This window comes from Oncorhynchus tshawytscha, linkage group LG06 (assembly GCF_018296145.1).
Source record: "Oncorhynchus tshawytscha isolate Ot180627B linkage group LG06, Otsh_v2.0, whole genome shotgun sequence".
Taxonomy (NCBI): domain Eukaryota; kingdom Metazoa; phylum Chordata; class Actinopteri; order Salmoniformes; family Salmonidae; genus Oncorhynchus; species Oncorhynchus tshawytscha.
In genome coordinates, this window is record NC_056434.1 from 65,330,294 (window position 1) to 65,575,711 (window position 245,418).

General features: G+C 42.7%; 8 protein-coding genes and 1 long non-coding RNA gene across 17 annotated transcripts in view; 5 read left to right on the plus strand and 4 right to left on the minus strand.

Annotated features, from left to right (window-relative positions):
* The window catches only part of ncoa4 (nuclear receptor coactivator 4), a 12,458-nt gene extending 11,407 nt beyond the window's left edge, over window positions 1–1,051 (minus strand). Inside the window, exon 1 of the mRNA XM_024424573.2 lies at window positions 806–1,051. Coding sequence (XP_024280341.2) covers window positions 806–843 — 38 coding nt within the window. The 5' untranslated portion in view covers window positions 844–1,051. The remainder of the gene's footprint in view (window positions 1–805) is intronic.
* A 10,537-nt stretch (window positions 1,052–11,588) lies between these two features.
* yipf3 (Yip1 domain family, member 3) lies at window positions 11,589–20,282 on the plus strand. The gene is made up of 9 exons (XM_024424581.2): window positions 11,589–11,849; window positions 12,215–12,424; window positions 12,630–12,736; window positions 12,850–12,895; window positions 13,022–13,114; window positions 13,403–13,534; window positions 13,642–13,755; window positions 14,329–14,452; window positions 19,308–20,282. The coding sequence occupies exons 1-9, from the start codon at window positions 11,778–11,780 to the stop codon at window positions 19,445–19,447; spliced, it is 1,038 nt and encodes a 345-aa protein (XP_024280349.1). The 5' UTR covers window positions 11,589–11,777; the 3' UTR covers window positions 19,448–20,282.
* Window positions 20,283–28,323: 8,041 nt separating this feature from the next.
* Window positions 28,324–37,827, plus strand: lrrc73 (leucine rich repeat containing 73). The gene is made up of 6 exons (XM_024424582.2): window positions 28,324–29,425; window positions 29,803–29,963; window positions 30,467–30,589; window positions 33,389–33,489; window positions 36,804–37,002; window positions 37,395–37,827. The coding sequence occupies exons 1-6, from the start codon at window positions 29,154–29,156 to the stop codon at window positions 37,463–37,465; spliced, it is 927 nt and encodes a 308-aa protein (XP_024280350.1). The 5' UTR covers window positions 28,324–29,153; the 3' UTR covers window positions 37,466–37,827.
* A 4,166-nt stretch (window positions 37,828–41,993) lies between these two features.
* tjap1 (tight junction associated protein 1 (peripheral)) lies at window positions 41,994–120,776 on the minus strand. Of its 6 annotated transcripts, none has more exons than XM_042323513.1 (11): window positions 120,688–120,776; window positions 120,385–120,500; window positions 83,948–84,068; window positions 80,456–80,514; window positions 70,591–70,783; window positions 68,049–68,077; window positions 63,719–63,880; window positions 59,746–59,812; window positions 54,736–54,843; window positions 54,391–54,474; window positions 41,994–48,956 (listed from the first exon to the last, which is right to left on the minus strand). In XM_042323513.1, exons 5-11 carry the CDS (start codon window positions 70,747–70,749, stop codon window positions 47,472–47,474), a joined length of 2,094 nt encoding a protein of 697 aa, XP_042179447.1. In that variant the 5' UTR covers window positions 70,750–70,783; window positions 80,456–80,514; window positions 83,948–84,068; window positions 120,385–120,500; window positions 120,688–120,776; the 3' UTR covers window positions 41,994–47,471. The 6 variants fall into 6 exon arrangements, with proteins under 6 accessions (XP_042179447.1, XP_042179448.1, XP_042179446.1 ...); XM_042323514.1 differs by adding an exon at window positions 76,143–76,294 and having other exon boundaries at window positions 120,385–120,755; XM_042323512.1 differs by adding an exon at window positions 109,604–109,764 and having other exon boundaries at window positions 120,385–120,754.
* On the plus strand, window positions 119,898–152,959 carry LOC112252894. Of its 2 annotated transcripts, XR_006083641.1 has the most exons (4): window positions 119,898–120,291; window positions 122,422–122,603; window positions 122,694–122,772; window positions 148,587–149,737. It is a non-coding gene; the product is annotated as an uncharacterized LOC112252894 (long non-coding RNA). The 2 variants fall into 2 exon arrangements; XR_006083642.1 differs by lacking the exons at window positions 119,898–120,291; window positions 122,422–122,603 and adding an exon at window positions 152,914–152,959 and having other exon boundaries at window positions 122,610–122,772; window positions 148,587–148,779.
* Window positions 152,960–171,641: 18,682 nt separating this feature from the next.
* Window positions 171,642–188,410, plus strand: dlk2 (delta-like 2 homolog (Drosophila)). The gene is made up of 6 exons (XM_024424585.2): window positions 171,642–171,930; window positions 176,416–176,508; window positions 181,453–181,510; window positions 185,249–185,379; window positions 185,478–185,625; window positions 186,333–188,410. Exons 2-6 carry the CDS (start codon window positions 176,430–176,432, stop codon window positions 187,123–187,125), a joined length of 1,209 nt encoding a protein of 402 aa, XP_024280353.1. The 5' UTR covers window positions 171,642–171,930; window positions 176,416–176,429; the 3' UTR covers window positions 187,126–188,410.
* Window positions 188,411–191,451: 3,041 nt separating this feature from the next.
* On the minus strand, window positions 191,452–193,041 carry dnph1 (2'-deoxynucleoside 5'-phosphate N-hydrolase 1). Its single transcript, XM_024424588.2, has 4 exons — window positions 192,690–193,041; window positions 192,411–192,482; window positions 192,009–192,119; window positions 191,452–191,819 (listed from the first exon to the last, which is right to left on the minus strand). The coding sequence occupies exons 1-4, from the start codon at window positions 192,823–192,825 to the stop codon at window positions 191,701–191,703; spliced, it is 438 nt and encodes a 145-aa protein (XP_024280356.1). The 5' UTR covers window positions 192,826–193,041; the 3' UTR covers window positions 191,452–191,700.
* Window positions 193,042–193,186: 145 nt separating this feature from the next.
* On the plus strand, window positions 193,187–196,471 carry mea1 (male-enhanced antigen 1). Of its 2 annotated transcripts, none has more exons than XM_024424586.2 (4): window positions 193,187–193,344; window positions 194,488–194,804; window positions 194,946–195,054; window positions 195,227–196,471. In XM_024424586.2, the coding sequence occupies exons 2-4, from the start codon at window positions 194,520–194,522 to the stop codon at window positions 195,388–195,390; spliced, it is 558 nt and encodes a 185-aa protein (XP_024280354.1). In that variant the 5' UTR covers window positions 193,187–193,344; window positions 194,488–194,519; the 3' UTR covers window positions 195,391–196,471. The 2 variants fall into 2 exon arrangements, with proteins under 2 accessions (XP_024280354.1, XP_024280355.1); XM_024424587.2 differs by having other exon boundaries at window positions 193,246–193,344; window positions 194,492–194,804.
* A 2,960-nt stretch (window positions 196,472–199,431) lies between these two features.
* Window positions 199,432–242,183, minus strand: LOC112252899 (serine/threonine-protein phosphatase 2A 56 kDa regulatory subunit delta isoform). Of its 2 annotated transcripts, none has more exons than XM_024424590.2 (17): window positions 242,031–242,183; window positions 240,862–240,945; window positions 232,927–233,104; window positions 209,427–209,626; window positions 207,914–208,024; window positions 207,648–207,740; window positions 206,903–207,033; window positions 206,475–206,534; window positions 206,275–206,383; window positions 206,100–206,153; window positions 204,910–205,080; window positions 204,525–204,652; window positions 204,106–204,207; window positions 203,852–203,924; window positions 202,638–202,676; window positions 202,375–202,515; window positions 199,432–201,947 (listed from the first exon to the last, which is right to left on the minus strand). In XM_024424590.2, exons 1-17 carry the CDS (start codon window positions 242,055–242,057, stop codon window positions 201,810–201,812), a joined length of 1,839 nt encoding a protein of 612 aa, XP_024280358.1. In that variant the 5' UTR covers window positions 242,058–242,183; the 3' UTR covers window positions 199,432–201,809. The 2 variants fall into 2 exon arrangements, with proteins under 2 accessions (XP_024280358.1, XP_024280359.1); XM_024424591.2 differs by having other exon boundaries at window positions 202,399–202,515; window positions 242,031–242,181.
* Window positions 242,184–245,418: the final 3,235 nt, after the last annotated feature.

Below are 245,418 nucleotides of genomic sequence, written 5' to 3' on the forward strand. Positions count from 1 at the left end.
GAATTTGTTCTTAACTGACTTGCCTAGTTTAAAAAAATAAAACATGAGCAAGTTAACACAAACGTTTCAAAGAATACGTCATGCGTCAACTGCCTGGCCAGTGAGCTAGCTAGCTACATGTCAGAAATTAGTTATTCTCCTAAATACGGTCACTGGATACACTAGCTGAGTTGAATACATTTGGCTGAACACAAACTAGTAGCCAGTTGTTGCTGCCCATGGTGGAATCATATCTAACCCATTGGCTCCTGGATACTATGCTATGTCCACATGGTCTCATAACCATGTGTACGCGAATTAGTATTTTGCAAGCTAGCTAGCTGAGCTGTTTTATAAGAAAAACGGATGACATGAATCAAACACTGTAGTTAGCTAGCACGCTCTCTTCTGCGACAATATATTGTCAAGATTCGTAATATAATTCATGTTAACTGTAATTGAAGATGGTGATTACTACTGGATTAAGATCCGATGGAGATAAATTGTCCGCCATGGTTTGGAAAGGGCGCAAAGAAGCTCGACCAATCACCCGATGGGTTCAATATCGACTCCTGAAATTCTCCTGGTCATGGCTTTTGTCAAATTAACGTCAGATTTGACTTTTTGTAGCAGGTTATGATAATAAGCTTAAAGCTAGGAGAAGGGTCAAATCTACATTTGACGTTAATTTGATAAGACGGATCCCATCTAGGCATGAACATAACTTTCGTGCGCTTACGTGGTTAGCTAGCGGAGCTAACGTTAGCCAACGGAATATTTTCAAAACCTTTTAGCTAAATGTTCACATGCCACCGACCGCACCTACCTTTTCCCCTTGTATTGTACTCTTGAATTCGAAGACATCGACGTGTATAGCTAAGTTAGCAAGCTGTTCTAAAATATAATAAAATCAAAACTATAGTCAACTGCTTTTCTTCTACCCGGATAAAACGTCCCGTGTCAGGGTCGTAACTAGTTAGAACAGCAACAAAGTCTTACACCCAGCTATGTCTACAATGTTTCTTCTTAAAATCTGATTTTAAACCTAACATTAACCACACTGCTGACCTAAACTTACATTTAAACAAAACAAAAAGTGTTTTCCTGAATTTAAATTTGGACTTTGTGGCTGTAATCTCTTGTGGAAACCTAATGTGTGAGGCAAAACGATATGTTATCTCGCACGGAAATCTCTCGCGATAGTTGTACCACTACAAATAAGTGTTTATGCTTTGCTGCTATCTAGAGGTCTTTTTATTTTATTTTAAATGTATGTCTCTGCATTAGATCAGTAGGTAGGGCAGGCTGACACGAATGAAAGCACTGAGCTACTACTATATAATAAAAACAGATTGAAAGGGGTTATCATAATATTTGCTGGACTATTGTATTTACCGGTATGTATGACATTGACAGTTGTTGTTTTTTTGTTGTCAGCCACTCCCCCTGAAATGCATTTGAGGAGATTATTATATGGATGAGGGTGGGCTCATAGAAAGGATATGAGAAAATAAAATTGTATTTGTCACGTGCTGAATACAACGGGTGTGGATTTAACCCTCTAGAATCTATGCCTGGTTCGACTAAGCTAACAAATAGTCATAGACAAAGGAGATGATTGTGGACTACAGGAAAAAGAGGACCGAGCACGCCACCATTCTCATCGACAGGGCTGCAGTGGAGCAGGGGCCTGTTGCACAAAAGTAGAATTAAGACATCCGGGATAAATGACTCAGCTGAGCTCAATGAAGCCAAAACATGTGCGTCCAGGCTTAATTGGTTGCACAAAGACCAAGCCAGGATGAGCAGACACGGATTCATTAAGCCAGGTGAAACCAATCCTGGATAGGTGCGCGCTCACGGCTCACTCAAATAGACCCCGCCACAGATCACAGATTAACTGATTTACCATGGCAACTAGAGCCGCGTACTTTTCCCCGTCGGAAGCACAAATCCTCATGGAGGCATACGAGGAGGTAAAAGATATAATTAAGAAGAAAGGCAACACCGCCACAGTGATAAAGCAAAGAGAAAAAGCGTGGCAACATAGTGCGTATTAATAAAAGGACACCACATCCTGCCAAATTCCAGCTGCGCTAATTGTATTGTGTTCACAGAGCTCACAAGCTATCAGAAAGTTGTATGGCAACCACCTCCGGCGCCAAATAGAACTGGCAGACATAGACATTCAGTACAAGAAGAAAAAGATGGAAAATCTTGCACTGGAGTTCGAAATAAAAAAGAGGACAATTAGGAAACTGGACCTTGAAATAAAAAAACTTGAGAGGGAGGTGAGATATGCCTACACTGTATGCTAACTGTAACACAAATGTATTAATCATTATTTTTCTTTCCTCCCCAGCTCCAAGAAGATGACACAGCTCAAAATAAAAATTAGGTATATTCTCGTAAAGTCAAGTGAGCCATGACATATGAGCTCTTATTGTGAGCACACAGGAAGGTGGCATCTTTCTAAGGTTTTTTTTATTTTCCCAGCAATCAGTACAACCAAGTCATCGTTATAAGGCATCGCCCTCTTTTGCCCACCCCCAGCACCAGGTGTGGCCACTAGCCTATATGAAGGCCCAAAATTGTGTGTTCCTTTCTGCTCTGACAATGGCATGCCCATTCGTGCGAGATGTGGTGGATGAAGAAGCACTTGTGCTGAGGAGAGCCTTCAGGCGAGAAAGGGTCTTCAGGGACCGGTTGGACCCACTGGCCTTCCCTGATGACCATCTATATGAAAGATACAGGTTTTCTGCAGATGGCATCAGGTATCTATGCAGACTACTGGGTCCCAGGATTAAGCACCGCACTGCACGGAGCCATGCACTGAGTGTGGAGCAAATGGTTTGTGTGGCCTTGCGCTTTTTGCTAGTGGAGCCTTCCTGTACTCAGTGGGGGATGCAGAACAGCTGAACAAGGCCACAATTTGCCGCACAATAAGGAGTGTGTGTCTGGCTATCAAAGCATTAGCAGATGTCTTCATCTCCTTCCCTGGCCACAGAAGACTCTGTGACATCAAAGAGGAGTTCTATAGGATTGCAGGTAAGAGGATCTACAAATTACAGGACAACTGTTAACACATAGTAGGATACTCATTACTTTGTGTGACAGGTTTCCCCAATGTCATTGGTGCAGTGGACTGCACACACATAAGGATAAAAGCCCCCTCAGGTGCCCATGAGGCCGATTTTGTGAATAGGAAATCCTTTCACAGCATTAATGTTCAGGTGAACATAACTTTTTGATATTGTCCATTGACGAACACTCTGCATTGCCAGTGATGTGCATTGATTGGTGTAATATTCCTCATCTTATGATTTCAGATGGTCTGCAATGCTGACTGTGATCAGCAATGTTGTGGCAAAATGGCCTGGCTCAGTCCATGACTCCAGAATCTTTCGGGCCTCTGAAATCTCAGTGCCTATCACAAGGTAAGCCACACAACCCCTATTTATAACCATCATGGCTGTGTCAAGAATATCACTGTGTTTATGAGGTAGTAATGATGAGATTTTGTGTTGACAGGTGAATTCTCTGGTGTGTTGCTGGGAGACAGGGGGTATGGCTGCCAGCCTTTTCTCCTGACACCTTTCACAGACCCCAGGAAGCACAGCAGGCCTACAACCATGCCCATGCCAGGACCAGGGCCAGAGTTGAAATGACCTTTGGCCTCCTGAAGGCACGCTTTCACTGCCTTCACAAATTAAGGGTCAGCCCTGTTAGGGCATGTGATATTACTGTGGCTTGTGCTGTCCTCCACAATGTGGCCTGCCTGAGGAAGGAGAGGGCCCCCAGAGTGCCACCAGCCATGGACTGGGACAATCCGGCAATCTTCCCTGATGACGACAGTGGTCGGCTGCTGAGGGACCAATATGTGTTGAATTATTTTAGTTAGTATGTGTGCTTTCAATTTTGGTTAAATATGTCCTGCGGTGGCAGAGGAATTTGGGTTTTTTGGGTTCGTTTTTGACGAATTTGGCCTCTTATGATGTTTGTGCGGTATACTGTGTGTAATACAAGGCTGCAGGGAGGCTACTGCATCCATTCATTTGTCTGTTCAGTTGATGTGTATGGATTTGTCCTGCATTTATTTTAGTGTGCAGACATGCAGGGTGTGTTATATACAGACCTTTGAATGTGTATGTATCATTTTGTATAATATGCTTGGATTCTGTGCTTTCCATCTTGTAGAGTCACTGTGACTTCAGTTTCGAAAGGAGCTGATGGTTTACCTGCTTTGTTTTGTCCTTATTCAATAAAGGAACATAATGTTACACATTGTGTTTTTATATTCATATGGAATGTGTATTTGTTTATATGACAGAGTACTAGGGCCACACTGAAGAAAAAGGATAAAGTCATAAATTTATGAGGCTGGTTCTTTCTGCAGAAAAGCTACATATTGTTTTTACAGTTTTGATACTTATGACAATGTGATACTTAATATTCTGGCACATCAGCATGTCTTTGTTTATGAAACCATACTGAAGTACGTTTAAATAATAACAGTGGGTCTAGTTATATGTGATAACAATGTATAGTGAGCAGTGAAATAACTATTGGTTTCCATTTGTGGTGACTGCTGACTGACATTAGGGATGAGATTAAATAGATCCTGGAATTTAGCCTGGTCTGGAGCAGGCTAGCTCCACAGAATAAATCTCCATGGTAATTTATACCATAACATATCCTCCTGCCCCTATCCATCTTTAGTGCAACCGGATTACGGATCAATTGAGCCAGGATCACCAAAATATCCTCGCTTAATCCCTTATCCTAGTTTTGTGCAACAGGCCCCAGGTTGAGAGCTTCAAGTTCCTTGGTGTCCACATCACCAACAAACTAACATGGTCCAAGCACACCAAGACAGTCGTGAAGAGGGCACAACAAAACCTATCCCCCTCAGGAGACTGAAAAGATTTGGCATGGTTCCTCAGATCCTCAAAAGGTTCTACCGCTGCACCATCGAGAACATCCTGACTGGTTGCATCACTGCCTGGAATGGCAAATGCTCTGCCTCCGACCGCAAGGCACCATAGCATCTCCCACCTGTAGCACACACTCCAGCAGGTATATCTCTCTAGTCACCCCCAAAACTAATTCTTTCTTTGGCCGCCTCTCCTTCCAGTTCTCTGCTGCCAATGACTGGAACGAACTACAAAAATCTCTGAAACTGGAAACACTTATCTCCCTCACTAGCTTTAAGCACCAACTGTCAGAGCAGCTCACAGATTACTGCACCTGTACATAGCCCACCTATAATTTAGCCCAAACAACTACCTCTTTCCCAACTGTATTTAATTTTTATTTATTTATTTATTTTGCTCCTTTGCACCCCATTATTTTTATTTCTACTTTGCACATTCTTCCATTGCAAAACTACCATTCCAGTGTTTTACTTGCTATATTGTATTTACTTTGCCACCATGGCCTTTTTTGCCTTTACCTCCCTTCTCACCTCATTTGCTCACATTGTATATAGACTTGTTTATACTGTATTATTGACTGTATTGTTTGTTTTACTCCATGTGTAACTCTGTGTCGTTGTATCTGTCAAACTGCTTTGCTTTATCTTGGCCAGGTCGCAATTGTAAATGAGAACTTGTTCTCAACTTGCCTACTTGGTTAAATAAAGGTAAAATATTTTTTTATTTAAATAAAATAAACTACAGAGGGTAGTGTGAACGGCCCAGTACATCACTGGGCCAAGCTTCCTGCCATCCAGGATCTCTATACCAGGCGGTGTCAGAGGACTCCAGCCACCCTAGTCATAGACTGTTCTCTCTGCTACCGCACGGCAAGCAGTACCAGAGTGCCAAGTCTAGGTCCAAGAGGATTCGAAACAGCTTCTACCCCCAAGCCATAACACTCCTGAACACCTAATCAAATGGCTACCCAGACTATTTGCAATGACCCCCCCTCTTTTACACCGCTGCTACACTCTGTTGTTATCATCTATGCATAGTCACTTTAATAACTCCACATGTACACTACCGTTCAAATGTTTGGGTTCACTTAGAAATGTCCTTGTTTTTGAAAGCAAAGCAATTTTTTTGCCCATTAAAATAACATCAAATTGATCAGAAATACAGTGTAGACATTGTTCATGTTGTAAATGACTATTGTAGCTGGAAACTACTGATTTTTAATGGAATATCTACATAGGCATACAGAGGCCCATTATCAGCAACCATCACTCCTATGTTCCATTGGCTCGTTGTGTTAGCTAATTCAAGTTTATAATTTTAAAAGGCTAATTGATCATTAGAAAACCCTTTTGCAATTAAGATCTCGCTTTTCTGTTAAAAAATAAGGACATTTTTAAGGCACCCCAAACTTTTGAACGGTAGTGTACATATTAGCTCAACTAATCGGTGGCCCCGCACATTGACTCTGTACCGGTGCCCTCCTGTATATAGTCGCGCTATTGTTATTTTACTGCTGCTCTTTAATTACTTGTTACTTTTATTTCTTATTCTTATCCGTATTTTTTTAAACTGCATTGTTGGTTAGGGTCTTGTAGTAAGCAAGCATTTCACTACTCGGCTCATGTGACTAATACAATTTGATTTGATTTGATACCAAGGATCATTTAGCCAGTGGCATAAAGTACTTAAGTAAAAATACTTTAAAGTACTACTTAAGTAGTTTTTTGGGGTATCTGTACTTTAATATTTCTATTTTTGATTACTTTCCCTTCTCTACATTCCTAAATAAAATAATGTACTTTTTACTCCATACATTTTTCTTGACACTCAAAAGTACTCGTTACATTTTGAATACTTAGGAGGACAGGAAAATGATCAAATTCACACACTTATCAAGAGAACATCCCTGGTGTCTCTGATCAATAAACGCAAATGCTTAGTTTGTAAAGATGTCTGAGTGTTGCTATCGTAAATAAATAAAAACCAAGAAAATAGTGCCATCTGATTTGATTAATATAAGGAATTTGAATGATTTAGAATTTTACTTTTGATACTTAAGTATATTTGAGCAATTATATGTACTTTTGATACTTAAGTATATTTAAAACCAAATACCTTTAGACTTTTACTCAAGTAGTATTTTACTGGGCGACTTTCACTTTTACTTGAGCCGTTTTCTATTAAGGTTTTTTAACATTTACTCAAATATGACAATTCTTCCACCACCGTAGCTATTTAATTTAGAATTTTAGGACCCCAAATGCATTGAATAACAGATTAACTAAGACCGTACTCAATGAGCTGTTTGCCATAAGCAAACAGGAAAACGCTCATCAAGAGGTGGTGCTCCTAGTGGCCAGGGACTTTAATGCCGTGAAACTCAAATCTGTTTTACCTAATTTCTACCAGCATGTTAAATGTGAAACCAGAGGGTAAAAAACTCGACACCACCTTTACCCCACACACAGAGATGCGTACAAATCTCTCCCTCGCCCTCCATTTGGAAAATCTGACCATCATTCTATCCCCCTGATTCCTGCTTACAAGCAAAAACTAAAGCAGGAAGCACCAGTAACTCAGTCAATAAGAAAGTGGTCAGATGAAGCAGATGCTAAGCTACAGGACTGTTTTGCTAGCACAGACTGGAATATGTTCAGTGATTCTTCCGATACCATTGAGGAGTACACCACATCAGTCACTGGCTTCATCAATAAGTGCATCGATGACGTCGTCCCCACAGTGACCGAACGTACATACCCCAACCAGAAGCCATGGATTACAGGCAACATCTGCACTGAGCTAAAGGGTAGATCTGCCACTTTCAAGCAGTTGGACTCTAACCCGGAAGCTTATAAGAAATCCCGCTATGTCCTCCGCCGAACCATCAAACAGGCAAAGTGTCAATACAGGACTAAGATTGAATCATACTACACTGGCTCCAACTCTTGTCGGATGTGGCGGGGCTAGCAAACTATTACAGACTACAAAGGGAAGCACAGCCGCGAGCTGCCCAGTAACACGAGCCTACCAGATGAGCTAAATTACTTCTATGCTGGCTTCGAGGCAAATAACACTGAAACTCCATGAGAGCATCAGCTGTTCCGGATGACTGTGTGATCAAGCTCTCCGTAGCCGGTGTGAGTAAGACCTTTAAACAGGTCAACATTCACAAGGCCACAGGGCCAGACGGATTACCAGGACATGTACTCTGAGCATGCGCTGACCAACTGGCATGTGTCTTCACTGACATTTTCAACCTGTCCCTGACTGAGTCTGTAATAACAACATGTTTCAAGCAGACCACCATAGTCCCTGTGCCCAAGAACACTAACGTAACCTGCTTAAATGACTACCGGCCCATAGCACTCATGACTGTAGCCATAAAGTGCTTTGAAAGGCTGGTCATGGCTCACATCAACACCATTATCCCAGAAACCCTAGACCCACTCCAAATAGCAAACCTCCCCAACAGATCCACCGATCATGCAATCTCAATCGCACTCCACATTGCCCTCACCCACCTGGAGAAAAGGAACACCTATGTGGGAATGCTGTTCATTGACTACAGCTCAGCGTTCAATACCATAGTGTCCACAAAGCTCATCACTAAGCTAAGGACCCTGGGACTAAACACCTCTCTCTGCAACTGGATACTGGACTTCCTGACGGGCCGCCCACAGGTGGTAAGTGTAGACAACAACATCTGCCACGCTGATCCTCAACACTGTGGCCCCTCAGGGATGTGTACTTAGTCCCCTCCTATACTCCCTGTTCACCCACGACTGCGTGGCCAAGCATGACTCCAACACCATCATTAAGTTTGCTGACAACGATGAGACAGCCTATAGGGATGAGGTCAGAGAACTGGCAGTGTGGTGCCAGAACAACAACCTCTCCCTCAATGTGAGCAAGACAAAGCAGCTGATCTTGGACTACAGGGAAAGGCAGGCCGAACAGGCCCCCATTAACATCGATGGGGCAGTAGTGGAGCGAGTCGAGAGTTTCAAGTTCCTGGTTGTCCATATCACCAATTAACTATCATGGTCCAAACACACCAAGACAGTCGTGAAGAGGGCACAACAAACCTTTCCCCTTCAGGAGACTGAAAAGATTTGGCATAAGTCCCCAGATCCTCAAAAAGTTCTACAGCTGCAACATCGAGAGTATCCTGGCCGTTTGTATCACCGCCTGGTATGGCAACTGCTCTGCATCTGACAGTAAGACGCTACAGAGGGTAGTGCGTATGGCCCAGTACATCACTGGGGACCAGCTTCCTGCCATTCAGGACCTACATAATAGGCAGAGGAATGCCCATAAAACTGTCAGAGACTCCATTCACTCAAGTCATAGACTGTTTGATCTACTACTGCATGGCAAGCAGTACCGGAGCGCCAAATCTAGGACCAAAAGGCTCCTTAACAGTTTCTACCCCCAAGCCATAAGACTGCTGAACATTTAATCAAATGGCCACCGGACTATTTACATTGACACCCCCCCATCCATTTGTTTTGTACACTGCTGCTACTCACTGTTTATTATCCATGCATAGTCACTTCAACCCTACCTACATGTACACATTACCTCAACTAACCTGTACCCCCGCACACTGACTCGGTACCTGTACCCCCTGCATATAGCCTCATTATTGTTATTTTATTGTGTTACTTTTTATTATTTTTTACTTTAGTTTGGTCAATATTTTCTTAACTCTTCTTGAACTGCACTGTTGGTTAAGGGCTTGTAAGTAAGCATTTCACGGTAAGGTCTACACTTGTTGTATTCGGCGCATGTGACAAATGTTTGATTTGATTCGGGATGGTGCCAGGTTTCCTCCTTTGGCATTCAGGCCAAAGAGTTCAATCTTGGTTTCATCAGACCAGAGAATCTTGTTTCTCATAGTCTGAGAGTCCTTTCGGTAAACTCCAAGCAGGTTGTCATTTACATTATTTTAATTGAACCTTTATTTAACTAGGTAAGTCAGTTAAGAACAAATTCTTATTTACAATGACGGCCTAGGAACAGTGGGTTAATTACCTTGTTCAGGGGCAGAATGACAGATTTTTACCTTGTCAGCTCAGGGATTCAATCTAGCAACCTTTCGGTTACTGGCCCAACGCTCTAACCACTAGGCTACCTGCCGTCATGTGCCTTTTACCGAGGAGTGGCTTCCATCTGGCCACTCTACCAAAAAGGCCTGATTGGTATAGTGCTGCAGTGATGGTTGTCCTTCTGGAACGTTCTCCCATCTCCACAGACGAACTCTGGAGCTCTGTCAGAGTGAACATCGGGTTCTTGGTCACCTCCCTGACCAAGGCCCTTCTCCCCCGATTGCTCAGTTTGGCCCGGGCGGCCAGGTCTAGGAAGAGCCTTGGAGGTTCCAAACTTTTTCCATTTAAGAATGATGGAGGCCACTATGTTCTTGGGGACCTTCAATGCTGCAGAAGTTTTTTGGTACCCTTCCCCAGATCTGTGCCTCGACACAACCCTGTCTCGGAGCTCTATGGACAATTCCTTCAACCTCATGGCTTGTTCTTTGCTCTGACCTCCAGTGTCAACTGTGTGGACCTTGTATAGACAGGTGTGTGCCTTTCCAAATCATGTCCAATCAATTGAATTTACCACAGGTGGACTCCAATCAAGTTGTAGAAACATCTCAAGGATGAGCAATGGAAACAGGATGCACCTGAGCTAAATTTCAAGTCTCATAGCAAAGGGTCTTATTTACATAAGTGTTAAGGTATTGCTTTTTTTATTTTTATAAAAATGTGCTACGAAAACTGTTTTTCACTTTGACATTATGGGGTATTGTGTGTAGACTGTTGGGGAAAAACATTAATTTATTACAATTTAGAATAAGGCTGTAACATAACAAAATGTGGAAAAAATCAAGGGGTCTGAATACTTTCCGAAAGCACTGTATTTACATAAGTATTCAGACCTTTTGCTATGAGACTCGAAATTGATCTCAGATGTCTACCCTTACTAAGCACTTAAACTTGGCAATGACGTACTATCCTCATGAGTGACAGAACACTGAGCCAATCACGGCGCAATGCTCCTATTTTCTGCTGGCTCACCCCACCACCACAGAAAGCACTGTGCTAGGCTGAAACACCTGCATTTTGGAGCTGCCTTATTCAAGAAAACAAAACAGAGACAATGTGTGTATGCAGCTTTATTAACTGAATGATATATATTTGTACATTGCTTGCAAACTGATATGTGACACGTATTAATGTCAAAATAACATGCAAAACAGGCCTCCCAAAATATATATATTTTTTTCTCTGAAAATGTGGGTCTCAAAACAGCCCCACCTGCACTGAATGACGTGTCGCCACTGGATGTTACCCACTGACATATGATTCAAAATTCAAAAGGCATTCGTGCATCTGAGCTATCTTTTTTGCAGGTGCATGGCAACAGTTGAATAAAATGAGAGAAAAAAAGAAACAGCAGCGTGCGGGTTTCTTATTTTTTACCCACTGACATATGAAAACTCTGAACACAAAGCAACTCTAAGCATACACCATATGCACCTGTGAACTAAGATCTGAAAGGATTTGGTCATTTTGATTTGGAGCAAAGATATTTATGCTAATTGTTTGGAGCAACATGCGATGTTTTTAATTTCAAAGTCGCGCGAGATGTTATGTTTTCACGTAGTACGCACGACGTGTTACGCGTTGAATCTGAGTGACGCAGCCCCATCTGATTAGGCAGTGTAATGCATTTTTGGGAACAAATATTTATCTTTTAAGCGCCCCTGATGCTGTAGTTGACAATTCATTTGGTTGTATGTGAGATTGAAAGTGCAGTTTTCTTTTTAAAAGGGATCAAGAACACGTTCACCTGCTCTAAAAGATGGCTTCGTCTGATGGAAACAAAAACACGAACACGGAACCATGGGGTGGTTTTGAGGACAACATTATCCAGGTAACATTAGCTAGCGAGTTAGCTAGGTAGCAATAGCCAGGAAAATACTTGTAATGTTTTTACTATTATTTTCCTAGCTACATCGCGATAATGTTACATCTTCTTTAGTGTTGCCAAACGACATTTTTCTGTGCAATACATATAGTACAGAGATAGCTAACGTTAAAGTTTGTCCAACAACAATGTTATGCTAGCTTGCTCGCTAATCATAAACTAAGAAACATTTATTTATTTTCTTAGCTAGCTAAATTAATTATTAACTTCACAGTTTGTGACAGTCTGATGAAAACATGAACAATTTGCGCGTGAAACAATTTCACGTACAAGGATGTACAGTAGTTATGTAATAAACGATCTATTACTAGGGCACTGGGTCAGCAGTGATTGACATGGAAAACATGGATGACACATCAGGCTCCAGCTTTGAGGACATGGGGGAGATGCACCAGCGCATGAAGGAGGAGGAGGAGGTGGCAGAGGAGGCTGAAGCAACTGAAGAGGAGACTGGAGAGGATGGCGAGTTTCTGGGAATAAAGGGTATCAAGGGCCAGCTGGGGAGACAGGTGGCAGATGAGGTGAGCTGAGAAAGCTTTGTGATGCTGATGGGCAACAACTTGTCACACACAACATTACCTTTGTTATAAAAAGGGCTTTGCCATTACCCAATATTGTAATTTCTATCTCAATAGCCTTGTCTGGTTAATTTTGCTGTCATAACTTTGACTTTCATCACACCGTTATGTCAGCTGATTTATAATGAACGTTCCCTCATCCTCTTAGGTGTGGCAAGCAGGAAAGCGGCAGGCTTCCAAGGCTTTCAACCTATATGCCAACATAGACATTCTCCGGCCGTACTTTGACGTGGAGCCTATGCAAGTTAGGAACAGGTGAGTCAGTACAAATGTGTTTTGTAATCACAACTTGTAGTCCTAACATGTATAGTTTAGCATTCATATTTTATGACACTCTTCCTAACATGTACGCTTCTTTTCTACCCTAGGTTGATTGAATCAATGATACCCATCCGTATGATCAATTTTCCACAGGTGAGTGGGATTTTCTTTTCCCATACTAGTTTCACAGGCTGGGGAAAGATTTCAATCTAGAAGTTTTCAGAGCTTACCTGGCCAATTAACATAAATGTTTTTACTGCTCTTCTTTTTCAACTGTAGAAGATTGCTGGGGAGCTGTATGGGCCCATGATGCTGGTGTTCACGCTGGTGGCCATCCTCCTGCACGGAATGAAGACATCAGGAACAGTTATTGTAAGAGAGCCCAACTTATACTGTCTTAATAAATGCATGTTAATATACAGTATACAGATGGATATGGCATATTAGGTGTAATGAACACTTTTCTACATACAACTGTAGATGAAGGTAGCATCAACTCAACCATTTTGACATTACGAAAGCATAAAGCATCTGTTCAGAGTTTCAGACATTAGGTACTGCTTATTTAGCACTCATGTGGTCTGTTCATCCTGCATTGTTATTATTAGTTGTCTATCTGACCTTGATTAGGCCTAATAAATGTTTTTCTTCCCTGGACAGAGAGAGGGTACTCTGATGGGAACAGCCATAGGGACATGCTTTGGTTACTGGCTGGGAGTTTCCTCCTTCATCTATTTCCTGGCATACCTATGCAATGCCCAGATCACCATGCTCCAGATGCTGTCTCTGCTGGTGAGTCAACAGTGACCATAACTCTCCTCACAGCATCCCTGTGTAATCCGTTTGCTATAAAAGCAGTGTGAAATCTCACCGTCTGTTCTACTATGTGCCCCCAACAGGGTTATGGTCTTTTCGGGCACTGCGTGGTTCTCTTCGTCACCTACAACGTCCACTTCCACTCCCTATTCTACATCCTGTGGCTGGTTGTAGGAGGGCTCTCCACACTGCGGATGGTAAATAGGCAGATTAATTACTTAAAATCCAAAGAGCCCTTTGACACACTCTGTCTGCGTTTTGAGTGGTAAGGCTAAAGCAACCGACTAGACGAACGTCGAGGAGTGAAGTCGGACACTAATGTGGTTTTCCAACAGAAAGGCTCAGATTAACATGGCAGTGTTGCCGTTGTTTCTAAAAGTTTTTGTTTATAATGTTGAAATAAGCATGTCAAACTGAAATCACATGTGTGTAGATTGTTAAATCAAATAGTGAGAGCCTAAAATATCACATTAATTTGTATATAGGCCTATATGAAACGCGGCAAAGTTGGTTCCTGTCTCAGTCATTTCTATGTCTGGGTCAAACAAAAACACCAGAATGACTGGTTGATAATAGAGCCTCCCACAATGCAGGCGAAGGCTGCAGGATGAAGTTGGTGAAGAGTAACTGTAGGTGCAAGTCAGACAAGTTTTATCCCCATAATGCAACACACTTTGAAAGGCCTAGAGAAAATATATCCACTCGAATGCGCCCACTATGTCAGTGATAGTCAGTCTCTCCCCCTGGCTCACCTTCTCCCTCTCTCTCAGGTGGCTGCTGTTATCTCTCGGACTGTGGGCCAGACCCCACGCCTCATCCTCTGTGGAACACTGGCTGCTCTGCATATGCTCTTCCTGCTCTACCTGCACTTCGCTTATCACAAGATTGTTGAAGGTAAGATTCCCCGGAAGGCAAACCAGGACTCGTCTTCACAAAGCGTCTCAGAGTAGGAATGCTGATCTACACTGAGCAAAAATATAAAACGCAACATGGAACAATTTCAAAGATTTTACTGAATTACAGTTCATATAAGGAAATCAGTCAATTTAAATCACTTCATTAGGCCCTAATCTATGGAATTCACATGAATGGGAATACATATATGCATCTGTTGACCACAGATAACTTAAAACCAGTCAGTATCGTGTGTGTGACCACCATTTGCTGCATGCAGCGCGACACATCTCCTTCGCATAGAGTTGATCAGGCTGTTGATTTTGGCCTGTGGAATGTTGTCCCATTCCACTTTAATGGCTGTGTGAAGTTACTGGATATTGGCGGGTACTGGAACACTCTGTCGTACACTTCGATCCAGAGCTTCCCAAACATGCTCAATGGGTGACATGTCTGGTGATTATGCAGGCCATGGAAGAACGGGGACATTTTCAGCTTCCAGGAATTGTGTACAGATCCTTGTGACATGGGGCCGTGCATTATCATGCTGAAACATGAGGTGATGGCGGTGGAAGAATGGCACGACAATGAGCCTCAGGATCTCGTCACGGTATCTCTCTGCATTAAAATTTCCGTCGATAAAATACAGTTGTGTTCGTTGTATGTAGCTTATGCCTACCCATACCATAACCCCACCACCATTGGGCACTCTGTTCACAACATTGACATCAGCAAACCGCTCGCCCCCACACGACAGATGTCTGCCATCTGCCCGGTACAGTTGAAACTGGGATTCATTCGCGAAGAGCAGACTTCTCCGGCATGCCAGTGGACAGCAAAGGTGAGCGTTTGCCCACAGAAGTTGGTTACGACGACGAAATGCAGTCTAAGACCCTGGTGAGGACGACGAGCAAGAAGCTTCCTTTAGACGGTTTCTTACAGTTTGTGCAGAAATTCTTCAGTTGTGCAAACCTTCAGTTTCAGAAGCTGGATGTGGAGGTCCTGGGCTGACGTGATTACACGTAGTCTGCCGTTGTGAGGCCGGTTGGACGTACTGCAAAATTCTCTAAAATAATGTTGGAGGTGGCTTATGGTAGAGATCTGAACATTAAATTCTCTGGCAATTCCAATTGCAAGCTCCCTCAACTTGAGACATCTGTGGCATTGTGTTTGAGTGGCTTTTTATTGTCCCTAATATAAGGTGCACCTGTGTAATGATCATGCTGTTTAATCACCTTGATATGCCACACCTGTCAGGTAGATGGATAGTCTTGGCAAAGGAGAAATGCTCACTAACAGGGGTGTAAACAAATTTGTGCGTAACGTTTGAGAGAAATAAGCTTTTTGTGCCTATAAAACATTTTTGGGATATTTTATTTCAGCTCATGAAACATGGGACCAACACTTTATATGTTGCAATTATATTTTAGTTCAATGTAAGATAGTTTTTGCCTTTTAAATCTTTAATGAAGGATGGGGGGACCAAGATCAGCACTCCAACTTTGAGACGCTTAATGAATACAGGCTCCCCTTGTCCAAATATAAACACATTTGAATTGCTTCTATTCAATGATCCTCCAAGTTAGGCTCGAGCAGTGTACCAGGGTATTTTTAAATAGTTATAGTATGATTTTTCAATACTGTCAAAATAAATAATATATAATAACCTCTGAGGTAGGGATAGGCGTTTAAAATAATTTCACTATTCAAACAGTATCATACATTTTTGTCAGATATCCAGACATTCAAAATACACATTTTCTTCACTGCTGGAGAGAGGCTGGCGCTCTATTGCTGCAGCTACAGAGGGCTGTGTGTGTGGCAGTGAGCAGACAGAGGAAGAGCGAGAGACGCAGTAGCTGACTCGGCCACATCCAAGACTAGCTAACTTGTAGGAGCCACAATGTTATTTATCATCCCATACAGTGCATTCGAAAAGTATTCAGACCCCTTGACTTTTTCCACATTTTGTTACGTTACAGCCTTACTCTGAAATGGATTAAATAAAAAAATTATCCTCATCAATCTACACACAATGCCTCATAATGACAAAACAAAAAGTTATTTTTCTCACATTTTTGCTAATAAAAAACCTTATTTACATAACTATTCAGAGCCTTTTGATATGAGAGTCGAAATTGAGCTCAGGTACATCCTGTTTCCATTGATCATCCTTGAGGTGTTTCTACAACTTGATTTGAGTCCACCTGTGGAAAATTCAATGGATTGGACATGATTTGGAAAGGCACACACCTGTCTATATAAGGTCCCACAGTTGACAGTGTATGTCAGAGCAAAAACCAAGCCATGAGGTCGAAGGATTTGTCCGTAGAGCTCCGAGACAGGATTGTGTAGTATTGAAGGTACTCAAGAACACAATCGCCTCCATCGAAGTTTGTAACCACCCAAGACTCTTACTAGAGCTGGCCGTCCGGTCAATCTGAGCAATCGGGGGAGAAGGGCCTTGTTCAGGGAGTTGACCAAGAACCCGATGTTCACTCTGACAGAGCTCCAGAGTGCCTCTGTGGAGATGGGAGAACCTTCCAGAAGGACAACCATCTCTGCAGCACTCCACCAATCAGGCCTTTATGGTAGAGTGGCCAGATGGAAGCCACTCCTCGGTAAAAGGCACATGACATCCCGCTTGGAGTTTGCCAAAAGGCACCTCAAGGACTCTCAGACCATGAAAAACAAGATTCTCTGGACTGATGAAACCAAGATTGAACTCTTTGGCCTGAATGCCAAGCATCACATCTGGAGGAATCAAGTCACGGTGAAGAATGGTGGTGGTAGCATCATGCTGTGAGGATGTTTTTCAGCGGCAGGGACTGGGAGACTAGTCAGGATCGAGGGAAAGATGAACGGAGCAAAGTACAGCAATCCTTGATGAAAAACTGCCCCAGAGCGTTCAGGACCTCAGACTGGGGGGGGGGGGAAGGTTCACCTTCCAACAGGACAACGACTCCAAGCACACAGCTGAGACAACGCCGGAGTGGCTTCGGGACAAGTCTCTGAATGTCCTTGAGTGGCCCAGCCAGAGCCCGGACTTGAACCCGGTCGAACATCTCTGGAGAGACCTGAAAATAGCTGTGCAGCAACGCTCCCCGTTCAACCTGATAGAGCTTGAGAGGATCTGCTGAGAAGAATGGGTGAAACTCCCCAAATACAGGTGTGCCAAGCTTGTAGCGTCATACCCAAGAAGACTCGAGGCTGTAATCACTGCCAAAGGTGCTTCAACCAAGTACTGAGGAAGTGGTCTGAATACTGAAGTAAATGTTTTTTTATTTTTAGTACATTTTATAAAAATGTCTCAACCTGTTTTTGCTTTATCATTGTGGGGTTGATGTAGCTTGATGAGGGATTACAACAATTTAATCAATTTTAGGATAAGGTTGTAACGCAGCAAAATGTGTCAAAAGTGAAGGGGTCTGAATACTTTCAGAATGCACTGTATAACAGTGCCTGTCTTGACTGGAGTAGCCTAGAGAACATAGCCAGCTATAGCTAGCTAGGCTAATTGAGGCCACATTCTGCACTTTCTTCCCAACCCCATTAGGATAAACAACAGCCTACCTGTTGGTTGCTCATTGTAGACTACTCCTTCTCATTTTGCAAACTTTTTAATTCCATAAACTTGCATTGCATTAGTGACCTATCACTCTACTTGCTACATATTGAGCTGCTTTGATTGGCCAACCTAAACAGAAAGCTACACACCTGAAGGCTACCGGTCTTTTTATGGGCCGCACGTCATAAAAACAACATTGGAAAGTTTGTTTTATTATATTAATAGTTTGAAACATCATTGTGTGTATATATATACCCTTGTATGTAACAATGTCACATGGATATTTTAATTTAATTTAGAAAAAGCCTTTTCAGTGTTAAATAGACGTAATAAAAATGGATACTCACACACAATACTCTGTATTCGAATACTATTGCCCGTTCGAATATTCAAATATCTGTGCACATCTCTACTCGGGGGCACACCCGCTTTGAAGGAACAGTGGGGGTGCATGCTACGCCACTGCTGGTAACTATCTAAGGTGCCAAATAAATGATCTCCAGCTCAGGGCTCCAGCTAGGCATTTGGTTTGCTAACTTGCTAGCTAAGTGGCTAGCTTGCAATACCAAGCTTCTTGGTTACAGCAGAGACAATCAATCAACTCCTGGATCAAGATCCCTGCTCCCTAAATTACTTTTGTGCGTCAATGTGTTTTGTGCTGGGGTTTTTTTGTTTGGGAAGGAATAGTGCCCCTTGTGTGCACTGCCGGTAATAACGTATGGTACAGGGACGGTATGAAAATCTGGATACCGCCCAACCCTACGCCAAGGTATATTCCTGAAAGTCCAATGCAGATGTTTTTATCTCAATATCAAATCAATTCTGGGTAACAATGAATTATCTTACTGTGATTGTTTTAAGTTAAAATGGTAATAAAAAAATGGCTTTTTAGCAAAAAGCTATTTCTCAAGCAATCAATTTTCTAGGACTGTCTGGGAGTGATCTGAGGGAGCTAATTGGAGGGATATGTAATTTTAACTAGATGTTATTAGCAGAGAGGTTTGAAACTCTTTGTAATTGGTCTATTAACTTATACCACCTGGTGATATCGCAGGCCAAAACTCAAGCCTACCAAAACAGGCTGAAATTCCATGTGTTTTTTTCCAAACAGCTCTTGTATTAAAAGGTAGTTATCATAATTGTCACAATATTATTTCAACCTCAGAGTGGAAATACCATACAAAACACTGGAAAATCAGGTTTTTGACTCCACTCCCCTTTTAAACTGGGTCTTGAATTTGATTAAATAAAAATGACACATTTGTTTTGCATTTTTTTTGTCTGAAGGTATCCTGGACACATTGGAAGGACCCAACATGCCCCCCATCCAGAGAGTGGCCAGAGATTTGCCTGTGGTGGCCACTGCTGCTATGAATGCTGTGAATGCCACAGTGAAGACCCTTGGTGTTATCCTGCAGTCACAGTGATGTTGTGTCCAACATCAACGATGAGACCATAGGCTCATGAGAACCTGAATTCCATGGTGGTGGTGTTGTGTAGATAATACAGACTGATGTGAAAGTCAAAGACCATGGTGGTTACTGGTTATAGTTGACATTCATCATGATACATGAACATTGTCTCGGCAAACAAATCATCATCAGTTCACAACAACTATTGGTTGTTTATATTGAACCAAATCAAAAAACTAGTGAATGTCATGTTTGTTCTCTTCAAATGATTGACTCCCTTTTTCATTGGGATCTTGTATTTGTTAAAGCAGCTTGAGTGCATTAAGATTCCCAGCTGTTTGCATTTGTTCTTATGTTTAGACAAATTAATATTCAACTCGACACTCTCCTTTTTGTAGGCTTTGTTACACAGGTTATGGTGATTCTATAAAATTCTAGACGTTCAACGGGAGGACGGTTCCCTAAGGCTGTGTGGTGCCTTCTATAGTTTCTTCAAAGGAATTATTATTATTATCATGTATGATACGGGGTAAATGTAGAGTTTTATCTAGCTTGTTTTACACAATGCACCTCTCTTGTCTGATAACCTAATGGGAAAATAACCAGATATGCAGTTGATATGTCACCAGATACTGCATTAACTTATGAATATTGTTCCTTCTAATCAGCTTTTGTTTCACCCAGTCATTTGTGCTGTGCATTATTTGTACTTCCTAACATTTGGGTGGGATGCAAAGTAACCTCTCCTCCTTTTTATTTAAATGTGAAATTGTATTTATAGGGTTATTGTACAAAACGATACAATGGAAATAAACTTTACGGACCTAAGACATGGTCTTCTGAAAAAAATCAAGAAGTCCTGCAATTAGATCCTAATCCATGAGTTTCACATGCTTGGGAATACAGATATGCATCTTTTTGTCACAGATACCTTAAAAAAAAAAACAGTCAGTATCTGGTGTGACCACCATTTGTCTCATGCAGTGCAACACATCTCCATTGCATAGAGTTGATCAGGCTGTTGATTGTGGCCTGTGGAATGTTGGCCAACTCTTCAATGGCTGTGCGAAGTTGCTGGATATTGGCGTGAAACTGGAACATGCTGTTGTACACATAGATCCAGAACATCCCAAACATGCTCAATGGGTGACATGTCTGGTGATTATGCAGGCCATTGAAGAGCTGGGACATTTTCAGCTTCCAGGAATTGTGTACAGATCCTTGCGACATGGTGCCGTACATTATCATGCTGAAAAAATAGGTGATGGCGGTAGATGACTGGCATGACAACGGGCCTCAGGATCTCGTCATGATATTCTGTGCATTTAAATTGCCATCGATAAAATGCAATCGTGTTTGTTGTCCGTAGCTTATGCCTGCCCATACCATAACCCAATCGCCACTATGGGGCACTCAGCAAATGTTGACATCAGCCACCCGCTCGCCAACAATGCACCATACACGCTCTGCCATCTGCCCGCTACAGCTGAAACCGGGATTCATCCGTGAAGAGAAGACTTCTCCAGCGTGCCAGTGGCCATTAAATATGAGCATTTGCCCACTGAAGTCGGTTACGACGCCAAACTGCCGTCAGGTCAAGACCCTGGTGAGGACAACAAGATGAGCTTCCCTGATACGGTTTCTGACAAGTTTGTGCAGAAATTCTTTGTACAAACCCACTGTTTCATCAGCTGTCCTGGTGGCTGGTCTCAGACGATCCCGCAGATGAAGAAGCTGGTTTTGGAGGTCCTGGGCTGGCGTGGTTACACGTGGTCTGTGGTTGTGAGGTCAGTTGGACATACTGCAAAATTCTCTAAAACGACGTTGGAGGTGGCTTATGGTAGAGATCTGACCATTAATATCTGGCAACAGCTCTGGTGGACATGCCTGCAGTCAGCATCTAAATTGCACTCTCCCTCAACTTGAGACATCGATGACATTGTGTTGTGTGACAAAACTGCATATTTTAGAGTCGCCATTTATTGTCCACAGCAAATCAAATTATTGGTCACATACACTAATTTAGCAGATGTTATTGCGGGTATAGCTAAATTCTTGTGTTCCTAGCTCTAACAGTGCAGTAGTATCTAACAGTTCTCAACAATACACACTAAAAGTAAAATAATAGAATTAAGAAATATATAAATGTTAGACTGAGCAATGTCAGAGTGGCACTGACTAAAATACAGTACAATAGAATACATTTATATACATATGAAATGAGTAAAGCAGTATGTAAACATCATTTAAAAATTATTAAAGTGGCCAGTTATTCCAAGTCTATGTATAGTTGTGGCCAAATGTTTTGAGAATTACACAAATATTAATTTCCACAAAGTTTGCTGCTTCAGTGTCTTTAGATATTTTTGTCAGATATTACAATGGAATACTGAAGTATAATTACAAGCATTTCATAAGTGTCAAAGGCTTTTATTGACAATTACATGAAGTTGATGCAAAGAGTCAATATTTGCAGTGTTGACCCTTCTTTTTCAAGACTTCTGCAATCTGCCCTGGCATGCTGTCAATTAACTTCTGGGCCACATCCTGACTGATGGCAGCCCATTCTTGCATAATCAATCCTTGGGAGTTTGTCAGAATTTGTGGGTTTTTGTTAGTCAGCCTGTCCCTTGAGGATTGTCCACAAGTTCTCAATGGGATTAAGGTGTGGGGCGTTTCCTGTCCAAAATATCGATGTTTTGTTCCCCGAGCCACTTAGCTATCACTTTTACCTTATGGCAAGGTGCTCCATAATGCTGGAAAAGGCATTGTTCGTCACCAAAATGTTCCTAGATGGTTGGGAGAAGTTGCTCTCTGAGGATGTGTTGGTACCATTCTTTATTCATGGCTGTGTTCTTAGGCAAAATTGTGAGTGAGCCAACTCCCTTGGCTGAGAAGCAACCCCACACATGAATGGTCTCAGGATGCTTTACTGTTGGCATGACACAGGACTGATGGTAGCGCTCACCTTGTCTTCTCCGGACAAGCTTTTTTCCGGATGCTCCAAACAATCGGAAAGGGGATTCATCAGAGAAAATGTCTTTACCCCAGTCCTCAGCAGTCCAATCCCTGTACCTTTTGCAGAATATCAGTCTGTCCCTGATGTTTTTCCTGTAGAGAAGTGGCTTCTTTGCTGCCCTTCTTGACACCAGGCTATCCTCAAAGTCTTCGCCTCACTGTGTGTGCAGATGCGATCACACCTGCCTGCTGCCATTCCTGAGCAAGCTCTGTTCTGGTGGTGCCCCGATCCCACAGCTGAATCAACTTTAAGAGACGGTCCTGGCACTTGCTGGACTTTCTTGGGCTCCCTGAAGCCTTCTTCACAACAATTGAACCGCTCTCCTTGAAGTTCTTGATGATCCGATAAATGGTTGATTTAGGTGCAATCTTACTGGCAGCAATATCCTTGCCTGTGAAGCCCTTTTTGTGCGAAGCAATGATGACGGCGCGTGTTTCCTTGCAGGTAACCATGGTTGACACAGGAAGAACAATGATTCCAAGCACCACCCTCCTTTTGAAGCTTCCAGTCTGTTTTTCAAACTCCATCAGCATGATAGAGTGATCTCCAGCCTTGTCCTTATCAACACTCACACCTGTGTTAACGAAAGAATCACTGGCATGATGTCAGCTGGTCCTTTTGTGGCAGGGATGAAATGCAGTGGAAATTGTTTTTTGGGGGGATTTAGTTCATTTGTATGTCAAAGAGGGAGATTGCAATTAATCTGATCACTCTTCATAACATTCTGGAGCAAATGCAAATTGCCATCATACAAACTGAGGCAGCAGACTTTGTGAAAATGTATATTTGTGTCATTCTCAAAACTTTTGGCCACGACTGTATATAGGGTAGCAGCCTCTAAGGTGCAGGGTTACGTAACCGGGTGGAAGCCGGCTAGTGATGGCTATTTAACAGTCTGTTGGCCTTGAAATAGAAGCTGTTTTTCAGTCTCTCAGTCCTAGCTTTGATGCACCTGTACTGACCTCGCCTTCCGGATGATAGCGGGGTGTACAGGCCGTGGCTCAAGTGGTTGATGTCCTTGATGATCTTTTTGGCCTTCCTGTGACATCGGGTGCTGTAGGTGTCCTGGAGGGCAGGTAGTTTTCCCCCTCTGGAGAGCCCCGAGGTTGTAGACGGTGCAGTTGCCGTACCAGGCGGTGATACAGCCCAACAGGATGCTCTCAATTGTGCATCTGTAAAAGTTTGTGAGGGTCTTAGGGGCCAAGCCAAATTTCTTCAGCTTCCTGAAGTTGAAAAGGTGGAGTTGCACTTTCTTCACCACACTGTCTCTGTGGGTGGACCATTTCAGATCGTCAGTAATGTGTACGCCGAGGAACTTGAAGCTTTCCACTGCGGTCCTGTTGATGTGGATAGGGGCGTGCTCCCTCTGATGTTTCCTGAAGTCCACGATCAGCTCCTTTGTTTTGTTGACGTTGTGTGAGAGGTTATTTTCCTGGCACCACTCTCCCAGGGCCCTCACCTCCTCCCTGTAGGTTTTCTCGTCATTGTTGGTAATAAGGCCTACTACTGTTGTGCCGTGTGCAAACTTGATTGAGTTGGAGGCTGAACAGGAAGTACAGGAGTGGGGCTGAGCACGCACCCTTGTGGGGCCCCTGTGTTGAGGATCAGCGAAGTGGAGGTGCTGTTTCCTACCTTCAACAGTTGGGGGTGGCCCATCAGGAATATATTCTTAAATCCATTCCTTTACTTAGATTTGTGTGTATTGTTGTGAAATTGTTTGATTTTACTTGTTAGATATTACTGCACTCTTGGCGCTAGCATTTCGCTACACCTGCAATATCATCTCCAAACACGTGTATGTGACCAATAAAAGTGATTTGATTTTTATTTGATTTTGGAGCAGCCTCTGGAATAAGTTAAATTGGGGCCATGTCACCCCACCATGTCATCATGTAGTACAGCTGTGAGTGAGTACTTCATGGCTGAAAAACACCACGTATCCCTGAATAACTCCTTTTAGGGTCAGCTGAATGACATTGAAGTTGGATTTTCAGGCTGACCTTCAAACCTCTTGGAGTCTATTTCTCTGCTGACGAGTAAATATTGGCCAGGGCCCGGTTTCCTAATAGCGATGGAATTTAGACTTTTGTTTTAACGATTCTTGCGTTTCCCACAACACCATGCAGAGAATTGTCTGGACACACCAAGTCATTTCAACGTGGATAATTGGGTAATATTTGGTTGAAACAATGATTAATGAGAACTATATTAACCCACTCAAAAAGACAGCCAAAAGTTAGTTGAATTTCCAATGTGTTATCACTATGCTTTCAACCATCTAAAAGCACAACCAAATTCCAATGAAAAAACAATGTCTTATTTTTGGTTTAGTTGTCAAACAAATCACCACACTTTATATATTTACATTGGAATCAAAATGTGACCATGGGATGTGTTTCTTATTTTAAAGTTGAGTGTTAAATTAGTCTGTAAGATAGCCTTAACTTTAAGCTATTTACGGTATTAAAAAAGTTATATTGAATTGTGTTTGGTTGTCAACGCAAGGAGATGCATCTTCTGTTTGGATAGTTCCATTTGTGCTGCTGGCTTTAATTTAAGTTGGTCTACAAATGAATTAAAACCAACCAGAAATCTAATTTAAAGAATAGAACTAAATAAAATCAAACTTTAAATGCACTTTAAATAAAATTAGATTTGATTTAGTCCTATTCTTTAACTTAGATTTTTGGTTGATATGGAGACGTGAATCCAGCATATTAATTATTAATTTAAAAACAAACTGGTATTAAAGCCAGACTAATTCAGTGGCACAGATGGAACTATCCAAGCAGAATATAAATATCCTTAAAATGTTGATATTTGGTTGCGTTGACAACCAAACAATTCAATAAGACTAAATATAGTTATATTTGAAATCAATTAGACCTTGAAACCCTAGGCCAGTGATTCCCAATCTTTTTATAGCCCTTTGTACCCCTTCAAACATTTAACCTCCAGCTGCGTAGCCCCTCCAGCACCAGGGTCAGCGCACTCTCAAATGTTGTTTTTTGCCATCATTGTAAGCCTGCCACACACACACTGTACGATACATTTATTAAACATAAGAATGAGGTTGAGTTTTTGTCACAACCCGGCTCGTGGGAAGTGACAAAGAGCTCTTATAGGTCCACGGCACAAATAATAATAATCAATAATTTTGCTCTTTATTTAGCCATCTTACATATAAAACCTTATTTGTTCATCAAAATTGTGAATAACTCACCACAGGTTAATGAAAAGGGTGTGCTTGAAAGGATGGGCATAACTCTGCAACGTTGGGTTGTATTGGAGAGAGTCTCAGTCTTAAATCATTTTCCACACAGTCTGTGCCTGTATTTTGTTTTGATGCTAGTGAGAGCAGAAAATCCACTCACATAAGTATGTGATTGCAAAGGGCATCAGTGTCTTAACAGCACGATTTGCCAAGGCAGGATACTCTGAGCGCAGCCCTATCCAGATATCTGGCAGTGGCTTCTGATGAAATTACATTTTCACAGAATCGTTTGTTTTGATGAGGCTCTCTTGTTCAGATATCGGTAAGAGGACTGGAGGCAGTCTCTCCATTCATAAAAACATAAAATACTTTGCCCCTTGATAACCAGCGCACTTATGTATGTTGTGAAAGCGTTACATGGTCGCTGCCCATATCATTGCATAATGCAGAAAATACACAAGAGTTCAGGGGCATTGCTTTAACAAAGTTAACCATATTCACTGTAGTGTCCAAAACAACTTTCAAGCTGTCAGGCATTCCCTTGGCAGCAAGAGCCTCTCGGTGGATGCTGCAGTGTACCCAAGTGGCGTCGGGCCATCAGTACAGATACCAACACATCTTGACCACCAAAGTCCATTTGATGTCACAACGCTGTCCAGTACTTTAAAAATATCCTCTTCTGTTATCCTGGTTTCCAGAAGAGGATGTCTTCCTTATTTGACCCTCAAACATAGCTGGGCTAGCAACAAATGTAGAATTACTGATGCTAGCATTGGATGTGCTTGTGGAAGCAGAACAACTTGTGTCGTCGACAGGTGCAGGTGTAGTACTGCTGGTAGTAGCAGTACTACCAGTAGAGCTGGTATGTGTCTCTATGGACGCGGGCCTTACTTTTTTTTAACCATTTATCAATTTTCAAGCAAACGGAATGAGCAGCAGCTACGTTTGGCTACATACAGACCATTAGTGGAATTCCGCCGAGAGAGTAACAGGTAATGTGATTGGATGTTAATTATTTGACTAGGCTACCTGTCTTTGACATTGTGTTGTTATTTCGCTGAACACTAGATGGTTTAATTTTATTTTTGGCAGTGAAATGTGGCTACTCAGGCGAGAAAAAAACATCACCCAAATGTATAGCCCCATGGAAAATCTAAATGGACTGTTTGAGAATGTGAATCACATTTTTATTTGGCTTACCCCTGGGTATACCCCAGTTTGGGCATAGCTGCCCTAAGCCTATGTGTTCTCTATTTTTTGTTGAATCGAAACAATAGCTATGGATGACTTTGCAAATGCTTTATACCGTAGTCCTAAATAGCTTAATTGAGGATATATGAATGATAAAGTATGGTCAGATTTCATTTGCTCTGTTAAACCTACACTTTGGAATGGCTTTGATAGCAACAGTAAATCTATTTGGTTTTTAAGTGGAGATCGCTTAACAATCATTCTCACGATAGCACATTGGTAATAGTCAGTGATAAATATCATAGCTAAGCAAGGCTGGGCTTGGCTATAACCTTGCTGCCCAGCCTATTGAGTTTTATTCTGATAGTGGATCTAATGTGGGTTTAAAGGTACAAATTCAACATATTTTATACAAGGTTTGTCTATGTTGAAATGTGGCAGCATAGCCATGCCCTCCACTAGTCCTCTCCGCTCACTAGGGGAACTATGGGATGTGACTGCAGTCTGCAACGAGACATGAGATAGGCACAGTGGAAGGATACTCAACTGTCACACCCTCAACCTGGGTGACTACCAATGTGCTGGAGGCTATGGTTATTCAGTAATCATATATATATATATATATATATATATTAGTACCAGTCAAACGTTTGGACACACCAACTCAAAGGTTTTTCTTTATTTTTACTACATTGTAGAATTATAGTTAAGACATCAAAACTATGAAATAACACATGGATGTGTAGTAACCAAAGTATTAAACAAATCAAAATACATTTTATATTTGAGATTCTTCAAAGTAGCCACCCTTTGCCTTGATGACAGCTTTGCACACTTTTGGCATTCTCTCAACCAGCTTCATGAAGTAGTCACCTGGAATGCATTTCTATTAACAGGTATGTCTTGTAAAAAGTTAATTTGTGGAATTTCTTTCCTTCTTAATGCGTCTGAGCCAATCAGTTGTGTTGTGACAAAGTTACATTCTTCAAGAATCAATGGCTATATATGAATACATTAAAAGTCCCTTTAATGGATTTAAAATAATTAAATCTGATGCCAACCAGATGTCATCAAACAGGCACCAACTCACATCAACAACAACTCTCCAATCCATTAATATCTAACAATATCAACACAAACGCTCTCCTCGCACGCATACAAATAACTCTTAGTTAGATTTGATTGTTTAGGTGGCGGGTACGAGCTTCCATAATAGTGTGTTTGACCCAGAGAACAGTGTAATTGGAAGGTTAAACTCATGAGAGTTTATTCTAGGCCTATTGATTATGATGCTTTTTTTTTCAAAACGTTTTTATAGGGAATAGTTATATGACAGGTATATCTATTTGGTGATCATGTTGCATTATGCACTTACATTAATAATTTGAGGGGAAGAAATGTAAAGGCCAAGAGCTATCCATCTATGGGTGTGGTATAGACAGGTCAGGTGATGTATTTGGGCAGGACGAGACCAGCACAGCCCCGGTCAGACCAACGCCAGCACTGCACGTGATCAATAGCAATAACCTACTCTGTACTGAGACCACAGCTATATATATTCGCCCTCGACTTGTATGTTTTAATCCTGAAGAAACATTTGCTCAGACCAGCAATATTTCCCAAGGTCTGCAGCCACACATATTCTTTGAGGAGGCTGCACGCGCCCTTGACGACTGAGGAAAACGAGCATTAGTAAACTAATTAGAGAGCAACATGTGACAGTCAGAAAAGGACTGATCGCAAAGATGTTTCTGATGACATTGAGAAGAGGGTGTCCATAGTAACCGCTACCTGCTGCAAAAGGGGCAAACAAACGATCGCCTTTGCTCCGGTGCCAAGCTCAAAAGATGACTGGAATGCAAACCGTTTGTTCTGCATGAGGACCTGGAAAACTGCACGACATTCGATTTTATTGGAGCCTGGCTAATATGTATCGACGAATGTACCCACTCACGGCCTGTGTAAGAAGAATCGCGAAGGGTTTAGCGAGCTACGTGGTAGCAGGAGGTTATGTCAGCGCTTGAAACGGCGCATGGGGGTTTAGGAACGATTTAACTTCAGAACACCTACCTCGTGTGCTCTTTTCCTATGCATAGCCTAATAAGAAATGCTCAATTAAACCAGCTACAATACAGACAGTCTTGCAAATATCGGATATCGTAAATAGCCTATTGACTTTGAAATGTAATTTAACAGCCTACCGACGTTGGATAATTGTATGCCTACAATGCATGTCCATCTCTGCTGGGCACAAACCTTGAATGTAATGTAGGCCTAGTAGACAAACATTTACCAAAATGCTACCAGGTTCTATTCAAATAACGGGAGAGGCACTGTCGGGAGCTGAGATCAAGGATATTTGTGAAAGCCTGAAAGAGAACAGTGTGAGGCTTTTGTCTATCAGGGGATGTCAGCTTTCAGACCGAGACTTCGGACGGGTGTGTCGCGGAGTGACGGAGTCCCACTCACTGGCGCAACTCAACCTGAACCTCGGTGTGGTCTCCACCATCAACCGAACCAAGCATCTTGCCGATGCACTCAAGACCAACAGATCGATCCAGACCCTTTTGTAAGTAGTGGATTACAATTAATAAGTTGTCGGTCTGATTGATTGGTCTTAGTGGTTGATAATGATACGGCTACTGTCTATTCACTCATTGTAATCAGCATGGGTCCCTCAATTTGGGATCCATTAAGAGCTGTAGCATGTTTTCGCCATGGCATCACATCCGGGGGACCAGACTCTAATTGCCATGAGGATGAGCATGAACTCAAGTCTATGTCAAGTTGATGCTTTATGTAGCTTGGAAGCGGTGCTCTGCATTAGGCTATATGTGTAAACAATGAGTGAATGAATTGGATGGTCTTCACTGGCACTTTCATATTGAATGATATTCTGCATTTTTTCCCCCCTCTTTCTCTCCTCCCATCTCTCATATGCCACAGTCTCCACGGAAGCCCCCTCCTGGATGCAGGATTGGTCACACTTAACACTGCTCTTTCCACTCACCCTTTACTGGTCTCTCTGGACCTGGGGGACTGTATGCTGGGGGACGAGGCACTGCGGCTAATCTGTGGCATGCTGCCTCCGGACGGGGCCAAATCAGGTAGAGCCACGCAACACTGCCCTCACTTTTACTGGAGGTATCGGACTCTGAACCTGCTTGGCCGGCTGAGGGACTGGCTGAGGGACTGGGGCCTGGAAACAGTAGGCTAGTGTAGAGGTCCTCTCTTGTTAGTGTGTGTGTAGGGGAAATGGAAGCAGAGAGAGAAACACATGTTTTAGTATAGAAAATACAGTCCAGACAAATTGCAACTTCTATAGGCTTTATAGAGCATTCAGAAAGTTGTAATTAACACCACATAGCTCTGTCAAATTATCTTTTTCCATCCTATATGTAGCATGACATTTGCTTATGAGTGATTTCTGAAGCATCTTTATAGTCCGTATAAAGGGCTTTATGAAGGCATTATGTTTACAATTAGACTCATTTGACATGATAATGGAGAAAACACACACTAGCTAGTCAGAGCCTTTAATATATGGCTACATTCGGCTCTAGCTATAGCTAGTTGGTCATTTGATGGTGATAGACTGTCTGTCCCACAGGTCTTAGGGAGCTGACTCTGAGTGCAAACCCCAGCATCACCACAAAGGGCTGGGCCCGCTTGGCCATCGCTGTGGCCCACAGCTCCCAGCTCCGAGTCCTCAACCTGGACTACAACCCCCTGGGTAAGAACCAATCACAAGGACACAAAACCAATTACTGTACTTTATATCAGTGAATTTCTTTATATGGAATCTGCTTGTATGGAATCAAGTTCTTAACATCTGAAAGGAATATTGCTCTCAACCAAAAGTGTTGCCATTAAAAATACTTAATCAATATGAACTATTGTGAACTTCAAGTGTTGGAACAACATTAATGTGTCATCATGCGTAACGGGCCCGTTTCAGAGGTGAAGCACTCTTGAGTTACCGATGATGTCCATTTTATGGGCCAGTTGCCTCCTGCATTACCCAATAATATTTGTTATCTCCATGACAACCACCTGGCTGCTTGCACTAGAGAGAAAGAGAAATAGGAAAGGAGGTCATCTGAAGAAAATGTCCCAAGTTAACTTAAGTTTACATTTTAGAGGGCATAGGCCTTCTTGATACACAATTATAGGGCTATGGTCATTTTGGGTTATACCGGGTATTTAAGTATATAGGGCATAACATTTGGATTCCATTTCACCCATCTGAATTATGGAGGTCAATGACACTCCTAATGACTGGCACATCAAAATCAATCAAATGTTATTTATTTAATGTCAAAGTGCTTTGCAGAAACCTAGCCTACAAGCCCAAACGGCAAGCAATGCAAGTGTAGAAGCACGGTGGCTAGGAAATGCATGTGTCTTTAACATAGCAAATTGTAGGGGTAGACCAGACCAGGACTCAAACCCGGGTTCAGTGACTGTCAGCCCACCACCTTAGCTTTTACGCCAAGTGATCTGAATCCCTTGACGAGGTCACTAGGTGTTGGGTTAAGGTGGTTACACTATAGCAAGTCCCTCATGTGAACTGCCCCGCCAATGGCCTCGCAGGCGCGTTCCCACTTCTGACACTGATGTAGTGAACACCGTGGGTAGCCCCAACTGGGACTTGTTTGGGCTCCTGAGTGGCGCAGCAGTCTAAGGCAGTGCATCTCAGTGCTAGAGGCGTCCCTACAGACCCTGGTTTGGTCACGGGCTGTATCACAACCGGCCGTGATAGGGAGTCCCATAGGGCGGTGCACATTTGGCCCAGTGTCGTAGGGGTTAGGGAAGGTTTTGGCCGAGGTAGGCTGTCATTGTAAAATAAGAATTTGTTCTTAACTGACTTGCCTGGTTAAATACAAAATAAGTAAATAATGACAAGAGATCCAAACCCTTTGAGGTCGCTAGGTGTTGGGTTAAGGTCACAATACTTATACTGTTGAAAAGATGTGCATACGCCTGATGAAGGTGAAAGCCGAAATGTACACTCAGTGGTCAGTTTATTAGGTACGCCCATCTAGTACTGGGTCGGACCCCCCTATAGCCATGAAGGGATGCACCTGGTCAGCAACAATGTTCAGATACGCTTTGGCGTTCAAATGTTGCTCAGTTGGTATCAAGGGACCTAACGTGTGCCAGGAAAACATTCTCCACACAATTAGCGTGTACCGTTGACAGCAGGCAGGATGGGGCCATGGACTCATGCAGTTTAAGCCAAATCCTGACTCTGCCATCAGCATGACGCAACAGGAACCAGGATTCGTCAGACCAGGCAATGTTTTTCCACTCCTCAATTGATTGTAATTCTGTGGTTGGAATATGCTGTGAGAGAACATGTTGAACATGTTGTGTCACCAGTGTTGGTGATTGCGTGCCCACTGGATAGGAGTTGAACCTGGTGTGGTCTTCTGATGTAATGGCCCATCCGTGACAAGGACTGACTAGTTGTGAGGTCTGAGATGCTGTCAATTCTTTTGACCCCTTTTTCTCCTCAATTTTGTGATATCCAATTGGTAGTTAGTCTTGTCCCATTTCTGCAACGCCTGTACGGAATCAGGAGAGGTGATGGTCGAGAGCCATGCTTCCTCCAAAACACGACCCTGCCAAGCCGCGCTGCTTCTTGACATACTGCTCGCTTAATCCGAAAGCCAGCCGCACCAATGTGTCGGAGGAAACACCGTACACCTGGCAACTGAAGTCAGCCTGTGTGCGCCCGGCCCGCCACAAGGAGTCGCTAGAAAGCGATGGGGCAAGGACATCCCGGCCGACCAAACCTTCCCCTAACCTGAACGACGCTGGGCCAATTGGGTTTCCCCCGGCTGCGACACAGCCTGGGATCAAACCCGGGCCTGTAGTGATGCCTCTAACACTGCGATGCAGTGCTTTAGACCTCTGCGCCACTCGGGAGGCCTGAGATGCTGTTCTGCACACCACTGTTGTACTGCACCATTATTTGCCTGTTTGTGGCCCGCCTGTTAGTTTGCATGATTCTTACCATTCGACCGCTCTCATCAACAAGCTGTTTTCGCCCACAGGACAGTGCTGACTAGATGGTTTTTGTTAGTCGCACCATTCTCTATAAACCCTAGACATGGTCGTGCGTGAAAAGTCCAGGAGGCAGGCCATTTCTGAGATGCTGAAACCGGCGTGTCTGGAACCCATGATCATACCGCGCTAAAAGTTGCTTAGGTCACTCGTTTTGCCCATTCTAACGTTCAATCGAACAGTAACCGAATGCCTCGATGCCTGTCTGCTTTATATAGCAAGCCACAGCCACATGACCTACTTTCTGTAGGAGCGAACCATTTTCATGAACGTGGTGTATCTAATTAACTCTATATCAGCTTTATGCTGTTGGAATAAATTAATTATTTATGCAAATACTAATCTGTGTGTGTGGTCCTAGTCTGTTGTTCTGAGTCAATGGCACCAATCAGCTTTCTGTAATGCTCAAATGACAAACTCACCTTCTGAATTCACTCATGTTTTGGCTGTGTTGGGATTCCAGGGGACCAGATTGCTGGTATGCTAGCCGTGGCTGTGGCGTCCAGCAGAACTCTGGAGGTGTTAGATCTGGAGGGAACAGGCCTCTCAAACCAGTCAGCACAGGTCTGTAGTGTCACCAACATCACCACTAGTGCATAGTCATCTGCACCACTGAGTGTGTGGAAAAACATTACAAAGAAAGTGGAAGAAATATAAATAAATAAACGCATCATGTAAAGTATAAGTTGATTTCTCTCAAATGTTGTGTACAAATGTGTTTACATTGCTGTTGGTGAGCATTTCTCCTTTGCCACGGTAATCTATCCAACTGACAGGTGTGCCATTATCAATAAGCTGATTAAACAGCATGATCATTACACAGGTGCACCTTGTGCTGGGGTCAATAAAAGGCCACTCTAAAATGTGCAGTTTTGTCACACAATGCTACAGATGTCTCAAGTTGAGGTAGCGTGCAATTGGCATGCTGACTGCAGGAATGTCCACCAGAGCTATTGCCAGATAATTGAATGTTAATTTCTCTACCATAAGCCATCTCCAATGTCAATTTAGAGAATTTGGCAGTATGTCCAACCTGCCTCACAACCGTAGACTGTGTAATCATGCCAGCCCAGGACCTCCACATCCGGCTTCTTCACCTGCGGGATTGTCAGAGACCAGCCACCCGGACAGTTTATGAAACTGATGTAGTATTTCTGTCTGTAATAAAGGCCTTTTTGTTTGGAAAATCTCATTCTGATTGGCTGGGCCTATGTCGTCCCAGGCCCACCATAGCTGCACCCCTGCCCAGTCATGTAAAATCATTAGGGCCTACTGGATTTTTCAATTCATTGATTTCCATATATGAACTGTAACTCAGTAAAAAAAAAATATTTTTGTTCAGCATAGTTTCATTATGATTTATAGCTTCCACCCCTGAAATGAAACATTTTAGTCATTTAGCAGACACTCTTATCCAGAGCAGCTTACAGGAGTAATTAGGGGTCAGTGGCATGCTCAAGGGCACATACAGATTTTTCAGCTAGTTGGATAGGGGATTTGAACCAGGGACCTTTCGGTTACTGGCCCAACGCTCTTATCCGCTAGGCTACCTGTCGCCTTGTCATGTGTAAATGTGTATTTCATATCATTGGAAAAGACACCCCATTCACATGGATTTGCACCCAAGTGAGCAGTTCGGATTTGTCACTTCAAGCCCAAATATCATGTTTGACTAAAACAATGACTTGACCTAAATCGTTGTGTAACATCATGGGTAAGCTCTGGCCATCGTCTTTCAGCTCGAAAATGGATTTCTACTGGTGTGGCCATTTAACTTCCATGCCTCTTCTCAAAATGTGGTGCCCATTTCCAGCATTGCTATTGCCAATCATCAATTGAAAAATAACTCATTTATTTCCATTAATGTTATGGAGGTAGCTTTTCACATCCCTTATGGTTCCATTATATTTAATGAGCTATAATGTGAATGTAACAATTGTTCTTTTTCAATCCCACCTATTCTGTAGATTGTAAATTGATTTTATAGTTATATCCACTAGGTGGGGCTGCTGTCTATTAAATCTCCCAATTTAGCTGTCATCGTAGCAAAGCCCTGTTCCTCTCATGGGCTAATTTCAAAGTCCGTCTGCTTTCTTAGAAGATGAAGGGGCTTTCATGTGCATGCATATGAGGGTGGAACAACAAGGGTGGGAGTGCTGAACAGAGCCTTGGGCTAGCATACCAAAGTCACCGTCTGGTGGCTGCGAGGCCTCCTCAGTCTTTGATCAAAGTAAACTTCATCTAGACAGGCAGCTCCTTCTTAGTCTCCCTCCCACACTCACTGGTATTGACCCATAACCCTGAGTCTAATTTGCTGTGAAGATGTGCTTACTACACTCAGACACTCTTTTCTCACAAACACACTTCGCCAGCTTTGGCCTGGCAAGTGCAAATGAAAAGTGCTCAAGGCTTATGGACAATTTATCAATTTCAACAGACTTTCAATTCATTTTCTAGTTACTGTGTCTCTCTCCTCTCTAAAGCTAGCTGATTTATAAAGAGACTAGCCTTGACATGCACTTCACACTAAGAAGAAACGTCACTGCTTTTGAGACGAGTACTATAAATCGGGACAAATCGGAGCAAACAAAAATACACATTGACATTGAAGTGATTTGTTACATGCCGAAGAATTCAAGATGAACAAACCACATACACTGAGCAAAAATAATTTCAAAGATTTTACTGAGTTACAGTTCATATAAGGACATGTAAAGAAATTAATTTGGCCCTAATCTATTGATTTTACATGGGAATGCAGATATTTATCTGTTGGTCACAGATCCCTTTAAAAAAAAAAGTAGGGGGCATGGATCAGAAAACCAGTCAGTATCTGATGTGACCACCATTTTCCTCATGCAGCGAAACACATCTTATTCGCATAGTTGATCAGGCTGTGGAATGTTGTCCCATTCCTCTTCATTGGCTGTGTGAAGTTGCTGGTTATTCGCAGGAACTGGACCACGCTGTCGTATGCATCGATCCAGAACATCCCAAACATGCTCAATGGGTGACATGTCTGGTGAGTATGCAGGCCATGGAATAACTGGGACAGCTTCCAGGAATTGTGTACAGATCATTGCGACATGGAGCCGTGCATTATTATGCTGTAACATGAGGTGATGGCGGCGGATGAATGGCATGACAATGGGCCTCAGGATCTCGTCATGGTATCTCTGTATATTCAAATTGCAAACGATAAAATGCAATTGTGTTCGTTGTCTGTAGCTTATAGCTGCCAATACCATAACCCTACCACCACCATGGGGTACTCTGTTCACATCAGCAAACCGCTCACCCACACGACGCCATACATGTGGTCTGAAGTTGCGAGCCCGGTTGGACGTACTGCGAAATTCTCTTAAACGACGTTGGAGGATTATGGTAGAGAAATGTACATTTCAGTTCTCTGGCAACATCTCTGGTGGACATTTCTGCTGTCAGCATGCCAATTGCACACAACTTTGAAACTTCTTTGGTGTTGTGTGACAACTGCACATTTTTAGTGGCCTTCTGTCCTCAGCACAAGGTGCACCTGTGTAATGATCATGCGGTTTAATCTGCTTCTTGATGTGCCACATCTGTCAGGTGGATGGATTAACGCTCACTACCAGTGACGTAAACAAATTTGTGCACACCATTTGAGAGAAATAAGCTTGTTGTACGTACGGAACACTTCTGGGGTCTTATTTCAGCTGACGGAAATTGTGACTAACACTTTACATGTTGCATTTTTATATTTTTGTTTAGTGTAAATTCACAACCTAGAATACAAAATCCCCACTGGCATGCAGAACTCTACCTACCAAGTCCTCTTATCAACCCCTACTGCAGCCTATCGGTGCTTCATGACAGTCTCTCCTCCCCTGTGCCCTCAGGTATTCCTGGACGTGGTGGAGAACTACCCCACCTGTCTGCGCATGCTGGTCCTGGCTGAGAACGCCATCAACCCCGAGCTGCAGCAACAGATCTCAGACCTGCTCTCTGAGGGAGAGGAGGACGACGACAAAGAGAGCGAGGCCCGATGCAGCGCTAGCATCCCCACCAGGGAGAAAACCACCTGGGTCCCCCACAGTAGTAAGGGCTGACCTGGCCAACCAAAACACTCTCCTTCCCTGTCCCTTCTTAGTCATAGTCTAGACAGTTCCACTGGGGTGTTCTGTTCTGGAGTCTTGCAGATTCAAAATAAATAATTTTCTATAAGCTGCTATAAACCCGAAATGTCGGTATAAGTGATGACCTAAAATTGATAACCCTACAAACTAACTAACCCATTTGCTTAAGAATGAGGCCTGTTCCCATTTCCGGAGTGCTTTAGAGTAGACTGGTAGTGAGATCTGTTTGTGCTTTGGCCAACTTGTTCATTGTCTTTCCGTATAAGGCTGAAGCACCCTACAGATGTGGCGACCAGGCTAGCTGTGGAGTTATAGAAGTCTTAAACCCGTTTCCGTTGTCTCTGCCCCTTGCAGACTCCCACCCCCAGAGGGTCCTGCTGACGTCAGGTCTAGGTGAGAGCCTACTAGCAGAGACTGAGATGTGATTCCACAGCCTTCCTACCTTTTTTTTTTAATACCTCTTTTCCATTTGCTAGTCTGCACATAATTGTGTTAAAGATCACCTAGTAGCCTGCAACCAATTACACTTTTTGCATGACCTGTAGCACTTTTACATAACACAATACATTTTGGAGCAGGCACAAAATCCTTAAAACCCACACCAAGTGACTTATAGGCAATAGTGAATTATTTATTTTAAACATGCACAGTCTATTTATAGTTCCGATTTTGAAGGTTATGTAACCAATACAAGTCTGTATGCTCTGATATGATAGATCAACTATATATGATTGTTGTGATGGTCTGATGTCAGAATAAATCTGTTTACATCTTCTTAAAGACGTTTGGGTTCTCGCGTTTCCTGATTGGAATAGCCTACTTATTAATGAAATTCCTGTACAATAGCTAACCGAACACGGGTTTCCTTTGAACTGAAATGTACTTTTCTCTCCACTAATGCTTCATATGAACATTATTTTGAAATTGTAGTACTAGCCCTAATAACAGGATGTTCCTGGGGTCAGCACTTAAACGTCACATACAACATGATCTGAATTGAATGTAACGAGCATGTGGTAATTCAGTATCACACTATGACAATGCAGCAGTGGTTTCATCATCCCTGTATACAGGAAGCCCCACCCCCACCCCACCCCCAGTCAAAGCTGATTACTATGGAGGAAACACTTTATCCCCATCAAATCCCCTTGTTTGAGCCCTTTGTGCCAAAATTAATTTCTAACTGGCCTATATCCATCCATGTTATGACATTCTATTGAAAAAATTTTTTTTGCAAACCTCCACATCAATACATTTTAAACGCCTCCAGTGTGCTTAGGGATGTTATGGACAGAGTACTAACCCTCAATATTATCCATATTGTGACATTCTATAGGACATTCTTTCTAACCTCGTCTTAACGCCTCTTTCTTTGATGTTGTGGATTGAGGGTACAACAAGCCAACGTTAAGAGGCACAACGTCTTAGACACAGAATGAAAAATAGAGAGCAGGAATTACTTTCAATGCCCATTCCGGACCAGCACATTCTCATGTACTGTAAGCATAAACCAATCACTTCTACAGTTCACATTCAGTTTCGCTGGTAATCAGTTAAGGAGACCATAATCTTATTTTTCACTGATCTGAGTAATCCAGTGAGGTAGGTTTCTGATGTTGGGGCGCATAAATGAAAACAGACATTTACTGTGTTAACCCCTTTCAGTGCTCCATTCCCATAGGACAGCTAAATAATGAGTGGAACCAGGGATGGATATCACGATCAATCTCCCGAGTTGCTAAGTGACAGGGACAACAGAAGCCTGTTTTTCCAGTGTATCTCCTCCTGTTACACTTAAACCCCTTGCTGGATATATGCTTTGAGGGCCCAACACCTAGTGTCATGATACAATAGTTTAGGGCAGTCATTAATGTTAATTACAGTGGGGAGAACAAGTATTTGATAACCTGCAAAATCGTCAGTGTTTCCTACTTACAAAGCATGTAGAGGTCTGTCATTTTTTATCATCGGTACACTTCAACTGTGAGACGGAATCTAAAACAAAAATCCAGAAAATCGTTGTATGATTTTTAAGTAATTCATTTGCATTTTATTGTATGACAAGTATTTGATACATCAGAAAAGCAGAACTTAATATTTGGTACAGAAACCTGGCTAGGCCACTCCAGGACCTTGAGATGCTTCTTACGGAGCCCCTCAGTTGCCCTGGCTGTGTGTTTTGGGCCGTTGTCATGCTGGAAGACCTAGCCACTACCCATCTTCAATGCTCTTACTGAGAGAAGGAGGTTGTTGGCCAAGATCTCACGATACATGGCCCCATCCAGCCTCCCCTCAATACGGTGCAGTCGTCCTGTCCCCTTTGCAGAAAAGCATCCCCAAAGAATGTTTCCACCTCCATGCTTCACGGTTGGGATGGTGTTCTTGGGGTTGTACTCATCCTTCTTCCTCCAAACACAGCGAGGGGAGTTGAGACAAAATAGAGCTTTTTGGTCTAATCAGACCACATGACCTTCTCCCATTCCTCCTCTGGATCATACAGATGGTCATTGGCAAACTTCAGAAGGGCCTGGACATGCGCTGGCTTGAGCAGGGGGACCTTGCGTGCGCTGCAGGATTTTAATCCATGACGGTGTAGTGTGTTACTAATGGTTTTCTTTGAGACTGTGGTCCCAGCTCTCTTCAGGTCATTGACCAGGTCCTGCCGTGTAGTTCTGGGCTGATCCCTCACCTTCCTCATGATCATTGATGCCCCACAAGGTGAGATCTTGCATGGAGCCCCAGACCGAGGGTGATTGACCGTCATCTTGAACTTCTTAAATTTTCTAATAATTGCGCCAACAGTTGTTTGCCTTCTCACCAAGCTGCTTGCCTATTGTCCTGTAGCCCATCCCAGCCTTGTGCAGGTCTACAATTTTATCCCTGATGTCCTTACACAGCTGTCTGGTCTTGGCCATTGTGGAGAGGTTGGAGTCTGTTTGATTGAGTGTGTGGACAGGTGTCTTTTATACAGGTAACGGGTGCAGTTAACACAGGTAATGAGTGGAGAACAGGAGGGCTTCTTAAAGAAAAAACAAACAGGTCTGTGAGCTGGAATTCTTACTGGTTGGTAGGTGATCAAATACTTGTGTCATGCAATAAAATGCAAATTAATTACTTAAAAATCAGTGATTTTCTGGATTTTTGTTTTAGATTCCGTCTGAGTTGAAGTGTACCTATGATAAAAATTACAGACCTCTACATGCTTTGTAAGTAGGGAAACCTGCAAAATCGGCAGTGTATCAAATACTTGTTCTCCCCACTGTATATCATTGTGACGGCAACTGTAAGTAGGCTACTTACACTTTTCATAAGCAGATTGCTGACCCTGTTGCAGTCGTCATTGGATACCACAGAGAACGGAATGCCCACAGGGAGGCAGGCTGGTTCACTGCTGGACCATGCCAAACGAACGCTGCATTGCTGGCAATGATAACATCTCATCTGCTATGCAATCCGATGACGTAGAGAATCGCTAATGCCGGCATGTAATTCAATTAGGATTCCTTTTTTAAAAATTGTTTAATCGCCGTCCCCTTTCTCTCTCAGGCAATGAAGGCATTTCAGCCATAAATCTAATTTGAGCTGCTACAGGATCTTCTTTGGATGGAGCTCCAATTTCCTAGGTTTTACTATTGTGAGAACATTGGATGGTGTGATATTGAAAAGGAATTGTGCATACCTCATATACAAGGTCATGAAAGTCCCTTGGTATAGTCTTTTTAATGATTGTCAATTTTGTTTAGTGTCCACCAAATGAATACATTAAATCATTCACAAATGTATAACAGGAGGGTAAAGTATTTAGGCTTTTCTGTTTGTATTATTATCAGGGAAAACTCCACCTCGAGCTGTACTAAAATTTTAAAAGTGATCCTTAACTGCAAGTCCAGGATGAGTCATATCAGTAGGGGGAACCCTTAGTTAAGAGCTACTGTTCTAATCTTCCAAGGTAAATGTGTCAATGTTTAAAACGGAGCTGAACTTCCTGATTTAGGCTCGTTCATTAAGAAATGCAGCTTGTTTGACATCAAATGGACCAACAAATTACACCATGTAAAATGGGACACTATTTTAAATGTTGCCCATCTTTTAGTTGTCTCATTAAATACGAATATTAAAAGTATATGAATTTCTACAATTTATAGTTAGTTTGAAGTTAAGTCGTTGAAGTTGAGCTATAGGTGAGTTGGTTGTTTAGCAACAAAGCCAACGCATGTGCAACTTTGGGGCAAAACAGACAGGGTTGGTTTAGATGGTTGACAATATGTAAACAAATACATTTGCACAATGAGGACTTCTCATACATCGTTGCAGTTGTTGGCTAGCTCGCAAATGTTAACCATATTGGAGTTGACGTGACAAAACACCAACTACATGGTATCAAGAACAAGATTTAAAACGAGCCATCTACGATTCCCCACATTGCAGCTTCTTTTCATTGTTGCTGGCCATCTCGTCACAACACAGACTTCTGCCCCATTGAAGTGTGCGCATCGTTTGTGACGTTGTCAGCTAACCAGTCTACGGACATTTTAAAGGATTGGCCCATGTACATTGTGTAATTTACTGATGGTCCCTATCTAGCCCCATAGGGATATCAAATGTCAAACCAAATTGACCACTGTCCTGACGATAGGGTTGCGAGCAGCTGCACTGCAGGTCGTGTTATGTGTGCAGGATTGAAATCAACCCAAGAAACTGTTTCAGTACCCTTCATTCACTGAAATACTATTTTTTCTTATCTCACAAACCTCTGTTTTGGACGAGACTAACATCGATTATCTTATTGTTAATTTAGTCACTAGAATAAATGTTTGACTCCGATGCCATATAGGCCGTTTTCAAAACAAGACGTTTCTTTTTCGGGGCAGTCGCTCTTTAACCTCTTAAAAGGAACAAACCAAGTAAAAATATTGGAGGTAACAAAGATGGCTACATAATCAGACCACAAAATAAGTTTAAAATATTTAATTTGTTTTAAAATATACATCAGTTAAATTCAGAAAAAATGAGTTCAGTTTTAACAGTCTTTTGTATAATTCTGTCCCAAGTAATTTTTTTGAGAAAAAAAAAAGAAAATCACATGATACATATGACCATGGAAGCATACACTTACATACAAATCAAAAGGAAATCTACAAAGCTATGAATGAACAGACACTGCATCAGGAGAGCGATAATATGCAACCAAAGAACTCAACGGAGCACACTTTTCTTAGTATGAGAAAATAATCTGATTGACACTTAACTCCATGCAAGACTGCTAGACAGGGTTTGGTTTGGGACCGACAGGTACCAGACGGCAGTGTGTCCGCTAGAATCAAATGATAGGTATTACAGTATTGTTCCCCAATAAGCACAATCACACCGTATATTTTAAATGGCAACCTCCAGCCAAATAAAAGTCCTGAATTAGGTATGTGTATTTGAGAGTATTTAACGTGTATTTCATTCATGTCAAAGGGATCATTTGACAACTGAACACCATAAAAAGGAGATCTGGTGAATAATAAACAGCAATGGATGCATACATTGATGTGACAAGACAGCATCTTTATTAGTATTCATGAACCATCTCATTGCAATAACACCGCCCTTGGGCAGGGACTGGCTTTGTCACCTGGCAGAAATGAATGCTGAGCGAGAGAGAGCACAAATGCAACTTCCAAGCTCAGAATGTATGATTACACTATAAAATCCTGCTTCTGTATTCATATGTAGAGCCGGGGTTTTCTAAATTGCATAATGTAATACTTCACGCTCCAGTTAGTCAAATATCAATATTTCCAATAAACCCTTGGCACTGTGTAAATATTGTATTGGAGACAACTGTGACTGGCTGTTTAAGTCATGCTCTGACTAAAACCTACACCTTCAAATTAACTGTGAGCTACCGGTTAACGGTCACCGTCACAGAGGGATTATCAGTGTGTTTATTACACCGCATCAGATAAGAGCGACGAAGCGGACATTTTTCAACATTTCAGACTAAATTTTATAAAGCGCCACATGACTGGAGCATCCTGGGAAGGTGACCTTGGATCAAAGAAGCAATGTGTCGGGCAGAGATGTGTTCAATTATATTCTTGAAAGAGGAGTCATTAAAGTTGCAGGAGACCAGATGTAAAGGCCTATTTATAATGCAGAGTAAATTAGAGCCCCGCACATTTTATCCTCTTTTTCTCCCCCCATTTCGATTTTTGTATTTGCACAAAACCTTGTCTACAGCACATCTGATGAGCCCATTAAATATTAAAAATGTACATTTCCAGTTTCAAGACCATGACAGACTACCATTCCTCCTTTCTCTTTTTGAAGTATTAGAGGCCTATTTCTGAGTGTAATAAAACATGAATAATTTAGCCAAGGGTTGTTACAACTATTAATTACGGGCTATTAACAGCACATCTAGACATCATGGAAAGACCAATAAGCAGACTAAGCAAAAATAAAATAGCTAAAATAAAAATAAAATGTTTAAGGCTGTAAATAGGTGGAGTGAGGTGGATTTCTGAGCCCTTAGTCCCACGTCCTGGCCCGTCACACAACGGAGTTGAATTATTCAGGGATCAGGAGTGAAAGCTTCCAACATATTGGATACAGTATGTGGAGAGCCTTTTATACCGGGATATGGAGACTCATCTCACTCAGGAGGGAATACAGCTCTCAAATATGACCCCAGTGACCGGCAGCGGCACAGTACTAAACAGAACAATGTTTCCATTTCCTTGATATGTCTTGTACTTCTTGGTCTAAGGACAGAGATTTTAGGGGGGACTGAAACCCACATCTACCAGGTACAGGGCAGGCTCAAGAGACATCGAGGAATATATATATATTTTTCTCCAGGTGGTTTCTGTGTTCCAGCATGCACTGCCTGCCAATGGACTTGAAATGATATTACACCGTCATCAGCCCATAGAGGGTGGCATGAACACATAATACCAGACGGATTAGAGTCTGACACCATGTGGACACGAGCATGTCTGAGGGTTGAGAAACACCGCACCAGGCGTGCAACTGTATCCTGGATTACTGCCTTATAACGAATGCAACTGCAGAGCTCCCACTGTGAGCGGTCAATCTAGGACCAATAAAACAGCAGGACTGTATCGTAGACTTCATAACCACACAATCAAAGAGCTGTTAGAAAGGGCAACAAAAATAAATCACCCCCCCCATCAGTAAATCATCCTTATGTACTAAAGCTACATAGGTTGAGTGTCAGATGCTGAACAAATGGAATTAAAATGAACATAAATTCAACATGGCTGAATGCAGAACACTTAGTCAATTGAATATAATGGACCAAATGAAAAAAAAAGTACACAAAATCAATTCATAAAATCACAAAAATAATAATCTCTTGATTAATTAATAAATATTCCCGATCCATATAAAAAGGCATGTGGATGAAAAAGTAACTACAGTGAAAATAAACGTTACATACCGCAAGCCATTTATCAGATCCAGGTACAAGTATGACATCCTCGGTGAACGCCCACAATGGAGACTGAGTAATACACCAAATCAAAATGCTTTCCTGGTTAGGATATTGTCAACGCTACAATTACCCCAAATCTCATCATCAACCAGCTGTCATACCATACAGACCTTTTGCCTTTCATTATTCCTGGTCACTTAAGATGGTCTGGACACATGTACTGTAGCTGTATGAGATACAAATACATTACCCACAGAAGTGGTACACAATGAGAATTAAAGGCATCTTCAAGGAGAATTACTTTCACCCAGAACCCAATGAATACTTGAAAAACACATCCACAAAAAATGCCTGGAGATGGATGGCTTGGTTCTTCCCGAAAAATACTGACTCCATCTTTCATGCCATATGAGTCTTCCATTGTAATACCCCATATACAGTAGAGTTACCAATAGTACTACCGGCCTGTTTGTTTCTTGAAATGAAAATACAGTGATGACAAAAATCCAATGACAGAACAAAAGTGAAATGATCTTCAATTATAGAGCCAATGTTATATCTCCGTATCTAGTTCTGGAAATAATATTTACACACAACAATGACATGAGTTGCCCTCTGAACACAGAGCTTCAGGTTATAGGGGTGTAACGGTTCACCAAACCCAAGGTTTGGTACGTATTGCCGTTTTGGGGGTCATGGTTCGGTTTTCCAGTGGGGAAATGAAATCAATTGTTGTTTATTTAAGAAAATACAAAGTGCTGTTATTCCTGATTCCATATATGATCATGAATCATAATACCTGATGAGAGCACAACCAGGAATATCACTTTGTATTTTCTTAAATGAAAACACACGATTACTCATCAACACTAAAATAAAGTGCAATATGCATGTAAAATCAATATGTAAACATGGCTCAGACATTGTATAGGCCTATGCTATAAGGTTTTCTTACAAGGAGAAAAACATGAACACTTGTGTGACTCTCATAAAGGGGGCCTGTCTGTAGCACGCTACTTGTCATTTGCCACTCCAGGGTAATGTGATGGGCTGTCACTTAATAAGTAGCGCTCTGTCGCCCTGGAGGCCCATCAATCTGTAGTAAGCGCAACACAGGGTGGGATTGGCCAATTCATTGACAACTTCGGTTTTTAGATTGCTTATATATATAGAGCTGGTACTAACTACCCGTTGGCTGAAATGGGTACGAGAGGGCAAAGATCGTAATGTTGCTTGAGCACTTTCACCAGGTGCTGAAACCCCTAATTTTCTCAACCAATGAAAATGGGCGCATATCCACGGCTATAAACATACACGTCGCTCTTGTAGTTTCTTTGGCCGGTCAGAATCAGCTGTGAAGGGTTCCTTGAATGTAGAGGAGAGACGAAGTTGTTCTTTTTTTGGTGTTTTCCGTCTTGCTCCGGTGGTAGGAATACTGGGGTGATGTTGGCCTAAATGTGTCAACATGTTTGAGATGTTGGCAGCTGCATAGGCTCTTCTCGTTGTGCAGCGGCGACATACTCTCCCTGTCCATCGCTGTTGTAATCTACTAGGAAGCAAACATTTTCCAAAACTGGAGATTTAAACGATGGAGAATCCTCCTGGTTTATCGACCACACCACTCGCCATACAGAACTAGTTCCCGGCTGCGCCTCACAAAAGGACGGTTTGAAATGCACAAATTAAGATAAGAATTTTGATTGCAATTTTGAGATATATATTTATTAATTTTTAAAAATGTATGTATTCATTTGGGTACACAGTGCGGATCGAACCCAGGTCCCCGTACAAACCGGTTCAGTACAAATACGTGTACCGTTACACCACTAGTAGGTTACTCTAGCTCAGAGAACACAAATACATTGACTGTCCTAGATTATCATTGTCATAATATCTCTATAAATAGTTGAGTTAACACCTCTGGCATAAAATGGTCGCTTAAAAATAAAGGCCAAAATGTAAATTATTTGAATGAAGTAGTGATTGAAGAAATAATAAAAGTGAACAAAATAAAATAAAATCTATGAATACTGTATTTTTGTTATCTAGAAAATAAACTTTAGAGTGAGACCTAGAATTTCTGGAATCAAGGGTGACCGTCCTAGTTGTTGTGTGGTGGACCAATTTCAGAGAAGAGAGCCCTTAAGAGTGGGTGCTCAACAAACCAGTGCACACTGCAGGAAATTCAGAGGGGGATCAGAACAGAACATTTCTAGGCATTGGGGGTTACAAACCCCCTCAGACAGAGAGGGATAGGCACAGAGTCTGTGTGGGGGTCCAGTCCACAATCCACCCCAGACAACAGCATGCACTTGCAAGTGCTCAACCTCTCCCCCATTCATCAATGGAGGAAAAAGTTCACATGTCATCAGATGCCTGCATGACGTAACATTTCTCTAGGGAGGGGGAACACAAATTCAGAGCAAAAGAGAACACAGGAGGGAGAAGGCAACGACTCCATCCACATTGTCTGTTTTCCAGTCCTGCATATCAACGATCATCTCAAATGATGAGCTGAATCGTAGCTCCATCTCGGCTGTTCCATGAAAACACACTGGCTGGATGTTTACACACAGGAAATGACACGGTATGGCTATATCCTGGAGTCGCCCTTCTCCTCCGGCAACAGTTCGGAGTGTTTGAGAGACAGAAAAAAACGAACCTCCTGTAGGACCCTTTGTTCTGCTACTGGAGAGGTTTGCAGCTCACAGTGGCAAGAGAAGAAACGCTATGAACTTTGCCATTCAACTGGCAGGCAGGCATTGCACAGTTCTCCAAAGAATCCGTTCTTGAATGTAGTTATTAGAGAATGTGCATATTTCATGACTAAACTCATGAGAGACAGCAGCGCGGACAAAGGTAGGACCAACACGTAGGTATGTTGGTCGACTCGAATCATCCTTCCTTGCTGGTAAGATAGAGAGCCCGCAGAGAAGAGTTAGTCTGTCAGACGACATATGAAGTGAGAGGAAAAAGTCCCCTAGGTCTCAGTCCAGCAGGTTACCATGCTCTTGTGCCCGAGTCAGGCTGTCTTTGCGGTGCAAGTGGTGGACTCCCATCCTCTTTGGGCTCTTCAGGGGTCGGCCGGAAGTGGAGGAGTTGGACGTGAGGGGAGGGGTGTTCTCTGTGTAGTCCTCTAGCCCGGCCAGGACCCTGGGTACTATGACAGGGAAGTCCTGGGGCAGGATGTCTCTCTCCTCTGCAGAGCTGCCTACAGACCCAGTCTCCTCCACAAACTCATTCCTCTTGGCCTCCGCCAGGCTGGTCTCCACAGTGATGGCCATTGACACGGTGTCGCCACTGGCGTCGTCTTGGTCGTTGTCCAGGGCCATCAGCAGCTGCTCGCTCTCCTCTGTGGAGAAGTCTGCTCCATAATGTCCCCTCCTGTTGCGGAGGTCAGCCATGCTGCTGGTGTCAGTGTCCAGGCTGGACTCTCGGCTAGCTGTCCAGCTGCGAGTGGAGGACCCCTCCTCCCCGTCCGAGTAGGCTCCCCGTAGTGCCCCCCTGTGGGATCCCCCGCCCCCTGGCTTGCAGGTCCGGGTCCTCTCCAGGTCCTTGACTGTCTCGCTGCTGAAGGAGGTGCGGTTGACCAGGGTGCCCTCAGAGGATGGTGCCATCTTCTCCACAAACATGCGCTGCCAGTTGGCCAGCAGGTCTTCCTCAGAGCTGCCTGAGCTGGCGAAGGCACTGGGGGGCTGAGGGGGGCTGCTGAAGGGGCTGGACTGACTGGAAATGGGGTCTGCTGTGTCCAGCTGAGTAGGTGTGCGGCAGGGGTCACGATGCCCCCCTCCCCCTGAGGAGGAGGAAGCCCCAGAGCGCCAGCCCCCGTCCGACACAGCGGGGCTGTTGGGCACAGTGCGCTGGCGCTCGTTCTCCTCGTCATTTTGCACCAGGCTGAGGGAGATGGCCTGGCGCGTTGCGTAGGTGCAGTTGGGCAGGGGGCTGTTCTTGGGGATCTTCACCTTGTCATCCGAGGAGAACTCAATCACCTTGCGGCCGGGGTAGAGGGGATGGGGCGGAGGGGGGGCTGGGTAGGGGTTGAGCTTCTCAAAGGCCCCACCACCCTCCTCTCCTGGCTGGCCGTCTGCTGACAGGCTGCTCTGGCTCCGACACATTCCGTTCTGCTGGAGGAGCTCTTGTGCCTGGTTGCTTTGGGCTGGGACTCTGCTGCTGTGGCGGGGACCCCCATTCTCTCGACCCCCTCTTCCTGCCTCGGCCTGGGGCCCAGTCATGTCCACATGCACAAACACGTCCTCTGCCTGGGGTCGGCCTGCGCTGCTGCTGGACTGGGCAGAGTTGAGCACCAGAGGCTCAGGCTTCTCCAGTACACGGGCGATGACGGAGGTGGGCACCACGTCGGCAGGCGTCAGGCTCATGGTGTCGGAGTCCTGGCCCTGGGCCCCCTGGGAACTCTTATCCGGTAGACTGGCCTTCATGTGCTTGTTCACCATGTCCTGCAGCTCATAGGGCAGCTGGAAGACAGAGGAGACACAAACATAAAACATGACATCTGTTCCACAGACAGGCAAAAAAAAGACCATGTCAAAATCAAAAAGTTAAGGGCTATTTTAAACTAGAGTCCCGTGGTACACTAAAAGTACTACATATTACAGACGTAACTTGTATAAACAACATGGCACCAAATAATGAGAACTCCTCCCAACTGCAATACCTCCCAATTCCCTCCATTAAGTGGAACGACTTTAAAAACCTGCATCTCACAAGGGCTGACAAATCTTTCTCGACTTGCGCTGTAAAAGCAGCTGGTGAAGCCACTAAGAGCTCGCAGTGGGACTATTTACAACCTCATGTCAAATGCAATGAGCCTTAAAACTTTACCTCGTAACAGAGTAGCTAAAACGTAGCACTCATAATCACTCCTATGCAGGGACTTTGTGCTCCGATCCAAATTAGAAAGCGGCACATCTCAGTGGGATACGAGTGGAGTCAGTATTGTCAATAGTTCCAGATTATTTATAAAAGAGCTGCTATGATCCTGTAGTGGATTAGCCTCCCTGTGTAAAAGCAGTGAGTGACACTAACACATGGCAGCCAGATCAGACACGACACTGGGCTGGCTGTCTGATGCCGAATATGTGAATGGAAGAGAACGCAGGGATCTATCTGGTGGGTTGCCTTCAGAGAGGACTATCTCAACCTCAATCAGCGCTGTGAAGGAGACTGTCTCCTGCTGCCTTTCTTCCCTGGCAACCAAATGTCTCCTTGTCCCCGACTCCCCATTCACAGGAAACGAATAGCAGAAAGAATGAGAAAAAAAACAATCTCTCACCTCTAATGAGATAACTGAAGGGTGGCAAGAAAGAAAGAGAAAGTGAGTAGAGAGAGTAAAGGGGGAAAAAGGCAGGCATCTAGGGCCCTTCTATCACGGTAATACTGCCTGTGAAGAGGCAGGGCAGAGATATTGATTTGTGGAAAATGGGCAGAGAGAAGAGGTGATTCCACAGCACCCACACTGCCTGATGCCCTAACGATCCTGGTGAGCAACGATCGGACAGACCGCCCTCCTCCCGTTCACTTCCTCTGGTCAGCCGGGCGGGATCAATTAAAAAGCACAGGGCTGCCAGGATGACCCCTGAATTTTATATGACATACCCCTGACCTCTGGGCCAATTACATATAGAGAGCTAACAGGCTCCCTAGAGTCATAGGTCATAACCAATGATGTATATATACACTAGATGACTGACTGACAAGGAGTGCTGTGTTGAAGCCACTGCGCCTCCATCTTGGCACTCACATTTGTAAAAAAATAAATAAAACATTTTGGAAGGTATAGAAATGCATTTATTAATGTCTACATTTGTTTTTTCCAAGTTTATTCTAATAGACACATTAATGCATACTTTCAAATTTTATAGTTTGAGCTAAACATATACAGTGCATTCGGAAAGTATTCAGACCCCTCTACGTTTTCCACATTTTGTTACTTTACAGCCTTATTCTGAAATGGATGAAATTGGTTTTTTTCCTCATCAATTCACACACAATTCTCCAAAATGACAAAGCAAAAAAAAGTTCTGAAATAAAACTTTTAAAATACTTAGATGTCAAATTTACTTAAGTTTCAGATCCTTTACTCAGTACTTTGTTGATGGGGAGCGTCACTTCACAGTTATTTTCAGTTCTCTCCAGAGATGTTCGATCAGGTTAAAGTCCGGGCTCTGGCCGGGCCACTCAAGGACATTGAGACTTGTCCCGAAGCCACTCCTGCATTGTCTTGGTTGTGTGCTTAGTGTCGTTGTCCTGTTGGAAGGTGAACCTTTGCCCCATTCTGAGGTCCTGAGCACTCTGAAGCAGGTTTTCATCAAGGATCTCTGTACTTTTCTCGGTTCATCTTATCCTCGATCCTGACTAGTCTCCCAGTCCCTGCCGCTGAAAAACATCCCCCACAGCACGATGCTGGTTTTTGCTCTGACATGCCATGTCAACTGTGGGACCTTATATAGACAGATGTGTGCCTTTCCAAATCATGTCCAATTAATTGAATTTTCCACAGGTGGACTCCAATCAAGTTGTAGAAACATCAAGGATGATCAATGGAAACAGGCTATACCTGAGCTCAATTTCAAGTCTAATAGAAAAGGGTCTGAATACTATGTAAATAAGGTCTGTTTTTTAAATTTGTAATACTTGTGCACAAATTAAAAACCTGTTTTCACTGTCATTATTGGGTGTGTAGATTGATGAGGATTATTATTTTTTTTTTTTACTTAATCAATTTTCTAATAAGGCTGTAATGTAACAATGTGGAAAAAGGTGTCCGAATGCACTGGTATGTAAAAAAGATTCTCCTAAAAGTATACTTTTTTCAAAAGGTTCTAATGTTAATATCCCCACTACAACAACAAATACATATGTTTGTCCTTTAAACATTTAGTCGATTTACGTTAATTCTGATGCTGTTCCTTCTGGGACGTGACAATATGGCCAACCGGTGGCTTCAAAGCCTCATTGGCCAATACATAATATCAGCAATCCAAGGTTTATATACAGTACCAGTCAAACGTTAGGAAACCCCTACTCGTCCCAGGGTTTTTCTTTATTTTTAAAAAACTAATTTCTTCATTGTAGATTAATAGTGAAGACATCAAAACTATGAAATAACACATATGGAATCATATAGTAATCAAAAGTGTGTTAAATCAAAATAGATTTTAAATTCTTCAAAGTAGCCACCCTTTGCCTTGATGACAGCTTTGATTTGTTTAACTCTTTTTTTGGTTTTGATGTCTTCACTACTATTCTACAATGTAGAAAATAGTAAAAAATAAAGAAAAACCCTGGAATGAGTAGGTGTTTCCAAACGTTTGACTGGTACTGTACATCACTGGTCATGACGAGCTAACAAGCAGCTATGCATCACGTCCATGTGCACACAAAGGTACTGTGTTTTAGAGCCTCAACTAAAGACGCACTTTTTTGCTACAGCTATTGCGTTACATTATTCAGTGAGTTAGAGACCTTTTCAGGGACCATTCTTTCCTATAGAACACTGGCTGTATTATTACAGGCACTGCAGGCAATCACCGTGACGTAAATCTGCACGGGCCCATTGATGGCCACAGTCATGGTCATTTTACACACTTTTGTATTAACTGCTTGTGCGCTGAAAATGTTATCAATTAGCATAAACGCATCAATAGAGGGCCAGTTTGAGGCAAAGTGGGCATACTATATATGGCATGATGCCTGGGCAGACAAAAGCTGAGCTTTCTCATGGAACAATTACATGTGCAGCAGTGTGAATTGGTGCTCACAGACAGCCAATCCACTCTAGCGAGTAGCCTCAGGACTGGGCTGCTGGGCAACTTCTGCAATGCTGTATAATTGACTTGTTTCCTTCGGCAATCTTCAGAATTCATTAAATCTCCCACAGATGGCTGCTGCCCGCCTGATAAGATGATTTGTATACACAGCTTCGTTTCAGACCACCTCCCAGGGAGCAGCGCATCTGGACACAGGATGACTCAATGCTGTCTGTCTCTTTCTGCCCTCCTGTCTGTCTGCTTGCCTGTCCTTGTCCATTCTGCAGGATCTTTTCCCAGGAGGACGCCGTAACCATGGTTACCCATGTTGCCCTTTTGGCGTGCTTTCATCTGCTGGTGTCATGCTTCCTCTCCCCCTTTCTGATGCTCTCCTAATGGGTGATGACTGTCAAGGGGATGTTTCCTAATGGTTAATGCTTTGATTTTCAAAAACGTGTCCTTGTCTTCCAAGGCACTTTACTTGTTTTGTTTTGAGAAAAATAGTTTGCTGCAACAATTAGACTTGTACTGGGTCTACCGACTGAGGTCTAAGAACTACCAAGTTCCGCTCACTAGTTTCTTATCTAAGTCCTAAGTAGCTTAGTTGGTCAGAGGGTGATGCTGGAAACACCAAGACATTTGAAATTCCAAGATGCTTCAAATGTATGCACTCATTGTACCTTAAGTCGCATGTGTGTGTGTGTGTGTGTGTGTGTGTGTGTGTGGGGCATCTGCTATGTGGCATATAAATACACAAAATCAGTCTCGCAAGCTCAGGGGGGGAAATTGCTGGCTCACTAAGGGAAGTCCATACAATCAACAAGTGTTTGAACAGGCTGCACAACGTGGATGCCTTTGACTACTTGAGCAGTTTAAAGAAGATCATGTGAAATGTGTGTTTAAGTACTAAAGTTGCCTTTGGCATAGAACCACCAGGTAAGCAAAACGCTCATGACAAATATAGGAGAGCATAAAATAGTTCCCTCAAAGTATAAATAAGCTGATCACAAAACAAGGGAATACATTGAGGCATGAGAACAGATCTGCAGTTTGAGGCAGGTTGTTAGGTTCCACAGCAGTAATCCTGGCTGCCACACATCCTGTAATGAATTACGGCAGGACGGAGATATATTTCTGCTCAGATGAATTATACTTCTCCTAAAAATAGCCCTGGCTCCTGGCTGCCTGTCACGGCCCTGCGGCGACAACCTGGCTGGCGCATCGGTAGTAATAGTCCTCCGGAGACCAGAGTATCAGGAATTAAGACGGCACTGTAGATGAATAAACTAACTGAAGGTGTTCGAGCCGGCAGGTAGCCCTGTGCATCAATGGACTGGAGAAAAGACCCTAAAGTCACTAAGCCTCACCTCCAAACACAGTCTCTCATTTGATAAGGGACTGGTTTGTTAAAGCACAGGTAGTGTTGGACTTTGGCACTAAAAGGGAAGCTGCTCATACTAAATGTATTTATTCAAGAGTCTCAGGGAGTGAAATAAGAATCTAATGGATTGTACACCTGAGAAAAACATTTCATCTAAGAGAAATTCATAGCACAACACTTTGAAATGGATTTGTTTATTCATACGGACTTCAAGTCCTTTGTTAGCTGATGTGCTGATTACCCAGAGCTATTGTGGTTTAATAGCTCTGATGAAAGCCAGTGTTGAACTTGGTGGCTCTTGATTTAGTGGAGAGACATCACTGATCACATTATGGGCCAGAACCCAGAGGTGAGAAGAGCGACTGAGGTGCTTCAAGTTGTCATTGGTCAATGGCACGTCCAAACTAAGAAAGTATTTCTGGTATTGTATATCGTCCACCTCATAGAGTTGATTGGTCACACACACAAAGGCCAGGAGCTGTGATAAAGCGGCCAGGCAAATCTCTGCTTTTTTTACCCTCCCCCTCTTTCTACTCTCTTTGTTTCTCTCTTTGCCTAGTCCTCTCTGACGCCAGGGTCAGACAAAAGTCCCCCAGGCGACCGCTCTCCCCCTCTTTCTCTCTCCCATGTCCAAGAGTGTCACTGCGGAGGGCAAAACAAAGATCTAACAGTGCCACCATGACAAGCGGAAGGCGTTTTATATATATATATATATATGAGATGTAATCATTCACATCATACGATCAGAGCTGTACTTACATCTGCAAACTTGTGGTTCCTGAAATGGGACTTATTGCACTTCAAAAGCTGCACGGCCAAATTGCAATCTTGCCGATAGCGCTCCTGTCAGGGAGAAGAATAGAACAAGGGGTGAAAGGGTAGGGGTATGGAGAGAGAAAAGGATAACATTTTTGTTTTAAGTTAGAGGTATTCTGGAAACGTCCATTTCTCACAAAGCACTTGGACTTTGATTCTCAGAACGGTGGTTGAACTGTTCAAGGTCTCAATCTTACACACACATACACACACACACTGTGGTTCTATACATCTAACTTCATATTTGGTATGAGATAACTCAAAGAGGGACAGTGTGACAACACCCACGTTCAACTCCTCCAGCTTGTCGATGGTGTTCTTGGCGTCCAGGAGTTTGTTGGTGAGCTCCACTATCTCCTGGTCCGTGGTCTTCTTGTCTCTCTCCACCTTACGGAGCTGCAGACGGATAATGGTGGTGGGATGCAGAACATTAGAAAAGCAGCGTCATGCATCACTGGCGGAGGGATAACCATAGCCAGCACTAGCTGCAGGACTCTATGTTTAGGTAAGCACACATGGGGATTTCCTCATTGATTACAGCTAATGCCAGTCTCCTCCTCCAAAGGCTGTTGCTAGCCACTCAGTGCAGCGGTGTGTTGAGAGAGAGAGAGAAACCAAAAAAAAAGTACAGCCGCAGAAAATGTCATAAAAACCAATCGATGGCACATTATGAAGGGACAAAGTGGGAGCTCTGGGTCTGAGTCTGTGCCGAGTCACCCTAATAATGCGGTTACTCCCTCTCGCACTCACGCCATACGTTTGGGGAATACAATAACCTAGAACTGCAGTCAAACAGCTGGGCAGGTGACACGCCGTTGTATCGTTAAGAGAGCCAGTGAATGGCTTCCGTTAACATCCAGCTATGTGAGTCACACTAACAGGACAGATGGTTATGCAAAAATCCATAATAGGCAACAATTGATCAAATACTCTGTAGCTTCAACACTAATATTAACTGATGCGTCATTATAAAAATCAGGATTAAGGGGATTTCAGAGGTACCACAGGAATAGCTTGTGGTGCTGATTGGCTATGGGGAGTGTTTTTTAAGTAACCATGACTTCGCCAACAAATTGGGATTGCTACAGTAGGGACCTCACACTATACGTGCAATATTTCTCAAGTTTTAACAGGGGGAAAGAAAAAGTAGTTTCTCTGGGCTTCAGTACGTTCTCTCACAGAAAACAATCCCTAAACCGCTGAGCTGGAGAACTTCCAGACCAATTAATTGTGTGTGCGGATCCAGATGCTGTGACTCCTCTGTGTGTGTGTGTGTGTGTGTGTGTGTGTGTGTGTGTGTGTGTGTGTGTGTGTGTTAACTAGCAAGCAAGCACAGGCCCAGATCATTGCATTAATATTCACCACAGGCTCATTATTTGTTATTTTTTAATTGAACCTTTATTTAACTAGGCAAGTCAGTTAAGAGCAAATTCTTATTTACAATGACGGCCTAGGAACAGTGGGTCCGACTGCCTTGTTCAAGGGCAGGACGACAGATTTTTACCTTGTCAGCTCGGGGATTCAATCTAGCAAACTTTTAGTTCCTGGCCCAACGCTCAAACCACTAGGCTACCACCCCCACCCCAAATTAGAGCCTCCAGTGAGCCCACTGTGTGGGGTTTGGATCTGCACTGACACCCTGTGAACAGCTGAGAGAGGCCTGGACCACAGCTGCTGTTCTGACCATCTGCTAACACAATATCAACATCATTATTGGTGAACACACCAAGCACAATGTCTTACTTTGGGGGGTGGGTCCTCCCTGCATCTTCTATCTGACATTGTCCATTTACTAGCTAGATGTAAGACTGAAGCCTGCACGGAAGTGAGCACTGAGCAGCTCTGTCCAGTTGTTTTAGAGGTCGTGATCGATCGCGCAACATGATTGGACTATGAAAATAGCTAGATCCAATCCTCAGAGGGAGAGGGTGTGGTCACCACCACTAAATCACACTTAGTAGAAAAGAGGAACCGTCATTCATCGGTCCGTAGAGAATCAGTGAGAAAGGGAGTTACTGAGCGACATATAGACAGAATGAGACCCAGACTGCATCTCCTGCTCCACTGGCTGCCATGTCAATAATTAACCAATTCGCTTTACATATGCTAAACTGAAGAGGCTTCCGAGGAGAAATACAAAATGCACACAGAAATAAGCCAGCCAGCCACTGTGATGCAGAGAGACAGTTTGACTGGGCAATGCCACATCCATAAAACACCAGTGATCTCTTCTACAGCCCATTGAGCTGTAACACGCCTATGGTAAAGGGGATACACAGTCCACACCGTCCTAATATTGAGTTGCACCACCTTTTGCCCTCAGAACAGCCTCAGTTCGTCGGGGCGTGGACTCGACAATGTGTTGAAAACTAATCAACAGGGATGCTGGCCCACGTAAGACTCCAATGCTTCCCACAGCTGTGTCAAGTAGCTAGATGTCCGTTGGGTAGTGGACCATTCTTGATACACACAGGAAACTGTTGAGTGTGAGAAAAACCCACCAGCGTTTCAGTTTGACACACTGGTGTGCCTGGCACCTACTACATTAACCCGTTAACAAGGCAAGTCTTTCGTCTTGCCCACATACGCAATCCATGTCTCAATTGTCTCAAGGCTTAAAAATCTTTTTCTTCACCTGTCTCCTCCCCTTCGTCTACACAAATGGAAGTGGATTTAACAATTGGCATCAATAAGGGATCATAGACTGTCCAGGTGAAAGCTATGTCATGGAAACAGTTCCTAATGTTTCTACACTAAGTGCACAGAGAGGTGGGGGACTTGAAAACTAAAAGTTTAAATCACTGGGCACACACACCCAGAGATACACACAATCGCCCGGCCCAACCCAGCCCCCATGCATAGGGGCCATAGCAGAGCTACACAGACAGGATGATGACTGCGGGACATCTGGAGCAGTTTGCCAGGACAAGACAAGAGGATGGGGAGACTTTCCTAGTTCAGAGGCGACAAGCAGAGCAGTAATGAACATGACAACTGCAATAAATGCTCAGGGGGAGGATGGAGGGAGGGAGACAGGAGAGAAATAGAATGATCACGCAACTGCGTAGACCCAGGTTTGACTGATAGCAGCCTGATGATGATGAGACAGCCCGTCACGAAGCAGCAGCATGAGAGAGAGGGAGAGAATGAGAGAAACAGACAAGAGAGAGAGAGAAAAAAAGAAAAGAGACGGATGGTGAAAACAAAAAGACAACACAGAACATTTTGGTCTCTTCTTTTGGACACTTGGCGAGATCTCCCGTGCGTCATCGGCTAATATGGTTTCTGATTGCGAACTCCTCTAACGCAGCACGTCAGAAAAGGTTGAAATGGGCCCGTCATTTAAGCCTGGACTGTTAGACAGTGGTCCATAGGCCTACTCCAAAGCCACACAATCAGAACCGGGAAAATTGCATCAATTTAGGCTTAACACAAAAATAATGGAATCCACAAGGATGAGGAAGGATTTGTGAGCTGTGTGCTAGGGACGGCGGCGAGGACGCGATAATTCGATTCAAGGTTTGCAATTCGTTTAATAATTGAATCCAAAAATGTACAAATGCAACCATTGTGCAGGTTAAATTAATAAGCAGTGACCGACAACAATGTCTGTCAAATGCTGTGAAAACGTGTAAAGATTTGTTTTCCGTCGTGCATCAGAACAACCAGTAATTGGAACAATAGATGGCATACTGTGAACGTTTTGAGTTCAGCCAAGTTCCACGGTAACATGCAAGAACTCAAAAATGATGAGAGTACTCAAAACACAGACATCGTTTTAACTGCCTATCCCTACTGTGCATTTTTTAAAAAGGCCACCGTTGACAAGGTGACTGTGGGGGTCAGAGCATGTTTTGGACAGAGTAATCCTCTGCCAATTGCAAAGAGATTACCTCACATCAGGGCCAGCCTCACTCACTCACACAAACAAACCACCTGTCCCAAACACAAAGCGCCAACCGGCCCATCAGTCCTCGATCCGTCTGTTTTCCTAAAGCTACCTCCTCTACAATGACAATTAACAGGGCTGGACTGAAGTCAGAATCAGACAGAATGTTTGCAGAGTAAATCTGTGGTGTGAATCCAGTCTGGGTAGGGCTAGCCTGTGGGTAATGGGCAGTCAAGGGGGATGGCTTGTAGTGGTGCTCAGATCACTTGCCATGCGGAGAGTTGGCAGTTGCACACTACACCAAGCAACATCATTTATTTCCCTGTCAGTGTAAAACAGAGCAGCTTGAACTTAGATTTTGTCACACAGCTATCACAGAGGGCAGGGGATCGTACCACAGCCACCAGTAAAGGATCACAGCAAACTATTTCGACATTAGTCAATCTACATATTTATGGGAAATTAATATTTGGCCAGTGGGAATGTTTGCTTTGACTAAATGTGATTGGATGAGAAAGAATAGACATAACGTATGCACACGCATACACATACTACCAACAGAGACGGGCTAATCAAACAACCATCACACATGTGTAAACAGCAGCATACATATTAGAGGACATAGATGCATACTTTATGTCCTGACACACAATATCTGATTGGTTGTATGGTTGATGAGTCGTATTATAATCATCCAATAAAACGTACAGCATCATACATAGGTTACTATGTTTTAAAAGGGACAGTGTGAGATTTGACATTGCGGGAATATGTAAAAGTGTCTCTGCACATAAAACCCCTGGTTGTCACCTAGTGTGGTTTCGGGAGCATGTGTGAGCTCGCGCACACAGACACACGTTTGCCTGGCGTGCTGCCTGGGGGAATAGCAGAGCTGTGGACCTTCCCGTGTCCCAGAGGGGCTATTAGAGACATGGGTGATGGAGAGAATTGACTTCAAATGAAAGGCCAGATCATTCTGTGCTAATTCCTTGCAGCACTCTGCACCACAGAACCTTCCAAAAGAGACCCTGCGGCATAATTAGCTGACAGGTGTGGGATAATGGCATAATGAGAGGGCTCTTAAATAAAAATACATTTAAAAAACACACCGCTGTATGGGAAAGGTTCTTCCCCAATACAGAATAACTCCACTGACCTGGCATGCTGGGAATCTCCTTCGACATAGAAACCTTTGGACGTTGTAGTGTTTGCAAATCTACAATACTTTTGACCAGGGAAAGGTCAAAAGGAAAAGCAGTATTTTGGGAAATTGAGTGCAGGTTAAGTTGTGTGTAAATGTTTCCTTTCAAAAAAAGTAGTCACCAGAAGAACATGAAATATTTATGTCCAATGAACACCTATAGATAAGCAAAGAGGGCAGGTGGGAGAGTTGAAAGGTGAAAGGTTACCAGGGAATGAAGCTTCTCCTCCAGGTCCTGGTTGGCCCTCTGGGAGGCGGTGTAGCTGTTCTGCAGTCTGTGGAGGACAGAATGTGTCTCAGTTAATAGTACCGTGTCTACAGAGCTGAGCCCCATCCAGATAGAACACGTATTGGAAACCCACAGATGCTATTGCTGCAGAGACTGAGAGACAGAGCCCACTGGTACAGAACGTAGCACTGCAGTAAAATAACTTGTCAACCACTTTTCTTTTTCAGTGCAATCGCCCCCCATCATAGTTCAGATTACGCGGTTGTCTTCTCTTGTGAGTCTTGTCTGGTTGTCAAATGAATAATTCAAATTGCCATATAGACCAGAATTATCTCCACAATGAGGCACCAGAAAACAGGCAAATCCTGCAGTACAAGTATGCACGCAGTTATCTTGGCAGTCACATCCATGCACATTTAGTTCACTTTATCTCCATTGCTACTCAACAGCAGCACGGTATGAATCCTCTCAGACTTAATGAAGCCATCAGAGTTTTGCTCGCTCCGGTTTTCAACAGGTTAGACATTCGGAACAAATTACGAGAGATGGGAGGAAAAGGGAGAGAGGGGACTGTATTAAACCCATTTCAATAGGACCAATAGCAATTACTTTCCAACTATCCACTGCCTCCTAAATTGGCTAGATAAATTCCTCAAAAAAGTGAGAGGTTGTATATTTCATGGAATGCAATTATGGAGAACATTTTAAAAAAAGGGCTAAAATGGCAACATACTCATTTTCCACATAGCTTTGCAGGACATGTTTGAGGTATTGATGTTCCTGTTGTGTAGGACCCCTGATTGTGCACCACCTTCATCAGTCACGCTCACACTTTGTAATGGTGAGCAACAGTAAAGAGGTGTGGTAGTCCAGAAGTTCAGGGCACTAAAGTGCGCCACGCCTTAAGCTTTCAGTAAGCGTGAATCATGATAAACTATGCTCAAGTCAACTCCCTTTGAGACTTTTTTTTTTTTTTTTTTTTTTAAACCAAGAAACAGATGTTTGGAGAGAAAAACATTATTTAAAAAAAGGTCTCATCACTCCTCGGTCCATTGTTAAATTACAAATATTTCCTTTGTATGGTTCAAACCCCATCTCACAGAAACCTCAGAGGGTATGAACGCAGGACTGGCATCTGAAAATCCAACACCTGAAATCCAATAGAAGTCTAAGAAGCACACAAATGATGCTCACAAAGCACTCTGCCCGTCACCCTTTCCACCGAGAGGGGATTACAAGGCCAGAGTCTAACAGCCGGAGTTCCTCTCCGTGGTAGTCAGGTCTGCACCAGGGCCAGGCTCTAGCCAACTAGTTTAATTTCCTCTTTCTGCCATGAGCCATGCTGGGTGCTCATTTGACCACGCAGACGTGAACGTGTCACAATAACTGCTGTCCCCGGGCCAACTGGCCACGTGATTGATTCATTGATCAAACAATATTGCACATGGACACGCGCACAGGTTTAACCTCATCTATATTACAACCCTGATGCAATGACACTAAATCGCTATTGTAGTGTCCAGGGTGATACCAGTGTGTATCAATGGGATTCATAGTACAAAACCTCTGGCTTTTTAAGACATATTTCCCAAAGGGCTGTCCTTCCCAATAACACCAGCATCTCTTCTTACCCCCTGTCGCATTCCTCACTAATCATAAAAGGCTTCGCTGCAAATCACCGCCAATGACTTTCACGGTCTTTTCCCCCAATCAAAAGTGAATAGACGTTTGAGCAAAGCTCACAGATTCCCACCGAGACCACAGCGGTGCCCATTTACATTTGACATTCGAGTCATTCAGCAGACGCTCTTATCCGGACTTACAATATTGAGTCCATACTTTTCGTTCACACTCCCGCAGCATTTCAGGGTTTCAGAGGGTAGACATTGATTGGACTTTGCGCTGATGGACTTCAAATTGGGGAGCGCAATTACAGTCACCTGATGGCTCTACTAAGAAGTCAGATTGAATAGTCTGGCAGCCGTAAACGAATCAAACTAAGTCCTCAGAGAGTCACATGTGAATGCTGCTAATGGGTCTGGTAAAGTAAATAAATAGCTAAATAAATAAAAATGTGTCGTAATTACAACAATTGGCTTTTCATTCCCAGAGCCTTTTCAGAGATTGATCTCTGAAAACATCTGTGTAACGGTGCTGCCCGGTGATAATCATAGGACATACGAGTGGAGCACACTAGTTAACTGATGGTAATCCAATTGAACCCTTATCTTTGCTGAAGCTGTATTTGAATGTGTGATCATCTAGTACGGAAATGCAGATGGACCATCGCACAGGCATGTAGCCTCATTCTGTGATTTATTGATGGAAACACTGCAGGGATAATTGAAAGTGACTGGTTGCTCAGAGCGAAAAACAGGAAGATTCCTCTTGATTGGAGATAAACTGGGATGATTGCTTTTGAATGTGACACACACAACACACGAGATTTGAAATGAGCAGCAACGTGGTTTTTCCCTGGAATCTTGACTTAAACGTGCATCTTCACATTAAATGCAACCCAGAGCCAAAGCATTCGTAACAGTAAAATTAGCAAATCTATTTCTCCACATGCATGTGGACAGCGAGATAAAAATGAAATGGCACATTGACATATAAAGCTATAGGAAATGTATTCCGAAAATAATTCAAAAGCAAGCAACATATTTAACGATTAAAATGCTTAAGAAACAAAATGGCAACCATTATCACCCGACAGCAGATATGGGAAAATGTGTTGCCGCCAAGCTTCAGCCCTGTGTCCTCCCTCTGGAGGAGTTTAGGTTTCCTGTGTGTGGTGGTGGGAAACTCATCCATCATTACCATGACACTTCCATAATAACATAAGCTTTACAATCTCATTGAAGTGAGAGAGTTTGTCTCAAATGGTGGATTATGCATACCAACCATTACGCACGTGTCATTTTGGCCTCTTTTTTAACCTGTACTTAAAACTCACAAATTAGGAGCAAAACAAAATACTCAAATCTATTTTAAATTGTTTTGGGGTTTTTCAGGAATCAAAGTGCACATTTTCCAGGCTTTTCAAGACCAACTTCCGTTAATAAGCTTTTATCGCTAAACTGTGAACGTTTTAAATCTTTATTTAACAAGCTACAAAGTTGTACACAGGTGGGACTGGGCCTGCCCCTTTTCTTCAGAAGTAACTTGATTGACAAGCAGATGTGTAGAGTTTGATTTATTAACCAAAAACTGAGAGGTGGGTTGCAGGTGTATTGCCAGGGAAAGCAGGAGACACTTTTAAATCAAGAGGTTCTTCAACAGCGGAAAGATTGAAAGAAAGACAAAATGATAGAAGAACCATAGTTGTGTGCCCATAATGTGGTATAGAACGAAGTCAAGAACATAAACTACTAAAACGTTTGTTCTGGCTCAACATTCAGGCTCTGAGTTCTAACTAAAAAAAGGACTGGTGGTCATGTATTGTAGAGGAAGGCCTGACGTTGTCACGAACTAGGGCTGACAGAGGAAGTATGGCCGGGCGCTGAAGAGTCCTATGGTAACATCCTCCCATTGAACAACGTTCTGAAATATAGACACATCATAGATAAAACAGCAGAGACTTTCTGGCATCTACATTTTTTCCATGTGGCAGAAACTTAACAAAACTCCCCCCAACCCTCCCCCCACCCACCCCGCTCTCAAATAGACGATCCAACATGCCCAGAGGTTGAAGAAATTAAAGTAACAACTAGCTGCATAATCAGATGCCTAAGCTCTCATTAATTCAACAGCTTTGATCAGATTCATTAAAAATGGATTGCCGGGGAAGGTATTCATTTCATCTTTATGTTTCCGAAAAAAAGTGAGGTTGGGAGAGGAAGTGAGTGTCCGGTGTAACGGAATGAAATATTATCCGTGTCAGGAAGTGGCAAGAGTGCCTCCCATAACATTGATAATGGGCTCAGGAAATGAGGGAGGTTACACTCGTCACCTGCGGAACTTGTCTCTCATCTTCTCCAGGTCGTCGCGCGTGCGACCCATCTCCCCCTGCATGTAGTGGCGGCTGGTCTCAAACTCTGTCTCCATGGCCTCCATCTTGTGGGTGGTGTGGGAGAGCCGCCGGCGAAGCTCTTCATTCTGCTGCTGTAGGATCCTGGAGAGGAGAGGGAGTGGTAGAGAGGTGAAGGTGGGTGGGGGGGGGGCAGTCAGCCCAGGTGCAGTGGAATGACTCACAGACAGTACTGTATTCACACATAGTGACTAGACTGACAAGACAAACAGAGAGCCATGGGAACTTGCTTCAACCACAGAACTCACCCAAAATTCAGGGTCACAGTCTATTCACAGTTTATTGAAAATAATGTCAATGGGAATAGAGAAAATTCATAATTAACAACTACGATTAATATGAGGGGTAAATGGCATATATGTGAAAGAAAGGTCCATGCACATGAGTGAGTGCATATTTATGACAGAAAGTATGCGTCTTTTCTCTGTGTGTATGAGAGAGAGCAAACACATGGTTGTCCACAGCACTCGTGTGTGTGTGTGTGTGTGTGTGTGTGTGTCGGGTGGCTGCCTGCCTTTGTCCTAGTGTGTCTGTGGAGTTTAATGGGAGCAGCTGTTAGGACGCTGGGGGGACGGAGCAGCTGCCATGGGACAGGACACATCTGCCATCTGCCACAACCCACTGTCCACAATCCTGTCACCACACCGTGTGTCGCACTATGCAACATCCAGCCACCCACTCACTCACTGCACACTGATTAAAACCACTATTTTCATGGTCTCTGTCCTACCGGCTCAGACAGATCCAAATACCTAGGGTACCGCTCTGCTGCATGACAGCAGTTAGGAGATATATTTTTTTTGCTGCTAACTACAGTCCACCGATGTATGTTTAAGTAAGACTTCCAGTGGGCTCAGATTAGGTTGTGAGAGCCAGGCAATTGATCGGCAGACGGGGGACCACAACAGGAGCATCCAGGTGTGTTACCCTGTCACAGGGTGTTATTGGGTGTGACAGGGTGGAATGAAGTTAGCCCTCGCACCGCTATCGGTTCCCCCGTGCTGCATCTGCAATAGTCAAATGGGACATTTTCCCCCACCTAACAGCTGGCAGACACAAAATCTTTAAAATCGACAAGCTCCCGTCCAAACTTCCAGAGCAACAGGGTAGTCCTCTTCAAAGTTGACAGCTCCGGAGGCGAAGGAAGGAAAATGCCCACGTGTATCCTACACATGCAGACACACTTTGCCAACCAAAACCAGGGCGACTCAAGAAAAGAGAACATCAATAATTCATGGTATGTTACGGTTGGTGGGGCGGCAGCAAATGTTTTATTCTATAATTACACACAGGATTTCACCGTCTCTGCACGGTTCTGTTCCGTTTTGGCTCTTTCAGGGCACGGGTTTGAGGAAAAAGGCAGAAAATTGGTTTTTGGCACAGTCTGTGGGTACTACCCTGTACAAGTTTACTTGAGCTAAGTATGTGTGCGCATACACACACACACAACACATATGTTTATGCGGATTATGACATGAGAAACATGAGCTCAGATCCTATTCAGATCACGGAGAGTGGGTGTGTAAAAGAAGCCAAGCTTATGCCTTACGTTTAAAAAAGAAGAAGAAGCAACAAAAGGAGCGTAATCCACTCTGCTATGCTGTAAATACACATAAGCAGTGAGGGGAAAAAATGTACATTAATTATACGGTAGAATACACGCTTTCACAGAACTGCTGCTGCTAACCAATGCACAGTGTGTATAAAAGCAAGGCGTGGCTACCATTAGATCTAACCTGGATGATTGAGCATTACAGTGTAACAGCAAAGGCAAAATGAGCATGTCACAGCATAAAAGGTGTCTTGCGATTACAGACTACCCAGAACCGGAGTGCACTGCGGTTAGGGTACTTTTTTAGGCTGTTACAAAACACCTCTAACAGCCTTGCACATCGAGATGCTCCCCGGGAGCCAAACAGGAGGAGTGGTAAATTAAGGCGCAATGGAAAAATAACTGTGGTAAGAGAAAATAGATATTCCCAAGCTTTCAGAAAGGATTTTGATTTTGAGGTCTTTCAATTCACTTGTAAAACACATCCTTAGAGGTTCAGGGGTTTTACGTGCATTACACCAGGGTTGCCCAAACTGGTGACCTTATCTACACGTTTTCCCTTTCTTGTTTTAAAATGGTTGGACATAAAAGACTGCAAAAACACCAAAAGTATTCCCACACATAAGACAGATATACACTGAGTGTACAAAACATTAAGAACATCTTTCTAATATTGAGTTGCCCTTTTGACCTCGGTATCGAAAGCGTTCCACAGGGATGCAGGCCCATGTTGACTCCAATACTTCCCACAGCTGTGTCAAGTTGGCTGGATGTCCTTTGGGTGGCGGACCATTCTTGATACACACAGGAAACTGTTGAGCGTGAAAAACCCAGCAGCGGTGCAGTTTTTGACACAAACTGGTGCACCTGGCACCTACTACCATACCCTGTTCAAAGGCACTTCAATATTGTGTCTTGCCCATTCACCCTCTGAATGGCAGACAAACACAATCCATGTCTCAAGGTTTAAAAAAAACATCCTTCTTTAACCTGTCTCCTCCCCTTCAACTACACTGATTGAAGTGGATTTAACAAGTGACATCAATAAGGGATCATAGCTTTCACCTGGATTCACCTGGTCAGTCTGTGTCATGGAAAGAGCAGGTGTTCTTAATGGGAAACCATTTCTGACAAAACTATTGTGACTTTAGTTGGACTTTTCTGACCTTTTCCCATTCAGAAGAGTATGGTGGAAACAACGGGAGGGAGAGAGGAGGAAGATCGGTCTGTCAACCCATGTATTGGTAATCCCATTCATCTGAGAAACAGTCCTCTGCAGCATACGCAGTAGATGAACAGCCACCATTCTATAGAACAGCATGACAAAACTCCACTACCGCTGGGGAGACAGACTCAGCTCTGGCCTATGTGGAGACTTGAGGAGCTCTAGGGCAAGAGTGGGTGACTGGGATGGTAATGATTAACAGCGGCACTCAGCTCAGGTTGTATTCAGTTAGTCAGACACAGAATCATTCAACATCCCACACCAGCGCAGGGGCATCTAGGCCAATCAGTGACATTGCTTGTGTGCCACAAAGGAGCTTATCAGCATTTACCACCACAAGGAAGAGAAGGGGGGGGTCCAACAGCAGCTACGTCAGCGGCAATTCATTAAGCATTGCTGCCTGATGATGCCCACACACGTGGATGGTGGCCTGACTATATTTACCCTTTACATCTCGTTCACTGACACCAAAGGGAACTTCACTGTAGCGTACCAGAGCCAGCGCTGGGCTAGACTTTACTGCAAGAGGCTAAAATGACACATCAAACATGCACCGTCACACACGCAGCTGATAGATTTGGTAGTAATTAGCCGACTATAGGGATTCTTTTTGGGAGAGGAAGTGGAGCGGAGGAGGACCACAGGACTGCTGGAGGTGAAAGTTCGAGCTGTAATTACAACCAGTGTTCCGTCTCTGTACTAGTGGCCAATCCTGCACGGCTGGTGGTAATGGACTCCCCCCACATACTCAGAGCTGCTTTCTCTCATTAGCTGTGTGGAGTTTTCACAGCTGGGGGAAGGAGGGGGGGTTCCAGAAGGGAGACGCCACTGATCACATCGATTCACTTTGAGCCCAGGCTGGGGTGGGAGAAGGAGGCGGCAGGGGGGGTGTGGGTGACGGATGTTGGCGCTAACAGCAACCTGCTCCTCTTCCACTCTCGCTCGCCCACCTGCGCAGCACCCTTCCCACCACACCGCAGGGGCTTGTCATCATAGCACCATATGGCATCAGCCATGTCTCTATGAACCCTCCCTCCCCTTAGCATTACTGACGCAGAAGCTGGGCGTCTGAGTGTGGCCTGCCCGGCTCCCTCTCCTCAGGAAGTGTCTAGACGGGAGCAGCTGGGGCTCCTGGGAAGGGCTGGATGTGGCTTGGTGCCAACCTGGCCGTCTCCTATAAGCAGCCTATCTACCCAGTGCCAATCAGGTCACGCCACCCGGGGCTACAGCTTCCCACACAGTAGACTGATCTATACAGTACACACTGAGGTGGTGTCAAAACTGGGCTCAAAGTGAAGCAGGCAAATAGACACAGAAACCCATAGCCAAAGAAGTCATGCTGAGATTCACTGTTTTCTGTTTGTTTAAACTGTAAGTCAAATTTAGTATTTTCAATCCTGTGGCTGAAGCATTTCTCACCAAAAATACAGCACATATTTGTCAAAGCATAAGTAGATTATAAAATAATTACTTACTTGATCCTGTCTGCATCTGATAAGGAGTCCTGCAACAACAAACATCCTATTAGTTTGGCCATTGTAGATATGTTTGTAACAAAAACAGACATTTTGCTGGACCGGCAATCATTACTGGCTGTAATTAGTAATTTCTTTTAAAAAGGCTCTCCATCTACAACCTTGAGGCATTGAGCTAGGCAGACAGCGAACAGACCTGGGAAACATTGGAGATGCACTCCGCGACAACAATACACCATTTCAAAAACACTCACCGGCTTTCAAGGACTGAACTAAGCAGAAATTTTACAAAAAAAAATAAAAAATGTTCCACATTTATATTAACCAATTTCGCACTGCACAGAACTCAGATTCCTTGGTAGTTTTCAGTGTTAGCCACATTTCTGTTGAAGCCGAAGGGTTAGAGAGATAAGCAGACAAGGCAGAATTTTACAGGATGTCTCTTAGTTGCACAGGCCAATAAGTCTCATGGAGCTATGAAATCAATGACAGCCACTGTCATTCTGCTAAAAAAAAAATTAAAAAGACTTCAGTTTACACAGAAGAGCAGCCTGCGCATCTACGGCACTTAAGAGGCTAGTTATCAGCACCACATTTATGAATATTGTATTCTCATCTCTGTAGAATAATTTCACAGTATTAATCCAGAATATCTTTACAACATAATGGCCAGTCTCAACAACGGCTATACACCGAGTGTACAAAACATTGTCATGATCTTTCCACTGACCAGGTGAATCCAGGTCAAAGCTATGATCCCTTATTGATGTTAATTCCACTTCAAATCAGTGTAGATGAAGGGGAGGAGAGAGGTTAAAAAGGGGTTTTTAAGCCTGGAGAAAAACTCAATATTAGGACGGTGTTCTTAATGTTTTGTACACTCAGTGTAGCGCTATATCAGAATGTAGTGCATTAAAATAAAAAGATCTAAAAGTAAAAAACAAATATGACACAGATGCACAACACTGACCTTTTCAGTTTGGATTGGACTAGAAAGCTGGCTAGTGAATACCACTTGAGTGTTTGTACAGTACGTTTCTACTCTCGAGCCATCTAGGGAAATTACTTACCTTCAGTTATTGGCGAATGTAATTTCAATTTATAATATGACGAGAGTTGTAGCTAAGCAACTCGCATGTTGAATCCGCTCGACACAATACACAGATATTTGTTGAGAAGGCTTCCAATTATTTTTCTGGAAGGCGTACAACAATGGAGGGGAAGGGGTGGGGGACTTCTCACATACCTTGACCTGTGAGAAAATAGAAAAAGAGAGGTGTTGTGATACTGTTTCAGAGTGAGGAGGCTGGGGCACGTATTTAGCTGTGGGTTTATCCATAGCGTCCTTGTGCTGTGTTCTGGTGTCCAGCTGAGAGGACTGGTGACGTTTTTTCTGGTGATGGTCTCTCTGCCGACTCTTGTCCTCGCAATCAGTCTCACTGCAGCGTCGAGAGCTGGAGTCCCCGCCACCCCCCACACGGCTGTAGATGGGCCCCTCAGCTTTGGGCCTCGCTCCCTCCCTAAGGGGGTCTGCCCTACACTTCTCTGCATTCTGGTCAGGGATGTCCTTCGGGGTGGGGTGCCAGGTCTTTGGTCGACCTTTTTCCTTCCTGGAAGGCCTGTCCCTGTCCAGCGCCGAGGACCACTCGTCCCACGGCCGGCTCATCGCAGGGTTCCTCTCGGTTCCTCGCTTCTTCTTCGCTTCGGGAGTCAGGGGAGAATTGTGTGCCTGGTGCGGAGGCTGGTTTCCCTTAACTGGTCTTGTGTCCTCTTGCTGTTTTCCACCCAGCATTTGCATTCTGGCAGGGCTGATGAGCCTGGTGGTGACATCATCCAGGAAGTTGGAGAACTTCAGCTTATTTTCTAGGAATTGGATCATTCTTTCTGAGGTTGCTGAGCTTTGCGAGGTGGAGGACGGGGTTATCTGTCTGGTTGAGGTGGTCTTGGCCAGAGACCTCCTCTGGGGCTTCCGGCCTCGGCTCTGGCCCAGCATCTCAGCAGACTTGGACTTCCTGAGGTCTGAGAAGTGGACGCCCAGCTGGTTGGGCTGCTTTAGGATCCCCTTAGGAGGAGGGAGGGCTAGTCTCTGGAAGGAAGTCTGCTGGTGGTGCTGACCTCCTCTGGGAACCAGGATCTCTGCATTGTCCTTGAAGACCAGTGAGCGCTCCAGGCTGCGACTGGACTGGGCTGGAGAGGTAGAGTAGCCACCTCGCTGGGAGTCATCTGAGCGGACGTCTTCGTCTCCAGAGAGAGCGAGTAAGCCCTCACTGCGGCTCAAGAATCGTCTCATCCCCTGCAAGTCTCTGGCTGCCTGGTTAGCTGTGACGCCCACTGTCATGCCTCTATGGCTGAAGATTTTGGGTGGGGGCAGGACAGTAAGATCCAGGCTGGACAGGCTGGAGACATCCAGCTCACTGTCCGAGAGCAGAGACCAGGAGGAAGAAAATATATTGCGGCTCTCAGGACTAACTGGGCATTTCAGGTAGGGGTCTGTGAACCTTGTTCGCTGAAAACCTGGAGTATGGTTTGGAATGCGAATTACCTGGCAGGGGTCAGGAGGGTTGGCGCCAGCGGTGTTGGCAAGCGCAGGCGGCGTGCTCCCACTAAGGTCCTCTAGGAACGAGGGCAAGTTGTTGCGCGACTCGCGGTGCTGAGGCGGAGCCTTGCGGTACGGCTTCCTGGCCGGGGTAGCGCTCGTCATCCTTGGTGCTCAGCGTCTGTCCGGTCGGTTATTCCTGCCAGGAGACAAGCATTAGATGTGGTAGAGGCGACACCAGCCCTGAGCCCTGCGCAAAAAGCCAGCTGTAAAGGTCTGTGTCCAGTTCCCCTCCCTTTCTCTCCCTCCCTTCCGACCATGCCTACTCTCTCCCTGGCTCTCTCCACTCTCCCTCTCTCCTAAAGCGGTAGCAACAAAAAAAGTGGTTTGAATCAATAGGCTTTGATGAGAGCAGTAGCAGTGGGCAGAAAAAGAAACGGCTGCCTGGTGCAAACTGTCTGTAGTGGAGAGTGGAGGGAGGGGTATGGGATGCCACTTCAAATAAACATCAAACACAATTCATGTGTCGTGATGGAGGATTTTTTAAATATCTGCTCTCAAAATTCTGCCTGCAGAGTATGGCGTGTGCATACGTGTATGTGGAATAGAATGAGAGAGAGGAAAATCTGAGCATGCCCTCAAGCCTACAATTGATTACAAGCAGAAGTGTGTTCCCAATAGAGGAACTCTTAAACTACAGTCCACTGACTGGAAGCATTGTGGGCTAAGTTTAGAATGTAAAAACTAGGCATATTCGTTAGGAAAAGAAGCCACACCCCCTACCAAAATCAAAACCATGGAAAACACACACACACACACACACACACACACGCTCCGGAAGGCACATTTAGGAACACAGGCACACCCACACACACTAGTGGCTGTAAATGACTAAGACACTGAACAGGAGAAGAGCCTGTCACTATATCTATTCTGATTGATGACTTGGCTTTTGCTGAGTCACTCTGTAGCCCTGTGGATCCAATTGCCACAGAGTGGAGAAACACCAGAGAGCCGTCTATCCTTCCTGCAGCACAGAGAAGGAGACCGTAGTCCTCTCTATATCCATTATACACGTTACTTATGCCCCAGTCTGATGCACTCATTGCACTGTAAATGCGTCCGCATGCTTTCCAGCCGAAACCGTTCTGAAGAGTTTGTGCATATATCATGACATTTCGGTCTTTGGCAAGATTTCTCCCCCCTCCAGTTGTTCATGCACACTTTTTTTTTTTTTTTTTTTTAGAGGCAAACTGAAGTCTACGCCCCTTCATCAGTCAACAGTAGGGATTCTTCAATTAAGTGTTTGTCATTCAATGAGACAAATCATTTTGATGCAAATTTCACTTGAGGAAACACTGCAGCAGACATCTTAGTTGGATGTAATATAGCGCGACAAATCTCCTTGGCAAAAAAAAATGTGAAAAGTAAATGACAGATTTGAGTTATCTTGAGGAAGTGTATACTGGCTACGGCATCTTAAAAAAAAAAAAAAAAATGGACAAACAGTACTATTGCCGCGTTTTTCTAGCAAAGGTCTTTTAAGGGAGTATGCGAGCACATACCCGCCAGCCGAACTGAAAGTATGTGCCGCCGACTTAAGCCATAGAAATCCTCTTAAGAGGTTCAGATACAATAAACCAGATTGAAGATCAGCACTCGAGATACCCTAAGAACATGCCACTTCGATACAGCTAAGACCAGAAGTGACATCTTCATGGCAGGTTAGGAGAATTTACACAGAAGGTCAGGAAAGTTAGCATAGCAGGTGAGAAGAATGTTAAGGTTTGGAAAAGGGTTTGAAGCGGTGTGTTTTTAGGGAGTCCCATCAGCACTTTGCTATGTATCCCTGGGGAGAGCATTCTGAGAAATCTGAATGATTAGGAAAACATTATGGAATAAAGGAAGGTTTAACCACCTCTGGCTTGGTTCAAAGATTCCCTTCATTCAAAACAGTGCATAATTGGACGACTGGATTATGCCCTGGGGGGGACCAATGAACATAAGCCATTGATCAGTCCACCGCTTCCTGGGTCACAGATGCCCCCTCCACCCCTGTTCTCTCTCATGTCCCACAAATACCCCAGCAGCACAGGGGTGTTCATCATGTTGCTCTTTTTACAGTGTGTGAACCCCGCTGCCGGGTTCATTGGGGGAAAATAAAAGGGAGGGAAAGGCAGGTGCGTCACAGCGGAATTCCAACGAAAGATCAATGACCTTCACAGCAGCTTGTGCAGTGGGGTGGGGCCACATGGTCAGAACTAGTGTATGCGACGTCAGAGCAGAGTGCCAATCCAATCAAACTATATACAGTGGGGAGAACAAGTATTTGATAACCTGCAAAATCGGCAGTGTTTCCTACTTACAAAGCATGTAGAGGTCTGTCATTTTTTTATCATAGGTACACTTCAACTGTGAGAGACGGAATCTAAAACAAAAATCCAGAAAATCACATTGTATGATTTTTACACGGTCTCTCACAGTTGAAGTGTACCTATGATAAAAAATTACAGACCTCATGCTTTTACATGCTTTGTAAGTAGGAAAACCTGCAAAATCGGCAGTGTATCAAATACTTGGTCTCCCCACTGTATGTCACATGTGCCAAAAAGCTTACTTACAAGCCCTTATCCAACAATGATGTTAAGAATTTTTTTTTTTTTTACTAAATAAGGGGGTGGGGGCATTGTCATGCCCTCTTCACGACTGTCTTGGTGTGTTTGGACCATGATAGTTTGCTGGTGATATGGGCACCAAGGAACTTGAAACTCTCAACCTGCTCCACTACAGCCTTGAAAAGAATGGGGGCTTGTGCAGCCTGTCTTTTTCTGTTGTCCAATCATCTCCTTTGTCTTGATCACATTGAGGGAGAGGTTGATCTCTTGGCACCATATGGCCAGGTCTCTGACTTCCTCCCTATAGGCTGTCTCATCGATGTCGGTGATCAGGCCTACCACTGTTGTGTCGTCTGCAAACTTTATGGTGTTGAAGTTGTGCTTGGCCACGCAGTCATGGGCGAACAGGGAGTTCAGGAGGGTAATAAGCACGCACCCCAGAGGGGCCCCCGTGTTGAGGATCAGTGTGGCAGATGTGTTGTCTACACTTATAACCTGGGGGAGGTCAGTCCAGGATCCAGTTGCAGAGGGAGGTGTTTAGTCGCCGGGTTCCTTAGCTTGTTGATGATCTGAGGGAACTACGGTGTTGAACGTGGAGCTGTAGTCAATGAAGAGCATTCTCAAGTAGGTATTCCTTTTGTCCAGGTGGGAAAAGGCAGTGTGGAGTGCAATAGAGATTGTTGTGTCATCTGTGGATCTGTTGGGGCGTTATGCGAATTGGAGTGGCTCTAGGGTTTCTTGGATGATGGTGTTGATGTGAGCCATGACCAGCCTTTCAAAGCACTCATGACTACAGATGTGAGTGCTATGGGTCAATGGTCATTTAGGCAGGTTACCTTGCTGTTCTTGGGCACAGGAACTATGGTGGTCTGCTTGAAACATGTAGGTATTACAGATTTGGTCAGGGACAGGTTGAAAATATCAGTGAAGACACGTACAAGTTAGTCAGCACATGCTCTGAGTACACATCCTGGTAATCCGTCTGGCTCTGCGGCCTTGTGAATGTTGACCTGTTTAAAAAGGTCTTGCTCATCTGGAACAGCTGGTGCGCTCATGGATGCTTCAGTATTACTTGCCTCGAAACAACAATAAAATGCATTTTATTGGCGGCAGGTAGCCTAGTGGTTAGAGCTTTGGACTAGTATCCGAAAGGTTGCAAGATCGAATCCCCGCGCTGACAAGGTACAAATCTGTCGTTCTGCCCCTGAACAGGCAGTTAACCCACTGTTCCTATGCAGTCATTGAAAATAAGAATTTGTTCTGACTTGCCTAGTTAAAAAAAAAAGGTTAAATAAAAAAATTCAATAACAATTTTGCCCATCTGGTAGGCTCGCGTCACTGGCCAGCTCCTGGCTGGGTTTCCCTTTGTAGTTCGTAATAGTTTGCAAGCCCTGCCACATCCGACGAGCATCAGAGCCAGTGTAGTAGGATTCAATCTTAGTTCTGTATTGACGCTTTGCCCGTTTGATGGTTCGTCTGAGGGCATAGCAGTTTTTTTTTATAAGCACCGAGATTAATGTCCCGCACCTTGAAAGCGGCAGCTCTAGCCTTTAGCTTGGTGTGGATGTTGACTGAGGTGGTACACTCCTCAATGCCATTGGATGAATCACTGAACATATTCGAGTCTGTGCTAGCAAAACAGTCCTATAGTGTAGCATCCGCATCATCTGACCACTTCGGTATTGAGTGAGTTACTGGTACTTCCTGCTTTAGTTGTTTTTGCTTGTAAGCAGGAATCAGGAGAATAGAATTATGGTCAGATTTTCCAAATGGAGGGCGAGGGAGAGCTTTTTACGCATCTCTGTGTGTGGAGTAAAGGTGGTAGAGTTCTTTCCCCCTCTGGTTGCACGTGACATGCTGGTAGAAATGAGGTAAAACGGATTTAAGTTAGCCTGCATTAAAGTCCCTGGCCACTATAAGCGCCGCTTCTGGATGACATTTTCTTGTTCGCTTATGGCCTTATACAGATCGTTGAGTGCGGTCTTAGTGCCAGCATCGGTTTGTGGTGGTAAATAGATGGCTACGAAAAATATAGATGAAAACTTGCTTGGTAGATAGTGTGGTTTACAGTGTATCATGAGGTACTCTACCAAAGGCGAGCAATACCTCGAGACTTCCTTAATATTAGACATTGCGCACCAGCTGTTATTGACAAACACACATATCCCCCTCATCTTACCGGACGTAGCTGTTCTATCCTGCCGATGCACAGAGGGTAAGGGAGAGCTTTATTCCAGTCTATGTGTGTGGATTAAAGGTGGTCTAGAGTTTTTTTTTGCCCCTCTGGTTACACATGTTGTTGTATGTGTCGAACTGCTTTGCTTTATCTTGGCCAGGTCGCAGTTGCAAATGAGAACTTGTTCTCAACTAGCCTACCTGGTTAAATAAAGGTGAAATAAATCAAATGTGACATGCTGGTAGAAATTTGTTCAAACAGATTGAACTTTTCCTGTATTAAAGTCCCCGGCCACTAGGAGTGCCGTCTCTGGATGAGCATTTTCTTGTTTGCTTTTGGCCTTAGACCGCACTCAACGAGCTGTATTAATGTCAGCATCGGTTTGTGGTGGTAAATAGACAGCTATGAAAAATATAGATGAAAACTCAGGGTAAATAGTTTGTTCTACAGCTTATCATGAGATACTCTACCTCAAGCGAGCAAAACGTTGAGACTTCTTTAATATTAGATTTCATGCACCAGCTGTTATTGACAAATACACAGACCCCTCATCTTAACGGAGCTATTCGTTCAGTCTTGCCGATGCATGGAAAACCCAGCCAACTGTATATTATTTGTGTCATTGTTCAGCCACGACTCAGTAAAACATATGATATTACAGTTAACGTCCCGTTGGTAGGATAGTCTAACGGAGCTCATCCAGTTTATTCTCCAATGATTGCATGTTGGCCAATATAATGGATGGTAGAGGCGAGTTACCCACTCACAGACAAATTCTCACAAGGTACCCAAATCTGCGACCCCTGTGTCGGTCTCCTCTTCATGCGAATGAAAGGGATTTGGGCCTGGTCCGGTATCAGCAGTAAATCCTTCGTATCCGACTCCGTCCATTCACCCTTTTGTCTTTTCCTATAACCAACTTTGTAAAACAAAATTTGGCACATACTGTAGAAAACATTCTCTAAATTCTATAGCATGTATCAAGTTAAACTAGACATTAAAATATGACCTTGTCCTTGGAAACTGCAACACCCACTTGACTGATGCTTTTACCATTTACATTTCAGTGTTTATCTCATAGAAAGAATGACTAGAACATGCATCCCCATTAGAAGTTCCAAGCCTGTTCTAGTCATTCTATTTCTGTGATTCATCTATCCAGATTGTGAAGGACTTTACAGTATGGTGGAAAAGGAGGAATTTGGACTTAACCCGAGATGTTAAATCGCTGTACTACGTAACGGTTTGACTCAACCTCGAGAACTATTTCCTTGCCACACTGAATTTCTCATGTATGGTGTAGTCAGTGACTCAAACCTCCGTTAAACATTCATTCAGTTATAACGAGAAAGGGAAGAGAAGAGCATGTTTCGAGTCTGGAAATCATAAATGTTTTGTGCGTTTCTTCTTCACATTTGAGTGACGAAGCCTAGAGCGATGGCCTAAGTCCCCATGTCACGCAAGGCATGGCAACCCCTGCAGTGGAAAGAAAGGGTGCATCTACTCAAAAAGAGGTCTTTGCCACCGGACCTGCTTAACCAACTGCATAAGAATGTGCACCTATTGGCCCGACTAATATTTCAGTTTTTTCTGAGCTGTTGCATAAGCTGCTGGGGTCAAATAAAAGTTGGCAGATATAGAAAATGTCAGCCAATTTGTCCCTGGTCACTAAAATAACCAGATCAATGAAACACCACATGGATGTACAGCCTGTATTTACGCCCTGCCTACGTTTTACCAATAGGAACCTCTGTCCCCACGTCTCTGTCTCGGTCTGCGTGTGGATTTGTGAAATCGACCTCTGTTAAGAAAGCCAATTAAGGCTGGATTTCTGTCACTTTACAGCACTGCGGCTCTTTATAGAAATACACTTTACAGCCGTGTGGCAGTTTCTCATTAACAGCGCAGTGGAAAATAGCATAGTGATTTTTCGGGACTTGATGTTTGCCTGGGATTTAAGTGGCAGCACGAGGGGGTGGCAAGTTGCGTTCCATCAGTCATGAAAGAATTGGTTTCTACTCTGTTCTCAGACGCACTCCCACACAGGGGGGTCTTTACAAATGTTCCGGCAGTTAGAAGCATTAGTTTGTGGCATTTTTAAATGCGGAGGCAACAAGTCCCATTTAATGAACTTCACTAATGGTTATCCCTGCCGTATCCTTTTCTTCATATGTCAGATGTGTCTTAAAGCCTTGCCTGAAAAACAACATTATTAGAACTGACTACGGCCCAGTTTACGATATCTTATAAAAAAGGAAGTCAAACTTCGGTCAAGGATTTTTCTGCCATTGAAATGCTTGGGTGAACCACCTACAGTAAGTGTTCTTTTCGGGTTGCCCAAGTCCTAAAAGTGTCAAATAAATAACGCTTTCGGTGTAAACGACTAAAAACAGATAAAGTATGTAGGAAAGACAATGGACCTAGTTATGGGCGGCAGGTAGCCTAGTGGCTAAGAGCATTGGATCAGAAAGTTTGCTGGTAGAATCGCCGAGCCGACTAGGTGAAAAATCTAGTGATGTGCCCTTGACCAAAGCACTTAACCCTAGTTGCGCCTGTAAGTCGCTCTGGAAAAGAGCGTCTGCTAAATTTCTAAAATATTTTACAATATAATCTTTGAGAACTAACAATCACCTAAATAAAAGCTAGACAGTCAGGGAGAATATGTGTGAGAACAAAAGAACACAGCATTGTGTGAGCAGAATTGTGTGAGAACAAAAGAACACAGCATTAGCAAAACACATAGAACTGCAGGAAATGAGCTTTAAACTGATACATTGTCTCTCAGCTGCATGGCAAAACGTGTAGAATTACAGGAAATTAGCTTAACTGCAAAAATGTGAGAATTTTGGGGAATTGCAGGAAATCTCTCTACACCACCAAGGGTGGGTGCCTAATATTCTCTAAAATTCAGCTGACCGCACCCCTTGCCATGCCCACCACCTAAGCCCCTTTTTGAGTCAGAAAAAACCCTGACTTCAGCTCATTAGAAAGATGGAATCACTTATAGGGAATCTGTAGTGACAGCCATTGCTTGGGACATGAAAGTGTTGGAATGCCATTTACCCAAAGACAGTGTATTTGAATGAGCTACAGGGGGGGTCTTGGTAAATGAGGGTGTGAGTTAAATCAGCCTTGGAATGAATGATCAGATGCAATTACAGTACAGAGATAGTCAGGCAGAGGAACCGTGAGTGTATGAAATTACAGCACATCAAATGAATGGATTCTGATTAGGCAATCTGAGGTAAAGGAGGAAGACATCTTAATACTATAAGGAACAAAAGTATAAAATAAAACATGCAACAATTTCAAAGATTTAACTGACTTGCTCATAGAAGGAAATCAGTATTAGGCCATAATCTATGTATTTCACATTGGCGCAGCCAATTCGTTTTCCCCCCACAAAAGACGCCATAACTGCAGCCAGATTAAGACCCTGGTGAGGACGACGAGCACGTAGATAAGCTTCCCTGAGATGGTTCCTTACAGTTTGTGCAGAAATTCTTCAGTTGTGCAAACCCAGTTTCATCAGCTGTCCGTTCTGGTGGCTGGTCTCAGACAATCCAGCAGGCGAAGAAGCCGGATTTGGAGGTCCTGGGCTAGCGTGATTACAGGTGGCCCGAGGTTGTGAGGCCGGTTGGATGTACTGCCAAATTCTCTAAAACAACATTGGAGCCGGCTTATGGTAAAGAAATTAACATTCAATTCTCTGGCAACAGCTCTGTTGGACATTCCTGCAGTCAGAATGCCAATTGCATGCTCCATCAAAACTTGAGACATCTGCAGCATTGTGTTGTGTGACAGAAATACACATTTTAGAGTGGCCTTTTGTCTCCAACACAAGGTGCACCTGTGTAATGATACTGTTTAATCAGCTTCTTGATATGCCACGCCCGTCAGGTGGATGGGTTATCTTGGCAAAGGAGAAATACTCACTAACGGGGATGTAAACAAATTTGTGCACAACATTTTATAGAAATGGGCTTTTGCTGCATATGGAACATTTCTGGGATCTTGAATTTCAGCTCATGAAACATGGGACCAACACTTTACATGTTGCGTTTATATTTCTGCTCAGTATAGATTGCTAGCGGGTACAGCAGTACTTAGAGCAAAATTGACTATAACATACTTTAGAATAGCAATGCCTAGTCAGTGACTTAGCTTTACTTTTGTGTACATGACACTGACATGAAAAATGATATGCTGCAAGGTCTGAAATATCTCAATGAAATGGCACAATCCAATAGCATTACATTTGATACAATTATCACACCACACGATCCCAGCTCCTAAACCTACTTTAAAAAACAAAAACGGCATCATCATTGTGGGAAACCGTACAGCTCTTCCACCTCAAAATAATCACACAGGAGCAAACATATCCAACGCTTTCTGCAATCAGTAGCATGAAGAACACAGTATCTTCTAGAGCCTTCTGTACGTACGTCACAGGGGATCTGAGTGGAGCTCTGTGGTTCCCCAATGGCAAATGTGCATAAAGATGGCAGAATCTTGAGGAAACCATTGTTTTAGCACTATCCACGAAGTGATTTGTTTCAATGTGGCAATAAAATTAGCACAATCTAAAATTTGGATGCTAATGGCCATAGAAAAAAAAGAATAGCGGAGAGCAATGTACAATACGGCAAACTTAGCAAAACAAGGAATTTGTGGTAGGCCGAACACAGTATCTTCTAGAGCCTTCTGTACGTACGTCACAGGGGATCTGAGTGGAGCTTTAGGTTTTATTTTATACCTTTAGGCAAGTCAGTTAAGAACAAATTCTTATTTTAAATGACGGCCTAGGAACAGTGGGTTAACTGCCTTGTTCAGAGGCAGAACGACAGATTTTTTTTTTTACCTTGTCAGCTTGGGGATTCGATCTTGCAACCTTTCGGTTACTAGTCCAACGCTCTAACCACTAGACGGGGGGGGGGGTCTGGTGACTTATTATACCAGCAACATTTCCCCATGGTAAACCCACACACCTAAACGTAGCAATATAACGGTACTGAAACAACCCTAGGTTTCTCATTATTATAAATAGAACATATTTCTAGGAAAATAACCACCATACCCAAATTCTGAGGTACTCCAGCGACGTCCTCATCCACAGGTTCTTAAGTCACAGGCATTCTGAAGAGATACAAAAGGAGCAGGCTGAATTGTAATCAAAAGGGTTCCAGTAAAGTAGCTATTAGCTAGTGACTTCATTTGACCCCCCGTGATAGAAAGGATTCAGTGCACGTGCTTCTATGCTGGGTTCCCTCCTCCAGAATCGTGATACACCAAGGGGACTCGCGTACCTGAGACAACCTTAAAAACATTGTGTGTGGAACCACTACTTTATCATACCCAGTTACCTAATGATGTCCACTGGGATTTGAGTGACATAGCTCACAATGATACCAGGTTTCGAAATTAGGTCACTGAAAAAAATAAATCGGAGAACTTTTACACACCCAAAACTGTTTCGAGGCGCTCTACCTAAAACGTTAAATCAAATATTGAGAGAGTGTTTCATGTTTGAGTGGAAATTCATGTGAGGCTGAATACACAGCAAGAACACTTCATACAACATTCAGCACCCCACTTTCACAATCTCCAATTACCTAGATTTGGTGGCAGTTATAAATTAGGCTACCATAAAAAATAAAATAAACTATTTTTATGAAACAAAGCAGGCATATGTTTAAGCAGAATACTGTAATTTAATATTCCTGTATCAAAGGACTCTTGAAGGATATGTATATTTTTCGAAAATAACGTCTCTCTCTCTCTCTCTCTCTCTACACAATATTATTCAGTGTAAAAGCGGTCTTTTTTTTTGTGCTGCTCAGGGCTGTGGATAAGCAACCTTTGCAGGAAGATGTGTCAGAGAATAACAAATGTGAACGCCTGTGCTGTAGTCACCAGCAACGCGTGACAATCAGCTAGTGGTGCCCTGGATTACAGAAACGCACCATGTTTTTTTTTTTCTGGATCAAAATGGGGCTTAGTTGGTGGGTGTGACAGGGGTGTGGTCAATGGTGTGCAAGCCAACTATTCTTTTCTTAAGGCACTCCTGTTCGCCGCAGTGACAAAAATATAGCTGTTTTCAAGCTCATATCCTGCAATTCTACACAGATAACAAATCAGTTTTAACACACAGTAAAGATTACTTTTTTTTATGGGTGTTCATTTTTTTGTGGAAACAAGTTATAATTTAATAAAAAGTTGCCATTTTGACAAATTAGACGTGCAGACATAAAAGCAACTTCTGAAAATGAATACTCGGATTATAGTGATGGGTCTGATCTCACCAACAATGTCAAGCATGTTTAGATGGGTGTAATCTAGAGCCAACACAACAACAGTAATTAATGAGGCAATCTCGACAATGCAGGCGATTGAGTGCAGATAGGGTAGAGTTTAGGGTAGTGTTTAGTGCTTGCAGCCCTGTTCCACCCATTTATGCAAATACATTATTTATACAAATGAGGCACAAAATTGTCTTTATTTTAACAAAAAATATTTTTACAAAACCTGATAAAAGAAAATTGTTACATTTCACAATAAGTTGAACACCTGAATTCCCACCAAAATCTAATTTGTAAAATGATTTGTGTGCTATAACTCAGTCAATATCTGATGGTTTATACCATTTCAAAAGGTATTGTTATTCATTGTCCAACTGTTGCATTAAAAATATCATTTTGTTGACTGTTGCTAATTGGAAAGCTAATTTCCTGAAATTCTACACATCTTGCCATGCTATCAGAGTGATTCAAATAGTTTAACAAAATCAAAATGGGGGCCTCCCGTCATGACAAAAATACATATTGCATAATATTTATAAGTTTAGATTCTTCCTGGCTGTCTAGCTTTTATTTGAGTGATTGTTTGTTCTCAAAAATAAATAGGTTAGGATTTTTTAAAATTTTTACATACAATATCTTACACAGAATTTCTTTCCCAATCTAGAACAGCGGTCCAAAAAACACTTACATGGTCCACCCAAGACTTTCCCACGCAGAAAAAACCTGCACACACACAGAAGTCCACAAACACGCATGCATACACTTCAAAGTCTCAGCACTGTTTGACATTTCACCTAATTTAAAATCATGTAATTTAAGCCATGGAGAAAATAATGGAACATAGTGTTTTCCTCACAGAGGTCCACCCAGTGTTTAGGTAGAACACTCTTATAGGGCTCATTTACTATAGAACAAGCCAGTCAACTATTTATTAAAAAAAAAAAAAAATCTAAATGAGAAATGTACCTTTTTAGCCTGTGGCTTACAGCATAAGGACACAGCTGTGGGAAGAGCTTGACCACAGAGATTTATGGTCGTCACGAATCAATCGTAGAATTTATATTTTAAGAGCCATCCCTGAACAGTGGGTTGGTGTAAGAGTACCCCTTGTTGCGATGCGTTTCTCTTACCACTGCCCTGGTAGCAACTCTATGACATAGTTAATAACTGCTGGGATGTTCATGTTGCGCCTAATCTGTGCTCCCCCTGCTGTCATTCTGTGCTAATGTGGCTGTTTAGATGCCTCTCTATATGTCCAGCATCCTGCTACCTGGGCTTTGTTTAACTTTCTGTAACAAATGAATTCGTAAAAATTGATTGATTGTACCGCCATTTTTGCCTCATCAACCCAATATAGCGACCAATTAGAGCAGCTGTTGGTGGCGGGCTGTAAATGGGTGGTGTTAGGGGGAGATGGAGGCACACAGCTGGTGTACTCAAGGTTACCTGAATTGGTCCAATGAAAAAGCAGCTGCATATAAAGTGAACCTAGCGAGAGTTGTTTGCAAAAAAAAAAGAAATGGACTAATGTTTCCACTGAGGTGATGGAAGGACAGTGCTCTGTTATTAACAAGCACCTGGACCGGGCGGTGGTGTGCTCTACAGGGCCATGTTCAGTCTTGTTTGGGCTAAGCTTGAAAGCTACGGTTCATATAACTGAACCCGTGGAAAATAGTCATTATTTTCCAGGGACATTGAGTATGGGAGAGAGAATAATAACCTGAGTCATTATGATACATTCAGGGCTTTTGATTTGGTGGAACCTAGGTGGCTGGTTCTCCTTCGCACCGATTATGGACGCATGTATTATGCGTCTGGAGCTACTGTACTAACAACAAAACACTAGACATTTACTACAAATTTTATGGCTCTTCTGCCTCATTTACATTTAGTCAACAGAAACATTACCTTCTTGTATCAATGAATAAATAAACATGTTTAAGCAGGCTCTAGTTCAAGCTTACGAGTGAAACGCATTCTTCAGTGAGGAAACCATTGGAGAATATCCCAAACAGCAGGAGGTCCAGTGTGCCATGCAAAACTTACCTGACAAGCAAATCACAAAACAGTAAGGCCACAATGTACAGAAGGGAAATTAATGTGTTTTATAACACTATAAACAGGAGTGATTTTGTGCAATTTCCATACACAAGAAAAAGGGAAACCAAGGACAGAGAGTAATGAATGAAAAGCATACTTTGTGTGTGAGTGAGAGAGAGAGAAGGCGGTAAAGCAGGATGATAGAGAATGGTGGATGAATAGCCACTCACCTTTAAGAGCGTATGCTACGTGTTCCAGACTGATCGCCCTGGGTGTGTCCCCTCTGGCTCCTCTTCCTGCCCCTCCTCCTCCTCGCTTTCTTGGCATGTGAACCTCTGGGCTACCGATAACCTGAAACAAAAGAAGGTGGATGGAAAAACACGGTCGTGTCAGTACCTCCGAGGTGTCAATCTCCCGACTCTTCGAATATGTAACAAGCTAGACAGAGCTGGGGCTCAGGGGACAGTGTGCGAGGCAAGCCTCATATACAGGAGTCTTTCATTCTCTGTCCTTGACATTCACTCCCACACCGTCTGACTGCCTGAATGACTGCTGCCACACATTAGCTCCCTCTAAGCACGGTGATGCTATTGAGGGAAAATAAAGGCCGTGATAATACATTTCTGCTTCGATTGAACCATCGGTCTGGAAGAGAGACCGGAGTCCTTTTCAAACGGAGATCCAGTGTTTCTAACGTGAGCATGATTAAGTGACAACTTAATTACTTAGTTTCCTTGGATGAGCCCTGGAGTTGAGTGCGTGAAGTCATTTGTTCAAAGTAAGGTCACAGGAGCCAAACCGCCCTGTCAAGAGCATGACTAACACCCCGGGCCAGGCCAAATAGATACAGTAAACCTGACAATCTCTCACCTCCAATTTATTAAGGCTTACCTTCGGATATACTGGGATTTTGAATCCTTCATTTGAATAAAAAAAATTTAAATAGAGAGTAGCCGAAGACCCGACACGTGTTGCCTGCGGACGAGAGCCAGTCAGTCTACAGCTCGACTCTGGCAAATCAGGGCTAACTTACTGACTTGTCTCTGCCAATCAGAAAGTCGATGAGACAAAGCTATGAAAGTATTTCCAGGGTTAAAATGTGTGCTACTGCAGATTGGACAAGGTTCACAGTACCCCTTGGTTGCTGCGTAGATTAAATACTGTAGCCCACAGGTTACCTCAATGACATATTTTTGCTTCATGCTCAAGTCAAGAACAAAAAAAATGTAAGTTTGAAGTCTTAGAAAATAAAATGTTCAGCACTGCAGTGGGCCATAGACTGCAGCAGGGTTCTCTAACTGTAGGGCTGCGTTTTTTCAATTTATTTCTCCATTTTCATTGACACAAAAGATGGTAAAAACAGGAAATCAGCTCGGAGTGATTTTAATTTAATACATCTGTTCATCTGTTCCCAAATATTCCCACGCATAAGAGACACACGTGATCTTATACAAACTGTAAGCAAGGTTTGAAATCATTTTTGGGGGTCAAATATATCCGTTTAGGCTTCTTGCGGTCAATCTGCAATCTACAAATTATTTGTAATTATTTTCCGACCCCCTGACCATCCACTGAAGAAAAAGATTTTCACCTCATTCTCCAACTCAGTCTTTCAGAACTATTTACAAACAAGATCCCATTCATCGTCAGCCTAAAACATCTTGATTACTGGCTACTTTGAAGAATCTCAAATATATTTCTAACTTTTTTGGTTACTACAGGATTCGATGTGTGTTATTTCATAGTTTTATGTCTTCACTATTACTGTACAATGTAGAAGTTAGTAAAAATAAAGAAAAACCCGTGTGTGTCCAAACTTTTTACCGGTACTGTAGTTAAGCTGCAGCTGGCCCAGAACAGAGCACACATCTTGCTCTTCTTTATAAATCAGAGGGATAATATTAATACTACGCATGACAGTCTCTCTTGGCTAAGAGTTGAATAAAGACTGACTGTTTCTTATAAAAACAAGAAGTGACAATGTGTTGGAAATTCCAAATTGTTTGCATAGTCAACTTACACACAGCACTGACACACACACACTTACCCCACCAGACATGCCACCAGGGGTCTTTTCACAGTCCCCGGGTCCAGAACAAATTCAAGGAAACGTACAGTATTATACAGAGCCATGACTGCATGGAAATCTTACATCTTATATAGCACGTGAACCGCAAACCTGGTTTCAAAAAAGAAATAAAGCAACTTCAAGGCACCACACCTCTCCCCCATGTTACCTACTTGTTGTGGGAACGTACTGACACGTGACCTACTTGTTGTGTGAACGTACTGACAGGCGTGTGTGAACGTACTGACAGGCGTGTGTGAACGTACTGACAGGCGTGTGTGAACGTACTGACACGCGTGTGTGAACGTACTGACATGCGTGTGTGACTGATAGACGCGCGAGCGCGCACACGTCCTTTGTAATGCCTTTTCGTCCAGTGCCCGACCCCGGAAAGACTAGCTGTCACCATTGGCGTCGGCTAATGGGGTTCCTAATAAATCAAAAACACCCGAGGCTAGGACATAATTAAAAGCATCAGGTGGAATGTCAGTTAAAATGTCAGCAGCTGTCTTCTGACTGGGAGACACTGCTCTGTTCACAGTAGGCCTACATGGATAAATCACAGATCATAACGCAAAAGTGAGAGGGGAATGAACTGTACAGTGTTATGCATGTGGGGGAGTGACAAGAAAATATGCAAATCCCTTTAAGTATCATCAACAAGAGACCACAAGAGAGAACAAAATGCATTTCAGTCATATTGGATGTGGGCCTAAGTAGTGAGCAGGAGGATTGGATCTAGTTTATCCATGTTGCTTTATACACTGCTCAAAAAAATAAAGGGAACAATAAAATAACATCCTAGATCTGAATGAATTAAATATTCTTATTAAATACTTTTTTCTTTACATAGTTGAATGTGCAGACAACAAAAAAAAAATCACACAGAAATTATCAATGGAAATCAAATTTATCAACCCATGGAGGTCTGGATTTGGAGTCACACTCAAAATTAAAGTGGAAAACCACACTACAGGCGGATCCAACTTTGATGTAATGCCCTAAAAACAAGTCAAAATGAGGCTCAGTAGTGTGTGTGGCCTCCACGTGCCTGTATGACCTCTCTACAACGCCTGGGCATGCTCCTGATGAGGTGGCGGATGGTGTCCTGAGGGATCTCCTCCCAGACCTGGACTAAAGCATCCGCCAACTCCTGGACAGTCTGTGGTGCAACGTGTCGTTGGTGGATGGAGCGAGACATGATGTCCCAGATGTGCTCAATTGGATTCAGGTCTGGGGAACGGGCGGGCCAGTCCATAGCATCAATGCACTCCTTTTGCAGGAACTGCTGACACACTCCAGCCACACGAGGTCTAGCATTGTCTTGCATTAGGAGGAACCCAGGGCCAACCGCACCAGCATATGGTCTCATAAGGGGTCTGAGGATCTCATCTCGGTACCTAATGGCAGTCAGGCTACCTCTGGCGAGCACATGGAGGGCTGTGCGGCCCTCCAAAGAAATGCCACCCCACACCATGACTGACCCACCGCCAAACTGGTCATGCTGGAGGATGTTGCAGGCAGCAGAACGTTCTCCACGGCATCTCCAGACTGTCACGTCTGTCACATGTGCTCAGTGTGAACCTGCTTTCATCTGTGAAGAGTACAGGGCGCCAGTGGTGAATTTGCCAATCTTGGTGTTCTCTGGCAAATGAAAAACGTCCTGCATGGTGTTGGGCTGTAAGCACAACCCCCACCTGTGGACGCCGGGCCCTCATACCACCCTCATGTTTCTGACCGTTTGAGCAGACACATGCACATTGGTGGCCTGCTGGAGGTCATTTTGTAGGGCTCTGGCAGTGCTCCTCCTGCTCCTCCTTGCACAAAGGCAGAGGTAGCGGTCCTACTGCTGGGTTGTTGCCCTCCTACGGCCTCCTCTACGTCTCCTGATGTAGTGGCCTGTCTCCTGGTAGCGCCTCCATGCTCTGGACACTACGCTGACAGACACAGCAAACCTTCTTGCCACAGGTCGCATTGATGTGCCATCCTGGATGAGCTGCACTACCTGAGCCACTTGTGTGGGTTGTAGATTCCGTCTCATGCTACCACTAGAGTGAAAGCACCGCCAGCATTCAAAAGTGACCAAAACATCAGCCAGGAAGCATAGGAACTGAGAAGTGGTCTGTGGTCCCCACCTGCAGAACCACTCCTTTATTGGGGGTGTCTTGCTAAATGCCTATCATTTCCACCTGTTGTCTATTCCATTTGCACAACAGCATGTGACATTTATTGTCAATCAGTGTTGCTTCCTAAGTGGACAGTTTGATTTCACAGAAGTGTGATTGACTTGGAGTTACATTGTGTTGTTTAAGTGTTCCCTTTATTTTTTTGAGCAGTGTATATGAGACACGAAGAAGAATTGTAAATATCATACATGTGATGGATCAATCTGCATGGAAACAGATCCATTTTTTTCTGACTGCTCTTTGGTAGACTGCAGAGAGAAGTCAGCAACCACTTAAAAATGGGGCCTGTCAGTGAGAGCTGCCATGGGCCTATTCCTCCTGAATGCACCATATTGCATCACCAAAACCCCAGCCCTATAACACATCCCTACCTACAATCCCGCTCTGCCCATTCTAAACTGTGTGACATTTAATCCCATCATATTTCCACTCCTGCGCTTCATAGAGCACAGGCTCACACAGATGGACAGACCGTCCTGGAAGGAGACAGTGGGCACAGCCGAGAGGTGACTGTGACAGTCTTCCATACTATAGTGGCATTAGTTCCTCGGCCAGGGCTCAGAACATGTTTGAGTTATGGGGGCCTGAGGGCTACGGTGCAGAGGGAGTGTCCGGCTGGGTCTGAGAGATGTCAGATCAATGTGTGGCAGCCTCCTCACTCTCAGGTCATGGCTTCCTGTCTCCCCAAGGAACATACAGTATGGCACCAGGCTCCACACAGGAACCACAGTGGCAAAGAGCAGAGTAACTGGTTGACTGAATGAACAGCACATTTTGAGAGAGCGGCATCTTTAGTACATGCTAGATGAATTGAACTATTCTTTAATTGGATTTTACCACAATGGAATGTCTCTAAATGACCTTGGATTTCATATTCTGTTCAAAACTACCACGCAATCAACTGTGCGGATAGAAGTGTGATTTTCGAGATTCAAATCAACTTCGAAATCCTTTGTAGAAAATGGAAAACAACATGTAGAAAAACAAACGAGAACAATGACTCAAACACGGTTTACCGGGGAAACTATTTCCAAGAGGCTGACAGGTGTGTATAATTACTGGCGCGTTGGCGCTGGTTGGAGGAAACTATAATGCAGTTTGCAGCTTTGAACTATGGTAATTATTTTCCTTTGCCTATTACATTGAAGCTTAAAAAAGGGGCAATCTGCAGTTGAAATGATAACAAAGCACTTTCCCAGTCTCTGTTCTGTTAAAAAGCTGCGGGATGGGGCCTGGAGAAATGTAACCACTCACCGATTAATAGACAAGAGTTATGGATGCAAGGACTGACCATCCATGATGTTAACATGATCGTTTTAACCATGTTTTCAGGCTATATAGTGTTTGTTTACAAACATTGGAGTAAAACAAGCTTATATTTTGGATTCTCATGGAGTGTGACAGTTGAACTAAGCTCATGAGGCATTTATAAGTTCTATTCTTCAAGAAACAATGGTTAATAGGGATGCAAACTTCGGTACATTTTGCTGCCAACTAACCGACCCTCATTAACTGGTCACATTTTTTTCCAAACAGTAAAATGATGTGAACAACAGAAAATACTTGTATGCATACAAGGAAAGGACATTTTTCATTTCGAGCTTAATGTAAACATGCAACAATAGCCAGCCTATCGTATTACACTATAGCCTATTATTGAGCATTCAACTCATGTAATGAAGTAAAACACACCATTTTCATTTCTCAAAATGCAATTTGTGGGTTCTAAACAGCGCACCTAATGCAGGCTGTGAGAGATGAAAATCTTAGTTAGAAACTTAGAATGATGGGGAATCTAATAGTAACAACTAGGATGGGTTGCTAATATGACTAGGACTGTGCCTTTGGCGTCTAAACAAAATAAAGTTAACATGAAAATCAGTAGAACAGGAGAGAAATGCTGGTTATTGGCATGAGGAAGTCTTGCAATTGCATTCACGGTTCTACGGGTGGATTTTGGCAAGGCTACTTTGAAACAAGGTAACGCCTCATTATGTGAAGTCAAGTAAAACGTTCAGGTTTCAAACGAGTACACTGCCTCAAGCTCCCATTGGAACGTGGTGGGTGACGCGCTGAGTACTGTTGACTATAGCCTATGCCAGGGGTATCCAACCTTTTCTAGCATGAGAGCAACTTCAAAAGAAATGAAAACGTGTCGCTAGCTTTCAAATTAGGCTCATTCTTCTCTTCTCTCCCTTGCAACTCTTCCCCGGATCTTTAGTGCAATACATTCTCTTGTACACTGTGTTTTCTGTCAATATACCTAGTAAAATAAAATGGTTCATAAACTATTTATAAAAAATAAAAACTTTATCTAGGCAAGTCAGTTAAGAACAAATCCTTATTTACAATTATGGCCTACCAAACGGCCTCCTGCGGGGACAGGGGCTGGATGTAATAAAAAAAAATATAGGACAAAAACACACATCACGACAAGAGACACAACATAACGCTACATAAAGAGAGACCTAAGCCAACATAGCATGGTAGCAAACATGGCATGGTAGCAAACATGGCAGCAGCCCAAAACAGGGTACAAACATGACTGGGCACAGACAACAGCACATGGGGCAAGAAGGTAGAGACAACCATACATTGCGCAAAGCAGCCACAACTGACAGTAAGTGTCCATGATTGAGTCTTTGAATGAAGAGATGGAGATTTTTTTTAAACTGCCCAGTTTTAGTTTTTTTTGCCAGTGACTAGTTTTTTTTCCAGTCACTAACTGCAGTGAACTGAAAAGATGAGAAATCCAGGGATGTGTGAGCTTTGGGGACCTTTAACAGAATGTGACTGCTGTACGTGGAGGATGGGGGCTGCAGTAGATATCTCAGATAGGGGGGAGTGAGACCTAAGAGGGTTTTAGAAATAAGCATCAACCAGTGGGTCTTGAAACGGGTATACATCGATGACCAGTTTACAGAGGAGTAGATTGCAGTGATGTGTCCTATAAGGAGCATTGGTGGTGTAACAGTATAGCTTCTGTCCCTCTCCTCGCCCCTACCTGAGCTCGAACCAGGAACCTTCTGCACACATCAACTGCCGCCTCCCATGAAGCATCGTTACCCATCGCTCCACAAAAGCAGCGGCCCTTGCGAGTGACGTCACCGATTGATACGCTATTAGCGTGTACCCCGCTAACTAGCTAGCCATTTCACACCGGTTATGGTGGCAAATCCGATGGCCGAATGGTAAATACCTTCATTCGTCTCCGTAGTCTAGCATTTTTAATCTTGGTCATCAAAACAGTCAACAATTATAAATGCAATGGTGCATTATTTGTTGTGCAATAAATGGGCTTATAAAAGTATGTTTCACTCCAGTACCAGCTTGTGCGCTACATAAAAACAGGTGATATTTTACATTAGTAGCCTAAAAACACATATCTTGATTAGATTGATGCAGGGGGTTGAATACCCGTGTCAGAATCACCTTTGTCAGCAATTACAGCTACGAGTCTCTGTGTGAGTCTCCGAGCTTTTCACACCTGGATTGTACAATATTTGCCCATTATTTTTTATTTTTTATTCTTCCAGCTCTGTCAGTTGTTGATCATTGCCATTCAGCCATTTAAGTCTTGCCATAGATTTTCAAGCAGATTTAAAATCAAAAAACGGTAACTAGGCTACATTCAAAATCAGTCTTGGTAAACTAGTGTATATTTGGCTTTGTGTTTTAGATTATTGTCCTGCTGAAAGGTGAATTTGTCTCCCAGCGTCTGTTGGAAAGCAGACTGAACCAGGTTTTTCTCTAGGATTCTCTCTTTTCCATTTCTTTTATCCTAAAGAAAAACTCCCTAGTGCTTGCCAATGCGAAGCATACCTATAACATCATGCAGCCACCACCATGCTTGAAAATATGACGAGTGGTACTCAGTAATGTGTTGGATTTACCCCAAACATAACACTTTGTATTCAGGACGAAAACTGTTTCTTTACCACTTTTTTTTGCAGTATTACTTTGTCTTTTTGCAAACGGGATGCATGTTTTGGAATATTTTTAGTCTGTACAGCCTTCCTTTTCACTCAGTTAGGTTAGTATTGTGGAGTAACTACAATGTTGATCCATCCTCAGTTTTCTCCGATCACAGCCATTATACTCTAACCGTTTGTAGATCACCATTGGCCTCGTGGTGAAATCCCTGAGTGGCTCCCTTCCTCTGTGGCAACTGAGTTAGGAAGGGCGCCTGCATCTTTGTAATGACTGGGTACATTGATACACCATCCAAAGTGTAATTAATAACTGCACCCATTTACCAATAGGTTCCCTTCTTCGTGAACCATTGGAAAACCTCCCTGACCTTTGTGGCTGAATGTGTGTTGAAATTCATTGCTCGGCTGACCTTGGGTAGTCAATCGAAAAGTATGTTAAAACACTATTACTGCACACAGAGTGAATCCATGCAACTTACGTGACTTGTTCAGTACATTTTTACTCATAAAAAAAATATAAATAATAAAATGTCCATTTAGGCTTGCCATAAGAAAAGAGTTGAATACTTGGACTCGAGACATTTCAGCTTTTCATTTGTAAACATTTCTAAAAACATAATTCCACTTTGACATTATGGGGTAGTGTGTAGATCAGTGACACGAACTCTGAATTTATTCCAATTTAAAACAATGTGGTGTGATTACTTTCTGAAGGAGCTGTACATACACGCCAGTTTAATACCACTAAATTATGAAAATTAACCCATAGACTGATAAGCATGACTGGACAAATATATTTTCGGGGGTTAACCGATTAACGTCCCTAACTGGGGTCGCATTAGCTTTCAGATATCAAAACATCTGTGTTTTAAACCGTTTTAAATTGAAAGTCAACTGTTTCTTTAATAGAGTGATAAGGCGTGCAACTAAAGTTTTTAAATCACAAAAAAAATACATTAGTGCAACACATTCGTGAGAAACTCGTTTTAAAATCAGATTGACAACAGACAGAACTGCAACGCTATTTGGCTAGCAGCCACACCTTTATTTATTTTTTACCTTTATTTAACTAGGCAAGTCAGTTAAGAACAAATTCTTATTTTCAATGGCGGCCTAGGAAGAGTGGGTTAACTGCCCACTGAACGTACGTTCGTCGGCCAAGAAGGTTTCATAATTGCAAATGTTGCTTAGCTTAATTCTAAGGCATAGTTAGTAAAGTCTTAACGTGAGAAAGTTAAAGGTGCAATTCAGTTGATACATACATACATAACATTACATTAGTGGGGCAAAAAAGTATTTAGTCAGCCACCAATTGTGCAAGTTCTCCCACTTAAAAAGATGAGAGAGGCCTGTAATTTTCATTATAGGTACACTTCAACTATGACAGACAAAATGAGAAGAAAAAAATCCAGAAAATCACATTGTAGGATTTTTAATTAATTAGCAAATTATGGTGGAAAATAAGTATTGTCACCTACAAACAAGCAAGATTTCTGGCTCTCACAGACCTGTAACAACTTCTTTAAAAGGCTCCTCTGTCCTCCACTCGTTACCTGTATTAATAGCACCTGTTTGAACTTGTTATCAGTATAAAAGACCTGTCCACAACCGCAAACAGTCACACTCCAAACTCCACTATGGCCAAGACCAAAGAGCTGTCAAAGGACACTAGAAACAAAATTGTAGACCTGCACCAGGCTGGGAAGACTGAATCTGCAATAGGTAAGCAACTTGGTTTGAAGAAATCAACTGTGGGAGCAATTATTAGGGAAAGGAAGACATACAAGACCACTGATAATCTCCCTCGATCTGGGGCTCCACGCAAGATCTCACCCCGTGGGGTCAAAATGATCACAAGAACAGAGAGCAAAAATCCCAGAACCACACGGGGGGACCTAGTGAATGACCTGCAGAGAGCTGGGACCAAAGTAACAAAGCCTACCATCAGTAACGCACTACGCCGCCAGGGATTCAAATCCTGCAGCGCCAGACGTGTCTCCCTGCTTAAGCCAGTACATGTCCAGGCCCGTCTGAAGTTTGCTAGAGAGCATTTGGATGATCCAGAAGAAGATTGGGAGAATGTCATATGGTCAGATGAAACCAAAATATAACTTTTTGGTAAAAACTCAACTCATCGTGTTTTTGAGGACAAAGAATGCTGAGTTGCATCCAAAGAACACCATACCTACTGTGAAGCATGGGGGTGGATACATCATGCTTTGGGGCTGTTTTTCTGCAAAGGGACCAGGACGACTGATCCGTGTAAAGGAAAGAATGAATGGAGCCATGTATCGTGAGATTTTGAGTGAAAACCTCCTTCCATCAGCAAGGGCATTGAAGATGAAACGTGGCTGGGTCTTTCAGCATGACAATGATCCCAAACACACCGCCCGGGCAACGAAGGAGTGACTTCGTAAGAAGCATTTCAAGGTCCTGGAGTGGCCCAGTCCAGATCTCAACCCCAGATCTCAACCCCATAGAAAATCTTTGGAGGGAGTTGAAAGTCCGTGTTGCCCAGCAACAGCCCCAAAACATCACTGCTCTAGAGGAGATCTGCATGGAGGAATTGGCCAAAATACCAACAACAGTGTGTGAAAACCTTGTGAAGACTTACAGAAAACATTTGACCTCTGTCATTGCCAACAAAGGGTATATAACAAAGTATTGAGATAACAAAAGTTTATTGACCAAATACTTATTTTCCACCATAATTTGCAAATAAATTCATTTTAAAAAATTTAAAAAATCATACAATGTGATTTTCTGGAGAGAAAAAAAGTATAATTTTGTCTGTCATAGTTGAAGTGTACCTATGATGAAAATTACAGGCCTCGCTCATCTTTTTAAGTGGGAGAACTTGCACAATTGGTGGCTGACTAAATACTTTTTTTGCCCCACTGTATGTATGTATGCATGTATATTATAATGTAGCCTACAAGTAGAAGAGTTTAGACTGTTCTGAAAAATAAGGTTCAAATCTGTACCAAAATGAAGTGTAAAAACCATCCAGATGGATATTAGTGCCTAAGTGCCTTAGCAGCTGAAACAATCATTCATCCTAAAAGATTCAACACGAATGCAGGAAGAGTGTACAAAGAAAACATGTCTTATACAGAATAACAGATATGTCAAGAGCCCACTCACTACAGATGAGTCATCTCATCACATTAAATTTGTGAATGACCAGCAGAATCTTCAACCCCACCACTCCAAACGGACAGTTGAACAAGTCGATCAACTCAATTCGTTGTCCGTGAAGCTCAGACACTTGCTCTTTCATCCAGTGAAAATACATTAGTGAATTAGGAAAGTATTGAGATCTTAACTTTTTCCACATTACAGCCTTATTCGAAAATTGAATAAATTGCCCCCCCCCTTCAATCTACAAACAATAACCCATAATGACAAAGAAAAAAAACACTGAAATATCACATTTACATAGAGTTGAAGTCAGAAATTTACATACAAATACATTTAAACTCAGCTTTTCACAATTCCTGACATTTAATCCTTGTAAAAATTCTCTGTCTTGGGTCAGTTAGGATCACCACTTTATTAAAAGAATGTGAAATGTCAGAATAATAGGAGAGAATGAATTATTTCAGCTTTAATTTCTTTCATCACATTCCCAGTGGGTAAGAAGTTTACATACACTCAATTAGTATTTTGGTAGCATTGCCTTTTAATTTATAAATTGGGTCATGTCGGGTAGCCTTCCACAAGCCTCCCACAATAAGTTGGGTGAATTTTGGCCGATCCCTCCTGACAGAGCTGGTGTAACTGAGTCAGGTTTGTAGGCCGCCTTGCTCGCACACACTTTTTCAGTTCTGCACACAGTTTCTGTAGGTTTGAGGTCAGGGATTTGTGATGGCCAATAACTTGACTTTGTTGTCCTTAAGCCATTTTGCCATAACTTTGGAAGTATGCTTGGGGTCATTGTCCATTCGGAAAACCCATTTGTGACCAAGCTTTAACTTCCTGATGTCTTGAGATGTTGCTTCAATATATCCACGTAATTTTCCTCCGCATGATGCCATCTATTTTGTGAAGTGCACCAGTACCTCCTGCAGCAAAACACCCCCACAACATGATGCTGCTACCCCTGTGCTTTAAGATTGGGATGGTGTTCTTCAGCGTGCAAGCCTCCCCCTTTTCCTCCAAACATAACGATGGTCATTATGGACAAACAGTTCTATTTTTGTTTCATCAGACCAGAGGACATTTCTCAAAAAAGTATGATCTTTGTCCCCATGTGCAGTTGCAAACCATAGTCTGGCTTTTTTATGGCGGTTTTGGAGCAGTGGCTTCTTCCTTGCTGAGCGGCCTTTCAGGTTGTCGATACAGGACTCGTTTTACTGTGGATAACAATACTTTTGTACCGGTTGCCTCCAGCATCTTCACAAGGTCCTTTGCTGTTGTTCAGGAATCGATTTGCACTTCTCGCACCAAAGTACCCTCATCTCTAGGAGACAGAACGCGTCTCTTTCCTGAGCGGGATGACGGCTGCGTGGTCCCATGGTGTTTATATCTGCGTTCTATTGTTTGTACAGATGAACGTGGTACCTTCAGGCATTTGGAAATTGCTCCCAAGGATGAACCAGACTTGGAGGTCTAAAAAATGTTTTGGCTGATTTCTTTTAATTTTCCCATGATGTCAAGCAAAGCGGCACTGAGTTGGAAGGTAGGCCTTGAAATACATCCACAGGTGCACGTCCAATTGACTCAAATGATGTCAATTAGCCTGTTAGAAGCTTCTAAAGCCATGACATCCTTTTCTGGAATTTTCCAAGCTGTGTAAAGGCACAGTCAACTTAGTGTATGTAAACTTCTGACCCACTGGAATTGTGATACAGCGAATTATAAGTGAAATAATCTGTCTATAAACAATTGTTGGAATAATTGTGTCATGCACAAAGTAGATGTCCTAACCAACTTGCCAAAACTATAGTTTGTTAACAAGACATTTGTGGAGTGGTTGAAAAATGAGTTTTAATGACTCCAACCTAAGTGTCTGTAAACTTCCAACTGTAAGTATTCACACTTTACTCAGTACTTTGTGGAAGCACTTTTGGCAGCCTCGAGTCTCCTTGGGTATGATGCTACAAGCTTGGCACGCCTGTATTTGGGGAATTTCTCTCATTCAGATACAAATCCGTTCTCTGGCTAGGCCACTCAAGGACATTCAGAGACTTGTCCCGAAGCCACTCCTGCGTTTCTCTTTAACCTGTTGGAAGCTGAACCTTCTCCCCAGTTGAGGTCCTGAGTGCTCTAGAGTAGGTGTTCATCAAGGATCTCTGTACTTTGCTCCGTTCATCTTTCCCCTCGATCCTGACTAGTCTCCCAGTCCCTGTCACTGAAAAACATCCCCACAACATTATGCTGCCAGGTTTACTCCAGACGTGACACTTGGCATTCAGGCCAAAGAATTCAATCTTGGTTTCATCAGATCATAGAATCTTGTTTACCATGGTCTGAGTTTAGATACCTTTTAGCAAACTCCAAGCGGGCTGTCATGTGCCTTTACTGAGGAGTGGCTTCCTCTGACCATAAAGGCCTGATTGTTGGAGTGCTGCAGAGATTGCTGCCCTTCTGGAAGTTTCTCCCATTTCCACAGAGGAACTCTGGAGATCTGTCAGAGTGACCATCGGGTTCTTGGTCACATCCCTGACCAAGGCCCTCATCTCCCGATTGCTCAGTTTGGCCGGGCGACCAGCTCTAGGAAAAGTCTTGATGGTTCCAAACTTCTTCCATTTAAGAATGATGGAGGCCACTGTGTTCTTGGGGACCTTCAATGCTGCAACAATCTTTTGGTAACCTTCCCCAGGATCTATGCCTTGACACAATCCTGCTTCGGAGTTCTAGACAATTCCTTCAACCTCATGGTTTGGTTTTGCTCTGACATCCACTGTCAACTTTGGGATCTTACATAGACAGGTGTGTGCCTTTCCAAATCGTGTCCAATCAATTGAATTTACCACAGGTGGACTCCAATCAAGTTGTAGAAACATCTCAGGGATGCTCAATGGAAACAGGATGCACCTGAGCTCAATTTCGCGTCTCATAACAAAGGGTCTGAATACTTAGGGAAATAAGTTGTCTTTTATTTTTAACTTCTTGGATATAGGGGGCGCTCTTAATTTATGGATAAAAAAACGTGCCCGTTTTAAGCTCAATATTTTGTCACGAAAAGATGCGACTATGCATATAATTGACAGCTTTGGAAAGAAAACACTCATGTTTCCAAAACTGCAAAGATATTATCTGTGAGTGCCACAGAACTGATGCTACAGGCGAAACCAAGATGAAACTTCAAAACAGGAAATGAGCAGAATTTGAGGCTCTGTTTTCCATTGTCTCCTTATATGGCTGTGAGTGCGACAGCAATGAGCCTGCCCTTTCTGTCGTTTCCCCAAGTTGTCTGCAGCATTGTGACGTATTTGTAGGCATATCATTGGAAGATTGGCCATAAGAGACTACATTTACCAGGGGTCCACCCGGTGTCCTTTGTCTAAAATTGGTGCGTAATCTTCAACTGGAGGCATTTTCCCATGAGATTCAGAAGAGAACGCACACTTCCACAAACGATATATCATGGAAGAGATATGTGAAAAACACCTTGAGGATTGATTCTAAACAACGTTTACCATGTTTCAGTCGATATTATGGAGTTCATTTGGAAAAAAGTTCAGCGTTTTGATGACTGAATTTTCGTTTTTTTTTGGTAGCCAAACCTGACGCACCAAACAGAGCGATTTCTCCTAAACAAATAATCTTTCAGGAAAAACTGAACATTTGCTATCTAACTGAGAGTCTCCTCATTGAAAACATCCGAAGTTCTTCAAAGGTAAATGATGTTATTTGAATGATTTTCTGGTTTTTGTGAAAATGTTGCCTGCTGATGCTAACGCTAAATGCTACGCTAGCTATCAATACTGTTACACAAATACTTGTTTTGCTATGGTTGAGAAGCATATTTTGAAAATCTGAGATGACAGTGTTGTTAACAAAAGGCTAAGCTTGAGAGCTAGCATATTAATTTCATTTCATTTGCGATTTTCATGAATAGTTAACGTTGCGTTATGGTAATGAGCTTGAGGCTGTATTCACGATCCCGGATCCGGGATGGCTAGAATCAAGAGGTAATACATGTGCAAACATATCTAAAAAGCGTTTTTTGATTCTTAATCCATATTTAAAATCAATTTTAGAATAAGGCTAGTCAATATTTTCCAAATACATGCACGTGTGTACACACACAAAAGTTAGACACCCCTTCAAAATTAGTGGACTCTGCTATTTCAGCTACACCAGTTGTTGACGTGTGTAAAATCACGCACAGTCATGCAATCGCTGAGGACAAACATTGGCAGTAGAATGGCCTTACTGAAGAGCTCAGTGACTTTCAATGTGGCGCAATCATAGGATGCCACCTTTCCAACAAGTCAGTTCGTCAAGTTTCTGCCCTGGTAGAACTACCCCGGTCAACTAAGTGCTGTTCCACTGTGAAGTGGAAACGTCTAGGAGCAACAACAGCTTAGCCGCGAAGTGGTAGGCCACACAAGCTCACAGAACGGGACCACAGAGTGCGTAAAAAGGAATAATGGTCTGGGGCTGTTTATAATGGTTTGGGATAGGACCCTTAGTTCCAGTGAAGGGAAATCTTAAAGCTACAGCATACAATTACATTCTAGACAATTCTGCACTTTGTGGCAACTGCTTGGAGAAGGCCCTTTGCTGTTTCAGCATGACAATGTCCCCTTGCACAAAGCGAGATACATATAGAAATGGTTTGTTGAGATCGGTGTGGAAGAACTTAATTGGCCTGCACAGAGCCCTGACCTCAACCCCGTCGAACACCTTTGGGATGAATTGGAACGCAGACTGAGAGTCAGGATAGTCGCCCAACATCAGTGCACAACCTCACTAATGCTCGTGGCTGAATGGAAGCAAGTCCCTGAAGATTGGATGCTGTTATAGTAGCAAACGGGGGACCAACTCCATATTGATGCCCATGTTTTTTTATGAGTTGCTCGACGAGCAGGTGTCCACATACTTTTAATCATGTACTGTGCAATCCTTTAAATCATGGATAAAGAATCATACCAAGTTACACTCCATAATTGTTGTAGCCACACAGCGTGAATCTGATTGTACCATTCCACAGATTCCGGCAGGGGTTCAAGGTATGATTATCTAACAGGCTCAATGCAGGTTGGCCACAAAGGCCAGGTGATTCATCCCCTCTTGGACAACCTAATGCGTAGGCCCATTCTTTCTGAAAGATTGAAAAATCTGTCATTTTGTAAATGTCTGAAATCCAATCTCTTCAAAACGATCCTGTTTTGAAGGAATACCGCTGTTAACTTCTTGGATATAGGGGGCGCTCTTTTAATTTATGGATACAAAAACGTGCCCGTTTTAAGCGCAATATTTTATCACGAAAAGATGCTCGACTATGCATATAATTGGCAGCTTTGGAAAGAAAACACTAAGGTTTCCAAAACTGCAAAGATATTATCTGTGAGTGCCACAGAACTCATGCTACAGGCGAAACCAAGATGAAACTTCAACCAGGAAATGGGCAGAAATTTTGAAGCTGTTTCCCATTGTCTCCTTATATGGCTGTGAATGCGCCGGGAATGAGCCTGCCCTTTCTATCGTTTCTCCAAGGTGTCTGCAGCATTGTGACGTATTTGTAGGCATATCATTGGAAGATTGGCCATAAGAGACTACATTTACCAGGGGTCCGCCCAGTGTCCTTTGTCTAAATTGGTGCGTAATCTACAAGCTGCACGCAGTCATCCAGTGATTGAGAGGAGAGAGGAGGCTTTCAACGAACGATATATCATGAAGAGATATGTGAAAAACACCTTGAGGATTGATTCTAAACAACGTTTACCATGTTTCAGTCGATATTATGGAGTTCATTTGGAAAAAAGTTCGGCATTTGCAGACTGAATTTGTTTTTTTTTGGTAGCCAAACGTGACGCACCAAACGGAGCAATTTCTCCTAAACAAATAATCTTTCAGGAAAAACTGAGCATTTGCTATCTAACTGAGAGTCTCCTCATTGAAAACATCTGAAGTTCTTCAAAGGTAAATTATTTTATTTGAATGATTCTGTTTTTTGTGAAAATGTTGCCTGCTGATGCTAACGCTAAATGCTACGCTAAATGCTACACTAGCTACGCTAGCTGTTACACAAATGCTTGTTTTACTATGGTTGAGAAGCATATTTTGAAAATCTGAGATGACAGTGTTGTTAACAAAAGGCTAAGCTTGAGAGCTAGCATATTCATTTCATTTCATTTCATTTGCGATTTTCATGAATAGTTAACGTTGCGTTATGGTAATGAGCTTGAGGCTGTATTCACGATCCCGGATCCGGGATGGCTCGACGCAAGAAGTTAAACAAAGCCAACATGTGATGTGTCCGGCAGAGGTCTGGCTGCCTACGAATCCTGAAACTCCCTTTACTCCGCCGCCGCTTCCATTCCTCATTATTTTTAACGAGAATGTGGAACACACCTGTAGAGCCCAGTAAGCTGATCAGCAGCACTTCACCTTGGGATTAACATTTAGCACATATAACTTCTGAATCAGAGACAGCTAAATTATTCACAATCCTTCCATTAAAAAGGTCAATGGAGAGTCAGACGGAACCCGAAGGCAGACGTCACTACTGACTAAATGTACTTTTTCCCCCCTCCCCAACTAGATCCAGGGTTTACCAGAGTGCCATTTCCATCCCAATATAGTGCTCCATCTCTAGTTCTCCACAAATGAACAGTCTAAAAAAGGGGTTATAATGGCTAACCTTAGATAACGAAATAGCTTGTGTGCACTTCTGGTAATACCGTATACCCCGGTATGAAACAGAAAAGGTATGACGGTATAAAAATATGGATACCGGCCAATCAGACTGCACTGCAGCCTCACAAACAAGTGACACTCGGTCACACAGGGCAATTTCCACAACCAGTGCTAAAGCGCATGAATGGTAATTCAGCTCTCAAGTTTGTGACAGCTAATAAAAGAGAGCAGTCCTAATTAAAATCAGTAACACCCTCTGTTCATGTCTCCTCTGCACCCCTGTCTCATTTGGGCAAAGACAAAACATTCTAATTGGTCATGGGCAGCACAGGCAAACAGACAAAGCTGTTAAAACACGTACACAAACATACTGGCACGTCAGTTGGTTACGTTCTACTATTCTGATTTAGTTGTCATCCAAAAGGGGGGGGGGGTATTCATCATTGACCTTCGAATTAAATTCCCTTTGACTGGCAGCCTTACAGTGAACTATGTCCTGTGTCAGTAAAATGCTAACCACATAACCTAGGTTGAGAGAGGATAAGACTGCAGGAAGGAAAAAAAAGAAACGTCTGAGACGCCAGCCTGGTGTGCAATCCATCACCCGCCCGAAACGAAGTGCCCCGTCATTGAAATAAATATGAAGCACAAATGTCAGTCAATCATTTAGAAAAACCGCCATCCTTGTCATTACCTGAGTACTAACACAGTGACATGATATAAGAGGATGGAGAATTTAAATATACATGATAAAAAAAAAAGTTTTAAAAAAGGGCATTTGAGTGTAGCCTCATAGCATGGCTGTCACTCCATCTCATTCACTATACCAGCCAAATAAATAAAACCTCAGAGCTTGACGGGCACACAGAGTGGCATACATTTCACTAACTTAGTCTGCCTGTCACCAGATATAAAACTATTAGAAATGTTAGGGAGAATCTGCCATTGGTCTTTTAAGTTGTATACATTTACATAGACACACACACATGCTATTTATTCACCACTGACCCAGGACTAATGAAAATACTGTTCACATTCACTTATAGCAGACAGTGTATTGTAACTAAGCTTTTTTTAATCAAAAAGGAATCAGCAGTGAATTCATTTCCACACCGTGGATAGAATCCCTGAGCAGAATAGGATGGAGTAAACGCAGTATCAACATCACCACGCTATCCAGTACATGCTAAACAAAGCACAGTATCAACATCACCACGCTATCCAGTACATGCTAAACAAAGCACAGTATCAACATCACCACGCTATCCAGTACATGCTAAACAAAGCAGAGTATCAAAATCACCACGCTATCCCGTACATGCTAAACAAACATCAACATCACCACGCTATCCAGTACATGCTAAACAAAGCACAGTATCAACATCACCACGCTATCCAGTACATGCTAAACAAAGCAGAGTATCAACATCACCACGCTATCCCGTACATGCTAAACAAAGCAGAGTATCAACATCACCACGCTATCCAGTACATGCTAAACAAAGCAGAGTATCAACATCACCACGCTATCCCGTACATGCTAAACAAAGCAGAGTATCAACATCACCACGCTATCCAGTACATGCTAAACAAAGCAGAGTATCAACATCACCACGCTATCCAGTACATGCTAAACAAAGCAGAGTATCAACATCACCACGCTATCCAGTACATGCTAAACAAAGCAGAGTATCAACATCACCACTCTTTCCAGTACATGCTAAACAAAGCAGAGTATCAACATCACCACTCTTTCCAGTACATGCTAAACAAAGCAGAGTATCAACATCACCTCTTTCCAGTACATGCTAAACAAAGCAGAGTATCAACATCACCACTCTTTCCAGTACATGCTAAACAAAGCAGAGTATCAACATCACCACTCTTTCCAGTGCATGCTAAACAAAGCAGAGTATCAACATCACCACTCTTTCCAGTACATGCTAAACAAAGCAGAGTATCAACATCACCACTCTTTCCAGTACATGCTAAACAAAGCAGAGTATCAACATCACCACTCTTTCCAGTACATGCTAAACAAAGCAGAGTATCAACATCACCACTCTTTCCAGTACATGCTAAACAAAGCAGAGTATCAACATCACCACTCTTTCCAGTACATGCTAAACAAAGCAGAGTATCAACATCACCACTCTTTCCAGTACATGCTAAACAAAGCAGAGTATCAACATCACCACTCTTTCCAGTACATGCTAAACAAAGCAGAGTATCAACATCACCACTCTTTCCAGTACATGCTAAACGAAGCAGAGTATCAACATCACCACTCTATCCAGTACATGCTAAACAAAGCAGAGTATCAACATCACCACTCTTTCCAGTACATGCTAAACAAAGCAGAGTATCAACATCACCACTCTTTCCAGTACATGCTAAACAAAGCAGAGTATCAACATCACCACTCTTTCCAGTACATGCTAAACGAAGCAGAGTATCAACATCACCACTCTATCCAGTACATGCTAAACCAAGCACAGTATCATATGAGTTGGAACTAAAAGCTTAGGTATCCTTTTCATATCTTTTAACACCTGATTTACTTAACAAAAGGCACATCTCAATAGGTGGACCAGGTAAGTCATGACATGGCACAAGTAAGGGGGTGGGCCTTTCCTCTTTTGTTCAAGCAAGCGGGGAGGCCAATGACATCATAGATTCCCATCAGGCCAACTCCTTGAATGCCCTACTCCTTGTAGTTTGCAGTTGTGTCAAAAAATAGTTTTTTACCCTTTAGTGTGCGTGTCCTTTACTGTATTGATACTTGGGATATCGCTTTTCAACAGTAAAAAGTTCCAAATTAGCTGGAGGATGTCTTTAAACAAAAAAACAAAGGCTATCAGAGCCTGGTGAATGTGGTGGTCTGTGAAGAGGAAAAAAGACAAACAAAAAGCTCATTATGGCATGGAAGAGTACACATTTATAGGGATATTACAGTAGCAGCAACCAGCCCAGAGGAACCCTGCTGCTGGAATGCAGTGGGGGAGAAGAGGAGGAGAAGACGAGGCGGCTGTATTACCTCTCAGAAAGGCAGTGGAGGGAAGCAGATCCACCTGCTTAGCTGAGCAATGTTACCCAAAGCCCTCGGAGGACAGATTGTGGCTCTCATCCAGGTGTGACCTCGTGTTTCTCTTTCATTACCCAACACTGAATGAGCAAACACGTACGCACATGAACACACACTGCCTACCTGCACTGGCTCATGCCAATTATCTGGAAATAGTGTGGAGGCATACACACAAGTACACCCAGTACCTTTTTAAACTACACACTAAAAACAGCACACCCACACACTGCCTTCAACCCAATTAGGCTAGGCCTACAGCATGTTGAGTTCTGTCGCCATTTCTCTCCCACCGTCTCATCTTGTCCTTAAATCATTAGTGGGAACAGGAGAAATGTCAGTGTCTGCTCTGAGCAAGGAGGGTATTTCTTCTCAAGACATTCAACAGATGTTACAACAGCTTGTGATGGAGTCTAAAAGAGACACTCATACTTTGGAAACGAGACATTTGGATTCAGATGAAAATAGGCTAAAAAATATCAAGTTAGAGAACAAAGGAGAGACAATGCGATAAAAGAAACCGATGAGCTTAAAGACTGGTTGAAAAGTTTTTTAAAGAAAGGATAGAATGAAAAGGAGGAGAAACATAAGTCAGTCTAACATTTAGGATATGGCTCAGTGCATGAGGAGAGAGCCAGATGAGTCACCCAATTTCCTTAGAGGAAGAAATCAACGGCAGACCACACCCCTGCCATATTCAAATAGGCCTACCAACCAGGGCCAACAAAACGAAATACACATACTAAATGAGACAAGTGAGAACATGATGGGGAATGGGAGCAGGTAGCCTAGCGGTTAAGAGTGTTGGGCCAGTAACCGAAAGCTCGCTGGTTCGAATTAGGGCTGGGCGATATATCGAGATAATGTTTTAGCGCAAATGTTCCAAATGCCTGTATCGTTTTTATGAGCGTTTGTCTTTTTGGTCTCATGTGCACCGCCCAACTTGCAAAGACACCAAGCCCCTTACCCCTCACATCAACAAAAAAATCTTCTTCCTCTCTGACAAGCCGTTCCAACTCACTTTTTGTATTTGAAGTTTGGTCCAACATCAGTCATATGGACACCGAAACATTATTTGACCGTAACAGAAGAGGTCCTTTGTAACAATACCCTTTTTAGATCTCAACTCCCAAAACTTAGAGCAGATCTTACTAAGACGGGAGTATCAATTAACATTTTTGTGGAAAATTAATGCTCAGTCTGTCACATGCGGCTTTGCGCCAGCAGTATTTCAGCCACACTTACGTGCTAGCCGTCTAGTCAGTGTTTTATAAATGTGCAATGATCATAAAAATACGCATCTATATAAAGAATTGGCAACTCGTTCTCATTCTGAGAAATAAGCACCGTATCCAGGTAGGCCACTTGATTTCAACATCTAAACAACGTGAACAGGCTGTTGTTCAAACAGTTGGAGACAGACATGAGGGTGTGTTCATAACAGTTCAACTGTTCTACCTTGTAGCAAGCAAATAGATCCAAATTGGCTAGACTTTAAATACACTGAGCAAACACATAAAAATGCAACATGTAAAGTGTTGGTCCCATGTTTCATGAGCTGAAATAAAAAGACTCCAGAAATGTTCTATACGCACAAAAAGGTTATTTCTCTCAGATTTTGTGAACACATTTTTTTACATCCCGCCTCCCGGGTGGCGCAGTGGTGAAGGGCGCTGTACTGCAGCGCCAGCTGTGCCACCAGAGACTCTGGGTTCGTGCCCAGGCTCTGTCGTAACCGGCCGCAACCGGGAGGTCCGTGGGGCGACGCACAATTAGCCTAGCGTCGTCCGGGTTAGGGAGGGCCTGGCCGGTAGGGATATCCTTGTCTCATCGCGCACCAGCGACGGGCCGGGCGCAGTGCACACTAACCAAGGTTGCCAGGTGCACAGTGTTTCCTCCGACACATTGGTGCGGCTGGCTTCCGGGTTGGATGCGCGCTGTGTTAAGAAGCAGTGCGGCTTGGTTGGGTTGTCTATCGGAGGACGCATGACTTTCAACCTTCGTCTCTCCCGAGCCCGCACGGGAATTGTAGCGATGAGACAAGATAGTAGCTACTAACAATTGGATACCACGAATTTGGGGAGAAAAAGGTGGTAAAAAAAAAAAAAAAAAATTAAAAGCTGATTTAAAAGCATGATCATTACACAGGTGCACCTTGTGCTGAGGACAATAAAAGGCTACTCAGTTTTGCCACACTACACAATTCCACAGATGTCTGAAGTTGAGGGATCATGCAATTGGCATGCTGAATGTTAATTTCTCTACCATAAGCCACCTCCGTCATTTCATAGAATTTAGCAGTACTTCCAACCAGCCTCACAACCGTAGACCACGTGTATGGCGGTTTGCTGATGAAAACGTTGTGAACAGAGTACCCCATGGTGGCAGTGTTATGGGCAGGCATTAGCTACGGACAACGAACACAATTGTATTTTATTGATGACAATTTCAATGCACAGATACCGTGACGAGGTCCTGAGGACCATTGTCGTGCCATTTATCCGCCACCATCACGTGTACAACAGTGTATTCCACTTCCCCCCAATCTCCAGCAACTTTGCACAGCCATTGAAGAGGAGTGGGACAACATTCCACAATCAACAGCCAGATCAACTCTATATGAGGAGATGTGTCGCACTGCATGAGACAAATGGAGGTCTGATCCATGCCCCTCTTCTTTTTTTTTTAAGTGCGTGTGACCAACAGATGCATATCTGTATTCCCAGTCAAGAGAAATCCATAGATTAGAGTTTAATGAATTGATTTAAATATTAATATTTCCTTATATAAACCATGACTGAATAAAATCTTTGAAATCGTTGCGTTGCGTTCATATTTTTGTTCAGTATATCGAGATTAGCTGGCTACTCACTATGTGTAACTTTTATTTAACTAGGCAAATCAGTTGAACAAATTCTTATTTACAATGACTGCCTACCCCGGGCCAAACCCGGACGACGCAGGGCCAATTGTGCGCCGCCCTATGGGACTTGTGATACTGCCTGGATTTGAACCAGGTACTGTAGTGGCGCACTGAGATGCTGTGCCTTTGACCGCTGTGCCACTTGGGAGCAGTATAATTTTATAAGTCCTGAATTTATTTGATTTGTCCCAACTGTTTCAAATGCAGTCTATTGACCTTTTAATAATGCAAAGGCAATTTGTTTATATATAAAAAGCACCGACTAGGTGAAAAATCTGTCCATGTGCCCTTGAGCAAGGCACTTATCCAGAGCGACTTAAAGGAGCAATTAGGTTTAAGAGTGTCTGCTAGATTACTAAAATGTTACTGTAAAATGGGGGAATACTCTGACGAAATGATTAGGCGTAGACTGCCTTTTGGGCATGTGGGAAAATGGAATAGAACAGATTGAGGGAAAAAGATTGTAGGGGGATGAATACTGGGGGCGGAGACCAGAATAGGCATTGTTTACTTTGACACACTGTAGAGTACAAAATACACACTAAAATATAACATTGTCAGACAGCTTGCTGTGCCTGCCAAACTCCTGCTGGTGCAAACCCACATGATTGTTTGTTTAGGTACATAGGCCTATAAACAGCTATTTCATAAGGTTATTAATATTATCATCAGGGAATGGAATGTGCATGCAAATGTTTTTCCCTCTGTCAATCCTTTTTATCCACCTCTGAATCAAAATAAAAAACACCCTGTACCATTCAACGCCGATTTAAATGGGTTTTCATACGTTTTGACAAGACCTGGGATTCATCTGTGCCTCTGGTGCATCTTAGGAGGAGACGAACCAAGGAAGTTAGTGGATGAACTCAAAAACGGCAGAGGCCAGTCCAGACTCCCCATACAAAGTCGCCCATGCAGTACAAGACCGAGCTCCTTTTATTAGTAGTCCAATATCATAGGCAAACCCCCAGGAGGCATAATGGCTTTACCGCCACTTCATATAGGAAGTAGGGGTCTGAAAGCCACCAAGAAAATTGGACACAGACAATTCTAATCTAGAGCAAAGCACTAAAGGCTGTTGCTTTTATTGCTTTGCAGTTGATTTTCCTTTTTATTTTTCTAACCCAGAGTTAAACCCAATGCTTTGCCTGTCACAAGGCACCGTTTCAACAAGACAAGTCACACACGCGTACGTAACTAGGCAATAAAAAGCAAGGGAGTAAACACTGAACAGTATAACATTCTGGTTAAATCATAAAGGGTAATAGCTGCCAACTGGCCTAAAAAGGCTGATAAAAATAGCATCCTCTAATTTCGGTATTCTTTCTCATTACGAAGCAGGCTCAACAAAAAAAAACACACACGCGGAGTCTCCCATTAAAAGTTCATGTTGGCCAGCTCTCCCTCTATACATAATAAAATGACAGTTTGCACACAAAGTGCTCCCACACACTCTAGGGAGCTGGAAATCATTAAAACCATGTGTGTAGCAGGGAAAACAAAAGGTGGACCTGGCCAATCATATTCATAAAATATTGAGCTATAAATGATTCAGCCATTTAGTGGTAGCAGCTGTGAGGATGTGTGTCCTGCTTGTCTGAATAATACTAGCGGAGAACACAGTGCCTGGCAGGATTCAAGACTGCACTGTCCCTAGGGAGTGTCAATTCTCATTCACTCTCTGTAAGGCCAACAACTGCTGCAGGTGACTGAATGAAACAGAAGAGGAAGTATATTCACTATGGAAACAGGGACATTCTCTGAAGTGTGTGTGTGTGTACACACACACACACACACACACACACACACACGTCAGTCTACCATTGCATACACTAGTGAGAGAAAACAGTAATCACTTTAAGTTTCTTTTAGAAGGACTGACCTCTGCTTTAATGCAATGGATCCAGAGGTCAGTACAATGCTGATGTGGCTGTTCCAGCCCTAGTGAGTCACTGGGCATGCAGAGGTACTGAGAAATGTGCAATCAGCGCAAATCACTGGAATCACTCGAGCCTGGCACAACCTTGGGAGCGCTCCTGAAATCTTCAAATATCAGAAGACAAAAAAACAGTGACATTAGAAATGCAGATATGCTGCGTGCTTTGGCCATTGTTCAGTAACACTTCTTAACCGTAACACGGTCTTATTTTTATATGTTCTTTTTTTAGATCGTTCAGCCAAAGCACGACTGGTTATATGGGTTTTGCTTCATCATTTATTTTACCAGTCGCTTATAGGTAGTAATAGAGCCAGGCTCAGACCAGGATTACATTTTTCATCAGTATCCAACTCATTCACAGGACACATTCCACACTTGCCAGAAAGGGATGTGTAATGAGTGTATACAGCGTATGACTGAATAAATGGCAGAAATAGACAACCTTCAGAGGAGCTTGAAATGGGGAATGTTTTAAGAAGAAATACTGTGACCACTTGTTTGCCTGGATGTCAGAGGTTAGAACACTATCAGCCCGTGATGCCAAAAACACAGCACAATAGTAGGGCCCTGTTCACCATATCTGGAACAGTGTGTCCAAAGGTTTGCTGGGAAATCACTGGCAAGGACAGCCAATGGCGCTGATGCAAGAACGACAGCGTGGGAGGAGGTGGTGAAAATGAGTGAAAAGAGGAAGAGACGGGGTGAGAGTGAGAGCGCCTGGGAAAGGAGTCAAGAATGTCCTGGCATGAGCTCGGAGGACTGTCATGATGAGTGTGACTGCAGATGATCCTCAGCTATAAAGGACAACGCCAGATCCACCAGAAAATAAGCATCTGACCAAATTACACGAGAATCCCTAATGCAAAAAGTTAGTCAAAAACAAGAATGCCATTACAATTAAGGCGTTAGACAGTATTTCTTCTTCCTGAATAAAGATAGCAACTTTCCCTTCCACTACAGCCCATGATAAGGGGTGAATGATAAGCAGTGGAGGATGTAGGCAAAGAAGTAGGTCTAGTGGCAGCCAGAATGAGAGGCCTGTCGTGCAGGCCAGAGAGGCCTATAGCCTAATGAGCCAGGCCAGTCAGAAGCTCTGTAATGAGGCTACGCTCCTCATCCCGGTGTTGCCGCCACTACTCCAGTAGCAGCTGGCCACACAGGCAGTTACACCTGGAAAATCCCAGGGTGCAGGGAGTTAAGCCCCAGCCAGCAGAGCTGGTAGCAATGGGAGGCAGGCACAGAGAGATAGCCTGTTTGGCGTCTACACACAAGGTTCGGTTTGCTCAGCTAGGCGTTGTGAACGTCCCTTAAAAGACCTTCCCTTGAAAAACGAGAAAAAAAAGCATCAAGAGTACCGTTTTGCCCCTCTTGAGAAGCTGTAGCCAGTATACCCTTAGATTCATTCTGACTAAGACAACAAGAAATCTGTAATTAATTGATGTAATTCGCATGAAAACGAGTCACCACTAGTTGAACGACATACACTTAATTGAAGAATCCCTACTGTTGACCAATCACTGTCGAAGGGTTTTGCCTCAAAAAAGAAAATTGCATGCACGAACAGCCAAAAAAATCCTTGGTGAAGACCAATATGAACAAAATATATGCAAACTGTTCCGAACTCGTCGGATAGGATGCACGCAACGTCTTTAGCCTAGCTAGCTAAGGCCTGCAAGACTTTGTACGGTTTCCCAGCCTCTGACTGACTGAGACACAGCCAGCCAGGTCTAACAAGGGAAAGTAAGCAACAGGAATAAGTGAGGAAAGGAAGGTTTGATGGAGTGGGTATGGAGGGAGGGGAAAGGCGTTTTGAAAGGTTGTGGTTGTATGCCATTGTAAAAATACCGCAGCAGGCTGTCACGAGCAACAATTCATTTTAAATACTCACAAAAATGTGCAAAACACCTAGATAAATCATTCAATTTGAAAACAAACTGGATATACCGGGAACCATAAGATTAAGAGAGAAAGTGGGTGTTTGTGTTGGAGGACACAAAGGGGACTGTGCGACTTCTCCCAAGGTTACTTTACAAACTGTTTAATGTCGTCTTGAGGGATGGGTGTGTAGCCGAGATCAGTTATTCTTACCAGTAAATATATCCATTGGCAACACTAGTGAGGAGAAATCGACTATGGCATCAATTGTTTTACTTTGAGTTAACAGAGTTATAAAACCCTCAAAAAAGATATGTATATATGCTTATTAAAAGCTCAGTGGTAGCCAAAGATCAACTGAATTGTTTGGTGTGACCTACCATGCATGCACCTGACATGTCAAGATGATTGGTTTCAATAATGCCTCAAATGTACCCTAATCAATTCACTGTCACTCAGTGCCATTCATCCCCATTTCAAAAACATTTTAACAATTAACACTCTGAATGTACTTATGTTGAATGATACTAATTAGGTTAGATTACTTTTTAAGAGAGATGGAGTGTGCACGTAACAGTCCACCGCCTCTTCTCTGAAGCAATGACCTTTCACTTAGACATCTGAACAGGTTATAATGAGGAAACAAGTAACTTCATTAACTTCCACTAATCGCTGAGAAGCAAGATGTGAACGAGGTAGGGAGGGAGCAGATAACAGATAAAATAATAAAGAGCATGGAGAAAACTAAATGGCTGGTTAAGTAAGAGATGGCCAAAACTCTAGCGTATATACTGTCTAAAATAAGCTTTGGAGGAATCCAAAATGTACTCCAACTTGTCACAATTCAAAACCCACTTCAAAATATTTTTGGGGCAAATAAAATCTTTCAAAATCTAAATCCTCACCATTTGTTCTACTCAATCATTTAAAGAGACGATTTGTCTTGAACTGCCAGCAAACAAACACTATAGTGCAGGTTGTTTTTATCCACCTCTGTCTGAGACCAAACGGAAAGTATGTGGCGGGTCACAGATAATTGGAAACGGCCAACTAAACAAACAGAAAGAGAGTCCTGACAGGATGGCAATGGGAGCATGTGGCTGAAGGGTAAATTTGCATAAGAACCGCATGGTGCTGCTTTCTGAAGTGCATTCCACCAAAACGGGGGCACTGAAGGACAGCTCGCACCACACGGCTACGGGTTTCAGAGATCAGCCTCCCTTTCACCAGCCCCCTGGCTCTTCCCCCACCACACACACAAACAGATCAACCATTGTCTGCTGAGCTCCCTGGTAAATGGTATGGACTGTCCTGTGTTCACGTCACTTCCAAGCACTAGCAGCAGCTTTCTGGATACTCAGCAGCAGGGATAATGAACAGTCACGCAGTAGCCGGGCTGGCTCGGATTCAGCTCAAATCCACTGCCCCAGACATTCCGGTTCCACTGTGTCCAGAGGATGATTAATATCTCAGCTACAAATCAGTCAAGTTTTATTACCAGTTCCAACCCATGATGGTGAGTGTCAGGTTTATTGCAAAGCCAGCCCCCACAGACGTGGGTTTTTTTTGCAACAAATTTTCTTCAATAATAAAAAAAAAAAAACGTTGAGGTGGCATCATAGTGAAGAGCACAGGCTCCCAGCACAGCTCTCCTTACTAACATACAAGTGCAACAAAGATTTAAATTTCCACATATTGGTGAACCATTTAATTTTTTTACAAGCTCCAACATCTCTATTCAAATCTCACTCTCTGATCCATCAGCAGCCAATACTCAAAAGTGTAATCTTGCCACAAATCCTAACGTCTCTTTTCTAATTGACAAAACCCAAAGAGAGCTCTATATTACCAAACCACACTCATCCTGATTAAAATTTAAAAAAATAAAAACTCCTTTCTCTCGAAGCTGGATTTATCCCTCTCTAAACTACCACGCCAAGCTCATCAATCCACCACTACACCCACAAACCTCATGAGTGTGTGCCTACCACGTGGGCCCCAGAGTGAGGAGAACTTTCTGGGACTGGTGGCAGAGGCTCCCCCTCAGGGGAGACAACGAGCGGTGCGGATAGGCCTAGCTCTTTCGGCTGCTGAACCAGTGTAGTAGAGGTGCCCCTGCCTTCCCTGGAGCAGACAGAACAGAAGAGTGCTTGCTGTCCACACTGCAGTTGTTAGGCCATACAAGTTTGCTGTAATATTTTAACAAGGTCCACTTTTTTTTCTCTCTCTCTGCTTGCACTTCTCAAAAAATGAAATCCCGTTCAACATTTAAGAGGATATTTTACCCAAATTACAAAATGACATTTTGGTATGACAGGAATCCCTGCTTTAGTTTAGTTTCCCTGGCACCGTCTCCAAATGCTTACGTTTGAGCATTTGTGGCACAAGTCCCATTCTAGTCATGGTACCGATATTAGCATTTTCGTGCATCATGTTCAAATCATCTATAAACGACAGATTCAGAATCAATGAGATACTTTCGGATGATTTGGACAAGATGCACAAAAAAATGCTAATATCAGTACCATGATGAATGGGATGTGCCACAAACGCTAAAACATTTGCATTTGGAAACAGTACCAGGGACATAGGGTAAGTAAACCAGCGAATAATTTTGTAATTTGTGTGAACTATTCCTTTAATAAAATTCAGATTGCCTTAGCCTAGTTATCCAGCTGAAATCACACGCTCTCAGCTACATCAGTCAGCACACCACATGGAGTGTGCATTATAGGTCTTTACTGGTCCCCAAAATTTGACCTTTGGTAAACAAATCCAAAAGCACATTCAGGTCGCGCTGAACGTCGGACGAAAAGTTCAAAAAGGTCCGTTACAGTCCGTAGAAACATGCCAAACTAAATATGGAATCAATCTTTAGGATGTTTTTAACATAAAACTTCATTAATGTTCCAACTGGACAAATGAAGTGGAACGTAGCTACCTTTCACGTGAGCGCGCCAGACCGAGGCTGTGGCACTCGGCCAGACCACTCACTCAAAGAGATCTTATGAGCCCCTCCTTTAGAGTAGAATCCTCAAAACAGGTTCTAAATACTGTTGACATCTAGTGGAAGCCTTGGGAAGTGAAGCATAACTAATATCCCACGGTATCTTCAATGAGTTGAAAAACTACAAACCTCAGATTTCCCGCTTCCTGGTTGGATTTTTTTCTCAGGTTTTCTTGCCATATGGGTTCTGTTATACTCACAGATATCATTCAAACAGTTTTAGAAACTTCAGAGTGTTTTCTATCCAAATTTACTGATTATATGCATATTCTAGCTTTTACGGCTGAGTTGCAAGCAGCTTAATTTGGGCATGTTTTTCAACCAAGCTACCCAATACTGCCCCCTACCCCAAAGAAGTTAACCAGAACTGATAAAGCCGGAGAGAAGGTCCGCTCTAGCAGGCAGGGAGGAGCCGTACTTTGAGCGAGTGACACAGGGAGGAGGCAGCAAGAGAGAGCAACCAATCAAGACTCACGTTACTGTAGATTAATAGCTGCCATAGCTGGGTTATTTATCATCAAATATGATTGTAGTACCAGTCTTGACCAGACTGAGGCTGCAGTGCAAGCGCTTTCTAATCCTACATATAACTCTTCATAATATTAGGTAGCACCCTACCTGTTGGTTCTTTTAGTTCCGTCATTTTAATTCAATTTTACATTGACTAAGTATCTATTTTTTGCCACACACAGAGCAAGGCTCTGACTGTAGCCTATTGCCGCTTTGATGACTCACAATTGGCCAACAACAAGCTACACTCTCGTGAAAAGCAAGAGCAGCAGCATAAATTATGCAATTTCTCTCTCCCTCTCTACAGCAGCGTTCGGGTCTGTACAGGCCCTTTCCGGATAAGTCAGTGAAAATGTACACATATCCGAGACAATCATATCAGATCCAACCCAGACCCGTGATATTAATTAGAATTCTGGATCGGGTCTCGGGTACAGGTGGAGCCGTGAAAACATTGGTGCGCATCCCATCCATGTTATAACAGCTTCAGTAAACTAAATGTTATCAGTGTAGTGGGGGAGGCTGGGTTTGTCTTTTCCCAAGCATCAATTCCAGGGAAATGTCACTCATTATGACCAGAGATGTTTTGCTATACAGACAATGGCATTCTGGTTAGACCACAATTCAAGTAACGTTCTCTACAAAAGACACATTTGTACCCCACAAGTCAAGAAACACAAGAAGGACAAAGACCGTGTGGCTACAAACCAGAAGCAGGGAACACATTTGACTGCGTGGAAGTTTCACTACACTATATTTCTGATGAATGATTGGCCAACAAATACATTGACCACTAGTAGTCTTCTCATAAAACACTGGCAGCCCACTGGTGTGTGGGTAAGTCTCAATGGAAAAGCACCACTAGACTTCTGCTAGAGCTAGACTACTGCTCTCCCTACAGAGACAAGCATGATGGAATAAACGTACCACGCAAATATTTTATAAGGAAAAATACAAAAAGCACTTAAATAGTTCATTTCACGTTGACATAAGAACACAGAGTGAAAAACTGGGGCTACAGTGAAAGCCTAATTAATTACCAGGCTTACGTTGGATAAAGCTTTCAAACTCTAGGTGGCATTCCGCAGTCCCCCTATAGTCTTTTCAGTCTCCTGAGGGGGATAGGTTTTGTTGTGCCCTTTTCACAACTGTCTTGGTGCGCTTGGACCATATTAGTTTGTTAGTGATGTGGACACCAAGGAACTTGAAGCGCTCAACCTGCTCCACTGCAGCCCCGTCAATGAGAATGGGGGCGTGCTCGGTTCTCTTTTTCCTGTAGTCCGCAATCATCTCCTTTGTCTTGAGCACGTTGAGGGAGAGGTGTTGTCCTGGCACCACACAGCCAGATCTCTGACCTCCTCCCTATAGGCCGTCACGTCGTTGATCAGGCCTGCCACTGTTGTGTCATCGGCAAATTTAATGATGGTGTTGGAGTCGTGCCTGGCCGTGCAGTCATGAGTGAACAGGGAGTAAAGGAGGGGACTGAGCACGCACCTCTGAGGGGCCCCTGTGTTGAGGATCAGCGTGGCAGCGTGTGTTGTTACCTACCCTTACCACCTGGGAGCTGCCCGTCAGGAAGTCCAGGATCCAGTTGCAGAGGGAGGCGTTTAGTCCCAGGGTCCTTAGCTTATTGATGAGCTTTGAGGGCACTATGGTATTGAACGCTGAGCTGTAGTCAATGAATAGCACTCTCACATAGGTGTTCCTTTTGTCCAGGTGGGAAAGGGCAGTGTGGAGTGTAATAGAGATTGCATCATCTGTGGATCTGTTAGGGCGTTATACAAATTGGAGTGGGTCTCGGGTTTCTGGGAAAATGGTGTTGATGTGAGCCATGATCAGCCTTTCAAAGCACTTCATGGCTCCAGACGTGAGTGCTACAGGTCAGTAGTCATTTAGGCAGGTTACCTTAGTGATCTTGGGCACAGGCACTATAGTGGTCTGCTTAAAACATGTCTGTAATACCAACTCGGACAGGTGTTCGGAGCATGCTAGATAGCTAATTAGCACAGGTGGTCACATCTTGTCTTCCGTAAACAGGTGCTGTAACATGGAGATATGGCCATGGGGGAACACTAGTCCTAACAAGGTGTGTATCAATTTAAAACATGTTTTAAATTATTATTGTTATTGACTCGTGTAATGTAATGGAACTGAGAGTCATGATCAAGGGCTGTTGGATACTGTCTCCACCATTGGCTAAAACAATGACAATTTCAGAAGTTACTGACCACTGTAAAATGCTTTTTAAAACATCAGTAATATGATTTGAAGTGTCCTCATTCCAATTACAGGGACTCAAAAGAATCCTGTATTGTTATTTTTCGTCACTACCTCCCCGAGTCGGGATTGGATCATTTGCATGCCTACTGCCTTCCTTGGATGTGGTAGCCGTTTCTCAGGCAGCCTCTCCGGAATCGAACACTGATTCCCAGTTAGCCCTGGTCACCATGGTAGGCACAGAAACTACCATCAAAAGTTGATAGGGCAGACATTCGAATGACACGCCAGTGCTGCAAAGGATTACCAAAAGCGGGTGCGCATGTCCCCGAAGGTCAGCACTTGTTGGCACATCTTAGCACTAGAACTGCCACAGTTGCAAGTAACATTGGAGTAATCAGTGGAACCATAACTGATTTAATGAGCCATTCACAGATTCCCTGTACCGACCATGTGTACTTAGACTTGCATGTATTCATCTTTTTTTGTGAAAAAGAGTGTCAGGATCAACCAGGTAGAGCATGAGGGAACAGTCTCTAAAAGAGGCACAGTTGATGAGGGCCCTTCCAGGATGGATCACGTATGCCAATTGGTCAGGAGTGAGACTGATAGACCATCCTCTCGGTGTGTCCTAATACAGAGAGTGAGAACCAGGAATGGAAGTACTACAGCCAGACCCCAATATCTGTCTGCACTATCACTACGGCCAGGTAAAATAACTAGACCCTCCCCAGACGGCAGAGACAGACCCAGAGGACGCTGAAACAATGTTCACCTGCTGAGAGTGAGAATCCAGGCGTGGGAGAATGAATACATAAAATTTCACTTAAAATCATAAAAATTACAACAGAATACAAATAGGTCTAATGCAAATAAGTGTTATTTCATGAACAATAAGTTTAAAGAGGTCATTATAGAAGTTTATTAATGTGCTAAGTCCCCTGGAGTGACACCATCTTCATGTCACACTAACAGGCTGACCACACCGCTCACGTCGCGTGCGTGTTGCATAATAAATTTAGAAATCTGTGTTATTCAATTATTGCACCCACACTGCTCAGGCGCGTCAATGAGCATCTGCGTTGCCAAGGGCTAAAATAGAAGTCCTTTCTATTTCTGATGCAGATCACGCTGCAAGTCCTGCCTCTCCCATCTCCTCATTGGTTTATAGAAGCAGGTACCCACGTGCCATCTCATTGGTTATACCCACATGGGTGATTGAAAGATGAACTGTGTTGCTGCTCAGTGTAGTAATGCTATGAAAGTTTAGATGCTAATCACCATGTTAGTTCAAAGACGAAAAAGCCTGGAAGGAGAGATGACTAGAAACAATTTGGTTGACCGTTTTATGTGTGGATTAATTGTCAGGAGTAGAGGACCTTGTGCATTTCAGGTAAAATAACAACTCAATGTTTATATCCCAGGACAAATTAGCTAGCAACAGCAAGCTAGCTAAATAGGACAAATTAGCCAGCAAGTTTAAGCTAACTAGCTAAATTGCCATAAAGGTTTAATGCTTTTCGACCTGTCCCCAAATTAATGTCATTGGTTCAGAGTTTGTTTTGATATTTTAACCTGAGTGTTGTGATCGCGTTTGGTGTAGGTGGACAAAATAAATGTATGGACAATGGCGCATACACACAGCCGGTTTGGGTTCCGTGTAAGGGGAAAAAAGCTCTCACTCCGAGGGAAATCTCAGACTGTTGGTCCATTTTGGGCCTTATTGTTTATACAAATTATTTCCATATCTAAATTAAAAAGGCATCACATCAAAGGACTAAGAAACAGACCCCTTTTATGGCAGAGAAGTGCAATGTTTTGAGAAATATTTCTGATGTAGAGCTTACAAATTTGTTCAAGACATGTGCTCCAGCCATGTCTGTACTTCCTTATTGCAGAATCCTGCCCAGCACAATGGTGCCCAAATGCTGGTTCATTGTTTAATCACAGAATTGTGTCACACTAAGTGGACATTGATTACATTGATTGCCTTAAAAGCAATCAGAACTATTTGGAAATATCATGAATAGACTGGGGGACTATTCTTTCATGAAATACATGTTACAAATAAAAGAATAGGTGAAGGGAATATTATTCATTTTTTTCATTAATTTACTTAAGTTCAAAGTTTCACTACCTTACCTGGGAACAGTCACACCATTGAACAATTGTCACGGTTGGTTCATTGTAAAAAAAAAAAAAACTCATTATACACTGCATGAATTGACTAATGATTCAAGTTAAAAATAAAAAATTAAAATCTTTTAGTATTGTATAACAATTTTGCCATTATGGATTAAAATGAGTGTCTAGTCAACTACCCATATCAAGTTTTGATTTCAACTTTTAAAGAAGGAATTGTCTCCCGACCTCGAATTTCATGAGGTTTTCTTGAAAGTGGAAAATGACAGGTGCTTAGATCAAACGATATGGACGAATCAGAGTTAGCAAATCTCAGGCCATATTACCTTAGCAATCGAGATAGTGATGCATTGACAGCATACTGGCATACTCACTATGCAGATTCGGTTGCAAAACGTTTCGTCAATCGTTTACATTACTAAGCAAACGAGAGTTTCGATTGGACAAATTCAAGTAGGTCCCTCCCCATTTCGTTCCGTTTACTGTTTGCCTTCGTTTGGTTTCTTACACCGTAAACGTTTTCTGATGCAAGACGTAATGAATCCACTTCTAGCTCAGTGCCATCAATATCAGTCAACGGTGGATTTATCGGTCAGATCAAGTCATAAAAACATTCAGTAGGCTTTAAATACAAACGGGCACCTCTGTCGATACTTACTCACACGACATAGCCTGCGGCAATGTCCGACTCAATGATTTACAGTCGATGCAAATGACTTAGCCAGTTAAAACAAATGCAAAATAACTCCGATATCGATGTTAACAATTTAGCTAAAAATAATCCAAAATAAGCCATCGATTTGATGTCTCATGATTGACCGGTCACGCGATAACGAAAGTACATCCCCATTGAATTCGGTTCTGTGGCCCACTTCAAAAGGTATTGTATCGAATTTTATTCACAAATAACATATCTACAAACGTTTGCTTCTTTAAATTATTATAAATATAGACAGCTAAACTTAAATCTTACCTGTTTAATGTCTGCTGTTATAGTTACCCCAAATAATAAAATTTAAAAAATCAGTGTCAGAGGGCTGAGTCAGATCCGTAATAAACTTTATCCGCTCTTCTTAGGACGGACGCTGTCTGCAGTTTGGTAGGAAGGAAAATCATGCGCTGTAATTATTCGATCACGTTGCGTAGACTAGACTCAAGAATGACACTGATATAAGTCCTTAACCATTAAGCAATTGCACAACCGATAACTAACGGTTTATTCTCTATAAAACCGAAATTCAGGTATAGTTGTTCCCGGCCAAAGTTGATCTCCTACCCTCTTCATCTATCGCCATCTTTACCCGCGGGGTACGCTGGGTAATCCTAGGAATCCCCACGCACTGCGCGTCCTGACGTTTATGATATTCTGGAAATGGGATGGCAGGTGGGCTCTTCCAATTTTGCGCTAGCTGCAGCACTTCATAGGCCACTAGTTTCATGGTACACATCATATGAGTGAGGTGCTATTTTTGATATCAATTGAAGTACATTCATGTCATAATAGGCTAAAGGGTTACATTTTAAACGTTGATAACAAAGTGCCCAAAGTCTACTTTATGATGTCAATTAAATTAGGCCTACTGCCCAACATAGGCTATTTAAGCAATAAGGCCTGAGGGGGTGTGATATATGGCCAATATACATACCATGGCCCAGGGCTGTTCTTAAACACAGCACAACAGAGTGCCTGGAAACAGCCCTTAGCCGTGGTGTATTGGCCATATACCACAAACCCCTGAGGTACCTTATTGCGATTATAAACTGTTTACCAACTTAATTAGAGCAGTAAAAAATACATGTTTTGTCACACTCATGGTTACTCTTTTTTTGTATGGGCATTAGCACAGTATACCTGATCACAATTCTAGTTTCAAGACAGCAGCAATTAGAAAAAAACTAAAAAGTAGCTTTTGCTGATTTATTGGTGCATTGAACCATGTCCCGCGCTGTAGTTTAAAAACTCTGTAGATAATGCTGAAACGATGACATCATATCTGAATTTCTCCATCTTTATGCATCTTCACCATTGATCCCAAGTGGAAGACAAAACAATAATTCATAATTGTATTCACAGGATAGGCAATCCCCAAATATTTCAAGTAATATCTGAAACGTAGGCTACTGCAAGAATCTTTGTTTTTTGGACAAAATGAGCCAGAACAAAGCATTGGGAGAAAAGAGGCTACCCAATTCTGATATTTTTTCCACTGATTGGTCTCAGCCCTTTTCACACCAGCTATTTTTCAGATCTGATCTGATTGGTCAAAAGCCAATTATTGAAAATAAGATCAGAATTGGGCTGCCATTGTAAACGCAGTGAGGGTCCTCTGGGCTCCTGATGTGTTACACATAGAGGCTGAGCAGCAGGTGGCAGTCTCAGATCCTAGTTGACACATTTGTGGCTCCATGAGCAAAGATGAGCACTCCTCAGAGCAGAAAACCAGTTCAGCTAACTTCATCAATGATTGCTCATTCCAGGCACCCTGCCATTTTTAAACTGAATCAATTATTACACAGGGGTTGGCAATGGTATAGGCTATATTTGGACAAATAAAAAGTGTTTTAAAATGTTTATTTTACTAGGCAAGTCAGTTAAGAAGAAATTCTTATTTTCAATGACAGCCTATGAACAGTGGGTTAACTGCCTTGTTCAGGGGCAGAACAACAGATTTGTACCTTGTCAGCTCAGGGATTCGGTCTTGCAACCATTCATTTACTAGTCCAACGCTCTAACCACTAGGCTACCTGCCGCAGAATGATTAACCACTTTACGATTATATACGATTAAAGTAGGTACATTATATAAGGCACTTATGGTTGTCTCAGAAGTCATTGTTTAGAATCACTAGTTCTACAACATTTCAAACAATGTTGTCAACAGCACCTTGCCATACCCTCTAGTAAGACAATTAATTAACCTGCATTCATCTTTCAACAGCACAAAACAATGCTACTGGAGATGCAGCTCTCTCTATATTCTAATGTGCTGGTTGTTGTTTGGTTTCACCAGGTGAGGAGGCCCTTTCCTGTCAGGCTCAGCAGGAGGTTGCATACTAATGCTCTACCTGCCTGTTAGAAGTGCAGACAGCTGACCTGAGAACAGAAGGTAGAGAACACATGTCACGCCATAGGTATCAAAGTCCACTGGCCCAGCACTTCAGCAAGCCTCACATCATGACGGGGAGCAGGCTGGTGAGTGAGTCATTTGCATTTTAGGTGGAGGAGCTAGAAAATGTTTGAATGAATTAAAAACAATGAGTCATCATGAATAATTTCCCCCAGCACATGAGAAAACCAGCAAACCAGATCGTTGTGATCAGTGTGTCTCCTCATCAAACAAAATCCTCTCAAATCTGCACAGGTAGGTGGGTGGTTGGTGGTGGGGGGGGTAGCAGCAGAGAGAAGCGGATTACTGTAGTTGAGATATTGTTTATTTAGGAATAATTAAGAGTCGCATGAAAAGGTAAGTGCTTTCAAAATACAATATGCAATTTCATGGTAGAACATGCCCAAAAACCTTTCACAAAGCTCTGTAGGCGTATTACTGAAAACATAAACTGCAAGGTCAAAACAAACTTTTGGTAACACGGCAGCCTGTAATTAATGGCAGTTTGGTAATTCCGTTTTTTGTGTGTTAAAAACAGCAGAGGAAACCATTGTACCATCACCCAGGCTTTGTTTTTACTGGTGGTGGAACAAGTACAGTTGTCATACTTGAGTAAAAGTAAAGATACCTTCATAAAAAAATTACTTAAGTAAAAGTGAAAGTCAGCCAGTAAAATAATACTTGAGTAAAAGTCTAAAAGTATTTGGTTTTAAATATACTTCAGTATTATAGATAGCCAGGGGCACACTCAAACTCTCTGACATAATTTACAAATTAAGCATTTCTGTTAAGTGAGTCCACCAGATCAGAGGCAGTAGGGATGACCAGGGATGTTCTCTTGATAAGTGTGTGAATTGGACCATTTTCCTGTCCTGCTAAGCATTCAACATGTAACAAGTACTTTTGAGTGTCAGCGAAAATGTATCTTTAGGAATGTGGTGAAGTAAAAGTAGTACTTTAAAGTATTTTTACGTAAGTACTTTGAACCACAGAATTTTACTACAACAACCTTTTAGATACATTGAGGATGTAAGCATATTACGTGTAAATACACTAAGCTGCTAAAATGGGAATTTGTTTTTTTTATATTTTTCTTTATGTTTAAAAGAGAATACAATTATAATCAAACTAGACCAAACCTAAACTAGAATCCATTCCACAATAGGCAATTATGATTATTTGTGTTAACTAGAAAGGAAGGGTTATATTAGTGTGCCACACATAAAAATATAAACACATTTTGATTCTAATATTCTCATATGAAGAGGCAGCATGAACCTTGAGAGAGTCGTCGTTTCCCCTTTTCACACCAGCAGGTTCAGCCCCCGGCTATGTTTGTTTTCCTTGGTTGGAAAACGCTCTGGCTTGCTGGAAAACCCATTCGTGGCACAGCGGGAAAATCTGCTCCTCTTCCGCTGTAGTGTAGTGTGACAGAGCTTCATGTCACTAATGTGGGTAAGGCAGAGTGACAGAGCCTGCCAGATCCTTTCCCCTGTTGTCTTCTGATGGAGTGTCATTATGGTTTACAAAACCCACATGCCTGTTCCGCTCAAGTGGTGGCAAGGCTACTATAAACAACTATTTGCAATTCTCAACATTTGAAGTGTTACAAATTGTTATTCACCAACATAAACAATGACTGATTGGCTATATAGCTTGTTGAATGGAGGTTTCAGAGCTCTCAGACATTACATTTCACAGAAGAGGGATTGAATGTAACCCCTGTGTCACTCCTGGACATCTCTAATAGGATTAAATTGAGACAACAGTTACATGCCGCCTTCAAATAAATGAGAGGAAATTCACTATATTATCTCTATATCTAGCATTACCAGACATAACCACAAGGGGAGGATAGGTAGCAGAAATTCCTCTCCTAATTGTTGATTAGCATGGGGGGGGAGTGGGGGGGGGTCGGTTGGGCTCACTTAGGGTGACGTGACGATGTCTCATAGGTATTTTTTTAAGGTCTATGTCCCTAGAGGATAATGTGTGATAGCAGTGCAGCAGCTGGAGCTTTCTCCGGTTATCACTCATTTTTTCATACCTCCATCCCATTCATTTTTCCCTTAGGGATTTGACCCTATTACAAACACTGTGAGTATATAAGTTCTTGCACACATATACCCTTTAATCATATGTCATTGGAAAGCTTAGATTCACACCTATCCTTCAGACTTTTACGGTTTTCTTCCGTCGAAAGTCGAAAGAGAGTCGGACCAAAATGCAGCGTGGTTAATTCGATACATGTTTAATACACAAAAAAACACGAACAATACAAAAACAAGAAACGGACTGTGAAAACCTATACAGCCTATCTGGTGACAATAACACAGACAGGAACAATCACCCACGAAACACTCAAAGAATATGGCTGCCTAAATATGGTTCCCAATCAAAGACAACGAAAATCACATGCCTCTGATTGTGAACCGCCTCAGGCAACCATAGACTTTTCTAGACAAGCCTACTAAGCCACAATCCCAAAACCTACGAAAAACCCCCATACACAAACACACCACAAAATAAACCCATGTCACACCCTGGCCTGACCAAATAAATAAAGAAAACACAAAATACTAAGACCAGGGCGTGACAGAACCCCCCCCCCCCAAGGTGCGGACTCCCGGCCGCACACTAAAACCCATAGGGGAGGGTCCGGGTGGGCGTCTGTCCATGGTGGCGGCTCCGGCTCGGGACGTGGCCCCCACTCCAACCAAGTCTTAGTCCCCCTGTAACGCGTCCTTTGATTGGCGACCCACGCCGCCGACCTAGGCTTAATAACCCACACCAAGGACCCCACTGGACTGAGGGGCAGCTCGGGACTGAGGGGTAGCTCGGCACTGAGGGGAAGCTCGGCACTGAGGGGAAGCTCGGCACTGAGGGGAAGCCCGGCACTGAGGGGAAGCCCAGTACTGAGGGGAAGCCCAGTACTGAGAGGAAGCCCAGTACTGAGAGGAAGCCTAGTACCGAGAGGAAGCCCAGTACTGAGAGAAAGCTCAGGCAGGTAGTTGGCTCTGGCAGATCCTGGCTAGCTGGTGGTTCTGGCAGATCATGGCTGACTGGCGGATCCTGGCTGACTGGCGGCTCTAGCTGCTCTGGCTGCTCCATGCAGACTGACAGTTCTGGCTGATCCATGCAGACTGACAGCTCTGGCTGATCCATGCAGACTGACAGCTCTGGCTGATCCATGCAGACTGGCAGCTCTGGCTGATCCATGCAGACTGGCAGCTCTGGCTGATCCATGCAGACTGGCAGCTCTGGCTGCTCCATGCAGACTGGCAGCTCTGGCTGCTCCATGCAGACTGGCAGCTCTGGCTGCTCCATGCAGACTGGCAGCTCTGGCTGCTCCATGCAGACTGGCTGCTCCATGCAGACTGGCTGCTCCATGCAGACTGGCAGCTCTGGCTGCTCCATGCAGACTGGCAGCTCTGGCTGCTCCATGCAGACTGGCAGCTCTGGCTGCTCCATGCAGACTGGCAGCTCCCTGCAGACTGGCAGCTCTGACTGCTCCCTGCAGACTGGCAGCTCTGGCTGCGCTGAACAGGCAGGAGACTCCGGCAGCGCTGGAGAGGAGGAAGGCTCTGGAAGTGCTGAACAGGCGAGGCGCACTGAAGGCCTGGTGCGTGGTGCTGGCACTGGTGGTACTGGGCCGAGAACACGCACAGGAAGCCTGGTGCGGGGAGCTGCCACCGGAGGACTGGTGTGTGAAGGTGGCACAGGATGGACCGGACCGTGAAGGCGTACTGGAGAGCCTGAGAGCAGGACTGGCACAGGACGTGCAAGGCTAGGGAGGTGCACAGGAGGCCTGATGCGTGAGGCTGGCACAATCTTCACCAGCCGACTAACACGCACCTCAGGACGAGTATGGAGCGCTGACCCAGGTGCCATCAAATCCCCGACAAGCTCCATCGGGCGAATATCGTACCTAAAGCACCAAGCTAGCAACTCCCTCATAACTCTCTCCTCCACTTTCCCCATTAACTCCTTCACAGTCTCTGCTTCACTCGCCTCCAACACCGGCTCTGGTTCTGGTCTCCTCCTTGGCACCTCACGATAAACAGGGGGAGTTGGCTCAGGTCTGAACCCTGACTCTGACACACTCTCCCTGAAACCCCCCAAGAAATGTTTGGGCTGACTCTCGGGCTTCCTTGCCAACCATGTTCCCTCGTATCGCCTCTTCAACTCCATTCTCCTATAACCCTCTTCGCACTGCTCCAGCGAATCCAAGGCGGGCTCCGGCACTCTCTCTGGGTCAACCGCCCACCTGTCTATTTCCTCCCAAGTCGTATATTCCAAACTTTGTTTCTCCTGCTGCCGCTGCCTGTCACCACGCCGCTTGGTCCTGGTGTGGTGGGTGATTCTGTTATGGTTTTCTTCCGTCGAAAGAGAGTCGGACCAAAATGCAGCGTGGTTAATTCGATACATGTTTAATACACGAAAAAACACAAACAATACAAAAACAAGAAACAGACCGTGAAAACCTATACAGCCTATCTGGTGACAATAACACAGAGACAGGAACAATCACCCACAAAACACTCAAAGAATATGGCTGCCTAAATATGGTTCCCAATCAGAGACAACGAAAATCACCTGCCTCTGATTGAGAACCGCCTCAGGCAACCATAGACTTTTAGACCATAGACCATAGACAATCCTACTAAGCCACAATCCCAAAACCTACGAAAAACCCCTATACACAAACACACCACAAAATAAACCCATGTCACACCCTGGCCTGACCAAATAAATAAATAAAGAAAACACAAAATACTAAGACCAGGGCGTGACACAGACACATTTTCGGAATGTTCAGATGGACAGTACTTTGATTTTTTACCTCTAGGGTACATTTCAGAATTACCTGTATAAATAGCTTTAAAAAGGCAATCCTGTTACATTTTAAACTTTGTTTGACATGTGATTCTGAAAGCTCATGAAATTACCTTTCAAATTATATATAATATACAGTAACCAACTTTGAAAGCATCAACTACAACTATTGTTTAAAAATACCCCATATTCTGCCATTGACATTAGGATGTTGGAAGCTTAGCCATATGTTTTTGGATTGTAACTTTTGTGACAGAGGCACCACATTTCACACAAACAGTTAAAACAGGTTAAAAAATGTTTTTGTAGATACAGGGCCATCGCAGGATTCAAGCATTAACCACACAGAAGCCTTTTTCCAATATTGCCGACTTATTGGATGAATTTTGCATGACCATACCTGTATAAAATATAGTAGTATGCCCAATAATATAGTAAAATGGTCATAGTGATGTAGAATACACAACCAAATGAGCCAGGAGTGCCAGATATACAAAGATGTTAAATTATTCACACAAATGTGGTAATAATGTGCACAAAAAGCTGTCCGAATCGCTGATTTCTGATTTCTGTTGTGATCCTTAATTGAAATATTTAATATTCAAACATTTACAATTTATTTACACATGTAAATAGTCATGAATTTAAGCTGATTAAAACGACATACAATGTTATCCTATTAACTGTTTTCATTATGAGAACTATAAACCTTCTACGTATATTCCGTTACCATGTAGTAAATCTGATGTTGGGCCTGTTAAGGCCAATTATATTACTTTTAGTATTCTATTAACAGACCAATCTGCTGTGGCCTCATCGTAAGAATAGATCTTAATTTAGACTGTGTAATGGTTTCCTGCTCTCATCATAAAGATATTAGGTTAAAACTTATTGGCATTCCTATTGAATTTGACATTGTAATGTATGCAGCAATTGTATTTTTTATGAAAACAGTTAAAAGGACAACATAGTATATCATTTGAATCAGATCACATGCATGACTCTTCACATGTACATATCCATTTTAAATGTTTGAAGATGAAATTTTGCAATTAAAGATACAAAAATAATGAGAAATTGGCAATTCAGACATCTTTTTGGGCACATTCTTCCCAAAATTCTGTGAGTGATTTAACATCTTTAAATATCTGGCACTCCTGGCTCATTTGGTTGTGTATTCTACATCACTATGAAGATTTTAAGATATTAATGGGCATACTACAGTTATATTTCATACAGGTATGGTCATGCGAAATCTATCCAATAAGACCCCATTGGGTTGTTTGGCGGCCATATTGGAAAAGGGCTTCTGTGTGGTTAATGCGTTAATCCTATGATGGCCCTGTATCTACAAATCATTTTTTTTTAACTGTTTTAGCTGTGTGTTTGAAATTTGGTGCCTCGGTCGCCAAATGTAACAATCCAAAAACATACCATATTTGAATAAGCGGAACTCCTAGGAGAAATATTGGATGATCAGTTATCATGGTCAAATCATATTGACAAGTTGTGGAAGTGGGGTGAGGTACAGTACCTTCAGAAAGTATTCATACCCCTTGACTTTTTCAAAAGGTTGTGTTACAGCCTAAATTTAAAATGGATTACATTTATATTTGTCACTACACACAATATACCATACTGTCAAAGTGGAATTGTTTCGAAATTATTACAAATTAATAAAAAAGTATATGCTGAAATTTGACGTGTCCCTTAAACGAGATGGCCGAATGAACTGAGAGTTCCGCAGCAAGTAATTTCCAATTCTTAATCTTACCTCCACTTCAAGTTAAACCCATTAGCTTTAGTAAAAAAAAAAAGCCCTGGCGGCTACAAAAGGCGACATTACATGTGACATTGTCACCCGGACTCCAGCAATTGCCGTGGAAAAAGTCTTCAAGAAACAGCTAGCTTCAGAAAAAGCATAACCATCAACGCGGGGCGAATCTTATCCATGGAAAACTCACTGACAAGACACCATGGAAACATTAGCATCTGCTAAAAAGAAAATAGGGGGCGAAGGAATAACTTTGTTATATTAAACCTGTCCGGAAAAGAAGAGGGAAACATACCACTGATCCGCTACCTGCAAGACAAACTAACCGAGTGGCTTCACCTGTCCACCGACAGGCCCATAGAAGTCGAGAGCTCACCGAGCACTGAGGCCCCCAGTCTACCATACCTTTCCTGAGATTCACCGACAAGGAACAATTCCTACAGGCGGCGAAAATCAACACCATACAGTGGGAAACGCAAACTCACCTTCCACCAGGACCTGTCAGCTGGAATACCTAATTGACCGAGGCATCTTCAGGGGATTCAAATACCCAAACGAGCTCAGGATTCTTCACCAAGGAGCACTGCGACACTTTAAAATTCCAGAAGAGGCTAAATGTTTTTTGAAGGACAATCCTGGCCACTGAAAAATGGACCAATAACTAAAAGCGATTACCAATGGAGGTAAGACAACATATAGCCGCAGTCCAATGACCCACCCGCCCAGCTAAATGTCATTATAGTCGTCTATATCTTATTTATTTTAGCTGAGAGGGATATAGGCCAACCTCGGACAACTAACGTTTTAGCCTACTTGTATTTTCTCTTTTATTTCAAGTGAGAAAATTATCCATTTACAGCTTTTCATCTTGTCTGTAGAACATAAGCTAATTGGTTGACAAAGTGATCAGATACTGTTAATTTATATTAGGCCTATAGCCTACTTTTTTATTTGTATTTCTTACATAGACCTTCACCATTGAGAGCCTGTCGATTACGACACATCTACAGACCTAACGAGAGGCTCAGTGTGTCAATTTTATGCCAATGGTTATGACCACTTTATCCTGTTTTATTTCGTTTTAATAATAACAAATAACTTATCCTATAGATCCCTCTCAGTGATTTGCTCCCTCATGTCTGTTTTATTTAGTCCAAACGATTAGGCTTATGTCCTTTTGGGGGATGTATTTGTTGGCTGGTCTATTGATTTTATTTACGCCATTTCTCACTCTCTTTTTTACTGTGGTCTGGATGGGGTGACGTTGACACTTAACTTACTGCGGGGCAGAAAGGACGAGGCCTTTTGTTCTCTCTCGGGAGATGTTGGGCGTTGCGAAAACGGGAAAAAGAAGTGTGACTGAGAGTGGGGTCAACAGATCCAACAGGATATGTCGAGTTGTTTGGGAACTCGGCTGGGGTGTTCAGAGATTGTTATTTTATGTACACCGTTTCTTTTTCTTTTATGTGATCAGAGCTGTAACTATTATCCACCTATACCCAGAGATGACTTGCACTAGAGTTCGATTACTGTGCGAAGACGTTGACTAGTACCTTAAATCTACTGACATGGAACTGCCATGGGCTAGGTCATGCAATAAAACGGGAAAAAATACTATGTGCTCTCAAAAAGGAAAAAGCAGACAAGAGACACACCTCTGTGATGCTGAACATGCTAAACTCCACAGAGCTTGGGTGGGACAGGTGTATTTCTCATCTTTCAAATCAAACAGTAGAGGCACGGTCATACTTATCCATGAACATGTTCCATTCATAATTGACAAATGTCCAGGGGGGACATGTATTCTGATAACTGGGTGACTGTATGGGCAAGCAATTACTATCTTAAATATACACTGCTCCAAAAAATAAAGGGAACACTAAAATAACACATCCTAGATCTGAATGAATGAAATATTCTTATTAAATACTTTTTTCTTTACATAGTTGAATGTGCTGACAACAAAATCACACAGAAATTATCAATGGAAATCAAATTTATCAACCCATGGAGGTCTGGATTTGGAGTCACACTCAAAATTAAAGTGGAAAACCACACTACAGGCTGATCCAACTTTGATGTAATGTCCTTAAAACTAGTCAAAATGAGGCTCAGTAGTGTGTGTGGCCTCCATGTGCCTGTATGACCTCCCTACAACGCCTGGGCATGCTCCTGATGAGGTGGCGGATGGTCTCCTGAGGGATCTCCTCCCAGACCTGGACTAAAGCATCCGCCAACTCCTGGACAGTCTGTGGTGCAACGTGGCGTTGGTGGATAGAGCGAGACATGATGTCCCAGATGTGCTCAATTGGATTCAGGTCTGGGGAACGGGCGGGCCAGTCCATAGCATCAATGCCTTCCTCTTGCAGGAACTGCTGACACACTCCAGCCACATGAGGTCTAGCATTGTCCCAGCCCAGGGCCAACCGCACCAGCATATGGGCTCACAAGGGGTCTGAGGATCTCATCTCGGTACCTAATGGCAGTCAGGCTACCTCTGGCGAGCACATGGAGGGCTGTGAGGCCCCCCAAAGAAATGCCACCCACACCATGACTGACCCACCGCCAAACCGGTCATGCTGGAGGATGCTGCAGGCAGCAGAACGTTCTCCACGGCGTCTCCAGACTCTGTCACGTCTGTCACATGTGCTCAGTGTGAACCTGCTTTCATCTATGAAGAGCACAGGGCGCCAGTGGCGAATTTGCCATCTTGGTGTTCTCTGGCAAATGCCAAATGTCCTGCACGGTGTTGGGCTGTAAGCACAACCACCACCTGTGGACGTCGGGCCCTCATACCACCCACATGGAGTCTGTTTCTGACCGTTTGAGCAGACACATTCACATTTGTGGCCTGCTGGAGGTAATTTTGCAGGGCTCTGGCAGTGCTCCTCCTGCTCCTCCTTGCACAAAGACGGAGGTAGCGGTCCTGCTGCTGGGTTGTTGCCCACCTACGGCCTCCTCCACGTCTCCTGATGTACTGGCCTGTCTCCTGGTAGCGCCTCTATGCTCTGGACACTATGCTGACAGACACAGCAAACCTTCTTGCCACAGCTCACATTGATGTGCCATCCTGGATGAGCTGCACTACCTGAGCCACTTGTGTGGGTTGTAGACTCCGTCTCATGCTACCACTAGAGTGAAAGCACTGCCAGCATTCAAAAGTGACCAAAACATCAGCCAGGAAGCATAGGAACTGAGAAGTGGTCTGTGGTCACCACCTGCAGAACCACTCCTTTATTGGGGGTGTCTTGCTAAATGCCTAAAATTTCCACCTGTTGTCTATTCCATTTGCACAACTGTTAGGAAAATTATGATTAAATGACTGAACAATAGTCTTATTTTAAATTAAACTGTAACTAAGTAAACTTATACTCTGTTTTATTATATCTGATTAACAATATGAGTTCATAAGAAGGGATTGTGTGACACGGACAAGGAGTAATTAAAGTTAATGAACACCATTCCAACTAGGAAGAAAGGAATGATTTGTGGATTAAGTAAACAGATAAGGTAGTTAACCTATGGTTGAACCGACGAAACTGAGCACTGTGGTGTTTTAGATAAGGCAGTGAGTGCATTCCTAGGTTTACTGTTAATTAGAACTGTCAGCTAAGTGGTGATCGATAATGGTGAGGAGTCAAAAGTTAATTCAGTTGTGTTGTGTGTCTTGTGTATGTGTTAGTGAGTTGGAATGAACTTTGAATGAACTTTTAAAGTTCCCTTTGTCCCGGTCTAGAGGAGGAGATTCATTTTAGAAGCAATGAAATGACGTCATGTTATTGTATATAAACTGTTGCTCGTGGTAACGTATTATTGAAAAGACTGGTCTCCGTCTATTTTATGCAAACAAGAATCTTATAAATTCTCATAAAATAGATTAAGGGAATTCAATTAATGAAAACATATTGGAATAACTAAATTACAGTAACAACAACAGCATGTGAAATGTATTGTCAATCAGTGTTGCTTCCTAAGTGGACAGTTTGATTTCACAGAAGTGTGATTGACTTGGAGTTACATTGTGTTGTTTAAGTGTTCCCTTTATTTTTTGAGCAGTGTATATGCCCCTAACACTGATTCTTCTGCTTTCATGTCGAAAATGATAACCCTGTTCAATGAGCATTGTTTTTCCTTTGGAGTTCTGGCTGGAGATTTTAATTGTACCCTCAATTCAAGTCTGGACAAATCAACTCAAGGCCCCACCACAAACCCTAGATCAGCAAAGATGTTGAACTCTCTTACTAAAGAGATGGGACTGATAAATATCTGGAGAGCAACTAATAGCTCATCTATGGACTATACATACTTCTCCAATGTCCATTACACCTACTCTCGTATAGATTACATTCCATTCCAAAGATTTTCTTACATGTCCTACAATCGGACCCATAGCTCTTTCAGAGAACGCCTTTGTCCACCTCTGCTTTGACCTCTGTAAACACATCCCAAGGTCAAAGTGCTGGAAATTCTACACCTCCATGTTATCAAACAAAGCATTCCATACATTTGTTACTACATTGATAGACAACAAAGACTCTCCTGTTTCTCTGGCCACAATGTGGGACGATGCCAAAGCCACAGTAAGAGGTCATGTAATTGCATATGCTTCCTTTAGGAAAAAATAAATGGAAGCACACAGGTTAGATCTTGAGAGGGAGCTGAAACGCTGTGAAAAAGTACATAAAGAACCCCCAGACAGCTCCTCCTGGAGTCAACTTCAAGCAGCTAAACTAAACTTGGACTATACTCTGGAGATTTAAAAAAATGTTTTCTTTACCAAACAGAAATTCCATAAGTATAGCAATAGGCCTAGCAGATTGCTTGCTTACCAATTTTTTAAAAAGAGCAGTCAGGGCGTACAGTCATGGAAATCCAAACAGCAGATGGCGGGGTCACATATGATCCAAATTAGATCAATTTAACTTTTCATGATTTTTACTGCAAATTATATACATCTGAGAGAAAGCATACAGATGCAGAACTCCCTTCCTTTCTAGAGGGAATCTCGCTAGCAAAACTATCAGAGACCGACCAAGAAGATCTCAACTCCCCCTTCACTCCTGAGGAGGTCCTAAAGGCAATTACCTCCATGCCACCTAACAAGTACCCAGGCCCAGATGGATTTCCCAGAGAGTTCTACAAAGCTTTTTTGCCCCAGCTTCATGCCAATGCTGGCTGATTTTTGCAAAAACGGAGCTCTCCCAGATTCTATGTACACAGCCCACATTACAGTGTTGCTCAAAAAAGACAAGGACCCTCAAAAAAGACTGGTACTCTTCTGATAACCTTCACCGTCTTTCAAATCTAATTTTATTTGTCACATACACATATTTAGCAGATGTTATTGTAGGTTTAGTGAAATGCTTGTGTTCCTAGTTCAGACAGTGCAGTAATATCTAACAAGTAATGTAACCATTTCCCAACAACCACCTAATACACACAAATCTAAAGGGGTGAATGAGAATATGTACATATAAATATATGGCTGAGCGATGGCCGAGCAGCATAGGCAAGGTGCAATAGTATATACACATGATATGAGTAATGTAAGATATGTAAACATTATTGAAGTGGCATTGTTTAAAGTGACTAGTGATCCATTTATTAAAGTGGCCAGTGATTGGGTCTCAATGTAGGCAGCAGCCTCTCTGATTAGAAGCTGTTTTTCAGTCTTTCGGTCCCGGCTTTGATGCACCTGTACTGACTTCGCCTTCTGGATGGTAGCGGTGTGAAACAGGCAGTGGCTCGGGTGGTTGTTGTCCTTGATGATCTTTTTGGCCTTCCTGTGACATCGGGTGCTGTAGGTGTCATGGAGGGCAGGTAGTTCTGACGTTTTGCCTGTTTGATTGCCCTACCTTGCCATGGTTAAATGCAGTGGTTTGCGCTTTCAGTTTTTCCGTGTGCTGCCATCTATCCACGGTTTCTAGTTTGGGTAGGTTTTAATAGTCACAGTTGGAACAACATCCCCTATACACTTCCTGATGAACTGATTCACTGTGTTTACGTCAATGTTATTCTCAGAGGCTACCTGGAACATATCACAGTGCACGTCATCAAAACAATCTTGAAGCATTGATTCCTATTGGTCAGACCAGCATTTAATAGACCTTAGCATGGGTACTTCCTGTCTGAGTTTCTGCCTATAGGAAGGGAGGAGCAAAATGGAGTCGTGATCTGACTTGCCGAAGGGAGGGCGGGGGAGGGCCTTGTAGGCATCTCGAAAGGGGGAATAGCAGTGGTCGAGTGTTTTTCCAGAGAAAGAACTACAGTCAATTTGCTGATAGAACTTCAGTAGCTTTTTCCTCAAATTTGCTTTGTTAAAATCCCCAGCTACTGTCACGACTTCCGCCGAAGTCGGTTCCTCTCCTTGTTCGTTCGGCGGTCGACGTCACTGGCTTTCTAGCCATCGCCGCTCCATTTTTCATGTATCCATTTGTTTTGTCTTGTTCCCTGCACACCTGGTTTTCATTTCCCAATCAAATCATATGTACTTATTCCTCTGTTCCCCATCATGTCTTTGTGTAGGATTGTTTTGTGTTACGTGGTGTTTGTTCGCATACGCTGGTTTGTTCCGTGTTTTTTTGTTCCACGAAGATTGTTACTTTTAACTTTATTCAAGCTGTATCTATTTTTGCGCACTTACACTTTTTGCCTAGTTTTGGATGAAGGTTTTTGACGCAGTTGCATCCTACTGTTATTTTCTCCTGCCAAATAAAGTGTGTGCCTGTTCACAACTCTCTGCTCTCCTGCACCTGACTTCTTCACCAGCAGCACCCAGCCTTAACAGCTACAATAAATGCAGCCTCAGGATATGTGGTTTCTAGTTTGAATGAAGTCCAGTGTAGTCCCTTAAGGGCCGTCATGGTATCGGCTTGAAGGGGGAATATACATGGCTGTGACTGTAACCATAGATCATTCTCTTGAGATGTAATACGGTTGGCTTGATTGTGAGGTATTCTAGGTTGGGTGAACAAAAGGACTTCAGTTTCTGTAAATTATCACAATCACACCATGAGTAGTTAATCATGAAACATACACCGCCATCTTTATTTGTCCCGGAAAAGTCTTTATTTCTGTCCTGCGAGATGTACTGAGAACCCAGCTGGCTGTATGGACGGGGACAGTATATCTCAAGAGAGCCATGATTCCATGAAACAGAGTATGTTACAGTCCCTGATGTCTCTCTAGAAGGAGATCCTCGCCCTGAGCTCATCTACTTTATTGTCCAGAGACTGAACATTAGCGAGTAATATACTCGGAAGTGGTGGATGGTGTGCATTCGTCCTGAGTCAGGTTAGAAGTCCACTCTGAATACCTCTTCTCCGTCGGCGGCGTCTTGGAGCAGCCTCTGGGATAAGTTAAATTGCCCTGGGGGGTTACGAACAATGGATCCAATTCGGGATAGTCATATTCCTGGACCTAATGCTGTTGAGTTACCGCTGCTCATATATCCAAAAGTTAATTAGGGCTGTATGTAATAACGCAAAAAAAATGTTCTGGGCTAATAATGTAAGACATAACACACAAAAAAATACTGCAACGTTGCTTAGGAGCTAGCTAGAAGCAGAGCTGTCATGTCTGTCGGTGCCATCTTGCCAATGATATTATGGATCAAGTAAACTAACAGAAGGCCCCTGTCCTGCTGTCTTCACTGGTTGCTGAGAAAGCGTTTGACAGGATGGAGTGGAGTTTTCTGTTCTCAGTCTTAAAAAAGTTCAATATGGGCCAAAACTTTATTAAATGGATTAAGTCCCTATATTCTCATCCAAATGCCATGGTGACTACTAACGGTCTGAATTCTGACAGATTTCCTTTGGGACGTGGCACAAGACAAGGATGCTCGCTGTCCCCCCTGCTCTACTTATTGAGGAGGAGCAATCCTCTACTTATTGAGTTGATAAGGAGCAATCCAAGTATTATGGGTCTGCAGGCGGCCTTCAGCACAAGATTTCGCTCTCCGCGGTTGATGTCTTGCTTTACATATCCAACCTTCAGAAATCCCTCCCATTTTAGACACAATTGCTCAGTACGGCAAGTTTTCAGGATATAAGATACATTTTAACAAATCCATTGTTTGCCCTCTCAATCTTACACTCACCAGCTCTATGAAGACACTCTGTCTGTTCCAGTGGAAGACACAGGGGTTTCAATACCTTGGGATCTTTGTAATACCAGATTTTAATTGTCTTTTCAAGAAAAATTATATTCCATTCTTGGATCGATCAAGAATGATCTCCGAGGGCTCCCGAGTGGTGCAGTGGTCTAAGACACTGCATCGCAGTGTTAGAGGCATCACTACAGACTCTGGTTCGTTCCCGGGCTGTATCACAACCGGCCGTGATCGGGAGTCCCATAAGGCGGCGCACAATTGGCCCAGCGTCGTCCGGGTTAGGGGAGAATTTGGCCAGAGGGGCTTTACTTGGCTCATCGTGCTCTAGCGACTCCTTGTGGCTGGCCGGGCACCTGCAGGCTGACCTCAGTTGTCAGGTGAACAGTGTTTTCTCTGACACATTGGTGCGGCTGGCTTCCGGGTTAAGCGGGCGGGTGTTAAGAAGCGCGGTTTAGCGGGTCATGTTTCGGAGGACGCATGACTCGATCTTCGACTCTCCCGAGCCCGTTGGGGAGTTGCAGCGATGAGACAAGATCGAAATTGGGGAGAAAAAAGGGGGTAAAATACACCAAAAATATTTTTACCTGGATCGCCCTCCCAGTTAGCTTAGTCGGAGGAATCAATGTTATCCGTATGAACATCTTCCCTAGATTTTAACTATTTATTTCACATGCTCCCATGCTATCTCCCAGTTTCCTTTTTCATAACAACAAACCAGAGCATCACCAAATTGATATGGCGCAATAAAAAAATCTAGGATCAATTTCTCCACTCTATCGAAACCTGAATCTAAGGGTGGCCTTGCCCTTTCCTGCCTTCAATTGTTCTACTGTTCTGCCCAAAGATGCTACATGCTAACACGGATCACAAAGAGACAAGACTCAATGTGTATTCAGATAGAGGCCCAATCCTGTGGTTCATTGCCCCTAAGCTCAATTATATTCATTAATAACTTTAGTGAGGTGGGCAACATATCCAAAACCTTTGTGATTTACAGAACCCTACTAGCATAGAGGGACTGTAGGAAATACCTTGGCATTTCCTCCCAGATATGCTCCTACTCGCCTATAGTATGCAACCCAGACTTGCCAAAATCCCTGAGTGATGCCAACTTTAGTCTTTGGTATACTCTAGGGATCAGGACCTTTTCAGACCTGTTTCAGCAGAACACAACTACACTGAAATTCTTTCAAGAGCTCTCAGTGAATTCAATATATCGTCAAATTAGACACGTAATTTCCTCATTCACTTCCAAGGGGAGGTTTAGAGCTCAGCTGAATAGGTTGAGACCCTTCTTGCTCCAGCACAATCCATCAAAGGCAAAATATCTACAGACTCCTTTCTGAGAATGTTGGCTCCTGCTTTACTCCTTTGAAAATAATCTGGGAAAAGGACCTTTGTCTGACTATCAGTGATGAGTTATGGGCGGATGTTTGCGACAGGGTATACTGCTCCCCTACTAATGAAAGAATCTAACTATACATTTTTGTACAAAAAGTGGAACCTATATGCCTGTATTGGAGTTGTAGAGAGATTGCCAAAATCTGGTAATCTATATATACTGCTGCACAGAAAATACTAGATGTACAGTTTGATATGACCCTGTGTCTCTATCTTCTTAAATGCCCAGCAGGACTTTGTTCTTGATCCCGACAGAGAAAATGTGTTTATGACTACCACATACTTTGCTAAGAAATGTTTTCTCCTACTGTGGGCTTCTAATTCTTCTCCTACATTTAAAATGTGGATTGACCAGATTGTTAACTTTTTCCCCTCTTGAAAAGCTCACTTATGACATCCACAAGAGACAGCCCAGGTTTGATCAACTCTGGTCTCCACTACTCAACTATATTTCAAATTTGACAGAGTGAACGGGATGATTAGGGAAATGAGTGTATATACATGTTGTGTAAGGTGCTGTAAAAACGAATTATTTGCTTGTTGTCTCAGCTAAAGCTGGAAATAGCTAACATGATCACAGCACTTAGCTAACATGATCACAGATAGTGCTGCTGCAAATGTTTTTGTTTTGTTTTATAGTTTATTCTATTATTTATGTATGCCACATCTGTGAATGTGGAACGTGTTTTGGGTGTTGATTGAAATACAAAAATACTTAATGTTTAATTGAAGGGGGAAAAAGGTGAAATGTCTTGAGTCAGTTATTCAACCCCTTTGTTATGGCAAGCCTAAATAAGTTCAGGAATAAACATTTGCTTTACAAATCACATAATAAGTTGCATGCTCACTCTGCAATAATAGTATTTAACATGCTTTTTGAATGACTACCTCATCTCTGTACCCCATACATACAATTATACAGTGGGGAGAACAAGTATTTTCAGTGGCAGGGACTGGGAGACTAGTCAGAATCGAGGCAAAGATGAACGGAGCAACGTACAGAGAGAGACCCTTGATGAAAACCTGCTCCACAGCACTCAGAACCTCAGACGGAGGTGAAGGTTCACCCTCCAACAGGAAAGGTTCACCCTCCCTAAGCACACAGCCAAGACAACACAGGAGTGGCTTCGGGACAAGTCTCAATGTCCTTGAGTGGCCTAGCCAGAGCCCAGACTTGAACCCGATTGAACATCTTTGGAGAGGCCTGAATATTGCTTTGCAGCAACGCTCCCCAACCTGACAGAGCTTGAGAGGATCTGCAGAGAAGAATGGGAGAAACTCCCCAAATACAGGTGTACCAAGCTTGTAGAGTCATACCCAAGAAGACTCAAAGCTGTAATTGCTGACAAAGGAGCTTCAACAAAATACTGAGCTAACATGAAAAGGATCTGAATTCCTATAAACTCAGCAAAAAAGGAAACGTCCTCTCACTGATAACTGCATTTATTTTCAGCAAACTTAACATGTGTAAATAATTGTATGAACATAACAAGATTCAACAACTGGACATATACTGAAGAAGTTCCACAGACATGTGACTAACAGAAATGGAATAATGTGTCCCTGAACAAAGGGGGGAGGTCAAAATCAAAAGTAACAATCAGTATCTGGTGTGGCCACCAGCTGCATTAAGTACTGCGGTGCATCTCCTCCTCATGGACTGCAGCAGATTTGCCAGTTTTTGCTGTAAGATGTTACCCCACTCTTCCACCAAGTCACCTGCAAGTTCCCAGACATTTCTGTGGGGAATGGCCCTAGCTCTCACCCTCTGATCCAATAGGTCCCAGACGTGCTCAGTGGGATTTAGATCCGGGCTCTTCGCTGGCCATGGCAGAACACTGCCATTCCTGTCTTGCAGGAAATCACTCACAGAACGAGCAGTATGGCTGGTGGAATTGTCATGCTGGAGGGTCATGTCAGGATAAGCCTGCAGGAAGGGTACCACATGAGGGAGGAAGATGTCTTCCCTGTAACGCACAGTGTTGAGATTGCCTGCGATGACAACAAGCTCAGTCCGATGATGCTGTGACATACCGCCCCAGACCATGACGGACCCTCCAAATCGATCCCGCTCCAGAGTACAGGCCTCCGAGTAACGCTCATTCCTTCAACGATAAACACAATCCGACCATCACCCCTGGTGAGACAAAGCCGCGACTCGACAGTGAAGAGCACTTTTTGCCAGTCCTGTCTGGTCCAGCAGCGGTGGGTTTGTGTCCATAGGTGACGTTGTTGCCGGTGATGTCTGGTGAGGACCTGCCTTTCAACAGGCCCACAAGTCCTCAGTCCAGCCTCTCTCAGCCTATTGCGGACAGTCTGAGCCCTGATGGAGGGATTGTGCGTTCCTGGTGTAACTTGGGAAGTTGTTGCCATCCTGTACCTGTCCCGCAGGTGTGATGTTCGGATGTACCGATGCTATGCAGGTGTTGTTACACATGGTCTGCCACTGCGAGGACTATCAGCTATCCGTCCTGTCTCCCTGTAGCTCTGTCTTAGTCGTCTTACAGTACGGACATTGCAAATTATTGCCCTGGCCACATCTGCAGTCCTCATGCCTCCTTGCAGCATGCCCAAGGCACATTCACGCAGATGAGCAGGGACCGTGGGCATCTTTCTTTTGGTGTTTTTCAGAGTCAGTAGAAAAGCCTCTTTAGTGTCCTAAGTTTTCATAACTGTGACCTTTAAGTTCCTACTGTCTGTAAGGTGTTAGTATTTTAATGACCGTTCCACAGGTGCATGTTCATTAATTGTTTATGGTTAATTGGGAAACAGTGTTTAAACCCTTTACAATGAAGATCTGTGAAGTTGTAAAATTTTACAAATTATCTTTGAAAGACAGGGTCCTGTCTTTTCTTTTTTTTGCTGAGTTTATAAATGTGTTATTTTGTTATTTTTTTATAAATTAGCAACCATTTTTTTAAAAACAGTTTTTGCGTCATTATGGGGTACTTGTCACGACTTCCGCTAAAGTCTGTTCCTCTCTGTGTTCGGTGGTCAACGTCACCGGTCTTCTAGCCATCGCCGATCCACCATTCATTTTCCATTTGTTTTGTCTTGTTTTCCTGCACACCTGGTTTACATCTCATCAACATTACTATGTGTATTTAGCCCTCTGTTCCCTCCATGTCTGTGTGGGGTATTGTTTATTTGTCAAGGATGGCACACTTCCGGCTGGTTTGCGCCAGGTTTTGTTTTATGCCCGTGCTTTGTGGCAGCCGGTACTTTGTACTTGCGTTCTGTATTGTGATTGCCTAAGTAAAGCGCCTTGTCCACTCATCTCTGCTCTCCTGTGCCTGACTTCCATGCACCAGCTACACCCACCATTTGAGAGTATTGTGTGTAGATGGACAATTTAATCAATTTTAGAATAAGGCTGTAACCTAACAAAATGTGGAAAAAGTCAAGGGATCTGAATACTTCCTGTGGTCCTGCAGGCTCTAGTTTTGTCTTATCTTGATTATTGTCCAGTCTAGTGCTGCAAGGAAAGACCTAGTTAAGAACAGAGCAGCGCGTCTTGCTCTTCATTATAATCAGAGGGCTAATATAAATACTATGCATGCCAGTCTCTCTTGGCTAAGAGTGGATGAGAGACTAACTGCATCACTTCTTAGTTTTATAAAAAACATTATTGTTTTGAAAATTCTAAATTGTTTGCATAGTCAATTTATGCACTGCTCTGACACACACACGTACCCTTCCAGACATGCCACCAGGGTTCTTTTCACAGTCCCCAAATCCAGAACAAATTCATTTCAAGATCGCTGCTACCTACATTCCGGTTAGCAATGTGAAGCATAAAAGAAATAAACACGGAATACGTTGATACACACCGAAAGCCGGGACTCCAGAGATCATCTTATTTGTCTGCCTGTAACCTACCGTTATTGATCACCAGCCTCAAGAGTCAAACTTTGTATTTTACACGTTTTCACCAAACAGAAAACATCTTATAAGGTTAGCTTCGATTTGGTCTGTGTTTGAGCTATAGCTACATGGGGGGTTCAAATGGATCCTTAGGTTAGCAGGAACACATCTGGCCTATTGCCATCTGATGATGTATGACTTAATGGCAACATCGAATGTCCACCGAGTGACTATATCTTTACGCATCAAAAATATGATGTTGCCTGCTTCCGCGCTGTTGGCGTCCATATCCCCTGTATGTCCCCCGACACCACCACATTGTTTGAGAGAGGTTGGTGTTGCACAAATTTCGTTTTTATAGTGAACAATAACTTTTAGGCACATCCAGTGTGCAAAAACAGTGCAATTACTACAATTAGACACTGATGTGTTTCCAGCTCTGGTAATCAATAATTCACTTATAGCTTGTCAATGAAAGATGACATTCAAAATATGTCAGGATTTGGCCAGGATTGTTCCGGTTTTGGCCACTAGATGCCCCCATTGTGCTTTTTTGACCCTTTTGTTTTCCCCTGTTTCCAGATTATTATTTGCACCTGTGCCTCGTTTTCCTTGAATGTATTTAAACCCTTAGTTTCCCCTCAGTTCTTTGCTCTGTGTTTGAATGTTAGCACCCAGCCCCAGCGATGCGGTGAACATTTGTTACTCCAGTTGGACTCTCTTGTGGTACTCTGTTTTTGTTCTCGTTTATTTATTTTTGATTATCTTTTGAGGCTTTTTCACTGTTGTACCTACCACCTTGTGGATTTACCTTTTCACTTGGAGGATTACCTTTTTCTCTTGGAATTACTTTTGACGTTGTGGATTTATATTTTTGCCTGAAGTACTTTCCTTTTTACTTTATTAAAACACCGTCTCAAGTACTGCTTCTGGGTTATGCCGACTATTAGTTGCTCAGTTTGCTAAGTGACTGTTTCTCACACCGGAGACCCGAGTTCGTAACCGGGTCCAGACAGAAACACAGAGCCCAAAATGAACCCAGAGGCAGCCAGTTCCCAGGACCTTTTTGCCACGCTGTTCCACCACAAGGGGACTGTCCAATGCCACAAAGCCGCTCTGGTTCAGCAAGAGGCCTTAATGGCTAGACATTCTCAACTTCTGTCTGAGATGCTGACTTCCATAAAGCAGATATCTAATCGACTTCCCCCGGCAACCGCTCCCACCCCAGTACCTCAGATTCAAGTGCCCATGGCAGTTAATCCCCTGGCTGAACCTCGTCTTCCGCCTCCCCAATGGTTCTAAGGTGATCCGAGTGCTTGTAAGGGGTTTTTCACCCAATGTTCTCTCTCCTTCGAGCTACAACCCTCGTCGTTTCCCACCGACCGGTCCAAGATCGCATATATCATCACCCTGTAGTCGGAAAAAGCCCTGGCCTGGGCTACTGCTGTGTGGGATGCCCAAAGTCCCTGCTGTGCCAGCTACTCTGCCTTTGCTGAGGAATTCAAGCGAGTGTTTCAAGGTCCAACCAGCGGCCCTGACTCAGCCAAACCGCTCCTGACTCTCTGCCAAGGTCGGCGCAGCATGACGGACTATGCCATCCAGTTCCGCACGGTGGCGGTAACGAGTGGCTGCAACGACGAGGCGCTCCCAGTGTGCTTTCTAAAGGGTCTTTCCGACACCATCCAAGATGAACTGGCCACTCGGGAACCACCGGACAACCTCGAGTCCCTGCTCAAGTTGGCCTCACGCATAGACCAGCGTCTGAGAGAGAGAGAACTCAACCATAGACCTCTCGCCCTAGCTCCTATCGGTCCCAGCTCCGAGTCCCCACCTTTATCCTCGCTGGCCTCACTGGAACCCATGCAGATTGGACGCATCTCCCAGGCTGAGAGAGACCGCCGGATGAGGGAGCGATGCTGTCTATATTGCGGCAAACCGGGCCATTTCCGCTCCATGTGTCCCGGGCTCCAGGGAAACGCACTGTCCCGTGCAGGCCTGGGACTGTAACGGGAAACTTAACCTCCTCCCATCCGTCCAACTACCCGGCTGCTCATTCCAGTCACCCTTTCCTGGGACAACCACGAGCTTCCCCTTCAAGCCTTGGTAGACTCTGGAGCCGCAGGAAACTTCATGGATGGTATCTGGGCGAAGGAGAATGGCATCCCCTCTGAACCTCTAAGCGACCCCATGAGGGTTACTACGTTGGATGGAAGCCCTCTGGGATCTGGACTTGTCACTCGCGTCACTACCCCCTTGCGACTTTCAGTTTCCCAACACCATGAAGTGATTAACTTTCATCTGATCCCCTGTTCCGAGTTCCCTCTCGTCCTTGGCTACCCCTGGCTTCACAGCCATAACCCTCACATCAACTGGCCTGTGGGCACTGTCAAGCAGTGGGGCCCTACGTGCCAAGCCACTTGTATCTTCCCGAGTTCTCCTCCCGAGTCTCTAGAATCCATCGACCTGTCCCGAGTTCCCGAGTGTTACCATGACCTCAAACCGGTATTTAGCAAACAGAGGGCCACCATGCTACCACCCCATAGACCTTACGATTGCCCCATCGACCTGTTTCCGGGTACCTGCCCCCCCCAGGGGTTGGATCTTTTCCCTATCTCCTCCCGAACAAGCTGCTATGGATACCTACATCAAGGAAGCTCTGGCAGCAGGCCTCATTCGTCCGTCCTCCTCGCCCGTGGGAGCAGGGTTTTTCTTTGTAGCCAAAAAAGATAGTGGATTACGTCCTTGCATCGACTACCGGGGACTCAATGCCATAACCGTCCGTAACCGCTACCCGATACCCCTTATGGCCACAGCATTTGAGCTGCTCCAGGAAGCAGTTGTCTTCACTAAGCTTGACCTGCGGAACGCATACCATCTTGTGCGGGTCAGACACGGTGACGAGTGGAAGACCGCTTTCAACACGCCTACTGGTCACTATGAATACCTGGTGATGCCCTTCGGCCTGACCAACAACCCAGCTGTGTTCCAAGTGCTCATAAACGATGTACTTAGGGATATGCTTAACATCTTCGTGTTTGTTTACTTGGATGACATCCTCATCTTTTCGAGCTCCCTTCAAGAACACACAAAGCATGTCAGACAAGTACTCAAATGCCTCCTAGACAGCCATTTGTACGTTAAGCCGGAAAAATGTGAATTCCATTCCTCCCGAGTACAATTCCTTGTGATTTGTAGTGGAACCCGATCAAGTCCAAATGGATTCCAGGAAGGTAGGGGCGGTAGCGGATTGGCCCAACCCCAAGTCCGTTAAGGAAGTTCAGCGTTTCCTGGGCTTCACAAACTTTTACCGCAAGTTCATCAAGAACTTCAGCTTGGTGGCAGCCCCTCTCTCAGCTTTAACCAAGGGTGGCAACGCAAGGTTTCTGTGGGGAAAAGAAGCTGAGACAGCCTTCCAAGGACTCAAGCAGCGCATCCTCTCTGCTCCCAACCTGACACTCCCGACTGCGGATTAACCTTTTGTGGTGGAGGTAGATGCATCAGAGGTTGGTGTTGGAGCTGTCCTGTCTCAGAGGGGTGAAGACAAGAAGCTCCACCCTTGCGCCGCCTTCTCACACCGGCTTACGCCGGCCGAGAGGAACTACGATGTGGGGGATTGTGAACTCCTAGCGGTTAAGATGGCATTGAAGGAATGGAGACACTGGCTCGAGGGGGCTTCTCAACCGTTTCAAGTGCTTACAGACCACAAAAATCTGGAGTATATCCAGCAGGCGAAGCGGTTGAACTCCAGACAAGCTCAATGGTCTCTTTTCTTCAATTGATTCGAGTTTATCCTCACCTATCGGCCCGGGTCGAAGAATCTCAAACCGGACGCCTTGTCCCGAGTCTACGCTCCTGCCATTCGAGAAGATACTGACATGCCTGTCCTTCCTGCCGCTAAGATCGTGGCCCCGATCTCGTGGCAAGTTGAGGATACCATGAGACGAGCTCAAGCTATCGAACCGGTTCCGGAAGGAGGTCCTGCCAATCGGTTGTTTGTCCCCAAGGGAGCGAGGACTCAGGTCCTTCTGTGGGGGCACTCCTCTCGCCTCACCTGTCACCCAGGCGTAGGTCGCACCTTGGAGTTCATCCAGCGAAAGTTCTGGTGGCCCACCATAACAGAAGACATTGCCACTTTCGTCAAGGCCTGTCCCGTGTGCTGCCAGGGCAAATCTTCTCACCTCCGCCCTCAAGGACTCCTTCACACTTTACCTGTTCCCCACCGACCCTGGTCCCATATCTCGTTAGACTTTTTTACTGGCCGTCCCATGGTAATACTACTATCCTAGTCATCATCGACAGGTTTTCTAAGGCGGCCAGGTTCGTCCCCTTGACTAAGTTTCCTTCTGCCAAGGAAACGGCTGAGTTGGTAATTAACCATTTGTTCCGAGTCTTCGGCATTCCTCAAGATATTGTTTCCGACAGAGGTCCCCAGTTCGCTTCAAGGTTTTGGAAGGCCTTCTGCCAACTCATAGGGGCCACTGCCAGTCTATCTTCAGGGGACCACCCAGAGTCCAACGGCCAAACAGAGAGGATGAATCAAGAGCTGGAAACCGCCCTCAGATGTACGGTCTCCAACAACCCGTCCACATGGTCGTCCTTCATTGTCTGGGCCGAGTACGCGCACAACACCTTGTGCTCCTCCTCCACTGGTATGTCCCCGCACGAGTCAGTTTGGCTATGCCCCTCCATTGTTCCCGGACCAGGAGGCAGAAGTCGGAGTGCCTTCAGCCTTGAAATTCATCAGACACTGTCGGCTTATGTGGAGGAAGACCCGTCTTAATATTCTGCGTGCCTCACAGCGGTACCAACGACAAGCCAACAGACGTCGCCGTCCTGGGCCTACCCTGCGCCCCGGCCAGAGTCTTGCTCTCCACAAAAAATGTACCGCTACGGGTGGAGTCTCGCAAGCTGTCCCATAAATACATCGGTCCCTTTAACTTCTTGCGTCGATCAATCCCGTATCCGGGAGCGTAATCATAGCCTCAAGCTCATTACCATAACGGAACGTTAACTATTCATGAAAATCGCAAATGAAATGAAAGAAATATATTCACTCACAAGCTTAGCCTTTTGTTAACAACACTGTCATCTCAGATTTTCAAAATATGCTTTTCAACCATAGCTACACGAGCATTTGTGTAAGAGTATTGATAGCTAGCATAGCATTAAGCCTAGCATTCAGCAAGCAACATTTTCACAAAAGCATTCAAATTAAATCATTTACCTTTGAAGAACTTCGGATGTTTTCAATGAGGAGACTCTCAGTTAGATAGCAAATGTTCATTTTTTCCAAAAATATTATTTGTGTAGGAGAAATCGCTCCGTTTTGTTCATCAAGTTTGGCCAAGAAAAAAACCTGAAAATTCAGTCATTACAACGCCAAACTTTTTTCCAAATTAACTCCATAATATTGACAGAAACATGGCAAACGTTGTTTAGAATCAATCCTCAAGGTGTTTTTCACATATCTATTCAATGATCAATCATTCGTGGCAGTTGGGTTTCTCCTCGGAAGCAAATGGAAAAATACACGCAGCTGGATATTACGCAATAATTGCGACGGAGGACACCAAGCGAGCACCTGGTAGATGTAGTGTAAAATGGTCAATCTTCCAATGATATGCCTACAAATACGTCACAATGCTGCAGACACCTTGGGGAAACGACAGAAAGTGTAAGCTCATTCCTGGCGCATTCACAGCCTTATAAGGAGACATTGGAACACAGCGCCTTCAAAATCTGGGGCACTTGCTGTTTGAAATTTCATCTTGGTTTCGCCTGTAGCATCAGTTCTGTGGCACTCAGATAATATCTCTGCAGTTTTGGAAACATCAGTGTTTTCTTTCCAAAGCTGTCAATTATATGCATAGTCGAGCATCTTTTCGTGACAAAATATCTTGTTTAAAACGGGAACTTTTTTATCCAAAAATTAAAAGAGCGCCCCCTATATCGAAGAAGTTAAGGTTGCCAGGAGAGTGAACCCCGTTACATATTGCCTGCATTTACTCAGATCCCTTAAGATTAATCCCACGTTTCACATTTTCTTATTAAAACCTGTTTTCTTTTCTCCCCTTGTCCCGGCAGGCAGACCTCCGCCCCGTGTCATCGGAGGCCAGCCGGCTTATACTGTCCATCGGATACTGGGTGCAGCGGTCCTGGCAGTATCTGGTGGACTGGGAAGGCTACAGTCCCGAGGAGCGCTCCTAGGTTCCTGCCAAAGACATACTGGACCCTGACCTCATTCGACAGTTCAGGGCCCTCCACCCCGAGAAAGCTGGTAGGAACGTCAGGAGCCGTTCCTAGGGGGGGGATTCTGTTAGGATTTGGCTAGGATTGTTCCGGTTTTGGCCACTAGATGCCCCCATTGTGCTTTTTTGACCCTTTTGTTTTCTCCTGTTTCCAGATTATTATTTGCACCTGTGCCTCGTTTCCCTTGAATGTATTTAAACCCTTAGTTTCACTCAGTTCTTTGCTCTGTGTTTGAATGTTAGCACCCAGCCCCAGCGATGCGGTGAACATTTGTTACTCCAGTTGGACTCTCTTGTGGTACTCTGTTTTTGTTCTCGTTTATTTATTTTTGATTATCTTTTGAGGCGTTTTCCCTGTTGTACCTACCACCTTGTGGATTTACCTTTTCACTTGGAGGATAACCTTTTTTTTACCTTTCTCTTGGAATTACTTTTGATGTTGTGGATTTATATTTTTGCCTGAAGTACTTTCCTTTTTACTTTATTAAAACACCGTCTCAAGTACTGCTTCTGGGTTATGCCGACTATTAGTTGCTCAGTTTGCTAAGTGACTGTTTCTCACACCGGAGACCTGACTCCATAATAGTTCGTAACCGGGTCCTGACAAAATAATAAAAATACGAAAACGGTTATTTTGTTTGTGCTTGATCTTGTGTATTCTGAACTATGTAACTCCTATTTTCTGATCATTTCCTCACAATCTCCCAGATGTCTTCTTTCCAAATATACCAAGTTTTTGCATATCAGAATCCTGTAATTACACATGAATAGCAGTTATTTTGGGGTATGGTCTATTTAGGCGGAAATCTAGATTTTGTCGTTACATTTTCGAGTTTACACCATGCCCGTGAGTGTGCCATTCCCTCAGAACCCTCTATCCCACAGACAATTCAATCACATATTTGACTGCCCTGAGGACACCATCACCCTTAATAGGTCATTATCCTTGCCTCAATTACAAGGGAGTAATCAGCAATCTGCTCCTAATTTGCCATTTTATTGTCCTGTCTGAATAAGGTTTTACAGCTGTGAGGCAGCTGGTTTGTGAGGACCACCTGGTGGGCTATAGATTCTGTCCATTATTCTGATGTAGGAAGAGACAATGCCCAGTCCCAGCCTCACTCCAGCTGCTTCAGAAACAGGGCCAAAGCCCATATCCGCTCACAGGAGCATTGGGAGCTATGGCAAGTATGTGCATTAGTTTGGTGAATGACTCCCAACTTTAGCAGTTGCTCTTGTCATTATGGTTTCCACAACACTGCTATTTTAGATGGTCTGCGGTGCTGTTTTCTTTCTAATGCTCATGTTAATGATGGACCAGCACACTAGGGAGTTAGCCTACATTGAGTATTGGTGTCGTTTAGGTCAGGGTGCTGCATGCTGCATGTGTCGCAGCGTGTGTAGTGGTAGATGACAGCGCGGGTGACAGTGTAATCTCAGGGAAGTTCAGACTTCCAAGTCTGACTTGAAATAGTGACAGATCTCATCACCTGACTGAGCTGGTGCCTCCCCTGCTGCAGAATGCAGCCGATTTCATGAGACAGTGTGAAGACCAAGAGGTAAACTCTATGTCATGAAAACACAACACCAGTCCCACATCTAGGTGACAGAATATAGAGATATATAAAAATAGCTGTTTTATGATCGACTTATGTTTTGCATTTCGAGAATATTATTTTCTACACACCCCATTATCCAGCTCTTTTTCATGTTTATTCAACCTCATGTCTTCTGAGATAATTGGTGGTACATGTAGTCTTTGGGGGTGTGTTGTTTTTCACACATCAGGTGTTTATAGGGGAGTGGAGACGGAAATCGTTTTCTCACTAAAGTATGAAGTGACAGTTAATGCTAAGTGTGTGATGAACACTGACTGAGTCACCCCTGCTTCATCATTTATTGGAGGCAAGAATAGACAAACTATCACCTAAACGATGATATCATCAGAGCATTCAAGAACTGCCTTCGTTTGGACAGGGCTCTGTGAAAGAGAATATTTCATATTTGTGTGGTTAAAAGCTCAATGTAGACATTTTTATCACAATCTCAAATCATTTCTGGGTAACAGTTAAGTACAGTTGAAGTCGGAAGTTTACATACACTTAGGTTGAACAAACTATAGTTATATAACAAACTATAGTTTTGGCAAGTCGGTTAGGACATCTACTTTGTGCATGACACAAGTCATTTTTCCAACAATTGTTTACAGACAGATTATTTTACTTAATTCACTGTATCACAATTCCAGTGGGTCAGAAGTTTACATACACTAAGTTGACTGTGCCTTTAAACAGCTTGGACAATTCCAGAAAATGATGTCATGGCTTTAGAAGCTTCTGATAGGCTAATTGACATCATTTGAGTCAATTGGAGGTGTACCTGTGGATGTATTTCAAGGCCTACCATCAAACACAGTGCCTCTTTGCTTGACATCATGGAAAAATCAAAAGAAATCAGCCAAGACAGAAAAAAAATTGTAGACCTCCACAAGTCTGGTTCATTTTTGGGAGCAATTTCCAAACGCCTGTAGGTACCATGTTCATCTGTACAAACAATAGTACGCAAGCATAAACACCATGGGACCACGCAGGCGTCATACCGCTCAGGAAAGAGACGCATTCTGTCTCCTAGAGATTAACTAACTTTGGTGCGAAAAGTGCAAATCAATCCCAGAACAACAGCAAAGGACCGTGTGAAGATGCTGGAGGAAACAGGTACAAAAGTATCTATATCTACAGTAAAACGAGTCCTCTATCGACATAACCTGAAAGGCCGCTCAGCAAGGAAGAAGCCACTGCTCCAAAACCGCCATTAAAAAGCCAGACTATGGTTTGCAACTGCAGATGGGGACAAAGATTGCACTTTATGGAGAAATGTCCTCTGATCTGATGAAACAAAAATAGAACTGTTTGGCCATAATGACCATTGTTATGTTTGGAGGAAAAAGGGGGAGGCTTGCAAGCCGAAGAACACCATCCCAACCGTGAAGCACGGGGGTGGCAGCATCATGTTGTGGGGGTGCTTTGCTGCAGGAGGGACTGGTGCACTTCACGAAATAGGTGACATCATGAGGAGGAAAATTATGTGGATATATTGAAGCAACATCTCAAGACATCAGTCAGGAAGTTAAAGCTTGGTCGAAAATAGGTCTTCCAAATGGACAATGAACCCAAGCATACTTCCAAAGTTGTGGCAAAATGGCTTAAGGACAACAAAGTCAAGGTATTGGAGTGGCTATCACAGAACCCTGACCTCAATCCTACAGAAAATGTGTGGGGAGAACTGAAAAAGTGTGTGTGAGCAGGGAGGCCTACAAACCTGACTCAGTTACACCAGCTTTGTCAGGAGGAATGAGCCACAATTCTTGTGGAAGCTTGTGGAAGGCTACCCAAAACGTTTGACCCAAGTTAAACAATTTAAAGGCAATGCTACCAAATACTAATTGAGTGTATTTAATGTCAGGAATTGTGAAAAACTGAGTTTAAATGTATTTTCCTAAGGTGTATGTAAACTTCTGACTTCAACTGTAACTCTGGGTCTTCCTTTCCTGTGGCGGTCCTCATGAGCCAGTTTCATCATAGTGCTTGATGAGTTTTTCCTAGCCACCGTGCTTCTACACCTGCATTGCTTGCTCTTTGGGGGTTTAGGCTGGGTTTCTGTACAGCACTTTGATATATCAGCTGATGTAAGAAGGGCTATATAAATTAATTTAATTTGATTTGAAACAGACATATCTCAACATCAACTGTTCAGAGGAGACTGCATGAATCAGTCCTTCATGGTCAAATAGCTGCAGAGAAACCACTGCTAAAGGACACCAATAAGAAAAATAGACTTGCTTTGGCAAAGAAACACGAGCAATGGACATTAGACCATAAATCTGGTTCACCTACTCTGGTCTGATGAGTCCAAATTTGAGATTTTGGGTTCCAACCACTGTGTCTTTGTGAGACGCAGAGTAGGTGAACAGATGACCTCCGCATGTGTGGATCCCACCGTGAAGCATGGAGGAGGAGGTGTGATGGTGCTTTGCTGGTGACACTGTCTGTGATTTATTTAGAATTCAAGGCACACTTAACCAGCATGGCTACCACAGCATTCTGCAGTGATATGCTATTCCATCTGGTTTGAGCTTATTGGGACTATCATTTGTTTTTCTACAGGACAATGACCCAACACACTTCCAGGCTGTGTAAGGGCTATTTGACCAAGGAGGAGAGTCATGGAGTGCTGCATCAGATGACCTGGTCTCCACAATCCCCCGACCTCAACCCAATTGAGATGGTTTGGGATAAGACCGCAGAGTGAAAGAAAAGCAACCAACAAGTGCTCAGCATATGTGGGAACTCCTTCAAGACTGTTGGAAAAGCATTCCAGGTGAAGCTGGTTGAGAGAATGCTAAGAGTGTGCAAATCTGTCATCAAGGCAAAAGGTGGCTACTTTGAAGAATCTGAAATATAAAATATATTTTGATTTGTTAAACACTTTTTTGGTTACTACATGATTCCATATGTGTTATTTCATAGTTTTGATGTCTTCACTATTATTCTACAATGTAGAAAATAGTCAAATTAAAGAAAAACCCTTGAATGAGTAGGTGTGTCCAAACTTTTGACTGGTACTGTATATATACAACTCAAGAAAATAACCTTTTTTGACTGCAGCTAGGCCATTCCACTAATTCGGTGCCTTTTAAGAAGTGTAAGGTGGTTATTTCACCTATTAAAACAATTATGTCATAAAGAGCAAATGTTCAACTTAATAAAAAAATTGTTTTCCCATCTAAATTGGTTAAATAAAATTTAAAAAATGCTATAGTAAATGCCTTTTAAGTGCCAAATAAAGTAACATGGTTGATTATAAGGTTGATGAGTTCATGTTAAATCAGCCATAAATCCCCTTGTGACAGGGTGAATGGAAGCTTGTGTGCAACAGGGAGTGGTAATTAAATGCAAGCTTCACAAAAAAAAATGTAATTGTTAAAACAATTGTAGCCTGTCTACAGTAGGTTGGTTGGATGTGTTAATTATGATTAAATATCCTCAATTCATAGTATTATCCGTGAGAGAGTGATGATCTAGCTGTCTACTGTATATGGTTTTGGGGGAACTGGAGAGTTCACCCGGTTGCTGTTCTGTGTATCAAGTGTCATCTTTAGTCATCCAAATTCCCTCTTTTCGGCCCCCTGCCCTTGCTCCAAACCTTTACCATCCGCATGATTGATACCCAGTCTTACGAGGTATCTTTTCCCCCTCCTTCAGAAGTCGTGTATCGGGTGTCCAGATATTAAAGGAGCTCTTCTTCTGATGGTGACGCAGGCTCCTTGCTGGGTTGTCAAAGGAAAACACGCATGAGAAGCACAGCAGTACCTCTCACTGCTCCCTCCACCTTGAAATCTGGCACTTCTTTTACATAGCTGGAGGGGTATTTATAAAGAGAAACATCAGAGGTCTGACATGTGAACTGGCTGACAAGTGCATCTCATTGAAAAATGGCCTAGGTCTAATGTCTGAGGTAATAGAGGCTGGGCAGAAGGGTTATAGTGTCTCATCTTAGATGCTGTACATACCACATGTTACTTTCCAGTGACGGCTAAAGGAAAGTAATAATCAAGCAATTTTGTATGTCACTTTAAACACACCCTGTTGGTGCCATGCAAAATCAATGCCTCAATAACTATGATACCGTAGACCATCACTTAATATGTTGACACTAAATGAATATGAGGCTGATGCTGCAGTATCTGTTCCAGGCCAGGGAGCATATGAAAATAAACCCAAGACTAAGAGGTGAGTTACAGTACACATGTTATATAGAAACAACACTCAATGACCCGTGGCATGGTTTTCATGTCACACACTCTTTCACAGACAGGTCCTGGATCCTCTTCCCAGTCACATTTTAAAGCCCTTCGCTCTCTCTCTTGTTTGAAGTGGCCATCACTCGGGAGTGTGTGAAACCAGACACTTGACGTATCTCCTGTCGCTCTCCTGCTCCTATATGAAGCCCAACATTCTCCTGTCCAATCAGTGTAGTAGGCCATTGTTTCCTACTATAAGGGTAACAGTGAGTTAAGGGTGTAAGATGAGATAGGTGTGACTCTCTTCTCATCGTCTTACTATTGTCCTGTCCCAGTCGTGGGATTGTTACCGGTGCATCAAGTCTGACACCAACAGGCTCTTGAACAGCTTCTATCCCCAAGCAACAAAATAGCTACACGGACCGATTTTACCTTGTAACTTTATTGACCTTTTTATTTCAGTATTTGCACTGTCATTATGCACACTCACGGGGCCCTACACACTCACACACACTGTCACTCCAACACACACGCGCAAACACTCACTCGCACATAATATGCACATACATTTATACTGACTACACACCCACTCACATGGAAGCTGCTGCTACTCTGTTTGTCTTACATCCTGTTGCCTAGTCACCTTACCCCTATACATACAGTATTTACCTCCATCGCTCCAGTATCCCTACACATATGGTATTGGAACTGACTTTTTAAACAGTTCCTGTATGTAGTAGTATGCTTACTTACTTTGTCTATTTCATATTTCTTACTCTTATTTCTTATTTGTTTTGTTCTTTCTAGTAATACATTGTTATAATTAATTATTACATTGTTGGGTTTTGAGTTTGCATTTCAGGCATTTCACTGTACTTGTGCATGTGCTATTGAAACTTGGAAACTATTTTGGATTATTGACCACCAGTTGTCAGAACCTTCCCCTCACAACATTTCGAACCCAACTGACAGTACTAATCTCTGATCTCCTCTATCAATTACTAAGATTTGGAGGGCAAATGCTGAGTAATGAAGGATCAGTCATTAGGCCCCAAGAGAAACTGTTTTCACTTCTAGGCAGAGGCAGTGCATTGAATAGTTATATGGAAAGCGGTCAATACAGATGTAGGATCTTAATTTGATCAATGAAGGACATTTAAAACGTGTAGTGCATTTGAGGTTTAAAAAGGCTTCTGAAGTTTTTCCATTTCCACTTTCAAATGTCAGACTTGAATTTCCCTTATGAAAAATAGCTCAATCCCTATTCATTATAATCCACATAACATAACATTATTTTCATGCTGTAGCAAACTGGCTCAAATTAAGATCCTACAAATTAAGATCTGTAACCAACACTTCAGAATTGGTTTTCAGTTACGTATATGGTCCCTCATGTAACATTGTCAATGTGCAATACATCTAATTCATTAAATATAATGGAGAACCCCCATATGCACAATTGTACATGACTGCAAGTAAATGCTGTACAACTTCCAGATCTTTATTTCATGGACAATGCTATTTCACATCCGTCTTCTTATTCACTGCACAGTTGTATATACAGTGAGCTCCAAAAGTATTGGGAGAGTGATAGATTTTGGGGATTTTTGGCTTTGCACTCCAGAACTTTGGATTTGAAATTATAAAATGACCATGAGGTTACAGTGCAGACTGTCAGCTTTAATTTGAGGGTGTTTTCATCCATATCGGGCGAACCAGTTAGAAATATCAGCACTTTTTGTACATAGTCTCTCCATTTTTAGGAGACAATAAGTATTGAGACAAATTCAATACTATAGTAAGTGCCAAATAAAGCAACAGGGTTGACCGTAACAGGATTGACTGTAACAGGGTTGTCTATTTCATGTTAAATCAGCCACAAATCCCCTTCTGACAGGGGGAATGGAAGCTTGTGTGCGTGCCATGCCAAGGGCCATTTTATTAAGGGTTACTGTGTGTTGTTTGTATAACGTCTGCTGTAAGTCACCTCTTAGTCTTGGGTTTATCTTTCATATGCTCCCTGGCCTGGAACAGATACTGTAGCATAAAGCCTCATATTCATTTACGATCAATGTATTAAGTGATGGTCTACAGTATCATAGTTATTGAAGTTTTGATTTGGCATGGCACCAACAGAGTGTGTTAAAAGTAACATAATATTGCTTGATTATTTTACTTTCCTTCAGCAGTCACTGGAAAGAAACATTTAGTATGTACAGTTGTTAAGATGAGACACCACAGTATAATCGTTCTGCCCAGGCACCATCACCTCAGACATTAGACCAAGGCCAAAATGTATCATTTTGGAGTCACTTTTATTGTAAATAACAATAGAATATGTTTCTAAACATGTCTACATTAATATGGATGTGACCATAATTACAGGATAAACCTGATTGAATCGTGAAAAAGTTAGACGCACAAGTATCATACTCCAAGACATGCTAACCTCTCATCATTACAATAACAAGATAGGTTAGCATTTTTGGGGGGGGTATGATATTTCTCACTCAAAATTATTTCTAAACGGTTCACCCGATATGGGTGAAAAGACCCTCAAATTAAAGCTGACAGTCTGCACTTTAACCTCACAGTCATTGTATAATTTCAAATCTAATGTTTTAGAGTGCAAAGCCCAAACCAAAAAAATCTATCACTCTCACTGTATATACTGTATAGCCCGTCTATAGAGATTAAAAAACAACAACATCTGATTTAATTAACAAAAAGTAAAGTGACCTTCATTTCAACTCCTGATGCAATCAATCAGGGTCCATAATTCTTTATACAAACCACAGGCTCCTGCTAAGAGTCAGGCAGCACTGCTATATCTCTCTCAGAATTAATAAAAGAGAGTGGCCGGATTAGGCCTGAAGATAATTAGAAAGGGTCTTCCATCAAACACAGGGATTAGACTTAGACTTTATTGACGTCAAGCCACTAACTGAAATTCCCAAGACACTGCAGATAACATTCAGTCTTGTGGGGTTAAATGGTCAATTTTCCTTCAAGAAGGGGAGAACAAAAGGAGGAAAATCCTTTGATGAAGAGAAACCAAACTGACCCTGTATGTTCTGCATTTCGAATATCTAATGTGGACTTTGATAGCCAACCCAGGACATTTGCTTAGACCAGCAAACAGATGAGGAGAATGGCTGCGTTTCCAAGAGGCTCAACAATGCACTCTCAGCATCATGCTCAAGGCCAGTAATTGTCAATTAATTATACTGTTTGTCCTTCCTGGAATCAATTAGCCTCTCTGTAAGGAGCTCAATTAATACTTGGAAAAGCTAAACTCTGTTCATAATAGGGTCCCTAACCTGCAATGTTCTCTCAGAGCCTCTCAGGTCTCTGTGGTGCCTGAATGGGAAGGAAGGAAATGTGTGCATCTTTTGCGGGGAAAAAATCTCATTAAATGCACACCATTGCAGTTATGTTAATAACTGCGTAAACTCACAGAGCACAGTTGGAGAGAAGAAAACTGTTGCCCTGGGTGATAAGTCTGGTGGCAGCAGCACAGGCAGCAGAACATACATTTCCACTCTAATAAGCACGTTAGAAAAATGATCTGAAGTGCATGTGCTGTGTAATCTTTTCACAATATAATATAATCTGCGATCACTTTTAATTGTCAAAGAAATGTAGACCGACATACAACTTTGGACGCACAATCATTTCATTGATCTAATGTTATTACCCTCTAATCAATTTGCAAACCAGTAAATATCATCACCATTTGAATACAGTTGATATATGCATGATACAATCCTGTCTCTGTTGTCTCAGCGCCCATCTCACGTCCTTTGAATTATGGGTAGTAGTGGAGTGAGACACACGAAGCATGTTGAAAGACCTCTGCCCCGCCAGGGAACGATGAGGTCCCCCTGCACCTCCTGTTTGCACCCCACGAGCAACACAGCATGGCATATTATAATCCAGATGAAAGGCAGAGTTCTCTCCCACAGCCTCAGGGCAGAGGAAAACAGGGTGCTTAATTGGTGCTCTCAGCACTGTACAACCGGCTTATTGGTTTTATTCGATGAAGCACTTTTCTTATCACCTCTCGGCAGGTATTAATAATGCTGCTAGGAGTATGCTCATTGTGACGCTGGGGGTGGATCGGGTGTCGACGCGAGACCCCTATAGTAGTGGCCAACAGGTGTGAAGGATGTTCCTCTGTGTGTGTATACATTACTCCCGCTGCGCACTGCCTAGTGTCTATCTGTCCAATGTACACGAGTCATCTATATTTAGTCATGGCTGAAGACGGCATTGAAAGTTGATGTTATTCACTCTTTAGTCACCATACAGCCCCAGGGGAGAAACAGCAGGCAGGGTCGGTTCCAGGCATAAGCGACGTAAGCTCACTTAGACCCTCCCCCCCCGCCACACACACACACACCAAAAAAATTATATATTTTTAAGGAACTCATTCGGGGTCTCAACTTACTATTGCAAGTAAGAATAGTAGAATACACCAGGTGAAATTTGGAAATCTGGTTGTGAATCAGCAGTTTTTCTCTTGTTATGTCAGTCACTGACAGTCACTCAATTTGCCATATCAGCTAAAAAAATTTAGATTGGTTGTTAGCTGGCTAGACTATCTAAACTTGTAGTAATGATGGCCGAATAACAACCAGGCATGTAATGGCAAACTACCTTAAAATAGATATCTCTGCCCGATTGCTAAATGTGTAGAATTGCAGTAACCAAATCTCCCTTAGGGCCCCCAAAAGGCTAGAACCGGTGTTGTGCCGAAAAGCTCCAGTAAGGGTGTTTAACTGGCGGCAGAGAAGTCAGACACAGGAGAGAAATAACTGTGTTTCCAACGGCACAGTTTATTTACAAAAAAAACACCGGAAAACATAATAATAAAAATCAATGGGTAACATAACACGCCGCATACCAGTACAGACATACACCTACAATAAACAATCACCGACAAGGACATGAGGGGAAACAGAGGGTTAAATACACAAAATGTCATTGATGGGATTGGAACCAGATGTGATGGAAACAGGACAAAACCTAAGAAAAATGAAAAATGGATCAGCGATGGCTAGAAGGTCGATGACGTCGACCGCCGAACACCGCCCGAACAAGGAGAGGGACAGTCGTGACAGCTCCCCCCTGCCAGAATCCCCCCCTCCACCCCTTCACGTGAACACGCACTCAATTCTTTATTGCTGCGACTTGCTTGCTAGTTGAGATTTCTGATCACGTTAGGCTGGGTTTCATTCATTTTTTTATGTCGGTTTGATCACGGGGGAGGCACTACCAATGTCTACATTTTTCGGTTTTGGCTATTTGTTTCAAGTGTATCTCTTTGCCAAAATTCGTCATCTCTCGCATGTCTTTTTCGACTAGTAGTTGTTCTGAAATGTTTATTGCTTACCTAGATTTTACTCCCTCCTCTATGTTTAATATAACATACATACATTAATTATTCATGTCTGATGCTGATCCTGATGTGAAGTTTGTTCTATAGAAAGTATTTGACACTGATGTGTGCCACAGAAAGGAAATTAGAAGGGGGGATTCGGCAGGGCTATTTTCTTGCCTCCCGAAATCCCCACCCCCCCTCTATTTTAGGACTGTAAGGCCTGGCACACTTCATAATCATTTTAGTAGTTCATGTTGACCAGTAGTGTGTGCCAAGTATTTGACTCTAGCCAAAAAATGAAGGAAAAATAGTAATAATAACAATAATAATAACAATAATAAGTCAAGAATTTGTACTCTGGGCGAAAAAGTTCAGTTCAAATATGTAAGTCAACGTGAGTGCATATTCATAATCACAGTAAACTGTTATAATAATTCAATCCCCCCCCCCCATCAACCACAAAACACAATAATGAGGATAATAATATAAATTAAAATACAACAAATATATAACAATATATATATATACACATACACACACATAAACTGTACATATACATAAACATATTCACAGGACACTCAACTTATCTCTTTTCCTACATCAGATATGCAGGTGACATTTCCAGCTGGATGACAGCACATAATCAGCAAGATGAAGATGCTCTTCATCTGAGGGAAAGCCTGCCCATTCTCAGATGTTAGATCATCCGAGGTGATCACATGCCATTTACATTCCAGCCCTTGTCAGCTCCAGATTTGACTACTTCAACTCACACCCTGCTGGAATCCCTGCATTCTCAGATTCCCCTCTGTTATTAATCTCTATATTGTAATCAATAAAGAGTTTCAAAATTCTGTACTTATATTAACACATATGTTCTCATCATTCCTGAGAGAGAAGGGGCGTAATATCTCCAGATGGGCGTGTGGTACCCTTCCTCACCCATGCCATCAAGATGTTACTTCTTGTGGGGTCTTTGCCTTGAAAGTAAGTATGAGAGCATAAGTAATGTACAATTAACCTACTGAAAGTATACTGACTAAAAGGCAAAACAGAACTGTGAAATTGTATTATAGCTGTGTCGTTGTATATTTGCGAATTAGAATCTTAAGGCTAACATAATTTTGTTGGGGAAAACTGAAATGCCCATCAATATTTTTCCCAGTTTGCTGAATGTGTTCTGAAGGAGGAGTCGATTGTCTTTACAAATACGGACAAAGATGTTAACATCATGAGAGATGAAATAGCAGTCACTCTCCAAAACACTGGTATGTTCAATTTCTAATATAATTCTAGATTTAAAAAAAAACATGTAAATGGATCTTTCAAAGTTATCTTTGATCCAACTTCTGACTAGATGGCCACTAAAACACATTCAATTTAAATAATTGTTACATGAAACCTATACTGTTCCCCGTTTGCTCAGAAAAATACATGTAAAAATGTATAGACTACTTGACATTATGTTTTGCTCGATGACCTGAGCCAACTGTGCCACTTCTGTGGGGAGGTGGACAGTAATGAGGAAGACACTAACTGCGCAATTGCTTGTTCACTTCTAAAGGCACATTTTTACAAGTACAAATTTGTATAAGCAGTAATATTTCTAGAGGTAGTATCATCCACTTTGTCTGATAATGAAATAATTGTATTTCAAGAAAATGTATTTAAATGTTTTAAATATATGAAAATTTTTCATCACAAATTTCAGATTGGTTGTGTCCGCTGCCCACGTTGGTTCCACCAGTCCTGTATGAAAACCATCTCACCATTGGAGGATTATGTCTGCGCTGCCTGTCAGGACTAGGTTAGGCTTGAGTTCCAGGCGACAGTATCACCTGGAAAACTTTCCATAAAAAGTGGACTAAATGTTCAGTCGAGCTGTTGCATCTTTGCAATTTGTTTATGTTATTTATTGTCTTTTTATATTTGATTTATTGTAATTTCATATCTTATTATGCCAAGATTTAAATTTGTATTTCCTATTTAATGTTTGTTAACAAGCTTAACTTTCTGTGATGTTTTTTGTGTTATTGTGTGATAATATTTGTGTATTGTCTTTATTGTCTTAAAGATTACAAAATGTTTAATTAATAAATGTTTATGGTTCTTTATACTCTAATTTTGCTTTCTGTGGCACACACTACTGGTCAACATGATTGTGAAGTGTGCATGAATTTTGGCAGAGATTTATTTATAGACTAAAACACTTGAAACAAATAGCCAACCAAAAACTGCAGACATTATTAGTGCCTCCCCAACTATCGAACCGACATAAAAAATCAAATGAAACGCAGCCTAACGTGATCAGTAATCTCAACTAGCAAGCAAGGCAGCAATGAAAAATTGAGTGCGTGCGCATTCACGTGAAGGGGGGGGGAGAAAGAATTCTGGAAGGGGGTAGCTTTTCGGCAGCAGGTATCAGAGAACAATGAAAGTGAAGCATTTTCCAATGAAAGGCTCACAGTCAGTTTTACATTCTGTAGTTTCTTGTGGTTTGAGGTATTTCTCAAGACAGTTCTTACACGGGCTTCACGGTCATTAGGCAGGATTAGGCGGCCGTCTATGGCGGCAGATTGACGGGCTTGCATTTTCTGAGCTAAACTGACCAACAACACATAAAACGTCACATAATTCTGCCGAAAAACAATGACAGTTTCTCTCAACCAGTGGCATATGTGCTTTTTAAGTGAGTGCTTATGCCACCCTTTTGATAAGAAAAGCTCACTTTGTCAAAGGCAGGGGAGCAAAGTGTTTTGCTTGTCCATTCCCAGCATGCCTCTCCAGGGTGCTGTTGGAGAGACGCATCTCTGCAGCTCTCCACCAACGTTCTGTCGACAAAACATAAATCATATAGCAAATATAGGATATGGTAGAAAGACTATGTGTCATTTTCTGTAGCCTACAGGCTGGATATAAAATGTATGACAATGTAATGAGAAGGACACTTTGTACATCCTGCAGGTTTCTCCGATCAAATATGCTAACCTAAATGGCGCTCAATCGAATGTAAAAATGTGCTGACATGTTAACAAGCAACATATTCTAAAAACAGGTCAGGTCAAAGTGAAATGGACCATATGGAATGGACCAATCACGACTGTTGTCCAGGAGTTTCATCCCATTGTCATTTTCAGTGGTTTAAAGTTTGTATCCGTAAATCTTTGACAAGCTGATCATAGCGAAAAAGAAAATACTGCGTCATTTCCCGCTGTGTAAACACATTCCAAATAGGCTTGCGATAACTCCTGATAAAGTTGGGTAGCTGATATTCAGAGCTTAAATAACCAAATTAGTTATTCACAGGAATCAGGACTATTAAAGCCAATGCAATTGCCTATTTTACAAATGGTGGGCCTACCACATGGATGGGCATTCATAAAATTCCATTGCGGGCAACACTGGAGGTTACACTTCAGCAAGCATGGACTGACTCCGACGTCTTTTGGACTTCTTTTTTTGGTGCAGTTCTGGACCGGCCTTGTTTTCCACATCCACTGACATTGGTTTTTAGTGCAGTCCGGACCAAATCTGAACCATTCATAGACGTCTATGTTTGGTTCAAATTTTGTCCGATCTGGACCAGCCTTGATTTGGCCCAAACATAGACATCTATAAATGACTTATTTTCAACTGTCATTCAGAACAGAAAATGAACCTGATTTCAACATCCGGGAAAATATATATTTTTCAACGTCCGGAAACGATGGCTTTTCAACATCCTGGAAAATATGTATTTTAAACATACAGAAAATACCTTTTCATCTTTCATCAGAACCTAAATTGAACTTAACTTCAATGTCTGGAAAATACGCCTTACTGGGACTATTCTAGTTTTGCAGGGGGTATAATTTTTTGTTCAAGGGCGGCTTTGATTTCTTAAGCTACAGTAAGTATGTAAAATACTGTATATGGCATGTAAATGTTGATATACAAAGAGGGAAGATTACGATTTGAAACCCAGTAACAGTAGCACACAGTGGTTCTTGAATGTCAAGACTAGTTTGTTCCAATGATTCAGTTACATTGGAGTGGAATGGCGCATGTCAAGGTGAAGAGGTCAAACACACAATGTTCGTCCATCAGACCGTTTGTCTCCGTGTTTTGGGAGTGGGGTCTCCAGTTACCACGCCGACTGCTCTCTGGCCCCGTCACTCAGTGCCCCAACTCGTCCTTCTTCATTTCTACACACATAATGTGTACACGCACACACACACTGAACAGAAGCATAACTTTTCATTCTCATCTTCGATTCCAGTAATTACTCAACAGCATAGCAACATGACTGTGTTTACCTCAGGCAGGTCCATAAGATTTTACAGAGTTACAGTTCATATAAGAAATCAGTCAATTGAAATAAATTAATCGGGCCCTAATATATGGCTTTCACTTGTCTGGGAATATAGATATGCATCTGTTGGTCACAGATATCTTGCAAAAAAGGTAGGGTTGTGGATCAGAAAACCATACAGTATCTGCTGTGACCACCATTTTCCTCATGCAGCTTGACACATCTCCTTCGCATAGAGTTGATCAGGCTGTTGATTGTGGCCTGTGGAATGTTGTCCCACTCCTCTTCATTGTCTGTGTGAAGTTGCTAGATATTGGCGGGAACTGGAACATGCTGTCGTACATGTCGATCCAGAGCATCCCAAACATGCTCAATGGGTGACATGTCTGGTGAGTATGCAGGCCATGGAAGAACTGGGACATTTTCAGCTTCCAGGAATTGTGTACAGATCCTTGCAACATGGAGCCGTGCATTATTATGCTGTAACATGAGGTGATGGTGGCAGATGAATGGCATGACAATGGGCCTCAGGATCTCTTTACGGTATCTCTGTCCATTCAAATTGCCATAGTTAAAATGCAATTGTGTTCATTGTCTGTAGCTTATGCCTGCCCATACCATAATCCCACTGCCACCATGGGGAACTCTGTTCACAACGTCGAAATCAGCAAACCGCTCACGCACACAACGCCATACACGTGGTCTGCGTTTGTGAGGCTGGTTGGGACATACTGCCAAATTCTCTAAAACAACATTGAAGGCGGCTTATTGTAGAGAAATGAACATTACATTCTCTGGCAACAGCCCTGGTGGACATTCCTGCAGTCAGTATGCCAATTGCATGCTCACTAACAGGGATGTACACACACAAAGTTAAATCTAGAATTGGCTTCCTATTTCGCAACAAAGCATCCTTCACTCATGCTGCCAAACATACCCTTGTAAAACTGACCATCCTACCAGTCCTCGACTTTGGCGATGTCATTTACAAAATAGCCTCCAATACCCTACTCAACAAATTGGATGCAGTCTATCACAGTGCAATCCGTTTTATCACCAAAGCCCCATATACTACCCACCATTGCGACCTGTACGCTCTCGTTGGCTGGCCCTCGCTTCATACTCGTCGCCAAACCCACTGGCTCCATGTCATCTACAAGACCCTGCTAGGTAAAGTCCCCCTTATCTCAGCTCGCTGGTCACCATAGCATCTCCCACCTGTAGCACACGCTCCAGCAGGTATATCTCTCTAGTCACCCCCAAAACCAATTCTTTCTTTGGCCGCCTCTCCTTCCAGTTCTCTGCTGCCAATGACTGGAACGAACTACAAAAATCTCTGAAACTGGAAACACTTATCTCCCTCACTAGCTTTAAGCACCAACTGTCAGAGCAGCTCACAGATTACTGCACCTGTACATAGCCCACCTATAATTTAGCCCAAACAACTACCTCTTTCCCAACTGTATTTAATTTTTATTTATTTATTTATTTTGCTCCTTTGCACCCCATTATTTTTATTTCTACTTTGCACATTCTTCCATTGCAAAACTACCATTCCAGTGTTTTACTTGCTATATTGTATTTACTTTGCCACCATGGCCTTTTTTGCCTTTACCTCCCTTCTCACCTCATTTGCTCACATTGTATATAGACTTGTTTATACTGTATTATTGACTGTATGTTTGTTTTACTCCATGTGTAACTCTGTGTCGTTGTATCTGTCAAACTGCTTTGCTTTATCTTGGCCAGGTCGCAATTGTAAATGAGAACTTGTTCTCAACTTGCCTACCTGGTTAAATAAAGGTAAATAAAAAATTTGTGCACAGCATTTTAGAAAAGTAACCGTTTTGTGCATATGAAACATTTCTGGGATCTTTTATTTCAGCTCATGAAAGATGGGACACTTTACATCTTGCGTTTATATTTTTGTTCAAATGGCATTCCCACAGGCCCGGACCTCACAACACATAACCTTGCCCTTAACCCCCACATACTACACAGAGAGGCATGCACGCAAGCATCCTGGCACCCAAACATAGACAAACACATGCACACTTTTCAAAACCCATCCAATTGGTCATGATGAAAACTGTACAGATGTAGGATCTTAGTTTGAGCCAGTTTGCTACAGCAAGAAATGTGGATTATAATGAATGAGCATATTTTTAGGGGGTTGGTACATTGATACAAGGGAAAATCAAGTTTGACATTTCAAATAGGAAATTACAAACTTCAGAAGCCTTTTAAAACCTCAAATACACTACGAGTTTTACATTTACTGCATTGTAGGAAAGTTATCCTGCAACAGGGGGATTAAATGATGATCCTACATCTGTACAGACATAATGCATGAGGCACATGGGACAAGCTTATGAGGACTTATGTGCTTATAGGATCTCTGTGTTGAATCCATACAGTCAAGAGATCCTGGGTTTGTACAGCCATTGCACGTAACATGCTGTCTGTCTGTGTCAGCCATCGGGAGACCTCGGCCGTTTGCATGCCTATTGGCCCTACAGTCTTCTTCACAACCCTCAGCTGCTCCCAGGTCAAGGCTGCTGCTTGTGTGGAATGTTTGTTGTTCGCTCCTCCCACCATATCTGTCCCTTCATATTTGAGAGTCATTCAATACCTCCGCCATCAAGGTCTCTCCATGCTGACAGATAGCCCCCACGCCCCGCATTGTGTGCAGATTACTAGCAGTTAGGGAAGAACGCATCTCACAGGTGCACCGTCCAGTTCAATGTGCTACCTATCAACCCCACCCCCAAACGAGTGGCTATTTCAAAGTCACTATTGGGCATGGTCAAATTTAGCGCCCCTCAATAAATGTAACAATGAGCCCCGGGAATTAGGTTACAACAACCTGGCCATGTCCCCTGGGACACCGTCCCCGCACCTGCCTCGGCCAGGGGACAGGCAACATATTTGCCAGAATGCGGCAGGGGGACTCTGGCAAATATGAATTTAACACCCTTCGTAACCGCCCACCTCAAAGTGACATGAGCGGAGCATCCCAGCAATGGAACGTTAATTCTCTCTCCCTGCTTGTAGCACACAGGGGGACGAAGGGTGTTAATGACTAGATTGATATCACAGATGGAACAATGAGCTAGTTATACAAATCTTTGGTGATATCTCCTTATGAAACAAATATCCGTAAAGAGCAAAGAAGACAGAAAACTGTCTGCTTGGACTTGGCCACTGTGTCTCAGCGTCATTTCAGAAAGTCAGGGGACTATTTCAGGCTGTGCGTCTCTCTGAAGAGGACCTTACCTGAGCTCTGTGGGCGGCTGAGTGTGAGTTCAGCTGCTCTTTCTCTGTCTATTGAGTTTCAACTAACAGAGTGTCGTGCTTACACCTATCAAGGAGGGTTTATAGAGGGATCGGGAAAAAGAGGGTAGTCAGATTAACGGCGGATTAAGAGGGCTTCCAGACTTTGGCTTTTTTTCTTTGAGTTACCGATGTAATGAAAAGAGATTCCCAGCAGGCCAGTAAGACAAGCTTGAGCCTTTCTGTTGAGGTGATACTAAGCACTTCTTTCCTTGCCTGAACACTGGACCTGGCTTTGGACAATGTTAGAGGTTTAGACAGAGATTTTTTCTGTGGTTTGATGCTGACAGAAAAGCACTTGCCGGGTGTTGATTTATGGACAATAAAATATTCACACGACAAGTTTAGCTACCTGATATGCCATACAGCAGCCACAGCAGTCTGACACAGAATCAATCAGAGAACACGTGGATGGCTTGCGGTCTCTCTGTGCACTGGAAAGGAAGAGCGAGTAAGTGAGCTAGGGAGTGAATAGTGGAGTCAGTGAGCGAGTACTCTTGTCCCTCCTCGGGGACAGCAAATTTCCACCAGCACAACCCAACAACTTCTGTTCAAAGACCCCGAGAGCTAGTGGCTGCTGTCTATTTTCTCCCTCTCCTTCTCATTTCGATCTATCCCACTGCACTTGGAGGGGCAATAAATAGCCACAGGTTCGCTGAGTGTGGAGCTGCTATCTAATCAAAGCTTAATTCAACACTGCCGCAAAACAATTTATCCGACAAAGTACTTTGGCGATAGAATACAACCTCAGACACTCCCTCACTCTCTCTCTCAAGCTCAGCGAGGAAGTGAAAAGAATGTGTGGCCTGGAGGGTCAGGTCTGCACCCAGAGGAGAGGGCGAGGCGTGGAGCAGCCAGAGAGGGTGCGAAGTGGGGTGGACGAGTGTGTCTCCTTGTCGTCCATCTAGGGGGGAGCAGAGGCTTCTCCAGCCTGTCTGCAGCTCACCACACTAAAATAACCCAACACCCACAAGAGGGAGGCTGTTGCCCAGCGGGTGTGAGGATTGGACACACTTCAAGGGCAGAGGAGCCCACCGCCAGACTGATAGATTGGAGTGTAAGAGCACACTACAGGAGAGTGGACTGAGGGGAGTTTACTTGCCAAGCAAGGTAAGAACTGAAATGATTTCACATAGAATAAATGAACACATTTAATGTAGATGATTATGTGTGTTGGCTTGAAAAAGTGTTTTTGGATGAGAAAGTTAAGAGCAACCTACTAAGTACATTAAGGGAAAGATACCTAATGACAAGATTACACATTGGTTTCATTGCCCTGTAAGCAGTCTATGGACAAGGTATGACAGCAATCCATGCTTTGGTTTTGTTTACCTGGGCACTGTATCAAATGGTACCTATATTATATTTGCATTGTTTGGCTTCATGTCCAAGTCATCCTAAATGATCTAAAAATGTATTGTGTAACTCAATGAAGTTACTTATAGATGATTTGGACATGAAGCGTGAAAATGCTAATATTTCAAGTCTTTTACCCTGTTGAGACATGTGCTTTTCGTTCCTGGGGGTTGAGTTATATTCTAAGCCCATTGACTAGCTCTGCTCACTTGAGATTCTTTTTCCAGATCAAAAGCTACAGGCAAACAAATGTGGTCTCCATAATAAGGGGACCACAGTGGCCCGTAAATCAGTGAATAAATACCACAACTTCCTAATAAAAAGCCAACAAGAGTGTATAATCTGATTTCACTGGCCCGCACAACCCACTGGGCACACACTGGTGGAATCAACGTTGTTTCCACTTCATTTCAATGAAATGACCTTTAACCAACGTGGAGTAGACATTAAATTGACGTGTGTACCCAGTTGGAAGGCATTCTCTGCAACAAGACTAGATGGGCAACACGGCTTAGTGTAGCAGGTGTGTGTGTAGCCTATACAAGCGTGTGTCTGTTTGGGTGTTTGTAAGTTCCACTGTCGAGAGAAAGAGTTTTGTATTTATGAGAAAATACTTTGTCTACAGCATACGTGAGGTCATGACAATTCCGGCTCTCACATCTCGTGTTAGCCCACTTGCTTTTGATTTAAGGTCCTTCAATAAACACCAATGTAGACATGCTGGGCACATCGACAGGAACCCAGTATCAGCGAGACTCATCTGCCAAGGCTTCATCGTGTTATTTTCTGGCTGCAGCACCGCAGGACTCGACCCTTGTCCTCCTTCACTGTCACACAGTGATCTCTCTGCCTCATGTCCTCTACAGGTGCTTCCTAGTGATTTGTAGGAGCTGGCAAAACCCAAAGTAGGGAGTATCTAACACACTTAGGGGTTGTTATTGGCAACATCAGGCCCAAAGGATTTTCAGGTTCGGTCATTGACTATCTGCAAGTCAGACTCCAAGTCATTGACTGTAGGCCGTTAGTATAACAGCTTCATGAAAATGAAGCCGCTGAAAGCTAAATAACTCATTATGCACATTATGCCCTGCAATGAGGCAATATTATGCTAATGACCCTTGTAGAGATTCTCCAGAAAAGCCCATCTCTTTCCTCTGTTGCCATAGCAGCCGTTGACCCCTGTGGCAATCAACCAGTGTTCTGGTGGGGTTAGCAACTGGATTATTCACTTCCAGGGCACATAGCATGTGAGAGGCACATGTGAGAAGGATGAGCCACATTGCACAAACAATAAAGACAGATATTCAGTTGATGCATAAAGGCTTCTCCTCTTTCAGACGCTGTATTTTCCCTCCTAATCCGCAAATAAAGAAAGAAAAAAACAGTGGCAGCTAATGAATACTAGACAGAGTTTTGGCAAGGTAGATTGGTAATTCATTCTAGAGACAGGCGAAGGAGTCCGAGTGCAGTGACTCATACTATGAAACTGTCTGGCTAGAGTCACCTTTCACAACAGCACTGTGTACGTAACAGGGAAGGTCTATGCAGTTAGATAAGACAAAAGGACTCTTCCAGGGCGGCATCTTTTTTCCCCTATGAGCCAATGCATGTTCTGCCTTGGAGAGGAAATGGACACTTGGGCCAATGGGAGTGGTGCAGGAGCATGTCATAAAGTATGTCATCCATAAACATTGATTTTGTATTTTGTATTTGTTGCTTTTGTAATACGTAGAGGATTCTGAGGCCTGACAAATGATTTTCCCCCTGTCCCTGAGCTTAAGCTTAATGTGTTACCAGAGGACTTATTGAGTGGAAAAGCTCTGGGCAGATAGTAAAACTGTCTAAGACAAAGGGAACCAGAAAGATCATTAATGGAATTAAGAACGTGTGGGAAAAGATATTCAATAAAGTCAAGTACATAACAGGATGATAGCATGGGAAGGAACTCGGGTCCAAAGACAACGATGGGAAAAGCACACACACAGTATTTGCTCGACTCAAATTGAAATGGGACTACAGACAATTTGAAAAACAAGCACCTGTAACCATGATGTACTAAAAACAATGGTTTGCCACATTTATCTGGATGAAGATATGTTTTCTCACAATATGCAGTAATAAGACACAACAGCCACTGTCAATCGTCACACATCTACAATACACACACACACACACACACACACACACACACACACACACACACACACACACACACACACACACACACACACACACACACACACACACACACACACACACACACACACACACACACACACACACACACACACACACACACACACACACACACACACACACACACACACACACACACACACACACACACACACACACCAGCGTCTGCGGGAGGCAGTCGTCCAGGCATGTGGATGCCTGTTTTCTAAGGCATACAGCCATGAAATTGTGGAGATAATCCCCTGAAAAAATGATCCTTTTCTTACTATCGCCTGCAGTGGAACGTGTGGGCACAGCAGCCCTCCAACCTCAGGAGCCCGATCTGTCGCTACAGCAACAGCCGTCCATTGACTAGCTCGACATTTCCAGGAGGCACAGAATATCAGCATGCACACATAAGGGTGCTTGATTGATATTAATTTCAAATATGTTTCTCGACTCTAGGGAGGTTGCGATTTTGAGAAACAGTGCCAGGAATTGATCACACAATCAGTTTGTGAGTCCAGTGGGGAATAGAAAGGAAGGTTATTGGCAGAAGTGATGAATGGAGATAAACACAAACTGTGCCTGTCCCTTTAAGAGCTGGTCCTTGGCAGGTCTGTGTTGTTAAGTGGGGAGGTGGATCCCTGCCTGTCTTTATTCTGCCTCTGTTTCTTTGACAGGATTTTTGATCAACAATCCCCTCCGTAATGTCTGCCTGCTCCTGAACATGTGTCTGTGTAGCTCTATTATGTGTTTTTAATACTTTGTGAGAGCATGTGTTCTTAATCATTCTACCTGAGGACTCTTATTCAGCGGTGAGGTGACCACCTTCAGCTCAGGTGTGTAAACATACATACAGTGTCTGTCGGTGTGTGTGTGTGTTTAAATTATTGTAACCTTTTCTAGACAATATCTTGCATTGTTTTGCAAATGAACCAGAATCGGGATTTATGTTTAGGATGATACAGTACATGAACATGTGTGTAGGCACCTTGGTGAGTTATCTAACCATCTGGATGGTGCTTTTATGTTTACGCATAATTGTGGCCTATAATTTGCATCCATCTTGGCATCTTCTTGTTCTACTTCAAACTGGATAATAAAAACATGTTGTGCCACGAACCTACATGGAAAACGCACATTTCAACTACAGTAATGTAATAAGTAAGACGGTAATTACTGAATGAAACAAAACCAAGTTCATCTTCATTTTGATTAGATGCTATTTGTCAGTAGTGCAAATTTCTACAGTGTGGGTTTGATTGAATTCTACACAAAGTGGTGACTGTTAGCATTTCAAAGTCAGCCTCTATGGTCTTGTTATTGTTCACTTTACCATGTACACAATCTTTTCAATCAACAATTCTAATTGTTGGATTACAGTCAGTATTCTGAATACTGAGATGGATGTTTTACCCTTGCCACTCTATTAGCGTTTCAGTTACATGAGGACATGCTTCCAAATACAGTTGAAGTCGGAAGTTTACATACACCTTAGCCAAATACATTTAAACTCAGTTTTTCATAATTCCTGACATTTAATCCTAGTAAAAATTCCCTGTCTTAGGTCAGTTAGGATCACCACTTTATTTTAAGAATGTCAAATGTCAGAATAATAGAGAATGATTTATTTCAGCTTTTATTTCTTTCATCACATTCCCAGTGGGTCAGAGGTTTACATACACTCAGTTAGTATTTGGTAGCATTGCATTTCAATTGTTTAACTTGGGTCAAATGTTTCGGGTAGCCTTCCACAAGCTTCCAACAATAAGTTGGGTGAATTTTGGCCCATTCCTCCTAACAGAGCTGGTGTAACTAAGTCAGGTTTGTAGGCCTCCTTCTGCCCACAAATTGTCAATAGAATTGAGGTCAGGGCTGTGATGGCCACTCCAATACCTTGACTTTGTTGTCCTTAAGCCATTTTGCCACAACTTTGGAAATATGCTTCGGCTCATTGTTCATTTGGAAGACCCATTTGCGACCAAGCTTTAACTTCCTGATGTCTTGAGATGTTGCTTCAATATATCCACATAATTTTCCTCCTCATGATGCCATCTATTTTGTGAAGTGCACCAGTCCCTCCTGCAGCAAAGCACCCCCACAACATGATGTTGTCACCCCCGTGCTTCATGGTTGGGATGGTGTTCTTCAGCTTGAAAGCTTCCCCCTTTTTCCTCTAAACATAACGATGGCCATTATGGCCAAACAGTTCTATTTTTGTTTCATCAGACCAGAGGACATTTCTCCATAAAGTACAATCTTTGTCCCCATGTGCAGTTGCAAACCATAGTCTGGCTTTTTTATGGCGGTTTTGGAGCAGTGGCTTCTTCCTTGCTGAGCAGCTTTTCATGTTAGGTCGATATAGGACTCGTTTTACTGTGGATATAGATACTTTTGTACCTATTTCCTCCAGCATCTTCACAAGGTCCTTTGCTGTTGTTCTGGGATTGATTTGCACTTTTCTCACCAAAGTTCGTTCATCTCTAGGAGACTGAACGCGTCTCCTTCCTGAATGGTGTGATGCCAGCGTGGTTCCATGGTGTTTATACTTGCGTACTATTGTTTGTACAGATGAACGTGGAATCTTCAGGCGTTTGGAAATTGCTCCCAAGGATGAACCAGACTTGTGGAGGTCTACAATTTTTGGCTGATTTCTTTGTCAGATATTTTTTTCTTGGCTGATTTCTTTTGATTTTTCCATGATGTCAAGCAAAGAGGTACTGAGTTTGAAGGTAGGCCTTGAAATACATCCACAGGTACACCTCCAATTGACTCAAATTATGTAAATTAGCCTATCAGAAGCTTCTAAAGCCATGACATCATTTTCTGTAATTTTCCAAGCTGTTTAAAGGCACAGTCAACTTAGTTGGAAACTTCTGACCCACTGGAATTGTGACAGTGAATTATAAGTGAAATAATCTGTCTGTAAACAATTGTTGGAAAAATGACTTGAGTCATGCTCAAAGTCCTTACCGACTTGCCAAAACTATAGTTTGTTAACAAGAAATTTGTGGAGTGGTTGAAAAACGAGTTTTAATGACTCCAACCTAAGTGTATGTAAACTTCCAACTTCAACTGTAGCCTCACACAAGTAGCACACACAAGTAGCACCTCCAATAAATTAATTATGAGACCAATTCCCACAGGAACAATTATTGAAAAATGATGTTCAAACAGTTTCTGGGGAAAATGTGAATGCTGTTTCTCAACAGGAAACATGTAAATGGTGGCAGGCTTGTGAAAGAAAGAAAACGATGGTGTCAAGAATATCACAGGAGACCCTAAAATCACACCGTGGCTTTGTCCTACAGATACACCATAGAGACAATCAGTCATTTACAGTTGCCACAGCGATAGAGCGACATTTAGCTAAAAAGACTGTAAGTGAGTACAGGAGCGGGGTGAAATACAGGTCAAAGTGTTTATGATTCCTGTGATCTGAAATATAATTTGATTCAGCAGTAGAGCACAAAACAATTATGTTACAACCAAGGGAGAAAGGGGACCGAAGGTAGGCCTTATTAGTAATGAAGAGAGCTGCACTTAAGTCTCTATTTAAAGCAGGTAACAGAGTGCCTCTTGTGGAAGGTCTATTGAAGTCAGACCTGTATCTGATTGATGAAGAGCCAGGTCCAGGATCTGCTGCCTGCTGTTAGTATGTCTCCTCCTCAAGCAGTTATACCCTCAGATCTCTCTGACATTTTCTATCAACAAACTGACACATGGAAAATGTATCTTCAGAAAGGAGAACAGGTGAGAAATGGAAGGATCTCAATGTCATAATGTAGATGTTGTGTCAGAAAGGCCAGTACATGTTACATTTGGCATAGTTGGTCAGGTTTTTGTGAGCGTGAGAAACAAATCCATACGATTCATATTTGTTGGGGTTATATAACATTCTTGTCAACACTTGAGCCAGAACAGACAGCATAGCTGATAATTGACATGGAATCCAGAGCGTCAATGACAATGGACTGTGGCTATTAAATGTGGCATGGGGAGAAAGCCCTCCTTATATGGAATTAAAACTCCTCTCAGGCTTCCCGTTCAAAGCAGGGCCCATGTTGGCTCTCATTAGCAGTTCACAGAACTCCATTAGGCTGTAGCAGGAACAGAGAAGGGCCCAGTTGGTGCCACGGCCACATTCACAACGGCCATTCAACGGAATCTCAGAATGACAATTGGGAGATTACTCTGGAGGATATGAAAACTCCATCCAAGGGTAAGGCTGAAAAGTATAGCTCCCGACCCCTCGCTCTTAGTTTGCTCCATTCCAGGAAGAGCTGGAAAGGTCAACTTGCCACTGCATAGAAAAGTGAGGACAGCGCCTTCATCTGGATAAGGCATTTAGATGGACCTGGATAGGACCTGGATAGGGTTGAGTCGGCCGACTACCAAGTGGATATCAAAAATGTAAGTTCAAGTGCTGTGTGGCGGCAATGCAAATGTGATATACCTGAGTCACGGCATACTCTAGCCTTCTAAATGGTTTAGCAGACCACTGTAAGCAAAGAGACCACGCTCACATGTCACATAGGTAACTAATAGCAACACGATAGAAACACACATTTGGAGGAGCAAGTTTATCTACTAAGCTTAGATGCAGTATCACTGCACTGCTCTCAAGAAGCCATAATGATCATTGTTATCTTTCTAACAGAAGTTAAGTGACAGTGTGTATGATGGCCCTGAGAGCGAGGGGTGGCACTGGAGTGGTGCGGTCTTTCTGTAAATGTCCAGTATTAAAGATTCACACAACAGTGTAAATTATTGAGTGAGTGTCTGTGGCCTGTCGAGCAGATCAGGTTTCTCTCAGTTTGATCTTTGGGGGGGAGTTGGTATTTTCGCGTTCCTGAATAACAGCACGCTTCATTTTGGTAGACTGAGTAAGCAAAGCCCCACTTCTGAGCTCTGGAACTACTGAGACATAGAGCTGAGTAATATGGGGAAAGAGATCTAGGCTGATACAAGGTTTTGTTGGAATCAGCAGTTGTAGGTGTCTCTCTCCAGGACCAACACTTGTCGTGGGATACCATCATGTCCGAGCTGATTTATAACTGGGACACCTGGTTAAGTGTCCTTTATCAGAACGATGACAGCAGGATAAGAGTTACGAGCCAAGATGTAATGACCCTGCAGGCCTCCGTGGCGGAATTTCTCACTCCTGTTCTGTAACCTTTGGAGACCCCTTTGTGGCCATAATCACGTTTGCCTTATGGTAGAGGTTTATGTCATGCCAAAGATAGATGTCCCTACATTTGAGTGTATTGGCACAAGGTAACCCCCCTACAGCCTAAAGAGGAATCTTCTGTGCTCGGTTTCAGATCCCGTTTGCACCATGCCTCTGAGAGACTCAGTCACCCTGCTGCTCTGGAGTTGCTGTGTACTAATGCTCATCCACCAATGCGAGGCTCAAGGTAAGGTATTTGCTGCATGTCAATTGGTGCCCTCAAGTAAGTCAGTGGCTTATTGCTAGCCAGTAGCCATCTACTACAGAAGTGGATGTATACCGGTGTGTACTTATTATAGTACATATATGTACTAATAGACAGAGAGCCCTGGCAACTGATACTGTATGCTGGGTAACTATCGGATTGAAGCTAAAGGCGCAATACAATTTCTGCTTGTTGATAAAAGTTAACAAAACTCTGTTAAAAACATGCATCATAAGTAGTTTGATCAATAATTTTGAAATAAAATATAAGTTAATCTAAAAAAGCAACTTAAAGGAGCACACTTTATAATAAAAAATATGCATATATTTTTGCGTGCAATAACGAATGCTTTAGATCCGACTCAATAAAACAATGTTGAAAGCATGAAGTACAAAGATTCTTAACTGTATTTCAATTTAAACTTTGAACATTGCTGGCTGTGCGTGAAGAATCATGCACGGAAGGGCAGGGACTGTTTAGTTTATTAGGGTTCGCATTAGCTACTTCACGTGCAGCAGCTACTCTTCCTGGGGTCCACGTAAAACATACAAATACATGACAAAGTACAGAACAGTAATAGACAAGAAAAACATAAAATATGACATTACATTCAAAAAACAAAAACAAACATTTTATATATATATATATATATATATATATATATATATATATATATACACACACACATATATATATATATATATATATATATATATATATATATATATATATATATATGGGAAAGACACCAAGAGACAACAGTAATACTATTTACGCACTATTCATATATACTGTGAGGACACACACACACACACACACTCTAACACACATTTTTTTGTATTGCTTGTATTATTTTTTGTTGTTGTGTTGTTTGTATATTGTTGTGTTTTACATTTCTGGGATTTTCCTTGTCTATCTATGTTTTGTTACTTGTTTTGTCTTTTTTTGTGGACCCCAGGAAGAGTAGCAGCTGTTTCTGCATAAGCGAATGGGGATCCAAATAAACAAATAAAAGTGTTGAATCAGTCATAATCTGCCCTCAGAGTGCAATAGCAGAGAAGTTTTTCTTTCCTTCTCCCTCCCTTGTGAACTCAACTGTGAAATTCCTGTCTGGTTACAGAATGTGATTCATTTTTGCGTTGGCCCCTTGGGGTGATAAGGGGAGCCGTGATGTGGTATGAGGCATTGTGTCAAGAGGTGTGTGACACGTGTCAGAGAACAGATGTCTGACCCTAGATCGAGCGGCAGGAAATCCCTCTGTGTCACAGCAGTAGCTACCAGCCATGGGGTTTGCGTTAAGGATAAAGGGTCGAACAGTCCGTCTGTGTCTTTAGGCCCCGCCAGGAGCCTCAGAGCCAGGGGATGGCGGCTGATGATCCCTACTCGGCCGTCTTGCCTAAATATTTTTCTAGCGCCACAAGCAGCTGAGTGGATCCAGAGATTAAATGATCCTTAATTTCTCAGGGATCTTGTTACGACTCCATCATCTCCTTCAGACACTGGCGGCCCTTCGCACGTCCCTCCTCACCTCCCCTTCCTCCTCAATCTGAACTCAGGGCACACACACGTTCACACACTCCTTGGAGCTTGGGCTGGTGGCAGGCACACGGCCTGTCTGGGGATCAAAATGGAGGAAACCCAAACCTGTACTGTGTGTATGACTGGCACCAGAGCTCTGGCCGGGGGAGGATGGGGGGGGATAAAGTTTCATGGCCAGGGTTAAATTTAGATCCCCCTGGTTTTAACACAGAGAGACTCGTGTGAACTACCCCCCCAGAGGAGCACCGGGGAGCTTGCAGGCCCTGGGGGCCAGCCTAGGGAAGAAAATAGCACCTGTCCCCCCATGATTAGATGGCAAATCAGAAGCTCTTAAATAACACTGCTCCAGACAAAGGGCATTGTGTTTAACAGTTGGTGGTCCAGTCATTATTTCCGTGATTATCATGGTGATACATAAGCTGGTGACAAGGCGCTGTCCAAGGCCTGGATACGTATGATATCACCAACAAGCATTCTATGAATGACAAGTTGACAACTTACAGTATACTGTATATACCGTTACACAGTTGTCATTATTTCTATTTTGACAATGCTTATACTATACTCATTTTTTTGTTATCTTGCTCAATAATCAAGCAGCTGGGGACTTCGTCCTGATTAGTTCAGGACTATTTATCCTGATTCCAAGTCTTCCAGGAATCAGTCTGTTGCTGATTCTGAGCCCTAGGCCTATTTGGGGTCGTGTGTGCCTTTATGGTTCCAGTCTTAGCAGAGCCGGAGGGAACTTATTACAAACACACAGAGTTCACCACAGGGACAGGGAATGGGGCAGACCAGACAGGCTTCCCTGGCAAACAGTGGCTGGGATTGGGCCACTCTGACTTGCTGCAGGGCCAGCAGCAGAAATGAGAGGCAGGCTGCTGTACATGCCAGGAGGCTGACTTGTCTCATCAGTCTATCCACACTCTGCAGTGATCAGACGGCTGTCTGTCTGTGCACCATGGCCTGCTCATTCCCTCCCTATGGACATGTGCCTTTGACGCACCCCCATCCTGCATACTCCTCCTCTCTGTCCCCTCTCACTCTCTTCTCAATCATTGTGATGCTCACTGTGGCCCACCTCTTCCATCCCCTTAAACTCTCTATGTGTCTTTCTTCCAGCCAGATGTAACACAGTTCACACAGCACTTCAAGAGGCTTTGAAGTTTACTCTAATAAAAGGGAAATACAATGGCCTCCATGTAGCTTTAACACTAGGGAGGATGATAAATCAGAGAGCTCTCTGCTCTTCAGCAAAGAACAGAAATATGCTCCCCTCCTAACCTGAGGCACTGGCAGCATGGGATAAATGGCATCTGAAGGATTGTTGATGGTGTGTACTGTGACATCGTCCGTGCCATTTCAGGACAATGTACAGGCCAGGCAAATGGCTGGATCAGGGGTCAATTCAACTGTAATTGCTTTGCTTTGCGTACACTGTAGCATTTAAACCAATTTATTTCCTATGGTCCTATAAAATTGCTAAATGTTTCTAGATAGACATGCATATGTATGGGCAGGTTTAATTAGATTCAACCCCAAGTCATATAAGATGCCACATCTCTTAATGCGTGAATGCGTGCAACGTGCTTTTAAATTAGCACAGTTTCATTTTTGAATGCCAAAAAAAATAAATTAAGGTCTCTGAAAATATAACAGCTTACTGCAGTATTCCCCATTGTCTGTGGGATTTATTGTTTTAATAAACTTCCCTGTTTAGAATACATGAGCTAATACTGGGCTTTCCCAGCTGTCTGCATTTAAGAGATGACGGTTTCTGAACTGCTTCACCATTCTCAGATAACAGTTAGTACTTCTCAGCTGTTCCCGCGATGGCGATGGGAAAGCCAAGCCTTTCATTGTTCAAGGTCCGCCATGTTCCCACGGACACAGGGCTTACCGCAAGCCCACTGTCGTGTTGTTCATGGAAAATGCCTGCCATTCCACATCAAACCAATGAGTGTCTGCATTGTATGCACACGCAACCGCAGGATAAATCAATTGTCTTCTGGTACAGATTATAATTGCCAAAGTTACAACTATTCTAAATGTTGAGATGTGAAAACGGAACAAAAGGAAGAAATATAGTCAGTTTAGCTGAGAAACTAAAGCTAACAACACAGGCTATACTAAAACATTTCCTACTGTATATTAAAGACAGAATTTGTACACGTTACTGTTTGGGAACCAAAATTGAATATAGGCTGCTGTAAGAACACTGCTCTAAAAATCCCTCAAAGTCCACCTCTCTATAGTGAGAGGGTTAGGATGTGTATAGTACTACAGTGTGGGAGTGTTTGTGAATTCCAGTGGGGTTTGGGCAGAGTTTGTGCGGGTGGAGACATGACTGCACGGCATTCCTCTCCTCCCACCGCACACGCTCCCCTCGTGCTGCTGACTGCTACACACGCACCCCACACACCCTACCTGGCAAACCCCCATTATTTACCAAAGCCAAATGCAGACAGTACATTGGTATGCCTAAGGCCAGCCAAATCCACTAGCAACAACTGAGGACAATAACAGATGACTCACATATCCCTTTAGCAGAAGTTCAAATGCTTGCCAGTTTAAGGGGATGTTTAATAACTCAGCAGTGCAGCTGTATTTTCCTTTCTGAAACCAGTACCATATAACTCATAGTCAGATACAATCATATGAAACCCCAAGTCAAATCAAACTGTGTGCCTCATCATGTGGGCTTCGTCGAACCTCGTCACCACTCCCCAGAAATCTGGCTGGTGGACAAGGCTGGCTTCGATTGACATTTTTTTTTCACTGTTGTTTCATCATAACAAATGAGATTCTCAGATGCCTGTCTGTCTGTCTGAGCAGCAGCTCAAAGTTCCCCAGCAGTTGCACTGAGGAGTCATCGCACAGTCTCCGTGGAAGACAAGCTCTTGTAAAGTAACACTGCACACACGGACGACCGACTGCCTAGGGTTAGAGGTCAAAGTGTCGTCAGCGTCCCATCGAGCCCTGAAATCCCTCAAGCATCACTCAAACAGCGGTCAATCAGATAAGCTTATTCTGACTTTACAATTATCGAACCACGAGTGTATTTCTCAGATACTGTTGTGGTAGAAATAGTTGTGGTAGAAAATGAATTTGCTTGGGATAAATGGCATATATTATATTAGGAATAAACACCCTGAATTCAATTGAGTTTTATAGAGCATAAAATGTATTTATTATCAGCTGCTGGAGAGAAAAAAAGCTGTGGGGTACATGCATACAAACAGCAGAAATATCACAGATAAGGCAAATGAATCTGTTCCGCGGATAATAGCCATATCTAATCAATGACAAGTATTAAGTCTGAACGTCAGGATATTACTGGTACATCTGGGATCTTTCTCTGAAATGACTGTTTCCTTTCTCTTGCAGCTCTAAACTGTACGTGTAATGTGACCAATAGTCGGTGTGACGAGAATGCGGTGTGCAGGTAAGGAGAAACTTGATGGAAGATGCATCCATCTTTAATATGTCTAAAATATAATACAGTGCCTTCGGAAAGTATTCAGACCCCTTGACTTTTTCCACATTTTGTTAGGTTACAGCCTTACCCTAAAATGTATGAAATTGTTGTTTTTCCTCATCAATCAACACACGATGCCCCATAATGACAAAGCAAAAACAGCTTTTTAGACATTTTTGCTCATTTATAAAAAGTTTAGACAGAAATGTCACATTTACATTAATATTCAGACCCGTTCCTCAGTACTTTGTTGAAGCAACTTTGGCAAGAATAACAGCCACGAGTCTTTTTGGGTATGACTCTACAAGCTTGACACACCTATATTTGGGGAATTTCTCCCAATCTTCTCTGCAGATCCTCTCAAGCTCTGTCAGGTTGGATGGGGAGCGTTGCTGCACAGCTATGTTCAGGTTTCTCCAAAGATACTTGATCGGGTTCAAGTCCAGGCTCTGGCTGGGCCACTCAAGGACATTCAGAAACTTGTCCCAAAGCCACTCCTGCGTTGTCTTGGCTGTGTGCTTAGTGTCGTTATCCTGTTGGAAGTTGAACCTTCGCCCCAGCCTGAGGTCCTGAGCGCTCTGGAGCAGGTTTTCATCAAGGATCACTCGGTACTTTGCTTCGTTCATCTTTGCCTCGATCCTGACTAGTCTCCCAGTCCCTGTCACTGAAAAACACCCCCACAGCATGATGTTGTCACCATGCTTCACCGTAAGGATGGTGCCAGGTTTCCTCCAAATGTGACACTTGGCATTCAGGCCAAAGAGTTGAATCCTGGTTTCATCAGACCAGAGAATCGTGTTTCTCATGCTCTGAGAGTCTTTTGGAAAACTCCAAGCCGGCTGTCATGTGCATTTACTGAGGAGTGGCTTCCGTCTGGCCACTCTACCATAAAGGCCTGATTGGTGGAGTGCTGCAGAGATGTTTGTCCTTCTGGAAGGTTCTTCCATCTCCACAGAGGAACTCTGGAGCTCTGTCAGAATGACCATCGGGTTCTTGGTCACCTCCTTAACCAAGGCCCTTCTCCCCCGAATGCTCAGTTTGGCCGGGAGGCCAGCTCTAGGATGAGTCTTGGTGGTTTCAAACTTCTTTCATTTAAGAATGATGGAGGCCACTGTGTTCTTGGGGACCTTCAATGCTGCCGAAATTGTTTGGTACCCTTCCCCAGATCTGTTCCTCGACACAATCCTGTCTCGGAGTTCTACAGACAATTCCTTCGACCTCATGGCTTGGTTTTTGACATGCACTGTCAACTGTGGGACCTTATATAGACAGGTGTGTGCCTTTCAAAATCATGCCTTTCCAAATCAAATCTATTGAATTACCTCAGGTAGACTCCAATCAAGTTGTAGAAACATCTCAAGAATGATCAATGGAAACAGGATGCACCTGAGCTCAATTTCGAGTCTCATAGCAAAGGGTCTGAATACTTATGTAAATAAGGTATTTCATTTTTTTTTGTGCAAACATTTCTAAAAACCTGTAGATTGCAGAGGATTTTTCTTATTTAATCAATTTTAGAATAAGGCATTAACATAACAAAGTGGAAAAAGTCAAGGGGTCTGAATACTTTTCGAATGCACTGTATATCTTAATGTGTTGCCTATGACAAGCATACAGTTGAAGTCGGAAGTTTACATACACCTTAGCCAAATACATTTAAACTCCGTTTTTCACAATTCCTGACATTTAATCCTTGTAAAAAAATCCCTGTTTTAGGTCAGTTAGGATCACCACTTTATTTTAAGAATGTGAAATATCAGAATAATAGTAGAGAGAATGATTTATTTCAGCTTTTATTTCTTCCATCACATTCCCAGTGGGTCAGAGGTTTACATACACTCATTTAGTATTTGGTAGTATTGCCTTTACATTGTTTAACATGGGTCAAACATTTCAGGTAGCCTTCCACAAGCTTCCCACAATAAGTTGGGTGAATTTTGGTCCATTCCTCCTGACAGAGCTGGTGTAACTGAGTCAGGTTTGTAGGCCTCCTTGCTCGCACACGCTTTTTCAGTTCTGCCCACAAATTTTACCTTGACTTTGTTGTCCTTAAGCCATTTTGCCACAACTTTGGAAGTATGATTGGGGTCAATGTCCATTTGGAAGACCCATTTGCGACCAAGCTATAACTTCTTGACTGATGTCTTGAGATGTTGCTTCAATATATCCACATAATTTTCCTCCTCATGATGCCATCTATTTTGTGAAGTGCACCAGTCCCCCCTGCAGCAAAGCACCCCCACAACATGATGCTGGATGGTCATTATGGCCAAACAGTTCTATTTTTGTTTCATCAGACCAGAGGACATTTCTCCAAAAAGTACAGTTGCAAACTGTAGTCTGGCTTTCTAATGCAGTTGCAAACTGCAAACTGTAGTCTGGCTTTCTAATGCAGTTGCAAACTGCAAACTGTAGTCTCGCTTTATAATGGCAGTTTTGGAGCAGTGACTTCTTCCTTGCTGAGCGGCCTTTCAGGTTATGTCGGTATAGGACTCTTTTTTACTGTGGATATAGATACCTTTGTACCTGTTTCCTCCAGCGTCTTCACAAGGTCCTTTGCTGTTGTTCTGGGATTGATTTGCACTTTTCGCACCAAAGTACGTTCACCTCTAGGAGACAGAACACGTCTCTTCCTGAGCGGTATGACGACTGTGTGGGCCTATGGTGTTTATACTTGGGTACTATTGTTTGTACAGATTAACGTGGTATCTTCAGGCGTTTGGAAATTGCTCCCAAGGATGAACCAGACTTGTGGATGTCTACAACAAAAAAATGATGAGGTCTTGGCTGATTTCTTTTGATTTTGCCATGATGTCAAGCAAAGAGGCACTGAGTTTGAAGGTAGTACTTGAAATACATCCACAGGTACATCTCCAATTGACTCAAATTATGTCAATTAGCCTATCAGAAGCTTCTAAAGCCATGGCATCATTTCCTGGAATTTTCCAAGCTGTTTAAAGGCACAGTCAACTTAGTGTATGTAAACGTCTGACCCACTGGAATTGTGATACAGTGAATTATAAGTGAAATAATCTGTCTGTAAACCATTGTTAGAAAAATTACTTGTCATGCACAAAGTAGATGTCCTAACCGACTTGCCAAAACTATAGTTTGTTAACTAGAAATTTGTGTAGTGGTTGAAAAACGAGTTAATGACTCCAACCTAAGTGTATGTAAACTTCCAACTTCAACTGTATATGACAAACATATAAAGCCATCATTCAGGCCCACGATATTCTGGTGTCAATTATGTCCTTTAGAGCGGGTCGCACTCACAAAATCTATGGAGTATTTCTACGAAAGAACATTCTACGAATGTTCATATTTATGTGCCTCACAGATGCTGTACAGAGCAGCGCATTGCAAAAGTTATTTTGTTAAGTATGGGCGCCCTCCTGTGTCCATTGCGGAGGGTAAGAGTGGCCCTGCAATATTTGATTATGCCACTGTATATAACTGTATATCAGTGGAGGCTGCTGAGGGGAGGACGGCTCATAATAATGGCTGGAATGGAGTGAATGGAATGGCATCAAACCATGTATTTGATGTGTTTGATACCATTCCACTGATTCCGCCCCAGCCATTACCATGAGCCCATCCTCCCCAATTATGGTGCCACCAACCTCCTGTGCTGTATATCTCCATCATGAGGCTCTGTTGGCTATAGAGTTGAGAGCTAATCTAATTGGCTGTGCTCTATTCCAGGTGTGACCCGGGTTGGGAGGGGCAGCAGTGCAACATCTGTGTGAGAATGCCAGGCTGTGTCCATGGATCATGTCATCAACCCTGGCAATGCACCTGCGAGCCTGGATGGGCAGGGCGCTTCTGCGACAAAGGTGACAGAAAATATTTGTATGTATCAGACCATGATAATTGTATTGATACAGTGAGTGGTAGAGCAGTACGTATTCACCGCTTCTCTCCTCTGCTTCAGATGTCCATGTGTGTACAAATGAGGCACCTTGTCAGAACGGTGCCACTTGTTACGTCAACGTTTCAGGGGAATACTCCTGCCTCTGCCCCGAGGGATTTCACGGGAGGAACTGCGAGCACAAGACAGGACCCTGTCATAAGACCGGCAGGTGAGTTCAATTAGCAACACACTCGAAAACAATATATGGAACAAGTTTGTCTCAGGCCTACTGCTTCTGCCTTAATCAAAACAAATCACAAGTTCAACCCCAACCAGTGACTCAACTAGTGGTCATTTTAGACTTTTCAATGGGAAACTAGCTACACTATTAGTGTGTGTAAATTACAATCAATCAGTTGTTCTCTCAATGAGTGTGTTTCAGTGTGTGTGTGGGTTTTGACTGTGTGGTGTCCCAGCTGGTCCCCTGATAGCAGTCAAAAACATGCAGACTGGCACGGGCCACGTAGCAGCCTGGTCAATTTGTATCCACTGGAGAGCAATCATGTGATTTAATGGGCTCATTATCGGCCAAGTGAGTGGCCTCTAGTGCTAAGAAACACATTGAAGCCAGGCATCTACACTACAGCCCCCATGGAGTTCCCAAATCACTGGCTAAACGGTTACCAGGGAAACCATACAGGCCAAGGCACAGACTCTGGGGCAGATTTGTCTTAAAGTGCCAAATCAATGCCTGATTGAATGTAATCACTGATCATCACAGAGTAAGCGCCACACATTTACTTACAAATCAGTTGGATGTCCAGGCCCATATGAACAGGCTTGGGTTAAGTAATCAATTCAGCACTGAAAATCTATTCAGTTATTCAGATCATTTACCTCAGGGTTTTTAGTGCTTATGTTGTCTTTATCTTTCAGGTCTTCATGTAAGAATGGCGGGCAGTGTGAGGACAGTGGCGGTTATGCTCCAGAGCTCTCCTGCCGCTGCCTGGCAGGCTTCACCGGGCCACGTTGCGAGAACAACATGGACGACTGCCTGATGCGCCCCTGTGGTAACGGTGCCACCTGCCTGGATGGCATCAACCGCTTCTCCTGCCTCTGTCCCGAGGGCTTCACGGGCCGGTTCTGCACCGTCAACCTGGATGACTGTGCCAGCCAACCTTGCCTTAATGGAGGGCGCTGTCTGGACCGTGCCAGCACCTTCCACTGCCTCTGCAAGCCTGGGTTCACTGGCAGGACCTGCGAGGTGCCCTTAAGTAGCCCAGAGAGCCAAGCGCCCATCAGCAGCTCCCATGACTGGGCTGGGGGAGGTGGGGGCTGGGGAAGGGTAACTCAGTCCAGGCCAGACCAGGACATCACGAGGGGGGACAATAATAGTGGAGACAGGCTGCTTAAGATCTCTGTGAAGGAGGTTGTGACCCAGTGGGGGTCGTCTGGCCTGTCAGAGGTGCAGCTCATAACCCTCCTGGTGCTGGGGGGCATGACACTTGCCGTGGTGGTGCTCACAGCTGGCCTGGTGCTGAGGGGACATTGGCAGGACCACTGTGCAAGCTGCAGGTGCGGCCCCACCCCCCACCTGCACCCGCTGAAACACCGAGACCGCCAGCCACCCCCGCAGAGCCACCTAGTCACAGTGGAGCAGGAGTGTAAGATCAGCTTCCTGCACACGCCCACAGCCCCAGAACTGGAGAAGAAGAAACTGAACACTTAGGTTATGTTTACTACCTCCACAGCCCTGAACACAGGACACAGACTGCTCTCAGCAGAGGGAAAGCCATGCTTTTATCCCAGCCCTGCCTCCATGACTGATTTTCTTCAGTACTGACAGTCAAAATACAGACAACATACCGACCTAGGTATCAAAATCTAAAGAGACGCAGGACCAAGAAGGGACCAGTGGGTCTGTTCAAGGGTAAATGTTAGGAGTGTCAAACACATTCTCTTAACAAAAGGAGCGTAGTCCTAATATTACGGATTATTAGTTGACCAGAGGGGTAAAGCGGAGGTACATCACGAGTAATATACTCAAGTCCTTTGGTTACTTGTTATGGACAACCAATGTGTAATTTGTCCGTCCACAAAATCAACTGATTCGATTTCTTGGCGTGAGCTGCATGTAAGACAGGCCTACTGACAGACAGCTTTGGAATGCAAGCCGAGACAATGCCCTTGTTATGTCAACCTAATTGGTGTACTGGTATTTGTCACTGCTGTTCTCGTCACGATATTAGGCCAAAATGTTGGACATGAATGAATCTACCCATATTTTTCCAAATGGGCTCTGACCTCGGGACAAGCTCTGCAGTGAGCAGAATTCAGATATGCAGACAAATGATTGCCTGAATTCATGATGTTTTAAGAGTGTACTTTTTATACCACAGACTCAAGATCTGCAACACCTCAACACCTACTTCATTTAAGTAACTGTCCAGTGTTTCCAGATTTCTATGAAATATGACCTATAATTAATTACAATATGAGTAAAATAGTTTTCCTTCCAAAAAAGTGTAATTATGTTTGTAAAATAATATGCTTTTCTGTGTTGGAATGGTGTGGACGTACCCCATAGAGTTAGATAGAGGCACGGGCATTGCCATTTAGGGCTTTCAACATTTTAAGGTAGTCAACAGGGTTGTACTTTCTATGGGTTACGGAAGGATGACATGATTCCATCCAGGTCATCAGGAGGGATCAGCCAATGAATTATACTTGTGAGAAAACACTAGGTGGCCGTATGTACCTTTTCAGTTTGTATGTCAACTCATAGAAGTAGTAGAAGAAGAATATTGACTACTTCAAAATAAAGATGGCCTTAATGGCGCTGCCTGTACGCTCACAGATGCCATCATGGGATATACACTGAGTGTACAAAACATTAGGAACAGGTCTACCGGGTGGAGCACTGGTCTAGGGCACTGCCTTGCAGTGCTAGCTGTGCCACCAGAGTCTCTGGGTTCGCGCCCAGGCTCTGTCACAGCCAGCCGCGGCAGGGAGGTCTGTGGGGCGACGCACAATTGGCCTAGCGTCGTCCGGGTTAGGGAGGGTTTGGCCGGTAGGGATATCCTTGTCTCATCGCGCAATAGCGACTCCTGTGGCGGGCCGGGCGCAGTGCACACTAACCAGGTCGCCAGGTGCACGGTGTTTCCTCCGACACATTGTGGTTGGCTTCCGGGTTGGATGCGCGCTGTGTTAAGAAGCAGTGCGGCTTGGTTGGGTTGTGTTTCGGAGGACGCATGGAGTTGTAGCGATGAGACAAGATAGTAACTACTAACAATTGGATACCACGAAATTGGGGAGAAAAGGGGAGAAAATAAAAATATAACATTAGGAACCCCTGGTCTTTCCATGACATGAAAGCACCTAGATTCACCTGGTCAGTCTATCACTTGTTAAATCCACTTCAATCAGTGTAGTTGAAGGTTAGGAGACAGGTTAAAGAAGGATTTTGAAGCCTTGAGACAATTGAGACATGGATTGTGTTTGTGCCATACAGAGGGTGAATGGGCGAGACAACAGATTTAAGTGCCTTTGAATGGGGTATGGTGCCAGGTGCACCGGTTTGAGTGTGTTTTCACGCTCAACAGTTTCCCATGTGTATCAAGAATGATCCAAAGGACATCCAGCCAACTTGACATAACTGAGGGAAGCATTGGAGTCAGCATGGGCCAGCATATAAAGATGATATCTCAATCTATCACTGTGGACAACAACAGAATGATGTGAGTGTATACCGGTCATTAAAAATATTAATGTGTAGACCGCTGATTGTAAAACTCATTCTTCTATGAGGAAATAGCAAGCATTTTTTAAATATTCTGTTTGAGATACACGTTTGAGGTGGGGACTTCATGTTTTTTAATTTATTTATGCTTTGGCCACATGAGTATAGAATGAGTCAACAACATTATTTGGGTATTAGTTAACATAATATGAACTTTTAAGAGTGAGATTTTCACTGGACAGTTACTTTAAATTATAATTGTATCATTTTGTAAAAAGTAATATTCTGTCAACACTGAAAATGAATTTGTGACCTGTTTACTTCTGTATGGTGTTTAATAGCGAATAACAATATGGATTTGCTTAACAGTAATTTGAAGCTGCACATTTTATTTATTTTCTGTAATTTATTATAGAATGTGGTCTATTTGCAATGAGTCTTATTTTTTTATACCGAATTGTCTGCAATAAAGTTGTGAACTGTTTCCTGTACAAAGTGCTGTAATGACTGCCAAAAATGCTTCCAATTCAGTGTAGATAGAGCCAGGATACAGATAACAGGTACAGAAGATCTAAGAACACATACCTGGCTTTATCCCTAAATTACATGACCTCAGCGTGACAGGTCAATTCAATCAAGCAATTGAAAACAACACATTGATCGTCCATTTACCTATGATACTGTACCTTCTTCGCTACAAGGTGTCACATTTTTTTTTTGTTAAAGAATTCTGAACGTCTATTTTCCAGGAGACAAACACCAATGGTTCAGACTTAGCACTTTATACCATCACTGTTATAGACCTGCTGTCTTTTCTAGCAAGCAATTGTTTCTACATAATTTGAGAATGACCCTTTAAGTTTCCCTGAATCTCTGTGCTCTTATCCCACCATAAACATTTCCTCAGCTCCCAAGCCCCTGAATTTACCAAATAATGCCCGGTGGGGGTGAAATGTGACCTGACCCCAACCTGACATAATATCCAGCAGAGGAAGCTACGGAGACCCCAAGAATAACCTGAAACTAGAGTCCTCACTTCCTGTGGGAAGACAGTTCCCTCCTCAGGTTCACCACACAGGAATGATAGAGCTACTCTGTAACATGCATGTCATCACAACACAAGTTCCCGTAAGATAGCATTGTTGGAATCAATGTTAGAACACACCAAAATCACTGTCATTTTACCAATTGAAAAGTCAGGCCCTGGACCAAACACACAATAAGATAAACCAGCAGCCAGCACAAGGAAATGTAGTTGTCTATACTCTCATTGAGTTTTTCACTGACCTTTGGCCAGTTATTAAGTGCCCTAATCACTGCCGACGAGAATTTGTTCCTGAAGCAGATGGTTTGCTCTGGGAGCCTAATGGTGTGCCTCCAACTCGGTACAACATCATCATAGCTGTGCTCTGTCAACTGGTACTGATGTGAAACAAATGGGAAGTGTTTACTGATGTATGATGGTCCATAAACAGTCATGCATTCAGATCCGATAAAATATGAGCTAGTGAGCCTGAGGAAACACATCAAGTTGTTTTAGGAGAGAGGTGCAACATCCCTCTTTGGTTGATATTAGTCCTCTATGGCCTTTTATTGGCAGAAATGAAAATGACTGTCCTAACTTTGTAATGAACACAGACAGTTAGGATACTCAATACTGCCAGTGACAGGCTTAGTGTGAACCGATAACTATTTACTATTTCCATCTCTAAGGTTGACTGGTTCCTTTTCCCTGGTCACCTGTCACAGTTCAGTGGTAAAAAAGGACTTGGGAGAGGATTTTGATATGTTTTCAGAGGTGATGGAAGTGCCAAGTGCCAACAGCTGGGCCTGTGTGGGCAACAGTGCTTGTGTCACAATGGCAGCTGCCTCTTTAGGGACAGGATGGCAAAAATGTATGCCTGTGTAGACCGGCCTCTGCCATCCTTCCCCAGCTCTGCCGCCTGTTAACATTCAAGTCAAGCTGGCATCACTCCACTATACCATATATCCTTATAGGCATACAGCGCACTAAGGTAGTAGTCTAAATAGAACCCAAGATTTATACTGTATAAGAGAAAGTGTTATGATTGACTTAAAGGGATAGTACTAGAGCAGGTGAATGAGTTATAAGAGCACACGTTCTTGTTGCAACGGTGAGGAATAGCTCACTAACTCAATGTGTCAACCATCTGTTAATTTTAGGATATAATTTTTATATGAAAAGAGCCCTACATGGTTTTTAAAGGGAGCCAGTGACACCCAGTGGACAGAAGAACCTGCATCTACCTCATGAAGCAAAGTACAATTAACAAAATAGCAAATGCACCATGGATGTGACCTTATGATATAGCTTTATAAGCATTCAACAAACTGATATGCAATCAGTAAAAAGACAAGACATTTGCTTACGGTGTATGTAGAAAATGTATTCAAAACATGTCATATCTATAAAATCTCTCTCAAAAAAAATGGATTCATAATCATTTTTGACAAACATAGATCCTTAATTGAGAAACTTAAGGAATCCTAACCATATCTCTTCTTATACTCTTGAAGGCACCATAGATGTGCAGTTAGACCATCTCAGACTTTGACGAGTCCGTTGAAGTATTCTTCCAGGATGCCCTCCACCTCCTCCTCTTTGTAGTCTCGCACCTGGAACAGGGACCCGTCAACCGCCCCTCTGATCATGGCAGACAGTGCTGGACATGGGTAGAGAAGCCATATCATATAAGCTCAGTAGGCATAAAAGACTGGAATATGATCAAATCAACATCAAGTTGTGATGGTCTCAAATGTGGGATTGTTTAAAGCTTGCTGTGATATGTGTTATTGAATTCATGTGTTATTGTATTATGATAATTTCTCTCAAAGTCAAACTGTAATCTTACATTTTCCAGAGGAGGGCCGGAAAAGACAGAGGATTTTCTTGTGCATGTCCAGTGCCCTTCCCAGCTCATACCCAACTCCAAGAGAGGGCTGTGTCACTTCAGCTATTATCACTGACATTAGAGAAGAGCAATGTTTAGATGGAAACATTGTGTAGTAGCAAACACTACTAACTTGTCTTGCAACATGGGTATAGATTAGTCACTTTCCGCAATGGGTAACTTTTTTAGCAAGAACAAGAGCTAATATTTAAATACTGTAGGAGTAGCATTTATACACCTTTGCTATTCTGAAATAAATCGCTTTCAATGAATAGTGACAGAGTAGATGCACATATTATAAACAAGACAACAGATATTTAAATATTTTCATCCTACGGCAAACTCGTCCTGACTCGTTCTTACCATCAGACATCATAAGCCATTCCATATCTCGGTCATGGATAAATGTATCGCCGCTCTGCACAGCATCCTCACCTAGGACAGTCAAGATGCAAGGTTCAAGTAAATGTTGACGAGTTCATGACCACCACAGTACAAATTCTAGTCACAATGAAGAAAAAAAAATAGTTTCATAAAACGTAACAGTCCAGCAAACGACAAGCAAGTTGAGCTCATGCTGGTATCCAAATCTACAAATTATTTACAGGGAAGACACCGTCTGTGGTAAAGAACGTGGCTCACCTTTCTCTGACAGATCACAGTGACTCACGTGCTCCGTCAGAACTTCTCCATATTGCTGTAGTTTCTGCACAATTTTCTGATAAATAACCACATCCTGTCTTCCTCCACGAATACTGCCACAGAAGTAAATTTGCATAGCTTTCCTTTTAGCTTGCTAATTTATAGGTAGGTGTCTGAAAACGTTTTTGATTGAGTCGAGTGAAAATGATGCCTAAAAAAAAAAATCCAGTGTCCACTAGATAGCACAGCCACAAAGTCAAATGGTTTATATCGTAAAAATGTATGATTTTTTTTTTGTGTTGCTTTTTGTCTTGATTTAAGGTTAGGGCACAAGGTTAGCAATGCGGTTAAGGTTTAAGTTACGGTTAGGGTTAGTTTTAAAATGACATTTTAAGAAGATTCTTCGCAGAAATGGGAGGGGTTTATAACTTTGTGGCTATGGTAACTAGTGATGACCCCACAGTGTGTGATTAGCTAACCCGTGCATCGTGTCCTTTCGCCTTTTGGCGCCATCTCGTGGCACACATGCTGGCGCCAAAACGTGAACGCGATGACGTCAAATCCGCCTCGATTTCCGTTTCGTTGATTTACAGGAACAGGAACGTCTACAGTGACTTGGTGGCCCAAAAACATTGAGGAAAATATAACTGTCAAGGTTAGTGAAATTAGATGTTATTGTTACACACACCGATATATATGTTCAAAAGGTTTATAATACTCTCACATGGGGTGTTTCCCTCATTGGGCAGTCTGAATCTATATCCTTTGCTAGCTAGTCGTTTAGCTAAATTGCTAACGTTAGCTAGCTGACGTTGTTAGCTTGCAGGCTATCTACATCAGTTTATTTAGCTATTAGATAACAGCAGGTGAGTAGGTGGAGGTCCGCTACTCTAAACTATATATCTGTCTCCATGTTCGTGCATTATTCGCTTCGTGTCAATGTAGTTAGCTAGCTAACGTTACCTCGTTAGAAAGTCATTTTATTCGTCACTTTCTTCGTAAACAGCAGAAGTGCTTACGGTTAGAGAAAGCAAATACATAAATAATATAAAATAACGAATATAATAATAAATACACAATGAGTTACGATAACTTGGCTATGTACACGGGGTACCAGTGTCGAGTCGATTTTTTTAACTAGGCAAGCCAGTTAAGAATAAATTATTATTTACAATGACGGCCTACCAACATGCCTCCTGCAGGGGCGGGCGCTGGGATTAAAAATAAAATACAAAATATAGGACAAAACACATCACGACAAGAGGGACAACACTACATAAAGAGACCTAAGAAGACAACATATCATTGCAGCAACACATGAAAACATAGCATGGTAGCAACACAACATGGTAGCAGCACAAAACATGGTACAAACATTATTGGGTACAGACAACAGCACAAAGGGCAAGAAGGTAGAGAAGTGCAGGGTTACGAGGTAATATATCAAGATATGTACATATATCTAAGAATAAAGTGATTAGACAACAGTAGTAGCGTATGTAACGCGTAAAAAGGTCAATGCAGATAGTCCGAGTAGCTGTTTGGTTAACTATGGCTTGTGGATAGAAGCTGCACAGGGTACTGTTGGTTCCAGAATTGGTGCATCAGTACCACCATGCAGTAGCAAAGAGAACAGTCAAGGACTTGTGTGTTACAAACTTTAATACAAGCCAAATGTCCCTAGTTCCATAATAAACATCCATTGCAAAATGATAAGCCACAGGTAGACAGCAAGTACTGTATATAACTGCTGTGTTGATATGCCATTTCTACCCCTCACTCACGCACTCTCCCCCAGCCAGGGCTTGTGCCTGATTCCGGTGTCCGTGAATGGAAGTGGAGATAGCATTCGAGATGGGTCCTGAGAGAATCTTACCAAACTCTGAGGAGGAGCTGGGCCAGGAGCGGCCGTCAGATGGTGGAGTGGGCGGGGAGTGGAGTGGAGAGGACATGGAGGAGGGCGGTGTGGGAGATGATGAGGAGGAGGATGATGGAGGTTACTATTACCAGCCACTAAACCAGGACCCTGATGGACTAAATGCTGCACCTGGAGATCAGCCTGAGGATATGCCCCCAGTAGCAGAGCAACTGCATGAAGTCCAGGAGAGAATAGAGGTATCTAACCCAATGTTCTGAATATGATCTATGCAGTATTTCAATCGGTGTCATGTATTTATCATTTGGACAAAAGTCAGTAAAATGTCAATTGTCATTGCTTGTTGAGACATTGATGAAACTTAATTGATTCCTCCACAGTCAATGGGCTTACATCTTCCCCAGCCCCCTCCCCTAGACAGTGATGAGGAGGAGGAGCCAGAAGGAGCCTCTGCCCTGAGCAGCGCAGCCTCCATCCCCATGGATGAAGGTGAGGATCCAGTCTTGCTTAGTTCATCCATAGTACCCAAACATACAGGGGATGCTCATACAGCCTTAGAACTGACCATAGCTATTACTACTCCTTTATGGTATTGCTCATTAAGTTGCCATGTAATGCTCACTCTCAATGTAATGCTTTGTACTTATGTCCACTCCTAAAGACCACGTGGAGCTGGTGAAGAGGACCATGGCAGCAGTGGCCCTGCCCTCTCTGGCTATCCCAACCTGGGCTCAGGAGATCTCTGACGACCAATGGAAGGACATGGTCCAACAGACACTCCAGACTCGCCAAAGCTCTGGAGGCCTGATGCTAGAGCGCAAATAAGACTGAATGGGCCTCCTTCCCACAGTCTGTCTAACTGTGCCATGCATTTCACCATCACATTTACCTCAGGGGAGTCTGAGCTGAGCTCCTCTGAGCGGGTCATGAGTTCTAGGTGTCTCAAATCTCAAGTTCCAATTCCTATTAGATTAAGATATCTCTCCTAAATGTGTTTGATAGGAGCCTCTGGGTACTCACTACTTCTAAGGGCGGCAGGTAGCTAGTAACTGAAAGGTTTCTGGTTCAAACCCCAAGCCGACTAGGTGAAAAGTCTCTGTGCCCTTTGAGCAAGGCACTTAAAACAAATTGCTCCTGTAAGTCACTCTTGATAAGAGCATCTGCTGAATGACTAAAATGTAAACATTTACTTGGTATTTGTAAAGTTTAATGTGAATGAGGTCAAATGAATGAGTATAGTATATTTGTCTCTCAGATCATGCAAACTCTTACTGCTTCTGGAAGGAAGAACTTGAATCAATGTACAGCAGTTTAAAGTATAATGAGGCTCAATGGTTATGACAGGTAAAGCCAATTGGCCTTGAGAACAGAAACACTACTCTACGTGAACTAGGAGTTCCCCCACCCTAAGCTTTTTGAAACGTTCCAGTGTACAGTCATACCACCTTTCCAACACCAGATCGCCTTTGTTTATTTTTGGGTGGTGATTACCATATTGCAATACTGTTTAATCATTGTCTTTGTTGAGCATAATATATATATATATGGGCATCCATAGGAAATGAACAATAAAAATGTCCCCCGTCTCGTAACGTTAATTTCCTGGGGACCCAAAGGGGTGCACATTTTAGAGACCTGATTCCACTCATATGTTTCTGATGAATGGAATCGGGTGTGTACTGTTAGGGTAAAAACACATGTGCACCCCTTTGGGTCCCCAGGATGATGGATATTGACTTGTTTTGTGTGTGAGGGCAACATATTTCCAAACTCGATGGATGTCAAACATGTCCACTTTATTTTTTGCCTTTTTCTTTTGTTCTGTACATACATGAACATCTGTACAAAATGATTTTCATACTATGTAATGCTCTAACTAATTAAAGTACAACCTATGTACATATGACCTGGAAGGCAATTTAAGATTAGTGTCAGAACTGGACGGGGTGGAGCAAGACCCTTTGCTTCAAAATGTAATCTTCAGTTTGTGTGGCTGCTGGACAAACTAAGCACAGTTCCATGTCATCACTTGACACCCAGCAATGGCATTTAGTGTACAGTAACAATGCTACCTCTTAGCGAGTCTGGAATGTCTCAACAGGTACCTTTTGGAAGCATGGTCAGTAGGAATGTATGTGCCTTGTTCAGTCAGGTAAGAGAACAGTTACATTCATTCTATTATTATGAACTAATATTTTAAATGATATAGAAACGTCTCATGTACAGCTAACTTTTTCAAACCTCACCAGAAAAATACAATTTAGAGAATGGTTCTTTGGATTTGCCAAATCTTCTCTGCGGCAGGGTAGCCTAGTGGTTAGAGCGTTGGACTAGTAACCGAAAGATTGCAAGTTCGAATCCCCAAACTGACAAGGTACAAATCTGTCGTTCTGCCCCTGAACAGGCAAGCCGTCATTGAAAATAAGAATTTGTTCTTAACTGACTTGCCTAGTAAAATTAAAAATAAAATAAAAAATTTAATCTGAGCCGATGAGATTTGTTCCACGCAGGGTGAGTGTAGAGGTTATCGCTACTTTGAAAACTGAGCACAGTACAAGATACATTTATTTAAGTACGGATAAATGGATTTAAATGTAAGGAAATTGAGATTATATAATAAACAGCTCCAGATAGTTTGGATTAAGACTGCTCTAACATTATTACTGTCGGGGAGGAAACATTGGCAGCCAACTTTTCACTAAGGAAATCAAATTTTATTTGTCACATGCGCGGAATACAACAGGTGTAGACTTCACTGTGAAACGCTTACTAACAAGCCCTTAACCAACAATGCAGTTCAAGAGATTGCCTGGGTGAGATGACGAGTCACTTTGCCCAGCAGCCATAGAGGGAGTTCCCCACTGTTGGAGTGATTGACAGGAAGCTCAAACAATAGAAAAGACCCTTACAAAGAAATCATGACATCGTACAGCAAGTGGTAAAAAACAAGAGGGAGGGGGGGGGGGAGGGGGGGGCAAGGGGTTGCAACCCTAAGCAATATACATTACAATATACCGTAACACAAATATTTGGAACGGTAACCGCAGGCTTTCCTTTTTCCAACATAATTATTGTGCCTAATTAGTGAGGCAAGTATCTTTTTTCATCTGTAGATAGTCCTTTAAGGAGGATGAATTGTGTATGGAAGTGCACAATACAAAGTGCACTTTGCTTGAGTGCTTAAAAGAAATAATAGAACACAATCTACGACAGAGACCTATTGAATCAAGCCGGTTTGGAGGAAGAGAAAACGAAATAGGATATTTCGTAGAGATTCCCTACACTTGAACTGAAACAACCCTTACCTTTCTACAATGAGGCTGACTCAACAGAGGAGCATTTTCAAGAAACATACACTGAACAAAAATATAAATGCAACGTGTAAAGTGTTAGTCATGTTTCATGAGCTGAAATAAATGTTCCCAGAAATGTTTCATACTAACAAAAGGCTTATTTCTCTCAACTTTTGTGCACAAATTTGTTTACATCTCTGTTAGTGAGCATTCTCCTTTGCCAAGATAATCCACCCACCTGAAAGGTGTGGCATATCAAGAAACTGATTAAACAGCAAGACTATTACACAGGTTCACCTTGTGCTGGGGACAATAAAAGGCCACTAAAATGTGCAGTTTTGTCACATACTGTCACAGATGTCTTAAGTTGAGGGAGCGTGCAATTGGCATGCTGACAGCAGGAATGTTCACCAGAGCTGTTGCCAGAGAATTCCATGTTAATTTCTCTACCATAAGCTGCCTCCAAAGTCATTTTAGAGAATTTGGCAGTACATCCAACCGGCCTCACAACCGCAGACCACGTGTATGGCAACGTGTGGGTGAGCGGTTTGCTGATGTCAATGTTGTGAACAGAGTGCCCAATGGTAGCGGTGGGGTTAAGGTATGGGCAGGCATAAACTACGGACAATGAACACAATTGCATTTTATCGGTGGCAATTTGAATGCACAGAGATACTGTGAATAGATCGTGAGGCTCATTGTCGTGCCATTCAACCGCTGCCATCACCTTTCTGATCCATGCCTCTACATTTGTTAAAGGTATCTGTGACTAATAGATTCCCAGTCATGTGAAATCCATAGATTAGTGGGCCTAATGAATTTATTTCAATTAACTGATTTCCTAAAATGAACTGTAATTCAGTAAAATCTTTGAAAATGTTACACGTTCCGTTTATATTTTTGTTCAGTATAAATCCACAAAAAAACAAATTAAAAAAAGAAAGGCAAGAAGAAGGCTAGAGAGGAATAATTAGAAGCCGAGGCGACATTAACCATTGGGCCAGAAACATTAATAAACATATTAACATGAATTTGACGGAAGGAATGGATGAGTTGGGATAACAATCATGGCAGTCAAGAGTCTGTAGACAGAGCATAAAGGTTATCTTTGAGAAAACGTAGAAAAGGATGGACTAATTCTGCACCAGTTAATGGTTGCTTTTCCTAAAGACCAACCTCTTGAGGACAATATTAACCTGACATTCTATCTAACGGAATTATTTTCGGAGGTTTCTTTTTGACACAGTGACATGATTCGTGTTTGAGCTACACCTCTAATTATAAAAAATACAAGAAACATTTTACAGTTCTATTACAAGTTGAGACATTTGTCAACTCATTCTCTTGTACGGACAATTGCTAATATATCACGGTTTTTTATCTTTAAGTGCTTTTCAAAAGCCAGTTTTGTGAACTACAAAACGCTGTCAAAAACAGATCAAAACAAAAACACAAACCTACACAATTCATGTGAGCAGCTAGGTCTGAACTAAGTTATTGTTTTTTCATGGATTCTGAAATAAACCAATCATCAGGATTACAATCATGTTATTAGCATATGACTAATCAACAGGGAAAATGCAATTCAACAGACGGTGTAAGGCCATGATTTTACTCTGCAAAGAGGTGACGAAGATACACTTACAGTACTAAAACGTGAGCAAAACAGTCTCGTGGAAGAGACTGACATAGAGTAAATAATTAAATTAAGATAAAGTCAGCCATCTTGATTCCTAGTGCTCTCTCATTTTATTTAATTGCCTTGTCTAAGTTATAGTGCTGAACGATTAGTGCTTTTTGAGGTTGGTTTGGTTATGAAAAAATAATCACGGTTTAAATGCTCTATACATTATGTGGGTTGTTGTGCTGAGCGATTAACCAACATTTCATTTTTTTCTCTCCGGTTATTAATCAACTAATTGACCGGCATCAGTTCAATTACAGTTCTTTGTGAGCCCAACGCACCATTTCTCTAGTGGGAAATCAAACCATTCACGAGAGAACTCAAGTCAAGAACTATGTGGGACGCTGGGATGAAGGGAGTTGTAGTTTTCCTTAAGCAAATGTTCAACCTAGTTCATTGCAGAAACGTGGTAATTAACTACAATAACCACAATCCATCGCACCTGTTTTTTCCAGCTCGGACAGAGACGGATAAGAGAGGAAGAGGCGGAATGAAAGGTATCACTGGCGCCAAAATCTGCCCAATATTTTGAACCAACGCTTGTCGTCTGCTTTCCCGCCTTTGGGACAATGACATTGTTTGGGTGGCGACATGAACATCTCGTCATTATATACAGATCTCTGGACGGATACACTTTTACAGATACACTTTTAAGAGAGAGGAATGTACAGAACAAAACAATGAGAGGGACAGAGACAGTTCGTGAAAGTATGCCTTATCTACTTTGAAGAACTAGTAAAAAAATATATTTTGCCAGTCAGCTCTGAAGCATACTTTAGGCAGGCTCGCTAATTAAGATGACTGAAGAGAGTACAGTATGGGGAGCACATAGATAACACTAGATGGCCTGGCTGGCTGCTACTGCCTAAGCAGAGATGAGATGATGACTCTGAGGAATGAAAAATAATAAAGTAATCAAATACAAACTGAAATATTTTATTATTTCATAGAAATGTCCTATTTTTTATTGATGTCGAGACACTGGAATATTTTCAATGTTTTGGCAATTTAATGTTTGGAATTTCCATCAAAAAGCTCTAAAATCATTGCAATGTAATTATTTCATAATTAATTTAATATTGAAATAAATAATCGAAACCAAAATTCAAAAAGCACTTAATCCTCAGAACTAGTTTGTTGAATGCTGTAACACAGAATAAAAATCATGAATAAAAGTCCCATGATGGCAATGACTGCCCAGTGCTGCTTATCACTTATTAACCATAATTTATTCACATTACTTTAATAAAATATTTCAGTTGTGTATATTACATTTGTTTTATTTGATTACTTTATTATTTCATTCTAAGTCATAATCTCATCCCTATAGAGCTATGCTGTCTGACAAAATTAATATTTTAATAGTTCTTCAAAGTAAATAAGGCATACTTTTATGACTGCTGAATACCAACTATCAATTACTTAGATCATGTATTTTCAGTGAATTATGGTCATTGTAGGTAATTACCACATTTTCCACGCTAAACTATGTAGAATACTGGCCTGTTGGCAACTACAACTCCCTACCATATCGTACAGTCTGGGATTGATCTGATTTCTCTAGAAAAACTACACATTGAGCTTACAGAAAAAAATCGAAAGAAATGGAATTCAAATAATAGAACCGATATCGGTCAATTAGTTGTTTAAAAAACATTTTGGTTAATAGCTCAGCACTACTAAATTGTATTGTAAGCTTTGTGTCACAGACTTTGCTTCCTCAACATTTACTATGTTGCCTGGGCATGACCTGACAGCTAGGGGTTTTTACAGAGCAGAACCACTACTTTCACTAGACTTCCAGCTAGACTAAAGCATGGCCTCATCATCCACCAAACCATTCAGATTACCCACACCCTCTCACTCCAGGCAAGCTAGCAAGAGAATCAATCACAATCTACTGCCCTCTATAGGTAATGCTGGGTTCCAAAAAGGAAACAAAGAAACATGCTTCACGGATGCTTACACTTCATACTACTGTTGTGTTATTGTTGTCCTTGTGCAACCTAATGATCGGCCCACTGTAGTCAAGTATGTATGCATTTCTGTGCAAGCTGGAACTATTGTAGGTCTGTATGTTCCTATATGTGCGCATATGTGTGTTCTTGTCCGTCTCTGTGATGGCCCTGGTTTTCTGCAGATGGGGATCTCCGGCAGGGATGAAGGAGTGGAGGGGGAGGAGAAGCGGAGGAGAAGAGGGGGCGTAAAGCAGGTGACTGGTTGGATGCGACACGGGGGTAGGTGCAGGGGGTGCCACTGCTCCCTGGTCAGAGGGCCTCCTCGTTGGCCGTCAGGTACTCCTCCGCTCTCTTGTGCTGCTCCAGGGCTTTTATAGTGTACACGTCCTGCGGCAGCTCCGACTTCCTCCGGATCATCACCTTGTCTTTCTTGATGTCCTTCATCCCCTATGAAAGTTTGTAGAACAAAGTGTTCAAGACCATATCCAATACAGTAATGAAATGTCTCGAATGGACAGACATGGTCTGGTGAATTCATAAACTGACATGAGTTGGTTGAGAAATACATTTAAAAACTTTAAAAACATAGAAAGATGAAAAGAAGAAATAAAGAAGAAGAAATAAACGTGAAAAATCAACAGAACAGCGCAGTTTTTTCTTAATCCATTGATTAGTTGGTAGGTGTATTAATACTATCCTGAATGACATCCTGCAGGTGGGCGTACAGAATGTGGTACGGGTGGTGTGAGTACATACCTGTGATTCAACAAATGAAGGCCTTGACGATTCATTGATTAGTAGGTGTGTTAGTAAGTGATTAGGCTGGAAAAACAGCCTGCAGGTGGGCATATGTAGGCTAGACAGAACAGTGTACCTGTGAGTGTGCTGGTAGTTGTACCTGTGTGGCCTCTGTCTCGACAGTCTTCTTCAGCAGCTGAATGTCCTCAGCAGTTGGCGTCTCCGTTTCCATCGAGTACAAGGGCACCCCTCCCGGACCCTCATTGTACATCATGTACTGGAAGATTACAGACACAAATTAGTTGTATCTGGTCTGGATACGGCCTGTGAAATACACCCACGAATGTACCAAGAGCAACATCAGACAGCCCATTGAATTCAGTAAGAAAAGAGGCAGACCTCTTCTTGTGGGTGGAGACCAGGTCGGAGGTTGGCAACCTGCAGAGAAAGTATAAGTTACACCATGGCTACATTCACTGAAGCACAATTCCTCTTAATTAAAACTTCAGCTATTTGTGGCTGAGCGCTTGGAGCTGGGAATCAGTCATGAGAGATGATCAACGGTGATAATTAGATGTGTCTGGAACTAAAGGACTTTACAAAGTCTAATTAATTAAAGCATGACCCTGTTTAAAACCCAAAGATCCCTGCCTACACCTCTTAATGTGCAGACAATTTCACACGCAACCATAGCAACATAATTGCTGAGGACTGAGGAGTTTCTCCCCCTTTTGGTTGCTTTTTACCCCATTTTTCTCCCCAATTTCGATGTTGTCTCATCACTGCAACTCTCCAACGGGCTCGGGAGGCAAAGGTCAAGTCATGCGTCCTCTGAAACTTGACCCGCCAAACTGCGCTTCTTAACACCCGCCCGCTTAACACGGAAGCCAGATGCACCAATGTGTCGGAGGAAACACTGTTCAACTGATGATCGGAAGTCAGCCTGCAGGTACCCGGCCCGCCACAAGGAGTCGCTTAGAGCACGATGAGCCAAGTAAAGCGCCCCCTGGAACACCAGGTGAGTGCAATTTATTTTAAGATTGTTTCTGTTCTGAGTTTGAAGGCTCTATATGAACTTGTCCATTCCCTTAGTGTGATTATTTAACCTTGCTTAAATAAGAAATGTTTTTATGGTGAGCGAGTGTTGCGCCTTTTCCTTTGCAATGATGATTACATTTTTTGGTTGCACCTCGACTTACGTTGGTTGAGCACCCTTCTCTACTTCTTTCCAAAATACATGACCCTAAGCATTATGGGATGCTAATTGCTTAATTAACTCAGGAACAACGCTTGTGTGGAAGCACCTATTTTCAATGTACTTTGTATCCCTCATTTACTCAAGTGTTTCCATTATTTTGTCAGTTACCTGTATTTGCAGGATCAGAACAACAGACAGGATGCGTGTTGCTAGGGACCATTCATTTGATACTACATACAGTACACTTTTTGGGGGCAAATCCAATTATGCAGTGTCCATCTACAAATGTGTATATGGAAATAAATTGCAGTGTCTCATTTCCTGAGCCTACTCCCTAGAACAACGTGATGCGAATGTTCCACAATGCAATGGGGATAGGGTAGTGGTGTTTTTGACCTCCTGCCATAGGGATCACCTGTGGGTTATGCTTGGCCAGCTCCTCTATCTTGTGCCAGACCTCCTCACGCTCCTTCAGCTTGCACTTCTCTCTGAAAACACATCAGCAACAACAAAAACTACAGAGTTGGAGCCAACCAGGAAATCAGCTGGCTTGGCATTTTACTGTGCTTTGAGGGAGAGGATCAATAACTCCAGATGGGAATAAAGGAAGGTGCTGATTTACTAGAAGACCCTGCAGATGTCCTCTTTGAACATGCCCAGTGGACTCACTTCTGTTTCTCAGCCTTGTACTGCTGGGTGCAGTCATCAAACAGCTTCTGGTTCATCTCCATGAAGAGCTTCAGGGCGTTGTAGATCAGCCCATGGATTGTCCTGAAGAGAGGAAGGGCATGTAACACAATGCAATATGTGCAAGTTAACATACAATGAATCATTGAAATGCATATTTCAGCGAGTGCTGTGCATCAAATGTTTTGATGGATTATATTCAAAAGGATCCAGCGTCCTATTTTCAGGGGGAGAAAAATATTTCTGCACTATTGCAAATTGTATTTCCTTCCATTACAACTATTCATAGGTTTCTTCTCTCAAATGTGAACCCAGGGTCCTAATAGCCAGGCTTGTTTTGGATGCACGCAAGTTCAGCAGGAGCATTGATCTTTCAATTGACTTGGCTGCAGGGGTCGTACTTGTTCCAGTGGCTCTTGGAGTTCTTGTAGAGAGCAGGGAACATGATGGGGAGGATCTTGGCTGCGTTGTCGCTGATCAGGCTCATAATGTACTCGTTGTTCCAGTAGTACAGCGCCCTCTCTGCCACCTGGAGAGCACAACACAGGAGGCAATCAGAGACAATACACCCCTTGTCATCTAAGTGGTCTTCTTCTATTGTGGGTATTGTAAAGTTCCTGTTCATGACAGAATATCGCACTCGATTCTAATACCAATTACTTTCAATTGACATGACAAGTTATTTTTCCTTCCTGAAGGCAATTTTATATTCTGTTATGTTTGGGGCAGTGAAGCAGAATGAGTAAACACAGCAGTGCGAGTGAGCTTGAGGCAGGTGTAGTGTACCTGGAAGTGTGGACTGGACACACACTTGGCCAGCTGTCTGAACAGCGGCTCCATGATCTTGACGAACTCAGAGGGCTCGATGACGTCCAGGATCTCCTCCAGCTCGTTGAGGAACATCACCTCTTTGGGGCTGTGGGTCTTAGGCCAGAACTTCAGCAGGCCCATGATCACCTCAGGGTCAAATCATTAACACAAAATTAACATTCAACGCCCACAACAGCAAAAAATCTGTTTTTGCACCTCCACTGAACATTTTCATAATCCATATATTTTAGCTAGTTTGGATGAGAAAAAAAATCATATCTAATCATTCATAAATGGTATAATTGCGTGATATGATGCATTTTGCAACCCCACTCCCCCGTCGCACACAGATGAATGGTTTTGACCACTAAAGTTTTGCTTCACTACACGCTCCACTGCTTTGATTGGTGCAGCTAGAAACCACAAGTGTCTATCCTATAATGAAAAAGGCACCCGTGAAAAATTATTCAAGGAACTTGTTTATCTGTTTTGTTGTGCTGTCGTTACATTTGTATTGGTGTTTTAGTGTTTCGTGTCCGATGCACTCAGGGTGTTGATATCATTTGCGGCGTGCATCATGAGCAAAGTCATTGTAGCCTATCATTTCACTTCACCTGTGAGAACCAAGAGCACGGGCTGACTTGGCTTTGACGTATCAACAGCCCAACAAAGGTTTTCACCGTGTCCAATACAACGTAGAAAAATACATCTCTAGCCCAAACCATTCAAAAGATATCCATATAGCCAGAGCTTCATCTTATTCTTTCTAACAATTTCTAATGCTTATGACAAATTCAGCTCCAGAACCAACCATAGCCTAGCCAGCTGGATCATTTTTTGAATATGTGTAGTAAAACCCCCCCAGCAAAAACAGATAACATTAGCTAGCTAGTTAAGGTTAACAAGATAGCTAGCTAGATAAGGTTAGCATTCTAGCTAGCTTCAGTGACTGTCAGTGCCCTATTTGTTGTTGTTTCTCCACTCCACGTGGAAATCATCACGACGTTCCCACCCCCAATTCGTGAATATGTATATATTAGGAGCCTACGTCATTCTTCTGAGGTGGAACCAAATCCAAGCATTTTCTAGGACAGGAATTACGTCAAAATAGGGGCGGCAACTACCTCTAGAGGGCCCTTTCACTGTGTGATGAGTATTAAACTCACCGGTTCAGTTAGACTGCTGTCCTTTTCCAAGAACTGCACAACGCAATATGCCAGCTGTGGAGAGATAAAGAGAGAGACAAGTCGTATAAGTAAGAGCATATCAGCAGGAACTTAAATGAGAGGCACGTCTGAGCCTCATGCTTTGTGGGGGGTGCCTTTCAGAGCACTGCGATACCTGGGGGTGGTAGACGCTGAGTGACTTCACTTTGTGAAGCGGCAGCAGCCCTCGGATCAGGAACATTTTGTGCTCCTCTTTCAATGGCAGGGCAAAGCCGTTGATTATGCTGGGGATAAGGGACAAGGGAAGATTTGTTTGAGATGAATGGTAAAAGAGCATGTGTTGAGGGGATAGTACACTGTGCAGTGTGCACTCACCTTCCTAAGATTTCTAAGAGCTCTGCGATTCCATTGTGATGCTCCGTTTCATATATAAACCTGCAATATGAGACCAGACCAAGGTCAACTATCGATTACATTACACAGATAACAGATATACTGACACATCTTCTTACATACATCAAACACAACCTCAACATTTGACAACCTTGCAGTTTTTTTCTTTGTTGTGGTTACATATCGATCCTCCCAAGAACAGGCACTCACTCAATCACACTCTGTGAATAGATTTCAATGGCGAGAGATGTAGCTGCTTGCAAGACAGACGCATAGAAACAGAATAACTAGAACGGGCATCTCCCCAATCAAGTCAGCATCCTGTGTTAGGTGGACCGGCAGCCACATTGGGTGTGCCTGTAATTCTATTTCTATGCACAGACATAACTGGTGTAAAAGCCATATCTCACCTGTAGAATATGTTGTTGATCTGTCTGCGGATGTAGGCCCGGAGGCCCAGGAACTTGCCGTAGATCCTGTGGAGGATGGTCTTCAGGAAGTCCCGCTCCCTGGGGTCTTCACTGTCGAACAGCTCCAGGAGCTGTGGGGGTGGAGGAGGGACATGATCAGGCATATGTGTTCAATCAACTAGCACTACTCAATAAAATAGATACAAATGGGACACTTGCAATTGTAGAGGCAAAACATTTTTCAATCAGGCAAAGGTAGAAAATATACTATTCGTCAGACAAATAGTCCATTCACTGATACACAAAAATTTTCCTGAACATGTAGCACATAGTACAAAGTGGTGCGGTGAAAACAAAATTACACTGCCATGAGATTTGATAGAGGCTGGGTTTTGCCATAACATAATGCAAGGCCATGTGTGTTTGGAGCCCAGGCCAGCACTCAGAAAGTGAGTAGGCTGACTCAAGTCCTTAACATTCATTTCCAGCAGCGGTGGATGGGAAGCATCATGTGGTCAGATGGAGCAGAGTGATCCCTGCTAATTCCCTCTCAGCTCTCATGTCTCTCTACTGTGTGGGTGGGAGACGGAAGCTGGCCAAGGTATGAGTGAACACACACACACACAGCATAATTCCCAACTGCCTGGGCGCCAGGATATTACACATACTGCCAATTCAATATTTTAACAGCTCAGCAGTTACAGGGAGTGAAGTTTGTGTTTTGTTGGAGGAGAGGGATACTTACAGACAGTACAAACTTTTGGTCAATGTATTTTTTAGCGACATTAGGCTGGAAATCAGGGGACTCCAGGAATCGTAAGAAGAATTCATACACCAGCTAGAGGGAAGAAAAAGAAGACATTGAGATAAAAGGTTGGTGTGATTTGAGGCTGAAAATACTGAAGGGGGGGAAAAAAGTATTAAAAAAAGTCAAAACAATTATATTCTAAATTTCAAAATGTAAGAAAATATTCACGCTTACACTCACATGTGCACGCACACACACGTTACCTGTAGGTGTGGCCAGGCAGCCTCCAGTGTGGGCTCGTCCTCCTCTGGGTCAAACTCAGCCCCTGTGGGGTTGGAGGATGGTGGTAGGGTCCTGAACAAGTTGATTGAAAACTGAACAGGGCAGAGGAGAGATGTCAATCAACATGGCAACAATCAACAACTCTAAAGCTGCCATCCGATTGTAAATGTTAGGAAAACACAGCACAGCCCATCTGATACCACACAAAAGGAACGACTTTCATAAGATCAGAGCACAGTGTGCTCTGGCCTCCTCTGCCTACCAATGAGAAAGGCCCTAGTAAGGTCAGTTTATACGGTAACCCTGGTAACTCTTGTTTTAAGGCTGTTTAGGTTAGCCCTGCTAACACTACCACTGGGAGAGCTGCAGTTGAGCAGCATCCCTCTGCCTGCATCCCTGCAGCTGACGCAACGCAACGCTTCCCCAGCACCTGCTTCTTGTCTCGGCCTGAGGCTGCCGCAGCACAGAGCCCCTTCGGCACTGAGGAGAGAGAGAGAGGCTGGAAATAGCCTGCCTGGCTCCACAGCTCCATCGCCCAACCTCAGCCTCATTACAGAACACTGGGAGAGGGAGAGACGACAGCAGAAAGGGAAGAGGAGGTGGTAGTTTTGAAAGAGGGACAGTGATAGACAGCGGGGAAGGGAAAGATATACAGTGGGATGGGGAGAGAGAAAGGAGGGGCGAGGGAGAGAGAAAGGAGGGGCGAGGGAGAGAGAAAGGAGGGGCGAGGGAGAGAGAAAGGGAGGATGTAGGAGCAAGAGAGGAAGAAGGGGAACGATATACAGAGGGGGAGATCCACATGAGGCCAGTATTGTGGTGCATGGCCAACAATTCAGAGATGCTCAACGGAAGAGCAGATGTATGGGCTATAATTTGTGATGGATAATTGCTCAACATTTCCCAGTGCACGCTTATTACTCGTTGAGCACGATGCTCAAATTTGTCACAAGCGGAGGGGGAGAGAATGACCCGGGGGGGAGGAGAGAGAGAAAGAAGAGGGTGAAATAATATCCCGGGGGAGGAGAGAGGGAGGGAGTACCTCAGAGGAGAGAAGAGAGGGAGAGTACAACAGGGGAGGAGGGACAGAATTCCCCAGGGGGAGGAGAGAGGGAGAATACCCCAGGAAGTAAGATATAGGGGGGGAAAGAGAGGCAGATAATAGCCCAGGGGGGAAAAGAGACGGAAAAGAGAAGCTTCCAGGGGGATTTGGCTCGATCTGACTTATCACTGACATAAATAACGACCTTTGGGTGCTCCTCAAGGGTTTGATACTGATTCTCTCACCCTACTGTGCTGGGTGGAATCCTGAGCCAGGCTAAGCTGAAGTCATTATTGAACACAGAGTCAGGATGTGGCATACTGAGGTGACAGGGGGGCATTGACAGCATGTTAACACCCACAACCTTCCCCTGAACATGGTGATTAAATACAGGCCAAAACCTTCCACACTTTGTCAGGGTTTTATGTACAGTAGGTGCATGGATCTCTTTTTACCATGATCACACCCTCTGGGTAGATGGACTCGGTGACCACATCGCGGTTGTGCGTGATGTACTCCACCATCTCATTCAGGCCAGCACGCTTCACCTCCTTGTACTTCAGGTCGCTCAGAGGGTCCGTGACAAAGTCAAAGAGCACGCAGCACTGCCGCAGCTTCTGCACAAACAGCTCCTCCCGGTCAACAAGGGGAGCATCTGAGGAGGAGAAAGGATGGGAAGATCAATGATATGCTGTATGTCCAGATTAGGGCTCTCCAACCCTGTTCCTGGAGAGATACCTTCCTATAAGTTTTAACTCCAACCCTGTTCCTGGAGGGATACATTCCTAAAGGTTAACTCCAGCCCTGTTCCTGGAGAGATACCCTCCTATAGGTTAACTCCAACCCTGTTCCTGGAGAGATACCTTCCTATAGGTTTTAACTCCAACCCTGTTTATTTATTTTTTATTTCACCTTTATTTAACCAGGTAGGCTAGTTGAGAACAAGTTCTCATTTACAACTGCGACCTGGCCAAGATAAAGCAAAGCAGTTTGACACATACAACAACAGAGTTACACATGGAATAAACAAACATACAGTCAATAATACAGTAGAAAAAAGTCTATATACAGTGTGTGCAAATGAGGTAAGACAAGGGAGGTAAAGGCAATAAATAGGCCATGGTGGCAAGGTAATTACAACATACCAATTAAACACTGGAGTGATAGATGTGCAGAAGATGAATGTGCAAGTAGAGATACTGGGGTGCAAAGGAGCAAGATAAATAAATAAATACAGTATGGGGATGGGCTATTTACAGATGGGCTATGTACAGGTGCAGTGATCTGTTGGCTGCTCTGACAGCTGGTGCTTAAAGTTAGTGAGGGAGATATGAGTCTCCAGCTTCAGTGATTTTTGCAGTCCGTTCCAGTCATTGGCAGCAGAGAACTGGAAGGAAAGACGGCCAAAGGAGGAATTGGCTTTGGGGGTGACCAGTGAGATACCTTCCTATAGGTTTTTGCTACAACCCTGTTCCTGGAGAGCTACCGCCCTGTAGGTTTTCGCTACAAACCGAATCTAGCTGGTTGAGAAGCTGAATCCGGTTAGTTACAACTGGGGTTGGAGCGAAAACCTACAGAGGGTAGCTCTCCAGGAACGGGGTTGGAGAACCGTTGGCTAGATAGTGATTCATAACTTCAGAAAACATTATACACTTGTTCTGTCATCCCACCATTTTGTGTCCAAGGCTAACATCGGGGATAAAGTGTGAGATACAGATTCATACACTTCCATTCATAGACCTCCACGTTATTTACCCTGGCTCTATTGTATTCCACACAGCTAGCTACTGTTTTACAATTCAGACTCCCTTATGCAATGAGGCTTTCATGAAACCACAGCACCCCACCTCCTCCTCCTCCTCCTCTTTTCCTGGATAATGAACATCAAGGTCTCCTGTACTTGTCAGCCCCCTCACGGAACTGAGGAAAATGGCATGACACTGTGGCATGGAGGCATGCAGACTCCACCTCACACACAGGTCTATAGGTGTTTCGGCCCTCCAGGACTGGAATTGAACAGCCTTGATCTAGTGTGTTGTTGCTTGTTGCGTAATGTTTAAGCACACTTGGCGTGAGTGCTTTACTATCATGTCAGCTTAAATGAATAGGATTTACATGAATGACCCATTTCAAAGGGTCAGAACACGTTTGGATGTGAGCTATATTGTAGTGCGTTTTGGAGGACGCTGATTGAGTTGTGATAAAATACCATTATTCAATTTGCATTGTGGGATAAGACCATGCAATCGAGTGGGTATGAGAAACACTTGAAACAAAGGAGGATTATGGTCAAGGACATAGACGTGAGGGTTGAGCCGTTTTTCAAGAAACACAAGGAACTGAATAAGAGGAGAGGCTGGAATCTGGGGCACAGACAACAGTCCCAATAAAACTACATTTGAGAAGAGCCTTAGAGAGTGGCACATAGATTTCTCATTGTACTGGGCAATACAAGTACCAAGACATGAGAAACTGGCTTTAAATTGGCAAGACTTTAAAAAAAAACATGTTTTTAACCTTTATTTAACTCGGCAAGTCAGTTAAGAACAAATTCTTATTTTCAATGACGGCCTAGGAACAGTGGGTTAACTGCCTGTTCAGGGGCAGAATGACAGATTTGTACCTTGTCAGCGTGGGGATATGAACTTGCAACCTTTCGGTTACTAGTCCAACGCTCTAACCACTAGGTTACCCTGCCGCCCCACTTGGTATCAAAGGTTATAAAACAAGTTCATAAATATATACAATGCCAGTTGGTAACAGGATCTATTTTACTATAAAAGTAGGGGGTCTAAGTTGCAAATTGTGTGTCTACTGGAGGAATGATTCCATACATTTTTCAAATGAACTGCCAATATTCTATTCAAACAATGCAGTCAATCCACAGCCATAGATACAAATCAACTGATTTCAGCCAGTGGTACAAAGGCAGCAGCTACTCTTCCTGGGGTCCAAACACACTTGCTTCACACATAAAACAAAAGATAAAACAGTACATCATACATTATTACACCACTACATATCTACAATACAAAATGTATAATACCACCATACAACAACATTACAATGTACGTGTTTATACAGTGAGTGTGCGTATGTGTGTGTCTGTAACTGTGTGTGTTTATTCTTCACAGTCCCTGCTGTTCCATACATTGTATTTTTATCTGTTAAAAAAAAAATCTGATTCTACTGCTTGCATCAGTTACTTGATGTGGAATAGAGTTCCATGTAGTCATGGCTCTATGTAGCACAGCGCCCCCCATAGTCTGTTCTGTTCTTGGGGACTATGAAGAGACCTCTGGTGGCCTGTCTTGTGGGGTATGAATGGGTGTCTGAGCTGTGTGCTAGTAGTTTAAACAGACACCTCAGTGCATTCAGCTTGTCAACACTTATTACAAAAACAAGTAGTGATGAAGTCAATCTCTCCTCCACTTTGAGCCATGAAAGACTGACAGGTGTATTATTAATGTTAACTCTACATGTGATGATAGGACTTAGACAAGTTGTAAATGCAACAAGTACTGTAAATGTATCATATAATAACTCACAGCTTTCTAAGAAAACAAACATTTGGACATTTATGGTCTGTTTACATATATTGTAGAGGCTATTTATACAGAAAATGGGTGTAAAACCAGTATACACTGTATTTATAATTATATGACAATATTTTAGGTTGACAATTCTATTACACAGTTTCTGAAATATCACACGCCTTACTTTGATTTTCATGCATTAGTAAAATCAGTATTATGCCTCTACTGCCATTCATTCCAATTAGACAGGTTTGGATTTCTCCCTGACCAATATGGCTGACATTTTCACCCCATTATGGAACTTTTAGGGTTATGACATAGAGATCCTTTTAAATTGCTAGAGGGGCTATGTATTGCCCATCTTCTCCACTGACCAGACCAGGGCCTTCCTGGTCAATACAGCTTGCCCCAACCGACACAAAACAGACACTTTGACATCATACAGTCACATTTCTCACAAGGGGTCTATTTCATTATCTCAATGTTGTCACACTCCCCACAAATCACCCTGGTATGTGACAGTTTCTCTGGGGAAGCTCGCATGCAGTCACACAGACTACTGCAGGGGTAGGCAATTAGATTCAGCCGCTGGATGAATTTTGTTGGAGCAGATGGTTTTGCAGAACATCATAATAATATACAGTGGGGTCCGAAATTATTGATACCCCTGAGAAAGAGGAGAAATAACGACTGTCTAAAATAAACAAATCAAAATACTGAGCTATATTGTATGCAAAAAAATAGGGAAATTATATGATTTTATACAAATACAACTGCTCAGAAAAAAAGATTTTGTTTAACAATTAATATCTGTTATTGGTAATGGTGAGAGGTTAGCATGTCTTGGGGATATGATATTTGACCCTCTGTAACTTTCTCATTCATCATTATTCACAGCTCATATGTAATCACAATAGCATCCACGTTAATGTAGAAGTGTTAAGAAATGTATTATATTCTTATTTATAATGAAACTAATTCCAAAATGGCACAATTATGTTACTTACCATCAAGCTTGATGTAGTCAAACTTTTGACAACTTTGTTTCCATTAATTATTAATAATAATAATTTAATAATAATAATAATTTTGACCCCTGCAGTTGAGAAAAAAATGTATATTACTTGTTAAACAAAATCTCTTTCTCTGAGCAAATGTATTAGTATAAAATAATATAATTTCACACAAAAAAAATTGTTCCAGAGGGATCCGTGACACTCTCCCTGACCGAGTCTGTAATACCTACATGTTTCAAACAGACCATAGTCCTTGTGCCCAAGAAAGTGAAGGTAACCTGCCTAAATGATTACCACCCGTAGCACTCACATCAGTAGCCATGAAGTGCGTTGAAAGGCTGGTCTTGGCTCACATCAACGTCATCATGCCGGAAACACTAGACACCACTCCAATTCGCATACTGTCTCAACAGATCCAAAGATGATGCAATCTCAATTGCACTCCACACTGCCCTTTCCCACCTGGACAAAAGGAACACCTATGTGAGAATGCTGTTCATTGACCTCAGCTCAACGTTCCAACACCATAGTGCCCACAAAGCTCATCACTAAGCTAAGGACCCTGGGACTAAACACCTCCCTCTGAAACTGGATCCTGGACTTCCTGATGGGCCGCATCCAGGTGGTAAGGGTAGGCAACAACACATCTGCCACGCTGATCCTCAAAACTGGGGCCCCTCATGGGTGCGTGCTTAGTCCCCTCCTGTACTCCCTATTCACCCACGACTGCGTGGCCAAGCACCACTCCAACATCATCATTAAGTTTGCTGATGACACAACAGTGGTAGGCCTGATCACTGACAACGATGTGGCAGCCTATAAGGAGGTGGTCAGAGACCTGGCAGTGTGGTGCCAGGACAAAAACCTCTTCCTCAATGTGAGCAAGACAAAGGAGCTGATCGTGGACAATAGGATACTCTTGATGGTGCAGCTGTTCGCACAGGCCCCAATTACCATCAACAGGGCTGAAGTGGAGTCGGTGGAGAACTATCATGGTCCAAACACACCAAGACGGTTGTGAAGAGGGCACGACAACACCTTTCCCCCCCCCCCAGGAGACTAAAAATATTTGTCATGGGTCCCCAGATCCTAAAAAAGTTCTACAGCTGCAACATCGAGAGCATCCTGACCGATTGCATCACCGCCTGGTATGGCAACTGCTCGGCATCTGACCGTAAGGCGCTACAGACGGTAGTGCGTACGACCCAGTACATCACTGGGACCAAGCTTCCTGATACCCAGGACCTATTTACTAGGTGGTGTCAAAGGAAGGCCCAAACAATTGTCAAAGACTCCAGTCACCCAACTCATAGACTGTTCTCTCTGCTACCGCATGGCAAGCAGTACTGGAGCGCCAAATCTAGGACCAAAAGGCTGCTTAACAGCTTCTACTCCCAAGCAATAAGGCTGCTGAACAATTCATCAAATGGCCACCCGGACTATTTACATTGACCCTCCCCACCTCTGTGTTTTTACACTGCTGCTACTCGCTGTTTATTATCTATGCATAGTCACTTTACCAATTACCTTAACTTACCTGTAACCCTGCACATTGACTCAGTACCGGTACCCCCTGTATAAACCCTCGTTATTGTTATGTAATTTTCACATGTTCCTTTTTGATTTTATAATTTTTTTACTTTAGTTTATTTCATAAATATTTTCTTTACTTTATTTATTGAACTGCATTGTTGGTTAAGGGCTTGTCATTAAGCATTTCACGGTAAGGTCTACTACACCTGTTGTATTCGGGCGCATGTGACAAATAAAATTGGATTTGATTTTAAGATCACATCTCTTTTTATATTTTGGGGAATACTTGGGAACAGATTTCCAAGACTAAAACACATTTTTGCTGAATTCCTGGTGATTTTACAGTCTTTTTTGACCAAAAAAATACAATCCTACAAAAACTAAAGACTCGCGGGTCTTGACCCGTACTACTCTATAACATCACGGAGGACTTGTAACATAGGCACATCCTCCTACATAAGATGATATAATACGAGTGCCCAATACTTTTGCCAAAAACAAGCCGTTAAACTGAGTAGCTATGAGCCTCAAGACAACAAAGAATGTCTCTGTCTACTCTAGTCTAGAGCAATGAGAACAAATGGTGGGTTAGAGTGGAAGGGGATACTGGACACTACGGGTTTGGCACTTGACTACTTATGTCAGCCACTATATTCCACTAGGAACGTAAGCTGCTTAGTGATATAATCACAGCAAACAAAATCACTATACTATACTGCCGACCTCAGTCTTCCTCCTACCCCTCCTCCTCACAACCGCTGGCTCCATTTGAAAGCGTTTCACTCCAGGCCAGGGCCACGGAATCTATGACACAAAGCTAGATTATATAATTTCAAATTAGTTTTTTTTTTTTGTGATGGAGGATGAATCATCCAAGGAGGCCAGCAGCATGTGACAACAGGCGGAGGCTCCCTATTGGCCCATTGGCCCGGAGGACCAGTAGAGTGGCTGCATATGCCTTGCATGCGATGAAGTGATGCGAGACCAGTTACAAAACAGCACAACTATCATCAGGCCTCACACAGATGGAGAAAGGCTTGAACGGAGACAGAATTTGTTCAATGTGCCCAACGTGTGACAGTGCCTATGGGAGATATAGAATAGCGGAGAGTGGGATAAGTTACCCCTTTTGCTTAAGTTTAGCCACCCTTGTTTCTAGGAAACCATACACAAAATGTAGCATTTTCTTTTAATGGAGTCTGTGATGGAAGAAACCACATGAAAGAGTGGTAAGCAAATTAGGTATAAAAAAACAAACGGATTTTCACAAAGTCAAATGAATTGATTGTGTTAGTGATTTCATGATGCTTGTATCTAGACCAAATTAGATCATTTAAAGATCGTTCATACTGCAATTGGGGTCTCTATAAGCTTCGATATGAGGTCCAAAACCTAGCATGACATTGCATCCTTGTAGCTGTGTGGGCTAATATAGGCAAAATGTTTGCCTTGGGGTAATTTGAGCCAATGGCTGAGCCAATGGCAAGTTGAGCAAATTGAAGCATTTTCTTCCCAGGTGTAATGCAAGGCATTATAGCTGGGAAATGACATTTGTTAAATGTTAAAAGTGTTTTAAAAAGGTAAAAAGTGTTTGTTAGGTGTTAAGTCTGTGTTAAAAGATGCTTAAAATGATTAAAAGGCAACAAAAAAAAGTGATTGAGTGTGTTGAATTGTGTTTGGGAAATAAACAGACATGGTTTTAAAATGTAGTGGTAATACTTAATTCAGTACAGAAACTTGTAGGCAGCTTAATTTACCTTGTCCCGCAGCTCAACTTACCCTGTTTTCAAAACTGTAATGTTTACATGGATTCTGATTATTTCCAGGGATATACAACATCCTGAAAAATATGTAGATATCTTTATTAGAAATAATACTATATTTCTCTTGACAGAGTGATGTTGAATGTAAAAAATGGCTCAACTTACCCCACTCTGTACTCTAAATTAAAAAGAGAAAATAGTTACAAAAGGCTGGAGTTCTGGATATATCTATCCTCTCTCCTTATATACTAGAAGGCTGTTTTATACCTAAGGGCGGCAGTCATCCATAAAAACAAAACAGACCGTATGAATCCCAGTTCTAAGCAGATTCAAGAAGAGAGATCTGTACACCTGACCTACTAAGACTCAGTCAGTGCTCCCCCTGCACCCTCCTGAGAGCACGGGGGAGGACACCGCTGCATACATTACTCACTCTTACAATACAGCAGCAAGTGCTCCTACATCTATAAGTACACCTTACTGATACCAAAGCATATCTCAAAGTTTCCATCAGACTATAGGTTGGACATTTTCTAGCGCCCACAGGTAGAAAACATGACCTTCTCAGGATAAAGGTTTACTGAAGATGAATTTGAATCCATATAGCCTTCACTTAGCTAAGAGCAATCTGTTGGACAGTATTGTGCATCTATGCTTTATAACCCCACTTACTTGTAGGCCTATATTGAAAAAGATCACCAGAGGCTTAACGTCAGATAGATATCAGATTCCTTGAGTTGAAAGACTTAGGGAGTGCCAAAAGAGTGGAGTTCCTTACGAGAACTAATCAATAATCACGTGCCCAAGCATATGGAGCAGAACATCAACATCCTTCCTCGAAGCACAGCAGAATCAGATGAGCCTTGTACAACATAGCTAAATAACATTCAACCCTCTGTACCGTCAGTTCAGTTCTGCTTGTCAAAAGCCACATCTTGGCAATAACATGTGGCCAAGGCCTTTCAGTAGGGCTGTCATGAGACCAGGCCTTCACCCTCAGGACCAACAATCCCCCACTTCCCTGGAGTAAGATATACTCTCATATACACAGACTTCTATTATCTCCAATAGATATCAAATAAACAAATAAATAAAAGGATATAAATAAAAGACTGTCTTGGAAAGTTTGAACACGGAAAGAGTACTACAGTTCTGGACATCTTTTTTGTTGTTGTAGAGAGGTAAATGCTTTTGAATTCAATCAGTTTTTGACAGCACCCCTTTTGATTTGAACAAAACCTTCCATACGTATTTGCCCATTGTAGAAGTGCTCTTCTAAAAATAAGTGATGATATAATTCACACTCTGGATGGCATTTTCAAGTGAATGTACTCCTTTATGCTAATACCCTCATAAAATCCTGACCTTGAAGGGAAACACTGTTTTTTGTTATTTACTTGTGATTTATTTGAACAGGTAAATTTACCAAACCTAAGCTGAAGAATTTGATGCGTTGAACTATCATAATTACACTATCGTTCAAAAGTTTGGAGTCACTTATAAAAGTCCTTGTTTTTTAAAGAAAGTATCATTTTTTGTCCATTAAAATAACATCAAATTGATCAGAAATACAGTGTAGACATGGTTAATGTTGTAAATTACTACTGTAGCTGGAAACCCTGATTCTTTATGGAATATCTACATACAGAGGCCCATTATCAGAAATGTACAGAGGCCCATTATCAGCAACCATCACTCCTGTGTTCCAATGGCACATTGTGTTAAATAATCCAAGGTTATCATTTTAAAAGGCCAATTGATCATTAGAAAACCCTTTTGCAATTATGTTAGCATCAGCATTTGTGGGTTTGATTACAGGCTCAAAATGGCCAGAAACAAAGAACTTTCTTCTGAAACTCGTCAGTCTATTCTTGTTCTGAGAAATGAAGGCTTATTCCATGAGAGAAATTTCCAAGAAACTGAAGATCTCGTACAACGCTGTGTACTACTCCCTTCACAGAACAGCGCAAACTGGCTCTAACCAGAATAGAAAGAGTAGTGGGAGGTCCCAGTGCACAACTGAGCAAGAGGGCAAGTACATTAGTGTGTCTAGTTTGAGAAACAGATGTCTCACAAGTCTTCAACTGGAAGCTTCATTAAATAGTACCCGCAAAACACCAGCTTCAACAGTGAAGAGGCGACTCTGGGATGCTGGCCTTCTCAGCAGAATTCCAGTGTCTGTGTTCTTTTACCCATATTATGGCTTTTCTTTGCAACTCTGCCTAGAAGGCCAGCATCCCGGAGTCGCCTCTTCACTGTTGATGCTGAGACTGGTGTTCTGCGGGTACTATTTAATGAAGCTGCCAGTTGAGGACTTGTGAGGCATCTGTTTCTCAAACTAGACACCACTACAAGACCATGGTAGTTGCCTACGGACAGCAAGAAGAACTTCCCCTCCCTACAGGCTATGCTCAAACCCTACACCCCAACCCGAGCACTCCGTGCTGGTCTCTTGGCTCTCCCACCATTACAGGAAGGCAGCTCCCGCTCAGCCCAGTCCAAGCTCTTCTCTGTCCTGGCACCCCAATGGTGCACCAGCTTCCCCTTGAAGCTAGGCCAGAGTCCCTGCCCATCTTCCAAAAGCATCTGAAACCCTGCCTGTTCAAAGAGTATCTTAAAGGTGGATTGACTTATGACTATCCAATCTACTCATCACTTTTAGGAATAATATCCTATCTTTTAGTCTGAAAATGTGATGACAAACACATGCAATACTTTATCATAAAGGTGATTGTTTTCATGATTTATTTATTTGTCTTCCCCTAACTCAGCATTTCCCAAACTATGGGTCACGACCAATGTTCCCTCCCATTTCTTTTGCACGGAGCGGAAAACTTGAACGAGAGAATTTTGTGCAACTTATGGGGCACATTCACAGTGAACATTGAGGCTGTACTCTTGCTGTTTTAGACAGTAGCCAATATGCTATTGTGGCTATTTGAGCATAATGTAAGCCTACCAACAAAACCAATGGAATCCCATAACATCACATGGAAATAGATTTTGATTTCTATGATGTAGTCTACAGTAGCCTATATGTGGTGTTCAATGCAGGCCTACATTGCATGAGATTTTTTAAAACGTTTTTTATGTTATGACGGGCTTGATATTAACTCATTATTTTTCACTTGGTGTGCGTGGCAGTCCTGGAGGAACATTGATCGCGACCCCATGACAGGTCGCCTGATTTGAAAATAGAGTCACGAGAGAAACTCAGAAATAAAACATTTGCTCCTGGTTATTAGAACCGGGGTTACGTCGGTAACATCTGTTAGCCGCTAGATGTGGTTGTAATAAACAGAGCGGTTTCTGTTTTCTTCTTATACGTGGCTCTATCTTTTAAACGGTTTAAGCAAAAAAAATATTGACACAATCACTGACAGATAAGACTAAGTAACAAGTATGTGTCTTCTGTTCTCTCTACAATACCCACAAGCCACGCATGACTCATTAGAAGTGGACAAGACCAGGCACTAATTCTGACTGGGGGGAAAAATAACATCATCAATGATGGATGTCCTTTTCTACACAGAAAACCTTACAGAATTATGGCCCGATGATCTTTTGAACATCCCAATACCTTTCTGATGCATCAGTCACTTCAAGCCATACTTCCTTCAGATTGAAATATTGTCAAAGGTACTGTCAGACTGATTTGTAATAGATTGTCATAGCCCCAGTTAAAAAAATACACTTTTTTTTTTTTTTACATGGTGTGGTCACAGATTTTTATTTTAATATAAAAAATGGGAACCTCTGACCTAACTCGAAACTCACGCGCCACCTATGGATTTGACCTTTGACCTATATGGGCTGAGATCTCAAGTGCTCCGAGCAAACATTATGTATGGATCATTTACTGCATCATCAGTTATCCTAGTTCACGACCTATTCTTTCACAGCCCACATTTTATGATGCACTCAAAGTGGCGAGCTAAAACAACCAATAGGACCGTATAATTCATTCTCTGCATGCATTTGCGTTTGAGAGGTTCAAATCCTTGGTGATCTTTGAATATGCATGCCATGGCAAGTAGCGATCTATGTCTAAACATACTAAATATTAGCAGTTACAATCCATCTTAGTCTAAAGCACTTCAACACTTCGCAGCACACAGTGCATGCAATGGGGTTAATCCCATTTCCCAGGATATTCCAATTTTAACATTCCCGGAAAAAGCAAGCTGCTGCGGAGGTCAACGGGTCACCTACCCAAGACACTCGGCCGAATGTGCTGATCACAAGCGGATAGTGATAGAGAGAGGGAGTGTATGTAAAGCCATATGTAACACACCCTCAAGCACTAGACCGAAACACACAGCAGCGCAGTGCCACTGGACAATATGACTGTCTGTTGGGAGAGAAATAGTCCTCATGCAAACTCCATGGCTGAAGCACCCTGACGGGGAACAGCTGACAAACACTGACCTTTCTCTGTGAGATCACCGTCATAACACTGCAGTGCAAAGCAGACGTTTGCCGATCAATAAAAGGAAATCAATAGAGCTTATGAAGGGCTAAAGAAGTTCATACACTAACTAATAACTACAGCAACACTGCCTCAACAGTATATACATTATACTCAGCTCTCTGACTACAGCTAGGAGTTTACTCTTACGGTCATTGGCCTTTTGAATACATGGAAGAGGATGAGGTAGGTTAGTCTGTCCTAACTAGTTTTATTGTCTTTTGCTTGTCATTACATGGGATGATGATGATGGTGATTTTGACGACGATGTAAATGAGCATTTGGATGTTTTGCTTTTGGTCAGCATGTTTTTTTTAATGAGGATGTTGACGTGATGTCTCTGAGAATGTGATGGCGCACTTTACTTACCTACTATTGCTACTGCTAATGTTGATCATAGTATTGTTGTATTTATATTGATGGCTGCCAACCCATGACTGATGCACAAGCACTGTATGTACTACCTTTGTATTCGGTATCATTGGGATTCATATGTGTTTTTTATGTTTTGTTATGTCTCATGCACTTCTTGCTACAAAACCAATTGCCCTGTATGGAACTGGGAAAGGGCTTCAGTCATGTCTGAACAATAAATCAGAAGTAGAGGTTTACATCCAATTTGAGAGAGATTTTCATGCAAATATTATAAATCTGCATCGAAAAATATGTGCATTTCCCCACCAGAGGTGTTTCCATCAAACTGACTTTGTTGCGGATAGAAGGATGTGCGTGAGGACGTAGCGCACATTAAAACAACTTTTGCTCTTATGTTTTTTTTATCCGGTACATGAAAACCTGAGTTTAATGTGTTTCCATTGCATTTTTCATTCTACTGATAAATGGCAAACTTGCCGACGCAAAACGATACCACCATGTCGAACAAACAAATTGTCTGTCAACATGTATTAAATTGTACTGACATTTCCTGTTCCCATCACACTTTTTTTTTAGACACCATAAGAAACAAGCATCTACTACAAACTACACCTATGAATTTTGGTATGACAGAAAACCTATTTTTTTCCCTAAAGCCTGTGCACTTGGTCTATATGCTGTTAAATAGACGCTTTTTATGTCAGATTTTGGCATTTATCTTCTAGAACTATAGTCATAATTTACCAAAATATGCAAATCCTCCAGGTACAGTATGTCAAAAAGCCTGAATTGAAGAGTGAATGTGAGGAGGAGGCTGTGCCTAATCTGCCTGCATGGTGTGTTATGGCGAGGTTTCGCTGTCCTACTTAGCGAAGACACTTGCACTGCTGATCCAATTACTGCCTGTGATCCGTCTGCTCTGCCTCTCTGCCTGGCCAGACAAGGGGAGACTCAATGAGAGGAGAGCCCAGAGCAACAACAGGAGGGACAGGCCGAGAGAGAGAGAGAGAGAATGAGAGAGAGATAGATAGAAAAGGAAAGAGATGTGGTGGTCACTGAGAACCTGGGTATTACAGTAGCTTTTGTGCATCCATTTTCATTTCTACGCATTTTATCATGACCATACCTGATAAGTCACACGAATAACACGGCATTTCTGTACCTTGAATCCCATTGTATTAGAATAATAATAATGTCAAAGTGTAAATACAAAATGAAAAGCTGAAATGTCTTGAGTCAAGTGTTCAACCCCTTATTGCAAGCCTAATTAGTTCAGGAGTAAAAATGGGCTTAACAAGTCACAATAAATTGCATTGACTTACTCTGTGTGCAATAACAGTGTTTAACGTTATCATCTCTGTACCCCACACATACAGATAATTGTACGGTTCCTCAGTTGAGCAGTGAATTTCAAACAGATTCAACAACAAAGACCAGGGAGGATTTCCAATGCCTCGCAAAGAAGGGGACATATTGATAGATGGATTCTGTATCAATACACCAAGTCACTACGAAGATACAGACTTCCTTCCTAACTCAGTTGCCTGAGAGGAAGGAAAATGCTCACAGATTTCACCATGAAGCCACTCCACAATAGTAACCGAAATTACAGTGAAAAGAAGGAAGCCTGTACAGAATACAAATATTCCAAAACATGCACTAAAGTAAAACTAAAAAAATGTGGCAAATATGTTCTGAATACAAAGTGTTATGTTTGAGGAAAATCCAACACAACACATCACTGAGTACCACTTCATAATTTTAAGCATGATGGTGGCTGCATCATGTTATGGGTATGTTTGTCATCGGCAAGGACTAGAGTTTTTTATGATAAAAATAAACGGAATAGAGATAAGCACAGGCAAAATCCTAGTGGAAAATCTGGTTCAGTCTGCATTCCACCAGACACTGGGAGACAAATTCACCTTTCAGTAGGACAATAACCTAAAACACAAGGCCAAATATACACAAAGTGTTCAAAACATTAGAAATACCTTCCTAGTGTTGACTTGCAGCCCCTTTTGCCCTCAATCGGGGCATGGACTCTACAAGGTGTCAAAAGCGTTCCACACGGATGCGGGCCAATGGTGACTCCAATGCTTCCCACAGTTGTGTCAAGTAGGCTGGATGTCCTGTGGGTGGTGGACCATTTTTGATACACATGGGAAACTTCTGAGCGCCTGGCACCTACTACCATACCCCATTTTAAAGGAACTTAAATATTTTTGTCTTCCCCATTCACCCTCTGAGTGGCACACATACACAATCCATGTCTCAAGGCTTAAAAATCCTTCTTTAACCTGTCTCCTCCCCTTCAACTACACTGATTGAAGTGGATTTAACAAGTGACATCAATAAGGGATCATACTTCCACCTGGATTCACCTGGTCAGTCTATGTCATGGAAAGAGCAGGTGTTCCTAACTCAGTGTACATTGAAGTTGCTTACCAAGTGGCCAAGTTACAATTTTGACTTAAATCTTCTTGAAAATCTATGGCAAGACTTTAAAATGGCTGTCAAGCAATGATCAACAACCAACTTGATAGAGCTTGAAGTATTGTTTAAAGAATAATGTGCAAATATTGTACAATCCAGGTATGGTGAGCTCTTATACATACCCAGAAAGACTCACAGCTGTAATTGCTGCCAAAGGTGATTCTAACATGTATTGACTCAGGGTGTTGAATACGTATGTAATCAAGATGTGTTTTAGTTTACATACATTTTTTTTTTTACAAATGTTAGAATTTTTCTTCCACTTCAAATTTTGTGTAGATCTTTGCCAAAAAAGTACAATTAAATACATTTTAATCCCACCTTGTAACACAACAAAATATGGAAAAAGTCAAGGGGTGTGAATACTTTCTGAAGCCACTGTATATGTGTGTGATTCATTTGAGCGAAGACTATACATGCAGTTCTGCATTTTGAAGTACTGGGATGAAAGGGCCAACATCAATGAGCATCATCATTCTCCATGACTGACGCAAGTGGAAGCGATCTAATGAAAATATGCAGACAAAAGCTATTGCCAGTAACTATTCATATAGATCATATGGAACATTTAAAGAGCGATATGAGTCAGAAACATTTATTCTAGTGTCCAAATTGACTACAAGTGTAAATAGGATCATTTGGGTCATAAAGTCAGTCTCGTCCAAAACGGAGATTTGCGAGATGATAGGAAAAAAATGGTGTCAATGAATGAAGAGTACCCCACAGTTTCCTTGGGTTGGGTTTATTTCAAGCTTGCCCACATGCCCACAGCACCCAAGTAAAATCACCAATTTGGAGCGCAGCTGCAAGCAACCCGATCACAATGCCCATGGTAAATTTGGTTTGACTTTGGATATCCCTATGGGGCTAGTCAGAGACCATGAGTAAATTACACAATATACATGGGACAGTACTTAAAATGTCAGTAGCTCAAAATTTCAATGACTTACCTCAAACCAACTATAAATTGTAGAAATTCATATATAATGAGAAAAAAAATCTGCAAGCATATAATAAATAGGGAATGCAAGGATTGATGAGGGATGAGGGTTGGTAGATATGACTAATTTATGGTATATGGGTCTAAATGTTTCTTTCCTCTCTCACCCTCTCCAGCCTACTTTGAGTGTTCAAATTATATTTGTATTTTCTGCATGATAGAAAATGTATTTTGAGTTGCAATGAAGGGATGCATGGGCTATAACTTGAAACACGTGACATGATCTAGTTTATTTGGTGAAGACCGTGGATTATGCTTTCTTCAATTCTGAGGGGTCTAAATGATCCTCCCATGTCCGCTGTAGATGGCATCGGCTGTAGGCCAGCGTTTCCCCAAACTCAGTCCTGAGAACCCCAAGGGGTGCACATTTTGGTTTTTGCCCTAGCAGCCAGGACCGAGTTTGGGAACCGCTGTTGTAAGCGTTCTCAGCTCCATGTCCGCCCGGGAATCAAGCCGGCCTGGTCTTTACTGTCCTTGGAAATTCCCCTTTGGGCTCGGGGCAGGAGCTTCACTGACGACAATAATTTAGTCTTTTTTTGTTTGTTCCTTTTGGAAATGCTATAGAAATCTTATAATTGTATCACTGCAGTTAGTCAAAGTTATGTTAATTAAATTTTTTAGACAACGTCTAAAATGATTTATTGAGAAATGGAGGGTGGAGAGGGGAATGCAATAAAGGCCTCGCAGTGGGGAAAGCTAGGAGGGACACAGGGAGGGTTATATAGGGCAGAGATTTACATAGGCCTACTGCTATTTGGGATTAGGGATGGAATGTGTGGGGAAGGGGTTTTTGGTTGGTGTGTTATTGTAAAGGGGGAAATGAAAAGATTATTAGTGACATGGCAATTATGGTTTGTTCCATTCTGGGATTTTACATACTATTTCTTTCTGGGTTACATCACAATGAATATATGGAGCGATCCACTCATTTGATCATTTTAGTGATGTTTAAGATTATCTCTTTGAATATTAATGGATCACATAATCCTATGAAAAGAAGGAAATGCTTATCCCATCTTAAAACAAAGAAAGTACAATACGAGTCAAAAGTTTGGCCACACCTACTCATTCAAGGGTTTTTCTTTATTTTTTAAATTATTTTCTACATTGTAGAATATTAGTGAAGACATCAAAACTATAAAATAACACATATGGAATAAAGTAGTAACCAAAAAAGTGTTTAAAATATATTTTAAACGTAGTAGCCACCCTTTGCCTTGATGACAGCTTTGCACACACTTGCCATTCTCAAATCAAATGTTATTTGTCACATAAGCCGAATACAACAGGGTAGACCTTACCATGAAATGCTTACTTAGAAGCCCTTAACCAACAATGCAGTTCAAGAAATAGAGTTAAGAAAATACTTAAATAAACTAAAATCAAATCAATCAAAAATGAACACAAGTAATGTACATAACAATAATGAGGCTATATACTGTGGGTATCGGTACCGAGTCAATGTGCAGGGGTATAGGTTAGTCGAGGTAATTTGTAAAGTGACTATGCATAGATAATAAACAGCGAGTAGCAGCAGTGTAAAAAAGGGGGGAGGGGTCATTGTAAATAGTCCGGGTGGCCATTTGATTAGTTGTTCAGCAGTCTTATGACTTGGGGGGTAGAAGCTGTTAAGGAGCCTTTTGGTCCTAGACTTGGCACTCCGGTAACGCTTGCCGTGCGGTAGCAGAGATTACTTGGTTGACTGGAGTCTTTGATCATTTGTCGGGCCTTCCTCTAACACAGCCTAGTATGTCCTGGATGTCAGGAAGCTTGGTCCCAGTGATGTACTGGGCCGTACGCACTAGCCTCTGCAGTTTCTTACGGTCAGATGCCGAGCAGTTACCATACCAGGTGGTGATTCAACCGGTCAGGATGCTCTTGATGGTGCAGCTGTAGAACTTTGAGGATCTGGGTACCCATGACAAATCTTTTCAGTCTCCCGAGGGGGAAAAGGTGTTGTCGTGCCCTCTTCACAACTGTCTTGGTGTGTTTGGACCATGATTGTTCGTTGGTGATGTGGTCACCAAGGAACTTGAAACTCTCGACCCGTTCCACGTTAACGGGAGCCTGTTTGGCCCTCCTTTTCCTATAGTCCACGATCAGCTCCTTTGTCTTACAATGAGAGGTTGCACTTATCTTCATCTCTCAACCAGGTTAATCTGGAATGCTTTCCCAACAGTCTTGAAGGAGTTCCCACATATGCTGAGCACTTGTTGGCGGCTTTTCCTTCACTCTGCGGTCCAACTCATCCCAATGGTCGGGTGATTGTGGGAGCCAGGTCATTTGATGCAGCAGTCCATCACTCTCCTTCTTGGTCAAATAAGCCCTTACACAGCCTGGAGGTGTGTTGGGTCATTGTCCTGTTGAAAAACAAATGATAGTCCCATTAAGCGCAAACCAGATGGGATGGGGTATCGCTGCAGAATATTGTGGTAACCATGCTGGTTAAGTGTGTCTTGAATTCTAAATAAATCACCGACAGTGTCACCTGCAAAGCACCCCCAAACCTCCTCCTCCATGCTTCATGGTGGGAACCACACATGCAGAGATCATCTGTTCACCTACTCTGCATCTCACAAAGACACCGCGGTTGGAACCAAAAATCTCAAATCAGACCAAAGGACAGATTTCCACAGGTCTAAAGTCCATTGCTCGTGTTTCTTGGCGCAAGCAGGTCTCTCCTTTTTATTGATGTCCTTTAGTAGTGGTTTCTTTGCAGCAAATCGACCACAAAGGCCTGATTCATGCAGTCTCCACTCAACAGTTAATGTTGAGATGTGTCTGTTACTTGAACTCTGTAAAGAATTTATTTGGGCTGCAATTTCTGAGGTTGGTAACTCTAATGAACTTGTCCTCTGCAGCAGAGGTAACTCTGGGTCTACCTTTCCTGTGGCAGTCGTCATGAGTGCACGTGGTTTTTGCAAATGCACTTGAAGAAACTTTAAAGGTTCTTGACATTTTCCCGGAGTGACTAACCTTCATGTCTTAAAGTAATGATGGACTGTCATTTCTCTTTGCTTATTTGAGCTGTTCTTGCCATAATATGGACTTGGTCTTATACCAAATAGGGCTATCTTCTGTATACCACCCCTACCTAGTCACAACACAACTGATTGGCTCAAATGCATTAAGAAGGAAAGAAATTATGCAAATTAACTTTTAACAAGGCACACATGTTCATTGAAATGGATTCCAGGTGACTACCTCATGAAGCTGGTTGAGAGAATGCCAAGAGTGTGAGTATTTTTATTGGTTTAACATTTTTTTGTTACTACATGATTCCATATGTGTTATTTCATAGTTTGTCTTTACAATTATTCTACAACGTAGAAACAAGTCAAAATAAATAAAAACCCTTGAATGAGTAGGTGTGTCCAAACGTTTAACCGGTAATTTAAGTCTTCACACCTTTTGCTATGAGATTTGAAATTGAGCTCAGGTGCATCCTGTTTCCATTGATCATCCTTGAGATGTTTCTACAACTTGATTGGAGTCCACCTGTGGTAAATTCAAATGATTGGACATGATTTGGAAAGGCACACGTCTGTCTATATAAGATCTGACAGTTGACAGTGCATGTCAGAGCAAAAACCAAGACATGAGGTCGAAGGAATGGTCCGTAGGGCTCCGAGACAGGATTGTTGAGGCACAGATCTGAGGAAGGGTTAACAAAACATTTCTACAGCATTGAAGGTCCCCAAGAACACAATGGCCTCCATCATTCTTAAATTGAAGAAGTTTGGAACCACCAAGAAGGGCCTTGGTCAGGGAGGTGACCAAGAACCCGATGGTCACTCTGACTGAGCTCTAGAGTTCCTTTGTGGAGATGGGAGAACCTTCCAGAATGACAACCACAACACTCCACGAATCAGTCCTTCATGGTAGAGTGGCCAGCCAGAGGTCATTCTTCAGTAAAAGGCACATGACAGCCCGCTTGGAGTTTGCCAAAAGGCACCTAAAGGACTCAGACCATGAGAAACAAGATTCTCTGGTCTGATGAAACCAAGATTAAACCCTTTGGCCTGAGTGCCAAGCGTCATGTTTGGATGAAATCTGGCACCGTACCTACGGTGAAGCATGATGGTGGCAGCATCATGCTGTGGGTATATCTTTCAGCAGCAGGGACTGGGAGACATGTCAGGATCAAGGGAAAGATGAACAGAGAAAAGTACAGAGAGATCCTTGATGAAAACCTGCTCTGGAACTCAGACTGGGGCAAAGGTTCACCTTCCAACAGGACAACGACCCAAAGCACACAGCCAAGACAATGAGGGGGAGGCTTCAGGACAAGTATCTGAATGTCCGTGAGTGGCCCAGCCAGAGCCAGAACTTTAAACGATCTAACATCTCTGAAAACCTGAAAATAGCTGTGCAGCGACGCTCCCCATCCAACCTGCCAGAGCTTGAGAGGATCTGCAGAGAAGAATGGGTGAAACTCTCCAAATATAGGTGTGCCACGTTTGTGGCGTCATACCAAAGAAGACTGGAGGCGGTAATCGCTGCCAAAGGTGCTTCAACAAAGTACTGAGTAAAGGGTCTGAATGCTTATGTAAATAAGGCATTTCTGTTAAAAACAAATATGTATATACACAACCATTCAAAAGTTTGGGGTCACTTAGAATTTTCCAGTTTTTGAAAGAAAAGCATTTTTTTTTGTCCATTCAAATATCATATAAATCAGAAATACAGTGTAGACATTGTTAATGTTGCAAATGACTATTGTATCTGGAAACAGTTGATTTTTTAAAATGGAATATCTACATACGCATACAGAGGCCCATTATCAGCAAGAGTTGCCTCTCCCGGAGTTGTCTCTTCACTGTTGATGTTGAGGCTGGTGTTTGCGGGTACTATTTAATGAAGCTTCCAGTTGAGGACTTGTGAGGCGTCTGTTTCTCCAACTAGACACTCTAATGTACTTGTCCTCTTGCTCAGTTGTGCACCGGGGCCTCACACCCTTCTTTCTATTCTGGTTAGAGCCAGTTTGCGCTGTACTGTGGAGGGAGTCGTACACTGCGTTGTACGAGATCTTCAGTTTCTTGGCAATTTCTCACATGGAATAGCCTTCATTTCTCAGAACAAGAATAGACTGATGAGTTTCAGAAGAAAGATCTTTGTTTCTGGACATTTTGAGCCTGTAATCGAACCCACAAATGCTGATGCTCCAGATACTCAACTAGTCTAAAGGCCAGTTTTTATTGCTTCTTTAATCAGAACAACAGTTTTCAGCTGTGCTAACATAATTGCAAAATCGTTTTTTCTAATGATCAATTAGCCTTTTAAAATGATAACCTTGGATTAGCTAACACAACGTGCCATTGGAACACAGGAGTAATGGTTGCTGATAATAGGCGTACAGAGGCCCATGTTGATATTCCATTAAAAATCTGCCATTTCCAGCTACAATAGTCATTTACAACATTAACAATGTCTACACTGTATTTCTGATCAATTTGATGTTATTTTAATGGACAAAAAAAGTGCTTTTCTTTCAAAAACAAGGACATTTCTAAGTGACTCCAAACTTTTGAATGGTGGTGTATATATTTGATAAAATGTCTAAAAAACAGATTTTCCTTTGTCATTATGGGATATTGTGTGTAGATTGAGGGGAAAAAACAATTTCATCCATTCCAGAACAAGGCAGTAACGTAGCAAAATGGGTAAAAAGTCAAAAGGGTCTGAATATTTTCCTAATGCACTGAACAATGTGGCTTTCAAACTATCCAGAATGGCTAAGCACTGGAGGGGAAGGTTGAGGAAATTTAGGTTACGTTACAGAGTGTTTTAAAAGCTCCTTTTGGACTGTTCCAAATGTTATCCCAAAAAAAGAGCCAATGATACAGATATGCAGGGCATCAATCAAATTCTATGCCATTCTAGGACAGTGTGGATGTCATTACATGAAAAGGATCAAAGAGTCTCCACATAGACCAAGATATGCTTCTGTATGTTATAATCCTGCTATTTGTGTGGGGAAGCAGTCAACCATTTGGGGGAAATGGGTAGGAGATACTCTGCACAAGAATGAGGTATTTTTGGCGTAATATGCTAATTAAAACCTGTGTGTCAACACTAGATGGTGCCATTAGGTCAAAGGGTAACAATCTTCTTTTCAATGCCAAGCTCTGTACAATCATCTTATTTATGTTACAAAATACTGTTAAAAGATTAATAATGACACCTGTGAAAAACTTGAATTGTGTGGCAAAAGTATTTACAATGCGAAATAGATAAGAATACATGATTGTATATTATTTCAAATATTGGGCAAAATGTCACAAGCCGAGGAAAAGGGTATACAATTAAACGTTTTTAATAGATTTCACTCTCATAAGGTTACTAACCCAGGACGGGTTAGTCACAGAATGATGTGTGTTGGCGTGAAGGGGCAAAAAGAACCCTCCTACATGCCAGAGTTCAATCTTGGTTTCATCAGACCAGAGAATCGATGTATTTGTGTTTTGTAGTTTAATATGTAGGTTTGTTTAGTTGATTATTGTTTTGGCATTGCATTGGTTATGGTCCACTGGGCTTAGATATAGTTTGGTGTACTGTGTGTTTTTTGTTTGTTGTAAGTATGAAAAAAATGAAGTAATTTGTCAATACAGAAAAATACACAGAGTGTACAAAACATTAACACATGCTCTTTCCATGACAGACTGACCAGCTGAATTCACATGAAAGCTGTGATCCCTTATTGATGTTACTTGTTAAATCCACTTCAATCAGTGTAAATGAAGGGGAGGAGAAAGGTTAAAGAAGAATTTTTAAGCCTTGAGACAATTGAGACATGGATTGTGTGTGTGTGCCATTCAGAGGGTGACTGGGCAAGACAAAATATTTAAGTGCCTTTGAACAGGGTATGGTAGTAGGTGCCAGGCCCCAGTTTGAATATGTCAAAAACTGCAACGCTGCTGGGTTTTTCACGCTCAACAGTTTCCCGTGTGTATCAAGAATGGTCCACCACCCAAAGGACATCCAGCCAACTTGACACAACTGTGAGAAACATTGGAGTCAACATGGGCCAGCATCCCTGTGGAACACGGTCGAAACCTTGTGGAGTCCATGCCCCGACAAATTGAGCTTGTACTGAGGGGTGCAACTCAATATCAGAAAGGTGTTCCTAATGTTTTGTGTATATAAGTGTATATCGTCCCATTTACATTGTGTCATTTATTGAGGGTTCCTTACTAGCCCCGTATAGATGCTATCCAAAGTCAAACCAATTTTGCCACGGTCGCACACTGGCCAGCTGAAGCTAATTGCCGAAAGAAGTTGACTATTTTCCTAGCTAGTCTAGGCTACTTCCAGACACAATACCCGGTTAGACTGTTTGAAGTTATCTAAAAGGTTGAGTGACTAACTGTGTACTGTTTTGGCAGAGTGAAGGTACAAACGCTTCCCACATGCAAACACACGAGACACCCACATCAAAGCATACCTCCAAGACACAAATGTCATTCTCAGTCACATTTCTTAATGAGGATGACTGAAACTGAGGCCAAATCAGTCCGTTCAGCACCCATTTAAGACCAGGCTGGAGCGAGGGTAGCATAAAGGATATCTATGAATAGGACAGTGGTTGTGTCCCAATTCTCCACCTTTCTCCCCAAGTTTGCACTTGCACACTTTCCATCATGAATTTCAAATGGTGGAAACCTCCGCCAGCCAATACTTTTAAATGTGTGAAAGGAACAGCACACTTCAGGAGAAAGATGGAGAATCAGGATGCAGCCAGAGAAGCTGGTGGGTTAGCTGGTGATACCTTTGAGGGCAGGAAGCTTCTGCAGCTCTCTGTTCTTGGCGAGGTTGAATCGTGACGAACTCTGGCGACGCTCCTTCTTGACGATCTGGGGACCGCCAGAGTATTTGATCTTGTTGAGCTGAGTGGGTGGTGGGGTGCTGTTGCTGGGACGCTTGCTGGCAGTTTGCTGCTGCTGCGCCTGTGGACAGCACACACACACGAAAATCACAATGAGCTTGATGTTCGGTGAGGCTTGGAAAAGTTGGAACCACTGAAAAAAGATCGCAAGATGGATGTTTTATTCAAACTGAATGTATTGCATTTACATTTTGATATCTGTCCTCCTGAAGCCTTGACAGAGTTTTCTATTTGAGAAGATTACAATTTGCATTCCCGAAAACATCACTGCTATTTCTTGGGATCGACATGTACTTTCACAGTAATTCAATCTTAGTAGACAAAACCCATTCAATCTGGTATACATCATTTCTCACTAGCTGCTAACCCATACTACAGTCACCATGCAGAGAGCAGTAAATGACTCCACAGAAACACTCTGATTGGCTTGGTCTAGTGCCACCATTATCCTGGAGTTTTAAAGGGAGCACACAGAGAGATGACTCCTGAACATAGGACTGGTCATGTTGTTGAGAATGAGAGGGGTTTTATTCTGTCAAACACTACAAACACTATAATTCCATGTCCAATTTTTTTTTTCTCTAAAGCTTCCGTCTGGGACATTATAGACTAGAGGGAATAGAGTAGTATTGTCAGTGATGTCCTGATTCTGTGAAATCTCATTTCTAATCCTTTCATGACGTCCATGATTACATGCAGAGAAGTTCATCACAAACCTCAAGAGCATTGAACTCCCCTGACAAAATTGATGTCCTCCTCAAGGATTGTAATGAACTTACATATGTGTAATCACAGACCAGAAGAAAGGATTTAGGTTTTCACGTCACTATTATGTTCCCTCTACAATGCCTCTTGGGAATTGTAGTTCTATGCTAACCTAAAAAAAACTATTTGCAAATCCATGTTCTTGAACAAGCTTGTCATTGGATATGCAGCTGCTCTTGTAAATAGGTTGACTGAATAATGTACTGCTCTCATGCAGTCCACGCTGACTGACTAAGGTCCAGAATCGAGTGGACAATCACATCTTTGTACTTAGTTTGGACTCAAGTATGCATGAGTAACACTGCTCTCCATTCAGCAGTAATGTCAACTACTCCTTTGTAATACTGAAACAGTTCAGTTGAGGTTAAACTGTATTTTCTGGGGTATTACATAGTTACCCTCTCTTTGCTTTCAGTAGCGGTGCATGGGGTAAAAATCGCTGGGGAAGCCAGAAATTAAACAAAATTACAACCTGTGTTGTGATAATTCCTTTGCTTGCTCTATAACCCGTTTGTTCATATGCCTCACGACCGTGATACAGTGCCTTCGGAAAGTACTCAGACCCTTTTGAATTTTACGCATTTTGTTAGGTTACATCCTTATTTTAAAATTGATTATAATTGTTTTTTTTCGTCTCATCAATATACACACACACAATACCCTATAATGACAAAGCAAAAACAGGTTTGACATTTTTGCTCATTTATAAAAAACTGAAATATTACATTTACATAAGAATTAAGGCCCTTAACTCAGTACTTTGTTGAAGCACCTTTGGCAGCGTTAACAGCCTAGAGTCTTCTTGGGTATGATGCTACAAGCTTGGCACACCTGTATTTGGGGAATTTCTCCCATTCGTCTCTGCAGATACTCTCAAGCTTCGTCAGGTTGGATGGGGAGTGTTACTGCACAGCTATTTTCAGGTCTTTCCAACAATGTTCGATCAGGTTTAAGTCCAGGCTCTGGTTGGGCCACTCAAGGACATTTAGAGTCTTGGTGGTTCCAAACTTCTTCCATTTAAGAATGATGGCCACTGAGTTCTTGGGGACCTTCAATGCTGCAGAAATGTTTTGGTACCCTTCCCCGGACCTGCGTCTCGACACAATCCTGTCTAGGAGCTCTACGGACAATTCCTTCAACCTCATGGCTTGGTTTGGGACCTTATAGAGACAGATGTGTGCCTTTCCAAATGACGTCCAATCAACTGAATTTACCACAGGTGGACTCCAATCAAGCTGTAGAAACATCTCAAGGATGATCAACGGAAACAAGATGCACCTGAGCTCAATTTCAAGTCTCATAGCAAAGGGTCTGAATATTTAAGTAAATAAGATATTTCTGTTTTACATTTTTAGAAATTTGCAAAAATGTTTTTTTTAAAAACTTTTCACTTTGTCATTATGAGGTATTGTGTGTAGATTGCTAAGGATTTTTTAGTTTGTTTTATCCATTTAGAATAAGGCTGTAAAGTAACAAAATGTGGAAAAAGTCAAGGTCTGAATACTTTCCGAAGGCCGAGACAATAAGAAGGCACAGTGGCAGAGTAAATTCAACCACACCTTTGTTTCATCACAAAACCAGAGACCAACCTCTGTCCAGTGAAGTCCGCAAAGAATATTGCAGGTAACAAACAGTTACATGACCTACAGCATGGTCAAGTAAGTTAATGTTTCTGACATTTTCAGACCACTAAACAGCTATTGATTTAGAACCACGGAGTGTTACCACAAGTCGCAAAGAAAACTGCTTCCACTGTTCTAGCACCATTTCAACATCAAATCACCGATGCTTAGTCTAATAGTGACAACTAAAAGATACCAAAAACAATTTAGTTCAATCAACGTAAGCTAAATATCACGTGGCTGTCTACGGTTCTGATTTCTGTGGGTGTGCGTATGTGTGTGCTTGCTTGTTTGTTTGCTCAAGTATAAAACACATGTTGACTCACACTACTTGTAGACAAACGCCAATGCCATCCTCCTCTCTTTCATGTTGATGAAACGGTCTATCACTCTGTCATATGGTACACACTTTTATTTTTTGTTGTCCTAGGCTACCTGGCTAAAATGCTTGCTTGCTAGCCTAACTTCCTTTAGTGGGCAGCGTTAGTTAGTTAACATCAGCCTTCTACATCAAGCTACATATTGAACTTCCATCCACAGTGGCAATGGGCAATGTACGAATTCATGATTGGATCAGAATCTCTGTTACAATCACTGGCCAAGACAGAGAGTTAAGTAAAACCAGTCCAAATCCCTATCTCCATCCATGGCTAATTTAGGAAAAGGACAATTTCAGCTAGCTAGCCACTGGAGAACACCACCACAACAAGATGCAACAATTCAAGTTGTTTCTGTCAATGACGTATAGTTGAAGTCGGAAGTTTACAAACACCTTAGCCAAATACATTTAAACTCAGTTTTTCACAATTCCTGACATTTAATCATGGTAAAAATTCCGTCTGAGGTGTTAGGATCACCACTTTATTTTAAGTGAAATTAATGTGAAATGTCAGAATAATAGTAGAGAGAATAATTTCTTTCAGCTTTTATTTCTTTCATCACATTCCCAGTGGGTCAGAAGTTTACATACACTCAATTAGTATTTGGTAGCATTGCCTTAAAATGGTTTAACTTGGGTCAAACGTTTTGGGTAGCCTTCCACAAGCTTCCCACAATAAGTTGGGTGAATTTTGACCCATTCCTCCTGACAGAGCGTGTGTAACTGAGGCAGGTTTGTAGGCCTCCTTGCTCACACACACGTTTTCAGTTCTGCCCACACATTTTCTATAGGATTGAGGTCAGGGCTTTGTGATGGCCACTCCGATACCTTGACTTTGTTGTCATTAAGCCATTTTGCAACAACTTTGTAAGTATGCTTGGGGTCATTGTCCATTTGGAAGACCCATTTGCGACCAAGCTTTAACTTCCTGACTGATGTCTTGAGATGTTGCTTCAATATATCCACATCATTTTACTTTCTCATTATGTCATCTATTTTGTGAAGTGCACCAGTCCCTCCAACAGCAAAGCACCCCCACAACATGATGCTGTCACCTGCGTGCTTCACAGTTGGGATGGTGTTCTTCAGCTTGCAAGCATCCCCCCTTTTCCTCCAAACATAATGATGGTCATTACGGCCAAACAGTTCTATTTTTGTTTCATCAGACTAGAGGACATTTCTCCAAAAAGTACGATCTTTGTCCCCATGTGCATTTGCAAACCGTAGTCTAGCTTTTTTATGGCGGTTTTGGAGCAGTGGCTTCTTCCTTGGTGAGCGGCCTTTCAGGTTAGGTCGATATAGGACTTGTTTTACTGTGGATATAGATACTTTTGTAACTGTTTCCTCCACTATCTTCACAAGGTCTTTTTCTGTTGTTCTGGGATTGATTTGCACTTTTCACACCAAAGTACGTTCATCTCTAGGAGACAGAACACGTCTCCTTCTTGAACGGTATGACGGCTGCGTGGTCCCATGGTGTTTATACTTGCGTACTATTGTTTGTATAGATAAACGTGGTACCTTCAGGCGTTTGCAAATTGCTCCCAAGGATGAACCAGGATGAACCAGTCTACAAATGTTTTTCTGAGGTCTTGGCTGGTTTCTTTTGATTTTCCAATGATGTCAAGCAAAGAGGCACTGAGTTTGAAGGTAGGCCTTGAAATACATCCACAGGTACACCTCCAATGGACTCTAATTATGTAAATTAGCCTATCAGAAGCTTCTAAAGCCATGACATCATTTTCTGGAATTTTCTAAGCTGTTTAAAAGTGCAGTCAACTTATTTTATGTAAAATTCTGACCCACTGGAATTGTGATACAGTGAATTATAAGTGAAATAATCTGTCTGTAAACAATAGTTGGAAAAATGACTTGTGTCATGCACAAAGTAGATGTCCTAACAGACTTGCCGAAACTACCGTTTGTTAACAAGAAATTTGTGGAGTGGTGTGAAAAACAAGTTTTAATGACTCCACCTAAGTGTATGTAAACTTCCGACTTCAAATGTACGCTCTTAATGCAATTTGATAGGAGTGACGTCAAACTGGCTTCCCTTGACACTTCTTTTGTGGTGCGCTAGGACCATTCACAGTTGAGCTCACTCAGTTTAGCTCAACGCTGATTGGCTATTATTTGACACTTTTTTTTATCAAGGGAGGCTAAATGCTCACTTGCTTCCCTTACATTCAATGCTACAGGCTGCAACGATGTCATACTCTTTATGACCAGTTTGCATCAGATAGATGGCCTACACATACAGAGACAGAGGGGGGCTGTTTCGCTCGCTCAGATGCGTTCTCCGGTGAAATAAATGTAACCTTTATTTAACTTGGAAAGTCAGTTAAGAAAAAAAATATTATTTACAATGACGGCCTACCCCGGCCAAATCCTAACCCGGACGACGCTGGGCCAATTGTGCGCCGCCCTATGGGACTCCCAATCACGCCCGGTTGTGATACAGCCTGGAATCGAACCAGGCCAAATTCAGCCTCTTCAGAATTTAAGGAAAATGTTGAAACAGGGAGACAAAATGTATTCTTTTATGTTTGTTTTCTCTTGGTATCCATGTATACACACCCCTGTTGGCTTTACAAATCACGTGTAAGGCCGCTGTCCCCTAAAGGCCCGTTCTCCATCCTGTTTTGGGCACTAACCCCTCTCTACCCTCTGCCATTACAGGCAGATATGCTTACAGGGGTATTTCCAGTGTAATTGAGTACAGGAGGGATTCCCTCAGGGAATTAGCTCTATGTTAAAAATTTATTTCATTCAATGAAATCACTGAAGTATACTGTTGAAATTAAGTTTAATAAAAAACGCATGGTCCCATGGTCTCATGTCTCAATAGCAGTGTCAAATTATACTCTATTCAAAAGGTCTGGCTAAAAGGTCTGGGTAAAATATCTGGGTAAAAGGGAAATAAGTACTGTAAAAAGTTGCAGGTTGAGTAAGTACAGTAAGAGGATCTGTACAGTAAGAGTACAGTAAGAGGATCTGTAGGATTGATTAGCTGCTGAAACGGCCTCCCCTTTCTTACGAGGCCACGGAAACAGATCAATCCAAAAGTGAACAACAACACGACCATCAAAGGGGAGTCCTTAATGCTCATCCTCAGATAGTGTAAAATTCCCATCAAACTGAGCAATACGTGTTATATATTGGCCTGCAAAGATCAAGTGCAGCAATTAAGTCTGATTTATCAGACCCCCCCCCCCTTTCCGGTATGACCTTTTGACAGGTGGAGTGACTGGATACGTTTCTACTATGGCTTTCACCTATCACGATCAGTGATCCAGAAGAAAAAGAGATGAAGAAAGGTTGTTTTCTAAACTGTTGTCCCAACCTTTAAGATTTCATGTATGTTTGACAGTGCATAGTCTGCATGCAGTGCATTGACACATCTGGGCATGTTTTTGAAAACCTGGGTGGTGATGGTGTATGTTATGGACCATTCCCATATTCCCATCAGACACATGTCGGGGCTTGCCCAAAGGCATGGCAGAGATGGCCGGTTTGCATGACTGAGCTGGTCTCAAAATAGACTAAATCAATAGCCTTTCACCCTACGCAACGTCAAACCCTAAGCTCCCTGCGTTTCCTGTCACCAATACCGCTCTCTGGACTGTGGGATGTTTTGAGAGCGCAAACACTATCGTTTGTTAAGGTACGTAGGCTAATACTTACGCGAGAGGTTAACAAGCCACACTCAGCGACTAATGCAGGGTATCCAGTGTCTAACCAATGTTAATGAGGTGTACAGTTGCAGGACATGGTGATGCAACACGTACAGTATTGGTTTATACTGTACATCAGTGTTTTTCAACCCTGTGCCTGGGGACCCACTTGTGCACACATTTACCTTCTGACCGAGGACTAAGACACATGATGCAACTTATCAACTAATCACTAAGCCCTGGATTAGTTGAATCAGGTAGTTGATTAGTTAAATGAGGTGTGTTAGTGCTCCACTGAAAAATAATGATTAAAAAAAACACTGCAAGATCAAAGTAATATATCTATTTAAAACTGTAAGAAGAGCTACATTTGTTTCTGTGAGGATGGAGTAATCTGTGGGCACTATATCCTAGAAACCTGCCTAGCAGTCACAACAATGATCTGTTGCATACTGAGTGGAAGGCCATTTGAAACACTTCGAGGCAAAGAGGTCAGTGTTTGTCATCCACAAAGATTCATGATCGTATTTATCTAGCCATACCAAATCAGACATAAACAGCCAGATCAATCATATTCTAAGCTATCTGAACCTGCATGACCTTTTCCACGCTGTTTTTCCATCTCAGAGAGCTTGCTGGCTAACCAAAACAAAATTTGAGTTCTGATTAAATAATGTTAATTTAGATTTGTCAAAAACTGAAATGTAAAATAGGCAGGTTTAACTTCTACTTTGACAGGAGGATATTTTACTGGGCAGTAAACTATGGAGAATGTACTGCCTCTATGGTGGTCTATGCAGAGAGCTCAGCTGCATACAGAGAGGTCTGTACACAGAGGACAGCCGCTCCCTTCCTGATAAAACGGCTGGAGTCTGGATCTATCTCAAGCATCATAAAGTTAAAGTAACAATGTTCCCCATAACAATGTTCCCTAGGAGCTGCTGTGAACTCAACCAGCAGGCATATATGGCTGAACAGACATAAGCCATACGTGTCATTATGCAAAGGCCTGACATTATGTTTAGCTTCTCTCTGTAATGTTGGCCTAAGCAGGGCGAGGAACAAGTATTGACACTGATGCATTACTATCTATGTAACATTGAAAACGAGCTACAGAACTAGATTAAGAAACAGGACATACCGTGTCAAATAGAATTACATGGGGGCATACATAGGCCCCTGATTCAACAGACCATTTATTATTATATTTTGATTTATATAACTAGACAAGTCAAATTAAACTCAAATTATAGATTAACAGACATACACAAATCTTTGATCAATTCATCTTCAGAAATAAACTGCAGGTTAAAAAGGAAAAAATAAATACTGTCAAATAACCATCTGGATCTGTCATGTTAATCAAATAATATCTTACCTCATCTGCATTTTCAGTTCCTGCGTCTTTCCCACTAGTGGCATTACTGTTTTTAGTGCTACTTTTGGCAGATTTGGTTGGCTCCTGTGAATGACAACAATAGTTATCTCACTGTTTTCATAAAGAAGAACACAATTGATATGGGACCATACACAACTCACATCCTCTGGTCTTTGGAGTGCACAATGCACAAGGATTTCATTTCTGTGGTATTGGCGAATGGGCACGCAGGGCATATGCCCCCAACCAAAAGATGGTCGGGGGCCCTTCTGGAGGTCGGGGACCCACCGAAAGCATATGAACACGTCATAAGCATTCAGCTTCATGACAAAATGTGTCGAATAGGGGAGGTAGGTACCGGGGTAGGTGACCTGGGGCCCCAAATGCGGTAGTTCCACCCTAGGTAGCTACAATGGCCTTGCTTTACCATCAAAAACAGTAAGAATGCATTCTTGTGGCCAAGACTGCTGCATTTGTAAGACAGACTGTATGGAACTAGACTTGAAATACCCTTTATGTGGGAAAAAACGACAATTACTGACCGCTCAGACAACGACTAAGCACAAGCCGATATTGAAACATTGTAGCAAGCGATCTGACATATTATAACAAGACGAGTGCATTATCTTAGGAAGAACGAGACATTGAACTTGTAGCTATCAACTTGATAATCTTGTGTTTATGTAACGAATGTAGTCTAACCAAATGCATGCAAGAATAGCTGTCAACTTACTATCAGAGATCAGCCTAGGCTCACACTAATGCATGTTCGCAGTTCATATTCTGACAACACATTCGGAGAAACATACGACAATATGCCATTACTAAAACGAAACATTCTTTTATGCAAAAAAATTATTTGAGAGTATGAATTATTTCAAGTTAAAACGTATTGTTGCTGTAGGTTAGTGTATCGGTATCACATCCATTACGTCAATTTGTAATATTCAGGGTAATGTAAACCATTTGATAAGATTACATTTGTATATGTTGTTGGCTACTGATGGTATTTGCACGGTCTGAAAAATTATCTGCTCTGCTAGGCCTTACGATAATAATACAAAATCTAGTTGGCGAATTAGAATACATCACGAGATACGGTCCACTTCCTCTGAACATTTAGCAACAATATTTTAATTGTTACCATTATGTTGCGATCATTACGTTACCTTTTCCTTTTTAGTTTTATTCGGCATTTTGTGGCTGTTGGTGTTTTTCACGGTGACTCCGCGACAGACTTCGCCGGGACTCGATCGCTGCCACTCGGTTACCTTCAGCTCCCTGCGCCCTTCTAGGCCAAGAAAAAGACCATTGGCCAGTCACACATTATACTGCCTAGTGACGGGCCACTGTAATTATTACATTGGGTGGTTATAGGATGGGCGTATTGCACTCCCGGTCTAGCGGTTTCCACTAGAATACTAGATAGCACAGCCACAAAGTCAAAATTATATTTTTAGTCTTAGTTTAAGTTTAGGGCTAGGAATAAGGTTAGCATTGTGGTTAAAGTTAGGTTCAAATCTAATTTTTAAAAGAGAAAGTGTAGAAATGGGCGGGATGTAGCCATAATTATGACTGTGGTTGTGCTAACTAGTGACTACCCCATCTAGGGTGAAGGTATAAAACAATACAGTATGGTGGAGTTGCTGAAATATACTTATTACCAAGCAACAATTAAAGAATGAATCCCTCCCTGGGCTTATAACATAGGGACATAACCAATAACCTATCAACATAATCAGGACGTAATTGTGAGTTAATTGAAAACATTGTTCAGAAATATAGCAATAGGATGACTAGCTAAATAGTTAACAGTACATTACAGTATAATGGAGATGCAGCCCTTACATTGAGCCACCTTTGCCGTGGTCATGCATGGACTCAACTTCTGGCATGCACGCTATTGATGCCAGTGCTTCAGTCACATATACTAGCAGTTCTGTAACAGAAAATGATCCACACTAGTTTGTTCATAATCTAAAAAAATGTGTGCTGAAATGGAAGATTAAAGATATGATTATCCAATACCTTTATTATAAACAATATTTGATCTATAGGAAGATTTGGGGTTTTCCAAAGTAACCCCATACTGTAGTGAAAAGTTTGACATGAATTTGGCAATTTGTGCAGCACACCACTGGAAATATGCCTCCAAAACAAGGTTTCAGACCTCTGGCGAACTGTACAACCTACAAAACTATAGCACAATTTATATGACCACTTACAATGCACTTTTACGTGACAAAATATCTACTGGCAAAAGGCTGTGGCCTCATATTGTATTGTCAATGCACTTTACCAGCACCACCTGCTGGACGTGATCCATAACCTTCTTAGGGGCTAAAGAGGAATCCCATCTATGTGTATGCATGCCTAAACACATTTGTAAAAACACGTTGGTAAGCATGTTATTGGCAATGATCTGCACCCTTTTTTCATTATCAATATGGACAATGAGCTTCCCTTCAAGATAATTTATTCGGAAAATGAAATGACATTGGTTGAGCAAGGTTTTAAACACATACATAGTAAATAAGCCAAACAGTTTAGGCCATGCTCCAAAGATCTTACAGTGAGCAATAATTCACTGATATGGTACCAGTGGCGATAGAGTATTAACCACAGTCAGTAAAATACATGAATAGAAATGAGCATTTCAGTACAGCTGAATAATTATTCAGTGACAGAGTAATGACTGTTATGAGACAGAGAACAGCAATATCCTATGACAGACTGTCCCTGGTTTAACATACGTAACAAGTAGATAAATTCCCCTCATGTATAGATTGTGTTGCCTTATTCGATCCACATTTCACTGAACATTCACAGGAAAATCAAATCTTAATTGTTTAGAGTGGCCTTACCTTTTTCTGAAGAGAAGACTGATCTCCCAGCAGGCATTGTTGACCATAACATTATGCAGAAACTTCAGATATGGTCTTTGCCATACCTTTTGATCTCAAGTCCAATCAATTGCTTTCAGAATTCTATAATTAATTCTTAAAGTAATACTGTTTAACTATGAGCCAAAAGCCTTATTCATGCTGCCCTCAGCTTTGCCATACTACTCATACACAGGTAAGTGACAAAAACATTGTCATCCACACAATTAGAAAGAACACCTATGTACATACATAAATACATAATAACAACATTGTTCTGTTCCTTTCTGAATTGCTGCCACTGAGGGTTTTCCTTCAGAATTCCTTTCGACTGCAATGGACATACCCAGGGTTGGGGAGTAACGGATTACACATAATTTTGTAATCCCTTACATGTAAGGAATTACAAAATCTGATTTTTACAGGTAAGGGATTACAAAAACGGTAACTGTAATCCGTTACCAGCAAAACAATATTGTAATCGGAGTACAGTTACTTTTGAAAAACTAGATGATTACTTTTACATTCAGAAAGTATGTTAGCGAAAAAATGTTTTTTGACTCTTCTGTTTTCTCAATGACATTCAAACCAGCATTGAAAAAAAGGCACACATTTAAATCCGTTCCACCTGAGCGAGTCTGACCATCTATGATGAAAAACCAAATATGTTTAATGGAACCCGGGAATAGGCTTTTGTTGGCTACAGTCCAAGCTATGTCTTCCAATAGTGCGACTGCTGTCGTTATCCAACTTGAATAAACGCTTGGTAAAGGTAACAGCAGTGGTGTAGTCTACGGCGATACGGATATCACTTATTAGTGATATCTACTTAGCGCATTGATGTGATTGTGAATCACACTGCTACTCTCATTTAGCTATTTTCGCTTTACGGATTGTGGTTGTTGTGGATGGCTGTTCACAAATCTAAATGTGTATTTGAACCTAATAATGGTTGAATTCAAGAAGTTAAGTTGTCTATCAAATCATTGTTTTTGAAACCAGGTGACAGACAGTGAAAATTGTGCTCTTGAAACAGCTCCGAAGTGCGGATCCCAGTTTATGGAATAAAAGTGGGGCTTTTATTGCCCAATCTAATGCATGCTGTCAACAAATAAATCCATAGGTCTGATCGACACACGCTCAAATTTGCACACTTTTGACTGCCCCTTTAAGTCAATCTGTAGTTGCTACATATACACGCACGTGTATATATATATATATATACACACACACACACACACACATTGATTCTTGAAGAATATAACTTAAAAATGACTCATGAATTAAGTTCAACTGTCACACTCCATGGGAACCCAAAATATAAGCTTGTTTTACTCCAATGTGTGTAAACATTGTGAATGTAAACAAATACTGTATAGCATAACATGGTTAAAAAACGTTATATCATGGATGGTCAGTCCCTGCATCCATAGCTGTCTATTTATCTGAGAGTGGTTACATTTATCCAGGCCCATCACTCAGCTTTTTACCAAAAGAGGCAGGGAAACCATTTTATTGTTTCATCTGTTGATTTGCCCTTTGATATCTTGATAATATGCAGCTGTTTAAAGTGCCACCAACAAACAGGCAAACAGGCCTTTAGCAAATGTAGCATATGACATTCACTTTTCAAATGTAAATAGCACTTTTCAGTAGTGCTCAAAGTATGCCATTC

Bases quoted from the DNA above. Each gene is read 5' to 3' on its own strand.
- yipf3 (XM_024424581.2), top strand. From the start codon at position 11,778: ATGGCTTCGTCTGATGGAAACAAAAACACGAACACGGAACCATGGGGT. The intron at 12,737-12,849 runs GTGAGTCAGTAC...TTTCTACCCTAG, and splicing joins CCTATGCAAGTTAGGAACAG to GTTGATTGAATCAATGATAC. The intron at 13,115-13,402 runs GTAAGAGAGCCC...TTCCCTGGACAG, and splicing joins AGACATCAGGAACAGTTATT to AGAGAGGGTACTCTGATGGG.
- lrrc73 (XM_024424582.2), top strand. From the start codon at position 29,154: ATGCTACCAGGTTCTATTCAAATAACGGGAGAGGCACTGTCGGGAGCT. The intron at 29,964-30,466 runs GTAGAGCCACGC...TCTGTCCCACAG, and splicing joins TCCGGACGGGGCCAAATCAG to GTCTTAGGGAGCTGACTCTG. The intron at 30,590-33,388 runs GTAAGAACCAAT...TTGGGATTCCAG, and splicing joins CCTGGACTACAACCCCCTGG to GGGACCAGATTGCTGGTATG.
- tjap1 (XM_042323510.1), bottom strand. From the start codon at position 70,386: ATGACAGTGGGCGTCACAGCTAACCAGGCAGCCAGAGACTTGCAGGGG. The intron at 63,881-68,048 runs GTAAGTAATTAT...TCTCCTCTCCAG, and splicing joins TCAGATGCAGACAGGATCAA to GATCCTACAGCAGCAGAATG. The intron at 54,475-54,735 runs GTGGGTGTTGTC...TCTCCCTGACAG, and splicing joins ACAAGCTGGAGGAGTTGAAC to GAGCGCTATCGGCAAGATTG.
- dlk2 (XM_024424585.2), top strand. From the start codon at position 176,430: ATGCCTCTGAGAGACTCAGTCACCCTGCTGCTCTGGAGTTGCTGTGTA. The intron at 176,509-181,452 runs GTAAGGTATTTG...TTTCTCTTGCAG, and splicing joins CCACCAATGCGAGGCTCAAG to CTCTAAACTGTACGTGTAAT. The intron at 185,626-186,332 runs GTGAGTTCAATT...TTTATCTTTCAG, and splicing joins CCCTGTCATAAGACCGGCAG to GTCTTCATGTAAGAATGGCG.
- dnph1 (XM_024424588.2), bottom strand. From the start codon at position 192,825: ATGCAAATTTACTTCTGTGGCAGTATTCGTGGAGGAAGACAGGATGTG. The intron at 192,120-192,410 runs GTAAGAACGAGT...CTCTAATGTCAG, and splicing joins ATGGCTTATGATGTCTGATG to TGATAATAGCTGAAGTGACA. The intron at 191,820-192,008 runs GTAAGATTACAG...ACCCATGTCCAG, and splicing joins CCGGCCCTCCTCTGGAAAAT to CACTGTCTGCCATGATCAGA.
- mea1 (XM_024424586.2), top strand. From the start codon at position 194,520: ATGGAAGTGGAGATAGCATTCGAGATGGGTCCTGAGAGAATCTTACCA. The intron at 194,805-194,945 runs GTATCTAACCCA...ATTCCTCCACAG, and splicing joins AAGTCCAGGAGAGAATAGAG to TCAATGGGCTTACATCTTCC. The intron at 195,055-195,226 runs GTGAGGATCCAG...CCACTCCTAAAG, and splicing joins CTCCATCCCCATGGATGAAG to ACCACGTGGAGCTGGTGAAG.
- LOC112252899 (XM_024424590.2), bottom strand. From the start codon at position 242,057: ATGCCGAATAAAACTAAAAAGGAAAAG. The intron at 204,208-204,524 runs GTACGACCCCTG...TCCTCTCTTCAG, and splicing joins TCCAAGAGCCACTGGAACAA to GACAATCCATGGGCTGATCT. The intron at 201,948-202,374 runs GTACACTGTTCT...AAACTTTCATAG, and splicing joins AACTACCAGCACACTCACAG to GGGATGAAGGACATCAAGAA.